The sequence below is a fragment of the Scleropages formosus genome, chromosome 10, assembly GCF_900964775.1.
Source record: "Scleropages formosus chromosome 10, fSclFor1.1, whole genome shotgun sequence".
Taxonomy (NCBI): domain Eukaryota; kingdom Metazoa; phylum Chordata; class Actinopteri; order Osteoglossiformes; family Osteoglossidae; genus Scleropages; species Scleropages formosus.
The window spans coordinates 28,410,725-28,699,082 of NC_041815.1; the positions used below are offsets into that span (position 1 = coordinate 28,410,725).

General features: G+C 48.5%; 6 protein-coding genes and 1 non-coding gene across 13 annotated transcripts; 2 read left to right on the forward strand and 5 right to left on the reverse strand.

Moving 5' to 3' along the window:
- The first annotated feature begins 10,275 nt into the window (after positions 1-10,275).
- amotl1 (angiomotin like 1) lies at positions 10,276-32,650 on the forward strand. 2 transcript variants are annotated; one of them, XM_029255813.1, is made up of 15 exons: positions 10,276-10,436; positions 11,834-11,981; positions 12,284-12,331; positions 15,774-15,926; positions 16,779-17,853; positions 19,062-19,335; positions 20,664-20,808; positions 22,378-22,467; positions 26,480-26,625; positions 26,907-27,056; positions 28,460-28,653; positions 29,031-29,165; positions 29,645-29,871; positions 30,046-30,282; positions 31,182-32,650. In XM_029255813.1, the coding sequence occupies exons 2-15, from the start codon at positions 11,891-11,893 to the stop codon at positions 31,274-31,276; spliced, it is 3,060 nt and encodes a 1,019-aa protein (XP_029111646.1). In that variant the 5' UTR covers positions 10,276-10,436; positions 11,834-11,890; the 3' UTR covers positions 31,277-32,650. The 2 variants fall into 2 exon arrangements, with proteins under 2 accessions (XP_029111646.1, XP_029111647.1); XM_029255814.1 differs by lacking the exons at positions 10,276-10,436; positions 11,834-11,981; positions 12,284-12,331 and adding an exon at positions 13,178-13,705.
- A 1,674-nt stretch (positions 32,651-34,324) lies between these two features.
- trnag-ccc (transfer RNA glycine (anticodon CCC)) lies at positions 34,325-34,396 on the reverse strand. Its single transcript has one exon. It is a non-coding gene; the product is annotated as a tRNA-Gly (tRNA).
- A 9,390-nt stretch (positions 34,397-43,786) lies between these two features.
- sesn3 (sestrin 3) lies at positions 43,787-61,465 on the reverse strand. Its single transcript, XM_018748888.2, has 11 exons — positions 61,357-61,465; positions 61,152-61,240; positions 52,841-52,906; positions 52,519-52,719; positions 51,703-51,885; positions 51,379-51,615; positions 51,125-51,272; positions 48,205-48,323; positions 47,913-48,103; positions 47,477-47,621; positions 43,787-46,798 (listed from the first exon to the last, which is right to left on the reverse strand). The coding sequence occupies exons 2-11, from the start codon at positions 61,230-61,232 to the stop codon at positions 46,712-46,714; spliced, it is 1,458 nt and encodes a 485-aa protein (XP_018604404.1). The 5' UTR covers positions 61,233-61,240; positions 61,357-61,465; the 3' UTR covers positions 43,787-46,711.
- Positions 61,466-86,705: 25,240 nt separating this feature from the next.
- Positions 86,706-94,308, reverse strand: LOC108932393 (protein FAM76B-like). Of its 2 annotated transcripts, none has more exons than XM_018748755.2 (10): positions 94,203-94,308; positions 92,676-92,740; positions 91,910-91,964; positions 91,572-91,727; positions 91,285-91,481; positions 90,378-90,425; positions 89,894-89,971; positions 89,172-89,307; positions 88,980-89,081; positions 86,706-88,033 (listed from the first exon to the last, which is right to left on the reverse strand). In XM_018748755.2, exons 1-10 carry the CDS (start codon positions 94,287-94,289, stop codon positions 87,944-87,946), a joined length of 1,014 nt encoding a protein of 337 aa, XP_018604271.1. In that variant the 5' UTR covers positions 94,290-94,308; the 3' UTR covers positions 86,706-87,943. The 2 variants fall into 2 exon arrangements, with proteins under 2 accessions (XP_018604271.1, XP_018604270.1); XM_018748754.2 differs by having other exon boundaries at positions 91,572-91,778.
- A 48-nt stretch (positions 94,309-94,356) lies between these two features.
- cep57 (centrosomal protein 57) lies at positions 94,357-99,914 on the forward strand. 3 transcript variants are annotated; one of them, XM_018748753.2, is made up of 11 exons: positions 94,357-94,433; positions 95,910-96,054; positions 96,647-96,814; positions 96,898-97,019; positions 97,112-97,228; positions 97,441-97,518; positions 97,708-97,806; positions 98,318-98,398; positions 98,484-98,725; positions 98,874-99,018; positions 99,098-99,914. In XM_018748753.2, exons 2-11 carry the CDS (start codon positions 95,931-95,933, stop codon positions 99,299-99,301), a joined length of 1,380 nt encoding a protein of 459 aa, XP_018604269.2. In that variant the 5' UTR covers positions 94,357-94,433; positions 95,910-95,930; the 3' UTR covers positions 99,302-99,914. The 3 variants fall into 3 exon arrangements, with proteins under 3 accessions (XP_018604269.2, XP_018604267.2, XP_029111119.1); XM_018748751.2 differs by lacking the exon at positions 94,357-94,433 and adding an exon at positions 95,138-95,308; XM_029255286.1 differs by lacking the exon at positions 94,357-94,433 and adding an exon at positions 95,138-95,308 and having other exon boundaries at positions 98,321-98,398.
- A 42-nt stretch (positions 99,915-99,956) lies between these two features.
- Positions 99,957-110,269, reverse strand: mtmr2 (myotubularin related protein 2). Of its 2 annotated transcripts, XM_018748747.2 has the most exons (16): positions 109,975-110,269; positions 109,362-109,464; positions 108,792-108,815; positions 108,017-108,089; positions 107,790-107,884; positions 107,591-107,695; positions 105,705-105,809; positions 104,872-104,955; positions 104,646-104,795; positions 103,741-103,929; positions 103,437-103,622; positions 102,481-102,687; positions 102,205-102,297; positions 101,969-102,082; positions 101,694-101,870; positions 99,957-101,410 (listed from the first exon to the last, which is right to left on the reverse strand). In XM_018748747.2, exons 1-16 carry the CDS (start codon positions 110,052-110,054, stop codon positions 101,255-101,257), a joined length of 1,941 nt encoding a protein of 646 aa, XP_018604263.1. In that variant the 5' UTR covers positions 110,055-110,269; the 3' UTR covers positions 99,957-101,254. The 2 variants fall into 2 exon arrangements, with proteins under 2 accessions (XP_018604263.1, XP_018604264.1); XM_018748748.2 differs by lacking the exon at positions 108,792-108,815.
- Positions 110,270-111,996: 1,727 nt separating this feature from the next.
- pde2a (phosphodiesterase 2A) lies at positions 111,997-237,447 on the reverse strand. 2 transcript variants are annotated; one of them, XM_018748599.2, is made up of 31 exons: positions 237,328-237,447; positions 232,888-232,948; positions 164,146-164,235; positions 161,164-161,255; positions 146,800-146,909; positions 146,373-146,428; positions 141,276-141,335; positions 139,379-139,532; positions 138,467-138,519; positions 131,371-131,445; positions 130,798-130,839; positions 130,245-130,313; positions 129,269-129,399; positions 125,565-125,676; positions 123,899-123,938; positions 123,743-123,806; positions 123,229-123,310; positions 122,701-122,875; positions 121,115-121,227; positions 120,294-120,371; positions 120,071-120,193; positions 119,916-119,986; positions 119,635-119,757; positions 118,694-118,781; positions 116,873-116,920; positions 116,397-116,471; positions 116,072-116,171; positions 115,805-115,917; positions 115,083-115,121; positions 114,747-114,853; positions 111,997-113,965 (listed from the first exon to the last, which is right to left on the reverse strand). In XM_018748599.2, exons 1-31 carry the CDS (start codon positions 237,333-237,335, stop codon positions 113,713-113,715), a joined length of 2,805 nt encoding a protein of 934 aa, XP_018604115.2. In that variant the 5' UTR covers positions 237,336-237,447; the 3' UTR covers positions 111,997-113,712. The 2 variants fall into 2 exon arrangements, with proteins under 2 accessions (XP_018604115.2, XP_018604114.2); XM_018748598.2 differs by lacking the exon at positions 237,328-237,447 and adding an exon at positions 233,265-233,611.
- Positions 237,448-288,358: the final 50,911 nt, after the last annotated feature.

The following is a 288,358-nucleotide window of genomic DNA, read 5'->3' on the forward strand; positions in this document are numbered from 1 at the left end:
GGGGAAAATCATCTGGTAAATGAACACACGCACACGTTGACTGAAACCACTCACCCCAAGCGGGATCGCGGTGAGCCGAAGCCTAATCCGGCAACACAGGGCGCAAGGCTGGAGGGGGAGGGGACACACCCAGGACAGGACGCCAGTCCGTCACAATCACCCGAAGCGGAAGTCAAACCCCAACCCCACCAGAGATCAGGACCCGGTCAAACCCAGTGCGCCACCACACCCCCATTTAAATGAATACACACACACACACACACACACACACACATTTTCAGAACCGCTTGTCCCATACGGGGTCACAGGGAACCGGAGCCAACCCGGTAACACAGGGCGTAAGGCTGGAGGGGGAGGGGACACACCCGGGACGGGACGCCAGTTCGTCGCAAGGCACCCCAAGCGGGACCCGAACCCCAGACCCACAGGAGAGCAGGACCCGGTCCAACCCACTGCACCACTGCTAAATGAATACATATAAATGTAAATGAGTGAAACTACAAAATATGACATATCAGCAACCGATTGTCCAGTGCAGGGTCACAGCAGTCCAGAGTCTGTCCTGGAAGCATAGGACGTGAGGGAGGATACACCATGGTGAGGATAACGGGGCAATCATATGATTTAGAATCACCAGTCCACGTGAAATGCATGTTGTTGAACTGTGGGAGGAAACCAGAGCACCAGGAGAACATGCAAATTCTGAACAGACTGAGCTGGATTCAAACCCATACAGCTCCAGCGCTACTTGCCGTGCTGCCGTGTCTAAGAAATGACATCGTCGGGCTGGATGCTTTGGCCAGTGGTACCAGGTGTAGCTACCGCAACCCGTGGGGTCAAACCAGGTCAAGGGCAATACAGGCCGGAATTACGAAGTGGGTCAGAAATTGAGTTTGCTTTCTGTCAAACCTTCAGAGTTAAAATAAAACTGCGGGTGGATGTGAGGAATGTTGAGCAGAACCACAGAAGGCTTTGCGCGGTTAAAGTCACGTTTGGACACAAACAAACAGCAACATTCCTTTCCACTCTGCTGCACACAGGCTGTGATTAGAACATATTTCCTGCTTCTGCCCTCAGTGAGAAAAAGACTGAGCTGTCAGCAGGTGGCATAGTGGTTCGAGGCGCTAACTCTGTACCTAATGGGCCGAGGTTCAAATCCTGCCGTTGTGCCCTCGATTGCAGTACTTACCCTGAACTGATACGGTAAAGCTTACCCTGCTGTTTGGGTGAATCACCATAAGTAGCTTTTGAGATCGGTGTCACAAAAATATAAATAGATACAGTGAGTCCCCTACTTATAGACTTTTGAGTGACAAACTCTTCACCATCAAAATGTTGCTGAGAAGTATTTAGTATTTAATAATTTCATATTTATTTTTTCATAAATAGAGGTAGAATGCACCCAATTGGTCGACAGATACGATCACAACCAGTAAATGGTGCTTTAAATTTTCCAACACCTTGCTCCGACGGTGGCTTCTTTATTGCGGTTTCGTACGTACAGGTGTGTGCACGAGGCATCCCGGCTCATTGAGTGGAGGAGCCGTCAGTGTGAGAGAGAGAGAGAGAGAGTCTGCCGATGTGTTCCCATCTAAAATTCAGAGATGTCATAGTGCCGACACCTGCGGTACGTTCATTCACATGGCACACGCTTTTCCCCGAAGCGTTGTACATTTCACAGTAAACAAAAGTGCATCAACAGAGGGAGACATGCGGACGGAGACGCGCGATTCTCCGAGTGCAGTCATTAGTCCAAGACCACTGTTACCTGCGCGCGGTTTTGGAGTAGAACACAGATACAGAACTGATGGTCGGCTCTGTGTCACATTCCACTAATGAACTTTTCGAGCGATGAACCAAACCTCGACCCCCGTTCAGCCTGTAAGCAGGGGCACCGATGTGATTTATTGACCTTATCGCACATCTCGCTCTAAGGTGGAACTGCAGGGCTCCTTCTGGGAGTTGAAACTTCTTCCCAAGTTCAGGATGAGAAGTTATCAGCTACTTTTCCACGTTTCAGAAATGAACGGAACAGCTTTCCAGAGGCTTCCACAAAGAGCCGATGGCCCCACTGGTCCTTGCAGGGGGGTCTAGAGTCCCAGATACGGACCGCCTGCTTTGGTGATGTCCAGCTGCTCCTGCTGGGGACGGTGCGGGGAATTAATGAGCCGCAAAGAGGCAGGTGTGCGCGGGACCAACAGGGGGCGCTCCGGGCGAGCGGCCTCAGCTCCTTCGGCTCGGCCTTTCGGAGGCCGGTGACTCAACCGCCGCCGTCGTCGGATGAGCGTGACAGACGGCAGCGAGCCGTGTTCCAGGAAACGCACCGAAGCCCTAAGCTTCGCCTCTTCGTCAGCCAAGTGTGACCTGAGTGTAAATGTGGTTAAATGCGGTTAAATCTACAAAAGCGAAGTGTGTTCTGAGGAGTGTGTCGGAGGCGCGAGACAGTCTTGATGAGAGCGTCTTCCAGGGGGTCAGTCGCACGGCAATAACTGTGTTATTACTGGGAGGCAGCAGGGGGCGCGGTGGTTAGAGCCACCCTCTTTGGACCTGAAGGATAGAGGTTCATCTCCCAACTCCTGCCATTGTACCCTTGAGTGAGGTATTTACCCTGAACTGATAGTCAAAATTACTCAGCTGTACGAATGGGTAAATTGTTCAAGTTAATTTTTTTTCTCATCCTGGGTGTTCATGGGCATTGTGGCTGTCATGGCTATTCTAGCACAAACTAGGGAAAACACTGCGTGTGTGTGTGTGTGTGTGTGTGTGTGCGTGTGCGTGTGTGTGTGTGTGAGGCTGGATCCCTACCCAGGCTGTGTACCCAGTGCCCTCTGCATTGGACAGGACCCTGACGCTCTCCTGCACCCCGCCCTGCGATGCCCTTACAGTGGGAGATGGAGGTGGGGGTGGGGGGGTACAGGACAGGCTCTCCACTGTTTACCTCCCTGCCCCCCCACAGGATGTTTGCTCCGTGGGGAAACAGTGAGCTCCTCTCATCCCGGCTCCGCCCACCTCTCCCCTGGAGCCCAGGTGGGGAATGTGGCTCTGCTGCGAAAAGAGCCTTTTTTGTTATTCTGACACCACAGTACCTCCCCTCCCAAACATAGTCGCCCCACCTCCCTTCCTGCCTCCCGCCTCCCCCAGGTTCGAATCCCCCTGCGATGGCTGTCGGTGATATGCTTGGAACTGCGCCCCACACCCAGGGGCTGTTTACCAAAGGATGTGAATCTGCCCCCATAGATCCTTCGGGGGACTCCTCTCCCACCTCCTGCAGCCACTATTGCTCATCCACACACTTCTTTCCCAAATAATACACCGCAAGCTCTGCTCAAAAATATAAATAAGAGCACGTTCATTTTACAGGTAAACATATCGATGTGCACAGGTCACAGCCCGATTACTTTTAACACAGAATGCTGCGACATAAACCGTACATTGCTTATTTATATCTGTATCGTATCTCACCGCATCCTGCACAACCTTGCTTGCCCTCTCTTGTCCATGAACATGTTTATTTATTTATGTATTAAATATTCATATATACCTCCCTCTGTATGCTCACTGAATGCATGTATGGCTGTACCCTGTGTCTTGTATGCTGCTGCACCCAAGTGGAATCTCCCTCTGGGATTAATATAATCTCACTCACACACACACACACACACACACATTTTCAGAACCGCTTGTCCCTTACGGGGTCACGGGGAACCGGAGCCTACCCGGTAACACAGGACGTAAGGCCAGAGGGGGAGGGGACACACCCAGGACGGGACGCCAGTCCGCCGCAAGGCACCCCAAGCGGGACTCGAACCCCAGACCCACCGGACAGCAGGACTGCGGTCCAACCCACTGCGCCACCGCACCCCCTAATCTCACTCACTCACTCATAAATACTTAGAAGGAAAAACGTGAATGAGATTCGGGGTGGAAAAGAGTGACATGCATTTACAGCAATGGCCACTAGGAGGCAGTAACCACTTGTACATTGGTTCAATCAACACTGGTGCCTTTCATGTATCCCTATTGTTTACTGACCCCCCCCCAGTGATGTGATTTATTGGTCACGTGGAATTTTACATCTCTGCACCATGTCGCTTGGGCTCTCCTGGTGACCTTGAGCTGTGGTCGAACTGTGGAGCAGCGCTGTTGTTCCCTCCCCCACATCTGTGACGGTGGTGTTGGGATGGACCTGAGAGCCTTTATTCAGAATGATGAATTACTGTACATGTATTTTTATAGCATGGGCCTATTGCTTGGTACTGGGGCGTGGACACCCATCTGTCACCCATTTTTCTGACTTGGGTTGAGTCTTTGTCATCCTTTGACCACAGTACCTATGATCATCAGCACACTAAAAAAAAATCTGGGCTTTTGCACTTAAAAAACGGTGTGAAACAGTGTTCAGAAATGCACAAAAGTGATGCAGCGGTGACACATTTTCATCATGTTTATCCAGGCGTGAGAAATGGCCCTGGCCCTCTCTCTCTCTCACCATCTTTCTGCCAGCTGTTGTGACTTAAAACATGTAATTAGGGTTAGGGCTGTGACCCTTGCTGGAGGGGCTCTAAATACTCTGGGAGGAACTGGGACCAGGAGGAATTTTTAAGATGTTGCTTATGTGGGAGCTGCTCCCCTCTCTGTTGTGGTAATACACAGTGAGAGCTGCTCTTTCACTCCACGGTTGCACACTTGGCTGGTTGCTCCATTCTGCATCGAACCCAACGCCGCACAGGATGAAACAAAGAAGTACTGGGAAATCCTGCCTTTAGAAACCAAATCTCGACCGTGAGCAAGGAACGGGACATCTCTGCTCAACGGCCTTCGCTTTGAATCAGCGTCTTTCAAATATTCTAATGAGGGGCCCCCTGCTGCATCTGATTGGTTATTTATGATACAGTCTAATGTCATGTTCAATTATGTTTTACACAAATTTAGGAAAACAGAGCATTCTGAGATCGCTGGTTTAAAAGACTTCTGGAATCGTAATGTTGCTCCGAAGTTTAATCCAACCCTCGGGAGCTTGTTTGTGTTACATATTTGCATAAATGGTGGGTTATGCATTGGTGGGGGAAAAAAAAAAAACACTGGATATTTTGCTTGATTTGTAATGATGTTCTGGCTTCGTTGGCACTCAATGCATTTGCGACGCGTGTGTTAGTCACAGAATAATGAGTTACGTTTTCCCTCAGGCGGATTTAGGTGATCAGGTTTGCAGTTTCCACCAACACATCATTAAGGAGTTGACCGCAAAACGGTCACGTTTCACTGCAAAGGTGCGGCTCACGGTGCCTGGAAGTAACTTTCCCCACAGGTTCTTACTTACAGCTTATATTTCGCTGGCAATGCAGTGACTGTTGACCACCCCACTATGGTTGTGACCTGAAGGTTGTTTGTTCAAGTCCCACTCACTGCTGCTGCTTTGATTTTGCAAAACTGGTTATTAACAAAGTCTGCTGTTCTAACTTCTTTCTCATGCCAAAATAATTTGTGTATTGAAACAATTAGTGAACACAGTCCAGATGTTTTGAAAATGACAATATTCTTTTTACGTATCAGGTTCTGCTGGAATTTTGCTGAGGAATATTTTGCAGCTTGCGGGGCAGCCGAGACAACGCGTCACTCTTCACGGCGGCAAAGCGGTTAAGGTCATGGACTTCTAAGCTGAGGGTTGCTGCTTTGAGCCCCTTTCAGCTGCTGCTGTTGTACCCCAACAAAGCACTTACCCTGAATTAATACACCACATTTACTCAGCTGTGACAATGAGTCCAATTCTGTGAAACTCCTTTGATGTCAGTTAAACAACGAGTCGGTAATGAGTGTGTTAAATGTGTGTTTAAGGTAATTCGCGCTGCTGAAGGAACGAGGGCCTTCATTGTGTGCGCCCTTTCAAAGGGTTTACAGAGAACCGCTGAATCCCGTCATTTGTGCAGCTTTGTACAAATATTCTGGAAGGCAACTGTAAAAAAACAGACACACACACTCACACACATTTTCCGCTGCAGGAATTTACAAGGACGTCTTTAGTTTAGAGCGTTTTCTCGATGTGTCGGGAGGGGAGGGGAGGGGAGGGGAGCTGTGCTAACACTCCTTTCTGATCGCAGCTCTACAAGGAGCCCTTCAACCCATCCGTGGTCCAGAGCCTATTCTGGAAACCTAGGACTCTGGGAGGAAACCAGAGCACCTGGAGGAAACACACACAATCTCCCGACACACTCAGCTGGATCAGAGCCCGCAGCCCAGGAGCTTTGAGGCACAAGCGCTACCTGCTGTGCCACTTCTACGTCACTATGTCACTTTCAAGCCAAACCCTTTACCATGTTTACATGCTTGTTTTCGGGTTGTTCGACAGTAGTTATGTAAACACCTGCGGGGAAAATATTTGATACACAGCTGTCATGATTACAGGAACATGGGGAAGAATTATTTAGATTTCTCCATTATGTTATTATTTTCCCCAAACTTTAAACATTAAAGTATTTAAAACATCAAATACAACAGACAGAAAAATTCAACATTAAACTCCTATTTGCTCATTAAAAGGACAAATAAATGAAATGAAAAACTAAAACTTTCAATGTCATTTGATCAAGTACAAAACCACAGGGCATCAAATATTTAAAAAAAAAAAATCACAGTATATAAAGCCATTATATATACATATCTATGTATAGGTATATATGTCTGTGTTTAAAATGTGATTATATATTTTACGCAGTGTAAAATTCCAATAATTTTCATTATTTATTTCAGTCTGAAAAATCCCTCGTTCACCACACGTACCGGGGTAAAGGGAGCACCACAGCTCTGCTGGGATTCACGCCACTTGCCAGCTCACTCTCAGCAGAGCAGACGGGAGGCTCTCCAAACACGGTTCACTAGGACCGCGACCCAGGACCGTCTGCACATGGTGACCCTCTCTTTAAAAGGAAGCAAGTGGCTCCAAACCCTCAAGGAAACTCAGAGCTCCAGTGAAGCCCCACTGCTGAAGCCCCGCCCCCATCACTCATATCCACAATGTGAAAGATTATTGTGAAGAGCTCTGTGTGTGGAGGAGGGGGGGGATTCAGAGCTGCTGTCTTTTGGGTTTGATGATGGCAATTTTTGCCGTGTCTCTCGTCGTTTTCATGAAGGACTTTTTATTATCGCGGTTTGGTACCGTGGTACATTGTTGTCAGTTGGTGTTTGATTTTGTTTTGGTGAAAATTAACTTTTACTTATTAATGCTTTACTGTTCTTTAATGCAATAGATGTAATATTTACATTGTATAAATGGGTGGTGCTTGGGTACTTTTCTTGTGGCTGTAACACACATGTGTCTTAAACCTTGTATTTAAACCACTTTTACTGGTCAAGGGTTTTAAAGTACTTTTTTTGTCATAGTAGATATCTATATTTGTTGATAAACTCTGATGTTTATTACTCTTTGTATCAGTACAATAAAATGTTTGGAGAAGTGAACAGGCTCTGTCATGTTTTTTGCTGAGAAATGTTTTTATGATTAAATGTTTGGATGTTATTTTGTGTTTGGTGATGTGAAATATTGGAAGGTTTTATTTTTGTTGTTATGGTATCGAATAAAATATGGAATGAAAAAAGTTTAGATTGTATACATTTGTTTTAATATTTTATACAAGAACCATGACCATCCCTATAGGGTACGCAGCACTCTATGTTACCACACATGACGCCGCTTTACTCGGCAAACCCAGAGTCCTCACTCACTGCACTCTGACAGTTTTCACTACAATGTTCTCTATGAAGGAATTCTGTGGCACCGGTGTGTTTGTGACAGATTCGTATTTTTGTATGTGCATTTCACCGAATACAGACAAACCTGGCAGTTTATAGCAATGCATCAGTAGAACTGCTCCCAGATATCTGCAGGACTTGATCAACCGCTACACCCCAACCAGACTGCTACGTTCTTCCACATCTGCCCGCTTGGTGGTCCCACCCACGACAGGTAAAGCACAGAGGTTCTCGGTTCTGACTCCGTTGTGGTGGAATGATCTTCCCCTCTCACTCAGAACTGCTGAATCCCTGTCCACATTTAGAATCTTAAAACTCATCTCTTCCAGACTCACTTCACCCATCATCTCTTTAATTCATGTAAGGTGTAAATGTTCATGCACCATAAATTTAAGATCATCCCTGGATCAATCCTTTACACAGCTACTCCTGTAACGTAACACAAATGTTAATATGTATCTCAAAAAAAAGCTACTAGGAAGGCGATCAGGAATCGTCGATATTTTGAGTTTCATGCAGCTACTCGTGTGATGAACGTTGGTTCATACGGTGGAAAGAAACAAACTAACTGCACTTATGAATCACGCGTCTGCATCTAAGTGTCTCTTTCTGCTCATGTAATGAACACACTGTATTTTCTATAAGATGTTTGTCGCTTTGGAGAAAAGCGTCTGATAAACGAACACATGTACATGTAATGTGAACCTAAACTGATTACAAAAGTGGCCAAATCCATCCTAAGAGCTCCAGTGCTGTCGAGTCCCAGAGGGTGGGGTCTGCTGTCTGTACCCATTAAAAGTTACACAAAACAAACATTCTTCCTACAGATTAGTGAAAGTCAGCACTAAGATCACCAAAAAGGTCTTTTGTAAGCAATAAGTTATAGAAGACTATTGATGGCAGCAGCAAACTGTTACACATGAGATATAACATTTGTTCCGCAAAACTCATTTCGTCAAAGGGGACACTTTCAGGGGTGAGACCGGCGAACAAGTAAACAATTGTCTCCATGTCTCTCGTCAGCACCTTTGTCTTATCGCACGGCTTCACTGAGCTCGCCGCTTTCTGTGCGACGGAGAAGCACGGTTCCAGAGGACAAGGGTTCGACTCTGTCTCCGCGGGCCGGACACAAAGGTGGAGGAATGCGCCGGCGTCATCGGATACTCATCAGCCATTAGAGGGGCTGTTTGCATTTCAAGATGAGGGTCTTTGTCTTTCCTTCGGGGAGGGGGGGTGTAAAGGAACCGTCCCACGCTTGGTGGCTGTGCTCATTCACCCCCGTCGATGACTGTCCAAATTGCCTCTGATAGCCACCGGCAATGAAGCTGCTGAGTGCGGCGCCGACACGACTCGCCCCGTGATCCTGGCGTCTGGTTCGAACCGTTTCAGCTGTGTCACGGGACCCCCTGCGTGGCCTCGCTGACCTGCGGCTCAGGTGGAAAAGAGAAGCCGCACTTAGAGCGCAGCAGAGCAGTTCTGCAAAGGGCCAGCAGGAGACGCAACGGTTACGGTCGTTGCCTCGCAATGGAAGGACTTGGGTTTGAACCCAGCTCCTGTGCTGGTACTGAGTTGACATAGTAAGAATACCTTACCGTTTAAAGGTGTAAATTGATCTGTAATTGTAGGTTCACAGCCATTATTGGTGTGTGCGTCTTTCTTTAAAGATTTCCTGTAATTCCGTCTGTATCTCTGCGTCCATTGCTGAAATACACTTTGTTTACTCTGAGTTGCACATCGCTGAAAAAAAGACTCCGCCGAACAGCTAAATGCACGTCTAGACTGTAAATTGTACATTTTATCGTAAACGTACCCTGTAAAGTTTATTGTGCGGCTGCACGTTGTCTTGGAAGCTCACAGATCGGTGGACAAACACGTTGTATTGCAAGGAAAAGGGCCCGAAATGATGGGTTTTCCCAGCATGCACCTTGCCAGGGCCTGCTGCCGCTTTGTCGGACCGCGCCGCTATCTCAACCTCTGTTTACTGCAGATGGTCCTCCAGCGGACCCGTCTTTGATGTTCTTATCTCGAGACGCTCGCTGCGCTAGCCGGAGGAGCGGGACAAGCTGTTTGTCTCCGGCCCTGTTTTTCCACCGCGGTCGACCGCGCCGTACCATCACACTTTCAGGCGCAGGAGAACAAAAATAACGATCTGTGGGTGTCTTGAGGAGCTTACTGGGTTGCTGCCCGTGGGGCGCTTGAGCGCACCAACCATCAGCATGTGATAAAACACTGGGTGTCCCGAGAGGCCTTTTTCAACAAAGGCCGATGGCGTGTGGATGGCTGCGTGCGCTAGTAATGTGTCTCCCCGTGATGCCGTGCTCTTGTCCTCGCCGACTGCACCGCTGCGCCGGGGTTGATAACTGGGGAAGGACAGTGTGTGTTTTCTCAGTGCTGACAAGGTGTCGGAATGCCGGGGGGGGAGGAGACCTCTTCTTCTCACTATCCTCCGCACCCTTTGCCTCGCTTTCATCCCAAGGCCTCCGAGAGCGCCAGTCGGAGCCCGGCAAGTCCAGACAGGGGCCACATACCTGCGAGAGCCCGGCGTCATCCTACAGGCACAGCAGCACCAAGGCAAAGGGGTTTGCGCTCAGGAACGAAGAAAACGGAAGGTTGCGCCACTCTTATCGCACTCATCGCTCCTCGGGGGACGCAGGTAGGACACGTGCAGTCCGTTCACGCGCAGGAAGAGGGTGAGACCCGGGGGAAGGGAGTAAGAAGAGCTGGGGTGAGGGGTGTTCCTGCTGGTTCGTGGAGAAGGACAGTTAAGGAACCGTGTTGTTTGTCTACGGTTGGACCTTAAATCACATGGAATCAGGGACAGGCTGTGCATAAAATGTCTTTATATGGGGTAATGAAAATGTGTTTGCTTATTAAATACATGTGTGCAATTGAGGGACAGATCTGTGTTTCTGGATGTCTTACCCTCAGGCTACATATTTGCATCTTGTTCCTTCAGCGTGTTGGGAAAAAAACTGTGAAGGACAAAGACAAATATATGAGCTTTTGGCCTTAGAGAGTATAAAATATGCTAAAACACTTTTTTACCATTTAGGATATGTGCTGTTTTGTGTAACGCCGCAGTCTGTTTCATATTTAACTGATACTTACAACATTAAGGTACCTACAGTTATTTACCCATTTACACATCTGGGTAATTTTTTGGAGTAATTTAAGGGAAGTACCTTGCTCAAGGGTACTAGAGCTAGGATTTGAACCTGTATCCTGGGGGTTCAACAGTAGAAGCTCTAATCACTACACTACCAGGCGCCTCGTTTCATTTACACTTGCTGTATAACAACCGATTCCTTGCTTAATCACTTTTGACTGTATACAGCACAGTGTTTTACTCTATTAATTAAGGGTAAGTACCTTGGCTGAGAATATTACAGCAACAGCTGGGATGGGAGCTTGAACCACACCTTTTAACTTGTAACCCATCTAAGTCCTTAGCTGCTACACCACCTACTGGCCCCACTAGGGCAGTTGCAAAGTGTTTTATTCAAACTAAAGACCCAAATTTCAAGAGAACCTGATGTATTAATTTTATCATATTCAAAATACATAATTAATCTCTGTCATTATTCCAATACCCTACACATTATTATCGGAGATGAGCGTAGACAGAAATGGTAAAAGCCGCTGAGCTCTACGAATTTTCATTAATAATGTGTCAAGTTTCATCAACAACCATACTTTGCCAGAGTTCTTATGCAACTTAAAAACAATTTAAAATAAATTAAATTAATTGGTCCATTAAAAATGATTATGTAGGTGGGTAACAGAGAGGACTGAGTAGTAAACACTGGTACTGGAGCACAACTAGGCGGCCTTGTCCCTGTGATGTGACCGTCCCACACTCTGTCTCCATCACTAAAGGGGCGGAACTGCTGCCTTAAGACCTGGTGGTTGTAGGCTCAAATCTCATCTACTACTATACTACCCTTGATCAGGGTACTTATCCTAAATTCCTTCAGTAAAATTACCCCTCTGTATGAATGGGTAAATACTTCTAGGCATTTTAACATTATGAGTCCCTTTGGATAAAAGTGTAAATTAACAAATGCAGAATACTGTGTTATCATACAAGGTGTTGCTGCTGCACTCGACTCCCAGTCAGGACCTGTGGTAGCAGGACAGGAGGCTCATGGATTCTGGAGATAACTGGATCCCAGAAGACGTGGCCCAATGGCTGGACCACATCGGTGTTCACCGTCAGGCCGCTGGCGCTCTCAGAGGTGAAGGGTCAGCAGCTTCCCGGACAACATCCAACTCGCTGCATTTTACCCACACATTCCACAGCTTTATAATGTCTCATTGTAATATTTAGTTTGTGCTTCAGCCATGACATGATGACCTTCTCAGTGGCAACGTCTTGGATTAACAAAATAACTGCATCTCTGACCTTTCTTTTTATACGAAGTTAATATAGATGCAATGCCAGATTTCGTATAACTTAATGATCATGATTTGGTGTGTACTTAAAAAAAAAAAATCACAACTAAAACAATTTATAACTGATTGATTCCCTCTGTTTTAGAAAATGATGCAGAGCACGCAGCTGTCCAGTGCGCCGTGGAGCCGATGGGTAGGCTACATTTATATTCAAAATTGTATATTTATATAACTGGTTATATGAAAGTGCGAGGGGCCCATGGTTATTTACGATCATTTAAATGATGGCAAATCTGCTGTGCGATGTAAGGAAAAGGATTTGATCGTGATCTGTGGTGTTACGACGATACTCGCACCTTGAGCCGCCCTGTGGAACTCCAGAGTCGGGCCTCTTTCAAACCCCTGCAGGTTTCATCAGGTCTGAGCGGCACTTCAGTATAGAGCTCTTTTGTACATCCATAATATTCCCACATTTACTTCAAAAGAAATAGCGCTGAAGGGGGGGGGGGGGCATAAAGTTTATGCCCAGACAGGCCAGGGGAACGTGACCAGGAATTCGGAAGTGTTTAATGTCTGAACTACGAAGCACGCCATTATTCTGTGCTGCATTTTGCAAATGCAACAAACAGAAAAATACAAAAATACCTGGAAAATACATCAGGATGGAGGAGGTCGGACCTCTGACCCCCGCGGAGGGTCCGAGAAGCCACGTTCACCTTGTTCTGCACATGGAATGTGCCTGAATGAGCAACCAGTATGTCACATTCCAAGTAGGGTCTCCATAACAGGTTTCCAAGAAGGCCTCATGAAATAGTGTAAAATCAGTGTAAACAGTGCAATACGATCATTCCAGTGAAGGATGAGCCTAAATGGTATGGGCACAGCAGGTTCAAAAATAAAAGTGACATAAGTGAAAGAAACAAACAAAACACAAAGAAATAAACGAGCAGGCAATAATAAAAAAATAAGCATGGTAATTTTTTACTGCGCTAGTGCAGGGTAAATACCTTGATCAAGGCTACTACAGCAGGAGGTGGGTCGAACCTGTGCCATTAGGGAGTAGGGCAACAACCCCTGCAGGCCAGCACTGGGGGACACAGGCCGGGCGGTCCTGGGTGCGAGTTGCGCAGCGAGCGGCGCTCGCAGGGAAGGGGCCGGCGCTAGGACCCGGTGAGAGCGCCCCGCTCCCCCCCGCGCCCCTCGAGCCCAGCATTCCGCTCATTCCATCCTGAATGGAAGTGATTGTTGTCACACTGTCCGCGCGCATCCACGTCCGCATGCACGCGCGCACACACGCGGACCCCCGGCGGCGGTCCTAACCAGCGAAGCGCGTGTGGTGACTCTATACGGGATCCCGGCCGCGGGTCCGAGTCCGAGTCCAGGCCGGTTCTGTCGGACCTTCCCTCCGTGGAACTTCGGAGGGTGGCGACTCTGCGCGCCTCCCGCACGTGAGCGGTGACATTTGAAGCGCGGGCCGCTTCGGAGCCACTTTCCCGGTTTCCGCCGGGTCGTGGCGTCCACTGCCACTTGGCGCTGGAAAACCGCCGGGACGGAACGCACAGAAGAGGTAACAAAAAAGTGCCGTAACGCCGGTTTGAGGACCTGTTAAACTAACCGCGCGAGCGAACACCGTTCATGGACTCGCACCGTCGCGCGTTTGAAGAAAAAAAAAAAAAAGAAAAAAAGTCTAAGGTGTCGCGACACGCTCGTTTTATTTTGGGCTCGAACTCGCTTCCCGCTTTCCGTTTGGACGGCGGCGACGCGCGCGACCGTGAACTTAACGGTTTTGCCTCGCGCGCGCAAGCGTCTCGAGCCTCGTGAGGCGAGCGTTTTGGTCCCGGTGTTTGCTGCGGTGCTGGTTTGCTGTGTGTGTGTTTGTGTTTGTGTTTGTTTTTGGTGTTAATTAGGTGTTGGTGTATGTTTGGTGCCTTGAGGGGCGCCAGATGTATTTGCGGTCTGTTACTGAGACACTTTTCACATCCCGCTGTGTTGTGCGTACAGGCTGAGGAGGAGGGGACACTGACTGACTGACGGACGGACTGACGGACTGACTAACACTTCTTCCTTGACTGGCTATTATTACTAAACACCTCACTCGTTGTTATGACCGTAACCAAGGCTTGTCAAGGGTTTTAAACTACATTTTAATGCGTGTTGTTGGTCATATTGAAACCAATGTGTCGTGTCTTTGCTGCATTCCGATGTATAAAAGGTGAAGTATGCACACTTAAGTTTAGGTGAAAAAACTTTTTCTCCTTTTATGAGTGTGAAACTGGACTCAATGGGGGGGGTTTTTGCTCGAACCCGAAACTTTGGCCCACGGCTACTTCTGGCTGTGCTTGTTTTAAGGAAATCGAACAGGGTTGTTGAGGGTTGCTACGCCTACTACGGTAGCGAGTTTGAGCGAGTTTGCGCAGGTGACCACACCTGATTCGGACTGACCCTCTGTGATGAACCTTGACCTTTGGGTCAAAAGCATTATTGACCACCCACCACCATTTGATATGACCACACTGTGTAAGAGCCACATGGCGCATGTTCTTATTTTCATCTCTAGACTGAAGCCCCGAGGACACAGTCCATGAAAAACCTAGAGGTAGATATGGTGATGATGATGATGATGATGATGATATGCAGTGGGACTGTTATGAATGACAAGTAGCCTATATGTACAATAGGAAAATAATAAAAATAACTTAGAACAAGAGTTCCATTAGTTCTCCCTACTACCACTACTATTATTGTTATCAGCACTTGCATAATAAACAGAAATTAGTCAACTTTTTCAACATCTTGTGTAATGAGAACCTAGAGTAATAAATCAACGAATTATGTGCGGAAATAGTTTTTATGAAACATTTAAACATGTTTAAAATGAGGTGCTACCTGCATTTTGGAGGGAATGTGAGTGTATTGAAATAACTAAGCTAAATGGTTTTTGTGGAGACACACTGCCTTCAACTTTGTACTTGGGCCAGAGGGAAGTTGTTTACGCAAGGCATTGCCAGGGCAACTGAAATACCTCTGTGCAGATATGGTCAGGGGCATCCGGTCATGAGGACCGCAGCGCTAGCTCCATCGCACGTTGGCGAGTTTGTGCAGAAAAACACATCCCAGGGCATGAGCGGGGTGGGGTGGGGTGGGGGGGGGGGAGTCTGCTCGTGCTCTTCCTTGCACTTAAAATTCATCCAGGAATGGAAGGTCGGACACTTCAGCCTCCCAGTGAGATGCAGTTCATCTCCGAACAGATGGAGCGCCTCCCCGCACGCGCACTTTCAGTCATCTGAAGCAGGACTGCGATCCGCCGCCATACCGGCCGAGTTACGCCTAATGGTGTCATTTATCCTCATGTGCACCTCTTGATGTTCTTCAGCTGTTGAGTGAAGTCTGGGTGAAGAAAACATCTCCAGCTGTGAGCACATGCTGCTCCACATATAGTTACAAAACACATTTCCTAAACGAGGTGTTCAGTATTACAACAACCCTTTATAGTATGTATATATAAATTATGATAATTGTTTAAATAAATCAGAATGTTCTGAGATGTGTGAATGACCATCTGTATGGAGACCGTTACTAAAATTAATAAGATATTATTATGAGCTATTAAGGCCATCTGCAACGTCTCCTTCCAGCATCCCCCGGGTACCGCGGACTGCACGGTCCAATTGGGACGCTGGATGACTTTGCCTACCGCTACCCTGAGGCGGTGGCCTTCAGCGGGGGGCATGAGCTTCCTCATCTGATGGTTCCGCAGGTTGCCGGAACAGAGAGGGAACTGCAGTCAGGTACACTGCACACATCCTCACGTGTAATTTCATATCTGCAATAATTAACCAGAAGGGAGTGAATCATAATGATCATCATATTCACTGCTGCTTGAAAGTATGTGAACCCAGTCAGGTCGGTCATGATTCTTGTATAAAATATTAAACTCATAAAATGTTAGATCTTAAACATTATGAAACTAATAAATGACCATGATATACACACCTGATTCTACTTACCTACTTGGTTTAACCGGTTCAACTTGGGCTTCATTTATTTTTACACCTGCCCTACTTGTGTGTTTCTACTACACACATGATTTCCTCTAAAGCAACATATAGAATTGGTCATTACACACCTGTTGTCACATGAGAAACACTGATTCTCATTAAATAAGTTTGTAGTAAAACTAAGGGACAGAAGGGGTTACCATACTTTGTCAGCACTGTACAATTTCATACCTTCAACAGGTAACCAGGGCAGAGGGAATCTGAATTGAAAAAGCAGAAAATAAAAACCTCAGTTAATTTCTCTTACACATTTTGCTCATTTTATTCATCAGTTATTTATTAATTTATTCTCGGCTTCTCTTTGAAGCAACTTACACTGCTAAGATACACTGATTTACCTGTTTATGCAGCAGGTTAAGTACCTAGATTCAGGCTACTACAGCAGAAGAGGATTTGAACCTGGGTGCATTGAGTCAAAGGAGAGCTGCAACCACCACACCACCTGCTGTCCCTACATTATTATTAACCATGATTATTATTATTTATTGCAGTCCTGTTTCAAGTCTTTATTTACTGGGTTTGGCCTCTTCTGTAGTTCCTTTCATTGATTGTAGCTAAACCTTGTTTTCTGAACCCCCCCAGGTGAGGAGCCAGGGTTCAGCGTGTGCATAGCCCCATCCCCCACGCACCCTGCCGACAGGGAAATGCGAGGGTCTGAGGACACGGCTTCAGGAACAGTTCTGCAGCGGCTGATGCAGGAGCACCTGCGGTGCGGGGGTCAGCCCGGCGACGGCAGCAGCCTGATGTCTGCGCAGCAGCAGCCTCTGTCCCTGCCCCTAGGGGGCCATGTGTCGGCCCCCCTTCAGTCACACCCGTCCGCAGCTGGTGCCGCCACCTCTGAGGAGCCCCTTCAGGACGAGCTGCAGATGAGCCACCAGTCGGCGCGGCAGGAGCCGCAGGGCCAGGAGCACCAGGTGGACAGCGCCTCCATGGAGAAGCAGGGTGTCCGGGTTGCAGCGCCGCCGCAGCTGTTGGGTCAGCAGAATGACGAGGAGCTGCCCTCCTATGAGGAAGCCAAAGCGCAGTCGCAGTTTTACCGCAGTCAGCCGCCACCACCGCAGCCGTTCTCTATCAGCACGGGCTACTACCTGAGCGGAGGGGTGTCGGCTGCCCCAGCGCCCCCAGTCTCCCCTGTCGGTGCTGCTCCGCCTTGCTCGGTCGCCTCCCAAAAGGCCCGAACGGAAGGCCGGGCATCGGTGAGCCGCTCTGGGGCTGCCCCCCCCCACCGGGATGAGGCGCTCAAGGAGCTGAAGCAGGGTCACGTGCGCTCCCTGAGTGAGCGCATCATGCAGATGTCCCTGGAGCGCAACGGGGCCAAGCAGCAGCCCCCGACCTCCGGCTGCAGCAGTCTGCCCCCCCAGCCTTCCTCCTCCTGCAGGGCCCCGAAAAGCAGCCCACCCCCCTTTCTGTCCTCAGTGGCCCAGGCTAAAGGAGGGCCAGACCCCCGAGGGCCCCCGCCGGAGTACCCCTTCAGACTCAGACAGACCCCGTCCCCTGCAGCCAAGGTGGTGCCGGCTCCCTCTCCTGTGGACCAGGGGCTGGTGTTCGGTGACCCGCACTCCATCGTGGAGCTGCCTAAGTGCTTCCCAAACCCGCAGCCCACAAAGACGGAAATCACCTACGTGAGATACCCTTCGCCACCAGAGTACTTCACCAGGTAACCCTCAACAGCATTGTTTCTGGAAATATTACAGCTCATTCATTTGACTGCGCATTGTAATGACCGTAGAGTCTACTCAATCCTAATATAATTTTTTGCTGCAAAATCCGCAAAGAGGAACGCAATAATTGTTTTATTTCAGCATTTAATTACTGGCCCTACGTAATTTATTTACTTAAATTACTGCTGTGTTAGTAAACACTGGGTCCTCAACTTTCAAACACAGCTGAGACTCAAAATGTGTTTGTAAGTTGATTTGTTTGCAACTCAAAAGTCATTTCTATGAGGTCACAATCCATAATTCATATGCTCTTCCACCAAATGAGTTACATTCTGGGAAAAACTCAGGCAGAATTAGAATAAATACTCTATACACTTCTATAAATCCATAATCTAAACACACTTGTCCAGTGCATGGTTATGGTGTCTACAACCTCTCCTGGAAACAGGGTGTGAGACGGGGTGCACACCTTGGCATGATACCACTACGTTGCAGTGTAAAACTTTAATTTTTAATGTTACCTTCACAAGTATGTTAAAAATAAATCTTAAAAAAATTCATCATCTCTGTAGCCCCCACATTCACTGATTTCATTTAACATTTGTCTGATTCTTTTCTCTAAAGTGACTTACAATGATAATCTCTTTACAGTTCTTTACCCATTTATACAACTGGGTAATTTTACTGGACCAGTTTTATGGTTAGCACCTTGCTCAAGGCTACTACAGCCAGAGCTGAGATTAAAACTTTCAACCTTTGGGCTGAAAGGTAGTGGCACTAACCACTATGCTACCAGCTGATTCATCACGTACATATGCGGTGTTCCTCATTTTGATTTTAATCACCGAAATCATGACTATCAGACACGAAGTGTAAACCCGGTAACCTTTATAGAAATGTGGAAAGTGGTCCTTCACCCCTGTTGTGTTCTTACACCTTCCAAACATGTTTTGCTGTCAACTCCTGGTGGAGAGAGGAAATGCAGGTAATTTGAATTACAAACCATAAAATGTTCATAACTTGGAACATTCATATCTCGAGTGTTTGTAACACGAGGTACTATTGTACCTGTAAAACCCGACAGGAAGATTTAACAAACTAGACCTAAGCCTGTGGGTTGCTGACTGCTGAGAGGTTCTTACCCACATGGGTTGGACCTAACCGACCCTAAGGTGATGGTTGCTCTTTGTACCTCTATTCTCAGGCAGTTCCCAGTGTCCCTGTCCCTCCAGCAGCACAGTCCCATGTCCTCGCAGGCATCGTCTTTGTCTGGAGCCGGAGCGCCGCCCCGCGCGCCCCTGCTGTCTCCGCCGCCACCTCCACCGCTGCTGCCACCACCCCTTGCCCATCAGCCCCCAGGAGACGCTTTTGCCATTGTGGCTCGCGCCCAGCAGATGGTGGAGATCCTGTCAGAGGAGAACCGGGCACTGCGCCAGGAGCTGCAGGCCTACTGCGAGAAAGCCTTCAAGCTGCAGCGGGTAGGCGCTTGCCACCGGGTGATGGGGTCGGGATTATTTCCAGTGGCTGAACCTGGTGAGCCACTTACCCAGCAAAGAAATGCAAGGGGTGTGTGGTGCCAGTTTGCTTTGGAAGCTCCATACCAGAGGTTCTTGTCCTCAGCCGGCGCATGGCAGTCCCTGTTGGGGAGCAGGGGCAGTCCAGCCTCGCAAGTGGTCGACCTCCTGCGGCGAGAAGGGGGGCCTCTTTTGTAACACGGGGGGCTTGTCGGTGCCTGAACAGAAACCCGACTCTGAATTATCGCTAACCCCCCACCACCACCACCACCACCACCACCACCCACCCCATTTAAATGCGTAAACAAAGAGCCCTTTGATTCCACTCCTACTTGCTCTTACAGCAGAAGTGTGGCTCTCAACTGGGCCACTGGACCTCGTGGAGTAAACCGGGTCTTGAAAGTGCATGTTTGCACCTTTACTGGAAGTTGTGGGTGCAAATTGTTGAAGATCTTTGACTGCTCATCAGGTGCAGTTCATCTCATTGACATCTCATTAACATTTAGTTGCCCCGGCGATTTGTTTATTTATAACAAATGGACTTGCAGTTACTCTACCCTCTGTAAAGATGGATATTTGACAGATGGATTAACCTTTTTTTATGCTGGATGTAAAAGGGGCAGCAGGTGGCGTAGAGGTTAGAGCTCCTGTCTAACAGTTGAATGACCAAGGTTCAAATACCCTAACTGTAATTTTCTACTGGAGTACCCTTGATTAAGGTACATCCTGGACTGATAGCAAAAATTACCCAGCTGTATAAATGGCTAAATCCATGTAATTAGCTTAGTGTACAAACTTGACATTGTAAGTCACCGTGGAGAAAATATAAGATTAAGAGAAATGAATAAATAATCGCAGCAATAATACTGGTTACAGAACCACCCTGCTCTTAAAACGGACAGCAGATGCAATTGGAAGGTCCTCGGTCTGAATCCATGTTCTTGCTGCAGTTCCCGTGATGGTAAAAATTTCCCGACTGTGTAAATGTAAGTAGCTTAACATTTGAAGTTGCTCTGGGGAAAAAAAAGTGTCTGCTAACTTAAGGAATGGAAATGGAAATTAGAGCTATTTAGGCATCGTGCTCAGTAACAGTTCTTCCTCTGTGTTGAACCTTCAACCCAAGTCCAGTTTGAGATGTTCCGTTCCTATTCCTACCCCATAATAGGATATTCCTCCTATTCCCAACCTGTCAACGCCCTAAATATTCAACTTCTGACAAAGTTGGATTTGGAATAGGAGCCCCATCCTGGGGAGTCTGCAAAACCAAACCAGATGTTTGCGTTTTCATCCAGTTCGAGGCGGAGATCCAGAAGATTTCTGAGGACTATGAGGAGCTGGTGAAGAGCTCGGCCAAGAGGGAGTCCCTGGACAAGGCCATGAAGAACAAGCTGGAGGGGGAGATACGGCGCCTGCATGACTTCAACAGGGACCTGCGAGGTCAGAGTCGAACCCTGGGCCCTGGTGCCCGCCTTTGCATGCGCAAAGCTGTGGTGTCATTCCTTTGGCTCTGTGCGTTTAGGCTGTGACTGAATCTGCCCTTGAAGGCAGCATGACTCCTCTCCCCCTCCCTTCGCAGTGGTTTCTAAACCTACTGTCACAACCCAAGGGTATTCCTGAGGGTCGTGGGACAGTCTCAAAAAAAGAAATGCGGTCATCACCCGGTTAACATTGGGTTGGGGACCAAAAACGCTGCTGGTAACCGCAATGTCCAGTAAACTTATTCACATTTTAGCTAGGAAATGGCAATATATAGTTACTTTAGTATACTTTGAGGAAATACAGTACCAGATTAAATACTTATTCACAGAGTTATTTGGTGTTTTATATTTGTCAATAATGTGTTTTTACTTTGACATTAAATAGTATTTTCCTTTTGACTGGTGTCAGAAAAGCCTATTAAATCCATTGTGGTTCAGTGCTATAAAACAATAACCCATGAAATGTCAGGGAGGTCCTACAAGATATTACATATTTAAAATAAGCACCAGGTTTGTAAAACGAATTTAAACAGTAAAATATTGTGTAGTTACATCTTAATTTCTGGCATGATGCCATATGATGTAGAAAGTACACTAAAGAATGGGCTTTATTTGCCAATAATCAGTGAATATTAATTTTTTATTTTTTAAATTATATGCTTGTAAGAAATGTCTATCCACGAACCACATACCACTGTTATCAGTATGTTATGCTGGTTAGGTTGTAAATGTAAGCATTAATGAAAAGGTAGTTATGAGCGCAGTCACTAAAGTGAGCATTAGTGAACATGATCCAAAAAAGCATGGTCATTAATGGTTTTCGGCTTCATATGACATTAACCAAACAATGGCTGTATTACACTGTTATGAGGGGATTACTTCACCTCAAAAGTATGAATAAATATGGATTATTGAGACACTAATTAAAGTCCCAGAGTTGTGGGCATACAGCAGCCATACTATACATGTGATAAATGGTCATATCTTATACATACTCGTGTGCCCACCTAACCACTGGCAGTCACTCTAATCTGAATATCATACTATCAATGGCACTGTAATTTTAACATTTCACACACACACACACACATTTTCAGAACCGCTTGTCCCTTACGGGGTCACGGGGAACCGGAGCCTAACCCGGCAACACAGGGCGTAAGGCTGGAGGGGGAGGGGACACACCCAGGACGGGACGCCAGTCCGCCGCAAGGCACCCCAAGCGGGATTCGAACCCCAGACCCACTGGAGAGTAGGACTGCGCCACCGCATCCCCCTGAAAATAAATGTTTATTGAATACAGTTTTTATTCTTCACATATTTAGATTTAATGCACTTAAAATTTTTGATTTTTATGCATTTATAATACAAAGTATCAGTATGATTGGTCATTGACACTGTGTACCAGTACTCAGGGTGGCCGGAACGGGATTGTATTCAGGGTTGTTACCGAAGAGTTTTGGGAGCTGCTGTCCCATCGCGTGATTCCCTTTAGAGCCCCACGTGCTTCATGGTGCCGTGTCGCCCACAGATCGCCTGGAGACGGCCAACAGGCAGTTGGCGAGTCGTGACCTGGAGGCGCATGAGGGCTCTTGGCCACTGGGACTCCACCTCTCCCAGAGTGAGTACGCCACCCGCCAAGTCCGGGCCCCAGGGAGTTCCACACCCAACATTTAGGCCTTCCTGTAGGCCCCCCCCGCTGGCCGGCCCCCCGCCTGCACCGCTTCCTGTGGATAAAAGTGGTATGGAGCAAATTATCCTCCTTCCAGCCTCACGGAGAAAAAAAAGCTGCGGGACACTGTTTTTCTCTGCTCAAATACAGGGAGCGGGATAAATGGCTTAGCAGAGGATACCGCAGGGAGGCGAGTCTCTCCCTACAGTCCTTTTTTCCAAGAGCGCAACGGTCCTTGATTCCACAGGCCTCTTGACAAATCCTACGTATAAGACCAGACAAGTGTTTAATGGCAAAGTACATCTGAACATAAGTAATTTGTCCTGGAGGATCCTCGTTCAGACACATTCAGCATATAGAACATAAAAAAAAGTATGACTATATGACGATGAGGAAATATCAGGAAAAAATTGATAGTGGTGGGGTGCTGTACCTTTAATTGTCAACAGGTTTCATGAATAAGTACACACACACACACACACACACACACACACACATTTTCAGAACCGCTTGTCCCATACGGGGTCACGGGGAACCGGAGTCTACCCAGTAACACAGGGCGTAAGGCCGGAGGGGGAGGGGACACACCCAGGACGGGACGCCAGTCCATCGCAAGGCACCCCAAGCGGGACTTGAACCCCAGACCCACCGGAAAGCAGGACCGTGGTCCAACCCACTGCACCACTGCACCCCCTAATCATGAATAAGTAGTTTACATAAATGTATTATTGTGTCTTAATGAATTTATTCAAAGCAACTTATAAAGACGTAAACATTTATACAGCAGGGTAACTTTTACTCTGCCAGTCCAGGGTTAGTGCCTTGATCAAGGGTGCCACAACAGGAGGCAGGATTCAAACCTACAGCCTTCATATCCGAACTCTTAACACTGCACTACCTGCTGTCCAAGTAATATTGAAACAATAATGTGCAGTAATACACGGAGTACATTTACCTGCGGGGATGTGTATGAATGTGATAAAGTAACAGGGGCACAGAGGTAGAAATGGCAGCAAGAATAAACAGCTGTAGTTGCATTTAAAAAAGTTTAAGTAAATAATGACTCTCAAAGTCCAGTCAGGAAGTATAGGAAGGAGGTGGTGTCAGTCTGCGCTTGAGTCGCCATGTTACCATAGCAACGCTGACACCACAGGTGGAGTCATTTGAGGGAGGATATGACGTTTGCATTTTCTCATTTACCTGACACTTCCCTCCATAGTGGCTTGGTGTGAGGCTTTTACTCTGATTCACCCTTTTTAGAGCATGGTGAAAGGTCATAAGAAAATGGAAGCATCAGAAGTTGCCATTGTGGTTTAATACAAATACAATAATGACTAATAATAATGTAGGGACAGCAGATGGCGTAGTGGCTATAGCTGCTGCCTTCTACTCAGAGGACCAAAAGGACCAAACGTTCAAATCCTGACTCCTGTTGTAGTACCCTTGAGCAATGTACTTACTCTGAGTTGATAGGGTAAAAATTACCCTTCTGTAATAATAGGTAAATCAGTGTGAGTACATGAACTCTAAGTTGCTTTGTGGTAAAGTGTCAGATAAATAAGTGATGAGTGATGCTTTCTTATGAAAGACAAGCTCTTGTTAGAACCTGAGTCAGGATGAAGGCATGCTCGTCCCATGATGCGCGCCGCCCCTTACGTCATACCGTTGAGCGACTCCTTTTTGTTCGACTAAATAAAAACCTTCCCATGAACCTTCCAGATATTTCTGCAGGACAGGAGAGAACAGGACTGCAGTGCTCTGGAGCCCTCGCTGGGGCTTGTTCAGTGTCCAACAGCGCTGGCTGGATGTGTCTTCTTGGGAAAAATCCAGTGCGAGGCGTTGAGGAGCCTCTTGTGTTTGTCCTTATGATGGGGAACGATGAGTGAATCATCGCTGAGGAATTCAGGGCTCCCTGATGCGCTGAACCACTAATTACCGCAAGCCGCTACTGTGCAGGATCTTGCTGAGGAGAGTTGGGAAAGAACAAGATTTAAAACTGTCGGGGGCGGAGTGGTATGAGAAGGTTGGGAGCAGGAGGAGTAGTGAAAATAAGAACACAAGTGCATGTGGGGCCAGCGAACTGGACTTTGATCATATTTATATTCATTATTTATCCGTTTAGACAGGAGACCAATGGTAACACCACTGGTATTACAGCAGGGGTTGGGATTCGAATCTTGGTTCTTTGAGTTCAAGGCAGCAGTTATAAGGGCAGCAGCTGGTGTAGTACTTAAGTTATTTGACCTCTGACCTTGGCTGGAGCCCTAAGGAGGAGAGTGCAAATGACAGATTTTGGGTCAAAGAGGAACCAAAAACACACAGAGACATACTCATACATCTCTGGCAAAGAGCCTTGCTTCAGATTAAAGGGTTTTACCATGGTATTTTTCCCACACCATTATAATCCTCCACAACTATAAAATGCAGACTGGCTGAGAAAGTGCTCCTCAGGGCAGATGTTTGTGGCCCCATGCTCCCTGACTAGCCCCCAAACCCTCAGGTCATAACAGAAATAAATAATTTGGCTGCCCTTGTGTATGTCACCAGTGCAGTCAACAACAGATTAAGGATGTGAGGCAGCAGGTAGAGTTTTGAGCTGAGGCCCAGGCTGGTTTCCCATTCGGAACAGACAGTGCAGTATAGTTTAGACCCCATGGGATGCTTGGAACATTTGGACAGCCCCTCACACCCTCGTGTCTGACTCGGGGTGGGGGGGCAGCGCGGAGTTGATCCTGGTGTGTCAGCAGAGATGCTGCAGCAACCGGAGACGGGAGCATGGGGCGGAAGGGGGTGGGGTGCAGGCCCAGGATGTTCTCCTGGATGCCGGGTGATTTAGTTACCCCCACCAGCGTGTCCAAGCCAGACAGACGTCTAAATCAGGCAGCAGGTGCACGTGGTCGACTAAGGACCATGGTGTCTCCCGGTTGCTTGGCTGTTTGCTGAGCCTGTCATAATGGGGCAGAACAGACTACAGGGCTCTGAACCCCCACGTCAGCAGTGTGTACATTCGTTTTACACCGTTTACCCATTTATCGGACATTTATTTCCCCCAAAGTCGCTTAGTGTCAAGCCGCTTACGCTGATTCACCGTTTTATACAGCTGGGTAAAGTACTTTGATGAAGAGTACTACAGTATAAGCTGGAATTCAAACCTGGACCCTTCAAGTCCAAAGGTGGCACTTGTAACTACTATGCACCTGGTCCCCACACACACAGTCCAACTGGGGTGTTTCAAAGGGTCAGGGTGCAAAGCCTGGGAGAAACTTACCTGCCACCCTCCACCCCCAACTGAATTAATTTTCTGCATTAACTGAGGGTTTAGGGAATTGAAAACGCAAACTGAGAATCATCCAGGTTATTGAGATCTTAAGATAGTAAAGGGGACTCTTACCTACGTTGTGGAATGGCACTGTGACACCAGACAGCTCCTGCATTGTAGGTTTGGATATGGGCTCGAATCCAGCTCAGTCTGCGTGGTGTTTACATGGAGTCGGCATGGGTTTCTTCCAGGTGCTCTGGTTTCCCCCACAGTCTGGAGACATGAGTTTCAGTTGAACTTGTGACTCTAAACTGACCTTAGTATCTGTGTGTTTGTGTTACTGTGCTGTATAGATGTATGAATGACTGTGGGTACTTTACTACAGTGCATCTAACACTGTAATTCACCTTGGACAAAGGTGTCAGATAAATACTAGTTAATGCTGTTTTGAAGAAAAGCTTCTACTAAATGAATAAATATAAATGCATCGTGTAACTCTTTGTGCTCCTCATATCATGAACATCAAGATGCCCACGTTGCTCCACCTGCCCACGAGCTTCTTAAAAGGACTATGATGAAAACCCTCAAACATGGGTCAGAAAGAGAGGTTTTGAGACTTTTATTAAATATTAAAAGGGATTCAGCAGCTCTGGTGGACACAGGGAGCTTACTCTCTCACTCTCTCACTCTCACTGTCTTTAGGCAGGGAAAGTGTGAAGGAGCGAGAGAAGCTGGAGGTGGAGATCACCGCCCTGCGCTCAGCCAACGAGGACCAGCGGAGACACATTGAGGTTCTGGAGCAGGCCCTCAACAATGCCCAGGGCAAGGTGGTCAGGCTGGAGGAGGAGGTACGGTCTGCGACCCCTTCCCATGCCAGCTGATTACCCTGCTTTACCCATTTATGCAGCAGGAAGAGGGATTCAAACCCTTGTCCTTCAAGTGCAAAGGTGGCACTTTAACCACTACGCCACCTGCTGTCCCCACACAAACACTTAAGAGAATGACACCAATATTCTTGATAATACAATTAATGGAAGTTTACAGCCAAAGGAATGTGGTTAGATTATGGATTAAATGGTAGGGTGCCTAGTTGAGCCCAGGTACGAGTCTCTCCCCCCTCTCTGTCCAGCTACGGAAGAAGCGGGTGTATGTGGACAAAGTGGAGAAGCTGCAGCACGCCCTGTCCCAGCTGCAGGCCACCTGTGAGAAGCGGGAGCAGATGGAGAGGCGCCTGCGCACACGGTTGGAGCGCGAGTTGGAATCACTGCGAGCACAACAGGTGAGTGACTCCGCACCTTTCATTGCTCCCCCCTTTAATTGTTTGTTTACATTTATTTTTATTCAGTTATCTGACATGTTTCTCCAAAGCAACTTACAGCTCAAGGTGAGCAGAAGTGCATCAAGGAGCTTTAGACACATACTACATTATTAACACACAGCTTGTGCGTCTGACACCACCTTGTTGCCGATTCACATCCCTCCTTTAGAAGTGTCATTCAAATAGCAAAGATGTAGATAATCATAGAGGGTGTTGGATTAATTTATGGAGATGTCAGGAGATCGGGAGAGAAGTGGCTCTCGAAGAGATGGGTTCGAGACCCTGCTTCAGTGTGGAGAGGAAGCTCATTCCACCCCATCAAGACCAACATATGGAGACCAACAAACTGCGCCCCCCCCCTTTTTTAAAAAAAAAAAAAAAAAAACGTTTGTGAGTGGGCCTGTAGAGTAGCTCTCTGTTAAGGTCATTTGATGGAATCAATAGGGTTTGAAGGTCAGCACCACTCCAGACTGCGACTTCCCGCTCCTCCTGTTGGAAAGGGGCCAGCATTTTCGGCTGTTCTGCTCCGATTGCAGAACCGTGCGCCAGTCTCCCCACTGAGTCCTCCTTGCAATTACCCGTCTGCCTCAGCTCTAATTGCAGGGTTCGAGCGAGAGGACGATAAAGAGGCGCCGCTGTTCTGTATGTTTAAATGTGCTACTATGGTTTGCAGAAGGGGCGGAGCTACTGCCCGCAGCGGTCTGCTGTTTGTTGGGTTTCCGGTGTTTCCGGAACCCTGACCCTTTCCAGTCCAGTCATGTAAATAGAGTGGGTGGGGGATCTGTGTGTGGGCGGAGCTTGCGGGCAACTGCAGTGGGGGCTGGAATGGATGGAGGACTGAAGTGGGCTCAGAGTGAGTGAAAGACAAGGGTTTGGGAGAAGGGGGAGCTCTAGGGGTCGAGGGTGGAGCGCTTCTGGCACTGAGGTCAGGAGGGTGGAGCCAAGGTTGCTTACAGTGGCCGGAGTCTCTCTTGAACCCCTGGGCTTGCGGTGTGGCTCGGATCAGCAGGAACCTGCAACACATCAGCACCATTAATGTATCTCATGTGACTTTGGCCCGACGCTCTGCTGCCTTTCACACCGCAGAAGCACTTCTTAAGGAGCAGTGTTTTTGGGTGTCAAAGCTCTATATGGGTTTCGTTTCGGGTGGAATCTTGGCTGATGTGAAGTTTTGCTGCAGCCTAACAGCGTTGGCAGTTTTCATTTGTATTTCACAAGTCAGAGAAGATCAGAGAAAGTATGAAAATAAACCGCTGGACAAACCTTGACGTTTGGCCCCTAGGTGGTCTGATCCCCTCTGACCCCAAGGCTTTATGGTCTCTCTCTCGCTCCCCTCGCCCTCTCCCGGCCTCACACCCGAGCAGCGGCATGGTGGGCTCGCCCCCAACGCTCCGTCCTCAGACTACAACCCGCCGGCGCTCATGGAGCTGCTGCGAGAGAAGGAGGAGCGCATCCTGGCACTGGAGGCCGACATGACCAAGTGGGAGCAGAAGTACCTGGAGGAGAGCGCCATGCGCCACTTCACCATGGACGCGGCCGCCACTGCCGCCGCCCAGAGGTACCAGCACTGGAGGAGGGTGGAGCGGTATAGGGGGCTGCGCAGTCTGGGGTTTGAGTCATGCAGATGTATTTTGCGCCTTCATTTGTACACAGATGTGCTGGGAAGCTGTTGAAACTCAGTTCCTTGGCTGCCACACGACTTAGAAAGCAACGTACACTGATTTACCCATTTATACAGCAGGGTTGTTTTTACTCCATCGGCTCGGTAAATACCAGATAGATTCTAATCTGAGTCCTACAATTGCAAGGTGGAAGCGCTAACTGCTGTCCCATGTGTAGAGTTTATTTTTGGAAATTGTATCTCACTGAGCTCCTGCGTTAGTTGTCACACACTTCGTCTTGGGGGTGCCCCCCCTCCCCTGTCCCCCCCTACAGGGATGCCACCATCATAAACCATTCCCGTCACGGTAGCTACAGCGACAGCTCCCTGGATGCTCGCATCTGGCAGGAGGAGGAGGAGGAGGAGGAGATCCTGCAGGCAAACCGGCGCTGCCAGGACATGGAGCAGAGGTATTAGTTTTCAAATAATTAATAATGAATTAATATTGCTATTACATCACACACACACCATTTGAAACCACTTGTCCCATACGGGGTTGCGGGGAGCTGGAGCCTAACCCGGCAACACAGGGCAAAAGGCCGGAGGGGGAGGGGACACACCCAGGGCGGGACGCCAGTCTGTCGCAAGGCACCCCAAGCGGGACTCGAACCCCAGACCCACCGGAGAGCAGGACCCGGTCCAACCCACTGCGCCACCACGCCCCCATATATTACTATTAATATGAAAAGTTTCTGAAATAAGGCATGTTAATAGCTTCACACTATGAAAATAATTCCATGGTCTCACAGTAGAACCTTTTACTTCAGATTCTAACATCAGAGTATCTTAATGAAGCCTGTTTATGAAACCTGTATAGATGGTGTGTTGGAAGGGCATTATGTGATGTGTGAGGGTTCGGCATTCAGGTGGTGACCGTGTGTGTGCGCAGGATAAAGAACCTGCATGCGCAGATCATCGAGAAGGATGCCATGATCAAGGTGCTGCAGCAGCGATCCCGGAAGGAACAGGGCAAAGCGGAGCCCACCCCCCTGCGGCCCGCCCGCTCCGTGCCTTCCATCTCCGTGGCGACCAGCCTCCACCTGCGCCAGACGTCCCAGACGGGGGGTAGCATCCCGGAGGAGAGGAGGGACGAGCGGGGCTGGAAGGGCAGTGCGAGTGAGTGTCATCGGACAGCATGTGCCCTGTTATAGAAATATAACCAATAATTTTTTTCCTTCATAACCAATATATATTGATGATGAAACAAGTATTGCTTTAGATTGTCTGTGGGGTCTACTATGGTTAGTGACCAGGGACTTGGGGGGCGGGTGTCGCGTTCTGTTCCTCCAGGTGTTCTGCTGGGAAAGGATCCCCCAGAGACCGTACCCCCCACAGCCACGTCCTCGCTACCAGCCACGCCCCTGCTCTCCGCCCACTGCAAGACGGGCAGCCGGGACAGCTGCACGCAGACGGACAGGAGCCCCGAGCCCCCGAGGGCCATTGCTGGGCGCCCACGCCTCAGCAACACCCCCAGCAGCAGCCCCGTGCTGCGCCACACCCTGGCAAGGGGCGGAGCTGAGAGGACAGGTGAGGTGGGCATGGCTCACGGGCCTCTTCAACAGGCTACCGCTCAATTATCACCACTTTGTTCTCATACAGGACATCACTGAGCATTTTGTCTTATATTAAACATTTATTTATTCATTTATTGAATTTTTTTCTTTGTTCCCTTATCATCTTACTTGTCCGTTACTTTATTATCATATTTCTTACAAATATGTCTTGTGTGTGACGGTTTGTCACTTTTTATCGGTCATCTCCTGAGTGCGCCGAGTGTCTCTTGGACATAGTGCCATATAATGTAGAATATACTGTATATTTAATATGATACCTGCCAAGTCAGACTGCACTCATTCAGGATATGAGAGAAAAAATGTACTGCACTAATTGCGTGTTTTTCGCCAAGTAACTTGATTTGTAAGTTGATGAACCAACCTTGACGTGAATCAGCCTTGAATCTGCATACTGAACTGAGCAACTCTTACTCATATGCTGTTGCTAAAAGTGTGCTTTGGCAACAGCCTGGTGAAAAACATGTTATGCTAATTTGAAAATAGCTTTTTCAATAATAATTATTGCGCTGCGGCAGTAATTTTCAGCAGCGATGGGGCAACGGTGATGTTCGGCTGCAGAGGAGATTAATTTTCTGGGGTGGCAGACATCAGTATTTAAATGCCTGAGTCTCCGATGGGGAAAACGCTGTAGAAACAGTGTATGGGTGTTGGGGCAGTAGGAGACATAGTGGTCAGAGCTGCTGACTTTGGGCTCAGAGGTTACAGGTTTAAATCCCTCCTTTTGCAGTAGCTGTGATAGAGATGATGATCTTGAGGTGTTACAGTAAAAATTACCCTGCTCTACAAAAACAGGGAAAACAGTAAATAGTATCACATTGTAAGCCCCCCCCCCAATTTTGCTCTCATCCACAGAGAGCCCCACAGCTGCCATGAGGTCCACGGACGTCCGACACGGCAGCCACAGGCGTGACCTCCCTGACGCCGACGTTGTGGAGATCCTCATCTGAAAGGGGTTTACGGCAGCTTGTTTAGCATGTGAGGACAAAGAGACCAATGGGGGAAGAGGAGCGTATGAAGGGATTCAGCGGGATGGGAAGAGGGAGGGGAGGAAGGTTCGATGAGAGAGGAGGTGGTGTCGCCGCTTCCTCAGGGAGGCTGGAGTCTTCAAGTGTTGGAGTGTAGAAGATGGTGAGATGTGAACCGATGTGGGAGAAAGGCATCAAGGGCAAAATGGAGGCGGGTGTTGGTTCTTCTGACAATCAGAGCAATAATGATAATAATAATAACAGTAATATAGTCCTTTTTTACTGTCAAAATAGTCTTAAACTTTGGCTGTACTCCCCGCTGACTACGATGGAGCATGTTGGGGAGTCAGGCACTGCTGATGAAGAAGGACAATGGCAATGCAGAGGAGCAGAGTGTCCACCACGACAACAGCGCCACCTGACTGGACACATGGCGCTGCAGTGTTGTTTCTTTGGATTTTTGTTGAAAGAAGCATCTGGTCATTGCAGGCAAAATTTCTCTGGGTGTTTCACCCATTCAGTCCAGTGTTTGCGCTCCAGGCACTACCAAAGGTGGTGGGGGTTGGGGGGTGTTGTCTGCAAAATTTCAGTGCACATGAACTAATTAATATTACATTGTAATTTGTTGGAGAGTGCCATGCAGTCCAGGTTGACTAACCGGGTCTGGAGGTGGTTTACCTTGCATTCTTCTGTGGGATGTCTTTGGACTGTGGGAGGAAACAAGAGCATGAAAAACATGAAACGAGGTCACCGCCTCCCCCAACCCATCTTCTTCCGTACTTGCAAATTTAAGTGTTAATTGGGGAAAATGATCCAAGACTGAAGAATAGCTGTCAATCCATACCAAGTCAATATTATATCTTTCATGTTCTCATCACGTGTGTGGAGGGGGGGCTGTGCCTGTTTACACTCCTGTATAGTGCCTTTCTCTGAACAAAACGCAATACTGACTTCTGTGAGACAAACTTCCACAAATATTGACGATTCAAGCAAGACTAAAGCTCAATCTTCAGTGTTGCTCTAAGAGTCGACAGCAGAAGCAAAAAGTGGCTCGAAACCACTGCTGTGTCTCAGCGCCACCTTAGTGTTCTTACCTTTTATTATGTTTTAATATTTTTAATAGCTACAAGCAAACTGGGCGAATAGCCTAATGCAGGATGTGCGGACTGTTATGAGTTTTGCGGCTTCATGACGTGCAGGTGGTCTTCGACTTACGACCGAGTTCTGTTGTGTACGACCTCGATGTAAGTCGCAAACCCCCTTTACTGTATTGTACAGAACATAAGTGTATAGAAACAATTACATGCATAAATCCTGCATTGTATAAGAGACGGTGTTATATTTCCCCATATAATTCCGCACATTCATGTTAATATACAGTAATAAAGTACAGTATTATAATTTATCTCTGTTGCTGCACTGTTATTTTCACTTGCAAGTCTAAAGCTTTTCCTTTTCTGCACCACCAGAACACTCATTTATTCACCTGCTAAATAAAAAGTGACTTGAATGGAACCACAAAAGAAACATTCTCTAAATTTAAATAGCATTTTTGTAAATAAACGCAGTTGCTGATCAGCACACTGAGTCCAAAAGAAAAGTGGTTCCAGCACGACCGGTCGATGTTACAGGTTACGACCAAGCTTGGGGCTCAGAAATAACATAAGGGTAACAGGAGAGCTACTGTATTTATTCATTTTGTTGACACTTTCCTTCAAAGCAACTTACAAAGTTATTTACATGTTTATGCTGCTGGGTAATTTCACTGGAGTAGTGAGAGTAAGTACCTTGCTCTTGGGTACTACATCAGGAGGTAAGACTTGAACCTGCAACCTTCAGGGTAAAGGCAACAGTTTCATCCACTACACTACCAGCACTTGCACTTGTTGATTATCCTGTTTGTATATGAGTGGCCACAGCTTTACTCTAACGTGACCTAGAATGATAATTTAAGTACCTTGCTCAACGGTGTTACAGCTGAAGATGGGATTCAAACCTATAACCTTTGGGTCTAAAGACAGCAACGGTGGTACACTACCAGCTGGTGAAGTACAGTGAAAAGGCTCCTGTGAATGAGCTTCCATGACCCCTCTGCTGTGGTGAGTGAGTGAGTGAGTTTTGGGACCCTTCTTGAATACAGAGAGATTCAGCACTTCTGAGTGAGAGGGGGAGGTCATTCCACCACAACTGAGCCAGAACCAAAGACCTTTCGGTTTTGATTTTGGACCTCTTGTGCATCAGACCACCAAGCGGGCAGAGGTGGAGGAGAGTAGCAGTCTGGGGGGTGTAGAGAGTGATCAGGTCTTGTAGATATTGAGGAGCACATCTCTCGATGGTTTGGTGGACCATAACCAGAGCATTCAGTTCGATCCCAGCAGTTACAGGAAGCCAGTGCAGAGAGACGAGTAAGGGGGTACATGGGAACGCTTCAAACACGACTCGTACCGCGGTATTCTGTATCAACTGGAGAGGTTTGAAAACCGAGGCCAGAAGAGCAGATAGTAGAGCACTGCAGTAGTACAGGTGGTGTATGAGCATGGTCTGGACCAGGACTGATACCCATCCAGGAGATCATTCTGGGTGAGGAATGCAGACAACTGGTCACAGGTTGGCCGTTCCAGAAAAGGGTGGAGGGAGACCTGACTGGGTCCAGATAGGGTTTCTTTAAACACTGAGATGAGGGCACCTTGGAAGGCGGATGAGAGATGATCAGGAGAGAGCGAGGAGTCGATGATCTTGGAGATGAGGGAAGAGGCAAAGGGATCAGATCAAGGGAGAAGGTAGTGTTTCTGTGTGACAGCAGGAGGTCTTTCCCCATCTGACAAGGGTTGTAATGCAACCATGGTTTAGAAGGGGGACCCAACATGAGGTAGGTGCCGAGAACTTGTCCGTGACGGAGTAGACTTTGAAGAACAAGGTGAAAATATTAAGAGGAGGGGTGAGAAGGCAGTGAAGAACCTGGTGGCTGCAGGATGTAGTTTGTTGTGGAACAAGATGGTTTTAGCCAAGGAAACATCAAAACAAGGTATTTGACCCTGATGTGATTTGAACACACAACCTTCTGATTGGGAGTCAGACACACTACTGTTGTGCTACAAGGCCTAATGAATAATGTCTTCTCTACAAACACTGTTCGCCTCCGAACACTTCCTCTCCAAACAAACCATCTGTAAATCTCGGCTCCTCTGGGCTCCTGAACAGAACCGCTCAGTCATGATTTTCCCCTCTGAAGTTCATCCAGTTCTCTGCTTGTTGACCGTAATCGCTGATCCTCCTTGTACACGTCCTTATCGAGGGCCATTCTTCTGCCTGCTCAAGCTCAGCCATTTCACAAGACCGCACCTTGACCGCACCTTGACCGCAGCTTGACTGCACCTTAGTTCCAGCCTGACAGCAAAACCTATAGGTTCCAGTATCAGCAAGACTCTGAGTGACACAGGTTCCTTATTCTGGGTTCATGATTCTCTGCCATCACTGATATGAGAATCCACACTTTCCAGAATAGTAATAATTATTATACATTATTAAAAACTAGTGTCTATGTCTGTCAGGGGATTTGCTTGTGGTTCAAGACAGAAAACTGTCTCAGACTAACTTACTATCGACCGTGATGTATCTCAGCCCTTAGTCCACGGCTGCTTAGAGCATCAGATAGTCAACTTTGCACTGATTTACCCACTTTTACAGCAGGGTAAATTTTACTGCATCAGTTTAAGATAAGTACCTTGATTGAAGAGCACTACAGCAGGAGGTGGGGCTCGAAAACAGGACCTTCGATTCCACTCTCACCGCTGCGCCACCTGCTGACCCCACAGAAGCCCTTGATACTAAGAAGGGGACTCCTGCATTCTTGACGATAAAACGAATGGAGGTTTGCGGCGGAAACAACGCGGGTGGTCTGTACGCGAAAGGTGCGGGACACCCGGACGAGCCCGGGTTCGAGTGCTTGTCCTTCATGACAACATGTTGGTGGCTTTTTCACTCTGCCCTTACAGAGATGAGATGCGATCCTACAGACATGAGAACCCCCCCGGGGCACCTATTAATACGGACGGGTGATCCTGTCAGGGAATTCCTGACTCACTTCCCGTCCGGCGCTCACTGTCGAAGTGTTCGGCTTATGTCCGGCATGAGCACCCCGCTGAACTGCGGTGACCCCGACACACTGAACCCCCCCCCCTCCTCGCACCTGTTTGCAGAAGCACAGGAATGGCCATGTGTCTGAGGTGGGGGGCGGGAAGGGGAGGGGAGGGGAGGGGAGGGGAGTGGAGGGGGCATTGTGGGGCCCATGAACCTGGTTGGTGAAGTGATGGTCAGGGAAGGAGAAGCAGTCCCGAGCGCGCGCGCACACACAAACACACACACACACACACACACACACACACACACACATCATGGATGCACAAACTGGACAAACTAGACGTCAACGCAACACCGGCGTCTGGAATTTCGGAGGTGTTTCCGGGCAAAGCGCCACCTAGAGGTTCAAAATGGATTATTATACTGTGTTTGGACAACATGAGACAAGCGGTGTTACCCATTTACACAGCAGGGTAATTTTTACTGTATCAGTTCAGAGTAAGTACCTTGATCAAGGGTATTACAGGCAGAGATGGGATTCAAACCCAGGTCCTTCAGTTGCAAGTGCACCTCTAGCCACTGAGCCCTCTGCTGCCCTCAGAAAGAGCAGACAGGTGGTGTCGGACGGTGGGACAAGCGGACTGGGTCAAAACCAGAACCAGAGAGCAGCCCCTCCCCCAGCCTCCGGTGGAACCCTCAGCCGCCCCCCCCCCAATACGAGGCGCTCTGTGTTCCACATGAATAAAATACCTGGCCTCATAGTTTCCGTGTTGCGTCGCGGCAGCGTCTGCGGGGGGATGGGGTTGGGGGCGTGGTTTGGCGGGACACGGACACGGACCGGGCGACGAACACACATCCAGGCGTTCGCAGACTGCGGCGGGACCGCAGGGGTTCAAGTGCCGCAGGGCGAGAGCTTATTTTAGCGCATTGCGCCATGGTAACTGGTGAGAACATGATCGCTTTTTTACCATGTTGAGTGTGCTCTCAGCAGAGCTCCTACCTCCGCACTGGGCTCCAGCCTGCCTGCACCAGCTCTCAGTCATTAATAACAATGATAATAAGAGTCATCATCATCATCATCATCATCATCATCAGTATCATTATAAACATCGTCGTTATTGTTAAGACATCATGTCCTCCTCATGCCTCTCTCCTCATACTGGGACAGTATATTATAGGGTCCCTCCTTCCAGGTGGGCATAGATCTCACACCCTTCTGCTCAGATCACCACTACAGGTGCATTTTTGACACCGGCGATGGTGTTGGTGGGGGTTGGGTTAGGGCCTCCACCCCCCCTTGGTGTCCCATTACCACGGTGACGGCTCGGCGCCTCGGGGAATTCGCAGCTGGGCGGTCAGTCACCGGGCAGACGGGGCTGCGACCGCAGCGATGACTCGTACCGTTTGTGACGTTGGGTTCGCTCGCGCCGACCTGGTGACCCCCCGCCCACGCAGATAATTTACTTAATAGTTACATAGATTATGCACGGCTTTCGAAGGGCTGAATATGCAAATGTATTCCATTGTTGTACAGATGTTTAAAAAAAGAGACGTGTTAAATTATGCGGATGTATTAAAATGCAGACATATTAATTATTATACACCTGTTAAATTATTATGCAGATGTATCGAAAGACCGGTGTATTAAAATACATTTGTATAAAATATTATACTACTGTATTAAAATACAGGTGTATTAAATTATTATACAGGTGTATTATAAGATGGGTGTATTAAATTATTATACCGACTGAAACTGAAGGCCGTTCTGCAGAACCTCGTCTCCACTGCGCTGCTCATCTCTTCTGTTCTTCCGCTTATGAACTTATGAACACATTAATCACATTGTAAGTCTGTATAATATTTTTTCGGTCGCATGAGCAGAAAATGGGACAGAGTGTCATCGCCGCACCGGGAAGGGGTTTAAAAAGTGTCCTTTCAGTGGAGTCTAAAAACTACAGGAGTGTGCGTGTGGAAACATCTGGAAGAAAGTGCTTGTGTTCATCTGGTCACGTCTCCAGAGTGTGATATTGTGTTAAGCTGCTTACACTGATTTACCCATTTATACAGCTGGGTACTTTTTACGGTATCAATCCAAGGTGAGTGCCTTGATCAATGGTACTGCAGCAGGAAGGGGGATTCGAACCTGCAACCTTCAAAGGCAGCGGCTCTAACCGCTGCGCCCTCTGCTGTCCGTATCCTACGGGTGTCCGGCGAAAAATGTCCTCCTCACTTACGAGTGATCAGAAGGGCGATAAAAACATTAAAACATTTTTTATTAACTCAAAGAGGGTTTGAAAGTTTTCTTCTCTCTGTTGTATTTTCACCAATGTGTGTTTTTCAGCAGCTGCTCAATTGTTCGCAACTGTCACCTTGTAACTGAAGGATCTGGGTTCGAATCCCACTTCCTGCTGTGCAAGTTCCCTTGATCAAAGTACTTACTCTGAATAGATACAGTAAAAATTACCTTGCTGTATAAATGGGTGAATCGGTGTAAAGTTGACTGACATCATCAGTCTCTTTGAATAAAAGTGTCAGATAAATATATATGAATGTAAACAATGTGGCTCCACCTCTGGAAATGAAAAGTGAGAATCACACACTGTGGGAACCAGGGATCACGCATCAGCTGTGTGTGTGTGTGTGTGTGTGTGTGTGTGTGTTTGTGTGTGCAGCTGTCCACACCACCTCACTGTACCCAGTCAGTTCACCTACAGTTTAACACCCTTCTACACTGTTATATTTACATTTATTTATTCATCGGATGTTCTTCTCCAAAGCAACTTCCAATGAACTCTATGTGGTGTTATCAGCCCACACACCTTATTCACCGCGGTGACTTACACTGTGGGGGGTGCGGTGGCGCAGTGGGTTGGACCACAGTCCTGCTGTCAGGTGGGTCTGGGGTTCAAGTCCCGCTTGGGGTGCCTTGTGATGGACTGGCGTCCCGTCCTGGGTGTGTCCCCTCCCCCTCCGGCCTTACGCCCCTGTGTTCCCGGGTAGGCTCCGGTTCCCCGTGACCCCGTATGGGACAAGCGGTTCTGAAAATGTGTGTATGTGTGTGACTTACACTGCTAGATATACTACTTAGACTGGGTCACTCATCCATACACGAGTGGAACACACTCCCTCTGGGTGAACCTCAACAGGATGTCTTTGGATTGTGGGAGGAAACCAGAGCACCCGGAGGAAACCCACACAGACAAGGGGAGAACATGCAAACTCCACACAGAGACTGAGCGGGGTTGGAACCCACGTCCTCTCGCACCACCCAGGCGCTGTGAGACAGCAGCGCTACTCGCTGTGTTACTGGCCAGCAGGGGGCGCTGTGTACAAATGGGCTCTCGTCGCTGTTCCCAAAGGGCCGTTACCCTCCGCCAACCTGGTGCCGCACCTGCAGGCCTGCGTTCTGGGGTCTGCATGCTGATGTGGGTCTGTGCTCCACATCCATCCACAGAACACACAGCGGTACGATGGGGTACCTTCCGGCTTCACACACACACACACACACACACACACACACACACACACACCTCTTTACAGGCTCTTATTTCCCATGCTAATTATCACACCTCCGTCTCAGTGCTGTTTGTGTTTATATCGGTCTCGTTTATTAGACGCCCAAAGGTGCTGTGAAAATAAACGGAACGAAGAACACAAAGCAGATGCTGGCGGCTATTTACACTGATTCACCCATTTATACAGCAGGGTCATTTTTACTGTTTCAATTCGGGGTAAAGTACCTCGATCCAGGGCACAACCGCAGGATGTGGGACTCAAACTCACGTCCCTCAAGTAGAAGGTAGCAACTCCAACCACTTTGCCACGGCAGTAGCCATCACTGTGTTTTCACATGGCCACAGCTGTACTGGGTCAGATGCACCATATTTATACCATGTTTCTTTCATCTGTACCAGAGTTTCCCATGGTGAGTAAGAAGTAAATAAACTTGGGCCCCAGATGGTGTTCTGCCCCGTGGCAAGAGAACAACAAATGTGTTCTTTGTTTATAATAAGACGTCACACAAAAGTAACAAGTTACATACTTGTGGTTATAAAAAAAAGTTACACATACATGTCTGTAGCTGCACTGGAAAAAAAGAATATCTTCTGTTATGAAAAAGTCAGAAGTCGCAGTGCATGGGGGGTGGAAAGGTCAAAGGTCAACAAGTGTCCACAAATAAAGTGGAGCAAGCAAGCTGGATCCGAATGTATGTATGAAATATGAAATGCGCTCCGTGCTGCAGTTCAGTGAAAATGTTCCTTGTCAGCTGTTGATGCTCTAGGTAGTCCTGAAGGGGGCGCAGTCACCAATCGCTGCCAAAGGTCTTCCAGTGATGTTGTGCGTGTGAATGTGCGTGTGTGTTTACGTGCGTACGGACAAACACACACACAGAGAGCGCTGTTCCAAAAAACACACACGCACACACACCCCTAACCATGTCATCGCACAAGGGGCCTGGCACTCACACACACATGGCGACACGCTCCCGAACGCACGCAGACGCTGTCGAAGTCGGCAGAAAACCAAACCGCTGCTCGAGTCGAAAGGTTATTATTCCTGAAAATAACAGCATCTCATTACTACACCCGAGGGTCCCGGGTTCAAATCCCACCTCACGGCACCTTTGACATCAGCGTGGACCCTGTTGCCCCACGGAGGGCTCCGACCCCAGTGCGTTAGGGGAGCTTCGCTGTCTGTTGCTGTATGGAAACTCTTGAGGGGGGGGGGGGTCAGAGGAAGTGGGCGGGACTTTCCCAGCCATCCGTCTTTATGGAATGTCGGCTTTTGCGGGATGCCGGTGCACGTGTGTGTGTGTGCGTGTGAGAGAGAGAGACTCAAATCCATGAGGGCTGAGACAAAACCCCCTGCGAGTGTCCCAAAGTGGGGCACGCAGTGAGTTTACACACTAAAACACACCCAGTGGTTTCCTCTGTGCTCATCACTGTCTGTCCAGCAGGTGGCGCAGTGGTGCCGCCCCTTAAAAGAAGGTCTTCATCTCCCCCGCGGTCAAGTTCAAGTTCAAGTTGTTTTTCTTGCCATTCCTCTGTTTAGCTTTTACGCGGTGGAACGAAATGTTGCTGGTGCAACACAGAACAGAGTAAAAGACAGTAAATAAGTACACAGGACACACGTGTGACGCGGGCTCTGGACTGTAGGCAGTTTGTAGCGTATGGAGTCATGCTGCTGCTGGGTTCGCAGTTTGACTGCCAGGTGAGCTTTAATTTACTTGTACAGTACTGTGCTGCATAAACACACTCCTGTGTTTGAAAAAAAAAAACATTTTATTGTGTAATGATTTTTTCTTTTGATTTTTAATGCGTTTTATGTCTACTGAAAATAGCGCTCATAGCGCTGATATAATCAATCAATCAATCAATCAATCAAGCTTTATTGTCACATCATCGTCAACATAATAATATGTAGAGAAGAGTGAAAATCTTTAGTGCAACTCCAGAAAATGCAGTATTAAGAGTATGTCATAAGTTACGTTAAAACCCAGTATATATACAAATTGTATTTGCAGATTATACAACAGAAGAATAAATGAATAAATAAATAAAGAAATTAATTAATAAAGTAAAATAAAATAAAATAAACAAATAAATAAATAAATAAACATAAACTATCTATATGTATATACAGAGAATACAGAGAAATAAAACAGCGGATTTGAATTTTGGTCTCAGTCATTGGTCTCGTTGGTCTAATTTTATTTAATGCTTCTGTCGCCCTCTGGCGGTTACACTTTGAAGTGAAGCAAAGCTGAAGGAGCGGCTCCGCAGGGGGTCCACTGGCCTTCTTACAGTACATGTGAAAGGGGAGCAGGTGGGAAGTCAACCTTCACCTGCACTCACTCTTCTCCTCTCTTTTCGGGCCGTTAAAAATTCATAAAGACTTCTGCTGAAGGTTGAGCATTTTATCAGTGGTCTGGGGAAGGAAACAAAAACAAAAAACAAACAAAACAAGACTGTGTTACACACCTTGCAGCAAACCTTCTCTGGAAAAAATGTGTTGCGCAAGTGAAGGACCGTGTTATTTATTTATTTATTTCTCTTCCAATATTGCCGTAGCTACACACCTGCTTCCGAGTCTCTTGTCATGTAACTTCGTTGTATTAAATTTCTGGTCTGAAAGACCAGATCTTCTCTTGGTTTAACATTAAAAATTTTTGTCCACTCTGACACCAGTCCCATGGACACTACAAGAGGTCCACTTGAGGTTCTCAAATAATTTGCATACCCTGTTTACTCTGTGGGGAGTTGTGGTAGTTTGCATTTAGAAGGTTTGCCACAAGGTGGCACTAGAAACACGAAAATTAAGACGTTACAGCACTTGAATGGTTATGGGTGTAATACACACACACACACACACATTTTCAGAACCGCTTGTCCCATATGGGGTCACGGGGGAACCGGAGCCTACCCGGTAACACAGGGCGTAAGGCCGGAGGGGGAGGGGACACACCCAGGACAGGACACCAGTCCGTCGCAAGGCACCCCAAGTGGGACTTGAACCCCAGACCCACCGGACAGCAGGACCGTGGTCCAAATGGGTGTAATAATAAAATAAAAATAAGGTCAATGTCTAAGGACAATGTCCTCCCACTTAAACAATACACTGGAATTACTAATTTGGCAGACAGACTGTAATATTTATTAAAATAAATATTGTATAACAGCTAAGGTCAAGGAAGTGTTTTTGTATTGGAACATGTATGATGACATTTTTCTCCAGTTGTGTTTTTCCTGTATATTTTCTGTGCTGTTGTTTTTATTTAAAAAAACACACATAGGAAAATAAACAGGAGAGTAGGAATAAGTAGGAATGACAAAAGCTGCGCTTGAATGGCATTATGGGCACTGGCACTGAGAGGAAACCAGCCCGATTTGGCCTTTTTCTTATGCTGTATAAAAGCCTTTCCGACAATGCTGTAACCAGACCTTCATAGCTGTCATTGAAATCTGGCAAATAATTGTTTGCTTTGAACTAAAGAATTTATTAAAAACTGGGTTTATTCCATTTTCCGTGGTAATACCACTCAGTGGAGTCTGTCAGGGGTGTGTGGGTGTGTGGACCTCTTCACACACAGCAAGGAAAAGGTTCAGCCTGTGTTTTTGGGCACAGTGTCAGAGCTGCACATCCCTTTGCATTAATAACCATCAAGTCCTGTCCAAACAGGAGCCTTATGCTCCACTGCTGGCTTTTCACAAGACGGCTAAGAGAAGGGATCGAGACTTAGGTTCGAGTGTCGGATCTCGGGTCCGATCTCTCGGCCACCACATCTGTCTCGTCACTTATGGTTAATATGGGTCCCACTCCCCTCTGGCTGGGGGGCAGTTTCCCACCACAGAGATCATATTGGTCTGAACAGGTTTGAACTCAAATTGTGTTCGACCTGCTGAACTGTTCCCACGTCCCTCCCGTCTTCATCTCTATCTCTGAGCTTCCCGTTTCTGCCGGTATCAACGTTCGGTCATGTGACGGTCAAGGAATCTGTATCCCAATAAAAACATGACCTGACCACTCCTTACACCCCAGCAAGGACTCTCTACTCCCACCACCTCTGGTCACTTGCAGGTCCCATGCAGAAGGGTCCAAAACCAAATCTTTACATTCTTGACTCGGACTCAGTAGCGGTCAGCGCAAGCAGCGTTAAATTATATTTTAATTTCATCTGATGCCAGAAATATTTTTTTTGTTTTTGGGTTTAATCGTAGTGTTTTATACTGTTGACGCACTATTTTAAATAGTAGGGTTAGTAGGATGGTCATTTATCTCAAAGGTCACTTTTGGTGTTCCTCAAGGCTCGGTGTTGGGTCCGTTAGTGTTCTTGCTCTACGTGCTACTACTGGAGGATATTATTTGGAAAATACACAAATAGTATTCATTCTTAATGATAACAGTACTAAGCTCTGTTTCCATGAAGCCTAATGAGCCCTTGCCTCCATGGTCTTCAGCTAATTGCTTCAGCAAATTAGCACAGTGAATGAGCAATAACTTTTCATCTGTGAATGCTGGTAAAGCTGAAGTACTTGGGGTGGGTGGAGACAATGTAAACCCCAAACAAATTATTTGCATTCCAAATTTTCAAGGATTACATTTTAACCTATCCAGCTACATTAGAACTCAGAAATTTTTATTCAGTATCGACCCATCGGTTGTCGCTCATGTTGCTGCATTATCTAGACTTGCTTCTTCCGTTTGAGATACAAAAGGAAACAAATACATTTGAAGCTGAAGTACGTGATGAAGGACTGAGGTGGACAGTGGTCGACAAAGTAAACCACGCTCTCGCATGCCCTCGGCGTACCTCCGTTATGGCGCAGGCTGGACAATCGGAGCCGGGCATCAGGGCACGGGAAGGGCCCGCGGTGAAAAAGGAAAACAGCGCCATCAGGAGATGTTTGAACAGCTTTATTGAAACAACGAGATCCATATTTCTTCATTGAGGAACTTTATGATACAGTCTGAGTTGTAGGAATACGATACAGCTGTAGTTGCAGAAGCTAACCCCGTTGTTCTGTACCTAGTCATAGAAAAAAGGGGGACCTCAGAGGGAGAAAAATAAAAAAAAAAAAAAAAAGTGCAGATCTACTCACTTAAGAGTTACTGTGGTAACAAACGAGTGTAGTCAAGTTTTTTTTTTTTTTTTTTAAATTGTATTTTAAGTCACAGCTTAATTTCAATGTTGACTGAATGAACACAGACTAAATGATGGCACACTGAAGGACGCGTGGCCTCGTGAACCCAACTAACAGGTCACTGCCGGTCCATTCGGCTCGGACAGAATGTGACGGGTACAGCAGACCTTGTCAAAATGGCACGGTGCAATAAAACTGCGAAGGAACAAAACAAAACAACATTCATCTTTCAAAATACAAATTAGAAGAACAGTTCTCACAATGTACTTGGTGACCAATGTCTTCAGCCGCTGGTGAGCATCAGGAGCTCACAAGCCCGGGCACAGTGTGGGTCGGATTTCGGCAAACACTCATTTGAAGACTTTGGCAAAGGCAAATCACAACCAAAAATGTTTTTGAACTCTAAATTAAAGAAACAATCCCTTCACATATTTGTTTTCTGAGGGAATTCATTTTTAGAAAGGGGACACTTGTTGGACACTCAGTACTTCTGTCTAGAAGAGATTGTCTGGACCCCTAGGGACCTTGAGGCTGCTGGACGGGATGTGAACCTGGGGCTCCGAGGTCCTGTTGGACACCAGCGGATCCGACAGGCTCGCTATGCTCATATAGGAGGTTAGTGCAGAGCGTCTCGAACCTGGATCCCGGAGACACGCCTTTCCCGATATGAAACCAGAACATGTAGCTTATTCAAGTTGCACAGATCAGTCTTCCAGCGCAAAAACTGCGAGACGCTCACCGTCATCTCGGGCTCTGTGGTAAATACACAGCCTACACAGTACAGTAACCGAGAGCACGGGCGAGCCCGGTAACAGCACGACCGGAACACAGTTGCCTAAAAAGAGCAAGTATAACGCAGAGCAGTGTGGTAATACTGAGAAATAAAAAGGTCTACAAAAAAAAAAAAATCCCCCAAATAAAAGTACAGTAATTTGTGACGCTCTCGATATATGGCACGCTACACACTGCATTCCTAGTAAACATCTAAAGAATAAAGAATAAAAAGTATTGGATTCATCCTCAAAAAATGTTTTTTTTTTTTATATACTTATCAGTAGAAATATATACATTCTTTACATAAAAATTAAGCAAAGCTAAGGTGACAAGAACTTTCAAATCCAAACTGCATCTAAAAGTGGAAAATATTTTTCTTTTAAAAGCTGGTATGTGGGTTTTGATGGGGAAGAAAAAAAAAAAAAAAAAAAAAACAAACTTAAATGTCGCTTTTTGACAGCCACTGTGAACTTCTCGGGAAATTAGCGTTAATCGCAGCAGATGCACATTCAATAAATGATACTGGCTGAAATTCATTACTGTTGGACAAGTTTTTCAAGGTCAAAGAAAATAGGTGCATTAATTTTGATCGTCACACATATGCAGAGGTCAACCTTCAGGAAAGGGAGGAAACCGCTGATCTATTTCATACATGTACAATCATACTATTTGGGAGTCACCAATATTGAGTAAACGAAAAAGTTTTTTCCACGTCCTGAAATTTGAGAAGATTTGCAAAAGTCTTGGAATACGTGAATACTATACAAATACTTGTGCAGCTCATTAGGACTGTCGGTGTGGTTCATGTGCGAATGCAGTTTTCCTGGCTGTAAAGCTCAACACAAAACAGAGGAGATGAAATATTGCACTTGGAAGGATTGTCCGGCGATATCCCCAGGCGAGACATCCCGCGGACGGAGCTGCTCGGCCGAGTCGGAGGCGTCCGGGATGCGGAACGAGGCCGCCCTGGTCCAAGCAAAGGCCTTTCTGGGATATGCCATGTTTTTACACTGAGAGGTGCTTTAGCACAAGAGGCATCACAAGTGGGCACAGAACCCACAGAGGTACAGACTAACACCCCCGGGGGGGGGTAAAGCCTGGGGTAACAAAGGCATTGTGGTGTGGTTTGGACAATAAGCAGGTCATTCAGGGTAGAGGATCTACCAATGGGTCCATCCACATTTTGAAGGAGCCCCATTAGATGCTTTCTAAATGAACGGTTCCAGTCTGCTCCCATCCTCCTTTTTTCCACTGATCTCTCGGACCCGGTGCTCGCAAGTGAAAAGGTGGAGGTGTGCGGACAGCAGCCCCCCCCCCCCCATCCCTACGGAGACCCAGGGTGTTCAGTCTTGGTGCTGGCAAGCAATAAATCTCGCCCGATACACTTTCTGTAAAGGAGCAAACGTGTCGTACACAACGCAGCTTTTGTCCCCCCCATCCAGGAAAAGCGTTCACATTGTCAAGAGTGCATTTGTAATAATTAGCATATAAAGTCACCGCCCATTCACATTAAGCAGCCCCACCAGAACATGAGAATGGCCTCGTGAAGGCTATCGAAGGAAATTTCCATCCTCTCCGGTCCAAAATCTTGCTTTTTGATGGTACGTTATTTTTAAAATAAAAAAAATAAAAAATAAAAAAAAATTGGAGGAGGGGTCATCGAAACAGGGGATGCCCCCCTCCCCAGTTTAGTGAACATGGGAAAAAAGGGGTATTTTTGGGGACTTTGAGCAGCAGGAGGGGCTGGTGAAACTGCACAAATCTCAAGGCACAACACTGACACTAAGGCAGGGAGAGGATGGCCGATGTGGTTGGGATAATACGCGGACATCTTTTCCATCTCTCCAAGGACAACCCCCCCACCCCCCCCACAGGAGCGCCCCCTGGTGGTTGGGCGGAGAGGAAGGGAACGGGCGACTCAGGTCATGTAGCGGGTGATGGCTCGCAGTGCATAAAGCAGCTCCGCCTGCATCCGGGCCTCCATCAGGATGAGATTCACGTGAACCTGTGGGGGTGGGGGTGGGGTGGGTTGGACAGGGCCAGACACACGGTTACCATTGTAGAAAGAATGGAAACACTGAGTGGAGAGATCATATGTTTTCATCTGATACAAGAGGCCTTTGATGTAAGTTATGTTTGGACAGCTATAATATATTTTATTATAAACAGGTAAATCATGGTAAGTTGCTTTGGACAAAGGTGTTACTGAGCTTTGTCCAAAGCAGCTTACCCTGATTTACCTGTTTATACTGCATGGTCGGGGGTGTGGTGGCGCAGTGGGTTGGACCGGGTCCTGCTCTCCAGTGGGTCTGGGGTTCGAGTCCCGCTTGGGGTGCCTTGCGACGGACTGGCGTCCCGTCCTGGGTGTGTCCCCTCCCCCTCCGGCCTTACGCCCTGTGTTGCCGGGTAGGCTCCGGTTCCCCGTGACCCCGTATGGGACGAGCGGTTCTGAAAATGTGTGTGTGTACTGCATGGTCATTTTTACTGGAGCAATTGAAGTAAGTACCTTCCTTAAGGCTATTGCAAGGAGGTGGGATTCAAACCTGCGACAGACCTCCGAGTCCAGAAGCAGAGGCTGTAACTACTACGCTACCTGCTGGCTGACGACAGGTGAACCGCATTGTCCGGAAGTGGTAACCCCGCCTATCGCACCCCGGACCCCCACCCCGGAATGATCACCCACCTTCTCGGAGTGGCGAAACTGACGCCAGAAGCTGTCGTACATGCGCCGTGTTGTACGCTCCGGGTAGCAGGTCACCGTCTTGATGTAAACCTTCAGGCTGCGCTCCAGGAGCTGGTTCACCTCCCCATAATCATAGTCATCATACCTGTGGGCAGAGGTTGTGTCTGTTTACATTTATGAGAAAAGGGTCATGTAAATTAATAAGTGACTTGCACTGATTTACCCGTTCATACAGCTGGGTAATTTTTAGTGCATCACTTCAGGGTGAGCACCTTGATCAAGGGTACTACAGCAAGACGTGGGATTCGAACCGAGTCCTTGACCGCAGGGTGGCAGCTCTAACCACTACGCCACTGCAGCGAATGAGAACCCGGTGCATGCACTTGAGTTGTCGGCTGAATAAGTGCCGGAGGGTCCAGGGTTCGATGGCGCTCACCTGATGCCGTACATGCAGTGGACGTAGTTGAAGAGAGCCCGGCGCAGCATGCTCGTGTCCACGTCCTCGTGGCTCGCCATGTTGTAATAGGTGAGGTTGTACACCGTGCGGAACTTCTTATCCAGGAGCAGGCCGATGTCCGAGTAGAGCCGATGGACCAGAGAGAAGCCGTGCACCTCCCAGGAGAAATCCTGCCCAACAGAGATCATCGCCGGTCAGGGGGCTGGACTTATGAGCGGCAGGATGTGGGGCCTCCAGCATTTGGATGATGGCGTGGTCACTCCTGGCTCACCTGAGTGCAGAACGTTGGGGGGTTGTCCTCCCCGTGTCGGGCGAAGTCTTTGTACCCGAAGGTGGCGTCCTCCACGAAGCGAGATACCTGAGACGTGGGCACCATTTCGTCTTCAAAACCTGTCGACCAATCGGAACCACACAGACAATACTTAAACTTGCTCCTCATTGTACGAGCATAAATTAGGACATGTATATTATGCATCCAACCAAAACTTGGTCTCTATTAAAAAAAAAAAAAAAAGACTTATGTCATTAAGCAAGTTTGAGTCACATTAAAACTCAATGTAAAAAGAAAACTGTAAAAAGGCTGAGAATAAATATTCCTTCCCAGTTCATCCCATAAACATGTAGTGTATCCCTCAGAGCTGCTGAATCCCTCCTACATTCAAAAAGGGTTTCAAACCCATCTCTACCAGTCACTTCTCTCCTGACAGCTCCATAAATGAGTTCAACGCCATCTGCTATGATTATCTATGCATTTGGTATTTGAGCATCACTTCTATAGGACGTACCGGAGGGATGTGAACCAGCAACATGGCGATGTCAGGTGTGTGTTGATAATCCAGTGTCTGTCTAAAGCATCAACTGTTTATACACTTCTATTCACCCTGAGTTGTAGATCAATTTGGAAAAAAAGCATCCGATAAATGATAAACGTAGGTAACGGCGACGGCCCCAACGACCGCAGCTCCAGTTACGGTTCGCGATTTGTGAAACCGGAAGGGCGACGCGGTCCGCTGCCTCCGAACCCTTTAGCGAAATGATCTCGCACATCGTGGCGTTTCGCTTCATAGCAGATGTCTGCTGTTTGACTTGTAGATGGCGCCATATGGGGGGCAGGACACCAGCTAATGAAGACAGCTGGGAGCTCGGCCAGGAATCGATAAGAGGAGCTACGACTCGGCGGTGCGCTCATACACGCGCGCACAAGGTAATCGGCGTTACGCAACGTCCCCGGCCCGCCTGCACTCTCTCCCGTGGGCGGGGACGCAGAGCTCGGTGCGCCGGGGCGACCTGGGAGCTGCTGCCGCTCATGCAGGGATGCCTGGTAACGGCGCCGAGGCCCCGATCTCTGTTTGTTCTGCCTAGTTCAGCCGAAGACAAACCGCACAGATGAAATTTGGAAAAAAAAAAAAATTCAAAAGGGTGAAAAAGATCGATGACCGTTACCGCTCGTGTGTAGCTACGTAGCCAAGCGGACACACCTGGACTTCAGGTCAAAGGGGGGCTGTTATGTAAAATTTCTAGGCTGCGTCAACACGCTTCACCACGTGTCCTGAGGTGACTTCTCACTCGTCGGCAGCTTCCGACTGCCCTTCAGTCACCTTTACATTTAGCTGACGCTTTTCTCCAAAGCGACTTATAATGTTCACCTACTTACCCATTTATACAGATGGGAAATTTTTACCGGAGCAACTTAGGCAAGTACCTTGCTCAAGGTTACTGCTACAGGTGGGATTTGAATCAGTAACCTTCGGGTCCAAAGGCACCAACTCTAACCACTATGCTACCAGCTGCCGTTACAAGTTTGATCAAAGGTCCATTATGGAAACTATTCTCCGCTACTTGATGTAACGAATATTTGAGTAACAAATTCTGAAAGGTATGATTGTTGCCCACATCATTAAATTATTTTTAATTCCATTTTATTCAAGCTGTCAGTCTGGTTTGGATAAGCAACAAAAAAGAAAAAAAAAAAAAAAAAAAAAACCATATGCTGCACCATACAGTGAGGTCTGCAGAAAAGGTCATTGGTTCCAGACCACCCTGCCTCCAGGAGACGGGCAGGAATAAATCGTGACAGATCCCTCTCACCCGAGCCACAGCGTTTTTGAACTTCTCCCATCCGGCAGGCGCTAAAAATCACTGTGCATCAAAACGACCAGATACAAAAACAGTTTCTTCCCCACGTTATGTCCATGAACAGCTGATTGCGCAATATTTTCTCCCTCTTGCTTATTCCCTCCCTCATTATTTATTCGATCCCCCGCTATTTATTCCACCCCCCCCCAAAATGAATCCCTGTATGTATAATTATGTTGTGTTTTTTCTCGTCTACACTATGAGCCACTGGTAACCGAGGCCAAATTCCTTGTATGTGTGCGCGTTCTTGGCCAAATAAATCAGATTCTGATTCTGTCTTATTACCGAGAAATTTTGACCTGCATTTCTGCTTCCCGCCATTAGTAGGCAGCAAAACGCACCCAGACAAAGACGCGGTAGGAATACAGCACCGTCCTCATTCCTCACACTCCTACCATGTTCATCATGCTTACAGTTCTTGTTTTGGGTGTTCCTGAGTGTCTGATCAACATGATGAGCAATGTTGTACTATTACGGAATGAATTGGTCGACAATTTCCATTGAATACACATTTATGAGGAAAATGTATTTTTTTTCCCCCAGTCATTTTAAAATTAGTTTAGTTGTTTTATTAAGGGGGTGCGGTGGCACAGTGGGTTGGACCAGGGTCCTGCTCTCCAGTGGGTCTGGGGTTCAAGTCCCGCTTGGGGTGCCTTGCGATGGACTGGCGTCCCGTCCTGGGTGTGTCCCCTCCCCCTCCGGCCTTATGCCCTGTGTTGCCGGGTAGGCTCCGGTTCCCCGCGATCCCGTATGGGACGAGTGGTTCAGAAAATGTGCGTGTGTGTTTTATTAAGTGAACATCAAATACGTCTATATGATGTGACACTTCGGACAAGATGTTTTTGATAAGTTTTAATTTATTATAGCTTTGTCTGAGGGTTTTACAGAACCTAACCTGTTAAGATGTGGGTGAACGCATTTCTTATGCAATAAAGTAGTGACTTTTGAGTTACGAACAAGCTGAGTTACAAACACTTCCAGGCCTATTTGTGCTTGTAAGTTGAGGGCCCTGTGTACGCGCGCGCGCGTGCGTGTGTGCGTGAATCTGTCAGTACCTCCGGAGCCAACTAGAAGGCTCTCCTTCTTCTCCTTCTCGAACCGAGTGGCCATCTCCTCCTGTGAAGCCTCCTCCTCCTCACGCTCCTCCTGCAGCCTCTTCAGCCGCTCCATCAGGGCCTCCAGCTCACTCACGGAGTCCACCATCTGAAACATTTGATCCGCTCATACACATGAGCACAACTGTCATTCAAGGCACCACACCTTCCTGACCACGACCCGGTTTTTAAACCTCCAAGGTGTCGGGTCTCACCCCAGTGCTGCTGTCGCCGAGTGCCCCCTCCTGCAGGCTGTTGTCGTTGGCCAGGTCGCAGGCACACTGGTTGTTCACACCCATGTCCTCAAAGGCGTCAGCTCTCTCACCGTCTGACTCCGGGTTGACGCCGCTGCCAAGAACAAAGCTGGACAAGGCGTGGAAGTGGGCCAGCAGGACCACCGCATGGACCAGCTCTGCCAGAGACCAGCTGTTCTCTCCTGTCTTCACCAGTTTCTGGGACAAACAAAGGGACGAATAACCATCATATGTAAAACAGATGATGTTTAATAATTAGATTCTCTGACTTTAAGACAGAGTTACTTGTATATGCTCCTTGGTGATGAGCCAGGGTCTGTGTGCAAGAATCTTGTTGATCTCGTTGAGATTCTTCAACCTCTGGGGGGCGTATTGCACTCCCTTCAGCCACTCCAAACACACGCCCATCTGGTAGAACTCCTGAGCATGCATCTTCACCAGGAAGGAGCACTGGTGTCGAGCAGCAGCCTGAAGGGGAAGGGGGGGTAAGGGTTGGGTGAGGACCAGGACAGTTTATAGTGTCATCTCTTTAAAAACCCAAGATCATCCTCACACCCCACCAGCAACTCCACAAAACCAAATTCATCTCTACAAAACCAACCATCTCCATAAATATCACAAGGACCTTGAACTAGTTCACCTCCAGCTCTAACACCAGCCTCATAAAAGCCACCAAGGTCTTCAACATCACTGCCCTCATCATCTCACCTTCAGAGGACCAGGTCCCTGTACCACTCAGAAGAGCTGTTATATACATTTCATTCAAAATACTGTTTTGTGTTCACGTAGGTCCAGCTGGTAGCATAGTGGTTACAGCTGCGACCTGTTGACCCAAAAGTCACAGGTTTGAATCCCACTTCCAGGCATACCCTTGATTGAGATACTTACCCTTAGTTGCTCTAGTAAAACTACCCAGCTGTATAAATGGGCAAACTGTGAGTAGCTTAACATCATAAGCCAATTTGGAGAAAAGTGTTAGATAAATGTAAATATTAAATATAACTAGGATTCTTCAGACAGAGCTCTGCTCCATTGATCATGGCTTCAGGTGACTAAATATCAGCTTCAACAGGTCTTGACCTCAAAGGGCCTGTCGCTCACCAAAATGGCAATGTAGTGGCGGTAGTGCAAGGGTAGGGGGCCGTCCATCCGCAGCAGGTAGAACTGGCTCTCCAGGAAGGACTCCAGGTAGTGCGGGTGCAGTCCCATCACCTGGGTCAGGTGGTCCACGCGCCCACTGGTTGAGTACTCCTCAGCCAGGACCATGATAGTGTGGCTGTCGTCTGCTGTGACCTCCATGATCTGCAGGATGGGACGCCGAGGAGATTTCATCAAGACTCCAAGTCCAGGGAGATGTGACAACCGGAGAAGAACCTCCAACTCCATGGGTAATGAGACCTAAGCTCATGAATCACAGACTCACCTCGTTTTCTGGAATGAAGGCACTGGGGCCGCTGGTGCGAGGCCGTCTGACTTTCATCCCCTTCTCCTTTTCAGAGTTCAGATGGAGAGAAAGACAGAATGTCAGGCTCACTGTCCAACTTTGGGACATTAACTGGAACAGAAACCCAAGATTAGAGTTGAGCATTTCGTGTTCACCACCACTATGGTGACTTCACATCAAACTGAAAGACCCAACAAGAAGACAGTCATACTTCTGCCTTTCTTGGTAAAGGAATACCTGGCAGCTGGGCCTCCTGGGTCCGTCTTTCTAAAGCCCTTTTCAACCATCTTCTGAACCCCAACTGCACCACTGCATTATCTTTAGAAGGGCGATCTGACATCAAAATGTTCTATCGTCCCAACAAGTGTTCAAGGACAGATGTTCTCCTAAACCCTGAGCATCCTCTACCACCAACCTCCTGGTGTATCTCCAACAAAGTGGACAGCCTTTATATACACACACACATTATTGGCCAGACTGACTAGAGGAGGAAGTGTTCAGGTTAAACAGAAGCCCTTCAGAGTTGCATGGCCATTCAGCTTTTGTTTGAAAAGTGCAGTCACTAGACCAAACCCCGCGACACCAGAGTGGCGCCACTACCTTTGAACGACGAGACTGGTTGTGAGGGGGCAGGGGCTGCAGCCGCCGTGGTGGTCATGAACCTTGACTTGTGACCAGAAGTCTGCTGGTTCTTGTCCCACACAGGATTCTACTCACATACTCTTAGTTGCATAAACAAGTTCTCAACTTTACATCAGAAGTGGGGCAAGCAAGTTGGAGTGGGCAGAAGAGTGAAAGACCAGTGAAACAAAATGAAAAAATAATAAAACACAGTGGCTCTGAACAGCTTGGAGCCAACGTCAATGTCTTCTGGACAACGTCCACCAGGTCCAGAACGATGCCCATTTCAGCACTTGGGATCTAGAAAAACAAACCTTTCTCCTGCTAACCCATTCTCTGGTGGCTGTCCAAACAACGGCAACCTCAGAGAGCGCGCGCGCGCGCACACACACACACACACACACACACACACGCGACCTTGCACCCTTGAGGGAAAGTTCAGTCTGTCACACCCTGAGCTCCGAGAAAAACGCACATGGGTCATGCAAAACAGGCAGCAATAAAACTAAGAACTCTATAGGAACAACAAGAAAGAATGTGCTTACAAAAATAAAGGCTACACAACATGGAAATATGAAACATCCACTTGCCCAAAAACTGTGCAAACACATGTAACAATTAAAACAATACAACTATTTGGACTTTGAAGGAGAATCACTGAACTATTAAAAGGAGCCAAACCATGTGATGTGTTCATCACGTAATTAAAAGGTGATCAGTGTGGAGCAAAGGTGTAAGAACCTTAGAAACATCAAGGTCTCACAATAATAAGGTGCTTCTTAGAGGCGGTCACATGACTGGACCATCTGCCACCTGCAGAGCACTACAACAAACATGTAGTGTTGAAACTGTGAAAGGGTTAATCGGAGAGCTCGAACATCGGGGATGCGGAAGCCGTCCTGCTCGTGAGAAAGGTCCAAAAAGTAAGGTCCAGGCCTTCTTGGTTTTCAACCTGATGCAGTGGAACACACTCCCTCTGTACCTCAGAGCTGCTGAATCCCTCCCAGCACTCAGGAAGGGTCTCAGACTCATCTCTCTCATCCACTTCTCTCCTGACAGCAGCATGAGTTCGCATCAGACCATCTGTCGCGATCACTTTCCTCTTTCCGATCGGTTCTATAAGCAGCTACTTGTGCAACAAAATGCACTTTGTTTACTCTCGAGCTGCGCGTCACTTTGGACGAAAGCTTCTGCTAAATTAACAAACGTACGTATGAGGACATTCCAACTCGGCTCCACGACAAGGTGGGGTTAACTCTTTGGAGAAATGGATACGGGCGCCTTCACAGCAAGTTCACTGGCTCCCAACCAGACCGTCCACCAAAGAGACATCGTCTACGGTCAATGGGCGCCGGAGAGAAACGTCCAATAGGGTCGAGGCGTTCAGCCGCTCCCAGAATCCCTTCTCCTCCAAAAAAAAAAAAAAAACTGAAATTTGTTCTTCCAAAGACATGTATACAAGTGCTTTCGCGGGAATGTGCAGAAGTATGCCACATAACTGCATCCCCCCCCCAATTCAAACAACTGCACTCGTTCTACATCCTGCGGATATTTGCGAGTTCAAGAAACGCCTGTATTGTTTTTCCTGGCCGGGGGCTCCGAGTTGAACGCGATTCCTAGCAAATTTTATGGCGCGAGACTCAGTTGCTAGAGATTCGGAGGTTTCATATTGCAGGCCTCAATTTCTATGACAGCCGCGCCCCCAACCCCCCCAGCCCTGCCCCTCTCGCTCGGCCCCCGATCCCACCTTTTTCCATATCTTGTGTACATGTGTCTCCATGTATCTGTGGAGGGGACTACATCTTCTCTCCATTTTTCATTTCTATCTACTGCAACATCAAAGGACTGAAAGAAAAAGTAATAACTCCCTAAACTCAAAAGCACTGAACTCTTGCATGAACTGATAAAGGCAACCGTTAATGAAAATTTTAAATAAATAAATAAATAAATACAAACAAACATCAATTACGGTCTGATGCTAATGGCTGGACGCTATCCGCCAGGAAATTGGTCTCGAACTCCACATTATAACAGACGAAATTCATCAGCTGCAACCCAATTAGCGTGGGCGGCTCGAGCTCCCGACTCCGGCTGAAAAACAAGGTCCGGGGGACAATGGCACGCTTTGTGGCGTCCTCCGACGGCGGCGCAGCTCTGGCGGCTGCAGTGGCGCGAACAGCGTTTCGCACAAAGAGCAAAGATCACGAAGCGGCGCGGCAAGCCGAGCAAAAGGGACGGTACGAAAACATCGAGAGCGAAAACAAGCCGCCGGGATTCTCGAGCTCCACGGAACGCTGCCGTTTACAAAACAAACCGCAGCGTTCTGGCTCCGGGCCGACGCGTCTGTGCTGCCGCTGGCTCGCTGACCAGGTTTTCCCAGAGTGCTTCACTCCAGGGGAATCAAACCATTAATCAGAGGTTATTAAGAAACGCGCCGCTGCAGGCACGGCTAAGACAGAGGCAGGGCTCTCAAAGACGACGGTCACCGTTCGCCATGCTGCGGCGGTAAGTTAATCAACGAAGCAGAATCGAGTCCTACAGCTTGTCAGAAAACGCCACTATGAAACAAGGAAATTTATTAAATAATGCAGCAATACGAAAAATAAGGGCTGCAAGGTGTGCACAGATAATTTGAAATGATCGCAATCTTGACTGCCTTCCACCCGTGTCATTTACAGCAGCCAGAAGGTCGCTTTTTTCCAGCCTGGTAGGGGGTAGATCTTGGCAGGAGGCCCCCAATGACATGGCATATAGCAGAGGACATGGCGGACAGCCCTGCTCGCACCCCCGAGAAGCTGCGACCCAAACTTTTGCCCCAGAGGACTCGCTTGACGCCTTGCCATGTGGCATACTTTGCAGGCACCACATCCAGATCCAATGCAGCCATTGAGATCTTGGCCTTAGAAAATTTAATTAGTCATTTTTTTTTAATGGAGAAACTACCAATACAAAACTATTTCAGCAGCCATTTGTTAATTCTGAAAATAATTTCTGATTTGGATGCATATTTTGACGCAGATGACAAAGGTGACTATTCCCAAAGGAGCAAACATTTTCTCTCGACGGCAATATTTGGAATGGCTATGTTGGAAGGACTTCTGGCACTGCCACTCATCAGGAGGGCATGGTGGGCTTGGGAAAAACAGGTCTCAAACCATTGCCCTTCAAAACATCCCCAGGTGAGGAAAAAGAGAGAAAGGTTTGGATAAGGTCGGGTGGTCTAGTCAGCACACCAGCGCTAAACTAAGACAATTCATCTAGCAAAATATGCTGGATGGAAGAGCAGCTTCCTTGCATTTAAGATAAAGGGGAGGAAGGAGACTAATTAGACAAGAAAACAGCATGCACTGCTCCTCGGTGTACCATACTGGGGGGGGAATCGATTGATCATGAAGCCAGTCTGGGAAAGGAAGAGAAGCTCTCACCTTGAAAGGTTGTTCTGGTTTATTCCACTTAATCAGTAGTTCAGTTAACCGTTGACTGGCTCATCAACCCAACTGATTGAACTAGTCACCCTTAACCCATGACACAGCAGAAGTCAATAGCAGGCCATAATCCAGCTACCCTTATCTGTACTTGCGAGCCAAGCTGATAATGGGTCAACACAACACCCTTCCGTGTGATGTCCCTTCACTCAAGAGCCCCTCACTGCATAATCATCACTGAGCACATCTCCCTCTTTTTATAGTCGCTTTATCTCACCATTCAACAATGAGCAGCATAAACACCACAGTAAAAATGGCACCCAGAAGCTGTTAAGTTGCACCATGCTGCTGGGGTTGGATACTGATTAACCCATAAACACCACAGCCAGTCAGCTAAACATCACCATAGGAAGCCAACCTTGGTCAGAGGAGTCATGCTTAAAACTGAACTGGAAACAAGGATACTTGACTCCGTTCATAAACGGCCACCGTGTACCCCTATGCTAGGCAACCACAGCAGATTTCTGTGGAGAACACAGCCCAGGTTTCAGTGCAGCCTTATAAAAGATGGGGGACAGGAAAGTGCTCCAATCCCGATCATGCCAACAGGAAAGGAGGGGGAATCAGCAGCAGGGGAAGCAGACAACCCGAAGGGGATGCAGCCAAACTTAGAGGATCCTCACGTTCAACAAACATCACATAAGCTCAGTACTGGGAGAACTCTCAGCAGACCTGCCTAAACTGCCACAATCATTAGCACAACTGTGGAAATGTCAAGGAGCATATAGTCTACCACACATGTTACTTAAGACTTTTCATCTATCGTCTCAACAAACCGATGGGACGGGACGAATTTCCTGCAAATCAAGCCGTTTGACCTGAAAACCAGAAGCGTCCTTATGGCAATCGGGGCAACAAACGAGCCACGGAAAAGCAGAGCTGACCACAGCGGCACTCTAGGGAATTTTTTTAATGGTTGCTGCTCATTTTATGAACTGAATGACAGCTGCAGCAATAAGGCAGCATTATTAGTTCTGCACACAAAAACGACAATGGCAATACCGCAATGCCCTTATCGAAGGCCGACAGAACACGGTGAAGATTTAGAGGTCACACGGCATCAGAACACCTTTGAGACAGCGTCCAGTCACGGGGAGGATGAGGTCCACACCTATGTACATTTGATCGACATATCCCACCAGTGTCCTCTCGCTAGGGGGGTGCAGGGGCACAGCGGGTTTGGCCTATGTCTGCTCTCCGGTGGTCTGGGGTTTGAGTCCCGCTTGGGGTACCTTGCGACGGACTGGCGTCCCGCCCTGGGTGCGTCACCTCCCCTCCAGCCTTGCACCCTGTGTTGCCGGGTTAGGCTCCGGCTCACCGCAGTCATTGTGTGTGTGTATCATTTCGCTATTAATCCATTCCTTAAGAAGGGGGTCGGATTTTTTTATTTTTTTTTTGCACGTCTTCCCCACGCACTTGTGACACAAGAGCTTATCCACAGAACTGGTCATCACTGCTTCTCAATAAGCAGTCAGCAAGTGCAGAGCAGTCGTGACAAAAGGGTGGATGGTTTTCTTGGCTGAACATCCCCAGTGGGAAGGAAACTGAAACAAGTATGACCAAGTTGCCTTTGTGGCGCACGCTGCAAAAGCTGCCACTTTTCATCAGCCGGTTCCCAGAGAGAGTCGAGGATAAAACGCCACATTTGCAATTCCTGACATTTTCAACAGCGGCATGAATGCTGTCTGTTGCATCTTCCAGCTCAGTTACACCTGCCTCTTTGTAGGTGTTTTTGGCAAAACTTCCTCATAAGCAAATTCTGAGCTAAACTGGCAATCCGTTTTGAATATGTTGTTTGTAAGATAACAAGCGATGATGAACGCACGTGCACGGCCCACGCGGCACGGAGATCCTGCCTGGGTAAACATCTCCACACACCAGCATGTAAACTCAGTTGCCGCAGCGCAAAAGATTGAGAGACAAGTCTGAATCTGCTCAGGAGTTTAAAATATCTCCCCTTTGAATGGGAAGCATTTAGCTGGGTGCTGAACTGATGTTCCATCGGGCCTTTCCGGTCATGGCAGCGAGCTGTGCAGGCGCACGGTCCCCCTCAAAGAGGAAGTCAGACGGCCGGTGTTGAATCAGCAGCTTGAGTCCCGTCCCTCCTTTTCTAGCTTGGCAGGGAGTCAACACACAGATTACGTGCAAACAATGGTAGCTTTACAAAAGATGGGGTGGGGGAAACTTTCTACAATGTCCAGGCCAAATAGGAAGAGAGGAGAGGGAGAGAAAAGAGAAGAAAAAAAAAAAAACAAAAAAAAAAAAACAAAAAAGCTTCCAGCGTTCAAACCACAATCTTATTGCTTGCAGGGAGGACTAAGTTTTCTCTTCGCCTTCAACTTTCGCACAGGAAATATAACGTACATTTATAAGACTTCAAAGAGATCCTTATTCCACACGTCTTCTTGCCCTTGCAATAACCGATTCTCACTGGACCCAACACAGAAGGCTGTGAGTTCAGACCCACTGCATTTAGACATTTCCAGAATCCTAATGGATAGCGCCCTAAAGATGTTGCGACATGGAGTCACTGATAACGTTCTAGAGGAATGCATTGATCTGTCCGTTATGGTTTATCCGAGGCATACTCGGAATTTGCGCGCTTTTGACCGTTCCCCCAACTCGGACTATGACCACTGGAGATTTTTCTCTACCTCCTTACAGGTTAAGAGCCTCGTCTTATGTAAACGGCACACCCCGCAGCAGACAACACCCCATCTGTTGCACCAGTAGAATCCCTGACTGCTGCAACGTCCAGACTACAGAGTGACCAAGGGTTAATTATAGCCAACGAAGAGCATCCAGACAGCCTGAAATTATGTTCTACAAAGTGACACCCCATTTCTGTCTAGGAATAATTTGAGAAACTGATCCTATTTTGAGGTTGCAGAAGATCAGACTGTCTGGATTAAGCCACAATAATGTATGACAAGGCTACACCTACCGGTTCCAAAAGCCCAACTGAACATCTGAGCTGTATGGAGGTCACAGGGGCCTCTTCTATCCAGACTGTGGAATCCAGCAGGCCCCAGTGTTCACGTCAGACTGCCAACCTCCTCCAAGTGGTATTTCACACTTCTGAATAGGGACGCGTTCCTCGAACCCACATTCCAAAGTGGCACAAGGGGCAAAGGGGTACCATGAAGGGTCCCACTACCTTACAGGCCAAGTAATGACCCTCTACTTTGATCTTCGGCAGAAAAGGGATGTGATTCCAGCCCGCAGTGTCTCTCCCCTTGGCGTGCAGAGCCAGGCACCCTCACAAAACTAAACGGGTCATGTGCGATCCAGATGAGCGGTGACTGCTAAAAATAGCAGGGAGGCGGAAGGACATGTTTGACTCCTCTCCCCCCCCCCCCCCCACACACACACACACACACACACACACACACACACACACACTTCCATCAGCATTACTCACACCATTAACCTCTCCTCGTTCACACCTGAGGACTAAGTGGTTTTAAGTCCAAGACTAAGCGATCTGGAGAAAGTACACCATGACACAGGTAGGCCTGATGGAACCAGTGAGTGGAGAGCTTCCAAAAAAGCTCTTGGAACGAGAAGACTCGCTCAACAGCTGATTTCTGGATTCATTTCTGCATATCCAGAGAGAGAAAGAGGTGGCACCACGTGTACAAGTGTCAAACCCTCTCAAGGCGGCTGCACCACACTAGGGGTCAGTTCAAATCCCACGAGTCCACGCTGAGGACGGGCTGGGGACAAGAACCTGCCGCCGGTGGTGCGCGCGCAAAGACAGAGCGCACACAGACCGGCGGGTGCGCGCGCGCTCGAACTTCGCGACAGAGCGACACAAAGTGTCCGAGGTACGGACAACCTCAAGGGTGGCTTTTCTGCGCGAGGCTTAACTTAAGTTAAGTCATACGTCCTTAAGTTAACACCGGGCTGCGTGGTCTATGACAAGTAACATTGCACAGGCATAATTCACCAGCATTAACACCATTGTCATAATAAAAAATTAAAATGAGATATTTTAATTAATAAAAAGATAAAAATTAAGACGCACTAAGTTTTACGTGTCAATACGTCACTGATACACCCAGCCGCCGGTGCAGGACAATTGATCAGACACAGTGACGTTGTTAGTTTAAAACCCACATAGCGGCCCAAAAAGATCACATGATGATAGATTCCAGCTCTGCTAGAAGAGGAAGGTGCTGTACCTGCTTTGCGATGACTTTCTGACAGTTGCTGCAGATGAGAAAGGGGCTGGTGTCGCAGGGGGAGTCCGCGTTGGGGTTCATGGTGGAATCTGGAGAAGAAGAACTTAGTTGGGAGATGTCTGAACCTGGATGTGGGGGATCCCGGTCTTCTGGAGCGTGTTTTCTTTTTAGTCGGATGAGCAGGTTAAAATATGCATCTCCTTACGGAACTCCTCAATCCATTTGACACGCGTGCTGCGGTTACTTTGTGGTGGCGGTGGCGGTCTTGCGGCTGTGACGATCCAGGTGGTTCGGACCTCCTTCCCCTTCGTCCCTGCGCCCCACACACGCGCGCCCGCCGACCTGCCAGTTTTGTACTTCAGCGTGAGCGCTGCGAAGACACGCCCACCGACCAATCCTGTTTCAGGGGGTGTGTCCCAGTCGTTAACTACCCCATCCACCTCGCTTTGAGCGCGGCTTAATCACGCGGCACCAACCAATCGCGCATGGGAGGGTGTGTCTCACCGTCATTGTCCCCGCCCACTTTTGGACAAGCCCCCTCTTTTTTTGCTGAGTGGGGCGCTCCTGCTGTAACGGCATTTAAAAAACAGTTCTAAAATCGGGTGTTGATTTAATGAGACACCCAGTCAAACTTGTTAATTTACTTTTCGCTAAGTAGTAACAAATTTGATAATTTCATTTATAATTATTACATATAACTTACGGAAACTTTTTTCAAATCAGTTGCTACAAGTTTGCTAGTTTGTTACTTGCCTGAGACGTGACAGAAGTACACCGATTAGAAAATAAAAAGTATGAAAACGCCATTTTCATCATTTCTTCTAGCAGGTTATCTTCCCTTTGCATCAGGGAGCAGAGTATGTAATGCTACTGTACGTACAGCATTTCATATTTATTTCTGATGATGTATATTTGTCTCAATGTATCTTTTAAGGAGTAAACCCGAGGTAGCACACGCACGCACACAGAGATCAAACCACTGAAACATATTTATAACTCCAGTCTGCAGTGGCATGACAAGAACAGTGAGCTGTGCTGTGTTTACGAGGCCCAGCTCTCAAGTTTCAAAAACGGCTAAGGCAGATAAGAAAAATAGAAAATCCTGCCCTTAAGGATTTGCTCTCTCTCTTTGCCTTGGTATGCATTGTCATATTTTCTTAGCATGAATCGCGAGAGGGGGGATCCCTCGGGAAAAGACATACCTGTCAGAGAGCTCGGGGTGGATACACATGTGTGAACACTTTATCTTGCTACATGTTTATGGTCCATATGGTAAGTATTACATGTATGGACTCATGATGGAGCTCATGGACGACAAGACATCTGCAAACACATAAAACGTGCTTTGAAACACACTTTCCAGGAAAAGGTATAGGAGTAAACTTTTTAAATCTCCCGGAAAGTAAAAAAAATAGCAAATATTTCTGATAAGTTGGACAAGAATTTATTTTTTGTTGTTGCACAAAACTGATAAATAAATTCATTACAACGGAAAAAGTTAGGCAATAATAATAAGTAATACAGAAATATCACAAAGGAATAAATAACGTTTTTGACTTGAAGTTGAAATAATGGCTTCAAGATACATTAAGATTTGAGTTATCTTTAAAAAGACTAAACTGTTTGTTTAAAAACAAGCAACAAAAATGCCAGTTCAATATTCAGCAACACGTTAAGCAACGCCGCATAGTTAACCAACAAACTGAAAAACAACATTTCTGTGCCTCCGGAGTTTTTTTTTCGCCCAGCAACAAGGTGATGTCAGCAAAGCGCGCGTGCGACCAATCAGAGGGCGCGGTGCGCGGGCGCGAGGTCACGGTGCCGTCTCCTAGCAATGCGTGAGCGGCTGTCGGGCAAGACAGAGGCGCGCACTTCCTCCACGCGGCTGCGCGCCGCGCGACAATGCGCTTCTTTGTGGCGCTCGCAACCCGTCCTCGCGACCGTTTTTTTGTGTGTTTTTCAGAACTTTAACGTGAAAAAATGAAAAAACCCTCTCTCTACAGGACAAAATGATCCTTACTGTAGACAAAAGCTCACTGCTCGAGTACGTGTGCAGTGAAAACTACCTCAGGTTGGGCCACCTGAACTGCTGTTTGCCTTTCAAAAGGCATTTTCATGCTTAAAGAATCTGCTGAAACAAACCTTTGAGTTTTTTGTTTGCCAGCGGTTTTCCTTTCGAACAATAAGGTCCGAATGAAGAGTCCCGCGACAGCCCAGCGCTCATCCCAAGTGAACACTTTTCTCTCACTGGATCGCTGACAGATCTCCTGACTCAGCACATATGTGAAAGAGCCCTCGGTGTAAGAGGAATTTCATAACATCATTAAATTAATGAGCTTCCCAGAGTTTCGAGAAAACACTTCTTCACATCACAGTTCTGTTCCCAAAATGTTTTCCTTCTCTCCTCACCCCTTGCAGTGGCGGCCTGTATCTCTTCCTCTTTTTGTTCGTCCTCAGAGTCACCTGAAGTTCGAGCGTCCATTTCCCCGGCCTGCCGAACGCTGCGTCCCGAGGCACCGGGACACGGCGTTTCTCAAATCAATTCACTTTATTGGTTATTAGTCATTATCCACCCCAACAGTGGACATAATGGACAAAACGGAGTCAGACATCAGATAGCCATAATGCTGAGAAGGCTGTGTTTTTGTGCACAGCGTGTGTGTGTGTGTGTGTGTGTGTGTGTGTGTGTGTGTGTGTGTGTGTGTGTGTGTGTGTGCGCGCATAGTGCTGGTCAGGGTGCCCGTACATCCCATCTCTGTTGGTTTGACTGGCAGCAAGCCAAGGTTCTGTGGACATTTCTGGAAGAATGAACACGCAGTCATTTCGCAGAATGTGCAGTAGATAGTTCCTGCAGGCTGAATCGTTTTTAGAATTTTAAACATCTCGCACGCCCCTTCGCATTTTGTTGCTCTGTGTTTTATAAAGAATTATTATTATGAAAAGAAATCACTGAGGTGGAATATCTCAGATCATGCAATCCTAAAGAAAAACTCAGCAATTAAACAGCAGAATCCATTCAGGACTCTTATGGCTTTGTTTGAATGCATGGATGGATGGATGGATGGAAATTTTAAAGGTATTAACTCTACTTAGGCAAAAGGTCCTGAATGAAAAATGTAGTAAAAATGATGGATTAAACCGGTAGTTCCAAAGCCGGTATTGCTCAGCTTCGTGGTGAATGTTGGGAAAAGCTGAGGAAGCTACAGGAGCAAAAAAGCAATGTCCTGTTAGAGGAATGAAGTCCACTTGAGAGTCCTTTCCTGCATGTTCCGGCCGAGCACGGCCTGCGCTCCAAATTTGTTTAAAAGCGCTATAAACAGGGTTTCACGTTACAGGAGGAATGGGATTTGAGTAAACTATAACAGGGTCTTGCGAGATTAGCATCAGGCTCTTCTAGATGGAGCGTCAGCGATGGAGACGTCCCCATGAGAGACTCGGGAGCCGTTGAGATCTGATTCAGGCCTGGACGCACCGCGCTCGTCCTCCCCCGGCATCACGTGAGCTCAGCAACAGCCTCCACCAGATGAGATCTTTCACCGGCAGCTCAACTCCTTCACCTCTGGGTCAGTTCCGCCTTAAATTTATGAGCCTTTCGAGATGCAAGAGAATGTCATTAATTCTCTGGTATGATTAAAATATTCCTTGTCCTGTTTATATTAGTAATAAATTTTATTTTACAATTGATCAAGTTCTGTTAAATTCTTGGAAAATTCTTTGACGGAATAAAAAAATAAAGATCCGTGTTTACATTGAGTGCGAAATCGCGAATGCAAAGAGTAGCTTTCTCATGGGTCCCTCCTGCTGTGGATCTGAGCTGGACCTCAGCGATAACACAGCCGTTGTTTGGGTTCACGAAAAACAATATCTGCCTTAAGAACCTTTTTGTTTTATCTCATAGATAAATGAAAATGATTTTTTACTCTTTTTAGAATTCAAGGTCTGATTGCTGTTGTCACATTTGGAGTTTCTTCAGCTCCGCGGCCATGTGACTGAACGCTCCGGAGAACAATGGTGATGTCAGATAGTTAGAGTTTGAGGAATTTCGCTTTGGAAAAAAGCATCTGCTGTATGAATAGTCTAAATGTTAATATAAATGTAAAGTTATCATCTCTACAAGGCTTACGCTGGATGCCCGTTCCATCCCAGAATCCTTCGCTCCGTAATCCTTTCATCACAGCTTTTTCTATACATTCCTCTCCTCGGTCCTGGGTCCGAGTGGTCAGGGTTCCCAATCCAGGTGAAACCAGGTCACGGAAGGAGTGCAAACTCTGCCAAATGGTCAAAGTGCATTCTTCAGGGAGTCAAAGCCCATTGTTGGCCATGATCTGATGGAGCATCTTATCTTGAAGGCTTCGTGTGTGTGTACACACAATGAAATGTACCGTCCACTACACACCTCTTAACTGATTGCATTATGGGTGGTTGATCTGCTCTCAGCCATTCGTCAAAGCCATACTTTAGAGATTTCCCGGCATTAGATATATTTATCTTTGTGTTTTCATGTCATCAACATTCTCTCATACACTCACACACAGGCAAACAAGCTACACTTAACAGCAAGATGTTTCCCTTTCAGCTGTTTTGCACAGAAATATTAAAGCAAATGTTATGACTTCTTCTCCTTGTTTAAATTTACAGTTTATATATGATCCACTTAGCAGATGCAGACGCTTTTATTCGGGGCCAGTGTGTGGCTGTCACACCACTGATGTATTACTCATAGTACTCATTGTGCCTTATGGTTGGATGGAGAAGAAAAGGGACAGAATGATGGCGCTGCGTTTGCAGTTCTTCACTTCCATCAAGTGCATCTGTGCAGGATGTTTCGTGTTAATGAGGTTTAGCTCCCGTCACACAGGTCACGGTCTGGACGTCCCGTCTCCCGGAGTGTCTCTCGCCCGCCGCCCACGGACACCAACTCGCTCTGGGTTGTATGGCTCGCTCAGCGAGAGCCCTTCCTCTCGGCCCACCCCCCACCCCAGGACCGGTGCTAGTGTTGGCACCGGGGCCTGGTTGGCAAATTCGGCTGCTGGAGAAAGAGAAAGAGAGAGCTGCTTGCCCAGCTCTCTTCCATGGGCCATCATCTTCCTGGTGACATCGCCCCCATCACATTGCCAGTTTATTAAGAACTATGGACATTAATCTGGGGGGGGGGAGGGGCTGCGGTGGTGCAGCGGGTTTGGCCTGTGCCTGCTCTCTGGTGGGTCTAGGGTTCGAATCCTGCTTGGGGTACCTTGTGACGGGCTGGCATCCCGTCCTGGATGTGACCCCTCCAGCCCCACACCCTGTGCTGCTGGGCTAGGCTCCAGCTCACCGCGACCCTGTTCAGGACAAGCAGTTTCAGTCAGTGTGTGTGGACATCAATCCCTCAAACTACACATAACTTCCACTTTCAGTCATGCGGCTTTTAAAGGGTGGAGCAACACGGCATGAGACATGTTCAGTGTCACGCCATACATGTGCCCGGCATGGAGGCCTGTTTCTTCTCCGCAGGCCTGGAGCTGTTTTGCACTGTTAGAAGCTCCTTGTTCAGTGAGAGGCTCAGATTTCTTCCCCGACTATGCAGGGTGGGGGTACGAGGGGTGGAGTCAGGACCCACTTTGTTATGTTATTCTGGGACTGACTTTGTTGACTTAGTGTGGTGAAAGGACTTGGGGGGCACAGCCAAGCACACTGAGCTTGGAGCCTAGGGTTGGAGCTCTGGGCTTTCTCCCCCACCTCACTTTATTCCCAGCAGGCCGCCTTGAGCTGTGGGTTCCGATCCCAAGTCCTGCCGCTGTGTGTCCGGCGTGTAGAAATACGCTTAATGCTCTCTCTGTCTGCACTGTGCTTTGGGATCTCCGTGAGCAACTTGCAGAGGGGGTAATTTATAATGTAAAGCTTTTTACCCATTAATGCAGTGGGGTCATTTTTACTGCATCAATTTAGGTTAAGTGTTTTGATCAAGGAAACTACAGCAGGATTTAGGATTGGAACCTGGTTCCTTCAAGTGTAATGGCATCGGCTCTAACTACTACACCACCTGCATGCCAAAAGGGGCCACATGAGACTTTTTTGACCCCATCAGGCCTTGAAGTTCTTTTTGAACTGGACACTTCATTGAATTACCTACCAGCCAAGGGTCCCATGAAGAAAGTCTCTCCTCCGAGGCCCAAGACCTCCTGATGAGGGGCGGGGCTGAGTGAAGGTGCCCACAAGCTGTCCCAGCTTCCCGTGAGGCAGGGTCAGGCAGCTCAGCGACACCGTGTCCCCCTCGAACCCCTCTCAATCCATTACGAAAGCACCGTCGAACCCCTTTTGAACTCATCTCCGACGGCTGTTGAGGCCTGTGTTACGGACCCAGGTCGGCGGTGTGTGAACTGGGAGGTGGGCAGGTGCAGGCAGGTCCTCTGCTCTGACTAGATCCTCCGCATGTGACAACAGACAGCGTCGCCGGCGGGCCTAGCAGTACGTGGGTGACTTGTTTTCCTTCACATGCAGTAGGTGTGGGTCAGTGCCCGGGGCTGCAGTCAGCATCTCACGCACACGGAGAAACAGCCACACAGCTCCTTAGATCGAATGAGAAGGTTGGCTGGAGCTCATAGGAACAAGCTGCTTTTTGCTTTTGTGGGCAGGAGGTGGCATCATGGTTAGTGATGCTGCCTTTAGCTTGGAAGGACTCAGGTTCAAATCCCACCTTTTGCTGTAGTACCCTTGAGCAGGGTACTTACCCTGAATCGATACAGTGAAAATTACCCAGCTGTAAATATGGGTAAATCAGTGTAAGTAGCCCCTTAAGTCACTTTGGGAAGAAGTGTCAGACAAAAAAAGTAAAACGTGGCGCAGTGGTGGTTAATGGTTCATGGGGTTTTTCCCAGAAAGGAAGGCAAGAGAACAGCATTCAAAAGAAGCCTTAGAATATTCCAGAAATCGTACTTCAGTTCAGTTGCTTGAAGGAATCTGCCGTTTCCATCTGGAATTCTCCATCCGTGTTTATTAAAGTGAACTAATTACAGCCCAGATTCTAACGACGGGATTAGAAGGAAGTTCTTCCGTCAGTAATCCTCGTGTCCCTCCGAAACGGAACCAGGCGGTCAGTCCGGTCGAAAAAGATTAGCGCAAATGTGTTTCTCACGATGCAGTTCACAGAACCGCAGTCCCCCCGCGGGGACCCCACACCACGGCAATATGATTAGAGCAGGATTAATATCTCGGTACGTATTGCGTGGAATATGAGATTAGGGCGATTAGTCTCCGAATTCCAGACCGTCTTGTCTGGCAGCCGGGGGGCAAAGCTGAAGCACGGCGGCCCCTTGGCGAGCCTGGCAGGGGGCGACTCCCCATGTGATGCCAGCGGCAGGGTGGGGGCTCTCGCTGGGGGTCCACAGCGAACACACTCAAAAAGTCCTGATCCGGAAGAACCCCGACTAATGAGACTGATCAACGACACCGATCAGTCACACCACTGGTCAGTGTCAGGCAGGTAACCATGTGACACACAGTACCGGTGTGAAGTGTGACTCCACCTGCTGGAAACATCTTTGTTCATGTTTGCATTTTTTTGTACTTTTTCAGAGTAAAAACTTTTTCTTGTTAAAATTTCACAGGTGCCCACAAAGCTTTTATGAATGCCGTGTGCAGTTGCGGTAGCAACCATAGGCCTACGTTTAAAAAACCTTGTGATCTCTGTGACTTTTCTAAGTCTACTTTGGGAAGAGAAGTCAGAAAAGTGGAATTTATTTTTTATTATATGTAATGTTTAACTTTTTTCTTCAGTTCTATAAATAAACACAGACAATAGTTAAAGATGTGTTATTTTCGGTGTTGCTTTTAGGTGGCACTGGGATAGCTCTGCCACCTGACAGCTTCTATGCCGTGTGAGCGTAGGTTCGAATCCAGCTCCATCTGTGTGTGGTTTGTATATTTTCCTTGTGTCTGTGTGGGTTTCCTCCGGGTGCTCTGGTTTCCTCCCACAGTCCAAAGACATGCTGTTTAGGTTCACCCATAGTGTGTGAGTGACAGAGAGAGAGAGAGAGAGAGTGTGTGTTCCACTGATGTATGGATGAGTGACCCAGTGTAAGTAGTATATCTAACAGTGTAAGTCACCGTGGTGAATAAGCTGTGTGGGCTGGTAACACTACATAGAGTTCATTGGAAGTCGCTTGGGAGAAAAGTGTCTGATAAATAAATAAATGTGAAAACACACATTGTGAATCACAGCATTTCTTGTTTTTTCTTGCTGCTGAAGTGAAGAAAGGCAGGCCTTGTGTGTGTGTGTGTGCGTGCGTGTCTGCGAGACAATCATGAAAGGGCATATTATGAGAGCAACCGCTTTTTCTCCGAGTCCCGATTCTGCAAAGCCAGCGCAGTGATGGACAAGGCGTTTCTCCAGGGGCATCTCAGCAGTTACGCTCCGGACCGTGTGTGTCGTCCGATCGTTTACAAAAGCGTCACCGTCGTGTCTGCGGCCTTTGGGCTACCGGCCCTGGAAGACGAAGCGCCTTTCCGCTAGGCCGAGAGGGTGCCGTCACAGCCGGGACACGGAGCGAGGAAAATGCCCTCCGATCACACAAAACGCTTTTTGTCTGGATTCACACGAGAAGGCGTATCGAGCCGTTTCGCTCTGATGTGGCTGTTTGTTTGTGATCGGACACACTGTTTGCGGTGACACACGCTCCAGAAGCTGGGACCCTCCTCTGGAGGTATGAAAGCGAGGGAAGGGTAGCCCTACGTATTTGATGGTTCATGCAGATCATGGCTCATGGGTTGAACAGCAACCAGTCTGGGGGAGTCAGATACAGGGAGCAGGATGTGGGTTCGAGAATGCTTTGAAAATTCCGCAGAACCAGGCCTTGTGCCCGGGCTGTGGTAATAACTGACCGCTGCAGTGTGTAGGTGACCAAGATGAGCATCGTTATCGATGTTGGGTCGCGGTGGTCAAGAGCCTATCCTGGAAACAGGGGTAAGATGCCAAAAGCTCACCTGTGACCTCACCTGTCTTCAGTTTTTGCTCAGTCTTGATCTGCTGGCTAAGCTCTGCATTGGGGCGATGCATGTTTTTCCAGACCTCTGCAGAATGACGTAAAACTCAAGCTTTTGCCCTTGAAAGTAGTGAAAACACGACGGCCTCCGGCTAACGGTGCGAGTGCATGGTCCCACAGACCCGCACTGGCAGGTTCACTAAAGCACCATGTGGCAGCTGGAAAAAAAGGCTGTCGTTCAAAAGTGCGGTGTGTGTGTTAAGAAGGGGTGCGTGATGAGGGCATCTGGAGCGGGTCCGAGATATGCCACCCCTTTCCTGTCATTCTGCTGCTTGACGGGACGGAAGTGCCGTGGTTCCGCAGTTCTGTTCCTTTCCCAGAAGCCCTTTCCTTCGCGAAGATGGAGGGCATCGCCTGGCACTGGCACCGGAGCCACTTGTTATCGAGGCTGCGAAACACCACGGGAGTAGTCACAGAGCAAAACAAAGACACACGGAGAGCTTTAACACGATTAATTCAGATACACTTCCTCTCTACTGTATCCAAGCCTTAAAATTAGAATTCATATAAATGCTGAGCGTGCAGTTTTATAGTGAGACTTCCTTCCCTGCCATTTCCACAACCCTCATTTGCTGGTCCGCGTGTATGTGAGCTCCAGTCCATCGTTCTAGGACCTCACAGGGAGACCTGGAAAAACCTGCAACATGAACATCCATATTCAGAGCTTCATTTTAAATAAAGAATCAAGATTTGGTTTCCACTGTATTCAAAATTCCTGTACACACAAAAGATAATAAAAGCCAAAAAATATACCCATTATTGCAGTGGCGCAGTGGGTTGGGCCACGGTCCTGCTCTCTGGTGGGTCTGGGGTTCGAATCCCGCTTGGGGTGCCTTGCGATGGACTGGCATCCTGTCCTGGGTGTGTACCCTCCCCCTCCGGCCTTACGCCCTGTGTTACCGGGTAGGTTCCGGTTCCCCGCGACCCCGTATGGGACAAGCGGTTCTGAAAATGTGTGTGTGTGTGTGTGTGTGTACACCCGTTGTGAAGGGATTCAATAAACATTTTTTTCTCATGGAAAAAATCCACACCTGAATTAAAAATGTCACAGAGAATTCTTTAAAGCAGCAGAATAAAAGACACTGTGAGCCGGTGGGCGGATCAATCCAGGGCAGGAGGTGAACAGCTCACGACCAACTGCTGGCCATTAAGGTCCAGTTGTGGAGACTATAAAGGCAGCTGGTCTGAAGACTTGGGAGTGGTGTCTGGGAGAAGAAGAGGCTGGGAGAGGGGCCTGGTGTCACGCGAAACATAGGGGCCTGGGCCTGGACCCAAGTGCAGTGTCGTTCGTCCGGAGACGAGGGATGAGGCAAGTTCTCGGTGTCGGGGAAAGGCGAAGGGTCGGTCGATCGGCGGTCAGGGTCAGAGCGAAGATCCATGGGCGAGGTCAGGGGACTTAGCGAAGGGTCGGTCGATGGCGAGCAGGAGAAGAACGAGGATCCGTGGACGTGGTTGGGAAACGAAGCGAAGAGTCAGAAACCGGAGGACGTGAACAAGCGTTGCTTGCGAACGAAGAGTCACGAGGAAGGGCGGTTGTCCCTGACGAGATTCCGCAACGGTCTGGGAGTTGGACCGGCTTTTAAAGGGTAGGTGCTGAACTGGAGTCACTTGCTGTCTATTGAGTTGTGGGCGTGGACGTGACACATGGAGGAGAAGGAGGAGTTTTTTTACTTGGTCTTAGTTAAAGTCCTGCGGTCTCTGGCCTTAGTCCCGCTCCGTGGCTGCCTCTTCCATGCAACCAGTCACAATATTCTTTCGCATACGGTAAATCACACTCCGGCATATGCTATAATATTTATAACAATGTTTTATTTCTGGCTTGTCCTTTCAATATTATATTGTTATGCATTCATTCAATATCCAAAACTGCTCGTACACTCTCTTGTCATTGTGGTCCACAGCAAAGTATATAGCTGTTACATAAGACCTGAGTGTACATTTACAAAATATGTAAATATTTAAAGATAAAACATAAATGGGTGAATTAGTAAATAATTAAACAGAGTCAATGACTGGTAATAAAATGTGGAACATAAATGGACTCACAGTCAGTTTATGAGCTCATATAGTGGTTAAGGTGAGATATTCTTGCGGGAATAAATGATCTTTTAAAGGGGGATTTCTAGGCTTCGACAGGAACGGAGTGGACGGGAAGGTCCGAGGAGGACAGGAAGGTCTTGTCCCGGTGCTGCTCAGCAGGTGTCTCCTGCGCTGAAAGGGCTGTGGTCCTTCCTCCCCGACACACTCTGCTGCTGTTCGTCATCCCTAGAGGATCCAGGGAAACCGTCCAGTAAAACACCGGCGTTCCAGGAGACTCGGGCACAAAAAAGTCCCCAGATGATGCCAATGGGCCTCGTGTTCACGGTGCATGTCCCTGAGAAAAGACCCTTGAAATAAATGCAGTACCACTTACATACTGTACGTATTATTGGTGAATCAGATTAAACCGGAAATGATTATTCAGGGCACAGCAGTAGAACCCTTTCCTAGAAGTGAAACCTGCCCGTTTATGACCACATATTCGGTTCAGTCGACCACCAGTCGCTCAGTGCTGCTCCCAGTCTTTAGAGAGCTGTTATAAAGGCTTCCTGAAGGTTCAAACTCACGTTCTGTTCTTTGAGATAATGTGTGTTACACCAGTGACTCAAGTCCAGGATTCCAGGATTCCAGGATTCCACGATTCCCGTCTGCGACGCCTCTCAGATTGCAGGATTTCTGTCTCTGCGGCCTTTCGGATTCCGGCCTGTCCAGGATCCCAGATTCCAGGATTCCCAAGTGCGCAACCTCTCCGATTCCAGGCTTCTCTCAGGGTCCGGTTACAGCTCACGCTGCCAGTAGGGTCCCCAGCACACAACTCAGAGAAAACACTCCACATGCTGTATCCGCAATCTCCGCTGCTCCAGCAGCACAGCTGCACTTCTCTCCAGGATTAACAGTCTGAGCTAAATAAACAGCCTGGACCAGCAAAGTGCTAATGGAATATTCGCTTTCCGTAAAACAAGGAGGCTACTTTCTGTGTATTTCTCAACGCCTCTTAATAGTTACGCTTGCGTTTGTGTAGAATTGCGGAAAGTTTTACGCTGCTGAAAGGATGTATCCCTGGTTTGTTCTTTCTACCTTTATGTTTTTGGATGTGTAGTTTATGAACAAGGTTCGAAGTCTGACTTTATAGCGTGAAAAATTGCTGTAAACGCGTCTTCCGCCTTGATCCGACCTCGGTGCCGTCCATCATTTTTTCTGGTCTTCATTTTCTGTAGTTTGCATTTCCTCTCTCGGCCTCTGGCTTCGTCTGCGGTTTTGCTTCGTCACCGGATTCGTTTGCAGTTTCGCCTGCGGGGCTCCTTGCATTCGGTTCATCTGCAGTTTCTTCTCTGGACTCCGTCCTCTCTGTTTGTGCACGGTTTCTCCTGCGGATTATTTGCGCCGGGTTCTCTGGGATCCTTGCACTGGGTTTGTCTTCCGCTTTGCCTTTGGGTTCGTTTTTCCAGCTGGCGCCTGCCTTTCGGGGCTCCTCCAGCCGGACGAAACTGCAACGGCAAAGTGTTTCTTGCGCAAACGGCAACCCAGTTATAGGAAAACAAATCACTCCACCTTTCGCCCGTCACCGCAAGCACCAAACCCTGAGAAACGTATGACTCTGCAGCCCTGCGGTCCTGCAAGAGACACCCGTGTCGGTGGTCATTTCACCGTCCGGCTGCGTGGTCAGTAAATGAGACCGGCCGCTTTGGCTCTCAGCCCCAGGCCCTGTGCCGCACTCATCTCCTCCACATTCCCTCCGCAGACAAAAATGTCTCGGTATCTTCACTTCCTTGGCTGGAGATAACCTTTTGTTTGTTGACTGCTGGAAAACGGCAGCACCTTCTCACAGAATGCGTGCACGCAATAAAACAATGCGTTCGAGCAAAGGATTCCAGCCAATCGGGCCGCAAACACAAGGAGCCAACGAGCTGAGCGGCTGTTGCTGCCCCAGGTTTGGGACAGTTCCTCACCCGGAAGCCTGGCTGACCAGACCCTTCCTGCCGGTGACACTGGGAACTGATGGCCGCATCAGACAGCTTCCTGCTACGGAACGTCACAACATTTATTTATTTGTCTGTAGCTCTTCCCCCAAAACCACAGTGTCTTGGAGCATTAACCTACTTACCATGATTTACCTACACTGATCAGCCACAACATTAAAACCGCTGAGAGGTGAAGTGAATAACACTGATTATGTCGTTACAATGGCACCTGTCAAGGGGTGGAATATATTAGGCGGCAAGCGACCGGTCAGTTCTTCAGTTTGATGTGTTGGAAGCAGGAGAAATGTTCAAGTGTAAGGATCTGAGCAACTTTGACAAGGACCAAATCGTGGTGGCTAGATGACTGGGTCAGAGCTTCTCCAAAACTACAGGTCTTGTGGGGAGTTCCCGGTATGCAGTGGTTAGTACCTACCAGAAGTGGTCCAAGGAAGGACAACCGGTGAACCGGTGATGGGGTCATGCGCCCACGCTGACCCCTGTCCACCGTCGAAAGCGCCTACAATGGGCACGCGAGCATCAGAACTGGACCATCGAATAGTCCAATGGAAGAAGGTGGCCTGGTCTGATGAATCGCATTTTCTTTTAGATCATGTGGATGGCCGGGTGCGTGTGCGTCATTCACCTGGGGAAGAGATGGCAGCAGGATGCACTATGGGAAGAAGGCAAGTTGACGGAGGCAGTGTGATACTCTGGCCAATGTTCTGCTGGGAAACCTTGGGTCCTGGCATTCATGTGGATGTTACTTTGACACGTACCACCTACCCAAAGATTGTTGGAGACCACGTACACCCCTTCAGGGCGACGGTATTCCCTGATGGCAGTGGTCTCTTTCAGCAGGTTAATGCCCCCTGTCACGCTGCAAAGTTTGTTAAATTCAAGGTGTTGACTTGGCTTCCAAATTCCCCTGATCTCAATCCGATGGAGCATCTGTGGGATGTGCTGGAAAAACAAGTCCGATCCATGGAAACCTCACCTTGCTACTTAGCGCACTTAAACGATCTGCTGCTAACATCTTGGTGCCAGATACCACAGGACACCTTCAGATGTCTTGTGGAGGCCATGCCTCTACTGGTCAAAGCTGTTTTGGGGTCACGAGGGAGACCTACGCAATATTAGGCATGTGGTTTTAATGTTGTGGCTGATCGGTGTGTTTATGCAGCTCGGTAACAACTTTACCGCGGTGACCATTTCATTGGGTGTAACAGGGTGACACAGTTCGCCGATTCACCTGCGGATGGAGGTCGTGCCCTGGAAACGTTATGTAGGAAAGCGTGTCTTCAGCTTGCTGAAGATCCGACGTCTTCCACAGGCTCTGCCCACCGAGGGGCAGAGCGCTCCGCGCCGTTCACGGCTTCAAAACGAGGAAAGGGACAAGCGTGCGTGAGGAGGAGAGAGGGGCTCAGCCTTACCGTGCGCAACAAGCGGGGCTCTTGCTCTGTGTACGAGAGAGAGGAGGGACCGAGGCTAAGTGGACACAGTCCAGCTCACACACGCGTTTCCCACCATTGTGTCCCGGGCAGCGAGCATCAGGATCCGGGGAGGGGGGCCCCTGCGGTCCGGGTTGAGGTGTGGTGCTTCCTTGCACCGCTGTCCCGCAGGGCCACTGGGGAAGGACAAACGCGACCGCGGCATGACAATAGTGCTGTCCCCGCTCGCAGAAGCACTGGCGACCAACACTCCCTTCTTGAGACACAACAGAGGAAAAAATGATAATTAATAAAGAAGAACATAAAGTCAACAGTGAGGCCCGCGCTCCTACAGTCCATCCACAGAACAACGGACGCTTGGACGATTGATTTCACGAACAACGGGCAGTGGCCAAAAATCTGATGTTAAAAAAAAAAAAAAAAAAAATGTAAAAAGTTGAAAAAAAAATGAAAAAGAGTTGAAAACTGAAAACAATAACACATGAAATATTGTGCATACATGCTACACACATACCTGTGCACCTTCAGTTGAGCCCTACATGCAGACCTGTCATAGCTCATGTTTGTATATATAGAGTATTTATGCATGTATGTATGTATACGTACACATACACAAATATACTTTATACACTATATACTATACACACACACACACACACACACTCTCTATACGCTATATACAGTACATACATATACATATATACTGTATATAGTGACTGATCTACTTAACAATAGTTTACACATTTATACAAACAGGGTCATTTTTACTGTATCAATTCAGGGTGGGTACCTTGATCAAGGGTACTGCAGCAGGAGGTGAGACTGAAACCCAAGTCCTTCGAGTGCAAGACAACAGTTCTAGCCACTCAGCAAAGATGTGAGATGCAGCTTATGCAACTTTACAACTCCTTATCGGCTCACACTCACATTATGACTGATGACTGATTATTATGACATAACGTGTGCCGACTGATACGGACGCCCGACTCGCTGCGGCTCTGAGGCTACGAGCCCCCAGAGCTCAATGCTATTTAGTAGCATGACATGCATAAACGGGCCTTTCATAACCGCTCAAGGTTGAACGATTCCACTGAGCGCGAGTGCGGAACAATGACGGATAACAGACAAGTTTTCGCTCCCCGAAGGCCGACATAGAGGGAATGAAGAGGAGCTCCTTCCCGCAGGCCATTCGAGCTCTTAACCAGGATAACACCGTGGAGTAGAGACTGGACTGCATACACAGGGAGCACTAATTGAGCTGAATATTGCTCAGACCCCCCCACATTGTGCCCACATTGCACTTTTATTTAACCTTTAATATCGGACTACACGTTTGTATCCCACTTTATTTTATTATTTATTCTTTCCTATTTTCATCATTATATATAACTCATATTCCTGTAGTACGGTCCTAATTTCTACTTATTTGTATCGCCTTATTTATCTGTACCGCGGACGGTCGGAAAAGCATTTCATTGCACGTCGTACTAAATATGGTTGTGTACGTGAGAAATAAAAACTCGAAACCTGAAGTCTGCTGAAGGACCCAACCACGATGTGGTTTGCTAATCTGTGGGGAACACCAGTGACCCCCCTCGTGACCACCCTCCCGTGGGACAACAGGTGGCGCAGTGGCTAGAAGCACTGCCTTGCAATCAATGGACCCAAGTTTGTACTCCACCTCCTGCTGTAGTACATTTCATCAAGCTACTTACCTTGAGCTGATACAGTAAAAATTACCCTGTTGTACGGATGAGTAAATTACAGTAAAGTAGACTGGTGTACAAATATTCCATTGTAAGTTGCTTTGGAGAAAACATCAACTAAATAAATAAATTGAAATTCTTGAAGAGAAGGAACCTGCGCTTGTTGCTGAGGTTTGCCCAGTAATACAGTAAAAATTACCCTGGTGTGTGAATAGTTAAATCACTGTAAGTAGCTTAATGCTCTCACTTAGGGGTAAAGTGTCATATAAACACACGCACACGTCATCTGAAACCGCCTGTCCCATGCAGGGTCGCGGGCAGCCGGAGCCTAACCCGGCAACACAGGGCATAAGGCTGGAGGAGGGGGGGGCATACCCAGGACAGGACACCAGTCCATCGCAAGGCACCCCAAGCGGGACTCGAGCCCCAGACCCACCGGAGAGCAGGACCCGGTCCAACCCACTGCACCACCGTGCCCTCCATCATATAAACCAATAAATAGAAATATGGTGCCTATACAGTGGCAGTGCAGAGAAATTCACACACAGTGTCATGTTGAGCTGCTGTTTATGAATATCCTTGCAGGAAAGTATTACACTCGCCTTTATTCAAGTGTTAGCTTAGCCATTAGCTTAGCCGTTAGCTTAGCCATTAGCTTAGCCATTATCTCATCCGAGACTGGACCGGCTGCAGTGAGCTGGTGGTGGAGTTTCACTGACTTGTACTTCGGCCGCCACAGACCTCCATCTTCCCTAACAGATCGACCCCCCCATATTCTAACAACAAACGGGCCTAATGTCTGTTTTGTCAGACATATACAGGATTTACATGAGATGTTTTAACAGAGGTTGACACATGAGCAGCACAAGAAGCGGGAACTGAATGTGTTGCGCCACAGCTATCGAAGTCTCCATACTGTCATAATTTCCTTCCAAATAAAATACTCTACGAGCATTTATTGTATACTGGAAACCAGAAGATCGACGTAGAAGACAGAGTGAATTCGACTGTTTAGCCTCTGTAGCTGGAGAGCGTAAAAAACATGAACTAACACACACACACACAAAAACACACACGCATCTCAGCCCAGGCAGTTTTTCCTGTTGGGTAGGAAGCCCAGCCTTGGCCTATGAATGGCAAACAAACAAGGCGGCTCGGGGGAGGAAATGGACTTTCCAGGGAATTAAATGAAAGAGCAATGAATGGACTGAAGGCTCGGACACATTAATCGCTGAATCTGCTTCAACACCCCCTTTGAATCATGGAAGAGTAAGAAAACATGTTTTCTAATGACAACACGAATGATATGTAAGGTTTCCTGAAAAATGCTTAAAAGCAAACAAGTCTAAAAAAACAAAACCACAAACGTTTTGAGGGAAAAATCATATCTTTTATGCGCTTGTTTCCATGATACAAACGACTTTGATCCTTTAGTCTTCGTCCTTATTTTTAATATTTCCTTATCAAGACTAACTATTTTTTACTTACATTTATTATCTGGTTCTTTTCTCCAACATAAAGCTACTTACAACTATTTACTTATTTATAAAACTGGACAGTTTGTACTGGAGCAATTTTTAGGGTAAGTAATTTCCTCAAGGGCACTGCAGCTAGAGATGGGATTCAAACCAACAACTCCTGGGTCCAAACTCTAACCACTACGCCACCAGCTGCTCCTATTTACCTATTAAACATAACAAGTAACTCAACAGTATCTCATGTTTGAAAAACTTTTCTCTTAAATGAGCTGATATTGCATGTTTTTAGATTCATTCATGCAGCACGTTCTCCTCCAAAATGACAAACAGTGGTTATGAACTAGTAACTTTATCCAACGTGACTTACAGTGTTCAATACACTGCAGTAAAGTACTTTCCAGCCATTCACACATCTGTACAGCAAAGCAGTGTAACACACACACACACACACACACACACACACACACACACATCCGAATGGGTATTTTAGAGTCAGTGATCCACATCATTGGACTGTGGGAAGAAACCAGAGCACCTAGGGGAAACACATGCACACTTCACACACACAGAGTGGGGATTGAGCCCATGTCCAATTACACTGTCGAGGTGCTGTGAGACACCAGTGTTACGTGCTGTGCCACCGTATTCTCCAAATGTTTCAGTCAAAAAATTACATTTTATAATTAGTTCAAGAGAGAGATGTGAACCGTCTGGCCTGTACCCCAGTGGGACGCAAACCAACTCAGTACCGCAGAACACACTTGCAGTGCCAGCGTTTGTTTGCAGCCTGACGGGTGGGGGATAAGATACGGCACACACAGGCCCTGGGCAACATGCTCAGTCGGATTATCCTTTAACCCATCCGTGTCTGATGTGTGGCCTGTTATTTCCTGCAACGTGGCCAGCAGAAACACATGCAAATTAAAAATACACTGTCTACGTTTACTTACCTGACACTCCTGTCTAAAGAGACTTACAGTGTTACAAGTTACTTCCACAGCAAAGTAAGTTTTACTGTGCCAGTTCAGGTTAAATACCTTAACCAACAGTACTACAGGAAGAGATGGGATTCGAACCAATGACTTTCCGCTTCTGAGGCTACACCATCACACCCACCATAAAGACTATAAATTCTATGAAATCTCATGATGATATGGTTCCACACACACACACACACACACACACACACACACACACACACACACACACACACACACCACACACCACACCTACATAAGACTCCACAAAATAAAAATGAATTTTTCAGTTTAGAGATTTGAAATGGTGATGTGGTCACTTACTTTGATTTTTACCGGGGACCATGTCACAATGACTGTAAATTATTGTGGCCCTCTGCCAAAAGAGGTTGGACCCACTGCTTTAACCGAACGGCAGGCTGGCGGGAAACGCGCAACCTTTGGTCCAACTCCTCACACAGACGCAGACGGGCACCGGCAGGTCAACAGTCGACACATGATCCCGGGTACAGGACTGATTAGAGTATCATGTATATATGCCTTCATAAAGTGTCCAAGGAGACAGCCTGTTATCAGCTACTGTTTAATGCCATTGGTGCAGATCTGGAAAACAGAGATAAGGTTCAGGTTTAGGGTGGCACTGGTTCTCCTTGACCCAAAAACCTGGTGGCTGGAGGAAAGTGCCACTGACCCATATGGATGTCACCCACTTGCCCAGGCAGGGCATGGAATGGCACTAACCTATGATAACCTACTCTAACCCTAATCCCAACCCTAACCTACTTTATCCCATGCTAACTTACTCTAACTCATGATAATCTCCTGTAACCTATGGTAAGCTACTCTAACGCATGGTAATCTATTATAACCCATGGTAATTTACTTTACCCCATACTAACCTACTCTAACCTGTAGCTAACCCATGGTAACTTACTCTAAACCATGGTAACCTACTCTAACCCACGGTAACCTACTCTAATCCATGATAATCTACTCTAACCCATGGTAACCTATTATAACCCATGGTAACTTACTTTACCCCATACTAACCTACTCTAACCTGTAGCTAACCCATGGTAACTTACTCTAAACCATGGTAACCTACTCTAACCCACGGTAACCTACTCTAATCCATGGTAACCTACTCTAACGCATGGTAACCTATTATAACCCATGGTAATTTACTTTACCCCATACTAACCTACTCTAACCTGTAGCTAACCCATGGTAACTTACTCTAAACCATGGTAACCTACTCTAACCCATGGTAACCTATTATAACCCATGGTAACTTACTTTACCCCATACTAACCTACTCTAACCTGTAGCTAACCCATGGTAACTTACTCTAAACCATGGTAACCTACTCTAACCCACGGTAACCTACTCTAATCCATGGTAACCTACTCTAACGCATGGTAACCTATTATAACCCATGGTAATTTACTTTACCCCATACTAACCTACTCTAACCTGTAGCTAACCCATGGTAACTTACTCTAAACCATGGTAACCTACTCTAACCCACGGTAACCTACTCTAATCCATGGTAACCTACTCTAACGCATGGTAACCTATTATAACCCATGGTAATTTACTTTACCCCATACTAACCTACTCTAACCTGTAGCTAACCCATGGTAACTTACTCTAAACCATGGTAACCTACTCTAACCCACGGTAACCTACTCTAATCCATGGTAACCTACTCTAACGCATGGTAACCTATTATAACCCATGGTAATTTACTTTACCCCATACTAACCTACTCTAACCTGTAGCTAACCCATGGTAACTTACTCTAAACCATGGTAACCTACTCTAACCCATGGTAACCTATTATAACCCATGGTAACTTACTTTACCCCATACTAACCTACTCTAACCTGTAGCTAACCCATGGTAACTTACTCTAAACCATGGTAACCTACTCTAACCCACGGTAACCTACTCTAATCCATGGTAACCTACTCTAACGCATGGTAACCTATTATAACCCATGGTAATTTACTTTACCCCATACTAACCTACTCTAACCTGTAGCTAACCCATGGTAACTTACTCTAAACCATGGTAACCTACTCTAACCCACGGTAACCTACTCTAATCCATGGTAACCTACTCTAACGCATGGTAACCTATTATAACCCATGGTAATTTACTTTACCCCATACTAACCTACTCTAACCTGTAGCTAACCCATGGTAACTTACTCTAAACCATGGTAACCTACTCTAACCCACGGTAACCTACTCTAATCCATGGTAATCTGCTCTAACCCATGGTAACCTACTATAACCCATGATAATCTACTCTAACCCATGGCAATCTACTCTAACCCATGGTAACTTACTTTACCCCATACTAACCTACTCTAACCTGTAGCTAACCCATGGTAACTTACTCTAACTCATGGTAACCTACTCTAATCCATGGTAACCAACTTTAACCCATGATAACCTACTCTAACCCCTGGTAATCTACTCTAACCCTTGGTTACCTACTCTAACCCATGATAATCTAATCTAACCCATGGCAATCTACTCTAACCCTTGGTAACCTGCACTAACTAACTAACCTGCTCTGGCAGCTAGTTTGTACTTTGCAACAGCTGGATGACGCCACGGTTAAAGGTGGGGAAATGAACCTCTGTTCCAGAGCTCAGTGTTCTCATCAGGGCCAAAGGGTACAAACAAGGAAGTCTAAACACTTCACCATCTGTTAGAACTCATCACCATATGAAGGACAGTGTTCTCTGGCCTGCCTCTCACCTGAGGGGTCTCCTTTCATCCCTGTTAGGTTTAACAGTCATGTTAGATAATAACAATCAAGAGAAATTAAAGGGGGGGGGGGGGGGGGTTTAGTGGGTGGGGCTGAGGTGCCAAGAGCCAGTTTGGCCAAAAATGAAAGGCGGTTTTGGCCTGAAGTTCCCCGAAAAAAGCACTAAGATGTTGGAGTTAATCTTATCAATAGAGATTAGAGAGTCACATGAAGGAGCTCGTGGTCAGTGGAGTCCTTGGGTTTCTGCCTGGCTGAGGGGCGAGGGAGAGGACCACGAGGTCGGGAAGCACTGCGGTCAGGCACTTGCGGTCAAGCACTTGCGATCAAGCACTTATAATAACTCACAGTTCTACCCCTCGGCCCTTCGGGAAGCTGCATGTTCCGAAAATGCAAAGTTATTGAGGGTATAATGGGAAGGACTGTAGCTGGAGCTGGTAACCTTCTGGTCTGAGGTCCGAAGCCTTAACCACTGTGCCTCCTGCTGTCCTCATAAAGCACTGGAGACGCAACATCCTGCTGGGTTCATGGATTCACACCAGCGATTCCAGCAACTTTGGTGAGGACATCACAGCGATTCCTTTCCCTGGGACCCCTGTGAGGGGACACGTCAGGTCGAACCCGGGGCCGATCCAGGCCAAGGACACAAACACAGAATCAGATCCCTGCTGTAACTGTTGGCCTGCACAGCCATGTCTATCAGCAAGATTCTCCAGCGCTGGAGGAACTGTTACGCAGCAAGTAGCGCTGGTGCCCTGCATCTCCTGAGCTGTCTATTTGGACAGAGGTTCAAATTTCAAATCCAGCTCAGTCTGTGTGAAGTGTGCATGATACCCCCTGCATTCATGTGGGTTTCCTCTGGGCGCTCTGGTTTCTGCCCACAGTCCAAAGATGTGTTTCAGGTGCACTGGTGACTCTGTGTGTGTGAGAAAGAGAAATCGCTCTGCTGCATAGATGACCGTAGGGAATTTTACTGTATCTACCACTGTAAGTTATATTACACAAAGGTATCTCATAAATACTTGTTAACAATAATAATGTTAATTAATTTCCTACCAAATATTATGTACAATATTTCAGCAACAGGGGGTGCGGTGGCGCAGTGGGTTGGACCGCAGTCCTGCTCTCCGGTGGGTCTGGGGTTCGAGCCCTGCTTGGGGTGCCTTGCGGCGGACTGGCGTCCCGTCCTGGGTGTGTCCCCTCCCCCTCCAGCCTTACGCCCTGTGTTACCGGGTTGGCTCTGGTTCCCCGTGACCCTGTATGGGACAAGCGGTTCTGAAAACGTGTGTGTGTGTGTATTTCAGCAACACAGCGTGAGAAAAATATATTTCCTTCTTCCTACAAGAACATGTGAGAACACTGAAAGGGCCAACAGGACGGGACTAAAACACACGTGAGGTGCAAGTTATTTGCTGGTGTCTGTGTGTGTTTGCATCTCTAACGGGAACAGAATCAGATTTTTTTCTCAGAAAGTGTGTCTAATGTGGAAAGTGAGGAACGGTAAATGATTCCACATCTAGGCTCGCACTTCTGTTTTTTTTGTGCCGCACCACCAGCCAGCAGTTCACACACACATCCACACACACACACACAGAGCGACTGCAGGCCGCTCCGGCCCGCAGCGCATGCGAAAATTGTGCTGATGCAGCAGTTTGCCCATGGGCTTCGATCCCACTTGGGGCCGGGGCTGACGGAGGAGGAGGGTTTGGCCAGAGTGGCTCCTTCACGCAGACAAAGGGAAGCAGAAAAGATTTGAGAAAAAAACAAAACACGAAGAGTGAATTCTCAGGCCTGCAGGAGGACCCTCCCAAACTGTGAAAACAAAGTAAAAGAACAGTTATTCCCTCCCTGAAACACTGCAACATACTTTTACACTAATTCATGTGGGAGGAAACCAGAGCACCTGTGGGAAAACCCACGTAAACTCTTTAATAATAGTCTCTCGAAACCGCAGCCAGGCTCAGAACCTAGAGATAAAACAACGTCCCCGAAAGCAACTTTCTCTCCCACAGCCGCAGCACCCACGTTCACGCACGCGCCCATTGCGCTATCGGAGGGGGGCGGGGGAGACGCTCGCTCTCGCCGTAATCTTTCCGTGCTTGCGTGTTTTTCGGCACAATCTGCGACACCTCCGGGCTTCGTTCTGCACAGAAATTTATGCGGACCCCCCCGCTCGCCAAGCGGCAGACTTGACCGCCGGTTGCCCACAGTAAATGAGAGACGAGCGCCCCCGTGCGGCAGCCGTCGGACGGAGCAGAAAGCGCGCTACAGAAGGACCGCGTGACACTGCGAGCTGCGTTTATTTTTCAAAAAATAATTAATCGGCTTTAATACTGAACTCCTCGAGAGACTCTGTGGGAGAAACTGAAAGCGCAAACTCATGTGGTCACATCCGTTGTTGACTTGTGTATCCTCAATGTTTGTATCGATTAAATTTTTGAGTCACGAGTTGTTTATTTTCTCAACTGAGCAATGTGCGCGCGCGTGTGTGTGTGGGGGGGAATTACGTCTTTTTACTGCAATAAAGGGGAGAAGCGCACGCGGGGAAAGTGGGGGAAAGTTCACAGCTGCCGCGTTTCTCCGGGTTCCTCCGCTGACGGCCAGCAGGTGGCGCCACAAACACTGGCGCGTCCGAACTGGACCGTGGACCGTGAACCCTGAACCCCTCTCATGTGTCACATAGGGCCAAAACAAAAAAAAAAAATCTGTTAAATCAGCATGAATGTTTACGGGTGAGGCGTGTCTCTAATTTTAAGTCAACCTGAAATAAGTAATAACATCACACACACACACACACACATATTTTCAGAACCGCTTGTCCCTTACGGGGTCACGGGGAACCGGAGCCTACCCGGCAACACAGGGCATAAGGCCAGAGGGGGAAGGGGACACACCCAGGACGGGACGCCAGTCCGCCGCAAGGCACCCCAAGCGGGACTTGAACCCCAGACCCACCGGAGAGCAGGACTGCGGTCCAACCCACTGCGCCACCGCACCCCTTCCCACAGTGTAATAACATCACACTGTATTTATTGTCTAGTGTAACAGTAACCTGTAAATGCCGATTTTGTTATTTTGTTGAGTATAACTGTGCTCCCTATTGTCACCTCAAGGGTGGCGTTGAGGTTTTGCGTGTGTGCATTTCCCTGCAAGGATTAAGGACGTGCCATCCTATTCTATCCAGTCCTTTAGTCCATTTCTCAAGCTCCAGTAACAGCTCGAGTTGACTCCTCTCCCCCATGAGGCTATAAAACAAACAAAATACTCTATGATAACACATAAAAATCTGGTTCTTTCCGCAGAATGGAAGAGGCACTTCTGCTGGTTCTGAGGAAAAGAACAATGAGGATCTGCTCACTGCCAGTAGGTGGGGCAGCGGTTAAGATAGAGACATGGATGGATGGATGAATAATTAGGAAACTGCACAAGGTTTAAGGTGCCTGAGCTATAAAGTTCTGCAGAAGTGGACTTACTGAGGTACAGTGGAGTGACAGCAGACACCTCACTACCCACCAAAACAGACAGGGAAGCAGCCAACATATTTGTGTAGAAACACACAAGGGGGGGGAATCGACATCACGGACTGAATACGGAAAAACTCAACAGGCACTTCTAAAATAAGCACATTTCCACGTCTGAAATGATTGTGCAATAAACAGAAAAATACTTCAGTATCAGAGGGGGGAGGGAAAGGACTAAGCGCGTTTGGCTGCGGTGACACCTTGTGGCCAAATGTGGGAAAACATCGAAGCGCCTCCTGCAGGCGGGCACGCGCTCAAACCTCCGCGTGCTCCTCTAATTAAATCTGCGTTCTTCGTTAAATCTCTGCCTGTGTTTACAGCACATTTTCCGCAGCCTTCAGGGAGAACAGACAACTGTACAGCTTACGAAGAAGCGACTGGGACTCATTAGGGTAGCGGCGACACACGCAAAAAAGACACTTTTCTTGTTAGCAGACTCAAAATTTCCTTTGTAGCGATGTGCAGCACGAGGGGATTCGAACGGTGGTGGACGCTGCTCATCGGTGATGATGCTGTAAACAACCAAGACACACACGCGGGGAATTGGTGTAATTATAGTAAATCGTGACCCTCGTTCTTCCCACGCTCGCACTCAGACGCCTGACACAAAGAGGTAAAAAGCAGGTAATTGACCACGTTTAATATTCCACACACGTCCAATGTGAGCACCAGAACGAGCACGACAAACACACGACGTGTGTGTTTCTCCCTGCACCTCCTCCGCACTTTCTTTGTGTGCTGCTTGTGCTCGAGTAAGAAATTACAAATTTGTTTTAAATACACAAAAGCCATCACTGTATATAAAAAAAGGATCTCTTTACATCACATTTAGAAAAGGTTACGCCTATAAAATACAGTACGCGAGAGCAGCCCGGCGCGGTGTCCCGGTGCGGAGCGGAGACACGACGTGGGAAGAAGAACCGGGGCGGCTGGAGGCTCCGCGGGCCGGACGGTGCGGTGAGATGCGCTGCTAAGGACCCCGACGCCTCCCCTCCGCCCCCCCCCGCGCCGCGGTCTGAGCAGCTTCGGCCCGCTCCTCTGCGCCCGACCGGGACGTCACTTGCCGGGCCACTTTAAGGCACAAGCCGGGCGGAGGGAACCACCACCCGCTCAGCTCAGGCAGTCGGAGAAAAGCTCCGGCTCCACGGCCGCGGTCAATGCATAAATACAGCCGCTCGGACCCGTGACACGAAGTACTCAGGCCGGCGTCTACAAGTGGGTAAAAAGAAGGGTGACTAAGGTACAGAACAAGAACACGCGATTTTTCGAACGGCATCAACATGTAAAGTCAATAAGTTCGCGTTCCTCATATTGCGCAACTTTCCTGTTCGATGTGCGGGTGGGGCGGGGCGTGGTCTGGGGCTGGAGGGGCGTGGTCGGGGGCGTGGCCAGGGAAGGGCGCTCGGTGCCCGGACAAGGTCCCGCTTATTTCACAGCTGGAAGCAGAACCAGCGAGGAGCCCCTTGGCGGCAGTTTTATCACAAATACAAATTTAACTTCTCAGCACATTTACAAAAGGCAGACAACAGGAAGTTAATAAAAAAAAAAAAAAAAAAAACACTTTAAAATGCTGTCCTTCATGAAGGCAGCAACTCCGCAGTGCTCCGTCCCTTTTGGCTCTCCTACGGAAACTCGGCCTAGTAACTCAAAGACACTATTATATTGCCACGGTTTGTTTACAAGAAGCGCGCTCTGTGTGTGTGTGTGAGAGAGAGATAATGTGCATTCGCTCAAGTGTCTTTGTCAAGAGAAGAACGAGCCGTTTAACCCGAGTTCCTGAATTAAGGTATTTTAAATTACAAAGTACGCGCGACAGAAGCGCGTGTCCACGTGCCGGGGCTGGGGTGGGAGGTCTGCGCGCCATCAGGCCGACAGGAACGCGCCTCCCGTCTTCTCGGCCTTCCTCCCTTTGGAAAGAGCCGCCACCTGCTTGAGGAGCTCCCGGTTCTTGGCCTGCGGGAAAATGCAGAAGAGAAACTTCTTTTGTGCACAAACCACTGTCATAAATATCCACGATACCATGGTAACCGGTCCCACAGACGACGGACATCTTTGCTTCCTCAAAGACGCTTCAGGGGTGGCGCTTATCGTGAGCCTAGAGTAGTGAGCGGCTCGAGCTGCTGCCTTTGTAGACCTGAGGGTTGCAGGATCGAATCCCACCTCCAGCTGTAGTACCCCTGAGCAAAGTATTTACTCTAAATTGCACCAGTGAAATTACCCAGCTGTATGAATGGGTCAATAATTGCAAAAGAGCAACACTGTAAATCACTTCAGAGAAAAGTGTCAATATTCCATTCATTTTAAACAGATGGCAAAATTAAGGTTAAAACACACACACACTACAAGGAATTGAGGCACAACGGGAGTAAAGCAGAGCACCTGGAGAAAACCCATGCAAACCTCACACACACCGAGTTTGGATGTGGGTTCGAATGCGGGTCACAGCCCAGGAGCTGCCACAGTGCTGCAGGAACTACTCACATGTATTTAAGTGTTTGTTATAAGTTACTATTTACATACATCTGAAAATACCAACCTGACATTTCGTCAAACACAGGTTGTATGGAATTTGTGTTTGCGATTTGATGACGTTTGGAATTTTGCTGTTTATTTCGTTCACAACTGATTTATTTTTATGTTAAGGATTGATTGCAATCACGTGAAAGTTATTTTTTGTGGAAGTTTATTATTTCTGGCACTTTCTAAGTACTTTATGGGGCTCAGTGAAGGTGGAAAAGATTTCAGTTTGACACTCGTGAAAGTGGGAAAGAATTCGGGGAGTGAACCCTAAACCGGGAAGCTGGAGAAAAGACCCGAGTTTCCAACTGAAGAAGAAACCCGATGATGTGATCGCTAGCAGGGGTGGCAACACCTGAACGGCGAATGACGCCTCACTGACCTGCTGCAGCTCCATGGCCTCCTTGTGGGCCTTCTCCATGTTGTTCATCTTCAGCCTCATGTTGGTCTCCTGGTACTGGAAGTCTGCCTTCAGCTCTGTAAGCTGGGAGAGACACGGAGGGACCCCATCAGGTCCCGCGTGACCCAACGCTACCGGCTGGTTCTTGGGGCGCTCCCCGACGCAATGCCGTACCTTCCTCTCCTTCTCCAGTATGGCCTGGTCTCGCTGCTGCAGCAGCCTCTTCAGCGACATCACTTCCTCCTTCAGCTGGCTGATGAGGACAAAGTTGTCCGTTCCTCCCGAGTCTACCGACTGACCGATGGAACTACTGCAATGGCACATGTAGGGAGGCAAGGTAACGTGAATCTAACGCGAGCAGAAGACCGTGGGTTCTAATCCCACCCCCTAAACCCACTGTTATATTTTCATACTGCATGATTATCTTTGCTTTCATTTCTAAATCTGATTTCTTCTGCCTTTTCTTTTCTGCACCACCGCAGCACTCACTTTTTCACCTGCTTCTCGTTGTAAACAAAAAGCAACTTGAATGGAAGTGCAAACAAAACGTTCTATAAATAAAACAACATTTTTATAAATAAAGGGCAGTTGCTGATAGAGACACTGGCGGAGTCCATAAGAAACATGGTGAAACATGGTTCCTTGTGGCAGCGTGACCAGTCCGTGGTATGGCACGGCGGATGGAGCGGTCGGGGATCAAATATAATATAATATAATATAATAATACTGTCAATGAGATGACTATCGGGAGTCTGAAAGTCTGAAATTCGCATATATTGTAAGTTGCGGACCACCTGCATGTCTCACTGAACAAACGCATCTGCGAAGCAAAGGGTATAAAAGCACGTTGTAAACAGTTACTCTGCCACCTGCGCTCTAAAAGCAACGCACCGCACCTGTCCCCGTTGCATGGCTTCGGCTCCTGTTTCGCCCTTTTCTTCGGGGTTTCGTTCTGCACCGAGGACGACGTGTAACTGCAGGGGGAGAAATCCAAGGTGAAGCTCCAGCTCACAGTTATGGGCCCTCGTCTGAAAACTTCTCACATGAAATGAATGGACTCGTGTCTCCCACGATCTAAGTTCATGTAATGTGTAAATGTTCACGCTCCGTAACTTTGAGATCATAACTGCTGAACAACGGATAAACCTTCCTGCAGCTACTTGTGTGATGGACGTTGGTTCATATGGTGGAAAGAAACAAACTAAATTACATAAGAATCACACGTCTGCATCTAAGTGTCTCCTTCTGCTATTGTGATGAACACGTTGTATTTTCTATGAGATGTAGGTCGCTTTGGAGAAAAAAATGAATACATGTAAATGGAGCAAAAGCAGAAATGACTGTGTGCTCAGCGCATGGTGCTGTGATGCCGCTCCTCACCCCTGCTTCCACAGTCCCTGTTCCTGATCTGGACTAAGGTTGTTCAGCCTGCAACACAAATGTTACACTAACATTACATCAATGCTCGCAAAGCTTTACATTGCAAAAACAAAACCGCAAACACCATACAAAACAAGTGTTCTGCACAGCGGCGCAGCAGGGAGCACCGGTCCCTTTCAGATTTGATCTGGAAAAATACAGGTGGTCCCCGACTTACAATGGGGTTACGTTCCCCGCAACCCATCGGAAGTCGAAAATGCATTTAATACACTTAAAATATACACCTCTGCATGACACACTGGGAGTTGGAGATTGCTGCCGTTGCCCAGAATCGCAAGAGGGTATGACTCCACGTATCGCTTGCCCGGGGGGGGACCGAGGGGGGGAAAAAAAAAAAAAATTCTAAGCATGGTTCCTATTCCATGTCTATCGCCAGCTCACCATCGTAAAGTCTGAAAAATCGTAAGTCGAGGAGCATCTGTACGGTGACGGTTTGCTGGTCTTTGCGCAGAGTGGAATGTCCACATTTACTGAACACTATATCGTACTCACTTGTGGAACAAGCTGTACTTCAGGAATTACTTACATGAGCAACTTAAATACCACCCAACAAACCAATGTCTACAGCCCCTTGTCCTGAGTGGGGTCGCAGCAAGCTGGAGCATAACCCGGCAACACAGGCCGCAAGGCTGAAGAGGGAGGGGGACACACCCTGGACGGGATGCCAGTCCACTGCAAGGCACCCCAAGCAGGACTCGAACCCCAGACCCGCCACACAGTGGGCAGGTGCCAAACCCACTGTGCCGCTGCGTCCCCCGTAACTTAAATACACGCTGTAAAAACATCACCAGGGTCATTCTGGTTTGGTGGAACCTGTACGGAAAGCGAGAGTCGGAGAGCTGCGCACTTGTGCTGTGAGCTCCCGTGCTGCTGCTGCTGCTGCTGATGGTGATGATGGTGGTGGCGTTTTCCGCGACGCTCCTTCTCGCTCATGGACGAGGAGCTCGAGTGGGAGGAGCCGAGGCTTTTGCGCTGCTCCTTTGCCTTCTGCAGGACGCGCCGGTACGAGAGGGTGCACAGCCAACACAGCAGTTTCCCATCCACCTGTGCCGGGGGGGGTGTGTGGGGACACGGCATGAGCCTCACGCATACACACGCGCTACCCGCTTCCAGGCTGAGCCCCGATCCCCGTACCTTCCGCCTTCCCTCCTCCTTGCGGTCGAAAGCACACGGTTGCCTGCACTGCTCGCACATCTGCGGTGGCCCGTACTTCTTCTCCGAGTTGGCGCAGCGCTGGCACTTGCTGCCGATGAAGGCGGCGATGACGCTGCAGTACTGGCACGGCTTGGGCTGCGCAGACGGGCCAAACGAAGGACACAAAACACGGGTCAGGGCCTCGCTCTGTACGACAGGAGAGAACGCGGTCGCCCTGCACTTCTCTTCACTCTGAGCAGCACGTCGTCACTTTGGAGAAAATTAATACATTTCAATGCAAATGTAGTTCGGGGAAAATCAAGTAAGGTAAAACTTACCGTACCAAACTGCTTGACGTTGTGAGCGCACTTCTTACAGATTGTGTGCGTTTTGCTGGGTGGAGAAAAAGCAGCAGCATCTTAAGAGAAGCTTAGATTACGGTGGCATGGAAATTATTGACACGGGGGAGCGTCGAATGCGATAAATTATTTTCCGCTGCGCAACATGGAAGCAAAAGAACTGGAAATTCTGGTGTGACATATAGGAGGAGAACAAAAACCAAATGGAGAAAAAGTGTCAAACAATGAGTGATCAGAGCAAAAGAGTAAGAGTTACTCTTGTACTACAACCACCACAAGTGGGTTGTCATCACTCCGTTTTACTTATTGTTCATTTCCTTAATATTAAATTTTCTACAGTGCACAGGGCAACGGCCAGCAATTATCCACAAGTCAGCCTATCCATTAACTGCGCACAGATGGGAGGAGAATACAAATTTAAAAAGCTGCGGTTAATATTAATACACATAAGGAATGAGTATAAAGTACACTTAATGAATTCACACAAGTGTGACAACGTAATATTAAATTACAATCAAAAGTGGCATTTTTAGTAGTGTCCCACTACCGGATATTTTAAAAGGACATTATTATGAACTAATAGTGAAGTACAGAATTAAACCTGGGACATCTAAGACAACCATGGGTTTTAGTACTTACTGCATCCTGTAGTCATTTATGAACATTAACCATGTGTGTTTATGGTATATTGACAGCGTTTAGAGACATACTGTGGTTTGTACTCTGTTTTTGCTCAGAAACTCACCTTTCCTGTTGGAACTCCGACCTGCAATACGTGCACTTTACTATGGGATGCGCTATCCGACATTCCTGTCAAAATGAAATGATATCCACGGTTATTAAATAATAATAATAGTGAGGAAGCCATGGCCAAGGTCACAATAAATTACACGGAAGAAAACTCCCAAACACACACTGCCGTGTTCACAGTGTGATGTTTATGGTACAATGATAATTTCAGAGAGTGAAGACAGAAGATTATCATATCGGTCATCATATCGGTTCATGTTCTCACATCATAAACTGCTCTTCCTGGAGGTGCTCAAGTGCTTAAAGTAAAGGAGATGGTCCATAGCCACCCCATAACACTGCCATCCTCAGGGCTCTTCCAGCCCGGAGCGCCAACCACAGCGCTATTCCAAGCCACTGTCTCCAGTCCAATCTTCTTCCTCAAGCCCATCTCTGGTCTCATCCTCAGTGACATTTTCATTCCTATCCCCTACCTCCCATCTCCAGCCCATCCTCATCCTGATGATCCTCAGTCCCATCTTCATCTTGAACCCATCTCCATCTCTGGTCTCAACCTCAGTCCCATTTTCATTCCTATCCCCTACCCCCATCTCCAATCCTTCTTCAGTCCCTTTCCCTTTCCCCATCTCCTACTCATCCTCAATCCCATCTTCATCTTGAACCCATCCCCATCTCTGGTCTCAACCTCAGTCCCATTTTCATTCCTATCCCCTACCTCCCATCTCCAGCCCACCCTCATCGTGATGATCCTCAGTCCCATCTTCATCTCGAACCCATCCCCATCCCTCTGGTCTCAACCTCAGTCCCATTTTCATTCCTATCCCCTACCCCCATCTCCAATCCCTTCTTCAGTCCCTTTCCCCATCTCCTACTCATCCTCAATCCCATCTTCATCTCGAACCCATCCCCATCTCTGGTCTCAACCTCAGTCCCATTTTCATTCCTATCCCCTACCTCCCATCTCCAGCCCACCCTCATCGTGATGATCCTCAGTCCCATCTTCATCTCGAACCCATCCCCATCTCTGGTCTCAACCTCAGTCCCATTTTCATTCCTATCCCCTACCTCCCATCTCCAGCCCACCCTCATCGTGATGATCCTCAGTCCCATCTTCATCTCGAACCCATCCCCATCCCTCTGGTCTCAACCTCAGTCCCATTTTCATTCCTATCCCCTACCCCCATCTCCAATCCCTTCTTCAGTCCCTTTCCCCATCTCCTACTCATCCTCAATCCCATCTTCATCTCAAACCCATCTCATCTCTGGTCTCAACCTCAGTCCCATTTTCATTCCTATCCCCCACCACCTCCCATCTCCAGCAGCGCATCCTCATCCTCAATCCCATCTTCATCACCAATCTCATCCTCCGTTTCGTTTCCATCCCCACCTCTATCTACTCCTATTCTCATCTTCGATCCCGACCCCAATCTCAACCCCAACCCCCCTTGTTTCTGCACACGGTCCCCGCGCCGGCACCGCACACGTGGGTCGAGCGCACGTGGCGTGGGTGTCGGTGTCGCACCTTGCACAGCTGCTGGCCCTGCGAGAGCTCCTCGAAGGGGAACCGCTGGTTGCACTTGGTGCACGCGTACAGGGCCGTGCTCGCCATCGCCACCGCCACCGCCACGCAGACGACAACAAAAAGACGGGGAGGGACGCGGCTCCGCGGCACCGAGAGACAAAACACACGCGCTGCGCGCTCCTCCTCACACGCTGAGCGACACGCGCCGATGACGTCCGACAGCCGCCGCAGGTAAATCCATGAGACGCTCCCGAAGTTTAAAGTTGTTCGGGGATCATCCGTCTTTGCCCCGTCTTTTCTTTTCTCTCTTTTTTCTCTCTTTTTTGCGTCATCATTCAGACCGGATGCGCGCGCCCGCGGCCCGGTGGGTGGGAGCTCGCGACGCGTCGGTTGAGCGCCGCTAACGCTGTCAAATTAACGTTGCAAGTTCCCTCCTTGTAGTGGCCTTTGTATTGCTTCTGTGAAGTCAGTCTTTACTCGCAACTTTTTTTTCCCTCATGTGATCATAATTCATGATCGTGCGCTTAACGACAGAAAATTTATACTGATAACTGAGTTGTAACCATAACTACGTCACGTGTAATTCCACACAAGTTTAGTACTTTTTTGACGCAGAATATAGGTATATGGACTTGGGAGACATATTTTCACTTTCATACTTATTATGCATGGAAAGAGGCATCTATCATTTAAACCTATTGTTACTGCGGACAGTTTTTCTCGCAACTCTTGCGATATCCTCCGCCACACTTTCCGTCGATGTGACGTCACGTCGTAAATTAGCACCGCCCCCTACGTGTCCACGCATTCTCTCCCATTCTGTGAACGTGAAGCCTGAGCGCAGAGGGGTGCCTCCAAATTTACGTGATCACGTTATTGGTCACACCTACTTTACGTGACGCAATGACGCAACACGTTGCCTTTTTGCCCGCTCATATTCTGTTCGTATTTCCGTCTCGCGGGTTTCGCAGTTTGGGGGAGCTTTTAATAAACAAACGTCCGTTTATTGAAACATGAGCTTCGTCTCGGAAACACGGGCAGTAGGAACGTCGTGACATTTAAAGGAGAAAATGTCCAAAACAGCTGCAGGAGGTTCTGGTTTAAAGGTAATTAACTTGCACAACAACTGAACTGCTTAGTTAGTTTCTGAGGTAACGTGTTACCGCCCATCTCTGACTGATTCATAATTATAACGTAGCCGTAGGACTATTTCATTATTATTATTGTTTTCAGTAAAATAGTTAATAGAGTGAAAAAGTAACATCTGACTCGGTTCACATCAACACATCTTTGCTAAGTTCTGCACATATTTTAAGTTCCTGTGTTGGGATACGAGCCGGTAGGAGGACATGATGATCTTAAGTTAAACTTGTTACCACTTTAAACAAATAAAGCATATTTATTTCTGTTGTACGTCTTCCCTTATGCAGTGTTAAGTAATTATTGCCTGGTATTTTTCATCTTTACTGTAATAACCTTGGGTTGGTTGTTTGGTTTCATAGAAACACACACACACACACACACGTTCTGTTGTCTTTTCTGTGGACCTGAATCTGTCACTGAAAGAGGAATTAAGTACCATTCGGTTCTCATTCTCAAGTGTTACCCACAGTCCCACTGAGCAGGGCTCCAGTTTGTGGGTGTTGCTGTATGTTGGGGGGATTGGATGCTTCCATGTTACACACCGTCATCGTGTCCATCTCGCAGGACTTCCGGGAAGGACCGGTGATGTCCGACAACGCGTCCCTTCCCTCTTACTCCGACTATCCGTTGGACCGGCCGTTCCTCAATTCCTTGCAGCGTCGGTCCTCCAGCAAACCTGCCAAGGCGTACCCAGAGAGCAGCAGTGCAGGTACTGTGTCATCACGCTACAGCTTACCTGCATCGTTCACATTGGCTTAATAAAGAAACCAGTCTTGATCATTATAATGCATTTCGGTTCACGCTGACCTTTTTCTTTCTTTTAAAAAATAAATATCATGATAAGCAGGAAGGAATGCATGATGCATAAGAATTCTCACACACAAGCCTGTCTGTTAACCTGCCAAAGTATCAGAGCTGCTGGCTCCTTGTGCAGGGGTTACTCTTGGCCTTTGGTTGCTCTCCATGGTAACGGCTGCTGACATGCGACACCACAGTGAACTGACTCTCAGAGGCAGGTGCTCTGTGTGCCAAACATGCTGAGCCTGTTGATATGAAATGTGCTGTCGAGCCACACGTTGTGGTATCAGCTGAACCTACCAGGATTCAGTACTGCATTTTAGCTAGAAGCTTCTTGCCCTCTTTGTTGGTCTATGCTGTGCCCTACCTTCCCAGACAGAGTGACATTTTCCTCATGAGGAGTTGTCTGTCATCAACTTAATCTGTAACTAGGCAAGGCATTCCATTAGTCATCTGCTTTAGTGACCTGTCATTGCTCCTGGCAACCATATGGCCCTGCACAGCCATCCTGTCAGCGCTGAGGAACCTGCAGGAGAAGATAAGACGGCTGGAGCAGGAGCGAGCTGAGGCAGAGGAGAACCTGAGGCGTCTCTCCAAGGAAACCGCACGTTATAGTAGAACGCTGGAGGCCGAGAGGGACGCTGCCAACGGGGGGAGCGTGCGCAACCGAGGTGGGTCATCACCCTCTGTCTCTGTTAGAGCTGCCTCAGTCTGGCCTCCCCGGCTCACTGGTCCTCTTCTCCCGCTGTCCTAGAGCTGACCGAGCAGCTGGCTGCAACAGAGTCCCGCTGCCACCTGTTGGAGAAACAGCTGGAGTACATGAGGAAGATGGTGCGCAACGCAGAGTCTGAGAGAACTGCTGTTCTAAAAGAGCAGGTGATTGTGAAGCTACAGCATCAGGGCACCGAATCGCTTTAAAAAGTATCCAAAAGAATTGGTTACTCTCGACGTTCACTTTTTTCTCCAAGGTGTCACTGGAAAAAGAAAAATCAGCCGATCATGCAGAAGTTCAGGTCAAGTTAGAAAAGCTGGACCTGTTGGAGCGGGAGTACTTGAAGCTGACCAAAACTCAAAATTTGGCAGAGGTAGGATGACATGTTTCAGTGCTCATTTAGCTCTGGGAAGCCAGTGCTCTTATACTTGTCAAGATTTTCTCAATAGTTGGGTATTTGTGGTATTTAAAGAAATTGTCCAGTGGAAGTTCTAAGGTCAGGACTCTGGTTAAAGCTTTTGATGGGTCACGGTTCCTACTGAATCGAAAAGGCACAGCCTTTCAGTCGCTTTCTTGTTGGATCAGAGCAAGATCCAGCAGTTGGAGTTGAAGCTGCGTGAGGAGGAGCACCAGAGGAAGCTGATCCAGGAGAAAGCTGCCCAGGTAACGTTCCTTCCCACCTCTCCATGGCCAGATGGCCCAGTGCAGTTGGAAGAGAGATCCTCGATGGTTTCATTACCTCACGCTGTCTACTGAATTTCCCAGGTCCATTGTCAGGGCAAATCTTACATTTTTGGGGAAAAAGGCCGCCCAACTAGGTAATTGAAGGAATTAAATTTGTTGCTTCCTCAGTTACAGACAGGCCTCGAAGCCAACCGCATCCTACTGCAGTCAGTGTCGCCCTTTCCACACAAGAGCTCAAAAGGCAAGAAAGCACGTCCATCTGCGAAGGTAGGGCACAGCACACTGAAACCATTCTTCAATTTTTTAGTTAACTGTGTGGCTTAGACTTCATTTTATACAAGTGTTACTTTACGGTACTGTGCAGTCTTGCTTTTATGTGTAAAAAGTGATGGCATGGTCAGTGGTCACCTTGTATGCAAATATAACAGTCACTTTTGGGGGGGGAGTATAACATCTGTTTTGAGGGTGGCACAGTGGCACAACGAGTAGCACTGCTGTCTCACAGCACCTGGGTGGTGCGAGAGGACATGGGCTCGATGACTGCTCAGTCTGTGTGGGTTTCCTCCCACAGTCCAAAGACATGCTGTTTAGGTTCCCCCATAGCATATGAATGACTGTGTGTCTGTGTGTGTGTGTTCGTTCCACTGATGTATGGATGAGTGACCCAGTGTAAGTAGCGTATCTAGCCGTGTAAGTCACCGCGGTGAATAAGGTGTGTGGGCTGATAACACTACATAGAATTCATTGGAATTAAACATTTTGTTTTGGTTTTACCCAGAAGCCTTCACGGCAGCATCAGTCTCACACGCAACCCCACTACAGGCTGCGTCTGGGTGACGTGCCTTTTGTGGCAGGAACGGTGAGTGAGGTTCCGATGTGTTCCTCATTTTACTGAACACTTACTTTTGAGACACTAAAGTGAACCAGCTTCGTCCTTTGTTTAGTCTACAGGTACGAGCCACTCCGTGCGTGCGAACGTCCAGCATGTGCTGCACCTCATGAAGCAGCACAACCGGCAGCTGTGCAACGAGCGCGTGCTCAGCGAAACACCACTGGCCACGCGCTCCTGCAAGGCCACGTCCCACCGCTCCAGCAGCAACTCGGGCTCGTCGTCATCTTCATGCTGTAGCGAAGAGCTTTCCGAGCTACTGCTAGCTCTTCAAGACGAGTTCGGCCAGATGAGCTTGTGAGTCCTGTCGGTTTTTACTACGGTATGATGGAAGGTACAGCGAAATCCTTTGCATTACAAATTTCTCAGGGAGTTTAGGCAATCTGACCACTTTACTGCAAAGTGCATTGTGGTGGAAGAGTCTCACACGTGAGCGCTTTGACAGCGAGCACCAGGAGCTGGTCAAGCAGATTCAGGAGTCCCGCTCAGATCGGATCCGGCAGGATCTGGAGCGGGAGCTTGAGGCTCTGGTGAAGAGGATGGAGAGCAAAGGGGACCAAATCGCTAAGGTTCGGCGGCACCAGATGCAGGTCTGTGCCTTCGTTGCGGGGAGGTCAGCCAACAACACTACGAGGCATTGTCCTTTTACCGTCTTTCACCTTCCCTCAGGTGGCGAAGCTGAAGAAGGAGTCGAGGCAAGGCCGGCGAGCAAGCGAGGTCAAAGTGACCACCACTGTGAGAACGCGGGGTCGGGCTGCTGGGCCGGTCAAGGTGAAACCAGGGGACCGTAGTAGGGACAGCCTACAGCTGCTGAGGGACATGCAGAGCCTCCAAACTTCGCTGCGGAATGACCAGATCAGCTGGGACCACTGAGGGGGGCCTCCGAGAGCTTATGGTCACTTCATCCTTCACCTGCTGCCTTTCAGTGGCCTCATGGACCTCTAACCACATTATGTGCACAGAAATTAAAGACAAGCCTTAATTTTTCCTCAGGGGTGACTGGTTTCCAATAAGGGAGTAGCCACATCCAGGGTTTTTTGGTTACCATCTAATTGTGTAGTCAGTTCACCTCGAAGAGACAAACGGCTTCAGAACTGCTGAGGCGTCTGTTGGGGAGCTTCTGGACTGCCGTCATGCATTGCTTTCCCTGCTGTGGATCTTTTCCAAGCTGTAATGCCATGTCCAAGGTGTGATTTGAACTGCTTGCAGGAGCACAGTGCTGTACCTCTCCAGGACAGGGTTTGGGGAAGCCTGGGCTAGCTGGGAAGTATGTCCTGATTTAGAAGGTGGAAGCTGAACCCTTGCTAGTTCCTATTGGCAGAGATTTGTGGAAAGAGGGGGGTTGATGTGTTTTTGTAAATACAAATCCTCACCTGTGTGCACGCCGAGGAAATGCGTTCTCGTGTGGCAGATGTCACAGACACTTGTGTGCTTTAACATGGCTATGTTCCTAGCTTGATTTTAAATTACCTGTCTACTTTGAATAATGCAGACAAAAGTTTAATAAAATATTTATTTTTCACTCCTTGTGTCAGTGCAGAGCCATTTTAAGTTCTGACTTACTATTAATTCTGTAGAAGTCTTAGTATTTGACACAACCCGAAGCCTTAGGAAGTTTTTCAGACTCTAGTTTTATGTTTATATCATACTACCGAAAAATCCACTTGTGGTTTCACAAAGGCAATATGAGTGAGTTTATTTGTCAAGAAATGTTAGTTAAAAAAAGTTACTGCAGATTAACAAACATACTAGGCACCTATGCAAAGCTCATATTCAGTTGCATAAAATGAATGAGCTGCTCTTGAATAATCAAAACAATCTGAGCACCTCAGTAAAATCTCTGCTCTACTGTTTATAACACAGATGTAAACCAGAGTATTTGAGCTACGTTCTGCAGTAAAAATGTGTAGTTCCCAACTAATAGCAACATACAGCTTCCTAAAGTAGCCTTGTAAGTGCTTTACAGTAAAAACTCAGTAACCGTTGCTATGTTCCCACACACTGCCAGCCAACAGTAATCGGATGGCGCTAGAGAGCAAGTACGTGGTTACACTATGCAAAGGTACCTGTGTATTGAAGCATGCCGCGTCTCAGCCAATGTTGTACTAAAGCCCTAATTCAGGTCCAAGCTAGACTGGTTTCAGCTCCATCCCAATTTCGATTTTCCTGTATTGTACACCTGCTGCAGATGGCCCAATCCCTATGGAGGAGGGAGAATGCTCATATAGCTGTTTGGTCATACAACCGCAACGTGCAGTAAACCGAAAGAGCCACGCTGCTTGTAAACGACTAAGCTCGGTTCCCTGGACACCAGAAACAAGATCTAACTTCTGCAACTTGAACCTCTCAAAATGTGAATGCTTAAATAACATCTTAAATAGCAACAAGTCATATGGCTTTCCGTAAATGTATGAATATATGAATACATAATTGAGTATGTGACCTCTACAGGTGTAGGTAGAGATATATTTTTTAAAATCAAGTATGATTACAATGAAGAAGAGAGGGACTGAGGCACAATCCCCCATGGAGGTATCTGGAGCACAAGTTGATTGAGGCAATCTGGCAGGAGGAAGAATGCTGTGGTGGAGCCCTGCATCACCTTCGGCTCACGGAAGTCAAGGATTCTAGACAGCCAACACTTCCCATCCCACTCCCCGCCAGAGTCTGCATTTCAATACCCTCAATCCAGCCCGATGGAAGTGATCGCCAGTGATACTACTGAGGGGCAAAAATGTTGCCAGCTGGACATCTCCTGGCCCATTCATGGAAAAAAAGAGGCATCCATTGGACTCCGCCCTCTGTTTGTGGCCCCGCCCCAGCCTGTCACACACAGGTCTGCACAGGTGACCCTGCCGGAGATCCTGCCCTCTCGGGGGCAGCAGCAGCTCGACTGGTCACCTCGCGCTGGAGCTCCTCCACCTTCCTCTGGAGCTCTGCCCGCTTGGCCAACAGCTCTTTGTAGCGCTGGTGCAGGGGCTCCTGTCAAGAAGAGTAGCATAATAAACAGCCAATGCATTATGAATACATACAGGACCGCTCTATAAAGCATGATCCTCTCTGTAGGGACATACTTGTGTCTGGACTTTAATACAGCATTTGAAACCAAACAAAAACAACAAGAACATTATACAAATTAAATCAGTATAAATTACATGATGTATTAAATCTGCCATCTACAAAATGTCAAATGACACAAAAACAAAGCACAACAATAAATATTAAAACATTTATCATTCAACGTTAAATAATAACTTTTCCAAACCTGAGGCCGCATACGTGGGTTCCACCGAATGTAGTAACCCACCCACAGCTCTAGATGGCGCATGCTGACCACAGGGTAGAGCACGTGGTTGGAGTAGTCGACATACAGAGGGTTGGTGAACTCCTCCGGCTGGCTGTTGATATACGACCACAGGGAGACCGTCTTCTTCGGCAGCTCCTAACAAAACAAAGGATCAAATGCCAACGCGGAAAAAACACTTTCATCGCGGTCCATTTCGAAAGTGCGGACGAGAAGATCTAAAGGGCGTGTCCTACCTCCTTCACCCTCTGCAGCTCGCTGTTGCAGAGGAAGGTCCCAAACAGGCAGCTGTAGAGATGGTCCAGGATGGTGATCAGGAAGTACTCGTTGAACTCAAATGCCGCAGGGAACTGGGGGGGTAAGTGGAACGTGAGTGCTTCAGAGAGACGACTTCCCGCGCATGTTGCGTGTCAGCTGGGCTTGTGTTTGCACACAACACAAAGCATTACAGCATCATGGCTGCTCTTCCCACCTGACGTGTCATCTGCCACACGCAGTCGATGAACTGCAGGAACACAGGCGACCGGTCTGCGTCCGTGTGGTTCCTGTCTCCGTGACCGCTCCGCTGCAGAGAGGAGGCCACCAAGGGGTTAATCCTGACCCCGTAGGGAACCATGCATGGAGATCTGCAGCGGGTTGACCGCACTAGGCCTTTTAAAAGCTTTCAACAGGGACTGAATGTGTCAATCAACTGGGTGGGCGGGTCTAAAGGCGGGACCCTGCTCTGCAGGGAGGCGGGAGCTCATACCGCCTGGAAGCGATGCCCGAAGCTCAGCCACTCCTTCTCCACCAGGACCTGGAAGCCGCGCAGCGTGCGGTAGTAGCCGTCCAGCATCAGCATGGCCAGCGAGGTGAGCTGCGCGGTGCGGTCCCAGCCGTCGCTGCAGTGCACCACCACCGACGTCTTCCCGGACTCCACCTTGTCGGCGATACGCAGAGCCCCCGCCAGGATCAGCTTGGAAGTGCGAGGAGGCAGGGGCAGAGGTCACAGGTCACACACTAACCAACTAAACAGATAAATATTGTACATGGTGGAGCTGCTGCTTTTGGACCTAAAGGTCGCAAGTTCGACTCTCACCTCTGGCTGTAGTACACTTCAGCAAGGCACTAACCCTAAATTGCCCCAGTAAAACTACCCAACTGTGCAAATGGATAAGTAATGTATGTAGATTAACTCTAAATCACTTTGGAGAAAAGAGTCAGCTAAATGAATAAATGTAAGTGTTGTTATTTGTACACATCGGTGTTGCACAGTTTGGTTTTTAACCAATCGATTTGTTTGAGGGGGTCATGAAGTGAAGCACTGTACATGTACTAGATCACCAGGAGGGATCTGAGGAGTACTCAGCAAAAGAGTACTGAGTAGTCTTACTGTGCTTGCTTGGTGTTTGCAATTGAAACTGCAGTTATAATAAAGACGGTGAAAAATGACAGCAATTGCTGCTGTTGCATAAAAATTGTCCTAATTCTGAGACAGTGACAAAGTGGCACTGGTCACATGACCAACGACAATGTCTCAAATGCATTGTCATCTTATAAACAGTACTGCTAGCAAATCAAGAAAAAAACAAAAATAAAAATCAATTCACAAGCATGAATCAAACTGAGTCGAACTGAAACTTTTCCGCCGAATCGCACTCTGCTGGTACACAATGGATTCCGTTTCCCCACCCTCTCCCATTGGCCCTCGGGCCTGTCGCTCACCTTGATGTGCTCCAACCAGTGGGTGGACTCGAGGTTGGAGAGCCAATGGGACTCCTCGATGTTGGGGTAGACCACCTCCTTCAGCTTGCGAAGGGACTCGCGCATCACATGGATGTTGTGGATGTCGAGGAAGACCAGCTCTGCGTTCTGATAGGCGTCCTCGCTCTCGAACCCGCCCCCTTTCATCTGTCACATGCAAATGCACATGGGCGGGTCAACTTGGTGTATGCTCACAATTTCAAAAAACATAGAGACAAGAACTGGGACTCAAACACGGGAGATGGGCGGGGACACGGCGCCCTGCCTTGTTGGCTACGGCGTTGACACTGGGCCGCGCATCGAAGATGAAGAGCTTGTGGGACTGTGCGTTGGCGTCCATGATGGCTTGCAGGTACTTCTCATCCTCCTTGCAACGCTTTCCGTTGACGCCTACCATCGGCTGGCTGCAGCGCGTCACCGTTGCCTGGCTCTCGGGGTGAATCCAGGACAGAACCTGGCGGCCCAAGGAGGGAATGGTCAGTGTATCTCAGCAGGGGGTGCCCCCCGACCCCAAAAAATTCATTGACACCAATATTTCCAACACAACACACTATTCATGAAACCATATTCAACAACGGGAAAAACCCATCCTCTCATTAAAAATTAGATACTGAAATGTAAAGATATAAAATCTTCCTTTTATTTGACAGAAAATAAACATTAAACCAATAACCACAATATAGTATCAAACATCCAACATCTGTCGAACTCTCAGCATCCTTAAGTGTCGTAAAGTCCTGCCATCAAGTTTAAAAACACCAACGAACCATTTACACAAAATGTTTAAAAAATAAAAAATCTATCTGAACACAAGACAACCTAAAGAGAAAGAAAATAAAATATCAAACTCAGGCAAACAACTTGTCCTCAATCCTACGGCATCAGTACACACACGTGTCTGTTTCCCCTCCCCCTCCCGTTGGCCTGTCACTCACCTTGACGGGCTCCAGCCATTTCATTCAAATAGCTGGGCAATTTTTACTGCATGAGTTCAAATTAAGTTCCTTGCTCAGGGGCACTGCAGCAGGATGGGAATGTGAACTACGCCACCTACTGCCCCAGGTAAAATGGGGAAAAACCGCAGCGTGTCTGCCGACGCAGAGCACACGTACGGCTATGACCACGAACGTCTATTTGCCCGACGCTCCGGTAGGACGAGCGCTGACTCACAGGTATCCTGCCCTTGGCCCGGAAGGTCGCGACCTTCTTCAGCTCCTCGTCGGGGACGGTGACGGGCACCACCAGGATGGCAGGGTAGGTGTCGCACAGCTCGTAGTGCTCGTTGAGCTTCGTTATCCTCCAGCTCTCGTTGGGCACACCCTGCCGATGGAAAGAGAGGTGAGACTGGAGCGAGTGCCAAGGGTGACCGCGCCAGGGAGGGGACGGTCAGATCTACCTGTCTCTTGTACTCCGACAGGGAGTCGTACACCTTCCACCCGTTCTCTGGGAAAATCTGCCCGTAGTCGAAGGCAAACATTTGCTAGGGACACATCGAAAAATGGCATTAAACACAAGAGCACAAGTGCCACTTCCTCATAATAAATAATACATGAGTCCTCACTCATTTTTTCAAAATATAAAAAAGGATAAACACATACATTTACAAGGAATTCTACATTTATTCATTTCATTGACAATTTTTTCCAAAGCACCTTACAGTGTTTCATACAGCTGGGTAATTCTACTGTCATCTTACATTTAAACAGGTTAGTAATTTTACTAGAGCAATTTAAGGTAAACACCTTGTTCAAGAATACCACACCTCAAGGTGGGATTTGAACCTATGACCTTCTGATCCAAAGGCAGCAGCTCTAACCCCTACACCACGAGCTATACCCTTCAATTTATATGTGGTGTACACATTCTGATACACTGAACATACAGAACAAGTTACAAAACGGATTAAAAAATCTAAAATAAGAAAATGAATACCGAACACTATAAACAGCACAATTGTTCACAGGGATGTATATGAATACATCCGAGTAATGTAAGTATATACTGACTATATAAGTGCAGCTGATGATACTTCAATGAATATATCAGATTATGATTTATACCGTGTTACCAGTGCAAAGTCTTAACTGTACCCTGTTAATTTAGCAGCTGGATGCTGAACAATAGTACCTTAATATCCATGCAAAAGTGATATGAATTATGATGTGCGCTGTATCCGTTGTTGGCGGTACAAGATCTAACCGAATATTCCGTACTGCAGGGGTCGCTTACCATACTGTTTGAGACGGGGAAGGCAAATTTCATTAAAACCTCAAAGATGGATTTCTTCAGAGAGCCCTCCTGCTGCTTGTGGGCAAAGCGGAGATTGCGAACGTCCTGCGTGGAAAGGGTTAAACGGGTCATGGAACGTTCCAGAAAGCCGAGCCGTAGAAATCTGGGGAATTTTCCAGATGCAGATTAAGCCGAGGAGGATTTCCCAAAGGAGAATCCACACTGACAGTGTAACTTAGTTCACGAATACGACTAACGCGTATCTGGAATACAAGCCCTTTGTGTGATTACGCAATACTCAATAAGAACTGCACGTCTGTTCATACCTTGTTTTGACTGCAGCTCCGGTCACTTTTACCACTCGGTAACAATCAGTAAAGCCTCAATAGCACAGTCATCCCTCAGTTTAGTAAATTCAAGATTCACCTTCTATTCACCTGTCCTCCTTCAAGATTAGGTGACGTTTCACCATTCATTCACCAATCCACAAAACATGTTAGGTCAAGATTCACCTGCTTTTAAAGTTGTCCTCCTCTCAGTGGCCATTCTTTTCTAAAAATTTGTTATTGTTCCAAGTGGATGTAACACACCATCCGTTTCTCTATTCAGAAACACCTTCACACCTTATAATATCAACTTTTTTGTGATATTCTTGAATGCTTATGCTTTTGTGAAGCATTTGTTAAATTTTGTATCAAAGTTCAACCTTAATTAAAAAGATCGAGAAATATAACATTTACTTAATTTAAAATGAAATTATAATTAATGTTCTATTTTTAGTAATTGAAAATAACTTCAATAAAAATGTATTAATATCTTTAACAGAAAATGAAAAGCATAAAAAATAAAAAAATAACATTTATAAATAAATCAATTTAGTGTTACTGTTATTTTATTTTAGTTTTTCGATGTCTTGCGTCTAGCGGCAAATCAAGCTCTGTTGAGCCTTCCAAAAATAAGCAAATAAACTGAATTTGAATAAGAAACCAGCCAGTCACACAGCACGTTGCACCCAGGCCTATCCGCCGCTTGCTTAGTCACGTGTTCCGACTATTTGCGACTCGCACAATGTCGAATCCACATAGATGATGTACGGATATGACAAGTTTTTAATTGTAAAAAATGGCTTGCTTCGGCCAAATGTGCCTTGCTTTTACAGTGAGTATAAAGAGTTGTTTTAACTTACTGTAGTTCACGATTCAACGGTAATTCATTTCCTTGTAAACCTGGTTCGTCAAACTCATCTTTTGAAAAGTTTGAAAAGGTCAAGATTCATTTTGTCTGTAAAATTCCTCAGGGAAGATTCGGGGTGCAATCGACGTCGAATCCGTGTCGGTACCTGAGGGGGATTGGTTCAAGGTTCGGATTGGCGGGTGCATTAATGCCAATTACTGACTGCTTTATTCTAATAACGTTTCCCCCTCTTGTTACTGATGACCAGAATTGATGGAACACAAGATACAAATTGTAAACACTGTAAAAGTGAGTTGAATTAAGCAGGTCTACACCACTATTCTGTTGGGGTGCTCTTTACCGCCATCTATCAGCTTGGAGGGTAAATGCAGGTTGCGTTTACTCCACACGGAAATAGAGAAAATAGACACGTGAAGAAAATGCAATTAAAAAGAAACAAGTTAACAGATATATTTGCATCTTTGACACTGGTAACAGTGTACAGTATTTTGAGAGTTTCATAGCTAGAATGAGTCCAGCTGATCCCAGTAAAGATGCTAATGTATACCTGAGAGAGAACCAAGCTAAAGAGCTTCAGTACCTATGTAACAGAAAACATTTTTAAGGATAGGTTGAATGAGGATATTTTTAAGAAATTATAAAATCAATAAGCAATCAGGATCAAGAAGAGAGAAGTATCGGAAGGCTCTCACCTTACAAACCAACCCGTAAGACACCTCCCCGTGCATGGAGACGCCCCCGATCTTCTCCACCCGGCTGATCACCCCCAGGGGAAGGTCCAGCACAAACGCCGAATCCTGGACAGTGGGGACGTCCACAGTCAAACTACGCATGGACACGTTACATGAATTACATCATGTTTCCCTGCCCGAGACAGGTGGGGTCTCTTACCTTGTCCATGGATTTGAAGAACAGCCTGTAATTGGTCACAGTCAGAGCTCCTCTGATGGCTCCGAGAAAGGGACAGATGTACGTGACATCTGGGGCTGGAGCACCAAACGAGAGCATAAAACATGCAGTTTTAATGGCAGGATATGAAAAGACAAACTGTACTTGCGGGTCAGCTGATAACCGCAACATCACGACTTCGGTCGCTTCCGTGGAAGGCGCTGAACTACCTGTGTCCTGTAGCGACTCGTTCGGCAGCAGCTGCAGTTCTTCTTGGGCCATTTTGCTGGAATCCCTGAGCACCTAGTGGAAAAAGCACAGTGCGGGACAACCGGAACCCGGACACATCACACGCAGCAGTGAAACGTTCTAATGAGGAAAAAAAAAAAAAAACACGAGAAACCTCTGACCGCGTGAGACAAGAACATTCTGGAAAGAATTAGTCGAGCGTTTAACCCCTTTTGAATTTTGGCCAGACGGAGGATTTCAAACTTCTTTCCCACCAACAAACAAGCTCAAGATGTGGGATTGTGCAACAAATGATCCAAAAAAAACTATGATTATTAAAATGAAAGCAGTTACAAGTAGTGCTGCATGAGTAACAATAACAATAAAGCCAAAAAAAGGAACATTAAAACATTTAGGGTACTAAAAATTAGTTTTTAAAACAGGTTGTTTAATATCACACTCTATTTGATACATTTTGAACCTCAGTCTTCAGATCCACATTTTTCCCACAAGTGAATTCATTTTCCCTCCAGGCTTCGCTTACTAAAAACAAATAACATTCATTTAGCTGACAACTTTTTCCAAGGTGCCTCACAATGTTAGACGATCAGCTTTACACTAATTTCCACATTTTTACTGTACCCTGATGAAGGGCTCTAAAGCAAAAACGTTCAGTTTGCAAAGTGACGCCCTAAACACTACGCCACCTGCTGCGCCCAGTAAGAGCAACATACAACATGTGTGCCTCAAAAGTATAGAAACATGTAGAAACCTTACCTTTACATCTGAGTTAGATTTATCCTATGGAATGCAACAAATGAAGAGATCAACATATTACACGGGGCATTCGCACCCTCAACCACACACACACACACACACACACACACACACACACACACAGTGTGAAAACACTTGTCTCAAGTGGAGTCGCGATGAACCGGAGCCTAACTTGGCAAAACAGGGCGCACGGCAGGAGGGCAAGGGGACACACCCAGTACGGGACGCCAGTCCGTTGCAAGGCACCCGAAGCAAAACTCGAACCCCAGACCCACCCGAGAGCAGGACCCAGCCAAGCCTGCTACGCCACCGTGCCCCCCACCCTCAACCAAAAGCACAAAATTCATATCTGTCTATTGATATTGACGGCGAATGTATTTTAAACAGGATCCCACACGAGAACCTTCAACCCGAGGCCTCAGGGCTGAAATGTCACCGTCCTCCAATACTGAGAGAGTCAAGCCTCTCTGGACACCTGCTCCTGAATTCCTTCAGTTCCCGCAAACCCAGCAAAACAGAAAGAGAAATAAACAAGCAAATGAAATGCGGACGTGGTTACTGGGGACTCACCGGGAGCTCGGCGGACAGGTCGGTGCGGGTGGACGCGGAGTCGGAGGACAGCGCCGTGGGGGACCTCATGTGCGCAGAGCGATCGGAGCGGCAGGTGTTCGTGCTGCAGAGAAACGGGGTCTCCCGCGTGGGAGGCACTGGGGATGAGTCTCGGGTTCGAGAACGGCCAGCCTCATTAATACAAAATCACGTGCACAGGCAACCGGTGGCAAAACAGTTGAGGACGCCTACAGGTTGTTGGTTCAAATCCCACACAAACAAAGTGTCCTTGGTGAAGATACTTACTCTAATTATTCCAGTAAAAATACCCTGCAGCTGTGTAAAAGGGTGAAATACAGTCTGGGTAAAGGTTCCACTGCACAACTAATTGCATTAATAATGATGAGCATTTTAATATACAGAGTTGGGTGAAGATCTCCCACAGTGCTTTGCGGTACTCAACTTTCAAGCTAAGTGACCTAAAAATGTGTGACTTGGTCATGTTTGGACATTGTTGTCAATAGAGGAAACCGTTTCGTGGACCTAAACGTGGACAACAGAGCAGTAAATAAGGTGGGCGGGTTAACAGAAGTGACCAGAGCGGCCCGGAGCCCCACCTCACTGACTGACTCACCTGGCCAGAGAGTCGGCGCTCGGGTGTCTGGAGGAGGACCGCTTGGAGCCCAGGCTGTCGGTGCTGCCGCTCTTCTCCATGCCGGGCCGGGCGGGACAGAGCAGGACAAGGCGAATGGCGGCGCCTCCGTGGAAGTGCGTGGAGCTCTGTTCCTTTGTGCCCGTGTGCGTCGCTGGGATCAGCGGAGCAGCGGCGGACAGGAAGCGCAGGAGGAGAAGGAAGCCGCCATGTTTTCCCAGAGCCGCAGGGGCGTGGCCAGATCCCGTCACATGACCCGTTCCATGAAAAGAGGGCGGGAAGCAAAGGCGAAGGGCGTCCTTTGCTTCCAATGTATTTTCCGCGACGTGAAAAGAGGGCGGGATTGGGGAGCGGGGCGTGGCTTGTGTGCATCACATGACCTCCACTGTGCAATCAAAGCTGCGCATGAAAATTCAGAGGCGTGCTTTTTCTTCCCTGCGGGATGCGCTCCGCGGAAAGAGGGCGGGGCTAATCAAACCAGGGGTGTGGTCTGGTTTCATTCATGTGGATCGACCGTCGGAGACGAGCGACTCCGCAGCGCGTCGGGAAAGAAGCGGGGACGCACCGTGGACTTCCCAGTGATAAAAGTGAAGATATTGAAAACACATGAACCGTTTGTATTTTTTCCATTCTTTCTGTTGGATGTGTTTCGTCAGTGAGATTCAGTTGGAATGCAGCCGCTTTTTATTTCATCATTCCCCTCCCTGTAACAACGGGAAGTCATTCATTGCTCCATCCATCCATCCATCCATCATCCATCCAGAACAGGAGGAGAAAAAAGCAGCAAGACACGTTAAGTAAAGCAGGTTTTAATTAGAAAAACAGAAGATACTTTTTTTTCCAGATGAACAGTACGTTATGTCTTCTAGTTCATTGACTGCCGAGAAGTGTTTCTTATAAAGATCTAAATAAGTGTGTAATATTTGCCATCATCACAAAATGTTTTCAAAGCAAAATTCTCATTTTCACGGTCCTAATAAAAAGACGCGCATAACTTTATGTATGCTATTTATTTGGATAAAAAATGCATTTGTGTTTCGATCTGGCTTATTTCCTCCTGCACACACCTTGTTCCATCACTATCCAAGAGGCCTAGAGCGCAACACACACCCTTTACAGTATCTACAAGTTCTATGTACAATGGCAGCACAATGACAGGAACAATAACCGCAACTACACGCTGTCACTCTTAAAGTTTCCTGTAGATACACAGTGAGTAAAAGAAAAAAAAAAAAATCAGTTTTTACACACATTTCATCAGACCCGCTCAGCCATCTTTACGAATGACCGCATTTATTTACTACACAATTCCAAAAGATACAATACCAACAAAAGCCCATTTGTCCTTGTCTTGTTAAAACATGACCTTTGGAAAAAAAGACATGATTTTTCTGAATAAAAAAACCCCAAACACTGATATAAGAAGTGACAGAATTTAAAATATCACCACTGCAAACGTGTACAATTAAATAATCAAAATAGGCTCCCTGTCTGATAGTTTCACCATAATCATGTATAATTGAGAAACATTTTTATTAGTATTTACATATATTTATATTTGCCACTTAGAACAGTTACATACTGAGTACAGGTTCAAATTGTCCAATTTACAAACAGGGTCAGAGATTGGCACAACAATATCCTATTTTAAGAGTGGAAAAAAATTTGCATCTAATGGGTATAGATATAAACTTACAAATACCAGAATGTATAGTTTGAGGAAGGAAATACATTAAAAAAAAATGGAATAATTTAAAAACAAACCATATGTACATCTGAGTGCACGATACATCCACAAAAGCCAAACATCATATTGCACGAGTAAAAAGGCAGGATTACAGGTAAAAGACTAAAGAAACACAAGAAATCCAGGTTAGGAGTGGAAAAAAATCAATGTTCAAGTCACTGCATGAAAGCACAGAGTAACATCATGAGGAGAACTACCTGAACTGGAGTAATTCAGAGTCCTATTAACCCGTCTCATGGAAGGAAACGGTGTCTCTGCTAACAATCCCACAATGCACCCGTGTGGGCATTCGCAAGGCCGACACTACAGTAGCTCGTTGTTTTCAGTACGTTTGGCTGTGGCTCTGATGCGATGTGATGCCTTTCAGTGTTTACCAGTGTACCAGAGCGTGTGTGTCTCTCTCTCTCTCTCTCTCACTCACACACACACACACACACACACACACACACACACACACACACACCAGTTGAAATGACCACCAACAGGTGGCATCAGATGGCATCAATAGAAAAATATCAGTAGTCTTTTCTGTCTGAAAAATGCTGAATGAGACTTTGGAAAGTTAACGTAAGATGCTTTCTTCTGTGAATTACACCATTTTCTTAATGAACCGGGGTTTCCTCTTCGGAGCTGCACGCTGGCTGAGCAAACACAAGATGTGTATGTTGGTACATCGCGAATACGCGCTTTATATACAGTAAGACTTCTTACTAAAGGCAACTCAGACATGATAAGGCAAATCAATATACAGTAATACACTTTTTGTCAGGCTTCCGTTGAGGCCCGCGGTGCCTGGGAGCAACATAGCCCTTTTCCTCGGAGTCTATTTACACGCACGGGCGGCTCCAGAAGCAGGACTTTTACCACATTCCGGTTCGGAGGTGCCGCGTGACGACGGGGAGTGCGATGTGCGAGGCGCGAGACACACGAGCGGCGCGTGCTGGTGCAACCATTAAAGGTTCTTTTAAAGGGCTTTCGTCATACTGAGCAGTACTTCTTTTTTTTTGCTAACTCAAAGCAAGTAAATCTGACAGATATTTAACGAAAAAAAAAAAACATAAATCCAGTGCACTGAGCTGCTTTAACCTTTTGAGGAAGCTTATAAAAGTGTCAAAGCGTTAATGTTAAACTCCCCCACCCCCCATTGTCTACCTCACAGCTGGTAAACATGGTGAAGAATATAGGCCTATGCAGCAGATATATGCACAGCAAAACCAAATTCAATCAAATATGGCCATGAAGGGGAAGGATAACGGTGTTGGGGCTGAGCTGTCGCTTTCTACACCGCTTTTTACAATTTTGAAAAAAATACCTTCTCCAGCAAAGTCAAAGGTAAAAGGAATTAAAGTAATAGGAAAAGTAAGAGGACCAGCAGGTCGTACAAACCACTAATGCTGATTTCAAAGGGGAGCTTTGAAATGGACCGGTATGTTCTAAATTCTACGACTGCGCACCCTTTCTATTTATTTATTTATTTATTTATTTATTTATTGTACTTATAAAAAAACGGTCATTTTGACACACAGAAAGAGGGACCCAAATCCCTCGACGGACATCCGCCCGTAACGGCCTGCGCTCCGCATGCTGTACAGGGACGGGACACAGAACCTCAAGAGACCACGTTTCGGCGTTTGAAAGCGCGACAAAGTAACACTTCAAGATTTACAGCACTGGAATTACCATTCTCGGACAACAAAGTCATCATCATGACGTGTCAACAGCACACACTGTAATGCTAGAGAGGCCTACCACGGATGCACAATATTAACACGTGTGTAAAAGCGCCCTTCCCGCGCGTGCTCCACGTGACATGTGATCGGGCTGCAAACGCGTGTCTTCCGTAGGGTCCCTGTCGCGTGGCAGCGTCCCCGTTAGCATCGGTGTATGGTGTTACGCGTATTTCCCATCTCTTCCATATACAAGGTGTTGGGTTCGAACGCGTGCTTCTCTCCAGGGCGAGAGGGGACGGGGTGTCACTGGTTGCCCTCGCCGTCCGTGTCCTCCAGGGAGGCCCGCGGTTCCAGGCAGCCGTTCATCTTGCGGACGTCCTCGCCCTGAGCCGCCTGCGCCTGCAGCAGCTCGTACTCCTCGTCCAGGAAGTCCAGCGAGTTGTTGCTCGGCAACCCGCGGATGGTGAACTTGTGCGAGACCCTGGTCCACTGCTCGCGGTTGGCGGCCACCCTTTCGTACAGCTCCGTTGACTTGGGGAAGACCTCCTGGAGCAACCTGTAGTTCATTGAACAAGGGGTTTTGGGGCGGTGGGGGGGAGTAAACACACGTCAACATTTCACACATACTGGTTCCAAACGTGTCTTAAAGATCTCATCCATTTTTTATGTTTTTCCAGCAGCCAGTGAAAGAACAGGCCTATCCAGTGCTATACACTGCGGTACATACATGTATACACAGTATATCCCTCATTTAATGGACTAACGGGGGGAGGGGGGGGGGTGTCTGATATGTTGAAACTGAAATGCTGCAAATTGGCATCTATATGAAACCAGAAGTTCATTTAATGATACATTTAAAGCAAAACGCCATCTGCATTTATGAGGAAACATCACATTTTGCGACATATTACGTGTCATGCATTAGATTTATTATCATTTATTACTTTCGCAGTACTGAAGAAATACATACATATCTACCGATGTCGAGAGATATCAGCTGGAAAATAAAGGTGAAATACCGATAGATGGACCGTAGAATTGTGTCAGTTAAATCGAAAATTCCTCAAATCTGGATTTGTCAACCCGAGGATTTGCTGTATTTAAAATAACCGATAACAGTGGGAACAGCTGGTAGAGTAGTGGTTGTAGCCAAAGGTCGCAGGTTCGAATCCCACCCCCAGCTGTAGTACCCTTGAGCAAAGTGCTTACTCTAAATTGCTCCAGTAAAGTTACCCAGCTGTTTAAATTAGTAGATAATTGCAGGTAGATTAACACTGTAAGTCGCTTTGGAGAAAAGCGCCAGATAAATGAATCAATGTAGATATAGAAGAATATACTTGTAGACGGGCATGGCAATGTGCTCCATGAAGCTGATCTGGAGCTCTGGAATGTAGGCCTTCTCTCTGTCCATCATTTCACTGGGGCGGTTCCCCATGGCCTTCTCCTGCAGTCACACACAAGTCAGAGGAGGGAAAACACACGCAGATACTGAAATTCTCACACAGTTCACGCTGGTGCACCCAAACACAACAAACGAGTCTCTGGGCCTAGGGCTCATACTTGATTTGCACAAATGAGTTTTGTAATGACTCTAATAAACATGAAGAAATAACCCTAATATACTGCTTGTCCCACTTAATTCAAAATGAAGACAGAAAGAAAGTGTGACGAACCAAGTCTCCCTGGGAGAAAAACTCCTTGTAGATGAGCTCCTGTAGGTAAAGAAGAAGAGCGGCGACATTAGGTCACATTAATGTCTGTTCGGGAGGCAGATGCTTTTAGACGGAAAAAGAGATTTTCACCAGTCGATAATGAGGCGGCGAAGACCTGTCGCCGTGAGCGGACACTAAAAGCCAGGATGCACATTGGGTCCTCGAGTCGTGAATGTTCGAGTTACAAATTTTTTAAGATACAAACATTTTCCCATCTATTTCTTTATTTTTATTTTCTTCATTTGCCTATTTTCAAAATTTTATTTCCTTGCTTCCACAGTGTTTAGAGTTTGTCAGTATTGATGATCAATAACAAGATGAGGAACATTGCGTTTATGGGATGAATAAAGTCAACGTTAGACGGGAATTTGTATTTTCACCTTTTTAAATACGTTTGAATGTAGCTTAATGAAAATGTTATGCTGTAATAAAGTCTTGCAGCATATTTTTAAATTTATTTTAGCTTTACCTGAGACTTTTTTAGAAGATATCTAATAAATCAAGGTATGTCTGTATTGGTACCCTTTTTTGATCAATATATTTCAAAGCATAATGTTGATTTAAGTTAATGAAAAAAATAATAAAAGTCCCACAACAGACAATGAAGGACCAGGAAACCAGGAAGTAGCTTGAGAAAAATACACCCTCTATAGTACACTCAGCGGTCACAGAGGGTCCCTCACCGCAATCTTTCTGGTGGTCTTCCAGCCTTTGGTCTGGTCTGACAGATCGCAGGAGGTCATGAGGAGGCACAGCAGCAGGCTGTGGTGGTTGCGGTTCCTGGGGTCGTATCCGGCTGGAAGAGAAAGGATGGGGCCGGTGAAGAGGCCGCAGCAATATGGAGATGGAGAGAGGAGGCGCCCTGCCTCTCGGACAGACGGCCGTCTCCACCTTTCACACTAAAACCTGACTCGTGATTCACCTGAATCTGATATGTGACTCAGTCTTACCATCTGCCATCTTCTGCAGGTCTTTGAAGATGCGCAGGTGATGGGCCAAGTCGGTTGCCAGGATGATGTCTCTCATCAGGTCCAGCATTCTCTGGTAGTCCTGGCAACCAAATATAAAAATGCAGCATGATACAGCAACTGCATGATGAGTGTCTGCCCAATGCAAAAAAAAAAAATCACAGTCTGAAAATTCATATTCTATTACATACTGGAGCACCCTTTCCATATTGAACTGTGACTGACCCACAGAGCAATGTTCTCCAGGATTTTTTCTGATGCCCGAGGGTTTCATCACTCTGCACAAAGCGCGATGCTTCGCACTGACCTTTCTGGAGAACTTGTCAAAGATGTTGCAGCCATGGGTGTTGAGAATAGCTATCGCCTGCGCAAAGTGGTGCCTCTGAGAAGACAAACAAGGGTGAGGGTGGAACGGTTGTGAGCGCGGACTCAGACCAGCAGGTGGGGGCAGAGAACCGTGCGGAGAAACACCTTTGCCTTGAGCCAATCCAGACAGACGAAAGAACTATAACGAAGACAATGCAGTGCTTTGCCTCTATCTCCCACGGGCATCTTTACAGCGCCATTCCCAAAAAACAGGCATCGAGGTCTGTGAAATGCCACCCGGTATCTGTTCTTTCACCTGAACCGGAGGTCACGGTTTGCCTGCAGTGACTAGATTACAGAACCGGATCAGTCTGGAAAGTCAAGTGGTTGTTTTGTCTCATGCATTCCAGAAGTAAGGTGAGCTCGCGTGCTGTGCCTCATGTGTATGCGAACGTGACCTTGGATGAGCGTGCTCACCTCCATGACAGAGCCCTCGGAGCTGTACAGGGCGGCCAGCACTGATTTCTGGACAAGGGACAAAGAAAAGGAAAAACATGACATGCCTGTGAGATGCGCCAGCGGAGGGTTTGAGAGCATCTCCTGTGGTCCCTGGCTTGGAATTTGACTGCGTCATCTCTGGGTTTCGGAACACTTCCACCCCGAACTCTGAATCAGCAGCGCTCCACGGAGGGGGAACAGCATGGGGTTAAGTGAGAGTGTTAAATATGCTAATTAACTTGAGGATGGCTGAGGACACTCTCTGCTGACGCGGTGGGGCGCTGAGAAGATCCCCCACCAGGGGGCTGTATTTTCAATAAGACAGACGTGACCCCCTTCCGTTCCCCTCCGCCATGAATGCGGAACAGGCTCGCGTTTGTGGGGTAAATCTGAACAACCAAGATGCCACGCCCTCGGACGCGTCACCCGGTGACCATATGCTGTTGAGCCGGAACCTTCCTGAAATGTTAGGCGGCTACGAAGATGTGTAAAACGGCCTAATAGCCTGCTGGTATAATCCCTGTCAATAACAGTAGAACCTCTTGGACTGCTGGTCAGCCAATTCCAAACACATTTGTCAAATCATGGACATTCATGAATCCCAAGACATGGCATGTCTTTGGCCCCACGCTGCATCAGCAACAGCCTGGCTGGCATGCTGCTGGAGGAAGAGAGATACATCTCAACAGCAGCATGAGTGTTTTTTGCTGTGGCAGTCTATATTGGTTTCCAGCGGAGACCAGGATGAAGGAAACCCTTGGTGGAGAAGGACGGGAGAAAAGTGCTGTTTGGCTGACCTCCGCTAAGGTCATTAACAGAGGCCACCTCGCCTGGCGTATAACACAGCATCTGGTGTCAATGCTCAAAATAAACCATTTATTAAAAAAATAAAAATCGAGAACACTATTGAATCTGACAGGCATCCACATCAGAGCCTTGTGCTCCAGGCCAGTCCAGGGAAGCAGATGTAGATTCAGTATGAACTACTGCTCCTGTCTGGGCTAAGATCCCTTAGTGGGGAATCAGACAAACAGGAATCAAAACTGAAACGAAAATGGTTCAAAGACAAAAAAGGTACGGGGCAAGAAATGCTGTTTTGTTCACGAACGTGGCACTTAACCCAAACAGTTTCAGTGAGTACCAGTACCCGTACCAGTCGAAAGTTTAAGGACACCTTCTTGACATCATACTTGTCCGAGTCAAAAAACACCAAAACTAGAGGACTAGAAGTCAGTGTGGACCACTGAGTCAAAATATGAACGCTTGGGGTCCAATTGATGAGTTTTTTTGGGATGCAAAGAGTGAACACATCAGTTGTGTGTGTGTGGTTCCCACTATACCCATCATGGTGGTGGTAGCATCATGGTGTGGGGCTGCTTTGCTGCTGACACAGCTGGTGATCGTTACCAAGTCCATGGTAATGTCAACCAGCATAGCTATCACAGCATATTTCAGAGGCATGTAACTCCAATGGAGTTATGACTAGTTGGGCAGCCCTTCATTCTTCAGCGAGCTACTGACCCGAAACACACCTCAAAGCTGAGAAAGAACTATCTGGGCAGCAAGGAAAGTAAAGGACAACTGAAAGCAATGACCTGGACATAAAATGTTCTCAATGCCAAAAGATAATTTCCAGCAGTGTACTCAAACTTTTGGCCAGTCTTTTGGTGAGTTTAACAAAATATTGTACATTACAGCACCTAGGGATGAAAGTAAGAAAAACTGGTAATGTTGCAAGGATGACAGAAAACAACCTCCAGAACACTTGCAGAAACCTCACCCTTTAACCCCAGGACCTACCGATGCCACCTGGAAGGAGTTGTTAGTCCCTCTATGGTCCAGGTCATGGCACATGCAGGACACAAAGAGAGCGAAGATCTCAATGTCCCTGTAGGGACAAACAACCACAGAGAGAGAGAAACTGTTTTAGCCTTTTTCTAAATGAACTCCGTCTTTCACTGACTCCTAAGTTTGTTAGGTTTTCTAGAGAAGCTGTGTAACTTCTTGGTCTGGGTTCGACACACGTTCCCCTTGCCAAAAGCCCCCCACGTTTCATTGTGAGATTCCGTGCTGCTGATCGGACTTGTGACGGCATGGAAGGGAGATATGGCAAGGCCCTATCTCGGAGGAAAAGAGAAGAAGGGCTCCTCGCCGTGGTGCTGTCGATTCCTCCGCTCCTTACGCCCAGAAGCCTAACTCTGTGATCTGCCTCCAACATTCAGGCTTGAGCGGTGCCTGTCCGCCCACATGCAGCGCCACAATCCATACATCAGATCCAACGCAGGTTACCTCGGAAGGCACCCAGGGCACCAGTGAGCGAGGCAGGAGTGCAGAGGCAGCTCATTACCACACGATCTCCGCTCATTTAAAAATAGTTCTGCGTGGCTTTTGCTCTCGGTGTTTCTCGGCTGGTTCGTGCGGCGGCTCATTTTCCCGCGTATGTGAAATAAGAAATAAACATGGCAATAAAATGGAATCGCTGTGGAGACAGGGGCCAGTGCCTCGGGCAGAGCAGTGTCACCACCTCCTGTAACCCTCTGGCTGATTGGGACAGGATGTGGCGACGCACGTCCGCTTTGAACAAAGAGAGGGCAGAAGGACACACACATCTGCACACATCCTCAGGAACATCCCAGAAGCCTTCTGTTGGTACGATGCTAAATGCCGAGTCAGCAGAAGGTGTAGGCTGGCGTCGAATAGTTGCTCGAGGTGTTTGGAGGCTTGTGGTGTGAGGTTCTTACTCGAGGTAGTTGGAGAGCTCCAGGTTCTTGTAGAGGAGATAGCAGAAGTGGGACACGGAGAAGGCGTGCATCCAGTTGTGGTATGGAGGGTCCCGGTAGCCCTTCTTCACCATCAGACAGAACCTGCACATCGATGAGAACGACTTCAGAAGGTCAGTGGTGTGCCCTTGTGAAGACATCATCACTGACATCATGACTGAAATCATGACCGATTACAACTCATACACTGATTTTGCCAAAGGGGTGTGGATGAGGTAAGGGGACGGAAGGCAGCGCCTCACCTGGCCAGAGTTTGCAGGTTGATCTTGTAGGTGTTGGTGAAGCCCATGTCCTCAAACATGCTGAGAATTCCCTGTAGAAGAGAGAGACAACAGTGATGAGGCACACAGAACAGCGATGGAGAGGACCGAAACAAAGATGCTGAAGTAGCACCCACCATCGGCGTGCTCTCATCCGGCAAAGACCGCGGGGTGTACGTGAACTCCGCGAAGCTCGGGTGAATCTTGCGCACGGGTTCGATCCCGCTCGCCAGCAACTTGCTGACTTCCTCATCAGATACCTGCAAGGATCGACGAAGAGGCCAGACATTGATTCCTGTCATCACGCACCATTTTCCACACACCAGTCTGGACGAACAGAGAAAGAGGACACCATCCAACCTTCATGTGGTACATCATCATCTCGTTGGCCAGGTGACTCCTGAACTGGGCTTCATGGACCTTCTTGTACAGCAGAGACTGCAGGACAGAAGTTACTTCCATGAGGAATTTTAAACTCTGCGGCTCCGGGAAGTCTCAGCGAGGAAAAGTGCAGCAGAAGAAGCAACACGCAAGACAAAGAGCTCCAGACACAAAGGCGATCTCACAGAATCGATAATAATTCATAACCGCATTAATACTCCCCTGGTGATCCTGCACCATATAATGTGGCCCCGCACAAGGGTGACTCTGGAAAAAGTTTGAGTCCTGAAGTAATTGATGCATTGTGAACAAAGTGAAGTTGAAGGGAGGGTAGTTGACTCGTTAAAGGAAACTGCCCTTGGGGGCGCTATCAGAGCGGTGGGCTCGTCCTCTTGCAGACCAGAAGGTTTTAATGAGGGCGGCAAGGTGGTGCAGCAGGTAGGTACCTCACATCTCCTGCGCTGTGTGTTCATACATGGGTTCGAATCCAGCTCGGTCTATGGAGTTTGTGCATTCTTCCCATCTTGCCGTGGGTTTCCTCTGGTTTCCGCCCACCGTCCAAAGATGCGTTTAAGGTGAACTGGTGACTCTAAATGACCCTTACTGGGTGTGAGTGAATGAATGAGTGTGTGCGACCGCCCTGCGATGGACAGGTGCTCTGTCCAAGGTGTACCCTGCCTCACATCCCATGCTGCTGCGATAGACTCTGGACCACTATGACCCTGCATTGGACAAGCTATTGCTGATAATCGATGGACAGTTTTGATGATAATATGCTTTTAAGATCTTCATGCACTTACATGAGCGATGCTGATGCCACAGTATATGGAGAAAGCGGTGGCCAAGTCCTCATCGAACCTGTTGAACCACGGCCCATTGGTTTTATTGACCAGTTCGGCCACTCCGATTACCTCTGGGATGGGGGTGGGGGGACATGGAAGCACAGAGAGAGAGTGAAATGGAGGTGAGGTGGTTTAGATTAATCTCAAAGCCCACATTTCCAGGGTTCGGAGGAATTTCACACGGGCGCAGCACTTCCGGGGAGCGTGCAAAAGTGTCAGCATCCTTCCCACTCGAGCTCTCCGCGTCGCCCTTAAAATATTCTCTCTCGTTGCGTTTCAAACGAGTGGCGCAGGCAGATAAATAAAGCAGCGATCAGGATCTTGACGCCGAAGCTCCGCCTCTGAGAAGCGAAGAAACGCATGAATCGTGCAGGAGATCATTTCCCCGCGGTCGCCAAACCCCGGCCTTATACTCACATCGGGATAAAACGACACATTCATTATGGGACGATGCTGTAACAACTCCAGCATATCAGTGCCAGTAATATTTGTCGGAAAGATATATTTTGGTAAATTTTGCTACCGAGTGTGGACTGCGTGGAAATATGTTTAATTCAACCAAAGAGGAGTTTCAATCATCTATTTAAACATTTCATTATCTAATTATATCTGTGCAGTAACCGAAAAAACAACATAGGTAAAAAATATGTTTCGCTTGTTTGTTTGTGTGTATTGGCAGAAGGACTGAAGGGGAGTTACGCCATTACCGCAGCATCTCCAGGCCACAGGCATCTGCGCCGACCCTGATGGATGGCGGACGGCGACTGTAGATGATGCCCTAATGAGGGATCGGTGGTTGTTTCAGCAGCATCTTGCATCCCTGCTGCTGGAATTGTTTTGTTTGCTTTAGGGCCAAGAATCTACAGTTATTTATCTGATGCTTTTCTCCAAAGCTACTTAAGATTCTAACCTACTTACACTGATTTACCCTTTTATACTGCATCAATTCAGGGTGAGCACTTCGATCAAGGGCATGAGAGCAGGAGGTGGGATTCGAACCTGGGTCCTTCGAGTGCAAGGTGTCAGCTCTAACCACAGTTGCCCTGTTTTACCTTAGGGAGAGATGGAAGCTGAGAGGGGATTTGACCCTCCACCCCAAGGGCCTCTCCATAGGGAGACGTGCTCATCCGGAGGCTCCTTGGTTCAAACCCCAAGTGAGAGACACGGACACGCTTGAGCGAGCGAAAGTGTGACTGAATTGCGTACAAGGCTAGGCTGCTCCTGTCCCTTTTCCATTATTGATTCTTATAATTTTCCATAATTAATACTGGAATTAATTAGCCACTCGACTGAATGGGCACATCTGCTCGGCTCCTGAAGTCATTCATATGATTTATTGCCTAGTTGCTCAGCACACAGTCTTGCTGGCAGCACCTCACGTGTGCCAAAATTGCTCATTTCACCCACTTACGCTGCCAGATATTTACTGGAGCGGTTAAGGTGAAGTAGCTTCCCGAAGGGGGCGAATTGAGAGCCTCGAATCCGCAGAGCTGCTCACCCCACTGGTCTTGCCCTCCGCAATCCCGCAAGGAGCCCCCCCTCACCGTTATTTTCGTCCTTGATGGGGAAGCAGAGGATGTTGCGCGTGCGGAAGCCCGTGCTGTCGTCCACGCCCCTATAGAAGAGCGGGTGCGAGTAGGCGTCCTTGATGTTGAGGATCTTGCCCGTGGTGGCCACGTGGCCCGCGATGCCCTGATCTGCCGGGATGCGGAACTCCTTCTGCGGGAAGAGCGGCGGCACATGGATGAGCACGGGGAGCGCCGCTGAAACGACGCCCTCCGGGTTTGTAAACAGGCCCTCTTAGCGATGGGAGGGAGAAGAGCTCTTGTGAAACGGCGCCCTCCGCAGCGCGGCGGCGCCAGCGTGAGCCTGGCTTACAAAGGGTACGAGGCACTTAGCGGGAAAGACATTAGCACAACAAAGGCAGACGCTGCCTCCCGCGCCGTTACGACTCAACTACACCACAGTCGCTGACTTTGTTCATTTTTCGAGGGTAAAGCAGTTTGTTTGGGGTGGCGGGTGGGGGGGGGGTGGGGGCGGGGCCGGGGGAGGGCGGGCAGGCAGGCAGGTACCTCATCGTCGTTCACCACTCCGCCGTCGAACACCTTGGCCACCAACTCGTGGCTCACCGTGTCCAGCAGGAACACCGAACATCTGCCGGACGGAGGGAGAGGAGTGACGTTAACCCTTCATATCCTTTAAAAATCACTCGTCATGTTTACAGTGTTTTAGCCATATGTACACTCAGACTGGTCACGTGATCGGGTCATATTAGTTATTTATTCTTTTTGTGAACGCTTTCAGCTGGGGAAGTACCTTGATCAAAGGCACCACAGCAGGAGCTGGGATTAGAACCTAGAGCCTTCAAGTGCAAGGCGCTGGCTCTGACCACTACGCCACCTGCTGCCCATATGTGATGTAAATGTCCTGAATGTGGCCTGGAAAGGACCGTGTACGGTCACGTGTATACGGCGCTCTATGGAACCTGAGAGGAGAGCTGCCTTTCAGGGTATAGTAAAGATGCCACTGCAGTAACACTGAGCTGTTTTGTGTTTATCACCTAGAACCCCCCCCCACCCCACTCACATCTCCGCGTTGCTCAGGTTTCTGGCTTCAATGATGATTTCCTGCAGCAGCACCGAAACATCGTCTGGAGGGAGAGAGGAGCATACATTCAACATAACGGCGTCGTTTCTTTATTTTGTGCTGCGCTCGCTCTAAAATAAACACGGACAAACATACCCAAATGTGTGAAGAGGTTTTTGGCCACCTGGAGCAAGGCCTGAAAAAGGAAACACAGGTGAGCCAGGCTCCCAAATTGGACCGGAGAAGCGTGGTCACGTCTCATTACCGGATCAGCTGGTGAAGTGTGATCTTATGTGGTCACCAGGTGGACAGGTGGTGAAATGAGGTCCTGGCACGGTACAGCACGGACCTCAACACCCGCCCCAGCCTTCCACCGTCCCCTCCTCCCCGACACAGGATGCACATGCACAGCATGGACACCTTCTGGGTTACCACGGCAACAAGCCTAGGGTTGACTGAAGCGACCCTGGCAACAGGACCGAGGACAGGGACTTCAAAATACGCGAGTCGGAGAAAACCAGAGCTGAAACACTTAGCGTGCGGATTAGGGTTACAGCCCTGAGCAGAGGAATGTGTGCTGGATGACACAGGACTCTTTGGCTTTGGGGAGAAGGAAGGAGATGAGTGCTGAGCACATCCCGGGGGACGGTCATGGCAGGACGCGCGGCATCTCTTGGGGGCCAAAACGCTCGGCATCGACTCCTTGGCGCGGAACCTAGACATTTTCCTGGAGTGTTGACCTCAGCGCTCCCAACACGTTGACGGCTATCGTGTTTGTTTTGCCGAAAACGTGCCGTGTCCTCGATAACGTGCGAACGGTTAGGGATAGAAGCACTCAAACAGGTCGGCCCAGCGCTAAAGCGCCCCAGTCTGGTAAACGACTTGCGGCAAAATCCCTCCGCTGAACAAGGACGGACGATGGGTCGGAACCCAGCTGTCATCCCACACGATGTTTGCCAAACTGCCGACGCTGCAGGACTCTTCTGCGATCGAGTGCCGGGACCCATGGTGCTGACGGGAGGCTTCTCGCTGCAGGTCACTTGTTACTAGGTACCGCTAACCACTCCGGTGTGTCAGTTCAGGTCCAAATACACTAACCCTAACCACTTTTCCCCTATTATTCAGTCTCTCGAGATCTAGTTTTTCACTTATCTGGTCTGCCAATGCAATGCAGTTTCATTAATGGGTCCAGATTTTCATTTATCCGGTCTGGCACATCTCGCCTGGGGTGATAAACTGAGGGTGCTTTCGAAAATTACGCCACGCGACCGTGTGAGAGAGACTATGAGACGCAGTGCATTGTGGGAACTGTGTACCCGCGCTCTCAGCTGGAGTCTGGCACTCTGTGGTCTTTCTTCTGTAGTCGTGTTTGTGTTTGCATCCTGTGTTTCACACCATTTTGCTTTAATTTCCAAATTATTCATTCATTTATATGGAACATACAGCCTTTGTCCTCCTCAAAGCCAGGCTATACAAACTATGAGTGTAACTTTATATAATCATAAATATAAATTTATATATATGCATATGATGCTGCTAATGATTGATATTCATTCCGTTTTAATGCATCATACAACTTTTCCTAATGATATTAGGCCCCATTTAGAGTGACTTTGGAGTGAACGTGGGATGGGCTTGGAACTAACTGGAACTTTTCTTAAGAGATAATGGAATAAGCAATTTTTTTGTCCATAGTTTTCCCATATTTGGTCTGTTTTCACAAACATATTAAGACCGGATTATGGGGAATAAGCGCACGGAACCCCCATCCCTAGTGTCTGCACACATTTCACACCCGCAGGCCGCTGCAGTGTTTCGTCACCTGGCACTCAAACTTGAGCTTCTGCTCCTTCTGGAAGGCTAGAGTGCTGGTCAGCACGGTCGACGTGTAGCAGAAGCAGTGCTGTATCTTGTGTTCGTCGGCCTCCGTGTACCTGCGCAGGGGAGAGATGAGGGAGACGCCGCATGAGAAACGGAGCACGTTCGAGTCGCTCCGTCCACACCAGTGCAATACTGACCGCATGTTTCAACTCCTCTATTCGAGCAACTTCCAGCTTCAGCTTTGGTTTTTGTTGGCATTTTCCAAGGGGTATAGTGATGTTACCATGGAGTGTAGGGCCTTAGTGAAAGGTCCCTGGTTTAATTCCCACCTCCTGCTACACTAGATCAAAGAATTTACCGTGCACTGATACAGTAAAAATTTCCCAGGTGTAATAAAGGGGAAAAGACTATGTAGGCATTACTCACACTGAGCAACTCCGGAAAAGCTTCAGCTAAATGAATAAACAATATTAGCAGTATTGAATCCGTTATTTCTGCGATATTATGTTTACCTTAATAGCGAGTTGCGACTGTCTTGAGACTTTCAGTGTTGCAGAAAGCAGGAAATATATACAGTAGCGGGTTTTATAGAGTAAAATACATAGTAGATCATAAATAAAATACCATTTGTTGAAACTGAGCTGCATGAGGGCTGTGTGCACTTACATTTACATATTTATCAGACACTTTTGTCCAAAGCGACTTCCAATGAACTCTATGTAGTGTTATGAGCCCACACACCTTATTCACCGCGGTGACTTACACTGCTAGATACACTACTTACACTGGGTCACTCATCCATACATCAGTGGAACACACACACACACACACACACACACACTCTTTGTCAATCACATGCTATGGGGGAACCTGAACAACATGTCTTTGGAGTGTGGGAGGAAACCAGAGCACCTGGAGGAAACCCACACAGACACGGGGGGAACATGCAGACTTCACACAGACTGAGCGGGGATCGAATCCATGTCCTCTCGCACCACCCAGACACTGTAAGAGAGCAGCGCTACTTGCTGTGCCACCCATGCACTTACACCGATTTTACAGAGTAAAAACTTCCCACCTGTATAAATAGTAAGTCATTAAAGTTGATTATCTAACGCTAAGTCACCCTGGACAAAGGCTGCTAAATAATGCTAAATAACAAGTATCTACCGGAACAGTCCATGATATAACTGTAGGGAATTCTAGTCCCTTAACCACTTTGCCACCCACTGCCTGAGATACACAAAACATAAGAGAGTGGGAGGCACTGCCCCACCTTGGGATGGGATGGGGGTTAGGGAATTTCACTGTTTACTCTACATCATTCCCAGGGAGGAGACGTAATTTATTACAACGGCCGTCTTCATTTATTGATTCGGACTTCAGTCGATTCTCTAATGCAAGACGAAAAAGCAATCAGGTCAAGAGGGTTCCAGGATGCCAAGGTTGAAAAACAGAGGTGTAGCCACCCCCCCCACAGCCTTGAGTGCTAGAGTTTTCAGAAGAGACACGTGGCCTCGGGTGCGTTCCACCTCAACGGTTTGATGCTGTCAGACCTGCCGAGGGATGAGACCAGGACCGCTAGGGTGCGGTCATACATCAGCGACCCGTCTCTGACCGGAGCGACACGGGTCATGGGTATGGCACACGTGTGCTGCAGTGCAATTCTCTCACGTATCCTTATTACCCAAGAGTCAAACGGTGCCTCTGGAACAGCAACCTGATACATCAATTATGTGAGGCTTTAGTTAAGATGGAACATAAGCTGCAACATGTGGTTTTGAGCTTTGTGGGATGAGAAGCCCCTGGAATCAAGGGCTCAACAGCAGCAGGCATCCTGGAAGAAGGTCCGGCCGAGCCCGGGTTCGCGCAAATCGCGATTTTCCACTGCCGGTTCAGAAAAATCCGGAGCGATATGCAGAGGCGGCGGGCCTCGGACAAGCGGTCAACTCCAGAGTTGCACGGCGCCCCCCGGTGAGAAACAACAACAGCCGCAGTTACATCAGCGTAGATCTCGAAGAACTTCGCGGCTCGGCGGCGAGCCTCTGATAGCCAATTTGCAGCGTTCGCACAAAGGCGACACCCTGAGAAGATGGAGCGGCGCCGAGTGTCCCCTCGCATGGAACGCGTTCTAATGAAGCGCGGCATTCCTCAGAAATAAACAATCCTCGCGGATAGGAAGTGGGATGACGGAGCGGCGGGGGGGGGGATGGTGTTTATTGACCCGAAAGTGAACAACCGCTACACCCGCATGGTGCCAACTCAATTCCCAGAGTGCACAGGTGCAGCAGGGCTGATAGCGTTTGTCAGCCGCAGATTAATAGGAGGACGATGAAGGTGCAGAACAAAGGGGTTGAGCTTTCGATAAGGCATGGAGAAAAAGAACCCAAAGGGTCCCCTCCAGGCCGCTCCGCCCCACCCTACCCCGTCCCACCCCGCCAGCCCAGTGCCCTCCTGCTGGCATCTCTTTGCCCAGGACCTGGTTATTTACACCAAAAGCTGGTCCTGTCAATCACTGGCTCTTCAGCTCCCCATTTCCCCAGACGCAAAGTGACGGGCGAGGGCCCAAAGCGGAGGATTCCGGGAAATCTCAGACTACCGCCATCAGTCGATTATGGTGTTAAGCTACTTACTGTGATTTAGTCATTTACACAACAGGGTCATTTTTACTGTATCAGTTCAGAGCACGTACCTCCATCAAAAGTACTACAGCAGGAGGCGGGATTTGAACCAGAGCCCTTACAGCGCAAGGCAGCGGCTTTGACCGCCGTGGAACCAGTTGCGAACATGCTTTCCCTTATGTTGTGACATCATAAAGGGAAGAAAAGGAAAAGGGACAATACAATAATTCATAAGAATTGATATGCCCACAAGAAATTAACACTAAATCTGAAACCCTGGAAAACAAATTAGGAGAGAATCCGCAGACATGAGCAGCTGGATCAGTTCATGGATTATACAGGTAGCACCTGGCCTGGAGTACGCGGTCCAAGCCTCGAGGGGCCGCCGTACAACCGTGATTTTTTATTAAGCCCTTAAGCACATGATTGGACTAATTATTTCTATAACTGAACTAATTTAGCTTCCCTCTCATTAGCGGGGCTGTTAACTGTTTCAAGAGGGATGGGAGTCGCGCGCGCAGCATGGTCCCCCGTGACCGGGGACCTCCGTCTTCAGTTAAATCCTCTGTAATTAAGACTGACGTGATCTCCTTTCGAAGGAAGTTGGAGGGGGCGTTGTTTCTCGGATGTAATATCCCTAAGTGAGACGTTCGCTTCGTGCGCAACGGGGATGTGTTCCAAAGCACAACCGGTTTCCCAGTCCTGGGGGGCTCTGTATGTGGGTGTAGGGGCCTGCTAATTAAATATAATTTACACACCACTCATCCACACATCACAGGTGTGTGCGGTGCTAATCGAGAAGCTCGATCTCGCGGCGATGATGTGCGGAGATCACGTTGCTGTGACATACGAAGACCGATGCGCAGCATGAATATGAATATGAATAAAGCTGTCTCCCGGGATACAGCGCAGCCTCTATTACACATGCTGTTTGAATGCCAGGGGAATCATGGGTAGCGCTGCACCGCTCCCCTTTCAGCAGGGACTTTGTTCAGACTCCATTGGCATTGACTTCCAAGGCCCCAGACGTGCGCGGAGTGCCGGAGGCAAGGCGGGCCACGGCCTGCGGGGGGCGCTCACTCACTTCTGACCGCCCATCTTGTTAAAGGCGCACGCCAGAGCGACCACCTGGGAGGTGGCACGGCTGACGACGGGGACGCAGAGCATGGACTGCGCCTCGAACCCCAGCAGGCTGTTCAGCTGCCGATGCTCCTCCTGCCGGATAGAGGGGGGGAGGTTTTAATGCCTTGGCAATATTTAATCTTCATATTCCCTGCCAGTGAAGCTCTCGAAATTGAAACTGGATGGGAGTGACAGATGGAACGAGAGCGAGATGGAGGAAAACGAAGCAGAAGAACGGTTTCGCGAAAGAGCGTTTACTCGGAATATTCTGAGCTCACGTGCGGGTCGGTCCGCGGACGGAGAGCGAGGGCGACGGGACCCGTCCCCCGGTCCTCCCTCCTAGGAGGTTGGCAATTCCAATAGGAGTCTGACTTTCCATCGATCATCCTTCTGTCCAGTTTCTTTGTAGTTTTATTTTCTTCTCATGAATTGGACAGTTGGAGTATTGCTGATTAATTATATATTTTTCAGAGGTTTTGAGAGAAGAGGACGCCTGAATAAACCTGAGGGTTGTTGCTCGTATACAGCATTTATTAACAGACGCGTTGATTTTGCCGGTACAAGCAAATCGAGTTGCGAATGGTTCGGCAGCCCGCGCGTGTCAGTGAACGTTACGCACCTTCGGTAAAACAATAAAAGCCCCCGAGCAGCAGGTTTCACAACTCGGCCGAGCAGCTGCTGACAAGCCCACTTGTTCAGCTGCGTCGCCCGGGTTCGGGAAACGGCCGCATCCATGTTGATGGTGCGGTGCGCCCGCGGCACGACGACACAGACGCCTCCGAGCAGCTCGGCCCTGCTGGCTCTTAATCGGGCGGCAGATGGGGTCTCCGTGCGAGAAATTCTCACCCCTCCTACCAGACATTTGTGCTTTGACTCAAGGACAGTATTTCCTACCCTGATGGAGGGACAGACAGAGAGGGAGGGAGAGAGAAACCCACCGGGCTCACATTCTGCAGAGTGATGGACTTCTTCTTCTCTACTACTTCCCCAAAGCGGCCGAAGGTCAGCTGAGTTGCCAACGGTGAGGCCATGGATTGGGGGAGAGAGACAGACCGTTACCCAGGTGTCATCAAACCTACATCCTTATTACCCTGCTGCCAGAGGTTGTCTCTCCTTCAGCACGGTTTTGTCAGAGGGGCAGCGACATGACCCCAGGCGAGGGTACGAGTGCCGGGTCGGAGTCGGGGTGGTGGGGACACCGATTGTGTTGATTGACAGCTGAACTTTTGTCTAACAGCAAAAACTGACCTGGAGACCATGAGATGCCCAGGAAAGGTGCAGTGACAGCCTGACCTCGCAACCATGGCGACTAATAGAGTGGAATCTGAAGTTCACACCACCCTCCCCATTACTATTCCTGTAATTCTATGCTGCTTCCAAACTTGCTTTTTTCCCCCCATTTATTGCCACAAAGGACTTCTGTTTCATACATAATAACAAGTGACATCTGTTTTACTGCAGACTCCACGGGGGGCACTAAGCGCAACTCACAGAAAAGCTGATTTCTTCTTCCAGAACCTTGTCACCGACCACCTGAGGCAAAGGAAAAAACAACGTCAGTGTGTGAGGCGCACGGGCGCCGTGGCTGCGGTCCTGAACTGTGCTCATGGAACAGCAAGAGCGGTGACTGCTGCTTGTGTGTGACACGGGACTGAAGATGTCCTCTCTCCTGGGACGGGTAGAGACAGGAGCGTGGGTGTGTGTCGTAATAGGTACACAGGTGGCTGTTTTATACACACACACACACACACACACACTGTCTGAAACCGCTTGTCCCACGCAGGGTCGCGGCAAACCGGAGCCTAACCCGGCAACACATGGCTCAAGGCTGGAGGGGGACACACCGTGGATGGGACGCCAGTCCATCACAAGGCACCCCAACAAGCAGGACTCAAACCCCAGACCTGCCAGAGAGCAGGACCCGGCCAAACCCGCTGCGCCACCGCACCCCCCGTGGCTGTTTTAACGCAGAGGGAAAAGGAAACGTGCACACGATGTAAATAAGGCTCTTGAGCACGTGTGTATTTGCATGCTTGTGTGTGACCGAACGTTGCAGTAACACACCTGGCAGAAGAGCTGGTGGTTGTCCTCAGACACCAGCAGCAGACAGCAGCAGAGCGACTGGGTCTCCTGTTGTAGCTGTAGAAGGACATCAATCAATCAATCAATCAATCAATCAATCAGTGACTCTGAAGGCCAGTCAGTTGACCATCAGATGGCCGGTTGCCCAATCATTCTGTTGCTCCTTCAGGCCTCCACCGTGGCTCTGACAGCTCTTCAGGCCCATGGCAACAGCGCTAAGTCCCGTCGCTAATGCTAGAGGCGAGGTTTCTGGCACTTTCTCTTGACTCATTAGCCGTCCGGTGCTAATATGTTCTGCAGAAAACGCCGGACAATGGAGAGCTACGCCTCACACAATGGATCCAGACAAACAAGCGGAAGTGTTTAAATGGGGTTTGTGCGCAAAGACGACCGTGTGCCAAAGCGACTCGAACGCCGTTAAGCCTCAGCGAGCAACTGAAGCACGTTTACCGCTGAGCTTCTTTTTTGCATTTGCTGCAGAATTTCGGCTTTGCCTCCGGAGCTCGGCGCTGGAAGGATGAGGAGGATTACCGAGTCGGTGTCAGTGCACTTCCTCTATTTCCTACTGTACTCTACGATCAAAAGCAGAAACTTTACACACACACACACACACACACACACACACACACACACACTCACTCTCTCAGGTGTCCACCAATACACAACTTGATACATAAATAACTAAAATGTCATAAGAAAGCTTTGAAAACATCCCAGCTGACCCTTTCAGAGGACAAAAGATTAAACTGTCCACCGTTTTCCTTCTGTTGCCTTATTAGCGGGAAGCAAATGCTGCTATAGCAGGGAACATTCAACTAAGTTACCATGGCAACTGTAATGCATATACAGTGACGGAGGCCATACGTTTCAGACGGACAGGTATGCCGGTGACCCAGGGCCATAACGCCATCGCATAATAACTCATGGAAGAGAGTGCAGTCACCTTGCTGGACTGTGCCATGTGGAACCGGTGATGATGCAGTGTTTCAGGAGAGGGGGGTGAAGGGTTCGAATGACCACTGGGGAGCACAAGCATTAAGCGGTCCTGAGATAACGAGGCTGTCTAAACACCGATAAGGTCGCTATGCTAATGCGTGGCTCTTGGGGAGCATCCTGCCGAATACAAATGAGGCCTCCTTGTCGCGGTGCGGTCCAAAACCCGATGCGTGCGTGTCCTGCGGGGAAGCGGCACTTTGGGAAATCAGAGCAGCTGCCGATCGGCCCCGTTATTGTTCCGATGACGGGGACACGCAATCGGCCAGCTTGGGACACACACGCGCTTCCTTGTTAGCGGCCCAGATAAGTGAAATTGCTCATCTCCTGGCGATGCTAAGTGTCGCGGAAAGGGTACGAAAGCAAGTGGTGGGATTCAAACCTGCACTCTCTGCGTTCAAAGGCAGCACCTTTAACCACTTTGCCACCTGCAGTGAATGTAACAGTTCCCTCCCAAACAGGGGTTGTGTGCTCATATTGGACCGAGAACAGCAAGAGGGCACGATGCTTGGGGTGGGGTCTCTGGGATATCATGCCTGCTGCTGATTTTCGAAAGGATTACCGGTCACGTTACCGGGTGTCTCCTGATTCAAGAAGCTCTTGGAGTCGATTTCAAAGCTGCTAACGCTCCGTACCCCCCGCGTAGCTCCGTGACGACATCGACACGTGTTGGACGGGGGCCTCGAGAGCTCTGGGACTGCAGGATTCCACCGCTGCTCTCATCCTCGCCGCACGAGCTCCCTGAAGACCAGAGGAGCCGCCGGTCCATAAACAGACACGATCGTCCTCCCGGTTCCTCTTGTCGCTGACCTCTCATGACCTCCACGCACCATTAATCCATCGATGGCGCTTAATGCACTTTGCAGGTAGCGCAGCCAGGAGAGACCCAGATCTAGGTCTCTGGGGCCAGAGGTTCAAGTGCAAGGAAGATCTCTACTGCGCCTCAAACCCCTTGAGGAAAGCACTTGGGTTAATTGCATTGGTTCAAACCTCTGAATCCTTTATTTATTTATCCAACTGATGCTTTTCCTCAAAGAGACTTAGTATTAGCAATTATTTTACCCTTCTATTGTATCATACGGCACATGATTTTCACCACATCAAGTCAGGGTAAGTATCTAAATCAAGGGTACTACAACAGGATGCAGAATTTAAGCCTGGCTCCTTCTAGCCCAAGGTGGCAGCTCTAACCACTACGCCACCTGCTGCACCAGAAGGTTTGACCTTCAGTGATAAACATACTGCAATAGAGTGATCTCAGTAAAATTTAACATAAGCCAAAAGCACTGGGGAACCACCAGTTATAACCTTGGTAACATAGTGCTTCTATTATTGATTTTAATAACACGTAACATCATTCATCTGACGCTTATCAGCAAAGCAACTTACAATTATTTACCTGTTTATACAGCTGGGTAATTTTACTAGTGTAATTTAGGGTAAGTACCTTGCTCAAAAGTACTACAGCTGGAGGTGGGATTCAAACCTGCAAATGTTGGGGTCCAAAAGCAGCAGTTCTAATCACCACGCTACCAGCTGCCCACAAAATTGAATAATTTAATTATGTTTTAATGGAAAAATACACATTTATTACGTTTTAATCGGTATATTATTTATTCCGGGTTCTTTCAGTTCTTCTTTTCACTGTCTCTTTGTTCCACAGTAACAGCACATCGAACACGTAACGCTGCATGACACTTTTGGGGTTCTTCAATTCTTTCACGCTGTTTGTGAAATAGCCCCAGTGGGACAGATCTGAGCGTCAAACACTTTTATAAGTACATGTACTCATTCTACAGATGCTTTTCTCCAAAGTGTACAGCTCATAATAAACAAAAGTGCGTCACCAGCAGACCAGCAGACAGGGACACAGGTGCAGACACGCAATTCTCAAAGCACAGTCCGTTCCGTCGATACCACCATTAAACTGTATACATTACACGAGTAACCGCAGATAGAATTGGTTGGACGTATTTTTATGAATTTATGCAGAATTTTGTGAATAGGAGATCAGGACAGAAGTGGGTCTGGAAGACATGAGACCCTTTGAGACGTTTCTTGAATGTTGGGAGGGATTCAGCAGCTCCGAGGGACAGTGGGAGTTTGTTCCACAACAGTGGAACTAGAACCATGAAACTTTATGTTTTGGAACCCTTGTACAGGGAACCACTAAGGACCAGACACGTCGGGTGAGGATGGGTCTCATCATCCAGCATCTCCTTGTGGACATGTGGCCCACAGCAGGTGCGTGGGCTGGTGGTGAACACCTGGGCACCTGACCCACAACCACACCATCCCCGAATCTGGCCGCAGAGAGGCCCGGATGTAATTATCACCTGCGGATTTAAAAAAGGATCTCAATTTTCAAGTGACAAACATCCTCTTGGACGTTTTATGGAAATCGGAATGGTGGAGATTGAGTCTCGGCCGCAGTGGGAGAGGTCCGATGAGGTCAGCTGTGGTCGACCGCAATGCTACGAGCCGTGGCCACAGCAGGACGTCCCCGGGATGTGTCCGAGCCTTGCAGGGCCGGGAAACTGATCACGCCACACGCCTCGGTGAAACCCGGGTTCGTGGTGCCCCAACAGCGATGCCCCCTCCGCGACCCCTGGCACGGCCACTGGTGGGAAACACGCCTCGGCCCTATTTGCATATTTGAATAATGCAGTTTGGCAGCCCAGCGAAGACAACCTAATTGCATTGGATGCCATAAAAACATTTTGCGCTCAATAATTTTGCCACACATGACAGCACTGCTCATATATCAGGTTCTGCAGCATTGTTATTAATTATGGATGAGTATTGTGTCATGAATGGCAAAATATCCAAATCAATATAATTTTAATTTTAGCAGCATTTTGTAATGTTCATATAAAATGATGTTGTTTAATATCCAGTCATTAGTGGATGGGGTCTTTCAGCAAATGCAGCTGCTCGTAATAGTGGATTTATTTTTCTTTTTAAGTGCCCTTCGTAGCGTTGAGCAGAATCAGCCGAAAGTGCCGCGACCCGGCGGAAAGTGGTCAGGACCCGCGTTCAGAACCCACGGCTCTCCGTTTTCGCAACCCTTACTGACACGTCTTGCGGAACAGGCCGTAGTTTAATGCCAGGCCAGGGTCTCTCCCACTCCTCCTCCCCCCTACACACATGGTCCACCATCGTGCTTACTTTGCGACATCTCTCAGCTCACACCCTACCCATGGCAGTCAGGCTCTGAATCCCGGAACCCCAACTCGAGGACAAACCTTGTTTCGGTCCCACTATCGGGACCAGCTGGCATCTTTTCACACCCAGGAGGGAGGGGCAGCCACTGGTACCTGGAGCCCCGAAGGTTTATTTCCCTCCCTATGGCTGCGATTGGGACTTTTTGTTTTCCTCTCCGCTGTTGCCAGCCGGCTCACTCCACTGCTAATTATATGTGCTATATTTTAGTATTATTTTCAGCAACCTTGTTTAACATTAAATCCTTGTTTAGCGCTCTGTGAAAACATTTGTTACACTTTCTCACGTCTCAGATGACTTTTCTGCTCTGGTTGTGGTGCAACCGCGATTACATTACATTTAGATTTATTCATTTATCTTCACTTACAGTGTTAAGTTACTTACTTACTTACCGCTCAGTCTGTGAAGAGTTTGCATGTTCTCCCTGTGTCTGTGTGGGTTTCCTCCGGGTGCTCTGGTTGCCTCCCACAGTCTAAAGACAGGCTGTTCAGGTTCCCCCATAGTGTGTGAGTGACAGAGAGAGTGTTTGTGTTCCACTGATGTATGGATGAGTGACCCAGTGTAAGTAGTGTATCTAACAGTGTAAGTCACTGCGTTGAGTAAGGTGTGTGGGCTCATAACACTACACAGAGCTCATTGGAAGTTGCTTTGGAGAAAAGCGTCTGCTGAGTGAATAAATGTAAATGTAAACCATTATGCACCAGGGTAAGTACCTCGCTCAAGGGTACAACAGCAAAAGGTGGGGTTTGAATCTGGTCCCTTTGTGTCCAAAAGCAGCAGCTTAGACCACTGCACCATCTGCTGTCCCTTGAGATAAACCTGGACGTGTGTGTGGTCCGCGGAGGCGGGTTCGATGCTTGTAAACACGGCCGACCTCAGTGCCGCCCTTTGAATGGAAGCAGCTGCTCTCTCTTTTTTGCCGAAAGAACACAAAACCCAACACCGTATCTTTCCAGGGATCTCGCTCTCTTTGACATGCAGGCTTATGAACCGGAGTGGGGTTGGTTCTCCAGACAAAAGTTTTTATGGTCGGGAGCCTTGGGACTCGTTTGGTCCAAAATAGACGTTTTGGGAAAACATCCGGAGCGGTGAATGAACTGGCCGTCAGGGCTCGGCCGCGTCAGTGGAAAAAGTGGACCTGGATATTGTTACATGGGGGCTATTTCTGCTTCTAGAATAAATACGTTTTTTGGAAACCGATACCAGGAAAAGTCAAGGCCTTTAAACATCGAATACATGTTGGTGATGAATGAACCTTTATGATAAGAACATTTATAAGCGTGAGGCTTGTAAATTACAAAGTAATCTCGACGATAATAAAATAATAATAAGAAAAATTAAAGTTTACAGAACACGTCTCTTCTATAGCTACGTTTTTTCCAGATTAGTGACACTTACTGCCACCGACTTGACGGCAACGTGCGTTTAGACGGCACGTCCGCTCACCGCATCAGACCGTTTATTTAAAACGAAATTGGCCTCCGTTGCCGTGGGACGGGATTCTCTTGAATAATAACAAGAAGATAAACAGCTCAGTTGTTCCCTACGGCTCTTAAGGGCGCCGGGTTCGGGGCAGTTTCGGAACGAAACGCTCCGGCCTTGATTCTCGTTTCGCCCGACGAGACGCTATCGACTTCATATAAACAGGTTACAAAGACCTTTAAAATGCAGTCGCGCATCTGCAGAGGGAGCCGGGAGGGGCGACCCCACGCTTTATAAACTTTGTCCTCCTTCCAGCCTCCCCAGTCTTTTTCAGACAAAATAAAAAGAGCGATATCTCACAGCAGAGAACATAAGGCCAGGGCAGAATATATGAGAAAATAAAAAAGGGGGGGGAGGCAATCGAGACACAGCCGTATATAATAAGGGACATTATGCAGGATGAACAGTGTGTCCAAAGGGAGGCGCTTTAAATGGGAACTTTATTACCCACAAAATAAGAAATTAATCCTCTGATACGTCGCACAGCCGCAGGACCGCAAGCTCTGTTGTGTCCACACCACGGCCCACGCAAAACTGGCCGGGGAAAACATCCAACATCCAACATCCAACATACAATATCCAGTATGTTCTCTGTCAATATTAAATTGCTCTCGAGCTCATCCTGGGCTCAGTAATAGCCTGAGATAATGATATTAATATTAACTGATGATAGTAAATGCTGAGACAAGCTCAAGTCAGGAGGCTGTGTCTGCAAAACGGTGCAGGATGATGCCTTGGAGGGCAGGTTTTATAATGAGGTGAATGTAGGCAATGGCCCCGGGGGCAGGTGGGTTGGAGAAATTTGCGACTGAGATGGAAAAATTAATTTGAAAAAAACTTGGAAAATTTCTTTTTTTTTTTCTTGGAGAAAAACATTGCTGAATAAAAAAGAAAGTTTGAATGGATCGTTGAAGGCAATTTGTCTACATTCGTCGCGCGGAGCATCGCCGCCTTTCAACGTGTCTTTCAAACGTTGCGCCTGTGTAGGTAACGAACAGCCAGCCTGTAAATAATGTGCATTTAAATATTTTTCTTTGTTCAAGTGTGAATTTATGTTCTGTCCATATACAATGTTCACATACCTGCTGTCATAAATAATTAGGCAATTTTTTTTTTTATTTATGACTATATATCTGTACCTAAAATAACCCTTCAGTCCTATACGGCTCCTTCAGCGGCAGCCAAGGGCAGCGCCGTGTGTTTATTTCACATCCACCGCAGAGCGCTCCTCTGGGCTCCGATCGCGGCACGGCGAGATGTACAGAACAAGGCCGACGCTCCGATTTCAGCGGCGGCGAACCGGCAGCGCCCAGCCGTGACCCCGTGTGCCCCCGAACCCTTTCCGTGGGAGGACGCCGAGGTGCACTGCGTGTGTACTTACATAATTGATGACTTTGAGCTGGAGGGAGGCGGCGTCCAGGTCGTAGAGTTCACCTGAGGACGCAGAGAACAGAGCCGATGAGCAGGTAGGGGGTCGGGGCGGCTCAGGTACGAGAGAGCGCGGACGAGCTGGAAGAACTCAGCTAAACCTGGACTGGGCTATAAGTTTTTGCTCACGTACACTTATTATTATTACTATTATTCTTATAATTCTGATACAGTCATTCTTACTGTACGGGCAGCAGGTGGTGTAGCGGTTATCATGGCCACCTCTGGACTCCAGGGACCACTGTAGTACCCTGGATCAAGTTACTTAACCCAGACTGATGCAGTAAAAATGACCATGCTGTATGAATGGGAAATCACTGCAAGTCACTTTGTAAATGTAAATTTAGGGTAAGTACCACGTATCTGGACCCTTTGACTGGAAGGTGACAGCTCAAACCACTGCACCACCTGCAGTCCTGTAACTAACATAATGAGTGTACACTGTTTTTGTCATTCACTTAAAACTATATGTAATGCCACTTATTTAGCAGACGCTTTTCTCCAAAGCGACTTCCAATGAACTCTATGTAGTGTTATCAGCTCACACACCTTATTCACCGTGGTGACTTACACTGCTAGATACACTACTTACACTGGGTCATTCATCCATACATCAGTGGAACACACACTCTCTCTCTCTCTCTGTCACTCACACACTAGGGGTGAATCTGAACAGCATGTCTTTGGACTGTGGGAGGAAACCAGAGCACCCAGAGAGAACCCACACAGACATGGGGAGAACATGCAAACTCCGCACAGACTGAGTGGGGATCAAAGCCATGTCATCTTCGCTCTGTGCCACCGTGCCACCCTTGGTTTGCCCACATGTGTACCGGACAGCGCGGTAAAGGTCCAGCGCACGTACCGCACAGCTGCAGGATCTTGCGGTCCAGTTCGCTGTATGTCTCGCCCGTCCGTGCGCTCTCTGGTTTTGCCAGGGAATTGTGGGAAGGGTTGGGCGACAGGCTCCCCTGGGGCCGCTGTGCAGACGCCTGCACTCGTTTACAAGCCACGGCGACCTGCGGGGGGCACAGAGGACGCCGACTCAGGGAGGTGGTTAAAAGAAGGCTGTCGAACGACTGGTCCCCTAATCCGCCTTGACAGGCTCTCTGTGCTCGAAGATCATGGAAACCGCACGGTCCTGGAAACAAAAAACAGGCGAACGCGAACGGTCCACTTCAGGGCCAAAGCAGTGGTGGGGTGACCAGGGCCAAAATAATACTGCTACTCTCAAATTTATTTTCCAGAAATAATTTTTTGGTTAAATATTTTCCCTCCCGGAACAAAGAACCCAGCGGTGACGCTGAGCTCTGGGGTTTCATACCGTTTCCCGGGAACTCGGTCGCCCTGCAGAGACTCCCCGTTCCATCCCCACGGAGAGACAGCTGGCACGTTCTCCCACATGGTGGCGTCCTCCTAACCCTAACTCCAGGACCGCATGGGCAGCAGGTCATGCATCACAGGGGCGGTAACAGGATTGCGACCCATGATGCGAGACATTGCTCAGCCCCCGCCAGCTCGCCCGCTTGAAACATGACCACCAGCCTCAGATAAATCAGCCTCCTGTCACCTCCCTGTTCTCCTGAGCCCTGAGATGGGAGTCTGGCTAAATCACTGGCACCTGTCCCGTGAATCATTTCCCTCCTTCCGCCGTGGGTTCGGAGCCCACCTGCCGCCCCTGTCTCACGCTCACCCTCATTCATTCAGCCTCTACCCCCCCGGTAACGCTTTCCAGCTCGAGCCAATCAGCCGGGGCCCCTAACACACATCACCCCCATAAATCACACAGATGGCATTGTTCTGCCTCTCTGATTTTCATAAGTACAACAGAACACGACATAATGCAATACAATTTATTGTCACGCAGCGCCGTGCTCCGACTGTCGTTCGTTCTCACAGATTACAGACGACACAAACGACGGATGACCGACCAACTCATATAACACAAATGTGTCGTATTAAAAAGAATAAATCAATCAATAAACATACGGCGGCGTCGCTGAAGTGGCAACAGAGGAGAGGAAAACAAAATACCAGACTGACACGTAACTGGGAGGCCACAAGCTGTTCGTGGGCCTGACCCCGTTCAGCCGGACACCCTCGGTCTCTCTCGGTCAACAGTCGAGTTAAAGACCATTGAAGCACAATTTAGCTATGTAAATTTTAACCCTTTAAAGTATGACACTGACCATCATGTATGTGAGGCCCTTGACCTGAGCTGGCCACCTTGATGGGACAGGAAGCTGGTCCACCTGGGGTGCATTCCCTAAAAAAAGAGGTGTTTTTGGAACTCTGGAACCTTCTGCCTTCAGTGAAATGGGCGCCACCCACGTCGCCATGTCCGTCTCTAAGGCGGAGCCCGGAATCGCCGACCACATCCTCACGTTCACACACCCTGGGGTAAAGTGAGCTTCTCGTTCGCGGCCCGCGATGGTCGTGTGGCAACACGCCGCCTCCGTTCACCACCGACGTTAATAACTGGTCGTCACTTCATGTTTGCTTATATTTCTTCCAAATATGATTTAAAGCGCACTTTTATTACTTCTCAGTTCTCATGAGCCAGTCGTACGGCTAATGCGATTACGTTAAATGCGCTTTGCCAGTGAAATCAGGGGCGCGGGGGCGGAAATTGGCGTTTGAAGAGGGTTGTTGTTAATAAAGTCTCCTCTCAGGGTGGGGTTTTGAGGAGACCCTTTGCGCGCTCGCAGTTCACATGTGGTGTGGGGAGGACGACCACGGGCGGCTCTCGGCGCTCTCCTCACATGCTTCTCCAGGATGCCGAGGTGCTGCTCCTCCACTTCGCTCAGCTGCTTACAGGAGACCTGCGGAGCAGAGGAGGACAAGGGGTGAGAGACGCAACATGACCGGCATCATCCGCTTATTCTCGGTTACTGATTGTCCGCTGCAGGGTCGCGGTGGTCCAGGGTCTATCCTGGGAACAGAACAGGGTGTAAAACAGGGTTCACCCTGGATGGCATCCCTATCCCTCACCCAGACACACACACTAAGGGCAATTCAGAGTCACCAGTTCAGCTGAATCGCAAGTCAGACATTTACATTTACCCGACTCTTTCGTCCAGCGACTCACTACGCTAAGTGATTTACACTGATTTACCCATTTAAACAGCTGGAGTAACATTTACTGGAGCAACATACGGTTTGTACTTTGCTCAAGAGTACCGCAGCAGGAGGTGAGAATCAGGGCTAAAACCTCTGAGAACAGAGACAGTGGCTGTAACCACTACACTACACGTTGCCCTAACCCTAACCCTGACCCCTAACACCAGCCCTAACCCTAACCTGCAGCCCAGGAGGTGTGAGGCACCAGTGCTACCTGCTGTGCCACCATGCCACCTGAGGTTGACAATATCTGCTGGGGGAAAATCGTTTGGACTGCTGTGAGGGGACCGGAACCTGCATCACGGCGTCCATGTACTTGGTCCAGCAGCGTTTCTTTTGTCTCGTTTTGTTAATAATCTGTTAAGTGTGACTGAGTGCTATAGGAGGAGCCGGGTTCCAGTGGCACACAGTGTCACTCAAGGGTTCTCCACCGCGACACAAGTGGACGCTTTCATTTAAACCTAACCTGCTGCTGTCTGAACTCGAACGATTCATAGACGACAGGTCGAACCCCCATCCCCACCCCCACCCCAACAGCTGGGCTCAGGCCAGACGTTCACATTTACTCATTCACATTTACTCATTTCTCTGATTTTTCTCCAGTGATTTATAACTCAGAGTGAACAAAATAGCCTCAACAACAGATGAAGAGCTTTAGACACAGACACTGGATTATGGACACACAGCTTGTGTGTTTGACACCACCATGTTGCTGGTTCACATCCCTGCAGTAGCTCCTATATAAGTGACATTCAAATAGCAAATACAAAGATAATCATAGCAGATGGGTGTTGGACTCATTTATGGAGCTGTCAGGAGCTCAGGAGAGAAGTGGCTCAGAAAGAGATGGGTCTGAGACCTTTCTGGAATCCTGGAATGGATTCAGCAGCTCTGAGGGACACAGGGAGTCCATTTCATTGCAATAGAACCAAAGCTGACAACCTTTGGACTTTGAGCTTTACACCCCTTCTCAGTGGGACCACTAAGCAGTCGGAAGTGGAGGAGCTCAGCGCTCTTGCTGGGTTGTCAGCTGTGACCAGGCCCTGTAGGTATCGGATTTAGAGTGTACAGTGTTATAATACAGGCAGCAACAGGAAGCCAACGGAGCGTTAACTACCCTGCATACATGGGACCTGATGATGTCTATCCTGATGGTCTTCCCTGTGTTTCTAGCTGCTGCAGAGCGCCTCCGTCGTGAACCCATCACGGACTGGCGCTTATTCGGCCCACGTCTTGTTTACTCCCTCGCAGACACTTTTATTCTTGGCTGCCGACGCAGTTTACAAGCTTACGCTGCTCATTCCGTCACGCAGCAGGAATTTCTGTTTGCTCAGCCTGCTCGGGAGAAGTTCCCTGCTGAAGCACCGCACCCCCAGCTGCCCGAGCGAGTGCTTGTGTCACAACACACCCCGGGTAGGGAAGGTCTCACACCGGGGACAGACGAAGCAAAGTGAGTGGGTTGCCGACACGAACAATCTGGTGCAAAGGGACAGGATGGGTGGGTCCCGGGGTCAGTGTGTGTGTGTGTGTGTGTGTGTGTGTGTGTGTGTGTGTGTGTGTGTGTGGGTGGGTGGTGTGCATTGGTGCTCAGGATGCTCACAGGATGAGAGGACCTCCTTCCTTTTACCACTTTGACCACAGGCAGGAAATAACAGACATTGTGATTCGGAAAACCCTTGCCCTGTGAAAGCTGTGGAGAAGAGCACCTCTGCTGGTGCTGGTGCGATTCTGTGTGTGTGTGTCTGTAAGCGTACTTACGCATCTCAGTGTCCACATAGACAAGCTGTACTTGTTTGTCGAGGGCTTCGCTAGAACACTGTATCCTGGACTTGCACACACAACTGCGACTGCAATTCTGTTCATAATTTGTTTTGTTCGTACCTCCGGTAAACATTTTACCACTAAATCATAGCCGATAAAAGGCCAAAAATAGCAGCCTTTGATTTATTTGGTTTTCAGGATCTGTAATAATCAAGTAAAAAGCTATAATAAATAAAATAAATGAAAAATCCTTTGAAAGGCCCTTTATTTGAATATTAGTTAAAACTGACACACACACACACACACACACACTGTCTGATGCCGCTTATCCCAAGCGGGGTCACAGTGAACCGGAGCATAATCCAGCAACACAGCACACAAGGCTGGAGGGGGGGGGACACACACCCAGGACGGGATGCCAGTCCATCGCAAGGCACCCCAAGCAGGACTCGAACCCCAAACCCACCGGAGAGCGGGACCCGGCCAAACCCGCTGCGCCACCGCGCCACCGCGCCCCCCGAGTTAAAACTGAAACGAAACTAAAATGACTGAAAATGAAAATATTTTCTCTCCGGACTCCAATTCATTGCCGACTACTGACAGATTCATCCCATGACACGTTCAGCGTTCATCGTGTTGCTATTTATCGCCGACACTCCGGAGCAAGAGACACAAGCTGTGGACAGAACAGCGTGGAAGCGAGTTGAATGAAGGTGGCTCGGCCCCCCCGCCCCCCGTTTCACTGGAGTGCTCTTTACCGCCATCTACTGGCCGGGTGCGTAAACACAGGTCTTGTTCGCTCCGCCACATACGGAGCTTTCAGACGTCGCGCACGCCGCAGCGAGATGAACTTCCTTTGCGATTTCCTGCGTTCTAGTAAAGACAAATAAAAATGAAAAATGTTCCTGGGCGAAGTGGCGGTGGGGGGTGAGGGGGAGGCTGTGGCTTTTTTAAAGCGTTCGGAGCAGATTCAGGATGAATTCCCTTGTCAGGGACCAGATGGCAGATAGCACTGGAACAGACTGAACAGAGGGGGGTCGCTGGCAGTGGTGGCAGGGGTGTGCGTGGGGGTGGGGGGGGCTTATTCAAGCTGTGACTTCACTATAACTTTTCAAAGTTTTTTTTTGCTGATTCGCTACCTGCTCCGAGCTGTGGGATGTTGGGACACCAGGTATGAAGTCCCTTCGGTCCCTGGAGCGAAGCGTCGGTGTGACACGCAGGAAGGCTCAAGGATGGCCGAAATGGGGTTTTTTTTACCCTAAAGGTGCTCGCTGGTTGCTCTCGAACCCGTGCCTTTCTCCAGCTGGAGTCCACCTCTGGCGTTACCTGCCTCACTGATCCCAAATGAAGGAGTAAATACAGGTTTCAGGTGACATGTTACTTAGAGCTCCTACTCTGGTCCCAGGTTTGAATCCCACCTCCTGCTGTGGCTTCCTTCATCAAGGTTCTTAGCCTGAATTGATACAGTGAAAGTTACATGGGTAAATCAATGTAAGTGGCTTAATACTGTGCATTTTTGGAGAAAGGGCGGGGGTGCAGCGGGCTTGGCCGGTCCCGGGGTTCGAGTCCGACTTGGGGTGCTTTGTGATGGCCTGGTGTCCCGCCCTGGGTGTGTCCCCTCCCCCTCCAGCCTTGCGCGCTGCGTTGCCGCGTTAGGCTCCGGTTCGCCGTGACCCTGCTCGGGACGAGAGGCTTCAACCAGTGTGTGTGTGTGTGTTTTGGAGAACGGCATCAGATAAATAAATTAATAAATGTAAATATGGCTTTATTTATAAGCACCTGTTCTTCCTGTACTCTGCGAAAGAGGGTAAAAAGATGCACTGCATGTATTTATATGGAATGTGTGTATCGCTGGGCATCGGAGCCTCCATCTGCACCCGTCCTTCACTCCATCAACACCGTGTCTCTCTCCTTCTCTTCCCTGGAGAAAAGGTGCAATTACCCATGATGCACCAGCAGATGCGGTCGCCTCACTTCTTCCCGCCAACTGCAGAGCGGCTCCTGAGGAATTATGATATGATGGAGCCCAGAGAGGACGAGTCCACGGATGGGCTGCAGGCTCTTTGTTCCCCGAAAATCTCGCCACCGTCGTGCTCCCGTAATGTACTTTTGCGGGGTGGAGAGGACAGGCCGCGTGGGGCCGCCCCCCGGAGTCTGCGGTAATTTGCGTCGGCGAAGGCGCAGGCGAGGAGTGGTGCGGGAAGAGTGCCGGGACGACGGGAGCGCTCTCGCCTTCGGCTGCGGATGGCGGGTCGCACCCGGAGTCGAGAATGAAGGAGCGGATCCTCCGCGGATAGCGAGACGCAGCTTCCGCCTCCGCTAGATCTCACGTGCCGTACGCGGCTAGGGCGGTTCTATCCGGTTCCGACAGGCATCATGTATGTCACGTGACCATCATCCGCCCGTCCGCATGGACCCACGGGCCAGCAGGTGGCGCAGTGCTTAGAGCTTTTCCCTCGTCATCTAAATGTCCTGGGTTCGAACCCTTGATCAAAGCACTTGTCCTGAGCTGATACAGGTAATTACCCTGCTATACAAACAGGTAAAACAGTGTAAGTAGCTTAGTGTACAAACCTGACACTGAAAAGTGCTTTGGAGAAAAGTGTCGCAAAAATGAAAAAACAATTAATAATCAGATATTTATTAAAATTAATGTAATTAATAATTGGAAGCATCTCAGAAAGAACCCCGTGAAGAGGTCGTAGTGGACGTCACACACCACGGTAGCCTCACAAAGCACAGAGTGACCTCAACCTCGGGACCCATCGCACACTTTTTACCGTCCTCTTTTTACCGTGCTCAGGACAGGTGTGAGGTGCCTCCCAGAAAATTTAGTGCACTGGCAAATTTACGCTCCTGGACAAAACTGTAAACTTTAGAATTCTTCATAATTAAAACAACATTAACCGCTTAATTAATTACGGAAAATCCCTGCGCCACAGGGTCATGGTGGTCCGGAGCCTATCCTAGACACTTACCAAGATGAGCGCAATCACAAGTGCCTGGTCCCGGTCCACGAGAGGGATGATCAGCACTGGAGAGGAGAGACACATGCGTGCACGCACACGCACACGCACACGCACGCACACACACGCACACGCACACACACACAGACACAAAGGCCATATTTAATGAATGATCAAGGTTACATCAGAGAAGCTGCTACACGACCTGCCCTGCAGGTGCCGCACCATAACACATCCCCACGTTCCCAAATCTCGCCTCGCTTGTCGAAAATGTTCCACATCATAAATGCGAATGACAGCGCATCTTCGGGGACGAGGCACCGCAGTGTGTGGGGTATGTGCAGTGTGTGAGGGAATCAGAGACATGAGGGGTTTGGGATAATAAGGAGACCTCTGAGGGACCTCTCCTGAGCTTCGGCATCTGTCCCCCCCCACTCACCCCTCCTCTCCGGCGGCAGGGGGGCGGCCAGGCTGTTCCTCTGGCTCTCGTGCAGTTCCGAGAGGGCCAGTCCACCGCACTGAACCCTCTTCTTCTGGGTCAGCACCTCCCTGCGGAGCCACAGAGCACACGGTGAGACGCGGCACGTGGACCGAGAAGCACCGTGCGCCGCATCTCCCACGGGTGCAGGATGAGTGGAAGAGAGGGGGGTTGGAGCTGATGGAAGCAGAGGGAGACTGGGGGGTGGGGGCTGAGCAGAGAGGGAGGAGCTAGTAGGACAGGGGTTGGAGCGTCACCATGCGCTTAAATTATATTTATCTGACACTCTTCTCCAAAGTGACTCACAGCGTTAATCTACTTGTACTTATTTACCCCATTTATACAGCTGGGTCATTTTACTGGAGCATTTAGAGTAAGTACCATGTCCTAAGGTATTACAGCTGGAGGCAGGGATTTGAACCTACAACCACAGGGCCCAAAGGTAGCAGTTCACTACCAGATGTCCTCACATTAAGTCATTCCTATATATGAAAAAATGTATGGTATATTTCTCTCTTTTTACTGTATAGTAGTCGGGGGTGCGGTGGCGCAGTGGCGCAGTGGGTTGGACCACAGTCCTGCTCTCCAGTGGGTTTGGGGTTTGAGTCCCGCTTGGGGTGCCTTGCGACGGACTGGCGTCCCGTCCTGGGTGTGTCCCCTCCCCCTCCGGCCTTACGCCCTGTGTTGCCGGGTAGGCTCCGCAACCCTGTATGGGACAAGCGGTTCGGAAAGTGTGTGTGTGTGTGTACTGTATAGTACTGTGAAAATCAGCTTTTAGAAGTACGATAAAAAATAAAGATTATTATTATTATTATTATTATTATTATTAAGGGTGGGCAACAGGCAGCGTAGTGGTTAGAGCTAACTCACTACGCTCAAAGGACCCGGGTTCGAATCCCTCCTCCTGCTGTATTATCCTTGGTTATGGTACTTACCCTGAATTGGTTCAGTACAAATGGCCCTGCTGTATAAATGGGTAAATCAGTGTAAGGAATAAGTGTACATGTAAATATAAATATACCAGAGTCGGCGAGTGACATATATGAACATGCATAAATACAGTGAGTCTGTGTTTCCCAGTGATAAACATGAGGACAGGTGTGACCCAATTTGCTCAGGTGCAAAACTGTGCTGCAAGAGACATTTCTCAGGTTTGGGGTTCTGCACACATCCCCCCTGTGGTGCTGCAGGAGTGGCAAGAGTACATGGGCGAGAGAAGGGAGGCGGGAAGGGTGGGATCACCACTGAGGGCCCGACGGACTCATCACACATGGTGATGTGTCCATGCAGCATAATGTGAACAATCCCCCTGTGTCCCTCAGAGCTGCTGAATCCCTTCCTAATTCCAGAAAGGTCTCGAACCCATCTCTTTGAGAGCCACTTTTCTCTGATCTCCTAACAGCTCCATAAAAGGGTCCAACATAATCACAGGGAATATTGTTTCTGCTATATGAACGTCACGTGTATAGGAGCTACTGGAGGGATGTGAACCAACCACATGGTGGAATCAGACAAGTAATCCAGTGTCTGTGTCTAGAGCTCTTTGTCGGTTCTTGACGCACTTTTGTTTTGATCTGCGCCGTAGATCATTTGGCAAAAGGTGTCACTGAATTAATAAACGTAGATGTAAATGTTCAGGGTGTGTGGCTCACACAGAGGGACACTTGTCCACTAATTGTGCATTTTAGCTGTCGGCGGGGACAGCGGAGTGCTGGGATGCAGCTAGTAGTGTTGTCCTACGAACCATTTCACACACACACACACACACACACACACACACACACACACACACACACACACACACACACACGGTATGCTGTACAGCCCAAAGCAGTGCGGGTTCAGTTTGCTTGAGCAGCAGTACAACAGAGTTTCTAAGGAGCTTCTGGTTCCACAGATGATACCAAGAACCAGGGCTAAGCTGGGGGTGGGTTAGCGAGGGGGCGATCAGAACCGCATAAGTAGCACTTTGAACGCTTGAGTCAGCCAAACCGCTTCCCATCATGCAACACTCCTGGGTGTTCTGCCGGCTGCCGTCAGCAGGAGAGAGTAACGATGCTCGACGGCGGCTATTTTGATTTTCCAGCGAAGAAGGCCTTTCCGCGGTCTCGCTGGAAACGCGCTGGCTGGAACGCAAGGCGAACGCACCAGCTGCCTTTGCCAAAAATAACATTTCTTCTGTGGTTTTTCTACTGTTTCAAACAAAGAAGGGTCGTTTGTAAAGTGCTGTATTTTTAGGACAAAACGTTTTCTCTCGCGGAGGCAACCTGGTCTGGCATGAACTGATTGATGGTCGTGAACCTGCATGACCACCAGGGATCAAAACATGTGCGAGGTCGAGGGGGTTTGAACCCGACCGGGATGCGGGGTTGGGATGTCGGAGTAAACCGCAATGCGTCGTGATAAATCGACCGTTACGCGACCGGCCTCGGTCTCGCAGGACCGCACGCGCGCAGCGATGCGCCGGAGCCCCATCTGCGAGGGGTGACCGCTAACACCTTAGCGACACGTTCAGGCACACGTACAGCTGCCAGTCCTCGTGTCCCACGGAGCTGGGTGAGGTGTCCTGGCTGGAGTCCTGATCAAATCACATCACTCCCCCAGCATCTGACCGCTGTTTATTGACCGGACCATGAGGACGGGCTGCGGGGCCCCGATCAGCGATCCGTTGTAAAGCAGGCTAAACACACTCTGGATGTTGTAGAGCCTGGCTGTAAAACTCACCCCTTCTTTCTTCAGCCAGTGTCATCTGCCAATTTAAATAGGTACAGTGAGGTGTGTGTAAATGAGGTACAACTTCACACCCTTAGATACACACACACACACACACACACACACACACACATACATACAATGAGGGAAATCTGCAGTTACCAATCCACCTGAAACTTTGGAGTGTGGGAGGAAACCAGAGCACCCAGAGGAACACGTGAACACGGCTAGAACATGCAGCGCGCACACAGACTGGAATCGCACTGGATCCCACGTCCGATCCTGCAGCCCAGGAGAGATGCGGCACCAGCACTACCTGCTGTGCCGCCCAGGAGTCGAACTGCTCAAACTAAACCCTCTCCGACCTCCACCTAGTCACAGGAGCTGAGATCGATGTCCTCTAGTGGCTTTCCAGAAACCAGCCGCACCTTCATTTGCCAGCAGTGCAAACAGTTCGGCACATAACAATTTTTATAAATAAAGTTTAATTACTTGTCTCTGACGGGCCATTTATCTCACTGTCCTTCTCGTGGCTCACCGCCCACCCCCCCCGGGGGAAACTCATCCCTCCAAATTACCCCATTATCTCCTCCGCTAACAATACACTCGAAACAAATCGAGCTTAGAGGACGGCAGCAAACACGCTGGGCGTCGGGGTGGGGTGGGGGGGATAAAGCGGGTCGCGCAGCGGTTCTGCTCCGTCCGGAAACCGAAACAATGACCCCAAATGCACTGTCTGGCCGCAAATTATGACCTGCTGTTAGAGCCCGGCGCCAGCCGGTGTGACTCCACACTTCATACTCGAGCGACAGGCCTTCGCATCTCCGTCGACTGAAAGGATTGGCGACCGGTGAACGAGGGAAGGGACGCGACCCAATTTACTCCCTGCAGCTCGTGCCCAGAATCGGGCCAGAAAATAATACAGAAAAACCATTTTCCTCCGGGTTCCTTAACTGCCTTGAGGTTTGAGGCCCCCGACTGCGATCGGCTCCCCGCTGCTCCTAGTAGACAGTAATGGTCACCGGGTTCGATGACGATGACTCATTTCGTACATTTATTTAATTGTTTGAGGACGAGGAATAAAATCAGCACAATCGTTAATTAATCAAACAGTTATTTAAAAGAGCAAGATGATGTTATCGCACGAATAGCAATTTAAAGAGTCGCAGCGAATCGGGAAGGGAAGGGAAGGCAAGGGAATACCAGTGAAGAACAGTCTCCACTTTTGTGTCTTTATCTGCACAAACACACCTTCAGAATTATCGGGGAAAAAAGAATTCATCGAGTTAAGGTTCAACCGGTCGTGACTATACATCAATGGAAATGATGAATTGCTAGATTATTATTATTATTTTTGCTGACGCATTTTTCCAAGGTGACTTACACAATACTGGCTTTGTACACTAAGTTACTTACAGTGATGTACCCATTTGTACAGCTCATTTTTACTGTGTCAGTTCCAGGTAACTACCGTGGTCAAAGGTACTGCAGCAGAAGGTGGGATGTGATCCCAGAACCTTCCAGTTATGTCCAGTCCAATTTATTTCCTGTTGCAGGAGACCGCAAAACAGAGCCATCTCCTTCAACTTATTTTTATTCATTTACATAAATAAGAACTTTTATATATTAATTTAAATTCCTTCAGTTTTACATATTCATTTGTTTATGCGACACTTTCCTCCAAGGTGACTTGCAGTGATTTACCATTTAATGGGAAATTTTTACTACGCCAGTTCAGTAAGTAGGTCTCTTTGCGGAGGGTCCTACAGCGGGAGGTGCGATTCGAACCCGGGCCTTTGGGTTTTAAGCTGTTGGCTCAAACCATTCCGCCACTTAAAGTGGGTTCTATTAAAAGCAGTACTGATGATAACTGAAACAAACACAGCTGTGATGTGAATCAGAACCGCACTCTGCTGCCTAGAACCCGCGAGTGAGAAACCCACTGGGTTCGTGATGGAACGGACCGAGGGGCCGAAACTCATTACCGCCGGGCTCAGCGCTCGGGGGGAGAGTGCCGACAGCCAGGTACACTCCATCAGAGAGCCGGGGAGGGGGGCGAGAGCCAAGGCTGCTCTCCATCGTGAGGGGTCCGTTCCGGTCCGAACCAGCATGGACGGCTCGCCGAGACAGCGTCCCCATGACAACGAGATTTCCACGGTAACTCGTTCATGATGTTGCTGACCGGAGCGCTGCTCACGGCTTTGCTCAGGTCACAGGGCGGTTGTTCAAGAATACCGCCGGTTCCCCGCACTTCCTCCCCTGTACCACTTGAGATATGATTGGTGGACGATCGGAGCCACGGCGACGGCTCAGCCACCTGTCCCTCTTCGCATTTTTTCACAAACGGCGGCAATCGAATGACTGACGTTTCGACAGCTGCGCTATTGTCTGCGGCCCTGCGTCAGGACTGAGCGCGGCTCTTCTCCCTCGATAACAGCATGTACAGACTATAATAAAAACATGCAAAACAAGCAGCCCCCATCACTTTAATCTCTGTGTGTATGTGTGTGTGTGTGCATGCTCGTCGGGGGGGCGGGGGCTGAATGGAAAGCACCCACAGCACAAAACATTGTCCATTAAGTCCTTCTCCTACCTGCGTAATTCACATAAAAGCCAAGTTCCATCCAGGCTAATTAGCCTCTAATGGAGCTGGGCTCACTCTCTCTCTCTCTCTCTCTCTCGCTCTCTCTCGCTCTCTCTCTCTCGAGAGAGAGAGAGAGAGCTGTGCATGCTGGTCCATGGTGCTACTCCCTCTGCATGTTGGCTGGAAAAACCCCTTACCCAGCATACACCCCAGAGGCCTTATCACTCCATACAGCCATGGAATGCTGAGTATCTGCAGGTCGGAGACGTGCGGTAATGACCGTCCGTCCCTCTTCGAGGAACGGGGTTGGGTGATACACAGTACCGGTGAAAAGTGTGAGTCCATCTGGGCAGCCGAGACAACACTTGTATAGGACAGACTGGAAAGAAGAGTGAAAGCAAAGCAAAGCACAAATGTCCCACATCTCCAGCAGGTGAGCTCATATTTTACAGCGGTACTATAGATGTTGTCAAAAGGCACCGAGGCTCCATCGGACCTCTCCTCAACACAATAGTGTCTTTCGCTCTCTAATACTGCCTCCGTGCAGCTGTTTGAACGCTTTTCTCCAGGTCTTCGCCTTCAGTCCATGCCATTGGAACAGGGCTTCTTAGCATGGGGTCCGTGGATGGGCTTCAAGGTTCTGAGAAGCACGAGCTTCCTTTGAAAACTTCACTGCCTAACTGAATGAAAGGTAAAAATAAAATGTAAAAAATGCTCTACTATTACTATTACACACAGGTACCCTGTCACACAGTGCAATGCCTAGGAGGTGTGGGCAGCCACTAGTACTTGCACCCCCAGAGGTTTATTTCACTCTCCTTCTTTGCATTTGAGACTATTTTGTTTTCCTCTCCTCAGCTGTCACTTGGCTTATCCCAATAGTTACAATTACTGCCTCTCTGTCTTATAATTAATGTACCACTCCCTGGAACTGTGTTCACCGCTCTGTGCCACCTTGGCAAGAGGAGCACACTATAAAAATAAATGCAATTGAACTATTTATAGCATAATTTTATGTGAAGACAGTGAAATATACTGAGCGCAATGTCATTGTCAACAACCGTTCGGCCCAAGCGGGGTCACGGCGAGCCGGAGCCTAACCTGGCAACACAGGGCGCGAGGCCGAGGGGGGGAGGGGACACAGCCAGGACAGGATGCCAGTCTGTCGCAAGGCACCTCAAGCAGGGCTCGAACCCCACACCTCCCACATAGCGGGCACTTGCCAAACCCTCCGCACCCCAAACCCCCCTGCTGAGTGCAATATTTTCCCAAATTTATTTATGGATATTTTTGTAGGAAGGGCACTAGAAAGCTCTCAGTAGATTCATAAACGGGTTCTTAGCCCAGAAAAGGATGTGAACCTCTGCTTTAGATTATGCCCTTTGGTCAAGCGGACGGCGGCGTGGTCCTTGGCACCAGCGGAGCCGCATGCGTTTGAATCGAGTCGCCTAAAGTGATGATGTAACCGGGTGAAAACCACGTCGGCCCTCTCCGCGCTCACACATGTCGACGAGAGCAACAGACAGAAACGGGACTAGGCAGCCAGGATGAGAAGCGCCGGCCTGGCGCTGGCTGCGTTTCCGCCGTCCCGGCTGTCGGCTCGGAGCGGCGCGGCTTCCGCGATTGACCTCCACGTTTCTGCCGCGAAAAATAAAATCGTTCCGTCGGGCGCAAATGAAACCGTTCGGCCGATTACGTTCCAGCACATTTCCCCGAGCGTCGACTCACTAAATTGCATGTGAACGCAGAGCAGTGGATTGAGATGGATTTTCACAACAAAACCCTAACCCCGACGAAGCCAAACAGTTGGTTTGTTACAGACACTACGGACTTTCAATTTCACTGTGTTCTTCTTTCAACTGATATAAGAAATTAGCTTAATATTCCATATTTCCAATATTCCATATTCCATATGGGGCCAATCCAGATTCAACTCCCACCTCTTGCTGCAGTACACTTGATCAGGGTACTTAAAATGAACTGGTACGGTAAAAATAACCCTGCTGTGCAAACTGGTCAATCACTGAATGGAGCCTAACACTGAAAAGTGTTTTAGAGAAAAGTATCAGCTAAATAAGGGCAAAGTTGAAAGTTATTTACTTTCCTGTACAATCCTTACATTTATCTGACACTTTTCTCCAAAGCCACTTACGATGTTAAGATTATAATTACTACATGCTTACAGTTATTTACCCATTTATAGAGCTGGGTAATTTTACTGGAGCAATTTAGGACAAGTACCTTGCTCAAGGGTACTACAGCTGGAGGTGGGGATCAAACTTGCAACTTTTGCATCCAAAACCTAAGCACTACACTACCAGCTGTCCTCTCTAGCCTATATGGATGTATAGGGTATATATCCATATATAGGGATGTACAGTACTGTGTAAAAGTTTTAGACGCTTGGGGAAAAAAGCTGTAAAGAGGGAATGCTTCCAGAAATAACGCTCCTAATTAATAAACTTCCTACAAAGCTTAGTAACCATCCATACTCAACAACTGCTTGTCCCGAGTGGAGTCGCGGTGGGTTTGGCTGGGTCCCGCTCTCTGGTGGGTTTGGGGTTCGAGTCCCACTTGGGGTGCCTTGTGACAGACTGGTGTCCCGTCCCGGGTGTGTCCCCTCCCCCTGCAGCCTTGCGCTCTGTGTTGCCAGGTTAGGCTCTGGTTTGCTGCGAACCCCACTCAGGACAAGCGGTCTCAGGCAGTGTGTGTGTGTGTGTACTTTCTTTAACGATATACAAAACCCTTATTGTAATACTGTAACTTTTTGCAAAAGGAATCCTTGTAAATCTAAAATATACTCTTTCCCATTGACACTAATGCAGAAGAAATTAAATAACCGTCTGAAACAAATATTTTTGTGACACATCTAAGTGCCTAAGACTTTCGCAGAGTAATGTGTGTATATATATATATGCATACATATACACACACACATACATACTCACGCATCATCTGAAACGGCTTGTCCCATGGAACCGGAGCCCACACGGTAACACAGGGCGTAAGGCCAGAGGGAGAGGGGACACACCCAGGACAGGACGCCAGTCCGTCACAAGGCACCCCAAGCGGGACTCGAACCCCAGACCCACTAGAGAGCAGGACTCTAGTCCAACCCACTGCGCCACCGCACCCCCATCGCCTGTATTCAACGACAACCATTCTGGATTGCCCATTAAACGACGTTTGCAGTACGAAGACCCACGCCTGTCCCCGACCACGGTTTCTGTCTTACCCCGCTAACTCCTGTGTGCTCCGCAATTGAGTCCGCCTCCTGCTTCCGGACGAGAACATGGCAGTGACGGTACAATTACAATTATACAACAACAACTATAGGTACCTTAACATCATTATGTTGCTTTGGAGAAAAGTGTTGAGTAAATGTAAACCAAATGGACAGTTTGTCTCATTTTCTTTCAGAAAACAATGGTCAAAATAATTACGATTCAACTGCCACAAAGCTTTGCATTTATCTTTTATTTACCGCGCCTGTGTTTAATTGATGTGTCCGTTCTCCTTCTTTAGCGTGCGACTACAATGCAATAACAGATGCGATCGCCACGTCTCCTGTCGTGCATATTAATTCCGCCGGCAGCGCTCCTCTGATGTTCATGTGTTATTTACATGCAAATGGCGCACGCGCCTCCATGGCTCCTGATGGGCCGTGCCCCTCTTCGCACATCTGTGCGTCAAAGTCCCAGTAAAGGTATTCAGACTGCACTCTTTCCCATTCAGGAGGCGGCCCTTCTGTTACGCAAAACGGTGCGACAGCTGTGCGGTCGCCGGGGACAATGGAAAGGAGGGCGGATTGTGGCAATCAGACAATTTAGGACATTGTTGCGGCTACAAAGGATGAGAACGTGGGGGGTGGGGGGGTACTGCAAAATCCCAGTCAATCAAATCTTCTTTTTACTGTCTAGTGAAGGACAAGGGATGGAACCTGAGAGATCCTATGGCTCCTGAGGGGGTCCAGAGATGGGTTCAGAGCCCAGCTCTCATCTGAACTTCTTGAAGGCGCTAACCTTGGGCTCACCAGGGGGCAGCGTGGTGGCACAGCAGCATGGTGGCATGGTGGCACAGCGACTAGTGTTGCTGTCTCACAGCACCTGGGTTGTGTGAGAAGACGTAGGTTCGATCCCTGCTCAGTTTGTGTGGAGTTCGCATGTTCTCCCCCTGTCTGTGTGGGTTTCCTCTGGGTGCTCTGGTTTCCTCCCACACTCCAAAGACATGCTGTTTAGCTTCCCCATAGTGTGTGAGTGACAGAGAGAGTGTGTCCCACTGATGTATGTCTGAGTTACCCATTTTAAAGAGTGTATCTAGCAGTGTAAGTCACCACGGTGAATAAAGTGTGTGAGCTGATAACACTACAGAATTCACTGGAAGCCGCTTTGAAGAAAAGCATCTGCTCAGTTAATAAATGTAAATGTCATGGCATGTTAGCGCCCAAGGGTCATCAAGAGGTGCGAATGGCACCAGAAAAGACCTCCATAGCATGTAGAGTGCTATGATGCAAGTGCCCCCTATAGAGGGACTACACACAAGCAGGAAGTTGGCTTTGAAGCAGGACTTGGCTCTTCGGAGAAATTCCACAGCGACGGCGCAATGTAGCGTAGCGCCGAGAGCTCATTGCCTCTTCGAGGAGTTTACACAAAACATCGTGTCACCTGGGTTTTCATCTCAACGCAAGCAGGGCTGGAAGCAGGCGCCGGGACCCAACACGAAAATTGAACATCAAAGGAGAGAGGGAGAAAGTGCCGTGGATCCTCTAAGGGCTGGTGATGCTTCCTGGGATGGGTTCACGCACATGCACACACTCTGAAAGCGCACTTCCTGTGAAGTGCTCCTCGTCCAGAGCTGCACACCTCTTGAAGAAGTCACATATGGGAGATGCATTGGGTGCCTCTCAGCGGTTGCTTTTTTCGGACCACTTCATAGGAACGAAAGCTTTTCACAGCGTTCAATGTAAACAGCTGTAGCTTAAAAGGCGGTCGTGACCCAACACCAGGCCGGCGGGGCTTCGTGCGGTGGAATACATTGTTGCCGTTTCAGCTACATTTCAAAAACCCCAGTGACGTGAGTGTTGTCCAAATCAGCCACAAAATACAACACAGTATATGCTTGAAATAAGGGAGAAATGGGGTGAGGGGGTGTCCGATATCCCCAAACGTCTGTCAATATGAAGCCAAAAGTCTGTTAAACCACAAATTGTACATGTCAAAACAAAGCCAATTTTTACCAAATTTCACAACATGTTACATATTATGCACTGGCAGTAGTAGTAGTAATAATAATAATAATAATAATAATAATAATAATAATAGGGGCAGTTGGTAGTGTAGTGGTTAGAGGTGCTGCCTTTGCGCCCAAAAGTCATAGGTCTGAGTCCCACCTCCAGCTGTAGTAGCCTTGAGCAAGGTATTTACCCTAAATTGCTCTAGTAAAATTACCCAGCTGTGTAAATAAGTGTAAGAAGCTTAACATTGTAAGTCACTTTGGAGAAAAGCATCAGTTACATGAATAAATGTAATAATAAAAAATTACCCACTTTCTTTTAGCAAGAAGAAAAACTGAACAAAAAAAAAACTGTAGAGACGGTGCTACATTTTTTCTTCTTTTTTTGTTTTTGTCCATAGTGCCTGAGTTAACAGAGTAATCTGTAAAACAGCTCAACACAAATTTAATTTGCGACTGAACGATGTACTAGAGAGTTGCTCTCCAGTGATGAAGGACATACGTAGGGACATAACAACCAGCCTGTTACGAGGAAGTACCGACATGTCGACTGGAAAATAACAGCAAAAGTATCGACATATGAACAGTAGAATCTGGCCAGTTTAACCCAAAACCCGCTAAATGGGGTCCAGCAAACTGAGGCTTAATGGCAGAGCTCTCCACATCGCCCTGTAACTTGTCCAAAGCACTCAAGGCCGCATAGACTACTCCAGAGCGACTGGTACTCAGGCGAGGAAGAACGTCCCGGACGGCCATGCGATCCTGCGCAGCCCAAACTGTCAATTCCGGTGAATTTCTCGGATGGCGTTTTGCAACAGCGAGAAGCGGGATTAGAGCGGAACAGCATCCCCTCGGCTCCCCGGCGACTGCGAAGGAACGATAAACGGCGGCGGAGGATCAAATTAGTCGGAGCCATTTAGCGCTCGCCACCCCGCCGCCTTTCCAGAAGAGCGGTCTTCCACGAGAAACAGGCCACGTCGTCTCACGCCAGAAACATCGATGTCACCGTCGGAACAACAAAGCTCGCCCGACTCGCAAAATTATATTTCTGGAGAGCGCCCAAATGCATGCGTCCGCCGAGGGAAATTCCATAATTTATGAAGATGTGAGTGAGTGTCTCTGTGAGGATTTTCATTCCCTCAGGATTACTGCTCACTCCATTTTCCCCCCACCCCCCCGACCGTACCTCTCCGCTCGACTCTCTATAAGACCACAATCTGTCAGAAAGCCTTTTCTCATAATTTCACGTTAAAGTCGGAAGGTTCGGCTCAGGACGCGGAGAAGGCGCGGGCGTCCCGGGCGCAACGTATCAGTCGTTTCGGGGCTTGTGTCGTAGATACGGACACAATCTCCCGGGACATCTTTTTCAGATCCTGTCCAAGTATCCACACGGGAGTAAAAATACTGCGTGATCTTGTGCCTTTTCCGCAACAAAGAGGCTCGGTGCTGCTGTCGATGCCCCCGATGGCCCGACAGACTGGGTTCCACCCACTGTGTGCCCGCCGTGCCCTCGCCATGCCCCCAACTGTTAATATGAAAAGAAGTGGCGCCGGACCTCTCCAATCCAGCCCTAGCGGAGAACTGAAGGATATCGAACGGGGTGACGACCCCTCCTCAGAGGGACACTGAACATCACCCCCTCGCTTTTGGGACAAAGGATATAAAATAAAGTTTTTGTAAAACACCTGCCGTGTTTTTCGGTGTCTGCCGAGACAATTTCTTTGGGCTCATGTAGTAAAAATGGAATTAAATATTAAAAAAGAAATGATCAACATCAAAAGAAAGGCCATTCGCCATTCCCGCATTTTTTCTCCTCCCTCCTCCGAGTCTAAATTTTTAAAAACATCCAGCCACCAAGGAAATGCGTACTAATAGGTCAGAACTGCAGCGCTCGTTCAGATGAGCGCCAGATCCATTACATGGTATCTGATTTCCTTTCTCGCTGCTCCTGCTCCAGTAAAAGACTGTGCCGAGGCTGCGCGCAGCTCCGTGTCCCTCTGGGAGACGTTTTCTTTTCAGCGGAGAGAAGATGGGGAGGCGGTCTCAGAGCTGGGCCACGGAGCTCTCTGGGGTGCCTGAATATCCTCACCATTTACTGCAAAACCTGCGACCAATCCCACGGTCGTTCCGTGGCTGCTCTCCTCGAATTCACTAGTCACTTAACGGCTACCGAGTATAATTCACACGGGCCAGTCCGCCAGAAAAGGCTCCTTCAAACTTTGCTTTTCCGAAACCTGTATACAGCCACCGAGAGAGTGCAGCAGCCTGCCATTTACAACAAGTCAATCTGGGGCAAAAGGCAGACGTAAAAGCTTTGAATCATCTCATCTGCCTCCATCAAGAGGGAGACATCAGATGGGAGTTGGTCAAACCGTTCCCGTGGCTGCACGGTACTGGCTTGAAGTGTGGGAGGATTCATCGATCGGCCTCGAGCAAAAGAACGGCCAAAGTGAGAGAAATTCAAACCGTGTTAACAGGCAGGAAGGCAGAAGAACGAGCGGAGATTGGACCTGTCAAATGCGAACGCATTTACGGCAGGCAAGTTCATCTGTTGTTGGTACGCTGAGAGGATGGGGAGTCTTTCACCACCCACGTTCCCGGCCCTGACCGTCGTACTCATCAGAGCCACGATTGCACCGTTTATCCCGAACAGGGGTTCCACAGGGTTCTATAGCAGGACCTCTCTTTTTTCTCGTTATGCCACTACTCTTAGTCGCATTACTTCCTCGCAAGTTTCAAGCTTTGTCCCGCAAAGGACCATTCGTTGAGACTTAAAACTTGACTTCAACTTGAAACTCCACACTGAACCAAGGCATCTCGCACCACTGCTATCCATATGATATTCAACTCTATATCTACCTCCCACAGAAACGCAGATGTCCTCCCGAATCTCCGCTTACAGATTTTAGTCATGGCTGACCGAACATCATCTCTTATCCTTTCCAAGATGGAGCTACTCTGCTTACCAGCCAAGTCTTCATTGCACTGCAACCTCTCTGTAACACCTACAGTGACCAGCTCTAAAACTGTCCAGAACTGATGTGGATGACAGAGTTTCTCTCACCGAAAACATCACAGTTTTCTATTGCTGGCACGAGAAAAATCAGTATGGTATCAGTATCATTCTTTAGTCATAGATTCTGTAGCCTTTGTGTACTTACCATGCCTCTTTATTAAGCACCTAGATAGACAAAGACATGTGGGGAATACAAAAATAAATGTGTGCAGCACGTGTCTTTATGAAACGGTGCAGAAATACGGTCTTGCTGAAAGTCTCAAGAAATAGTCTTTTGCAGGACTAAAACTAGAACCCTTCTGATCACAAGTGCACTCCCTCAACCTATCCCAGCTCTTCCATCAGCCTTGCCTCCCTCCACTGGCCACCAGCGCAAACCTTCTGAAATGGCTTTGCTCTAGTCCCAGTGTAATCTTCTGTGCCACAAACAACCCCGGTCTCTCTGGGGGCATCAAGCCACGATCCGCCGTCAAGCGGCCACACACGTCAGGGCTTTCGAAGTGGGCCTGCGCTCCTGAGATTGACGCACACGTGGAGCGGACGCAAGGCTTGTTCAGCTTCTGCACAGCTGGTGATGGAAAATTAATACAGCGGCAGGACGGATGGTGATGACAATGCTGTCACAGCGGCTCTGGGTGATGAGGTCAAATCAGGGTGAAGATGACCGATTGTCTTATAAGGTGTTTCGGCAATGATGTGGAACCTGCGGTTGTGTTGCTAGCATAACACTGATTCATCCGCGTAGCACGGGGACGACAGAAACGGCTCTCCACTCGTTCACCTGAGCTTCCCCTCGGCTGGCAACTCGTGAGGCGGGTCGTCGCACAGCAGGTGGCCGCTCTGAGGCTCCAGCAGGTACACGAACACATTCTCCTGCGAGGAAGATGGAGCAGGGAGTGAGCAAGAACCTGAGAACAAGTGGCAGGGATGGCGAGAAGCAGAGATGTGCATTAAAGACACACACACGCACACACGCCAAAAACAGCACACGGAGGAACACACTCACCATTTGCTGAGCAGCTGCAGAATCAGGGAGTTGTCGTAAAAACAAAAACGCTTAGATACTCACACACATCGTCTGAACCGCTTTGCCCATACGGGGTCGCGGGGAGCCGGAGCCTAACCTGGCGACACAGGGCGTAAGGCCAGAGGGGGAGGGGACACACCCAGGACGGGACGCCAGTCCGTCGCAAGGCACCCCAAGCAGGGCTCGAACCCCAGACCCACCGGAGAGCAAGTCTCGGTCCAACCCGCTGCACCGCCGCGCCCCCGCGCCCCCGCACCCCCGTTGCCTAGATACTGAGATTCCCAAATGATGGTAAACATGGTAAGTTACTCACTTAGAATTCACTGTCATGTAACAGTGGCGTAGCGGTTAGAGGCACTGCCTTGCACTCAAATGGCCTGAGATCAAGGTCTTTACCTTAGGTTACTCTAGTAAAAAGTACCCAGATGTGTAAAGACCTAAATCACTGCACGTAGGTTACCGTAGTAAGTTGCTTTTGAGAAAGGCGTCAGCTAAATGAGAAATATAAAATGCTGCAGAAATTTTGAGGATACTGCAGTGAATCTATTTTTTTTCTAGAAGTGATCTGGGTCATTCATTTCACTTGCAGGAGGCGTGTGCACACATACAACCATGGGTTTCCTTTCAGAGCTCGGCGACCTTAGCAGCTGCCTTCCATCGCAATCTGGGGAACGACACCGCGGCGCTCCTTTCCCTGCACACCGTTCTTTGACTTTGTGTCCATTTGTCCGCCCTCCCGACACCCTTGTAGATTTGCAGAAATGAGGGAAAACATCTGTTGAGCTGGAACATGTATTCTCCGGCCTCGGTGTAAAGAGAGTCTTGCGGGACGCGACGGAGAGGGGTTTTTGGCAGATCGCGGTATCTCTCAGCAGTCCGCGTTTGCGAAACCGCCTCGGATCGTCTTACGCCATCATTATTGCTCTGCGGTGTCGGCCGCGGAAAGAGCTGGATGTGGAAGTAGATCACGTTCCAGACTCATACCTGAACAGCAGGCCCCTCACTGAGTCTCACTATATTCCCCCACGAGGCTCCGCATATCCCGAAAACATGCTGGCTCAAGACTGGCACGGCCCTGCCGAATTCGTGAGCCACGAGTGTGGTTTTGACTGGGAATCAAAACTTCACGGGACAAATACTCCAACTTGTCCTCGGCGTTCCCCCGTCCTCGATCTTCCGTCGACTTCCCACCGCAGAGAGAAGAGAAAACAACCCACGGTGATCGCTGCTGCCGCCGCTTGACCTTTTTTCCAACTAGTTTCTGCCCTTTCCATCCCCGAGCAGCCGTGCGGTTCCAGAACTCGCCTGACATGTCCGAGCTCTGTCATGCAAAGCCTCTGCGCTAACAGACAGGTTTCGCCCTGGGAAATTTCCCTGCGGTCAGCACCGGTGGTCCGTGAACGAAATCTCTCCGCGCTCTGCCCACGCCGAAGGACGAATGTGGAACGCAATGGACCCGGCGCTCCAAAAGGGCATCTGTCACAGTAAAGGGAGAGCGGAGACTATCTTTCACCGGGAGCAATGGCGTATTTTATCAAGTGTCTATTTTTGATGAATCCGGGACTGGAGGCAGGATCTACACATTGCTGCATCGCAAATGTGGGCAAAACGACGTAAATAAGGGAAACGCCAATAACTGGTCTGTGTAAAGCCACGATTATGGCGGTGGTGAGCCTTGTCAGGAGGTGCGGTGGACACCGTCTTCCGTCCTCTCGTCCCTGGCACCAATCGGAGGCGGGGCCAGGAAAACGCGCACGGCATCCCGGTCAACGCACAGGGACTGGCAGAGGCGACAGGGGGACCGGAATGTCATTAGTCTTCTCTGGCAAGGCAGGCGAGCCGTCCGCTCAGAGAGGGGAAGTGCAGGGAACGAGCAAATTGGATTGCTTCTTTTAATTTGTCAGAAACGTCAAGGAGGGCTCCGCTCCCCCTTCCCGTCCCCCCGCCCCCCCCCCGGGGTAGGTCGGCTCGGAGCGCCGAAGGCTGTCGGCGGCTTCCTGACGACGGCGCGGACCGGCAGGCGCTTCGCCGGTCGCGGAGAGGAAATTTGGCCGCGGCTCGCAGTGGCCCCGTTTAGCGACTCCGGCAGCAGAAATCAGCGCGGTGACAAATCCGTTTACCGTATGTGACAACATCGCACGCTACGTCTCCTTCCGGAACCGTCCGACAAACAGGTTGGGCAAACGGCAGTCAAACGCTGCGTGGGATTTTTCGCTTGATCACATCTTTATATTTCTGCCAGAACCTATATCATGTGGGGAAACGTTCCAGTTCAGACACACTTTTGACGAAAATGGAAGGAACTGTCACGAATAACAGAATAACAGAGCCAGGACTGGGCCTGTTTCTGACAGATATGGAAAACATATTTCAAATGATGACCGGTGTGGAACAACATGGAAGTTACGTTCCAACTAGCACACCTGACAAATAAATATTATGCAAGCAGAGTGTAATAAGGTGTAATGAGCTCCCTAACCATTATTCTGCCAAACTGTCCCCCACATCATTTAAAATTAGAACCGAATCAAATGGAAAAACCGGTGGCACGATGACAGCCTTCCTTTAACGTCTGCAAACCAGGCTGTAGGCGTACATTTACGCATTTACCACATTTACCTTTATTAAAACACTCATTTTAGTCACTGTGCATCGAGAATGTTGGCAGTTCATAGAAGGCAACGGTGAGAGGCAGGAAGAGTCCACCAAAGAGCGAGACTCCTACAGGATACCTACGACTTTGGGAAGAACTGTCTCCAGCACCTCCTTAACGACATTCCGTAAACTCCTGGTTTCAGTAACGGAGGCGAGGCGCAGCAAAGCATCCTGGGAAAAAAGAACAATAAACAAAGACACTTAAATCACAGAAGTTTCTTTTGGATTGACCCAGTACCTGGAGCAGGGACACTTCGCAGGGCTGTTGAGAGACAATCCATCCTACGACGGAGCTGTTTTCTCGTTTCCGTTTCAGAGAACGTGAACCTGATATATTGGAAATGTGTTAAGTGGAGTAACAGATTCGGCCCGTCACCCTGTCCGGGCCAAACAGTTCACTGCTCGCTGGTCTTCCTCCAGAAGAGACCATGAGATCTGCTGAGCTTGGGTCACAACCAATCCCTCGCCATTGTTACCGACACTCAGGGGTCCATAACAAGCCGTCCCATGTTTAATAAATTCGAGACAGCAAACCAGTTCAACTCATCCGTTCGTGAAGAGAGGATAGGATTCATGGCGGCTGTGGAGGGTGACTGGGTGTAATGTGACCCTGATTCTTCCTTCCAACAAGGTTCAAGTCTGGACCACAGGCCTGTACGCAGCTCTCTCCGGAACGCCGAAAAGAGAGACAAGACGTCCTGAAACACACGCTCCTGAATAAACATCTCGGCCCTCACAACCTGCACACCTTGCCGTAGCCAAAAATGCAAGGAAAAATTGACTTCCTATTGGTGGTCTGTCCTGGGGACACACTAGACTTCTTACTCGAAAGAGGATAAATGGAAATTGAATTTGCAGCTATCCAGTGTCTCCTTCCTTCAATAGCTCTACAAGTTTATTATTCGCATTTGGCTGCAGAAGAGCAAAGAAATAAATGACAGGAGACAATCTGCAATTGAACCTTGCCTCGGCTACTAAAAATGAATTAAAGGGCTTTTAAAATAACGTTTATAATGAGTGGGCTACTTCAATGATGTGTCCATCAAGCGACCAGGGACTGCCGCGGGCAAAGGCAAACGTTGTTCGGAAAAGGCCCGGCATATTTTCCGAAGCTCACCGAGCCTTATAATTATCCCCAATTCCGAGATCCAGCGCAGCTATCAGATCGCTGTGGTGTGTCATGCAGGAAAGGGGATGGAATTGGATCTGCCCTGCAGCTTCCCCACAATAAACAGATCGTTTTTGGTTTGCGGCCCGCCACTTGATCCGGTTACAAGGATAACACACAGGCACATACATGCGCACGCACACAGATTCACACACACACACACACGTGCACGCACGCAAGTGAAATAGTTGTTTATACTTTTCTTAAAATATCCCAAACAATTATAGCCCACAAAGTTCACATGGAGAATAGGCTTCTTTGGAAATGCAAATGTAAGATGAAGGGGTTCAGTCATAAGAAAGGGTCTCAAACTGGGTAGAGGGAGGCTACCGAAGTTCTGGGATGCGACTGCACTTCCAGTGCTTTCATCTGAGCTGCAGACCTAATTATGCTTTAAATGGGCCTCCCTGCCGGTTCAGCAGTTTCTGTTCCCCGGGTTCCATGGTGAGAAACTTCAGACGGATGCAGGGTGTTAAAAATACCACTGGGTATTAAACAGCATTTGAAGCCGGTCGCTGTTAATGTCTTTTTTCCTTAAACCATGTTGCGCAAAAAAAAAAAAAAAAAAAAAAAAAAAATTTAAAGTCTGCATTGCACAATGAATGTTCTGGGATGCAGCTGGAATAAGAATACAAAAAGCCCCATTATATTTTCAAACGCACTGGTTTAAATAATTAGGGATTTTACTTACCCATCACTGAAAGCTGCTGTCAAATATGCACAGACAAAAGCTGCAATCATCACTTAACATCCAGCGTGCCGCATGCAGGGAGAGGACCAGCTGACATTCAACAGTAATTTGCCTCCAGAGAAGAGGGACGGGGACGGGGACGGGGATGGGGACGGGGATGGGGACGGGTGGGTTGCGGTGGGGCGTCTGTCAGGTCAGGAGCTGTGAGGAGCTCATTCATAAACTGCTCTTTTGCGCTTGTGCCTTTGGGAATTTGGAAAACGAGGCAAATGCGCTTTAGCGCAACTTTTCCGTGCCGCTAAGGTAAAAAAAAGTGGACGAAAAGCCGCGGCGCGCTCCGAGGGCGGCGCCGTGAGGCTGGACGCCCAGGTACGCTGGCTTCTGGAAGCTTCTCTGTCGCCCACGCTCTCGCGTGGCAGAGCTGCAATGCAGTCGTACCGATTCCCCGGGGAGTAGGACGCTGTTTACACCGCCGAGCGTTGGTGTCCTGTTCTGTCCTCGCCGAAAAGCACTTGGGAACAGAAGTGCACCAAGGGAGCGGTACATTTCACCTGCTGCGGGGGTCACCTCACCAACTCCCACAAATCTATGTACAAAACTCTTCTGGTGGCGCGGGCGCCATGCCCAGATACCCAGAAAGGAACCGGCACAACGAGTCAGCGCTCCCAGCACACAAAGTCAGCATTTCTGGCACGTAGAGTCCGTGTTTTCTTCACAGGAAGTCAGTGCTCTGCCACAGGAAGTTAGCGTTTAATGTTAAAGCGAGTAATTTTAGCAGAGGGGGCGCGGAGACTATCGCCCTTCTGAGTGTCACGTATCACACTAAATTGTTCTGATGGCACTGGCACAATCAATCGGTGTCTCTGGCACAGGCAGTCAGCGCTTCTGGCACAGGAAGTCAGCATTTCGTGGCACAGGAAGTCAGTTTTTCTGCCACAGGAAGTCAGCGTTTAATCTTAAAGCACGTAATGCGAGCAGAGGGGTGCGGACACTATCGCCCTTCTGAGTGTCACGTATCGCACCAAAAAGTTCTGATGGCACTGGCACAATGAGGCGACGTCTCTGGCAGAGGAAGTCAGCGCTTCTGGCACAGGAAGTCAGCGTTTAATGTTAAAGAAAAAGGTTAACCTGCTGCCATTCATCCCGTTCCATTTACAAACCCACCCACATAAAAAGTCACTTAGGCATCACTGCTCTCACAAAGTGCACAGCTAGAAACACTTAGGATCACAGTTGGCCGGTGCAGGTCAGCGCTGGGATAAGCAGGATGAGGCCCAGGTTTCCCCAGGGACAGCTACCGATCCATTAGGCCCCAGTAGGAGGTCGTGACCCTGCCTCCCACCGCACCATAAGCACAAAATCTAGTCAGTAACTCCCTGAAGAAAAGCATCCCTACTGTCAAGTCCTGTTACAGCAGAGGAAACAGGAAACAGAACGCAGAAGATTGGATGACTACATGACAGCTGGTAGCGTAGCGATTAGGGCTGATGCCTTTGGAGCCAAAGGTTGCAGGTCTGAATCCCACCGCTAGCTGTCGTACCCTTGAATAAGGTACTTAGCCTAAACTGCTCCGGCAAAATCACCCACTTGTGTAAACGGGTGCGAGTGACAGAGAGAGTGCGTGTGTGTTCCACTGGTGTATGGATGAGTGACCCAGTGTAAATAGTGTATCTAGCAGTGTAAGTCACCGAGGTGAATAAGGTGTGTGGGCTGGTAACACTACAGAGAGTTCATTGTGAGTCACTTTGAAGAAAAGTGTCTGCTAAGTAAATAAATGCAAATGTAAATAGTTGGAGCTACCTTGACACTGTAAGTCACTTTGGAGAAAAGCGTCAGATAAATGCAAATATGAAAATGTGCCAATCTACACAGGAGCACGACTGTCAGAAAACCAACCTGAATGTCAAAGCTGTGACTGTCGCACTTGAAAATGTGCGACACAAGAGACCCGAGCCTCCTGACCCGTGTGAAATGGAAACAGGCACGCCGCGACGGGCGAGATAAACTGCTCTACCGCCATCTCCGAGCGCATTGGGTAAGGAGCGGCATCAGTTACTACAACATGGTAAAAAACATTAATGCAATTAATTGCTTTGATGTGGTGTAATGAGCTCCCTCTGCCCCTCAGAGCTGCTGAATCCCCCTCAGCATCCCATCCACAGAATTTAAGCCTGTCTCGGTCAATTACTGCAATCCTGTAAACACTTCTGGAGGGTGAGGAAAAAACAACAAAAAAAATGCCCAAAGCTTTTTGAGCAGTTAATTTATTCATTATCCATAACTGTAGAAATGAGTAAAGCACCGAGAAGAACCCAATTACATCCGTATGTTGTGGATTTAAATCGCGCCTCCCTTCTTAGTGAACTTATCTCTGCTACCCAGGCTTAGCGCTCGACTGCAGCCCTGATGGTGAGAGCCGCTAAGGCAGCGTCGCGCCCGCGTCGCCACGCTAATCCTCCGCTGCGACTCAACTCGCCACTGAACTTACTTACGCGACTGCTCCTGGACAGAAATGTTATTAACTTCACCTCACGGTTCATTTCCGCCTTTTTTTTTTAACCCCCTTCAGCTGCAAACGGCGTGGATTTGAGGGGAGCCGACTGAATGAGAATGCTCGAGGCTAAGACCTTTGGGCAGGACAAAATATTTCAGAATGCGAGAAAGGCAGAGACAAAAAGGATCTTAATTTTTTGAGAGCGAAAGAGAGAAATTACTGGGATTATCAGGCAGACATTGGTGAACAAAAGGTCAAACTGTGAAGAGTGTGGGAAGACGCTGATTGTGTTTTGGTTAAGTACTGCTGTTTCTCATGTGGTCCATCAAGAAGCAAAACACAGTTTGACATATGAATCGTTACTGGAGTTTAATATTACAAGTTGCTGTTGCCTTCACTGTTTAATATTTCTCTTCTTCTACAAGGCAAAGAGAGAAAGAGGTGAATCCATCTGTTTGCTGCTCGTATCAGGTTCAACTCTGGTTACAGCCATGAAGATGGTCAAAGGGTCTGGATCCTAAACACTATAGGACCTGATCACTCACTACAGCCCAGCGAGAGTGCTGTGCTCCCCCACCTTTGGCCACAAAATCAAACATCCTTCAGTTTGTGGTTTTGTCCCTGATGTGGTGTAATGACTCCCCCTGTCCCTCAGAGCTGCTGAATCCCTCCTAGATTTCAAGAAAGGTCTCAAACCCATCTCTTTAAGAGCCACTTCTCTCTTGATCTCCTGACAGCTCCATAAACGAGTCCAACAGCGTGTGCTATGATTTTCTATGAATTTGCTATTTGAATGTCACTTCTATAGGAGCTACTGGAGGGATGCGAACCAGCAGCATGTTGGTATCAGACAAACAATCTCTGTGTCTATAATCCTGTGTCTGTGCCTAAAGCATTTCGACTGCTGCTGATGCACTTTTGTTCATTTTGAATTATACGTTGCTTTGGAGAAAAGAGACTGCTAAATGAATAAACGTTCTACAGACGACTTCTTGCCCAGAAACCACCGTGCTCCATTATTGTGTGTATCATCCCTGAGAGAATAACAGCCAAGAGGGAAAAAAATTCAAAAAACCTCTTTCACTTCTTTGTCTCAGTTACGAGTTTGCAGAATAGTCATTTGATCCATTCTCTCAGGCCACTCTGCTACATTGTTATTAAAATATTCGCAAAAATGATTTACTAATCATATGTGATATTTAATTTATAAGGCTCAGCATGCCTTCGGGGTACAAATTCATTTTCCTCCGTTGTAATCTAAACAGCGTAATTAAGTAGATCAAACAGGCAGCGCAGCAAAGACTCCAAATCAAGCCGGGATAAATTGAAGTAGGTTGATATTTCCCTTCCTGCTTTATTGATGCCAGCATGCGGATGAATTACAGTAAATATATCAGAGACGAATATGTAGTTGTTCATGTATTTCACCGGGAGAAACACTAACTGGTGCACTCAGTATCTTTCACGTGCTACGTGGAAGACGGTGGTCTTCAAGGTTCATGACATGAGCTTCAAGGTCCTGTGGAAATGTACCCTGAAGTAATTCATTGTTTGCATTTGCATTGACTTTATTTGATGGGAGCGCACAGCACGCTGGGGAGCGCTCTTCACTCCACTTGTGCACTTTATTGCTTTTCTGGAACACAGAGATGACAAATATTGATGCGGAAATAAATAAAGCTCATTCGACCTTATTGGCCCCTTGGGTTCATTAACCTTTTCCTCTAATTAATATAGTGAGAGGCACCGAAATGTCAGTGGGGCCCATCAAAGATGGGTGAGGAGCCCCACCCCCCCGCCTGGTTGAGGGTAATGAAGAAATCCATGACAACAGGTGCATCTGACAAATGCAACATAAGACCTTCACGCACCCAATGTTGAGCAGGACCGTCCAATAGAGATGGGCAGCAACTCAGAAATAGCACTGGCAGTTTGTTTTAGCGTTTCACCAGGCACACTGTCAATACCCAGAATGCCTTGGAAACATCAGAGCGGATATGATGGGTGACGCCCCACGACTTTGACATGCCCAGCTCACATCCAACCTGTGTTTCTCAGCCTTGCCTACATCCATTGGCTTCGGGTGTCCAATTGTCACCTGTTCCCCAGCTGTCAGAAACAGGGAAAGGGGCTTCGGCTGTTAAAACAAAGCTGGAACTGAGATTAAATCAGATGGTCTTGGGCAGACATGGAAAAGGTGAATTGAGGTTGGCTGACAAATGGTACAGGGACGTTAAGAGAAAAGTCTTCCAGTCTGTTTATCTCCAGATACAGCAGCCTGAGGCTGAGGAGACCTGCAGTCTATAGGAGGTGAAGGAGGAGATGTCCATTATTTTTGTTTCCTCCCCATTCCCTCCTCTGTGTTTCAGACTAGATTTAATGGAGCTCAACTTGTGGCTTTTTTACTTTCCACGAGTCTTTCTGCAATGACAGAACTAGCATGACTAAACAGCAAATGACAACACAGCACACACACACACACACACACACACAGGTGAAAAAAAGGCTGGTGTCCATACATTTCAGATCTTCCAGGATGGTGTGCGCCAAGGATGTTATTCCAACAGGGCTGTGTCTCCAGTAGCTTATGAACACTGGAGACACATGCACTGTAGAATACAGCCAGGGCGTGGACAAGTGGGGTGCAGCCAGAACATCGGTGTGCAGAGTAGAGCCAGAGCGTGGACAAGTGGAGCACAGGCAGAAAGTTGGTATAGAGCTAAAATGTTGAGTAGATCTAGAGAGTTAATGTGTAGGATAGAGCCAGATTGTTAGTGTGTTGGATAGAGCCAGAGTATTGGTGAGTTGGGTAGATCTTGTAAATGTAAATGTAGCTCTAGAAAATAGGTGTGTACGGTAGAGCCAGAGTGTTGGTGTGTTTGGTAGATCTAGAATGCAGAAAGTTGGTATAGAGCTAGAATGTTGAGTAGATCTAGAATGTTGGTGTGTTGGGTAGAGGCATAGGTTAGTGTGTTGGGTAGATCTAAAACACGGGTGTGTAGGGCAGAGCCCGAGTATTGGTGTGTTTGGTAGATCTAGAATGCAAAAAGTTGGTATAGAGCTAGAACGATGAGCAGATCTCGAATGTTGATGTGTTAGGTAGAGACAGAGCGTAGGTGTGTGAGGTAGAGCCAGAACGGTGGAGCACAACAAGGCCATCAGCACAAATGGTGGAGCCAGAGGATGGAGAAGGACAGTAAAGCCATAACTTGAATGCGGAGAGTAGAGTCAGAGTGTAATATGTAGAAAGTTTGCCAGTGTAAGGTACAGCCAGAACCAGTAAAGACCGTCATGGTGGTCCCAGGACAATCCCAGGAAGCCCAGAGCACAATACAGTGTGGATCCCAGTCCATCTCTCACACAACACACACACACATACACACACACACACACACAGGCAAAGGGCAATTAAGAGTCACCAAGGCACCTGAAACCCATATCTTTGGACTATTGGAAGAAAATCCATCCAAACATACAATCTGCACACATTTGAACCCAGAGCCCTTCCCTTTGTGAAACCCTGGTAACAGCGTGTAAAAACAAAACTGCGCTTAATTTATTCACGTAATAAAACTATGTCCCCGGATTACAAACGAGTTCGGTTCCAACGTTTGTCTTTAAGTCAAAATTGTACGCAAGTCAGATAATTGTAGATTTCACCGGGACAGAGCCTTTTACACGCTCCATTATTTTCGCTTCGTCCTTTAAAATTGTCCCGATCGTTGAGCGACTGCAGCCGAACCCTTTTCCAGTGTTCGTCGGTGTTTCACCTTTTTCCAATTGCTTCTTTATTTCCACTTTAGTTTCAATTGTTTTCCTTTTCTTTGATGCATCACCATCACTTGCATCACATTTACACTTTGGTGCCATGGTTAGGAGGGTAAAAATAAAAAGATTAAAGCCAAATACAGTGACACATGAAGATACTTGACAGCAATCTGGTCCCACTGAAAAGAAGGAAGTCTTAGCCCTACCTCAGGTTCATGAGCCGACGAACCCTTGTAGACGCGCAACGTTTTGATGTGCATCGCAAAGTAGCGCCGTTTGTTATTATGAATCATTCTATGTAACTCAAATTTTTTATGTAATAGGCTTTACTGGGGGGTGGTTCGTAACTACGGGTTGTACGTAAGACAGACGTTTGTAACTCGGGGACTGTCTGTACTGTGTTTCACTGGTAGGCAAGGTAACGGGGAATGTTAATTAGGACTCAGAACTCAGCAACAGATCACGCTTTTTTAACACAAGACATTTAGCAAAATCACATTTTTTAACTCGTATTACTTGACGCAAACTATATCGTGTTGGGCGGTTTATTAGGCACGGTGAAGAATTTACTTACACCCTGCAAAATTATATTTTATATGGCATTACCAGAATGAGAAGGGCATTAGAATGCATTTTTCAAAGAAACTGCAACCTTATCTGTTAAGTGTTTGACAGAAAGATGGGAAATAGAGAGCAATCATCATTACTCGCGGCAGAATGGGAAGGAGTTGGTTTCATTCAGTTCATTCTCGCTCTTTCACTCTCCTGCAGTCAATTCAGAGCCGTTTCTGAGGGCCCTTCAATTGGGTCTTTTCACTCGCAGCTCCTTTCAGCCGAACTAAACATCCATTTGTTTGCACAAAACCACGGTCGCATTTAGATGGAGTTTGTTTATGAAACTGCGAGCGTTTTGTTTAAGAACGCTCACGCCGGCTCGACAAGACAGGGACTCTTATTAAAACACGAGAACGAGAAACCGAGGCGTGGAAAGCCACGGAAGGCTTTTCAATATGCTTTTATGCTCCTCCCGATGGACGTCAGCGAGGGTCTCTTATATAAGGCGTCGGTGTAAATAGTACATATAATGAGTGTTGTAAGGTTGCCATGGCAATCAAGGGCATGACGTTCATTTCCAGCACCTTTGACTCCTCCAAAGTCGAGCGAGACACCCAGAACTGGATAATTAACAAGAAGCCGAAAACACCTTCCCAACGCAAGTCTTCACAACTGTGACTTTTCGAGACGCTCTTGAACACACTTCCTTACAATTTATTATACAATCCATCTTTCGAAATTTTTCGCCCAACTGGTTGGCATAACTACTAATATGGTATGAGAGGTACTGAGACAGTACCGTATCGCACTGATCCTTGATATTCCACTGCGGTCACTGTAATTTAGGTGATAGACATCTGGTTTATGGGATGTGTGAGTTTTTGAGCAGAAAGCAATGTTAAAAAGCGAAGAGAGTCAAACTCCTGCTGGTAATAATTTTCCATCAATGATGCAAATGGAAACAGACTTTGTCCTTTCTCCTGCAAGGAACTCCCTGCCAGCGATGCCACATTTGAAATATATAGTTATGTGACAGCAAAAAGGACAGTGGGTGGTGTAGCAGTTACAGGTAATGTGATGCCCTCAAAGGACGTGGGTTCAAATCCCCCTGCCTGCTCTAGGACCCTTTATCAAGGCACCTATCCTGAAAAGTACCCTGTTGTTTAAATGGGAAAATTATCATGAAGAACTTAGAATTCTAAGCTGCTTCGGAGAAAAGCCTCATGAAAATGAATAAATAACAGCGATCATCACATAGAGAGTGGGTTTTATAGTTTGTGCTGTCATGCCGGCCACGAGGAACAGAGGCATCGGACCCCAGTGCTGGAGTTTTATTTTGTGAATGCCGGTCAGGGACAGGCAGCGTCGCGGTCCATAACAAGCAGGGGGTTGCCGGAGACGAGGAGAAGGGGACCGCCGCGTCGGAGCGGTCGCTTTATACCCTGTCTCTTTGATTTGCTGCAGGTGCGGTGGTTTGGCGCGAGGGTGTGTGCGACATGTGCTTCACATTATTTCAGTTTGTATCGGCTAAATAAATAAATGGGATAATTTTTTTTTTTTAGTTTTATTCTACTGATTGATGATTTCATCTGTGTAAAAAAAATGAAAAAGAAAAGGAAAACAAAAAAAATGATATTTGATAAAAATGACATGGGTGGCACAGCAAGCATCACTGCTGTCTCACAGCGCCTGGCTGGTGTGAGAGGACATGGGTTCGATCCCCGCTCAGTCTATGCAAAGTTTGCATGTTCTCCCTATGTCTGCGTGGGTTTCCTCCGGGTGCTCTGGTTTCCTCCCACACTCCAAAGACATGCTGTTCAGGTTCACCCATAGTGTGTGAGTGACAAAGTGAGTGTGAGTGTATCCACAGTGTAAGTAGTGCATCTAGCAGTGTAAGTCACCGCGGTGAATAAGTTGTGGGCTGATAACACTACATAGAGTTCATTGGAAGTCGCTTTGGACAAAAGTGTCTGCTAAATAAAGAAATGCAAATGTTCCCTGTTGCAATTCAAAGGGACAGAGTGGCCTAGATGAAGCCCAGAGCTCAGGTGTGAAGCTGAAGGTGCTCATTTGCTCTACTTTTCCCAAATGGACATAGTGCGTACGACGATGGAACGCTTCGGAAAGGCGAAACCCAACAGCCTGAGAGACAGCTGTCGGCCGAAGAAGAGATGTGTCATTTGACGTTGCGATTGGGAACCTGCTAATAACGCACGGCGACAGGAGGGGCTCCACAGACCCCTGCTGGCAGCAGCACTTTAGCAAAAGCCATAACAGCGAGCCCCACGCAGTCAGCTACGATAACAGCTAAAGGTAACACTTAAATTAAAAGGTCAAACCATTTCCGCTTTATTTTCAGCACGGACCCGGCGTTGATTTTCATTTTTTTTGCAGCACAATTTGTTGAGTCTCTCTGCCGAGATTCCCAACGCTTTCAGAGAACGGCACTTACTTCGCAGCATCAAAAGTCCATACCTTCACCTCCGTTTACAAATAAATGAGAGGCAAATGAAAAGTGCATTGGCAAGTTTGTGGGAAGAGACACACTTAGGGTGAAAGTTATGTTAAAATAGAGTTATTCAGTGCGGGAGCAATATTAGCAGCACTAATGTCACCTGTAATGAAAATCTTACCGGAGGTGAAATGTAGGAGGAAAGAAGACAAGGTGGGACTGTAATATGGAATATGGAACAAAATGCAGGTGGGTGATCACACCTGCGAAACAGCGGAACCTTTTCCCTCGTTTTATGTTTGTGGACCTAACAGTAAGTTCTTTGTGTGCTGTTTCTGTCTCATCGTTGCTATGACCCTGTGTTCATGAATAAACTAAAAAAAAAAATCAGCACTGTGTACTGTTGTTTGTCATTCTGAAATTAAAAGTAGAATTTCTGAGAAATGAACAGACAACAATAAAACGCATGGAGAATACGCGGGACACCCGTCCGCAGAGACGTCGCACGGTGAGAGGAATGTGTGGGACATATGGGGGAGTGGCGGGAACAGATTTCAGTGGGGACTCTCGTTCCAGGAATAGGAGAGTGAACTTGTTTAGTCACGACTTGCTTTGCGATAGGCGAGAAGCATATGTGCGTGCGTGTGTGTGTGCGTGCGTGTGTGTGTGTGTGTGTGTGTGTGTGTGTGTAGGTGGAGAGGGCAGCATCACACCCTCACAGGCCATCAGCACTGTAAGCCATTGGAAGGAAACGCAAAGCCCCAAACTGCAGCACTAGGCAACAGGAGGAAACAGCCAAGCGATGCCCTAGTGCCCCCCGCCCCCCACTGCCTACAATCCCCACCTCCCCCCCGGAGTGCGTACTGCACCTACGTCCCAAAACGGAGCAGCACTCTGTATTCTTGCTGAGCGCAGACTTTTAGGAGAAGAGCAAAGGAACGTCCAAATTTACACGTTTTGGGCGATTCGGAGCAGGAGACGAGCCTTGGGATAATCAGGGGGGTGTGAGACTGGAGAGTGGAGTATTTTTACATCCACTCTTCATCTGGTTCACATCGGCCGGTACATTCAGACTACACTGCAGGAGAACATACATCACAAAAAAGTACAGTCATGCGCCGCTTAACGACTGACCCCATATATGAGGGTGGTTCCATAGGATTATAATGGAGCTGAGAAATTCTTTTCGACTAGAGACATCGTAGCCGTCGTAAAGTCGTAGCTCAACGTGTTACTCACGTGTTCGGGGTGGTGCTGCTGTAAACAACACTACTGCGCTGCCAGTCGTATAAAAGTATAGCACATACAGTTATGTACAGTGCATAACACTTGATAATGATAATAAACAGCTCTGTTACTGCTTTATGTATTTACTACACTGTGCTTTTTATTGTTATTTTACAGTGTACTCTTTGTAATTATAAAAAAGTTTACTGTAAAACAATACGTTGCGTTACGCCGACAGCAGGGTCATAAATCTCGTGTTTACTGCATCTCTTGACTGCACTGAGGCTATACCATCTAGGTCTGTATAAGTACACTCTGTGATCGAGGCTATACCATCTAGCTGTGTATAAGTACACTCTATGATCGAGGCTATACCATTTAGGCGTGTATAAGTACACTGTATGATCGAGGCTATACCATCTAGGCTTGTGTAAGTACACTCTACGATCGAGGCTATACCATCTAGGTGTGTATAAGTACACTCTATGATCGAGGCTATACCATTTAGGCGTGTATAAGTACACTGTATGATCGAGGCTATACCATCTAGGCTTGTGTAAGTACACTCCACGATCGAGGCTATACCATCTAGGTGTGTGTAAGTACACTCTACGATCGAGGCTATACCATCTAGGCTTGTGTAAGTACACTCTACGATCGAGGCTATACCATCTAGCTGTGTATAAGTACATTCTATGACAGAGGCTATACCATCTAGGTTTGTATAAGTACGCTCTATGATGTTCACACAACAACAAAATCGCCTACCGATGCATTTCTCAGAATATATCTCTGTTGTTAAGCGACGCATGTCTGTATTTTTATTTGCAATGTTTGGCCTCTAAACTAAGTCCCATTTCAATACAACATTTTACGTAGTAACTATAAATCAATCACAATTCTGCCTTTTCTTTTACAGTTTCTACACATAGTACTTCTAAAATACAGACGTATTGTGATGCACTCAATGTTGAAAAACAAGCATAATTTTTCACCTTTTTAAGAGCACAGAAACCGATTTGCCCAGTTATTAAAGATATATCGTTATCCGACGGTGCATGCAGTTTTTAAGTACTAATAATTTTAGACAAATATATTATGTGAATAAAATAAAATTTCCTATTTTTACAGGCTAGTTATCCAGTGGTGTTGGATTATTGATGGTTTTATTCTAATCTACATGAGTAATCTCTAACCTGACATCCATGTCACACTGCCAGGGTCAACTGTGGAATGTGGAGTTCCTCAGGGTTCACATTTGCGGCCAATATTGTTCTGTCTTTTTAAGTCATTTGTGGAGGTGTACACATGTGGAGACAAAGTTAATTTTCATTCCTATGCTGGTGACACAGAAATCTATTTATTGATAGGACAAAATTAGCGTTGGAAGCAGCAACACAAAGCCCTTGTCCAAGATAAAAACTGGATGAGTGAAAAATCTGTTATAAAAAGCTGTCAGTAAAATCTCATATATATATATGATGCAGATGAAAAAGGCCACGTAAAAGTATTATTATGATCATTTTAACTTGAAATATTTAAACTGCTGCAGAATCAGCGAAAAATGTATGTGTCACGCCCCCCTCAGCGCAACGAGGAGCACCTGCGGCGGCTCAGGGAGCGATCGCATAAAAGACGCCCCGGAGCACACGCAGGCGTGGAACCTTGTTCAGCCTCTTCGATCACTTGTTCTCCTCGCTCCTCGCCTCTGACCCTTTGGTTTGCCTCGATCGCTCACCTGTCTCTTGGACTACGACTCTCGGATTTTGCCCCTTTAGTTTCTCTTTGCATATCGGCGACCCTTTGCCTGTTTTCTGACAATGTCCACTGAACCGCCCCATGACCAAGCTTCCTGTGCTCCGCACTTGGGTCCGACGCAACCGCGCCGGGGTAACACCATGACAGCATGCATTTCTTTCAGGATCTATTGCTTATTACTCACTGGATATCACCATTCAATATACATATTTACAGCACTTCCAGAACTTAAAATTAAGGCCACTTGTTAATGTTGATAACTATTTGTCTCATGTAAGGTCGCAGTGGGCTGGAGCCTATCCCGAAGTACAGCACACTGGGTAAAACACGGTAAACCCTGGGCAGTAGACCAGCCATTCACAGGAAAGCTCCCTTGCTCTCTCTCTCTCTCTCTCTCTCACACACACACACACACACACAGAGCAATTTAGAGACACTAATCCACCGTGTCTTTGGACTGTGGGAGGAAACCACATGAACATGAGGAGAACACAGAAACTGCGCAGGCACCAAACAGATATCGAACCTACACCCAGCTGCACTTTCCAGGCACTGGGAAGCACTCACACTACCTGTCTATAAGGTAAGGAAAATTATTACATTGCTAGAGTACACCACAGTACAGTACACTATTGTAATACAATATTGCACTTAGAGGGAATATAAACATCAGTCTCCTTCAGATTTCTGCAGCTTGGATAATTATAATTAGCAGAACCAGAAAGTATGACCATTCTGGAACCATCTTCAGGGTCCTGCACTGACTCCCAGACAGAGATACACTAGATTTATATTTATTGTACATTTTTCTCCAAAGTGAGTACCCATGTTAAGCTACTGGCAATAATTTACCTTTCCAATTCATCCAGCTGGGTGATTTTTACTGCATCAGCTGAGTACATAAGTTGACCAAGGGACTACAGCAGCAGGTGGGATTTTTACAGAGAACATCTGAATCCACAGATGACACCCTTAAGCACAATGCAATCCCCGACATTGTACTGTTGGATAAGGAACTGACATTACATAGATATGCACAGACACATGAACATACATTTATTTATTTATCAGACACTTTTCTCCAAAGCGACTTCCAATGAACTCTGTGTAGTGTTATCAGCCCACACACCTTATTCACTGCGGTGACTTACACTGCTGGATGCACTGCTTACACTGGGTCACTCATCCACACATCAGTGGAACACACACACTCTCTCTGGCGGTCACTCACACACTATGGGTGAACCTGAACAGCATGTCTTTAGACTGTGGGAGGAAACCAGAGCACCCAGAAGAAACCCACGCAGACACGGGGAGAACATGCAAACTCCACGCAGACTAAGCAGGGCTCAAACCCACGTTCTCTTGCACCACCCAGGAGCTGTGAAACAGCAGAAGTGCTCGCTGTACCACCATGCCACCTGCAACCACTGTGCCACCGTGCTGTCAACATATACACGCGCATAACATTTGCACGAAGATGCCCGGCAGCGAACGCAACTGCTGCTTGTGTCACTCCTCCGCTGGCATCCATTCAAACAGTTCCCCAGCGAGGCAGCATTGTTCTCCCACAAAGACAGAGTCTCCACAGACGTCCCCCACCAAATGAGGACCTCATCAACGAATTGCCTGCTCGCTGAGGCCTGAAATGAAGAATTGGCAGTATAGCCGACGAAACAGTCAGAGTGGGAGCTTAATGCAGCTACATGTTCACTCAGACTCCCTGGCCCAGCCTCCATTAGTTCCTCTCTATTATTAATGCCCATGAGGAGCTCATTGGTCCCCAACCGACACACCAAGTGAGGGATCGGGATTGGGCGTTACCCTAATTCCCATCCATTGCCGAGGTGAGCTCCTTGCCAGACTTGTTGTTGATCACATTTCCATGGAAACGAGATGGGACAGCATCTGCTGAGAGAGCTGCTGCTGCTGCTGCTGCTGCCTTGGACTTGAAGGACCTTGGTTCCAATCCCAACTCCTGCTGTAGTGGCCTTGATTAAAATACTTACCTAGAATTGATATAGTAAAATTTACCCTGTATAAATGGGTAAATCGCTGTAAATAGTTTAGCATTGCAAGTGAGTAGCTTTGGAGAGAATTGTCAGCTAAATACACACACACACACACACACACACACACACACACTTTTTGAACCGCTTGTCCCATACGGGGTCGCGGGGAACTGGAGCCTACCCGGCAACACAGGGCGTAAGGGGAGGGGACACACCCAGGACGAGACGCCAGTCCGTCGCAAGGCACTCCAAGCGGGACTCGAACCCCAGACCCGCCGGAGAGGAGGACCCGGTCCAACCCACTGTGCCACCGTGCCCCCTTCAGCTAAATAGATGTAAATCAAAAATTGGATTTGGAAGAGTGCAGGTGAGAGTGTCCTTATGAGGTCAGAGCCCGTGTCAAGGCTGCGATCCAACCATGATGTGCGTCAGAGAGCTCCGTTCCCAAAAACCGGACCTTCCTACACGGAACCTGCTTTAATAAGGGAACCTGTCGAAACGGGGGAGACGGCAGGAGCAGAAAAACACACATCATTTGCAGGAGATGGAGGGGAGCAACACGCCTTTCTCTTTGACTGACGACAAATCGATAAGATCCTTTCTGTTTTACTCCATTCCTCGACCAGTCTGAAAGGGCTCCTCTCGTTTCTGCCCTTGTGCCGTGCCCTCCTCTAAGCTGCACTTGAAAGACTGACCGCAATCGCATCGCTGCGTGCTGTCGGCCCACCGCCGCCCTGATGAGGTTTGTGTCGTCGTTCGTCTTTTCCCTTATCTTAGCGTAACAGCGGCCGCATCCTGGACCGGCTTCCCCGTTGAGCCATTGGGCTCGGCTCTCACCTCTGAGCAGTTCTCTCGCCGAAACGCCTCCGGGATCTGACTGCTGACTTGGAACCGAAGCAGCCCTCTCCACGCCCTCCCCTCTTTTTAAAATCCTGTTCAGTTTGGCGCGTTTCCCATCGGACACCGATTGCGCCCCGGCTCTGGCTAATCCCATCGACGTTGACCCCTTCCCTTCCAAAAGCATCATTTCACACATTATTACCACATCAAAGTGACCAACTTTGGTCATTTCTAATTAAAATCCTGGTTTTGACCACTTTCATTTTTACTGTGAACACTGTGTTTCAATGACTTACTCCTCGACGAGACGACGGGTTGAGTGCCGGCTCTGCAGGCGGGAAACGCGTTCCGCTTCTTCGGATTTCTGCCGCCGGCTTTCACACACAACCTGGCATTCTGGCAGACTACAGGGCGCCATCGTCACAGTTGGGGCATCCTGGGTTTAACTGGGTTTGTCGCGGAAGAGCCGGGTGGCCGGGAGCATCGGGGAGAGGCAGGTGGGCTAATGCAGCTGGAGTCTCGCCGGGAAAGTCCATCACAAGGTGTCCTCGGGATAACAACCTATCCGTGGCATCAGCAGAGGCACGGCCTCCCATCTTACTGCCCAGCTGCCCTGGCACACCTCTAGTCGAGTGCCAGGAGGGTCCGAAACAGGTGGAGAAAGGCTTCCTATTATTTCAGACCGTTCTTTCCTGACGTCTGGGCTCGCTTGGGCTCCAGAAGTGGCAGAAAGCGGCGCTCGAGAATAAAAAGGGAACGAGCAGGCGCCACCGGGGCCGATCTGGAAAATTGTTGGGCTGATAGAGGCCAGTGCCATGCGCGTCGCACGGTAGGCAAACACTTCACCCCAATCGGCCCTGTCAGTTCCCAGCCTGATAAGTCAATTAGGCAGCATCCCTGCAGGCTGCGACGGCTCGTCTCCCGGAGCCGCGGCGAAGCAGGACGCCTGCGACCGCGTGATTTTGGCGGCGACTCGCGAGGTACGCGTTTGTCATCCGACCGCACCGGCGACACGAGATCCTTACGTAAGGTTTTACCGTCGCGTTTCTCGCTGGCAGCGTTTTCTGTCCGCCGTTCCTGACAAAAAGCATCTGCTGCGAGCTGGCAAGCTTTGGCAGGCCTTGTTTACATAGTTGGCGCTTTGCTGTCCAAAACAATTGCTCACCGCCAGGCACAGGTAACATTTAGTTGTCCTCAAGGACAAGGAAGGACAGCAGGAAGGCAGAGTTGGCGTCAGGAAAGGTCAGAGCCGGTGGCCTCTGTCTCTCCGCTCCGGCATTTACCTAATTAGGGTGACAGGTCTGTGCATCCATTTGCATCCCATCCTGCCAGCTGTGCTGGAAAGGGGTGAATAATGTACGGGGGTGGGGGTGGGGGCGGGGGGGGGGCTTGTTCCCACTGTAAGTTGGCTTCTCAAAAGTCCCAAAGGCCCTTATATTATACTATAAACTAGAAGAATACAAACATTAATTTTACGTTGTACGACAGGGCGTTGCTGTATTTTTTCACTAATGTCTCACATTATTCATATTAATAAATAATAAATAGTGATATGCAGCAGTACTACTATACAGCACAGTATTATATCCTCGTGCTGCACTATTATTTATCGTTTCCCTTTCAGCACCACCTGGTTTGCGCTCCGCACTCGTATGGAAACTCTGCCGCTGAGATCATCGCGCTTTTAAAGTCCGTGTCCGGACGTTACAGTAAAACACGTCCGTGTTCATTACGAGACCGGACGTCACGGTGTCCGGGTGCAGACCGGACAAATTGCACAGCGGTTTCTCAACACTAAGGCCGATATCCTTTCCAGTAGGACCCAAGGAGAGCCAGCGTGCTTAATTGGAGAAACCCGCTTTGAGAATATCGTTCCGGTGCTGACAACTCAATAAAAAACAATTCTGCTTTGCCAATAAAGGACAGGGACGGAGTGCTCGTCTAGAGATCTCACATCTGATTTTTGTCCCCTTTCTGATTCTAAATAAATTGTAAAGAAGCAATTTCGCTTCCCTCTCTTAACTTGCATCAGCTTTTGATTTGCTGTTGCACTGAAAATAAACAATCAATTTCCTTGACAGTGCGATCCTGTCCTATACCTGCGCTTGCCTGGTTAATAACGTGTACAGGGAAATTGCGACGAGGATGGGGACATAAATAGAAGTTCGTTCACCCCCCCTCCATCACTGGAGAGAGGTTTTAGTGCCTGGGGTTGCGCTGCAGCCCCGTAGGGAGTAGGATAGTGGAAACAAGAACTGCTGGAGACTAGCGAGAGACAAACTGAAGAAATACTTAAGACCTGCACGACACCAGAAAGAGACCTGCAGCAGATCAACTGGAGACCAGCTGGAGACCAGAAAGAGTCCAGCAGCAAACCTTCACGACATTGTTTAGAGGCTTGCTTGAGACCTTTAAGAGATGAGCTGGAGACCTGCTTGAAACCACCTCAAGGCCTGCAGGAGATGAGTTGCAAACCTGCTGCAAACCATCAGAAGATCACCTGGAGACCATCGAGAGACCAACTGGACTCCATCCAGTACACAGCTGAAGACCAGCGGTAAGCCTGCTGGAGACCATATAGACATTTCCTAGACTACCAGAAGACCTGCTTGAGACCATCTCAAAATATCCTGGAGGCCAGCTGGAAATCTGCTGGAAACCATCCAGAGATCAGTTGGAGACCATCTAGAGATTTGATGTAGACCTTCTCATGAGGAACCAAGGACATTTCCTGTTTTGTTGCCGCTTTCCAGCTGAACCGGCGGTAGGATGCCTCAACGGGAGTTGATCTGTGGAGCACCATCCTAACTGGAGGGTACTGAATCGATATCTAGTCTCAGAGAGGCCAACGGGGCGATCGTGTTTACGGGAAGAGTGCTCAAGAAGAGGCTATGAACCCTCCAACAACACCCATAAATTCCATTAAAGAATTCCTGTCCAGGCGAGAGAGGCCTCGTGCGGTTGCTCGCCCAGTGACAAGTCATAAATTACCATGATAAACGTCCCTGAAAGGGACCAGCTTACACATGCAGATTTGATTTGGGAAGGGGATGAATCACTTGAGTTTTGACATTGGTTTGGCTCGAGGATGACAGGTTGTTCCAAACACTGGTTCCTTAGAGCAGAAACCTACATGGCTCCAGAAGTGCGAGAAGCGGATCAAAGGAGGACTCCGGGAGAAAAAGGGTCTTCTTCCTCCGATTGTATACCTGGCCGCGGTGGAAGCACGAAGTGCTCAAGAAGGTACGAGGTGGTCTGCGGAATGTAAGAGACGAGATCAGCGAGCCGAGAGCCAGAACTCGTAAACCTGTCCGAATTCAAACGTCAAAGGAAACCAATATTTAGTGTGTGGCATAAGAAAAAACTGCATTGAGTCTCCGTTGGTGAGAAAACTGATGTCAGAACCTGGGTCGGGATAACCTGCGTTGGAATCGATCTTCCCCCTGCTTCTTCGGAGGCTCGGGGACGAGGCACAATTAGGCTTTAAGATATTTCCTTTGAGTGAGGTTTCTCTCCAGATGTTACCCATCGAGCTGCTGCCCGCATCTCTTCTGCACACAAACCCACTTGAAAAGCTACACACCTCGGTTCCTGGCGCGCCCCGACACACACTCCTTTTGGTCTTTTTCCCAAAACATCCCAAGTGGCCCCCAGTCAACGCCGTCTTTCAACTCTCACAAATTCCCTGATGGAGAATTACCAGAAGTAACCAGAGCGTGCTGCTGTGACGTTTCTAGAATGTTCTGCGGTGCACAATCAGAAAGATCAGCCGTACACAGAGCAAGTAAAAAGAAGGGAAGATACAAAAGGTAAAAATGTATATTACAGAATGAGTTATGAAATATATATAATTGGATGAATAAGAGAATAAATAATAAAAATAAATAAGAAAATTATTTTAAAAGTGAATATACTCAATGTCCAGTCAAGGAAGTCCACACGGCAAGTGGTCCAGAGTACAGCAGTCTCAGAAGAAGCCAGGCAAGATGCACAGTTCCTGCAACCAGCCCTCCGTCACCACGGTAACGGTGGGGAAGCCAACAGCCTCCCCGTCAACCGTTCCTTCACCTGCAGGGCTGCGCGAGCGAAGGCCACGGCAGGCTGGTACAACACCGCTTATGGACACATCAATTTTCTGTTTCAGTCACTCGTTTTGACGAGCGTCGCCACGCGGGCCTCGGAAATCCTGCCGTCGTCATGGCAACCGAACTCCCCCCTCCCCCAAGCCGCACGCCAGGCCTCGGCGCTGGATTCAGTATTCCGCAACTTCGCCAACTGCATCTTCATTACACGAAACGACGTCCGCACAGGGACATTCAATTTGAGCTTGGCTGCGCGTTCGGGTTTAGGAAGCGGCACAAAATCCGAAGTGACACACCAAAGTTTCGGAAGTCTTCCTGTCCCTGCGGCCATTTATCTCTGACAAATACGGAACGCACTGTATATTTCAAATTTTTCTCGTTCTCCGACTCTCTCTTCCATCCGGATGCGCTCCACACTCTGTCCTCAGCCAGTCCTCCTGGGCGTCTCCTCGGGCATTTTGGGCCAATTAAAAAGCCCCATCCCCCCGCTTCCCTTCGCCCTTGCTGGAGCAGAAGGAAACTACGGGTCACGATGGGGGCGGGGATCAGGGCGTAGGACACCGGGGGGGTCCAAGGGGTCCGAGCTGCAGGCCCTTCACGCCGCAGCTGTCTCCTCCGCACTCGAGCAGCTCGACAAGTCTGTAGGGCGGACCCCTCTTGGGGGGGCAGCATCGTGTCCTCCTCGGGGACTTATCCGGATCTTCCGGGGAAGCGGGGAAAGATCTACGGCGGGCCCGAGAAAGTGTGAGACGTGCCGAAGGATCATGCGCTCGTGAATAACGGAGGCCTCCGGAGCTGGCGATGCCACCGTGTCGCCGCCCCCCATCACGCGATGACGGGAGCTGCCTCCCCCCACCCCCACCCCCACCCCCACCCAGCCCGAGCCCAGCGGCCCGCTTTTCATACGCCCTGCAATTATTTCACCCACCGCAATTTTCCTTTTCTGCTTGTTTTTACATTCATTTCCCTGACCGAAGGACGCGGACTATCAAGGTCGATTGGCGCAGCACTGCGGGGACAAACGGTAATTGAATTTGACTTCATGGTCTGAGCGACGCTGAATGGCAATTTGCTGTGGGTGGCTTTCGGTTCGCACTGTTTCTGAGCTCTCCGAGAAATGAAACGAAGGTCTGACGCAGTGCCACACACACACACACACACACACACACACACACACACACACACTAACATTTACATCTATTTATTTAGCCGCTGGTGTTATCCGAGAAAGTTACAATGTCACACTTCTTCCAGTTATTTAACCCATCTAAACAGCAGGGTAAATTTCACTGCACCAGTTCAGGGTAAGTACCTGAATAAAGGGCATGACAGCAGGAGGTGGGATTCAAACCCAGAAGACACTCCTGTCCGTGAGCCACCCTTTCATCTTTTTCTCCATCTCTTCGTCCAAGGTGACAATGTTGGGGTTGTGCACTAGGGTCGTTTTTACCGTATCAATTCATGGTAAGTACCTTGCTCCAGAGTACTATAGTAGGAACGGGGATTGCATTTTCACGCAAACCTACACACACCCGCCTTCCTTCAGCCGCTCAGTCTTAAAGGGCACCTAAACATTGTTCCCTGTAGCAGATATTATTTTAATGAAATTATAACAGATTTGTATCCATGACACGGTTCGGCTATTAGGTTGTGTAAGACTGTTTTCCACTTTCTCACCCCTTGTGTAAACTGCAATTACAAAGCAGATGAAATAAACTCATTTTGCGTAAATGAAATAATGGGGAACACGGTGAGCCGGTGACCGGGCCAGCGGGCGTGCCGCACCAGGGAGGCGCCCAAAGTGCCCTGCCCACCTCGACGGTAAACAGAGCTGTCAGCTGCGAAGGCAGAGGGGATCTTCTCCAGCCCCCCCGCCCCCGCTGCGACCCCCTCGAGCTGTGAGAAAATCAGTCCGAATTCTCAAAAAAAGAAAAAAAAAAAAAAAAACATGATGTATGTAAGTAAGCTTTCCCCCATCCAAAAGTATTTACCGCTGCAATTTCACTTCCAAATCCCCTTGTCAGGCAGAAAATAAGTCTGTGAAATCCGCACAAAAGTTTTGCTTCTTTGACAAAAAAAAAAGCCATTTGGAAGATGAAAATAAGAAGTATTAATGCTTTCTCCACATTTGGGCGACTCACTTATCGGTAATTTGCAGGAATCTATTTTTCATAGCTGTCAGATAGGAATAGCTGCTGCATTTTCAGTATTTTTTTTTTTTTTTTTTGTATGTGCTTCCGTGCAGGAAACCAGGACCTGAATCAGCAACAGCTCAGGTGATGCGGCTTCCGAGGCGAACAGAGGACCACGTCTGAATGTTCACCTGCAGACGAGGTTGAAATCACAGAGGTTGTCTCACAGCGCCTGGGTGGTGCGAGAGGATGTGGATTCGATCCCCGCTCAGTCTGTGTGGACTTTGCATGTTCTCCCCGTGTCTGTGTGGTTTCCTCCAGGTGCTCTGGTTTCCTCCCACACTCCAAAGACATGCTGTTCAGGTTCCCCATAGTGTGTGAGTGACAGGGAGAGTGTGTGTGTGTTGCACTGATGTATGGATGAGTGACCCAGTGTAAGTAGTGTATCTAGCAGTGTAAGTTACCGTGGTGAATAAGGTGTGAATAAATGCAAATGTAAATACAGTATTAATAGGAGGAATGAACTAGGTTGTCAATCCTGTGCTTCTTCATACAGCCTCCAGAGGGCGCCGCGCTGCAAAGGGGATGTCGAAACTAACCGGTGACCACGACACACCTCTTAAAACGCGTGATGGAGAAGGCAAACAGCTTGCGCAGTCGAACCCCAGCGCTTGGAAACACAACGGAGGCCGTGGCCACTGTTTGCTCAGCGAGGGCCACGTGCGCAGGGCACTCGGGGCGACTCTTCCGCCCTTTGATCACAATTTGGTTTTAAGTGTCCGCCGGGTGTTTGCCTGCAGGGTGCGGCGCTGCCGAAACAACCCTATTAATGTGTTTGAGAATGGAGGAGCACCGACCGACTCCTCTTCGCCCTCGGCCCGTCACGGTGTTTGCACTACGGGAGTTACTGTGGCGAGGGACACCTGGCCGGGCGACGAGAGTGAAGCAAAGAGAAAAAACACACCTTCCCTCGTGTGGAAGCGGAGAGGACGCCGTGCAACCGGCGAACCGAGGCGAACGGCCGCGTGGCGTCACCCACCTGTCGAAAGCGGCCTGACGGTTGGGCTTCCATCTAGTTTTTATTACTTGTCCTTTATTCATTCAATTACATTCAGATAAAGTTTGTCAAATTTTTCTAAAAGTTCAGAGTGAAAATAGACCTAGAAAAAGGCAAATAGATGGGAGACGACTGCGGTAGAGATCACGCTACTGTATATAATGTACTGGAAAAAGTGGATGAACAGATATCCTTGGGTCAACCAATTAAAATTATTTAATTATGTGACACTTTTCACCAACGCAACATATAGTGTCAATGTTACGGTTACTTACCCATTAATACAGCTGGGTAATTTTAGTGGAGCAACTTAGGTTACCAAGTACCTTGCTCAAGGGTAATACAGCCAGAGGTGGGAATCGAACCTGCAACCCACACACACACATTGACTGAAGCTGGGCACTCAGGGCGACCAGAGAGAATGACTTCGGGGGCGGGGGGGGCAAATGTAGTAAAAACTACCACGGTAAAGGGCGGGCCGTCGTCAGTTAAGATGCACACGTGTCCACGGAGGCGATCATCATTAACGATGACTTTCATACCTAACAGGAGCATCTGCCTTCCTCTCAGGGATCCATTAATAATGCCTGCCAGTGATGGGGGCCTCGACGCATCACGCTGCTCCAGCGGGTGGAACCAGTATAACACACGGCCCCCATTAACCACTCGCTCACACTCGCTTCTCCGTATGTCGGTGCGAGTGTGACAGCTCTCTCTCTCTCTCGCTCGCCCACTCACTCCAGTTTGAAACGGGACCCTCCTGCAAGGGTACGACCGGATGACAGCTTTTGGGTCCCAATATACCATGGTTCTTTACTAAACCAAGCTGGGGATGCGGTCCCCACCATGTGAATATCTCACACACACACACTGCTAGCAATTGAGAGTCTCCAATTCATCTGAAACACGCAGCTTTTGACTATGGGAGGAAACCAGAGCAATAGAGGGAGAACATGGAGCTTCCCCATAGACCAAGAGGCTCCAGCGCTTCCCGCTGCGCCGCCCTACCGCCCGGAACGTATCTGCAGCTGCGGCTCATTACGGAAGAGCGCAAGAAGACTTTCCCTCTCACGTAGTCCGAACAGAATCGTTTTCCGAAACGCAGGCGTGAGGCGGTGGAAGAACTCGGAGAGACGCCCGACTTGGGCACGGGAGAAAGTCCGGCCGAAACTCCATCTCACGGCGGAAATTATAACGACTGGAAGGCGTGTCGCTGACCGCGAGGCCTCGCAATCACTTCGAAACACGATTAACATCATCAGGCTCCATTGTGAATGCAACGTAAACAGGATGTTAAAAGCCTGAACGTCGCCATGGCAACGGGCGCCCAATCGCACCTCCCGCTCAAACGAATCAAAAGGTTTTTGTGAAGGACTGTTTTTCTCAGCCGTTCCTACAGGTCTGAAAAAAAAGGTGCGGGATGTTGCCGACCTGAGACGGAATCATCTCTGGCGAGACAAAGTACAGAGGGCGACGGGACCGTAAGGGTGTTGGTTTAATCGGATCAAAATAACCCCAATTAGCGGGCCGGTCCCGGGTTCGAGCCACTCGGGGATTTCCGGGCGTGCGAGCGAGACAAAGGCCGGTCCCGGGCCGCCGATCACCACGCTGCCTTTTCATTTCGACGCAGTGTGAGGTCGACTCTATGGCAACCGTCTCCGCGCGCCGGGACTGCCGTCCAGGTGGTGCGCAGGTGGACGGGGGTGGGGGTGGTCCGCCTGATTGCCGTTCGGCCCTCGTTAACAGCGCTGTAATTAGTCCAGGGTTTATTTCCATGCAGCGGGACGCCTGCTGATGGACCGGAAGTGTGTATAACCGTAGGGCTCATTTCATGATCAAGAGAACACAGGCAATTGCCTCGGGGCGCCGAAACTCCAACTACATTCACATTTATTTATTTAGCAGACACTTTTCTCCACAGTGACTTCCAATGAACTCTATGTAGTGTTATCAGTCCACACACTTTATTTACCGCGGTGACTTACACTGCTAGATACACTACTTACAGTGGGTGACTCATCCATACATCAGTGGAACACACACACACTCTCTCTCTGTCACTCACACACTATGGGTGAACCTGAAAAGCATGTCTTTGGAGTGTGGGAGGAAACCAGAGCACCCAGAGGAACCCCACACAGACACAGGGAGAACATGCAGACTTGACACAGGCTGAACAGGGATTGAACCCACATCCTCTCGCAGCACCCAGACGCTGTGACACAGCAGCGCTACTCGCTGCGCCACTGTGCCAAGAATTCTGTACATGGAAATCTTGGAAAAAATTATTCTAGAGTTCATTTACCTGACACTTTCCTCCAACACGACTTACAACACCATGCTTTTTACTCCCTATACAGCTGCGTAATTTTCTTGGAGCAATTTAGGGTGAGTACGTTGCTCATGGGTACTGCAGTTGGAAGTGGGATTCGAACCTGCAACCGTGGGGTCCAACCATCCCCCACAAACGACATTAAAGACTTTCCTAAACATTGAATAAACGGTTGTATTATCAGACTGAAGATCTCCCCCGATGTATGATGGGAACACGGTACGAGGCACCGGCGCCGCGTCTTTCACCTGTTGCACCTTCACAGATGACATTTCCTATGAAACGAAGAGTCGCTCTACACTGCAAACACTTTATTCGTCCCCTCGATCAAATTGAAAATAAGTCTTGATTTGTATGATTTGTTAAAGTGTAAATTTGTATTCCGTGCATATGTTACGTTCACATTGTAAGTGTGATACAAACAATGAGATAAAAAAAAATAATATTTATAAAGTTTAATTTTATTTTCCCTTCTTCGTAACCGCTATGTCCGTATATCTAAATTAAAAATAATTCAGCAGAAAAATTTATGATATGTATGTCTTGCCTGGGGTCCCTGCGTAACTGTCACCGTGGTATTTCGCTCAGTGGACATGTGGCCCCCGTGGCGCCACGACGCCCCTCAAATGGATCCGTGTTCATTTATTTAAAGCTCTCCAGATGTGTCTTAAGCGCGTTGGGGGGGGGCACCTTGGATGACCTGAGCCGCATCGTCACTGGGTGAGAACAGGACAGAACGGGACACAGGTGCCGGTGACTGAGACACATTTCTTACCTGGGTCCAAGCACAGCCGTCACAGGGGGGCACAGCAGCGGCAGAGGCAGCGTGGAAAAAAGGAGACAAAAAGAAGAAGGGCTTTCAGTTAGTTGGAGGCAAAGATGCGATGCAGATCGACAAGTTGCATTAACCTCTTTAGGTTGCCACAATACAAGTGAAAGGTGAAAAGACAGGTAAAAGAAGGTAAACACCACAGCGAGAGCACTGAGCTCCTCGACCTCTGGCCTCCGGGTGGTCTCACCCACAAGGGGTAAACAATGAAAAGGCTGTCAGTTCTCCATTTTTTCCCCAATGTTGTGGCACGAGTTCCCTGTGTCCCTCAGAGCTGCTGAATCCCTCCGACATCCAAGAAGGGTCTCGAACCCATCACTTTGAGAGCCACTTCTCTCCTGATCTCCTGACAGCTCCATAAACGAGTCCAACACCACCTTCTCTGATTATCTGTGTATTTGCTATTTGAAAATCACTTCTATAGGAGCTACTGGAGGGATGTGAACCAGCAACATGGTGGTGTCACACACACACACTCTGTCCATAATACAGTGTCTGCATCTAAAGCTGCTGGAAAAAAGTGTCTGACCCATGAATACATATAAATGCAATGTTGATCTGGGTACTCACCCTGAACTGACAGAGTAAAAATTACTGAGCTGTTTAAAGGGGTAAATCAAACTCATGGCATCAGTGGGTTGTGACCTCAACTACTTGTTCAACTCGGTCTGTTCCGGGTCTCACGGTTACCGAGGTTCAGCGCCGGCTTCTCCCACGGCACCCCGCGCATCGTGTGCCGACACATCCTGCTCGAACCCTGCGCTGGGGCGCACGCCCAGGCGAGAAAGGTCAGGCCTTACCAGCGGGGAGGTGAAACTGACTCAGGGACACGTCCCCCTCATTTGCATAAGAAAGCATCGGCGGGCTCCCTCTCAGCGGAGGGCAACGGGGCTTTGACGCAGGCGGGTCGAGAATCGCTCTTGAGCACAGGGGGTCGTCCTCTTCTTACCGCCAAAAGCCACTTAGCTGCTGCCCCCGCGACCCCCCCACCACCCCATTTAATAGCGCCCCCCGTTTAACTGCGTCACTCAGCAGCGCTGGAGATGAGGACACTGGGGGCGATCATTAAACGTGTCTCGATAAATGACCCCCTGGATTGGGCCAACAGGAAGCTGCAGCCCATTCGCTGTGCAGAGGCTCGTGTGTGTGTGTGTGTGTGTGTGTGTGTGTGTGTGTGTGTGTGTGTGTACGCAAGCACGTTTTTCCCTATAGCTGCCACCCAGTTCATCCCGCCCGCCCGCACCGCAGCGTCACCCCTGTGTGTCACTGAGGTTATGGCGCTGTTATTAAAAGAGGTCTTTCATTCCCCCCCCCATGCGCAGTACACCCCCACGGGGGCAGGAGGACTCGGTCGCCAACGCACGCGTGGGAGCCGCTCTGAAAGGCTGACCGTCCCTCTCTCTCATCGCCATGGCGATCGGTTCGCCGAACGTTCTTCGCTTCCTGCGGCCGTTCTCTCCGGCGGTTGCGGTCCTGTCATTCTTCTAATGCCACATATATTGTTTCTTTATATCTACACACGTCCCTTATCTGCACGAAGCGGTCACTCGGGCAGCTCTCGCGCGCTCGCTCACCGTTTTATCAGCGCAGAGACTCGTGTTTGTACTTCCTGGCAAACAAAAGCCCGGTCCCCGCGCACTTCCTGCCGAGTGGCCCGCCGCCCCCTAATACTGTCGCCGTAAACACGGCTGTAAGTGGCCGAATCTGTGTTTAATATCTGCATTATCTCGTCAAGGGCTTTTTATATGGACCATTGTGTTCTCAGCGAAGGATGAACGTGACATGTGCCATCCTGCACGGTCCTCTAGGGTCGCAGGAGAGGTCGCCGCAGTCGCCACTGACCATCGGTATTACAGCCCATCACAGGCCCAAACCATTAGGATTCCCAGGCTCTTTAACCCACATTATCATTATTATTATTATTATTATTATTATCATTGTTGTTGTTGTTTATTATGGAATTTTTTTTGTTATTTTTAATTTTGTTGTTGCTATTGTTATTATTACTATTACTATTTCATTTATCTAATCTTTTTCCCTATAGTGACTTACACTGATTTCCCATTTTTACTACTGGCTAATTTTTACTGTATCAGTTCAGGATAAATAGCTTGATCAAGGGAACTACAGGAGGAGGTAGGATCCCAACCCGGATTTCTTGAGCGCTCAGCAGCAGCACTAACCACTACGCCACCTGCTGCCTCGTGATGTGTTTTCCACCCCAACAAGTGCCTCTCACTGCTCTACTCTCCGCAGCAGGTTTTCTTGCTGTAGAAGGTCCCCGCTGTGCGCCCCATCTGGGGGGGTGAGGGGGTAACCGTCTCAGAGAGGCAGGTCTCTCCGTCTCTGTTATGGTGAAACGGTTCAGGGCTGAGCTCCTCAAGAGAGCCGCACCTTCCCACTCCACCCTGGCGTCGGCCGGGCTCCTTAACCGCGGTACAGTTCCCAGCCCAAGCGCCCTAGCGCTGCTGGGATCGGTGTGAATCCGTGAGTCGCTCAGCGCCACCGAGGCACCAGGGCGGCGGCAGGAAGCGGAGAGGGAGTCGCCGGCCCTGGTACCCGAACCGAGCAGCTCTTCCTGCGTCCACTTGGCATCCGTTCGTCCTCCTCACACGAAACCCTTCTCACAAACGATGACAGGAAAGATCGACATGTACAGCGGTTCTGCTGCACCGGTACTCACCCTGCAAACACAACCGTGACCGGAAGTTCATTTGTAACTCACTCTGTTTGTAACATCAAGATGAGGTGAAGGGTTAGCGAAATACCAACGTACCTCAATTTATTTACTGGTTAAGTTCTAAAAAATCACAGCTATATATAATATTTTGTAAAACTTTTTATTTCAATATTTTTATTGAGGGGGGCACGGTGGTGCAGGGGGTTGGACCGGGTCCTGCTCTCCGGTGGGTCTGGGGTTCGAGTCCCGCTTGGGGTGCCTTGCGATGGACTGGCGTCCCGTCCTGGGTGTGTCCCCTCCCCCTCCAGCTTTACGCCCTGTGTTGCCGGGTTGGGCTCCGGCTCCCCGCGACCCCGTATAGGACAAGCGGTTCAGACTGCGTGTGTGTGTGTATTTTTATTGATTCCCTGCAGCATTAAAAGAAGTTTCATACGACAGCATGAAAATACTCAGCGACCACAAACTCCGATCAACACAGACTGTCGACCGACTCGTGCCATAAACGTGCACAACGCTTCTCATCTGGATACTGATCATCAGCACCCAGGAACAGCGGACGTGAGCCGTAGACACTGTGGAAGCGAGTCGAACGAAGGCGGTTCCGCAACCAAATTCTGCTGGGCTGCTCTTTACTGCCATCTATGGGCTTGGTGGGTAAAAACAGCTCACGGTCGCTACGAACAAATTTTACACAACCGATAAGTGGAAAAAATAGAATTAAAAGTTAAATAAATAAAGGGGGAGGGCACTTAAAAAATTGTAACTTGCACGTTTGTAATTCGAAGAGCTGATGCAGAGGCAAACTGCCGTGCGACGGAGTGTAGGGCTGTTCCAGCATCACCGAGCGGGCGAATGAACGGAGGCGATGAAGAACGAACGCACGCACCGACGCACCGCATTCTGTACACTTGCATTTTGATTCATACTGAGTATTTTTTGGCAGCGCGAACTGTCGCGGGAGACATTGCGGATCAGACGCAATGTTTCGCTCGCACGCTTTGGTCCACCCCGTCGCTCGGCGAAGGAAGTACGAAGGGCGACGTCGACTTCGTCTGAAGGGGTTAAAGTGGAGAGAGAGCGCTGATCTGGTAATCCCCGGAGGCTGGCGCCCGTGGTGGCGTGGTGTGGAGTGGGGTGAGGTGGGGCGGGGGTCCTATTGTGTTTATAAACTCAAAGGTCGCCCGATTCCTGTTGATGTTCCCTGCTTGCATCCAGGACAAATACGGTGGCATCCTTCCAGCAGTGCTGGGATTTCCTCGATCCCGAGGCTGGGGGACGACCTCGGTGACACCGGGCCTCTTTGACTCAAACGAAGACCCCCCCCTTCTGAGATACCAGTGGCACACAGGGAGCCAGTACGCAAAGAATCAGCAGGAGCTGCGCGACATCGGTCAGGCGCTCACGGTTAAAGAATGTTCCGGAAAGACGCCCGCCTCTCTGTTTCCGAGGGCAAAGGGCTGCGTGATTGGCCGGTTCCAGATGACCCGAGCGAGTGACATCACCTCCTCTGACGATATCATTTTTGTCGCCAAGTCAGTGGGCCCACGAGCCAAACCCACAGGGGGCGCAGCGGCCGCGGCCTTAATTAGCCGTTACGGTTAATCGTCCCGATCCTTCTGCGGAACTGGGAACGGCGCACGGTTCTCTCTCACCGAAGGGAGAAGGGAAGAAAAGGCATCGCGGATCAGGACTGACTCAACCGAATTCGAGTGTGTGCGCGCGCGTGTGTATGTGTGTGGGTTGTCTGTCAAGCCAGGTGGATCCTCACCCCCTCCCCTCAACCCCCCCAAGTGATGTCATCCCCTCAGCGCACAGTCGCCCCTCAAATGAGTCGCAAAAGGGGGCAGAGCAGGCTGTCGCCGTGGGAAGCGGCAGGTTGCTTAGCGACCGCGGTGCAGGTGGGATGCGCTCGCTCTGCCACGGTTCGTCTCATCCCCGGGTTCCGTGCGGTGGCTAAAACTGGTCGATCTTCTCAGGTTCCGAAGCGCTCCGACGAGGGATCGACGGGATCAACGGCCGTTGCGGTCGAGGGCCTTATCGGCCACTGGGGGGGTTACATTTCAGGTGTAATCCATACAATCTCTGCACTAACCGAGGGCAGGAGCCTTGAACCCCAGTCCAGTCCACACCAGTGCTGAACACATCTCACATTTAACCTTAACATCAGAAATCACAAGTGCCGCCCTATGCAACCTGCAGGTGGTGCAGCAGTTAAAACCACTATCTCTACGACAAAGGAACTGGGTTCGAATCCCACCTCCTGCTACGGTACCCGTGACCAAGGTACTTACCCTGAGTCAACACGGTGAAAATTATTCTGCTGTAGGAGTGAGTAAGTCATGGTAAAGCTGCTCATCTAACATCTTAAGTTTCCTTGGACAAAAAGATGTGCCAAAATAATAATTATCATTTCAATAACACAGCACATCCTTTGTCAACAGTTTTTGCAGAGTTCACTGACGAAGAGGCGAAAACGATGAGTCGGATTTATGGATCCGTAACTGTCCCAGGCGTTCGGCTCCGAAGAGAAACAGCTCTCGACGTGGATTAAAAAAAAAAAAAAAGAAACCTCATTACTCCGTTTCCTTCTCCATAAAAGGTTTTATTTATGAAGTGCAGTGATTTTATACGAGACGACATCTTTTTAGTGTCTCCAGGAAAGCAAAACTTTCCTACTTCCTTTATCCCCGCAAGTTTCCAATTTTCTGTGTCTTATAAAATGAATTGCACCTCGCGGCAGTGGGGGGTGGGGGCTTGGCGGACGAGCGGAACGTTCCGGGTCAGCAGGAGGTCTTTGAGCGGTGGCGTGGAAGGACCGCGCAGAACCGTCGAACAGCTTCTGCGCTCCTACGACAACGGTCCTGGTCAGAAGAGCGAGATTCCAAACGTGCACCGTAACTAAACGGCAGCAGGTGACGCAACAGTTAAAGACGTCACCTTGGGTTTGAAGGACTTGGGTTCGAATCCCAACTCTTGCTGATGTGCCCTTGATCAAGGCTCTTACGCTGCACTGGCACAGTAAAATTTACCCAGCTGTATAAAGAGGTGAATCGTTGTGAGTAAAAAATGTATCTAAAAATGTGAGATAAAAGAAAAATGTAACATAATAACATGATACGATGTTTTCCAAACGGAAGCAGGAAGTGGTTTTGCTGAGAAGGACTTTGACAAATATGAGGGCCGGTACAGTTGGGGTCTAATCTCTGTGGTGGAGCAGCACGGAGGGATATCCTGTCAGCAGGACGACCACGGTGAACCCACACACACACACACACGCACACACGCACACACACACACACACACACACACACACGCAAGCACTTTGCGGCACTGCCGACCTGGACAGGAAGGGTAACGGCAGGACAGCAAAGTCCAGCCCCGTAAACCAGATCCTTTACGGGAGCCATTTTTCTTTACCCGGGAACGCAATAAAGACGTACATAAAAGAGTTAAAAGCGGTTAAGGTCAATGTTACGTGATCCTAAAAGCCATTTGCCAAATGTTGCATGCGGAATCATAAAAGCCATTAAATTACACCAGTCCGGGAAGAGGTCGCCTCGGCCCACGTGCCCTTTGCGCGCACAGTAAATCCGTAACCCTGGAAATGAGCGGAACCAGAGAGCCTCGAACATCTGTCCTTTTCCCAAAAAAAAACTGCGTGCCTTTTAATGGTATTTATTCCGAGGGACACAGACAGCGCTTTCGAGCAGTTTGACAAAAGCGCGGCGCGTGGACAGAATGTCACAAAGTAACCCAGATGACCCCAGCCATGTGTATTCGTAAATAAACAGAGGCCACCTCTGCTGCAAGTCAGGCTGGAGGCAGCAGGTGGCGCAGCGGTTCGGGGACAGGCAGATTATTAGCATTTTTATTCATTTATCTGACACTTTTCTCCAAAGCAACTTACAGCGTGAAGTTACTCATAAGTATTTACCCATTCATGCAGTCGGATAACTTTACTAGGGTAAGTACCTTGTTGAAGGGTACAACAGCTGGAGGTGGGATTTAAACCTACAACTTTTGAGTACAAAGGAAGCAGCTCTAACCACTAGGTTACCAGCTGCCCGTTCATTCAATTATTATCGATAACTTTGTCCGATGAAAGGTCATGGAGGTCACCTCGCAATCAAAGGGCCTGGGTTCAAATCCCACCTTCTGCCGCAGTGCCCCAGATCAAGCAACTTACCGTGAACTGATACAGTAAGAATTACCCTGCTGTAGAAATAGGAAAATCAGTGTAAGCTGCTTGTCAGGACAGTGTGAGATAAAAGAAAAAACGGAGACGTAGAGTGTGGCAGCAGAACCTCCACACACACAGCAACTCTTAACCACATGGACAAGTGTTCAACAACCATCGCCCATCAATTTAGTATTTCTTCTTATTAAGTTTTTAATTTCTTTTTAAGTAAGCAATTAAGGGCGGCACAGCAAGTATTTATGCAGTCTCACAGCGCCTGGGTGGTGCGAGAGGATGTGGGTTCGATCCCCACTCAGTCTGTGTGGAGTTTGCATGTTCTCCCTGTGACTGTGTGGGTTTCCTCTGGGTGCTCTGGTTTCCTCCCACACTCCAAAGACATTCTGCTCAGATTCACCCATAGTGTGTGAGTGACAGAGAGAGTGTGTTTGTTTCACTGATGTATGAATGACTGACCCAGTGTAAGTAGTGTATCTAGCAGTGTAAGTCACCTTGGTGAGTAAGGTGTGTGGGCTGATAACACTACATAGAGTTCATTGGAAGTTGCTTTGGAGAAAAGTGTCCTCTAAATAAAGAAAAAATAAATCAAAATAGTTAATTTCACAGGAAATTGAAAATGAGCAGGATGACATTTCTGTGAAGAGACTACAACTCCTGCTCTTTTCCGTTTATTGTTCCTGATGTAAAACACGGGTTCCTGCGTACGAGAGGTGTGAGGAAGGAGTTGAAAAAACGATTGACCGCAGACAGCGGTCCTCAGATCGCATGAGCGGATTCTCCCGCGGAATACAGGGGGGTGTCTGCTGATGGAAGTGCAAAGAAGGCGGCAGGAAAAAAACACAGGTCTACACAAAGGACACTGATTTTTCACACACGCACACGCACACACACACACACACACACACACACACACACACGCACGCGCGAGGCAGCTGCAACTTTCTGTCATGGAAATACGGTGTCTGGATGCAGCCGTCCGACAGCATCTGCACCGGGCATCGCTCGTCTCCACACCTCTCACCAAAAAGACAAAGAACGGCCTTTTGTCATCAAGGTGTGCGGCGCCACCTGGGAAGGGATGCATGCTGGGAAAAAAAGGTGCTTTGTCTGAGAACCCGAGCGCTTCCACAAGCGGCTGAAGCCTCCTGCCACCAGGGCACAACTGCCTGAACTACGTAATGGGCCTCCTTCCCCTGCAACTCTTGAACTAATGACCAAACGGTTAGCATTAATAACTCTCATGCAATACCGCGGTACACGCCGTCTGTCAGCGTCTCCGCCACCCGCAGGGAAGCCGCACTTCGAGGGCAGTTTCGTCGCAATGTGAGGAGAGGTTTCACCTGAAGAGATGGTGCAGTTTTGCGTTCGTGTCTTCAGTAGGCGGGCACGCAGTGAGCGAACGCACACACTGCTCGGGTGTCGACTCCGGCAGGAGGACAGGGGGCGCTAGAGAGCACGGTCAGAGACACACCCAGCAGGATGGGCTGTTTCTGACGTTTCCTTCCTATCGATCCAGACCTCTATGGACTTGAGGAGCTGGGTGTGTGTCCAGTGTGAACTCTGTTTGAATTTGGGACGCTTACCAGCACACACACACACACACACACACACACACACACACACACACACACACACACACACACAACTCTGAGTTGTGGAGTTCATGAACAGAGGAAGAACCAGCTCCTTTGGTCTGAACACATCACCTCCAAGGCGTCAGCAGGCATTTTACACCTAAAGAACCCCTCGGGACAAGCAGCCGATGGACAGGTGGGTGGAACCTCTCCGGGACCTTATGACCTGCAGAGTCTCGGGTTCGAGCACAAATCGAAAAGCCTCACGCGACGTCATAATGTGAAGCTCAGAACTGAGTTTCTAGAAGACATTTTTGATCAATATAAAGAACACAACAAGCACCAAGTCACATTCTGGATATTCTGCGATACCTGAATGCCCTTTTATTACTTCACTGTTGGGCTTGTACCCAAAGTGACTTGCACTGATTTATACAGTCGGGTAATTTTTACTCTATCACTTCAGGCTATGTACTGCATTAAGGGTACTGCAGTACGAGGGGGTTCAAACCCAGGTCTCCAACCACAGCGCCCCCTGCTGCACCGATGGATATCTTCCGGCTGCATTGAAGCTCGGCTGCAGAGACGCTCGTCACGCACAAACACACACAGTCAGAGGAACGGACCGCACTTCCGGAAATGGGACATGACCGTGGTCCAGAATAGATCAATCGCCTTCTCGCATGAATGGGCTTCAAAAGGGGCCCGACGACACGCTCTGATGGTAATAACTCATATCAAAGGTAAAACACTTGGTCCCCTTTTCATCCATTTCCATTTCGAGGGTAGAGGAGCAGCTCATGGTGCGAATGAGGACCCGATCAAGAGGACCTCACATGTGCGTAACTGTGGAAACCTTCATACAGACTTAATGTTCACAAAAGCAAACTCTCTATGCAAGCATAACAATGGTCTATACCTTTTACAGCGTTTTACACCGACATCAGTCTTCCGCCAGATGGCAAAACCCAGAAAAATCCCAGTTTATGGAGGTTATTACTGAAAGCAGAGAATTAAACCCTTTTGTAGTTGCGTGTGTGTGTGTGTGTGTGTGTGTGTGTGTGTGTGTGTGTGTGTGTGTGTGTGTGTGTGTGTAAAATCACTGATATGTACAACTGCACAGAAAACAAATGAGTAAAAAGGCATTAGTACAAATACAAACCGTGACCCTCACACACAGAACCCCCCAACCCCATCTACACCCATAATGATAATCCTTTTCAATACATATAAACAAATTTTGAATTTTTTTAATTTTTTTTGAAAAATTTTAACTACTAAAAAAAGGAAGAACTGACAATATTACTATTAGTACCAACACAGACCACTAAGTTAATACTCAAATGCACTACATATAAATATATTCCACTGTCCAGAGTTATTCAGCTTGATGGAATTACATAACACTTTATCTTTTAAAAAGTATAAAATGGCTGCGGTATGAAAGGTATCGTCATGGCAACGATGTTCTCCTATCTCCATTTAGAAGAGTATTATTTGCACATTTTAGTGATATTATTTCTCCTGGAAGAGAGACTTTAATGCTCATCCAAAACACACAGATACTTTTTCTATTATGCTGAGGATCCGATGAGGAAATAATTAGTATAATTGTGGAAATGAAATTAACACATCTTTGGTTTAAAGTTGCGTCCCTCAGCAAGGTCTTTGCTGTGTTTTGGACATTCCTGGAATATTTCCCGGCGATTCAGACGCGGTGTATTTATCTAAGCCTGGATCCAGCTTCCGGAAGGAATAAACACAATGCCACATATCTGTCTGTCTCTGTGTGTGTGTGTGTGTGTGTGTGTATGTGTGTTTGCTGGTCCTTCACTGAGGTTTAACGGGTCATTTGAAAAGCTTGACCTGAAATCCAGTCCCCCATGAACGTCCATTAAGAGAAGTTGTTTCTGTTCTATATGCATGATCATTAAAACAATATTCTTCCAAGAATCACATAACAGGCTCATGGTGGGAGGCTCATAGTTCTGCTTGTTTTTTTTCCTGAACCCAGCAGCCTGACAAATCTTCAATACACTCATAGTTACACACTCATTTAGACAATAAAACTTAACGACACATTATTGAGATCGAATTTCACAAGATTATTTGCATCGCATCAGCAACATGAGCGCTGCAGGGATAAAAATATCAAATGAGAGTATTTTTCTCTCTCAGAAATATGAAACAATGACAAAAGTAACTAAGACTGATAAATACAGCATGGTATTTTTTACTATAACATTCCTGGGTAAGTACCTTGCTCAAGGGTACTACAGCAGGTGGGATTCGAACCCGAGTCCTTCGGGTACAGGCAGCAGCTCTAACCACTACACCACCTGCTGCCCCGTCTCTCGCATTATATCTCAGTTTGTTCCTATTTATAGCTGTGGGATATCGATTCCTCGGAGTTAAATAACAGGAGCGAAAAGGCGACGCCTCACTCAACGACACACTTCCTGCTAGTGAACCAGGTGGCTGGGGGCCCACCTGGTTGTGTGCCACACCTGAGCACCCGCTGTTATCCTATTGCCCAAATTGGCATGGAAGAAGGAAAAAAATTGCGTGACCAGGTGCACTTACACGTATCGAGACCGGAAAGAGAGGGAAAAATAAAGAAAAAGAAAGAATCCGAAATTCAGGCCCAGGTTAAAAACACCGGGATTCATTATATCAGTTTTTTTCCGATGAATAAAGCCTCAACTAATTTGATATATTTTGTAGTGATTTCGCCGCAGCAGCAGCTGCTGTTCCGAACGCGCTCAATGGAGGAATATTTCTGTGCTTGGCAAGCTAGCCGAGCTCCGGCGGATTTTGTTCCACGTTTCTATGGAAACAATGAAGGTAGCGAACTGCCGAAACCGACATCCTCCGCAGATACCTTTGATATGTTACTCCGAGACTAAATACGCTCTCAAGCATTCAGCGTAATTAGCCGTTCCTGCTCTTAAAGTCCACCTTGAATAGACGAATTAGCCTCACTCCAAACGGATACCGCGTCTCATGTCAAACGGCCTTTGTCCACCGAAGAACGTAGGCCATCGCACAGCTAATACTCCGCTGCGGGAACGAGAAACTCTTCTAAGACTCAATGAATCATCAGAGATGTGAAGGCCATCGTGAAGCAGCTCAATGATTCGCTTGCCCCGTCCGTCGAGGTTATCGCATTTTGGACACGTAGCGAGAAGATTGGATTCTCCCGAAGGCACGGGAAAAATTGGAGGGAAAAGAAGAAGAGGATGAGCTGCAACCCGATGGATGGACTCAATCGCAGTGATAGCGGGCGCTGCTCTTTCAAAACTGACGATGCGAGCGTACGACGGAACTTTCCGGAAGGACTCCACCTACAGGGTCTCCGGCTCAACCGACGACTACAACCACTTGCCCAAAGCGGGGTCACGGCAAGCTGGAACCTACCCGGCAACACAGGGGACGGGGCAAGGGCCGAGGGGACACACCCCGGATGGGATGCCAGTCCGTTGCAAGGCATCCCAAGCAGGGCTCGAACCCCAGACCCACCATACAGCGGGCACCGGCCAAACCCGTCACACCGCCGCGCCCCCCCCGGCTCAACCAGTCCAACATATCTGCCATCCCTTTATCAGAAATCTAACGTCAAGTCATCGTTGTCACCTTTTGAGTCCAGAAGCTGAGAACGATGACTGGACTCGATCGCTGGTTCAATTTACTCAACAGGCCCATCGGTCAGTTCGCCGCTTCAACTACGACCATCTGCCTTCCGACCGAAAGACTTAGGGTGACTCTAGACATTTTCTCAGTTTGACGCCAACACAACTAGTCGTTCTAGAAAGAACAGCCCACCCCCCCACCCCCGTCCCCCTCACGAGCACAAACGCTGTTGCCCCGTCAAGACTGCCCTCAGCTGAGGCAGAAATAGCGCCGCATTCATCTTCCCGGCCAACACGGAAGGGAAAAAAAGACCCCATGCGGCGCACTATTCATTATCCGGAACTTTCCGGAGCGCACGCCTTTCCCATTGATCTGTTGACCTTTGCCTGCGGTGCATTGAGGGTGACCTCAGAGCCGCAGGCCCCAGGGAAGCACCCCTGCAGGGAATTGCCCCAGCGTGAGTGGCTGACCCTGAAAGACACCTTGGATCCGGGTCCGAGGGGGCGGGGCGAGGCAAGGCAAGGCAAGGACAGACCGCCGCGCAACGGAACCGAGGCTCTCGGATGATTTGCTCGCTTAATTATCTGATTCCATCTTCCAGGTCGGGGCTATTCTATTATCTGGGGCCACAGAGTGGCGTCTTTTGTGCTTCGCAGAATAGCGCAAAGATATGAAAGAACGAAAGAAAAACATTTTTTGCCGCATTATTCATCAAAGCCAAATATCGCTGGCAGCGGCCTCAGAAATTCCATTTTAACAAGTGAGGTTAATTAAGAAAAATGAAACAAAAGAAAAGGATAACAAAATGCATGTACAGAAGATTAAAAAGCGCTGGTTGACAAGCAGACGAATGCATGTATGTCGCAAACAGTCCCGGGTGCGAGGCCTGCCAAAGCCAGCACCTCGCCGATACGTTTTGGCGAAAAAGAGCCGGGACCATGTGTCACGCCGGAGCCGCCGACGCCGGGAAAGACGCAATTTCCAACGGTGTTTTCCTGAACATAATTCGAATGAGATTCAATTAAAGCCACCCAGGTTGGAGCCACTTTGGCTTCATGTTATTCCTTAATGACGTTAAATTAAACGCTCAATTTGAAAGGCAAGTAAAAGACAAGGCCTTCGAAATTTAAGCTCGAATAACCGGCAGGGAAAAAACAAGAGGCGATATTTCAGCTGCTAATTTGTTGTAAAAACTAAATCCCGAAGCCCTCGGTTTCCCAAAATTTAAAAAGGGATCCACATAATTTCTGTTTTATTTAATCTCCTCAAGGTCGCGCCGCAATGTATGAAATCCAAATAGGTGCTGGTGCCCTTTGCCAATCGGCTCATGTAAAGTGCCCTATTTAACATTGCCAAGTATATAAAACTGTGTTTTTACATGTCGTTTAATCGCTGTTATTACCGTGGAGCTTAATTGGAAAATATCTGCCTAATTATGTGAGGAGACGAACAGGGGAGGTTACAAAAAAAGCATCGATTACCACATCTGTGGAGTTCGGCTTGTTCGACTGCTAAAGCAGTAATATCTTCAAAAACATTTTGTGTTTTTTTTTCCCAGCAATACACACAAAATCTGAATTCTACACTTTATATTATTTGCATTTTATATTACATTTATTTATTCGGCGGACACTTTTCTCCAAAGTGACTCAGAATGTTAAGGTTACAATTATTGATCCGTTTATACAGCTGGGAAATTTTACAGGAGCAACTTAGGGTAAGTACCTGGCTAAAGTCCACTATATCCAGAGGTGGGGAATCAAACCTACAACCTTTGGATCCAAAAGCAGTGGCTCTAACCACTACACTACCAGCTGTCCTGTATCACCTATACTATTAAGCTGCTTACAATTATTTACCCATTCATACAGCAGGGCAATTTCAGCAGGAGCACCTTGACCAAAGGTACTTCAATAGCAGATGAGATTTGAACCACCAACCTTCAGACCCCAAGGCAGGAGCTCTGAAAACTACATTCTATTCTAGGCTTTATATCATTTACATTTTCATTTCTCAGGTATTTCATTAAAAAAATATCCCGAATGGCCCTTGTAAATGTTCTTCCAGTGGAGGTTTTGTAGGTCATGTTGTAGACGTTGCGCCATTAGAAGTAATATCGAAGTGATACGAACGATTTTTTATTCAAAACAGGCCGCCTTATCGGGGCTCACACGCCCACAAGGCCTCGGGTGCGAACGAAAGACTCATCTGTTCAGCGCCCGTAAAACAGATTAAATTACTAATGATCACCGTTGGTTCCAGTTACGTAAAGAGTAATTTAACAATTGATTTCATTCCTTTTAAGTTCTTTTGGAACGTGAGAGCCCTAACATTTAGCTCCCATTTCACATAAATCTGGCTCACCTGACCGGGTCATGTGTGCCTGTCATTAACACAGCCAATCACGGTTAGCTTCACTCAGACATGCAGCCAATAGCTGTCTGCTTTTAATCAAACACACAGCCAATCAAGTTTTTGCTCTGTCACGCAGCCAGTCACAGTTCAGTTCTGAACATGCAGTTACTTCTTGAAGGTTAGGTTAGTTTTGGTTTGTTCGTAGAGCCAAAGGCAGTATTTTGTTCATCAGTAGAGCCAGCGCAGAACAGCTGGGTGGTGTGAGAGGGTGGGGTTCGATCCCCACTCAGGCTCCGTGGAGAATGTATGTTTTCTACGTGGGTTTCCTCCGGGTGCTCTGGTTTCCTCCCACACTCCAAAGACATGCTGTTCAGGTTGAGTGACAGATGGAGCGTGTGTGTTCCACTGATGTATGGATGAGTGACCCAGTGTAAGTAGTGTATCTAGCAGTGTAAGTCACCTTGGTGAATGAGGTGTGCGGGCTCATAACACTACATACAGTTTGTTGGAAGTCTCTCTCTAGAAAAAGTGTTTGCTAAATTAATAATGTACAGCAAATGAGAATTTTTCATCATTCACGCAGCCAATCACAGCTATTTTTCGGTCGTTCATACAGCCAATCATAGTAACTGCTTGTTCACACAGACATTCAGTCACTTTTGGTCGCTGGTGGCTCTATATTTTGTGTGTGTGTGTGTGTGTGTGTGTGTGTGTGTGTGTGTGAGACTGTCCAGGGTCTAACCCTGCCTCACAGCCTATACTTCCAGGACTAAACAGCCAATCACAGTCTTTGTTCACTTACAGAGCCAATCGCTGTTACCGGTCTTCAAAAAATAGCCAATCACAGTCACTTTTCGGGCAGTCAAACATCCAGTCAGCATTTGTGTTCTGTTATACAGCCAATCACAATTAGTGTTGTACATTCATCCAGCCAGTGGCGGTTGGATCTGCGATCCCATTGAGCGTCCAGTCTCTACCGTGCCATATCGCGGTCATACCGCAGTCGGTGAGGATTCCGCTAAGCACGATAAGGGGAAATGACCGAGCGGAGCCGCCCTCCCCGGGGGGGGGACGATCTGCTCTGGAAGCTCCACGCAGCCCCCTCGCCCTCCCCGTTCTTCGGCTCCCTTTTAAAGGCCTCGACGGCCAGAACGGGGCCGCGTTCCCCAAAGCGGGCCTTCGTACCTCCCAACTCGAGCTCGCGAGGAGCTCCGGGGGGGCACTCCAAGGAAGAGGAGTGTGTCTCTGCGTGATGATTAATTACACACGTTCCCACGATATATATTTCATAATTAAGTCCGCTGCGGCGCGAGCGCACGGAAAGGGCGGTGTTACACAACCTCCGACATCTCGGCGTAACGCGCCTCTTATAAATGCATTTACTGCCTCTTAATTGGCCGACATAAATAAAGCTCGAACGGCGGAGCTGTCGACCTGATTTATGATGCATTCATCTCGGCCGTTTTATGGCGTAATTGCTGGTTTAGCGCGATAAATTTTTCAACGGAGACACTTGTAAATGCGAAGAAATGAAATAAAGCCCGACGCTGACACGCGCAAACACGGGTGCCGGGATCCGGGCCTCCGATCGAAGAACAACTTCACGTTTGCAACTTTCGTTTCGTTTCATTCATTCATCCATTCATTCATTGTCAACTATTCGTTCAGTGAAGGGTCGCAGGGCTTCAGAGTCTATCCTGAAAATATAGGGTGTGAGGCATGGTACACCCTGGACAGGGCGCTAATCCCTCACGATCTCACACAATCGCACACACACACTGTTTAGAGTCACCAGTCCACCTGAAACATGTCCTTGGATTGTGGGAGGAAACCAGAGCACCTGGAGGAAACCCACACAAGCACAGGTACAGCATGCAAACTCCGCACAGACTGAGACGGATTCAAACCCGCATCCGTACCGATAGCCTGGGAGTCGTGCGGCACCAGTGCTACCCGCTGTGCCACCCTTCCCAATACGAGATACGCCGTGAGTGACGGTCCCTCGTGGCTCGTCTGCGGAGATGCCTGGAGTTGAGCTGCACGTGCAGACGGATCGCTCGCGCTGTGACCCCCTGTGGCGGCTCCCAGGCCCGACTGTAAACAGGGAGTCGACCACGGAGCGCCGTAACATTCGACCGCGGCGCTTTCTCGCTCGCACCCCTGTTCTCACCGCTGCTGCTTTTCTTATCATTGTTTCTTTTTATTTTAATCTATCCTCTGGCGTCGTGCCAGAGCACGTAGCAGCGCCGGTCTCACCGTCGGCGAAAACGCGAGAACGGCAGTCGGGCCGTCGCTGGGGGGCGGGGGTGGGGATGGGGGGAGCGATGGGAACGGAAAGCAGGAGGAGCGGAGAGGAGCGGAGCCGAAGCCCATCCGGATCCACGCAGCACCACTCCAGCACTCCCTCGCGGCTGCCATCAATATTCAAGTGCTCAGCCATCTGCCGCACTTGGCTTTCTGCAGTGGAGGAAGCGAGACCCCCCCCCACCCCGCCCCTCCCACAGCCCCCCCGAGACGTCCAGCGCTCAGGCACCATTTCTATACACATATTCATTACAATACATTAGGGCCAGCCGGTGGCATAGTGGTTAAACAAGAAGGACCCAGGTTCAAATCCCACCTCCAGCTCCACACCCTTGATCATGGTACTGACCATGAATCGATTTAGTAACTCTACCCAGCTGGATAAACAGGTAAATAAGTTAAAGTTGATTAATATTGTACGCTGTTTGGAAGAAAAGCATCAGCTAAATGAAAACATCTAAACGTACAGCAGCGGAGGCTCAGTGCATCATACGTGTCATCATACAATATCGTATGTACAGTAGCTCGAGTGGTCGGATCCCACACGTCCAGGCTGAGCTCCACGCAGGGGTCACCGAAAGGTCGGGTAATTAATATATGGCTTGTGGAGAGGGTCACTCTGGGACGGTTTACCGTGTGACATGCATGTCTGCCGGGTCCCGAAGCTCCCGGTGAGTCATCATGTGACTGCCGTCTCGTCCGCCGAGCGCCCACGCCGTGCGCTTGTCAAAACCACGTCATTTATTCCACACTTTTCTCCAAAACAAATTACAGCATTAAGCTACTTACACTGATTCACGCATCTACACAGCGGGGTAATTTTTACCGTATCCGTTCAAGGCGAGTACCTCGATCAACGGTACTACAGCAGGAGGTGGGGTTCGAGACTCTGTCCTTCAAGTGCAAGGAGGCAGCTGTAACCACTGCGTTACCTTCCGCCCCATCTCATCGCCATGGAAACGTGGACATCATCAAGCTTAGAATTCGCCTTGCATCCGACGAGACTTACACAGTTAAGCTACTTGCAGTAAGTATTTTTAGCCATTTGTACAGCAGGGTAAATTTTACCAATTCAGGGTAAGCACCTTGATCAAGGGTACTACAGCAGGATGTAGGGTTCAGACTTGGGCTCTAAGCACTACACCACCTGGTGACCCATTCTTGAGCAAGAGGTTGAACCCAAAGCCCAACAAAGGATATCAATTGTGTCTGGGATCAAAGTGCACGCACACACGCACGCACACACACACACACACACACACACACACACACACACACACACACACAGTTTGTGGGACAGTCAATCCAACCTCGTTAACATAGCAAAGCGTCCAGACCCAGTGTGGTCAGTGTCAGTACTTCTCCCATGATCCTTTGCATCCATGATCCCATAACAGGAGGCAAGACGGTGGGGGGGACAAGTGGAAGGACTTGGTTTTTACTCTTTCTACTTCCACCTCACAGCATCTAACTGTCACGTACACGCAGTCACCGCTGCACACACGCACACACACACGCACGAATACCTCCGCGCATCTGCTTATTTATTCTGACCGCGCTCTCCTTGCCTCTCCTCCCGCTTCTCCTCACTTCCCTCCCTCTGTGCACAGTTTCGACACTCCTTTGTGTGTCATTTATCGCAAATCAGTTTAATTCAAATTGTTGCCATGGTTACGGCGGTGACAACTTCCACCTCCACACTAATAATAATAAACACCTCTGCGTGCTCTGCTGCCGCCAGCGTCATACGGGCCCCGGCTGGTGGGTAAGTGCGTGCGGAGGGAACGCAGCGCCGCCGCAGAGCCGTGTGCGAGCGAGTGCGAGTGTGTGTGTGTGTGTGTGTGTGTGTGTGTGTCTCTGGAGATGATACCGGTGCACTGTCTGCTCCCTCCTGCCTTTTCATGTCCTCTAATTCATTTTCTGATATGATCGTGAACACACACACACACACACACACACACACACACACACACACACACACACACACACACACACCACCGCCGCCAGGCCATCGATCAAATGGACAGGCCATTCCCCTTGCAGCGACACACACATTTAACCAACATGAGGGTCCTCCAACTGACCTGTGTGCCAAAGGCCCGGAAAACCAATATCTGCTCGAAACAAAAAAAAAAATAAATAAAATCCATGTGCAGCGAAATGTGTTCCACCCCCCCAGCAAGGGTATCGCTGACCATCACGAACCGACCCTCCACTTTCACAAAGGTCACCCATCCCACGGAAGGTAACCAAGCCCTTCATTTCGATGTCAAATAGGCTCCGCCCACCGCCACACACCTCCGCACTGTGAGATGCGGTCTCCCGCGGGCCGGGGTGCGACCGCAAATCCCGCCACTGATGTGTTTCATTTGTGTGGCCCATTACTGCAGAGTCCTGCGTTTTGAAACGCCAACCTTCCCCACCCCTCCTGCATTTCTCATCTGAAATTGTGGGAGGGGCTAAGAGTCGGCGCGTCCTCTGTATTTCGGTTCAGTGTTATCGTCACCACCCTGACCGCCTCGCTGGGGCTACGTGTACGAAAGCATCAGCTGGGCACATTGGCAGGCCACAGATGCTTCCCCCAACTGGGAGTCCAGGACCCCTCCTTGGACGGTTCACCTGCACGCCAATTCCCACAAATTGGCTTTTAGCCCCGCCCACTCTCCACGAGATGCTACGGGGGACGGTGCTCGGCTCTGTGTCACCTGCGAGTCCCTTAGGTCCTGATTTTCTTTTACAAATCTGTGAGGCATAAAGGTGAGCTGGGGAGTGTGGGGAAGAGAGGGAGTAAATTACCGCTCTGGAGCCGTCTCTGCGGCGGAAGAACACCGGAAACAAAACGAAACCCTTCATCGCCCTTCTTCGCCCTTCGCCCAAGAGCTTTGTTGAGCTCAGCCAATGGGAAGGAGGCCAGCAGGTGGCGCAGTAGTCAGAATCGCACCTTCCAGTTCACAGACCCAGGTTTGAATCCCACCTCTCGCTCTGATACCCTTGATCAAGGTACTTACCTTGAACTGGCACAGAAAAAAAAACGTACTGTTTAAACGAGGGGGGTGCGGTGGCGCAGTGGGTTGGACCACAGTCCTGCTCTCCAGTGGGTCTGGGGTTCGAGTCCCGCTTGGGGTGCCTTGCGACGGACTGGCGTCCCATCCTGGGTGCATCCCCTCCCCCTCCGGCCTTACGCCTTGTGTTACCGGGTTAGGCTCCGGTTCCCTGCGACCCCGTATGGGACAAGCGGTTCTGAAAGTGTGTGTGTGTGTGTTTAAACGAGTAAATCAGTGTAAGTAGCTCAGTGAACGAAACTCACTTGGAGAAAATTATACAGATTATTAGACAAATAATAAAGAGAAATACACACACACATTTTCTGAACCGCCTGTCCCATACGGGGTCGCGGGGAACCAGAGCCTACCCGGCAACACAGGGGGCAAGGCCGGAGGGGGAGGGGACACACCCAGGATAGGACGCCAGTCCGTCGCAAGGCACCCCAAGTGGGAATCGAACCCCAGACCCACCGGAGAGCAGGACCCAGTCCAATCTACTGCGCCACTGCGCCACCGCGGCCCCCCCGGAAAGAAAAATAATATTCAGGAATAAGAAGGAAACACAGTTTGCGAGGGCAGAAAAATCACGTGACACCAGTTTGGCGTATTCTGCAGGTGTCGATTTCCGTCGGACTGGCCTGACTGAGAGGAACCCCTTAGCCAGAGCTGTGTGTGTGTGTGTGTGTGTTATGAATCGAGCTGCTGCTATGAATCACGACTCGAAGAGCGACAGCCCATCCGAGCGGCTTTTCTGCTACCTCTGACTCAGAGCTCCAGAACACGGCAGGTCCGGTAGAGCTCATCACTGTCACGCCGTTGACTCATGACTGCAGCCGGTCGCTGTCTCCCGTTACGCATCTCCCCGCTCTCCCGAGTGCTCGGGTTCGACCGGCAGCGCCGGCATTATTCATAATCCCCACTATGATTCTTTCACAGTTGCGTTTCTGCGCTGAGCCACTGTGTCACGCCAAGTCCATGGCGGAACTGCGCAACACCGACTCCAGGTACCGAGGAACCTCTGTTACAAACAAGGTCTTCCGGAACATTCCACACTCTGCTATTACTTACATTCTTTCATCGATCGGACACTTTCAAAGCAACTGATAATGGCTACCTGCTTACGGTAATTTACTTGTTTACACAGCAGGGTACTTTTGGCCGGAGCATTCATTCATTGTCATTAACCGGTGGCCCTGGTCAGGGTCACGGTTGTCCGGAGCCTATCCCGCAATCACTGGACGGAGAACGCACCCTGGACAGGACACCAGTCTGTTGCAGTTTACTGGAAGTATTTAGAGTCATTACTTTGTTAAGACACCTCTTGTTACAATAAGAGGTGGGATTCGAACCTACGACAGAAGCTTTAACTGTCACGCTACACACTGCCCTGGCTACCTGGTTAAGTTAGACTCTAAATTTTGCTTCTCTGCATTTTATTTCCCTTCTTATTTAGCTGACAGCTTCGTCCAAGGAGACATCTGTCAGAGACAATACTAAAGTGGCTCCAATGCTTTACACTGATTTACCCATTTATACAGCACGGTAATTTTTACTGTATAAATTCAAGGTAAGTAGCTTACCTTGATTAAGGGCACTACAGCAGGAGGTGAGATTCTAATCCACGGCTTTCAATTTCATTTCAAGGCAAAGCTCTTAGCCACTGCGCCACCTGCTGGCCCATAGCGGTATATCATACGATAGGAGCACGGGAAAGTAGTGGCTGCGAAAGGGAGATCACAACCTGTTTGTAAATAAATCTGTACGTGCACAGGTCCCGTTTTAGCGGGAGAAAAAAACAACGACGACACGCAGAAACGGGAAGGCGGCCGTTCCCAGGAAAACACTTCCGCGAAAAACAGCGTCAAGAAGTGATTTCATGAAACCCAAACGAATGCAGAGAAACACCAAAGTGACGCAAACTGTGTTTCTGCTGCTGGGGGAGGTGGAAGTTAAATGACTGAGTGTCAAAATGCAAGGCACCCCCCCCCCCAGCCCACCCCACTCGTTTGGAATGAGTTCCTGGCACAAACACTTGCCAGTAAAGCCGCTCGCGGGCAGCCACCATTCAGATAACACAGTTTGCACAACCCGACAACCTCCCGGTGCTCGGCAGCCACACCCGCTGAAAGGAAACAGTTTCTCGCTGGCGGGGCAACAAAGGCACCCAAACACACACCCATTTATAGAGCAGGGTAATTTTTACTGTATCCAAGTACCTTGATGGTGGGATTCGAACCCAGATCCTCGAAGTGGAGGCTTTAACCACTCCACCACACAGTGCTCCTCACACTAAGTAGAGCTTTAATTTTACAGAGAAAAACACTGAAGCGAAGCGAGAGACGTGACAACAGGTCGATTATGAGGACGGAGGCAATTTAACACGTGACAGAACTGTGTATGTAAATGAACACCCACACGGTCACTTTGAATAAGCTGCGTTACAGCAGAACAGCGGTCCTCTCGGCGTAACAACATCAGCATGCGGTCCGGGACCAACTTAACCGCTTATCGAACTGAGCAGAACCACTGGAATCGGAACACGTTAACCTGTGTTATACTTAAGGTTAGGGACAGGGTTACGGGAAGATGGTTAGGGGTTGGGGTCAGAGTTAGGATTAGAGAGATGGTTAGGGGTTAGAGGTTATGGGTTAGGGTTAGGGAGATAGTTAGGGTTAGGGGTTAGGAAGATGGTTAGTCCGTGCACAGCGGGATGTATCCCAGATATTAAACAGGGCTCTGCTGATCCAGGGAACGTGGCGCAACTCGCAAAATGCCGAGTGCCAGATTTCCACCGGAGACTCATTTTAGGGGCCACCTCTCCTGACGCGGCGCTGCTCTCACGGTGCTGAGGGCTTTAAGTAGAACTTCCCAGGAACCTCCGCGGAGCCTCAGCCGTAACCTCGGTGTCGGTCAACTCTCCTCCAGACCCTCGCTCACGGCCATGGTCCATCAGGTCGCAGCAGCCGTTAATCTCTGCAATGCACTTAAGTGCCCCCGGAACAGTACGCTCGAACCCGTGCTGCTTTTCGGTGTGGAGCAAACGCAGCTGCTAATTACAAGCCATCGTGCAAAACAATGATCATTATCCTGTCAGAATCTACTAAAATATTAATCATGCGATCAACAGGTGGCGCTAACAACGGGCCGGGCCTTCCTCGCTCCCGTCTGCCTTATTCATCGTCACATTGATATGCAAATGAGCGAGAGTGCCTGGAAATGGGTCTAATAAAACCAGCAGGTACACACAAGTGCCGCTTGAAACTTGAACATAGTTCCACCCGCACATGCCTTTTTCATTCCCTACAAGTGTGTGCGATGGGCAGCTTTTCAAAGAGCCAGCAGGTGGCGCAGTGGTTAGAGACACTGTCCTGCACTCAACGGCCACAGGTTTGAATCCCACCTCCTGCTGTAGTACGTGTGATCAAGGCACTTACCTGGAATTGACAGTAAAAAATTTCCCACGTCTTAGAGATGTGAACAGCTCTCTGCAGAGGCCCAGCTGTTTGTCCACAGCAGTCTGGGAATGGAACTGGTGGCAGAGGGGACCACCCAGGTGTCTCCTGCATCCCCCTGGAGGAAAGAGCTGGAGAGGAGCTGCCAGCTGGTTCTTAAAGGACTTACAGAGTTACGGTGCTTATGCTGATTTAGTCAGGTGGGATAATTTTAATGGAGCAATTCAGGATAAGTACCTTGCTCAAGGGTATTAAACCTGGAGGTGGGATTCGAACCTGGGACCTGTGGGAGGAGAATGATCAGCTGGACACTTCCCGTGTGAACTGACAGGTGTCAAGCAGGATAATGGGTATGTTGGGGTTCTTGGGGGAAAGAGATCCGGCATCACCAGGACGTTGGGTGGGGGGGGGGTGTTGGAGGACCGCAACGGCATCAAAGAACAGGCAGAGCCTGGCGAAGGGTCTAATCAAAGGCGCCGTGCGGGAGGATGTGCGCCGTCACGCTAATTTCCTGTGATGGCACAGGTGGCCTGAGAGGGGAGACAGAACAGGAGTCGCAGACGCGGTCACACACACCCCCCCCCCCCATTTACACGGTTGACACACACAGCCGGGGCCCAACCTTCCCAGCGCGTGGCGTGAGTCACTCCTGTGTTTTTTTACGCCGTGATGCGTACCGGTTATTTCTGTTTTGGATCAGCGACACAACAGCCAAGTTATTTATGGCAATATTATGACAGCAAAAACTATATGAAAATATTTTTTCTTTTCGCACCGCGTTCCATCAACAGCGGAAAAAAACAACACGCCGGGGCAGCATATTGGTTTTTCCACGGGCCGAGACGTGAGAGGAAATAAAAGAGCGGAGAAGAGGCCTGCAGGCGCGGAGAACCCCCCGCCCCCCGCCGAGGGGGCAAAGAGACAGAAACAGGTGACCCCTTTAAAGCGAGAGTTGGTGTTTATTATTCATAATTAACATGCATATATTTATCTGACACTCATCTCCAGAGGGACTTTGACTTTGGTGCTACTTACACTGATTTACCCCTTTATTCAGCTTTGTCGATTTTACTGTTTCCGTTCAGAGTAAGTACCTTGTTCAAGAGTACTTCAGCAGGAGGTGGGATTCAAACCCACGCCCTTTTGTTCGCAAGGTGGCTGCCCTAATTACTGCTGCCCCATTAACTGCTACAGAAATAATTATTATAATTATAATTATAATAATAATCACAACAAGACAACCAGCAGCATCGGTGGCGCCTAAAAGAGCAGCAGCAATAATAATAATAATCCGTTTTAATAAGGTGCTGCCATTAGGAGAGCGCGCGAGCGGGAAGAGGCCATTAGCCGCGCGACCACACGCGCGCACAGAGCCCGATCGCTGTGGCCAGGCTCGCGCTCATCTTATGGATGCGCCTCGTGCCGCGTCTCAGTCGACACGTGCGATTTTACAGTGTTGTCCCCCCCACCCACCAATCTCGAGGCCGATGGGCCCCCAATGAGCGATTCCGGCCAGGGCGAGAGAAGGAGCGCGAGACTAACAGGGTGGCCGCAAACAGCGCGCGCGGCCCAGCGACCACAAGCAGCTGAGTTTTTATTACACTGTACTGATATTTACAGCGGATATTGGCTGCGGGCAATTAATTCTCCGACGGGCACGTGCGAGCGCTAATAAGCGACAGGGCGACGGAAGGGCGCGCGCCCGCGACGCCTCCTCCGAATGTCGCGCGCGTCGCAATGTGTCGGCCCAGATGCCTCGCTGAGAAACCACCCAGGGTTTCCTGGAAACGGGATATTTAATGGCAAAGGATGACGGATCCAAAAGAAAAAAAAAAAAAAAAAAAACAGTCTGGAGAATTTTTTTTGAAGCTCTAGATAACAATATGACAGCGCGAGCAACATATTTCGTTTGTCATAAGCGCGGGAACGCAGCGCAACATCTGCGCGTGAAAAAAAGCGCGAAAAGTTCGCGTTGACTTTGAATCTGTGCGCTGCGATCCGCAGAGCTCATGTTTCGCCAAAATACACTCACCGGTCACTTTATTAGGTACACCTGTTCAACTTCTCCTTAACGCAAGTATCTAATCAGCTAATCACATGGCAGCATTTCAACGCATTTAGGCATGTAGACATGGTCAAAACGAGCTTCTTGAGTTGAAACTGAGCATCAGAATGGGGAAGAAAGGTGATTTAAGTGACTTTGATGGTTGTTGGTGCCAGACGGGTTGGTCTGAGTATTTCAGAAACTGCTGATCTGCTTGGATTTTCATGCACAACCATCTCTAGGGTTTACAGAGAATGGTCAGAAAAGAGAAAATATCCAGTGAGCGGCAGTTCCGTGGGCGAAAATGCCTTGTTGATGCCAGAGGTCAGAGGAGAATGGCCAGGCTGGTTTGAGCTGATAGAAAGGCAACAATAACTCAAATAACCACTTGTTACAACCGAGGTATGCAGAAGAGCATCTCTGAACGCACAACACTTCGAACCTTGAAGCAGATGGGCTACAGCAGCAGAAGACCACACCGGGTGCCACTCCTGTCAGCTAAAAACAGGAAACTGAGGCTACAGTTTGCACGGGCTCACCAAACTTGGACAATAGAAGATCGGAAAAACGTCGCCTGGTCTGATGAGTCTCAATTTCTATTGCAACATTCAGATGGTAGGGTCAGAATTTGGCGTAAACATCATGAAAGCATGGATCCATCCTGCCTTGTGTCAACAGTTCAGGCTGGTGGTGGTGGTGTCATGGTGTGGGGTATATTTTCTTGGCTCGCTTTGGGCCCCTTAGTACCAATTAAGCATCGTTTAAATGCCACAGCCTACCTGAGTATTGTTGCTGACCATGTCCATCCCTTTATGACCACAATGTACCCATCTTCCGATGGCTACTTCCAGCAGGATAACGCGCCATGTCACAAAGCTCAGATCATCTCAAACTGGTTTCTTGAACATGACAATGAGTTCACTATACTCAAATGGCCTCCAGCCACCAGATCTCAACCAATAGAGCACCTTTGGGATGTGGTGGAACAGGAGATTCCTGTCATGGATGTGCAGCCGACAAATCTGCAGCAACTGCGTGGTGCTATCATGTCAATATGGACCAAAATCTCTGAGGAATGTTTCCAGCACCTTGTTGAATCTATGCCATGAAGAATTAAGGCAGTTCTGAAGGCAAAAGGGGGTCCAACCCTGTAGTAGCGAGGTGTACCTAATAAAGTGGCCACAAGTGCATAACATAATTATCGCTTTACTATTCGGGTCTGAGGGTGGCGCAGCGGGTTTGGCCAGGGCCTGCTCTCCGGTGGGTCCGGGGTTCGAGTCCTGCTTGGGGTGCCTTGCGACAGACTGGTGTCCCATTGGGAGTGTGTTCCCTCTCCCTCCAGCCTTGTGCCCTGTGTTGCTACTTGTACCTGTTCTTACTACTACACTTACTATCCAGTCCTGGAACTGCAGAGGTCAAAGTGCATGATCCTCTCTGGTTACCAGGTAAAACACTGTAGTCTGGCCTCAACATGCATGGTGGAACCCTCAAACCACCCCGTTGTGGAAGAGATGAAGATGGAACCCAGGCACCAACTTTACCATACAATTACCTCATCTGTCCACATTTAACTCGCCTTGATATTAGCAGGTCTCCTCAGTGAAACCCAACACCCTACCGGTTATAGTTCCCTTTACATACAGGTACGCTGCAGGTGTGAAACATATGATGGAGCTCTCAGCCTTAAGCTGCACGAAGGGGTTTCATTTGAGACTCTGAGGGAAAGCAGTCTTGTTACCGGAATGTTCTGGGGTCCTCTCCAAAGTCGTCAACACCCTTCCCTCTCCAAGGTGGTTCAAGTCAGAGTGACTCATCCTGGCTCCTGCTCAGCAGAAGGACATTCCGGGGGCAGGAAAGAGTTGTAGCTGAGAGCTGCATCTCAGCACTCAAGAGTCAGGTGACAAAATAACGTGGTTATTCTTTTTATTATTTTTTTTGGATCTTTTATTTTGTTCTGGTAGGGGGCGCGGTGGCGCAGTGGGTTGGACCGGATCCTGTTCTCTGGTGGGTCTGGGATTCGAGTCCTGCTTGGGGTGCCTTGCGACGGACTGGCGTCCCTCCCTGGGTGTGTCCCCTCCCCCTCCAGCCTTTCGCCCTGTGTTGCCAGGTTGAGCTCCGGCTCCCCGTCACCCCGTATGGGACAAGCGGTTCAGAAAGTGTGTGTGTGTGTGTGTGTGTGTGTGTATTTTGTTCTGAGGTTGGGATGTGCATTTTTGGGCACCAGGGTCTCCACCGTGATCCATCACGGTAAACTGGGCTGAGTGTTAACTGGGGCAGGTGGGCAGCGAGGAGAATCGGTGCTGAGATAGGGCTTGAAAAAGTATTCGCGCCGTAAACATTATCGGTCACTTCCCTCACGGTCACTTCCCATACGGTCAAGTATCCTCCAGTCAGTTACCAACAGCAGTCTGCAAATGCATGCAAGGAATCATCATTCCCACAGACCAATAGAGTGTGTGTGTGTGTGTGTGTGTGTGTGTGTGTGTTACACTGCTGTGCTGTAGCCTATAGCACGACTCACTGTAGGTACTTTACTGCGGTACTGCAATTCACCTTGGACAAAGGTGTCGGATAAACACTAGTTAACCACAGTAAGTGGAAAGCAAACAGTGTGCAGTATCTCACTATCTCCTCCCCCTTCTCTTCGTGCGACATGGAGTACGGTTTCCGCCTGACCCAAGGTCGTTCCTGAGCAAACGGCTTCAACCCTCATGGCTCACACGGCCCAAAAATGGTTCCTGGAGGCACCCCAGCGAAGCCATCATACTGAGGCAACCTGCCCGGTCACCTGTTTGCAGTCTCATGGACCATCTGTGGGTCGAGGGATGGAACGAGTCACCTGGAACAGGAATCTCTCCATCCAACCCTCATCAATAACGATTGATCCCTTATCAATAACTGCTTGTCCGGTGCAGGGTCCTGGTGGTTCAGAGCTTATCCCAGTGGCGTGGGGAGTGAGGCAAGGATGACCCTGAAAATCTGCAACATTTACTGGACATAATGGTGTCCACATTGACCAACATCTCCCTGATGGTCCTTCAAAACCTTCCTGATAAATTTGGGTGGAGGAACTGAAAATGAGGAGCAACTCAACACTACCTGTTCATAGACTCAACTACCTCAAAGGCCAGAAAAATAAATGGGACTGAAGCGATTTGGTGCTCTTCTCATCGCTCCTCGTCCCTTGTTTGCCGCGTCATCTGCAGCCCAGCTCCGTGTCGCCGGAGTCGGCCAAGCGCGAACGAGCATCAGTGATGAGACAGACAAAGAGTTGACAACTGGTGTAATTGGAGTCAGTCGTAGCGCTGAAGCAGAGCTGTGTGAACATGAGAAATAAGGCCACGGCTACCAATTAAGATGAAGCTAATTTATCCAAAAAAAAAAAGAACGAAGAAACACCCGCTCTCTCCGTGACGGTCTTAATTCGACGAGACAGCGTTTCAGGAGTTTCCCGTCACCCAAGTGTCTTGATTACGGGTTTGTCTGCGGCTGGTCCGCCGCTCTGACTAAATATCGGTGGCTAAGTGACGCCCCGGGACCCTCAGGGTGTGTTACTCCACCAGTCCTCCAGCTAAGTTCCGCAGTGGGGTCCATAAGCATGTGCGAGATTGGCTGTTGGGATGAACTTGCGGACAAGTTGGCCGGAGGGAAGAATCACGGGCTCCTAGTGGCGGCTCGTATCGAGATCAAATTCAACACTCTGGTTACGGTCTACATGTCCGTCAACAGATCTGATGCCCGATACCTACCGGACCTACTGCACTGCTACGCTCCTCCACCTCTGCCCGCTTGAAAAGCCTGGCCGTTCCCAGTTCTGCCTCCGCTGAGGTGCAATGACTCCCTCTGCCCCTCAGAGCTGCTGAGTCCCTCTCAATATTCCAGAAGAATCCCAAAACAACTTCTTCAAACTCACTCATCTTGGGATCTCCTATGTGCTGCATGAATTTAGATTACGTAATCTGTCATAATTCCCGTTCTACATCCTTCCAGTTGTACATCCAACAGCTCATGTAATGTTACTGTTAGTGTTTTCTGTTTTTAAAATGTTTTACTCTATCTATTGAGAAGTACTTGTATATTTTGTATATATTAACATTTTATACTTCATATTTTAACTCTATTTATATATTTGCTTTTACAATTTTATACTGTATATACTGAGATGTACATTGGTTCGGAGAAAAGCACGTGCTAAATGAATAAATGTAAATGTGTACCAAGCCTATATCCAGCTTCCCGCGTAACGTTTGCTGGGTTAAACGGCGATGTCGGACAAGCTGGCTGTACTTCGAGCATCCACCGTTTGCATCTAGGTCTCCCAGCGTGTCGTCGATGCGCTTCCGTCTTTCGTCAACTCGACAGAACGTCCCGCTGTAAACTCTAATGTCTTTAGTCAAGGTTCCTCCTTAAGCCGCAGATACTTCACGGTGCCGTCGAAACGCTTGGCAGACGCACTTTCCTCAAGCAGCTTTAAGAGAATCCGGCACATGGCGGGGCACTGCTCTTCTACAAAGCGCGCCCCACTTGCCTTGAAAACCCGACTCCGTGCGGAGACACATTTAATTCATGTGTTTTTCTTTATTCTTCGTGCAGAATGTCTTGTTACAAGAAAACCCCGAGGCGGCGCGCTGTATTAAAACAATGTATAAGACCAAAATTGGGAAAAGGCAATTACACGGAGAGCGAGCAAAATCGGCCCGTTGATCGCTTTTGGGGATTGCTGCCGTTTTGGCTTTGGGGGGGGGCGCTGTCCCACGGGTGGGGGGTTGAGATTTTCAAACTGCTCAGCGAGGCTCTGCAGGAACTTGGAAAGCATATCCTGTCGTACCCGTGTCTACTGCTACGCGCACTCTCGAGGGTTAGAGCAACGTCTGGACGGCGACCGTGTGACACCTAGAGCTCTTCCTCCTCCTCCTCATGTTTACCTGTGAAATGCAGCGCTGCGCCGACAGCCTGGCTCACACCTCGCGAGTCAATGTGTAATTTAGACACCTTCCTAAAAGTGTTTCGTCTGCCATACGGCTCATCCTCGCATGGCTGGAAGAATAAGGGGGGGAAGGGGGTCCAGTCATGTGACTGACCGGTCATCTAAATACATCACATTCCAATGAATCATATTCCAACGTATTACATTCCAATGTATCATATTCCAATATCCCATTCCAGTGTATCGTATTCCAACATTTCACATTTCAATTTATCATATCCCAATGTATCACATTCCAATGTATCATATTCCAATGCATCATATTCCAACGTATAACATTCCAGTGCATCGTATTCCAATGTATCATATTCCAATGTATCACATTTCAATTTATCATATTCCAATGTATTATATTCCCACATATCACATTCCAGTGTATCATATTCCAGTGCATCGTATTCCAATGTAACATATTCTAGGGTATCACACTGTAATGTAACATATTCCAATATCATATTCCAGTGTATCATATTCTAATGTATCCCATTCCAGTGCATCATATCCCTTTGTATCGTATTCCTGTTTATCGTATTCCATCATAGTATTTCAATATATCACTGCATCATATGATTTTGAAATGATGGCAATATTTGCTGTATATATAATGTTTTATGTAACATGCGTTAAACGTAGTCAAGCTTGGAAATCACTTCAAATTTTTAACTTTTTTGCAGTTTCCATTTCATTTCACTGATTAACAAACCACTCAGAAGAAAAATTATTAAAGATGCTATGTTGGGAGAATGTGCAGAATTTATGGTACTTCATTAGAAAATCTACATTTTGGTAATTTATTTTTTGGATTCTTCTCTGTCGTTACTAAAAGCTGTATGCAAGTAAATCACCTGAAATAAAGTTACTTTTCAAACAATTTGTGTTCTACTTTGCCATTTTTTTAATTAGAAAATAATATTGTAACACTCGACAATGGTACTTGGTCACTTCCGAGAAACATTGTCATTTGTTGTTCTTGTTTTATATTCGTAGATGTTCCCAATATTTGTTTGTGTTGCTGTTGTTGCAATTCAAAAATTACAAATAGCAATAGCAAGAGTAATAACAATAAAAATAATTAATAGTAATAATACTGTGACGCACAGGGCCGTCACTGCGAAATCAAAGACCCGAAGACCCTGCCAAAAAATTTCCCCATGAGGCTTCCTGACAGGACACAGAGACACTAACAGGACGGAACGCGAGACGTCAGCGAACGAACGACACCACGGCAACCTCTGAGCGGCTGTCAACAGCGATAATCTGCCCTTTTAACACTTAATCACTTTCCTGATAAAAATCTATTAAAAGTGCAAGCATGAATTCGCCAGAGGGGGCAAAGCTTCATCTCTGCACCAACATGCACACACACACACATTACACTTATCTGACACCTTTCTGCAAAGCAGCAGTAACATACACTGATTTACCTATTTATACAGCAGGGCAGGGCAATGTTTACCATACTAGTTCAGTGTTAGTACCTTGATCAAGGGTACTGCAGCGGAAGGTGGAATTTTGAACCTGGGTCCTTCAAGTGGAAGCGTTAACCAGTGCACCACCTGCTGCACCACATATGCGCGCGCACACACACACACGCGCACACACACTCACAGCCCAAAGGCAGTCTGTTGTTATGCCGCTAGACTGTTCCTGAGCTCTTTCCTCCAAGGAATCAGCCATTTACCTTCACATCGGTCTCATCCGTTCGGCTGTTTGTCCTAAAGGGCCGCAGGATCTAAACGGCTCCTCCTTTCATCCACGTCGCGTCATGGATACCGAAAGAGTCACTGGGAAACACGCATCTCACTGCTTTCGCGCAACATATAAATTTACATTCATTTATCTGACACTTTTCTCCAAAGCAACTTCCAGCGTTGATACTTACACTGATTTACATATTCATACAGCCATATAATATTAACTGTATCAATTCAGAGTGTGTACTATGATCAAGAGTAGTACGACAAGATGGGATTCGAACCCTGGGCCTTTCAGACCTTCTGCATTGTGCGAAGGACCAACTCTGATTGGCTGCTTCCTGTCCCACCTCCTGACATCAGCAACGGTAACTCGGGTGCGAAGGTCCGAGAGCTTGCCGAAAGCCTCTCCCGCTGTGTCCGTCAGGACAAGATCACAGAGACGCCCCCCTCCCCCGGGGCTTCCTCCAGATCACAGAATCGAGATTATCGCATCATGTCAGAGTCAGCGCTGGCACGGGTTCGAATGTCCTGCTAAGGCACCAGGGAGGAGACGTGCACCAGCTCCGGGTCACATTGTGCTGGTAGATAAGAGGGTCCAGCGTCACTTTCGATGGCCCACAGGGTGCAGCTTTCAAATTTCTATACAGGCTTCAGCCTCAGCATCCAGCTAATTTGCATCCTCCACCCCCCTCCCTCTCAGCAGCCAATGAGGCGTTACGTAAACCCTTCCTCATTTTGGCAGAGGGGGGTTTTGCATTTCAAAAGCGCAAAAGACTGATAGACTGCAAATATGCAAAGAGCTCAACACAGTTGTATATGAATATGTTCATACCTTTTTTTTTTGAAAAAGTTTTAGGTTTTATGACAACTAAATGAACTGTGTACATTGCAAACATAGCAAAAATTAAAAAAAATAAAAAAAAAGACACACACAGAAAAAAGCATGAAACACATGGTGGCAACAGATAGGTGTTCTTAATATTCTGCTTTCATTCGGTATTTCTGTGCACCGGAGGGAGGAGCGAACAGAAAGTCACAAAAAGCCTTCGGATCCAAGCGCTCGCAAACCCAAAGTGACAGAATTTGAAATTAGGGATGAATAATGCAGCGCTGCAATTTGTCCGACGTGCCGTTCCGCCGCGGTGTGGAACATGAAATGGGGGCCAGGGCCCGGCGATGCTTCGGGAGGAAAGGTGGGCGGGGCCACAAGAGGGGGTAGGGGGTGTTCCGATCCTGTGCCTGTGGTCCTCACACGTCCGCACGCCAGCAGGGCTCCTCCGCTTAGCAGATTTGGGCTCTGCTCCCGGACGGGTTTAACATCAGCGCGTCGCTCCCTCGACACGACGCGCACGGATTTCTCTCATATGTACATGACAACATGATCCTGCCCAGATTAAATGCGCCGCATTTTGATTCGCATCCATCCCCTTGAACACAGTTCTATTCAGGGCAAGAACGGAAAACTTCACCTTCACGCCTGCCCATCGGATCAGGGCATCCACATCTGCACACATCTGCATGTGGCGTGTGACGCTGCTGTGCTACCAGCAAGCTGTTGTTCTCGTTTCATTTCAAATTTATTCATTTATTTTTATTAAAAATAGTCCTCCAAGAAAAAAATTCATACGGAAAATGATTAAAATCCTCCAAGATTCATAAAAATTACGAAGCAGGTCGGTAAGAGGGAAGTAAGTTTAGCCACTGGAATCACTCCAGTATTTGTGGAGGGAGCATCTGGAGTGGAGCAATCAGACAAATGTGTAAATATATTCAATATACATTCCATTTATCTATTCATCACACATTCTCCTCTAAAGCACTTTGCACTGATTTCCCTATTTGCACAACAGGGTAATTTTTACTGCATCAGCTTGATCAAGGGATTGGAACCTGTGTCCTTCAGATGTAAAGTGGCACTGCCAAACACCACCCTCCCTGCTGCCTCAGAAAGGGCTGTCAATCTCCAGGGCGTGTTCACATGCACACGCGCACGCACACACACACACACCTTCGCAGGGCTTTTCAGGCTGTTGAACCCCGCCCGCTCCTAGGGCGTTCTTAAGTCTTTAGTAAAAAGGCTAGATTCGAACCCGTGCCAATGAAATGTGACAGCTTTACACGGCTCGATGATGGACGCCCATCCTGGACCGGGTCAGAACCATAGCTCCCAGTTGCTCGCACCACCACCGTGCAACATGTGCGTATGACTGTGTGTGTGTCACCCCCAATGGCCAGCACAATAAATCCTCCGAAGGGCCCTTTAGGACCAGTTCCAAGGACCAGTTAAGGATGAAGTTGGGTACCGAGTTGCACTGATGTTTCACTGCTCTACCGATCAGCAGAGGGGGTGCCGAGCGCAGGCCCGGCTGCGGGGCGGCGGAACTCTTGGAATCGATACCGCGATGGATTTGCAAACCAACTTAAACATGTTTCCAGCAGAGAGGAATTGATCGCAGGACAGCGGTTCATCTGCAGCTGCCTTGGCGATGTAATAAGTCACTGAAACTGACAGGTTGAAACTGCTGCTTTTATTTGCATATATACACCCTCCCCGACACACCACACACACACACACACACACACACACACACACACACACACACACACACACACACACACACACACACACACCTCGACCGCAGGCTTTTAAACAACTGCAGTTCCGACAAAAAAGACTGCCAATTCCTGCATGCGATACTGAAAGACCTTTCCGTGAATTCAAAGTACAGCTGGGGGGAGAGGTACCAAGGTCACCGAAACGTTTGTCGGGGGGACGGGGGTGGAGGCAAGCGCTGCTCCCCAGCAACCATATCTGTCTGTTTTCAGGTGTTTTGCTGCAGGAATCCCACCCCCACCCCCTCGACCCCTACGTGGCACATTAAAAAAAATGACTCCCATCGCGGGGCACCTTGAGCGCTGAAGGTTCTGGGCTACGAGCATCTAGAGGAAAAAAAAAATAAACTCACCATGCTGTCAATCCCCCCTCCCATCTGCCGCCGGCCCCCAAAAACACACACCCCGCTTCAAATTAAATCGTTTCGGCACTTCATAAGCGTAGTGCAGCGGAGGAGCCTTTCAAAGCCATATCCCATTTTCCTCCATATATTCATTTGTCTTCTTCAGCCCCCTTCCCCCCACCTCACCTCACCTCCACCCCCGTTCGTTTTTTGCGAGGAGTGTGTATGTATAGTGAGAGGCGGCAAAGTGTTGCCTGGGGCGGCGAGCCACTCTGGGGAGTCATTACACAGGTATTAAAACAGGTCCTGAACTCGGGCGCAGTGCGGCACCCGGGGGGGGGGGGGGGGGGCGGGGACGCGAGCGCCCATTACGGGGAAACGCAGCCAATCCGGTCGCCACGTTCCTGGGGCGGGAGACGGGGCCCTCGAGGGCCTTCGCGCACGTCACGCCATTCCACGGGTCCGGAGCGGGATTTGAGGCCGTTAGCGCCGTCGCGTCGGGCTCCACCTCACCGCCCGCGTCCTCCGGCGTGCAACGGCCCGCCCCCGAATACATGGAAATACCCAACTTCGCCGTAAACGTCGGTTTAAGCGGGAACGGCTTCTCCGTACGTACAAATGATGAGGGCAAGAGAAACTTCTGTCTGTTCCCGGGGTGCGATGCTAATGCTAACGCGAGGGCGCTGCTGTTAGCTCGCGCGTCGCTCAACACCGCGAGCAGGTGGGAAAACTAAGAGCTGACGGGCTGCTCCCGTCCCAGCAGGCCCCGACTTGGACGTCATAAATCACTCGCATCTTTACGCACGCCACTTTAAGCCTCGACTCGTCACGTAACCCGCCGAAATGCAGAGGCGCCGCGGAGTTTCCAGAGCTGCGCTCGCGAAGCTCGTTGCTATAGGCCACATCGGCGCGGTACCGCTCATGAACGTAGCAGCCGCGCAGACAAGCGGCTTCTTTACTTTTGACACCTATTACCGTATTTCCACAGCGAATGACAACAACGGGAGCAAAGGATCGCAGCCAAGAACTTGCCACTAAAAATTGCATAGTTTTATTTACGTAGCGATGGACTCTATGTAGCGTTACCAGCCCACACACCTTATTTACCGCGGTGACTTACACTGCTAGATACACTACTTACACTGGGTCACTCATCCATACATCAGTGGAACACACACACACTCTCTCTCTCTCTCTCACACACTATGGGTGAACCTGAAGAGCATTTCCTTGCACACTGGGAGGAAACCAGAGCACCCAAACCTACACAGACACCAGGAGAACATGTAAACTCCACACAGACTGAGTGGGGATCGAACCCACATCCTCTCGCACCACCCAGGCGCTGTGAGACAGCAGCGCTACTCGCTGTGCCACCCATTTACACCTGGACTCACTTTGCCTTCGTTGAACCTTTCAAGGTTTTACATGTAACAAACTACAACGCAGACTATCCAAGATCCCAAGATAATTGCAGGTTTGTTTATTTTTTTTTTTGCAGCATTAAACATCCTAGGAGATAATTAATATTTTAATCGCACGTTCAATATCTTAATTAACGAAACATCGAGATTGACTATTGAAATAAAACGTAATAGCCCTACAAGTTACCGAGTTTATTGCTGCTAATGATCGGCAAAAGAATATGGTTTGGGCTTTTTTTAATTAGAGAAACAAAGGCACTTAATTCCGACAAGGTCTCGGGCAAATCAGAGCAAGTGGACCCACATCCGTGCTTTTCAAACGTATTTTATCGCCCTGAGCCCGAGCCATTCATTTTTGGACACATATTTTTAAATCTCCCAAAGTGCACACGCTACATTGCTGTGTCCTACACCACCTTATAGAGGACATCTTACGCGTTTGAAAAATGACCGAGATGTACAAACGGGTGAAAAATTTCAGGTAGCTCAACAATGTAAATGCCTTTGGAGAAAAACATCAGCTAAAATGAATAAATGTAAATATTAAAGTAATTTTAATGATAAGACATGTCTGGGAGTAGGGCTTGGACAAGTTCCTAGAAATCCTGGAAATATATCCAAAAATCTCTTCTGCAGAGTATCAGGAGGTTAAAAAGATGTTTACTGCTATGTATTCATACACTGATACACACCCATTTGGGATACAATACTTCGAATTCAGAAACAGTGTAACGCCACTTCCTTGTCTTACGATTCCTTTCTACGTACAGACTTTGGATCTGTACCGTTACAGTTTGTGTGCCGTTACATTCTCACCCTCTATACATTTATTCGTTTAGCTGATGCTTTTCTCCAAAGCAACTTACAACGTTAAGGTTACAGTTATGACAAGCTTACAATTATTTACCTATTTATACAGGTGGGTAATTTTACTAGAGCAAGTTAGGGTTAGGACATTGCTCAAGGGTTTCGTCGTTATTGTTGTTTTCACGCTCGCTGTTCCTTTCACGCGCTCCTTCATACGTGCAGCATCCTCCACTATCGAATTCACGGTCGATACGGCTAAACCTGGTTCCCGTGTTATAGACGATCATCTTTGTCCACCTTCATACTTCCTTATTATGTTCAATTTCATCTCCAAATCGATTTCTGTACGTTTTTAAGACGGTTCTCGTTTTCCTTCAAGTGCATGTTTACCACCAGGTACTGTGAATAATGAAATGGGTACAAAATATGGGAAAAAAGCACTACGCTAAGGAGAGGGCATGTGTTCACGACTCAAAACACATAAGAACTGGGAAGATGCCGCTTCCTGCCTTGTGTGGCTACGCCGACTTGCGCTTAACGTATTTCAGATGTTTTGCGTAAGCAATATCCGTAAATAACGTGTATGCCGGGATTTTTTTTTACGTAAACCCAGGCTTACATAAGTCAAATTTACATAAGTAGAGGGATGTCTGTACTTGAACCATAAACTGGTGTATTTCGAGACTCGGGAACACATCAAATTTGTACCGGTAATTACACCTTCAAGTTACGGAATTGTCACCAATGTCACCGAGCAACATGAGGGGGCGCCCCCCCACCCGAGTGTCCAATGGACAGACGGCACAGCTGAGGCAGACACGAATGTTCGTTCTGTCGAGAGCTGCGTCAGGAGTGGTCACGGAGGCGACGGCGGGGCGAGGGGGTCCGGAGCCGAATGGGTGGGAGTAGCGGACAGACACAAAGCAGCAGGCCGCTCCGGCTCGCGCACCTCAAGGAAAACAAAACAAACGCTCAAAACCATAAGATTATTCAGCGTGACGCGACGCAGATCCTGGGAACGGCCTTCAGCTCGGATCCATCACCCCCTTCCCGGGAAGTCATACCGAGAAATTCCCTTTTAGGGACTCCGGGGGAGAGGGGAAAACCTCTGGTGGAGCTCTTGGGAAAACAGGCTGCCATTAGGACTCGAACCCATCGCTCGCGTGACATTAGCGCACTTTGTCGCTTCATTATTCGGCACGTCACTGCTTTTACCTGCTATGCTTAGGGTTAAAAAAAAAACCCAGCAAAGCAGAAAGATCCTTTGAAATACAGCCAGGTAATTAGAGAGAGAGTCGTACAGAACATCGGAGCCATTGTGTGGCCTCCGAACGCTGCTTTTATGAACAATTCAGCTTCTGAGCTGTCAGATACATTTCATTTGCCGAGGCCCCAGTCGAGGCATTGATTTTGCGTGCGCTTAATGAGATTAGACGAAAACGTGTTCCGGCCCGCTTTCAACGGCGAGCGGCTGCAAAAGCGCTGCTTCATTTCCCTGCCAGCGAACATTAAAACCTCGTTACACAAACAGAGTCCGCGGCGCCGAACCAACGCTGCCATTAACGCCAGGATTTGAGCTGCGGGACGAGGGGACGAGAGGGACCCCCAGCAGGGTCTGTCTCATGGGTGCTGCTGCACTGCGTCCGTCCGTCCGCCCGTCCTTCCTTCCGTCAGTCACAGCGCCGAGCCCCTCACCTCTTAAGATGCCCAAATATAGAAGAGTTGCATCAGGCTGCTTTCGCTCGATCCATCTTGACTCCTCACAAGTGAAATGATGTGACACGACCACGCAGCTCAGAAAGCTGGGCGACATGTGCACGTTGTGTAACATATCATGTGCAATTTCCTAGTAAACTCCTGTCCCCGTGTCTATCTATGCATCTATCAAGCCATCAATCACTCCATCTGTCAATCAATTGATCAATCACTCTATATATCATCTATCTGTCTATCTATCGATCAGTCACTCTATCCGTCAATCAAACGATAAATCACTGTCTATCTATCCGTCTGTCACTTGAGCAGTCATTCTGTTTATCTTTCTGTCATTCAATTGATCAATCACTATCTAGCTATCTACCAAACGATCAACCATTCTATCGATCAGTGGATCAGTCATTCCATCTATCTGTATTCATCTGTCTCTCTGTCTGTCTCTCTAGCTATCAAACAATCAATCACTCTATCATCTGTCAATCAATAAATCACTGTCTATCTATCCATTTGTCAATTGATCAGTCACTCTTTATCTAGCTATCTGACATTCAATTGATCAATCACTATCTATTAAATAATCAATCACTCTGTCAATTAATCCATCAGTCATTCCATCTTGCTATTTATATCTATCTCTTTCTGTCTGTCTCTATAGCTATCAAACAATCAATCACTGTACATCTGTCTGTCAATCAATTGCTCCATCTATTGGTCATTCAATTGACCAACCACCCTATCATCTATAAATCAAACAATAAATCACTGTCTATCTATTCGTTTGTCAATTGATCAATCACTCTGTTTCTCTATCTGACATTCAACTGATCAATCACTATCTACCAAACGATCGATCAATCTATCAATCTATCTGTCTGTCTCTCTAGCTATCAAACAATCAATCAATCACTGTATATCTGTCTGTCAATCAATCAATCACTCCATCTGTCTGTCAGTCAATTGATCAGTCACTCTATCACTTTTTCTATCAATCGAAGGAGGTCTTGGATGTGAAACGACATAAACAAACATCAAAACTCACTGTCGATAAAAAAAATGCCCCGTATTCATATTTCCCACAGAATTTTTATAGATTGGAACGTACTGGAACGAACGCAAAGGAACAAGCAAATAAAATTCCTGCTGCTGCCTTCATGATAAATCTGCTTGATCTCCTTCCAGAACATGTGCTCGCATCTCCAAGGAAGAGCACTTCCGGCACGGGAGAAATAACACGGACGTGTGATGCATTGGCTGTTAAAGGGATGAAAAGCGACCGTCTCGCTCGCTGCCGTCCCTCGGAGCCAAAGTAAAAGCGCCGTCACTCAGAGGGAGCGCGGCGGACCTCCCGGCGGCCTTAGCTGCGCCACCAAAGGATGGATTTGGCCACATCTCTACACGCACTGGCCAGAGAAGACAACCAAACACGGATTATAGTTCTTCATCAGCAGCGACTGCCGATGTTACATTATCAAATTTACATTAATTTACCCATTTACACATCAGGGTAACTTGATGTTTCAGTTCAGGGTTAGTATCTTGATGGAGGCCACTACCGCAGGAGGGGGGATGACGGTGACTCTAACAACTGCGCCACCTGCTGGCCTTTCAGTGAGGAAGGAAAGCGGAACCCGAAAGCCTGGATTTTTTTGCTTTTTTTATGAACAACCAAATCCTGAGTGACACATAAGGGCACAGAATCCTCCTGGGAGAAACACCAGGGTGAAATCAGGAGGAGAAAAGCTGGCACTGGCTGCTAGGAGACCCCCCCCCCCCAAGATCCGACAAAGGAAACGATCCACAGACACTCCTCCCCCCCCCCCCCCAAGCTCTGACTGCTCCACACAGGAACCAAAAAACACACCCGTCACCTGCTTGAAGAATCCTCTTTCCGACACCCGGCGGGTTAGGATCACAACCGCAGCGGAGCCGTCATCTAATCAAACACTTGAGTGCCCCCCACCCCAGATCCCTAAAGTACGGAAGACCTTCCATTTACTCCATCTGACACTCTTCCCCACAGCAACTTACACTGATTCACCCGTTTGTACAGATGGGTAAGTTTTACCGCGAAGTACCTCAATCAAGGGACATGCAACAGGAAATGGGATATGAGCCTATAATCTCCAACCCCAGAAGCAGCAGCTCGAAGTAAGAAAAAGGGAGAGAAGTTTGAGGTTCAGGAAAGTCCGGTCTGGCCGGTCGGGGGGGGGGGGGCTTCTCTGGTTGCGGGTTCGGGAGCCACGCGACGCACCGCCTGTCACTTCTGCTTTGAAGCTCCTGCCTTTTTTTTTGTTTCTTTGTTTTTACCGCACTCCTCCTCCTCCCCCCCAGGACTCGGGCAGCTCACACACGCGTGACGCGGCGAGTCCGGGACGGCCCGGTTACTCAACAGCCAGTGTGCGGTGCGGGACGCGGGGGGGGGGGAGCGGAGAAGGAGGGGGGCTCACCTGGAACCTGCAAGCGAGCGAGTGGGACGGGGCTTTTGCGGGCGGAAAACAATGGCACGTGGCGGAACCACGGACATGCAGACCGGGGGGGAGAAAGACAGGTGGCGCCCTACCTGAAAGGCGTCCGAGTGCGACAGCGGATCTTCGGCTCTCAGGAACACCTGCTGTCCCGTTCTGGAAAAAGGAAACGAGACGCAGTGAGGACGTGCTGCACCACCCGGTACCATGTTTTTACCCGTCCCGCTCAGGCTGAGCGTCTCCCCAGTCCTGACTCCTGCTTACTGGTTTAGCAGTGAAACGCAGGTCGAGCGCGAACACACACAGTGACACACAGTGACACACAGTGAGTGAGTGGCACGCGCGCGATCTGGGTGAGAGTGACAGTCCCGCATGCTTCCAATACAGGTACCCGACTCCCATCGGCCATCGGCCCACCCCACCCACCGACCCCACCCCCCAAGAGCGCTGCCCCGTGTCATGTCATGTGCACCTGGTGCCCATCGCGATGCGGACGCCGGACTTCCCCGTGTCAGCGCGCGACGAGCGAGGAGCACAAGGGAGCCTGGAGGCTGCAGCGCGAGACACCTTCCCTTCTCTCTCTCTCTCTCTCTCTCTCTCTCTCTCTCACACTGTTTCTCTCTCTCTCTCCCCCCACTCACTGCCCCCCCCACTCTCCAGCGAGTAGAGAGACCAAAGCCCGCACGAGCGCCTCTTCTGCTGGGTCCCAAAGCCTGCGATCGCTGTCGTCCACATGGGCGGAACGTGACTTTGCTCCCGGCAGGGCGCTCCGCTCCCTCTCTCTCACTTTCCCATTGTCCCTCGCGCTCTCTCACTTTCTCTCCCTCCCTCTTTCCCTCACTCAGTCTCGCTCTTTCTCTGTCTCCCTCTCTCGCTCACCCTTGCTTACGCTCTCTCTCTCTCCCTCTTTCTCTCTCTCCCTCTCTTTCTCTCACTCACTCTCTCTCCCCCTCTCTCTCTCTCACTTTCCCTCTTTCTCTCACTCTCTCTCCCTCCCTCTCTCGCTCACCCTTGCTTATGCTCTCTCTCTCACTTTCTCTCCCTCCCTCTTTCTCTCACTCTCTCTCCCTCCCTCTCTCGCTCACCCTTGCTTACACTCTCTCTCTCCCTCTCTCTCGCTCACTCTCTTTCTCTCTCCCTCACTGTCCCACAGCCCCTCACTCTCTTTCGCTCCCTGTTTCTCTCTCCTTCTTTGCCCCCTCCCCCCCCATTGCTCCCTCTCCCCGCTCTCTCTCTCACCCAGATCACAAACACATTCCAGCTCATCACTCAGGGCCGATGAGCGCCACTCGTGCCGACTGTTTGACATTCGTTTCCAATGTACACGTCTGTGTCCCCGCTTTTCCCAAAACGGCTCCGTTCCACTCTTGAAAGCAGCTCCTCCACATTCCCACTGCAGACAAAGACGCCGCGGTAACAACATGGTAACGCGCGCTCCTCGATATCCTCCGAGGCAGAAAACACACCGAAAAGAATTATCAATGGATAGTTCATCCCTTTAGGTATTTGCGCTGTTATTTATTTATTTATTTCATCTGGATACATTCTTCTCCTGATATCGACTCTTTTGTCATTTCTACTGGACTTCTGTTGGCTGATTGTTCTCCAGGACACCTGAAGAGTCTGTTCCCCCTCAGATCGTCATTCTGTGGTGCTCCTCATCGGGGTCTCGAACCTGCGACTGCTCCGGAGAGCAAAGGAAAGGCTTGACAGTCCGCGGTCAAGTCACGGTCACCAGTCAACGGTCAGAATTGGGGGCATCAAAGCCAGGTTAGTACCACAAGCACAGGCCTTGCTGACACAGTAACCTGAGGACTGGGCTCAGCAGCCCAAATCCCCCTACATCCTCAAATCAATCAGCACCGGTCACGGTCCAGCCGGCCCAATATATGACCGTTTGAGCAAACAGCCTGCAACTTGGGACCAAAGTAAAAGAACCACAAAATACTGCACATCCATAGCGCCAGGAGCCATCCTGTCATTAACAGTAGGAAAAGAAATAGATCAGTGTGGAGTTTCTGTTTTGTTGTTTTCCTCTCCTCGGTTGCCAACTGGCCACTTCACCGTGGTAAAGCACACCATTAATCATCGAAATTAACTTCATTTCACTATTTATTCACTTTCCTTTCTGTGATCCCTATAATTTCAGTGATACTTATTCCTTTAATGCACAATGTTGTGTGCAAATATGTGTTGAATGTGATGGTTGGTCATTTGCCATGCAATGATAAATATTTATAATAGAAATTAATATTAGAAATGTGTAAAGCCAGAGCTTTACATCGCTGTGACAGGGAATACCGAAGTGGACACGACCGCCAACGGCCCAAGGAGTTCCCAGCATGCCCTGGCCCCACCCCCGGCTCTCCACGCTCTGCGTTCTGTACATTTCCATTGACAGGGTGGTACCGCGGTATTGATCGGCAGGAGCCGATGAAGAAGGCCCAGCTGTCACTAATCCGGGTAAATTTCATTAAGAGCTGGAGCCCCGACCGCAGATTCATTGCTAATCAAAGGCTGTAAAGCTGGGCCCCGCCTGCCTTAATTAATCATAACTGTCTTTTCTCCCTTCATGAATCATAACTGCTTCTTCTTTCCAACCTTTGAAGAAATAATTTTATATAGTTCAATAAATTTGTTATGCCCTTTTAAAGATAAAATACCAGTTTTATAAGAAATTCATCCATCCATTAATTACCAATAACTGCCTGTTAAATGCGGGGTTGTGGACGTCCAGCATCTGTCAGGACACCAGTGTGTCACAGGGCGATGTCACACATGCAGACGCTCACACACACACAGGGCAATTTTTGGTCACCAGTCTCCCTGAGACACGTGTCTTTGGACTGTGGGAGGAAACCAGAGCACCTGGAGGACACCCACACAAACACGGGGAAAACACGGAAACGCCACGCTGATTTGTACACACAAGGCATCTCGGTGAATGGCTGGGGTAGGGCATGAAGGGGGGCAACTTTGAAGTGTGTGTGTGTCTCCACCCAACCCCCCCCACTCTTGGTCAGTTGCTCCACACACAGGGGCAGCTGATGGAAACTGACCTCATGTGCATGGGGATGATGTCAGATTGGTTCCGGAAAGGCCCGGTAGCACGGTGATAGGTCTCACCTAGAAGTACCTGGGATGACTGGAGTGATGGAGAAAGAGGAGAACAGGAGGAAGGAGGGAGCAGCGGCTGGAAAGGGTGCGAATGGCCACGCGTTGACTTAGCGCCAGTTGGACAGCAACACGGTGCCAAATCAATGTCAATCAAAGAGTGAGTGAGCGAGCGAGCAAGGGAGCGAGGGAGGGGGATGGCCTGCCGATACACAGCCGTGTGTCATGATGAATCGCGGAAGCTCCTCGGCGAAGGGCCGCGATGGGCTTTGAGTCAACGCCGAAGCTCTGACTTCTCATAGCAACATCTCCATTCTTAATGGTGTCCCTCTCGTTGTATAAGTGATTAAAGCAGGATGGTGATCGTTTCGGTTGTAGCACCGGCACCGTGATCCAGCCAGGAGTGTGAGCATCGTGACAATCTTAAACTGAGAGAAGGGGGAAGAAGAAACGAAAGAAGGCAACCCTTGAGAAGCAGCTGAAAGAGAGAATCTCCTCTGTCCTGGACCACACCTGTTGCCAAGGCAACATGACACCATCTCCAGCAGTATCATTAACTAATTCATTTAAGACCTCTACAAAGTTTGCACACTGAGCTACTTACACTGATTTACCTATTTGCACAGCGGAGTCATTTTTATTGTACCGATTCAGGGTAAGTATCTCAATCAAGGATACTACAGCCGGAGGTGGGATTCGAACCCAGGTCCTTTGAGTACAAAGTGGAAACTGTAAGCACTATGCCACCTGCTGCCACCCATAGACACAATAACACAGCACAGAGGAAAGTGTTTATCCTGTGCTCCAGCTTTTCATTACCGATGGAGGAGGAAAGACCATCATCTGACAAGCGCGGCCACTCGTACCGCGGTACATCGCAGCACTATTTGTGGCGCACAGTGAGCCCTTTAAAAGTCGCAATAGCAGCTGTCCCCTGTGACACGCTTAGGCCCCACCTTGTCCAAATGTTTACTACACTACCATTACCGCAGCCTAAGGTTACCGACCGGTGTTCTGAGGATCTCTGCCGCACTGTGTCCAACGGCGCCCCCCGGAGACGAGTTGGGCTCCCTGCGCGGCCGAGGAAATCGAACCGGCAACCTGTACTGGAACGGGGCTCGGTCTGCTTGGGTTAAAAGAACCTGGCAGTGGCTGCCTGCGCTGGGTGTAAAAGACACACGCGCACACACGCACAGAGCGAAACGTTCACAACGACGCGGAAAAGAAGTCTCTCGTCATCCTCAAGCTGTTTGCCTTTCCCAACTACACCAACATCTGTCCCTCCGTCCACAGCTGGGCGAGCGGCGAGTGTGTCGGTGCAGGGAAAGCAGGAGGCACGCAGAACTGGAGAAGGACAGGACACACACACACACACAGACACGCTCTCACACACACGTATGGGGTGTGTGAGAAGCACTTACTGTGACATGCTGGAGAGGGTAGGAGTCGTCGCACCGAGCTTCCCCTCCGGACTGGGACCGAGTGGAAAGCGTGCCGTCCCGGAGACCCGAGCGCTGTGTGTGCGCGTGTGTGTGTGTGTGTGTGTGTGTATGAGTGTGTTTATGTGTGAGAGCGTGTGTGAGTGTATGAAAAATGGGAAGGAAGCACAGCGGGAAAGGGGAAGTCCCTTCCTACACACAAGCGCACGCACGCACACACACACACACACACACACGACTCGTGCGACATTTGATACACACTCTTCCTGCAGCCAAGCCCTGGGGAGTGCACGCTTGACCAGAGACCTGGTGGGACCCTGTTGCCCTGCAGGGGGCGCAGCAGTTTGGGGAACCAAAGAGGAGAACCTGCCCAGCCTGTGCTCCACATACACAGCAAAGCGAACCCCCCCCACCCCACCACAGTCCATCGCACTCACGCACGCACACACACACACACTCTCACACATGTGGAGGAAAGAACACTTAATTTTTAACTATATTGTAAGGTATACAATGAGGTCCCGTGTGGGGAGCAGAACACACCCCGACCGCTTGCCCCGATCCACGGCTCGCTCACACACCTGGATGTTAACCTCGGGATGTCTGGGGTCAGAGGTCATGGGTGACACCCTCACAGCCCCACACCCCGGATCAGCAGACGTTTATCACCAACTTACCTGCCAGTCAGTTAGCAAGTACTTTGAACTGGAGGCCTTTGTGTGTGTGTGCGTGCGTGCGTGCGGAGGAAATGGAGACCCCCTCCAACCCCACATCTGCCCCAGGGATCCCCCACCCGCCCACCGCAGGACGTGGCCCACCTCCCCGTCCAGCCCCACAGCGTCCAGTCATGCGAGAGGGTGGACAGGTGGTGCCGTGGTGGACAGGAACCACAGGGGTGGATGGGTAATGGGAGCTCTGCCACTAGGGCCACTGGGAACTCTCGCTGGGACACTGATTTCACTGTGGGCGACAAAGTGTAGCTAATGCACCGCGGGCCGCTGGGCGTCCAGACGTGGTTAAAGCACAGCTGGTCACTGGATGTCCAAACATGGTTAATGCATGGTCGGTTATTGCGTGACCACATCTGATTGGTTACTCGGCGTCTAAACGTGGTCATTGCCATTTGCTGGATGACCAGGCACCGTCAGCTGAAAGATGCTCAAATGTGGTAAACGTGGTGCTGCAAAGCTGAAGCCCGTTTCCAAGCGAGGTCCACATCCGTGTCTCCGTCTGAAAAATGTAAGAGGACCGGTGAGACGCAGCAGTTCGTGGTTCTGCATGGAAAAGGGACGAGAAAACAGGCCGCGCTTCGCCCCTCGGGGGGCGTTTCTCTCAATCGCCTCGATTTGTCAATGAGCTGAGAGCAGCAGATGGGGGGAAAAGTCCCAAACTGCGTACCGTGGTAACAAATAATGCCACATTGTGTCGAGCTCCCGGCGACACAGGTAACGTGCGTCTGTATAATTAGCAAAAATGCACTGAATGAACACAGTGAATGTAAATGAGAACACGCAAAGGTCAGCGCATGTTCACTCTCGCTGGCCGGAGAGCGTTTTCTGTTTCTCGGTGCGGTCCCCCCCTCCCCCATCGTCCCCCATGTGACGGTTCGATGCGTATACAGTGATGAAACTGGACCGAGGTACGAATTTATGACGATTGCTCTGCAGAGACGATCTCAGGAGGGAATCTCAGAGCCCTGCTGCGTCCCCGGGTTCGCTCCCTCATCGGAACGGCACCGGTCAGGCGTCCCGGGTCGACCCGAAGGCCTGCGGACAGTCGGCGCGGACGAAAGAACGTTTGGAAAAGGTCACGAGCGCGAAGTCAAACACAGGGGACCTGGATCCTAGAGGTGGAACTCGGCTGTCGGTCCTCAAGACAGGAGAACGAGTCTCCCTTAGGCTAGTTCATCAAGCGCGGCGTGGCGGGACGGCGGGCGGCACTGGTGCCGCACACCTCCGGGGCTGGGAGTTCAGATCTGGGTCCAAGTCCAGCTCGGTTTGTGTGGAGCTTGCATGTTCTCCCCTTGTTTGGGCAACCGTGCAAAGGCCCATGCAAACCCCCCCACCCCCGCCCCCACAGTCCTAAGTGTGGAAGAAGACCACAGTAAACCAGTTCGGTAGCGTGAAAACAGTTTTCAGCGTTGCCGTGGCAACACGGTGGACATACCATTAGAGCGATCCTCCGCGAGTTGTTCAAGTGGACGTGTGACCGTTCAGAGTAATCCACATGTGTTCACGCGCCTTTAGGAACGGTAAACCGGAATAGACGTGCAGACCAGGGTTTTAAAACCTAATTACCACATTAATCCAATTATGGGGGGGGGGACTGGTCTCCTGTACGTACCGAAGCAATTTGTTCCTCTCGACCTTTTAAAAATAGAAATGATCAGGCAATAATGAAAAGAAAGCATTTCTGAGTCGCGGTTGCCATGGTGCTCGCAATGCGCAGCCACTGAAATTCCATCCCATTTTCCCATCATGCCTTGGCAGCCGTTCAGCCCCAGCGTCCATTAGCATTTCTTCGCACCTTGGGAGACGCGCGCCTGTCATCGCGCGTTACCCTCCCCGAGGAGCGAAAAGGGAAATTGCAGCCTGTCAAAATTAACGAGGAGGTGGATTCTCGGGGTCGGGAGGGAGGGAGGGAGGGAGGGCCGCTCCACGGGATGGGTGCGAGGGGGCCGGGGTCACCTACAAGTTCATTTGGACTCCAGTGACCAGGACAGCGTCATACAGCGTCTCGGACACATGGATTGAAAGCTATTAGAAATATTTATTAATTTATCTGAGGCCTGTGTCTTACAGTGTGAGGTTTGTACCCATTTGTACAGCTGGGCAATTTTTACCGTATCGGTTCAGGATAAGTACTTTGATCGAGGGTACTACAGCGGGACGGGGGATTTGAACCTGGGTCCATCAACTGTAGGCTGCCAGGTCTAAACACCACACCACCTGCTTCGTCAATGTGTTCAGTATAGCACTTATGATACTATATTTAGCTGATTTGCAATGTGAGGTTCGTGCACCATGTTACTTACATTGATTTACCCATTTACAGCAGGGTCATTTTTACTCTACCGGTACAGGGTAGGTACCTTGATAAAGGGCACAACAGCAGGAAGTGGGATTTAAACCGAGACTCTTTGACTGGAAGATGATGACGAACCGCTGCGCCACCTGCTGTCCTGCATGGAATGTGCAAACACTGCCGAGCCTTTTCCCTATTTTCGGGGGGGTCGTGGGGGTAAATCGGAAGAAAGTGCACCCTGTTCCGTTTAGTTTGTTGTTATTTTACGTAATTGCACACCAGCGCTCACATCACTTATCGTCGGGGCCCGGAGCCCCCCGTGACCCACCGACCCACTTCTGTGTCAGCTGGATAGTTGTTCACATCTACTATGGACCGGCCGCTTTCGAACCCGCGTTATAATGGGCGTTTGGGCGGGTCTCTCAGAAAGCTGCAGTTGGCGGCGCCATGAGGGCACAGAGCGGGGGGCACTTGGTGAAGGACAGAGGGGCTTCCTCTCCGACCAACTGCTCCCCACGTCGTGGACGCAATTCCGGCTCTTTCCGTACCTCCGAGGGCTGCGGGCGACGGGTACGAGACGGCGGAACCTGCTCTTAGCAGCTTACGCAACTTAGCGAAGCGTCCGCTAACAGGAAGCTACCCGTCCCGGACGTTTTACTACGGTAATCCGGCAACATGAGTTTATTAAGCGCGTTTAGGGAGAGCCGCGTCCGAGCGCCCGGGTTCGAAAGGCCCCCGCAGCCCGAGGCCTCCCGCTCTGCGGTTCCCGGCACAAACAGGGCCGCTTATTTTTAGGCCGCGGGGCCATCAATCGCTCGCACCCGACCCCTGGGCCGCTCCCAGATTACAGCCTCCAGGTGGGAAAACGGGGCTTTTTTTAGCAAGGGGGGGGGGGGGGGGGGGGGGGGGGGGGGGGGGGTGGTCAGTGTATTAACAGTGTAAAACAGTGAATAACCCCCCCCCCACACACACACACACACACACACACACACACGCTTGTAACACCCCTCTCCATTCACGTTTTATCGCCAGGTGTTTATTATGTGTGTATAATACTTTTTTTCTGTTTCATGTTCACACACTTGATTTACATTCTGAATATATTAATTTCTTTGGCAGGAAAAGGACTTTGTGTCGATGCCAGTAGAAGAGTTTTCCTTTTGAATTTGAGCGCAGCAGAAGCAGAGGGAGAGAAAGAGGGAAACGGAGTGACTGCGCCCACACACACACACACACACACACACAAAGCAAAATGTTACTTGTTGAGTTATTTGCTTCTTGGACTTTTTTCCAAATATATTTATGCATTCATTTATTTAAACTGTTATTTCGTTTTATGGACTCTTATTTTTTTAAATTTTTTATTGCAAAGTAACCATATTTTGCATATTTACATTTATTCGTTTAGCTGATACTTTTCTCCAAAGCAACTTACAATGTTAAGGTGACACTTATTAGTTAGCTCACAATTTTTTGTCCATTTACACAGCAGGGTAACTTTACTGAAGTACTTAAGGGTAAGTACCTTGCTCAATGGAACTACAGCTAGAGGCGGGGCTTGAACCAGCAACCTATGGATCCAAAAGCAGCAACCCTAACCCTACACTACCCGCTGCCCATTTCAAGTACGTAATAGTTCACTACAAGTTTATCAGGCCAGTAGCGCACACTAACATTGAAGGCTGACTAGTGAGAAGCAGCAGGTAAATGTAAACCTCACTCAAGGTAATGGGGATTATGGGATGTGCGAGGTGAGCGGCAAGGGGTATGATGTCATACTGCCACCCTTGTTCTTCGGCACTCGGGAGGTAATGGAGGTAAGCGCACAAGTGCTGAGCAAACACACCTGTGCGGCGCAGCAGCTCATGACACATAAACATACGTTCACGTTCACATGTATTTATTTAGCGGACGCTTTTCTCCAAAGCGACTTCCATTGAACTCTATGTAGTGTTATGAGCCCACACACCTTATTTACCGCGGTGACTTACCCTGCCAGATACACTACTTACAATGGGTCACTCATCCATACATCAGTGGAACACACACACACACACACACACACACACACACACACACACACACACACACACACACACACTACATACAAACAAACATGTTGCCGAGCTGCAATGATGCAAGGCAAAGCTCGCTTCTGATTGGACAGCCGGTCTCTCACAGCGGGCCTTTGGCGGTGCATTGTGGGTACAGCCCCATTCTTGTTTGCTGTCCTTCATGGAGGCTTGGCGTGAACGCCGGTGTGCCGCATCACGGTCAGATCGCTTTCCGCGAAGCGTGACGCGCCAAGTCTGCGAAGCTTGAAAAATGAGGAGCGCAGTCCTGCGTGACCCCGCATGACCGGGGCACTGGAGACACCACTGGGACAGGAGCCCAGGCACATCAGGGCAGACACACTTACCTTTTACTCCTGCACTGCCACACCAGCATGGTATACTACTGCTTTCTGAGGGCTTATTCTCACTCGTGATGCCATCTAGTGACTGCACACAGCACACGCAGCAGGTTCCATGACAAAAAGCTGTACCTCTACTATCTCACACACGCACACACACACACACACACACACTATGTCTACAATCACTTGTCCCAAGCAGGGTCGCAGTGAACCAGAACCTAACCCGGCAGTGCAGGGCACAGGGGTACACACCCCGGATGGGATGCCAGTTCGGCACAGGGCACCCCAAACAGGACTCAAACCCCAGACCCACCACAGGGCAGGCCCCGGCTAAACCCTCTGCGCCACCGCACCCCCCGCCTCTATTACTCACCATTATATATTTATCCTAGATGACTGACAACATCAGATACTCATCATCACACTGATTTACCCACTTGTACAGCACACATTCTTACTGTCACAATTCAGGGTCAGTACTTTGATCAAAGGCACTATAGTGGGAGCTGGGATTCAAACCAACAACCTCCCGGTTGCATGCCAACACCACTAAAATCTGTGCTGCCTGCTGCCCCATCAAGAGGAGGAGTGGGATTCAAACCCAGTACAGAGCTACAGCTCTAACCGCTACATTTACTCTACAATACGAGGTCCTCCAGTAAATAGCGAGACAGAAGATGGTATGAAAAGGCTATATTGTTATTTTAAGGCCATTTATGCCTCTTTACATCCCGCAGCGGTTAATTACGTTTAATAAGTAACTACATGCTTTTCATTCACAGCTCAGAGACATCGAGTACAAACCCTCATTCAGCAAGTCAAACAAAATGTCGCTACACAGCGACACGAGCTGTGATTCTCAGAAGTAAATATAGTAAATACAGCGATCTGCTGCTGTTTACCGTGTCCGTCTGCACCCATGGTTACCGTTACTAAGGGGAAATGGCAGCGGGTTTGGATTTGTCGGCTATTTATTCGTCCGACACTTTTCTCCAACACGCTGACAATGTCAAGCTTTTTACGCTAATTTACCCATTTTAGAGCAGAGTAATTTCTTGTGTATCGGGGTACTATAGCAGGAGTGGGATTTCAGCCCGGGTCCCTTAACTGCAAGGCAGCAACTGTAACTACTACGCCACCTGCTGGCCCTGGTGCTTCATAGCTCAATCCTGAAAGGTTCTGGTTCATCTGAACCGGCGCTGTCCTCTGTCTCTCTAGGCCTCGCACATCACACGTCCACCGCCGGACCAGCGTCGCTGAGGGACGCGTCGAAGACTGACCCACTGAACTACGGACGCTCCTTTCGACCACCAGCAGCACTTTGAAATGTTGACCGACCTTTCCTAACAAATTAAGGCATCCTGCCTCCGTTGCATCATGGGAGATCAGCGAGCATGTGCTGGCATGTCCGTGAGACATTCATGTGGTGAAAGTGGTGTATCAATAGATTTGTTCCTTGGAAATACTCATCCATGTCATCTGGCATTACAGGAGGGCTTCTATGGGATTTGAACTAGCAACCTTTAGGAGGAAAAGCCATCACAGCGTCGGCAGAAGCAGCATTTTCTCACCATGGGCAGTAAACTCTGGCCACGGTCCACGGGACAGCAATCGACTTTTAGAAAGTCAGCGCCCGCTCACCAGGGCAGTTCAGAACACACGTAATAACAATTTGCTTTGAGACATGACATGTTCACTCCAAAATATCGTATCGCTGCGATGGACTGGGGTCCCGACCAGATTGCATCACGTCTCACGCCCCATGCTGCCAGGACAGGCTCTGGACCACCAATCTCTCGCACCAGGATCCAAGTTACTGAATGGCATTCTGATTTTGCAGTTACATAATTCACAAATTAATTCATAAATAAGACGACAAAAACAACATTATGTAACTTCCGTAAAGAACGCCGCTGCGTCGTTTCATAAATTATTCCCGGGAAATTAAGTTTTGTTGACAGCTTGTCTACAGCCAGGAGCAGATCCTCCTCTTCCCTCCTGCGGGGCATTTCAGCGAGTGAAGGACAAGCGTTTGAGACAGCAGCGGGAGATTTTATGCGTACTAAACTTGTATTTTTACCAACCTCATAAACAACCTGGAACGAAAGTCTGTCATTTGTTTTGTTCGTAACTCCAGATGTCACGTTTATCACGATCAACAGAAGTTCATCCAGACGTCACTTCATTCGTTTGCAGGTCAGATTCTGTAAAAATATCAGGCATTTCTAGAAGAAATAAAAACATTTTGTAAAACTTTTAATAGTTTCATTAACTTCTAGTTCAATTAAAAATTTCCCTCCGCAAACGCCGATTCATTACCGATTGTTGACCGACTCGTCCCACAAACGTAGAGCGTTCCTCATCTTTTCACTGATCACCGGCACTCACACACACCAGACAGGAGCCGTAAACACTTTGGAAGTGAGTTGAATGAAGGCGGTCGCTGCTCCCGTTCTGTGTTCTGTTGCTCTTTACTGCCATCTATTGGCTCGGAGGGTAAATGCAGGTCATGCGTTACTGCAGAAGCAGCAGTGGCGTCATGCGGGAGGTGGGGGTGGGGGTGCGGACCCCACCGGGTGACACCAAAATGACTGTCTATAAAATATTGTGCAGTGTTTCATCAGAAATGCATTATTTTGTATAAAAACATCCTTGTCTGTAGTTATAAGAACAAAAACATTGTTCGTAATAAAGCCCACTTTATATGTATCAATATTCCAACAAGGATAAAACTCTGTGTTCACTGACTTGTCGAACCTTCCAATGCGCTCCGCTCACAGCTCTCATTATTACCCAATTACAATTACAGGGACGCTTCGGATCACGTGGTTTCGTCTCCACGCGCTAGGAGCGTGGGCTCTTGTTTTCGTCACCGCAGCTGTTTTTATAGTCGTTGATTTTGCCACTTTTTCTGGTGTTTTAACTACAATATTGTGGCAATTAGTATTTGTGAACTGATATCGATAACGTTAAAAGAAACAATTTTGATGTCGTTTTCAAACATCTTTACTTTGAATTCTATTGTTTTCTTACCGAATTCTCACTTTGACCACATGAAGCTAAATGTAAATATATTTAGGCTGTGCCTGTGATAAATAAAATAAAATAATTGTTCTCTTTCCAGCATATCCATCTCTGCTAGTTGTAATTTAAAGGTGTAATTTTAATTTTGCTAGTTGTTTATGTCACTACTATTGCCATTACAAGCAGAAAAAACATAACTCTGTGCGGTCTGGTACGGGAGGAGGCCCATGGGGGGGGCGGGGGTGACACTATGAGTTATCGCACTGGGTGACATTGACCCCAGTGACATCACTGTATGTAAGTGAAGAAAATGCAATCAAAATCAATCAAAGTAATAGTCTGGACATAGCTTGCCCCCCAGGGGTGCGGTGGCATAGCAGGCTTGGCCAAGTCTTGCTCTCTGGGGGGTCTGGAGTTCGAGTCCTTCTTCGGGTGCCTTGTGATGTACCGGTGCCCTGTCCTGGGTGTGTCCCCTCCCCCTCCAGCCTTCCGCCCTGTCTTGCCGGGTTAGGCTCCAGCTCGCCACAACCCCACTTGGGACAAGCGGTTTCGAAGTGCGTGAGTGTGGCTGGCACCTTCGTACAGTTGATAACGCCGATGTTTCCGACAGGAGCAGCCCATGTACCGAACAAGGGAAGATGCGGTTCACACTGATCCAGGCAGATAAAGTTCTCACCATGTGACCTTACTATAAAATCTGCCTGTTCATTTCCTCCAAAGAGAAAAAGGAGAAGTGGCAGCGCGAGCCACTTGGATGATACTTTTACACATGGTGACATTTACTTGCCTCCAACACCACCTGTTCTCAGCAGAACGGCGGCGCTCGCGTTCCGGACCGGGTCTGCTTCACCGCAGGTGGTGGAGCTGATGAAACGAGTGTGTTTGGGACAGGAGTCCCCTCAGTCCAAAGCTCCAGCTGACCAATGGACACCCACCCACCCATGGATTGTTCTCTTTCCAGCATATCCATCTCTGCCCCACATGGGGTCACAGATGGTTAGTTGATGATGATTTCTTCATCTCACACATAAAGGCTACTGCAAGTTCTAGAAACTGCCCATTGCAAGGCTGCATGGTGGTGCAGGAAGTAGTGCTGCTGTCTCACAGCACCTTGGTGATGTAAGAGGATGTGAGTTCAATCCCTGCTCAGTCTGAGTTTGCCTACTCTCCCTGTGTCTATGTGTGTTTTCTCTGGATGCTCTGGTTTCCTCCCACAATCCAAAGACATGCTGTTCAGGTTCACCCATAGTGTGTGAGTGACAGAGAGAGAGAGTGTGTGTGTGTGTGTGTGTGTTCGTTCCATTGATGTACAGATGAGTGACCCAGTGTAAGTAGTGTATCTAGCAGTGTAAGTCACCACGGTGAATAAGGTGTGTGGGCTGATAACACTACATAGAGATCATTGGAAGTCACTTTGGAGAAAAGCATCTGCTAAATAAATAAATGTAACATAAGATGCTAATTTACCTACAGTTATTTACCATTCATACGTCTGGGTAATTTTGCTGGAACAATTTAGGGTAAGAACTTTGCTGAGGGTATTACAGCTGAAGTTGGGATTCAAATCTGCAACCTTTGGGTCCCAAAGCAGCAGCTCCAACCATTATGCCACCAACTGCCCTTGAGAGGGCTGGGAAATGTCTGAATTTTTCATTCAGGGTTGATATTTCCCAACTGTGATCTGGGCCAGTTTTCATAATTAGGAACCCGAAATACTTGCCTTGGGACACCAAATTTTGAGGCTGAAATTGAAACATGAAATTTAATCTTGGAAAATAATTAAAACCTTGCTTAATAATAAAGTTTTCTTAGAAAAATGAAGATCCGCCCCGATATATGATGTAAACATGGTATGACACATCTCTACTCCATGTCTTTGAACTGTCGTTCCTTTACAGCTGACATTTTTATGAAACAAACTCCACACAGTAAATACTTTTTCATCCATGTGTCCCCTTAACCAACTTCAGTTTTGAAAAAAAGTTTAGCTTTCAGTCCATTTTCAGGCACAAAAGTATAAATTTGTTTTCTACGTATATATAATACTCATGCTTTGTCATAATTAAAAAAAAAAACTACATTTCATTCATAAATTCAAATTTTTTCCCCTTCTAATGCTTATCTATGTCTGAAATATATACTGTATATGTTGTATATAAGTTATTAAAACATACATTACGCCAACATCATCTTATTAGCATCTAGCAACAATGTTATAAATGACTGTAAATTGATAAAGTCTTCTTTTTTTAAGATCTAGAATATTCAGCAGGTTCAGGGGGAGGGGGGCACTTCAGCCCCCAGAGGGTTTTTTTTTTTCTTTGCCTTTCAGTTTATAGTTTTGTTGTTCCTTTCCTCCATGACCAGCTGACTTACAGCTTTAATAACTAATTATTGTTACAATTAATACAATTAGTTATTGTAGTAATTGTATAATTCATATGTATATATGTATGTATATAGATTTGTATGCAATGCAAGGACATTTTGTGTGCCAAAATATATTATAAAACAATTATAAATATTATTTTATATAACATATATACATAACATATATACAATACACACACACACACACACACACACACACAGCCATCCATTTATTTGTTTTATGTCTCCCAATCCTTTGTTCAGCGCTCTGTGTCACTGTGCGAGAAGAGCTCCATACAAATACACACACACACACATTTTCAGAACCGCTTGTCCCTTACGGGGTCACGGGGAACCGGAGCCTACCCGGTAACACAGGGCGTAAGGCCGGAGGGGGAAGGGGACACACCCAGGACGGGACGCCAGTCCGCCGCAAGGCACCCCAAGCGGGACTTGAACCCCAGACCCACCGGAGAGCAGGACTGCGGTCCAACCCACTGCGCCACCGCACCCCCATCCATACAAATACACACACACACATTTTCAGAACCGCTTGTCCTATACGGGGTCACGGGGAACCGGAGCCTACCCGGCAACACAGGGCGTAAGGCTGGAGAGAGGGAGGGGACACACCCAGGACGGGACGCCAGTCCGTCGCAAGGCACCCCAAGCGGGACTTGAACCCCAGACCCACCGGAGAGCAGGACTGCGGTCCAACCCACTGCGCCACCGCGCCCCTCTTCCATACAAATAATTATGCAAAATAATTTAAAAAATAATTGATTTGAGCTGAAATGAATTAACTTAGTGGTAGAAACGTGCTCGTCAAAGGGGACCAAAAGCCCGGCACCAGCCCTGGGTGTGATTGCGGACACCTTCGGACATGAACGTACCAGGTTCAATCCAACAGCACTACGATGCCAGCGGAACTGCGGAGGCTCACGCAAAGGCATGGCGGCGCTGTTCTATGTATGGTGTTCGCACACAGCGCGGCGCCGATCGCCCTCCGCGGCGTTTCCGGCGAATCCAGCGTAACGAGGCCTCACCCGTCCCTACGGAGGCTCATTTCACGTCGCGCCTGAAGGCTCGACACGTCCCGAGACGGCGCCCGCCTTCCGAACCTGCGCTCTTTAGCGTCTCCAAATGTGCCAGAGAGATTAAATAAATCTCATCAATATACCACATGCATTTATTCTTAATATGAAATATGACAGCGCAGAACTTGTCAGCCTCCAAGCTACTTAAGCTATCAACAGGCCAGGATTGAATCCCACCTCCTGCTGTAGTACCCTTGATCAAGGGATGTACCCTGAGCCGATACAGTAAAAATTACTCCATAAATGGGTAAATTGCTCTAAGTAGCTTGTTGTGCAAACCAAACATTTTCAGTCACTTTTGATGCAAGTGCGAGATAAATTAATAGATGAACTGCAACTGATCTATGCAGATGTGTGAGGTCACAGCCTCGGCGGCCCTTTTTTTAAGGGCCCCGTTTTATTCATTCTGCAAGCATCACTCCAATTACTGCACTTTCGCGCTGGGTGATTCGCAGACCTGGATGGAATCTTCTGGAACATTTTTTTTTTTTTTTTATCCCTCAGCAACTTCCATTTTTCCCACCCCCCTCCTTCTTACCACACCGCAGTCCCACAGTTAAACTTCCAAGGGCTGCCGATTGCCGTTGCCATGGTTACGGCTCCGAAGCATCCAGCTTTGAAAGCCGGGGCCCTTCAATCAGAGCGGTTTGTCATCCTAATTACCCAGAGTGATTTCGCGGCAGGAGCGGCGGTATCGATCCCCATTAGCGACAGACGCCGAATCAAACCTGGGAACAGCGGCACTGTACAGCAGCTGGGGGGGACAGAATGAATCTCCTCCGCTGCCCTCTACTGCCCCCTAGAGCACAGCGATGGGAAGAGCCAACACCTGGCCGACTTGACAAAGACGAATTGAAACGGAGCCCAGAATATTAAATTAGGCCCCTTCCAGGACTGTGAACATGACAGTGAGCTTCTGGCCCCCAGACAAACACCGTCTCCACTCAGCCCTTGACTGGCTGCCACCCAGAACCTGGGAGAAGGTTAAAGCGGCGGATTTATTCTGGGTCCTTCTCCTCCAGCCCCAGGTGCCCGGAGCCACGGCCACAGCCATCACAAGCGATTATTTCTTGAACCGCTACGACAAGTCAGATATTCTGTCTCGAGGGCTAAAGGCCTGTTTCGCGAGTCCCGCGCAATCCTCCCTTTTCGATACTCCAACGAGAAACGGGGACAAAGATAATGCGTCTCGGCATCGTCGCGCGGTTCACTTGCGACGTACCTGGACAGGAACGTCCCAGACACTGTGAGTTTGCATCACACAACAGTGGGTCAGAACCCGGCCTGGTCCTGTAGCCCAGAGCAAGGTGTCTAGTCTAATTCCGGTGAAAACTGTCCAGGTGTACCATGTATTCTGTCCAGGTGTACCATGTATTCTGTCCAGGTGTACCATGTATTCTGTCCAGGTGTGCAGGGCTCAGGTGGAAGCTTCTGTATCTAAACAAATAATTTAAAAACAAACAAACAAGCAGTGAAGTGGGTGAAGAAAAAGACTCAAGATGCACGTGGTAAATGCTTCCAGTCATAAGAGTGTTGCTCTCTTTGGTTAACCTAACCTTTCCCATGGTAAAGATCACCCTGGGTCAGTTCTCTCCTTTCTTTCTGCCTTTTATTTCTACTGCATTAATATTTCACACAGCTCGTTTGCAGTGGTGGCACAACCTGACCTTTCACCGCTCCACTGTTTTTCATGGCAAGTTATGCTAAAATCATCGCAGCGCACAGTCGGCCGGATCGCCTCCGAGGTACCGCTGATAAAAGGCATCTTTCATGTTTACTGCTTCAGAAATCACCTACCAGTTCACCGATGCAGTCATCATCATCGACATCATCCTCCTATTTACTCATGTTAATCTGTTACGAAGAATCTTGATGCCGCTGTACAGCACTCTGGATTGGGGAATCACACGGACCCAGTTATATGGTCTCCCCGTGTCCAGTTTGTTACTGGTCTGCTCCGCAATTATTAATTCCACTTAACATTAACCCGTCTGGACTTCCATTTATCCAGTCTGCCACATCTGGTCCCAAGCAATAAACTGGGATCGCATTTCAAAATTGCACCGAATGGATGTGAGAGAGAGGCTGTGAGACGCACTGCATTGTGGGAAATGTGTACCAACGCCCTCAGTCACGCTCTGAGGTCTTGCAGGCCTCCTTACATTTTTGGGTTTGCATCCTCTTTTTTGCACCGTTGTGCTTTAATTTTCCAAATTATTCATTTATTTAAATGTGACATATTGCCCCAGTCTTCCTCAAGCCAGTCCACACACGTGATCATGGTAAAGTTGATGTATTAAATCATTTTTATTTATATATGTAAATTACGCTATTCGTCATTCTGTTTTAATGTGTCACAACTTTTTCCTTATGATATTAAGCATCACTTAGGGTGATTTCATGGTGAACTTGTTTCCCCATGAGAAATAATGGAACTATTTAATTAATTATCCAGCTTTTTGATATTCAGTCCATTTCCAGGCACAAGTTCGAACCGGATTACGGGGGATAAGTGCGCTGTCCTATGCAGGTTCCTATATTTATTTTGTCCTCCAGGAGTTCCCGGTATTCCACACTCATGCGCACCCTCACCCCACCCCCCGTGAGCAGATGACAGCAAACGCAGCTAGATTTTTCAAAGGAAGCACGGGCGACAGTGCGATCGATGGCTAATGCACTGGAGGAGTGTGGAATGCGAAGCGGGAGCTGACGCGTTGCCATGCCGACCATGGAGTGTACAGGTAATCCATACGGAGGCACCGCTGAAGTACTGATTATTGGCCTGGCCCTGTCTCTGCAGGAGGGACCCGTGCACCCAAGCCACGCTTCTCGACGGACCTTCTGCAGAGCCAGCAGCGTGACACACACAACGCCACGGCAGCCCCCGGCACTACACACTATCACGGTTAGTGCCAACACACCGGTTAGAGCGCCTACGGCAGGCGAGGCAGCGACTGTCTCCGCGGTGCCCTTTATGACAGCCTCCCCATTATTCACACCGACTGCCGGCAGTAAACAGAGCGGCTCCGGGTGCAACACGTTATTTAACACCCCATAGACTCCACAGTCACCAGGAAGAGAAAGTGAAGACAAACTGGAGAAATAAAACAATGAAACATGTTATCGCCTTGGCAACAGCGCAGTAGCATCTCTTCTGCAATCGTCCGTCTCTCGCTCGCTCACTCTGCCTCTTTCTTTCTCTAACACACACACACACACACACACACAGCTTTCCACTGGGAGGAAAACGCAAGGAATGTCCACAGGATTGCGAGTTTGTTTCCAGTAAGTACTGCGTAATTCATAAAAACTTGCTCAAGAGTTATTTGCAGGTACGCTCCCTTCTCAGGTTACAAACCCCAGTTATGAATTTTTGAACGTCCCACCAAGCCAACAGATGGCAGTAAAGAGCATCCTGGGTGCTGGTGATCAGTAATGATAAGAGGAACATCATACTTCTTTCTGGGATGAATCAGTCACCAGTCTGCACTGAACACATATTTTTCTTTTCAGTCATTTTAAAATAGTTTTAATTTAGGTCAAATCTTTAAATGTAAATTTTTTTTTTTTTTTTTAACTTTTACTATTTTTATTTATTATATCTAGATTTTTCCGGAACATAACCGAAATAAACTGAGGGACTATTTTGTATTATTAATCTTTTATTTATTGTGATTTGGGGAGTATAAGTGACTATGGAGTTAAAAACAAATTGTATTATGAACAGTCTGGGGAGCTGACAGCACACTGGTTAGACCTACTGTCTTTGAACCCAAAAGTTGCAGGTTCAAATCCCACCTCAAGCTGTAGTACCCTTGGGCAAAATATTTACCCCTGAATTACTGAACTTTAAAAAAATAAAGAAAAGTTACCCAACCGTATAAATGGGGCTGCTGCTGTAAGTAGTTTAACATTGTAAGATGCTTTAGAAAAACCTGTCGGCTGAAGGAATAAATATAAGACTGCTGGTAGCGTAGTGCTTAGAGCTCCTGCCTTTGGATCCAAAAGGTCACAAGTTCAATTCCCCACCTTTAGCTGTAGTAGGCTTGAGCAAGGTACTTATCCTAAATTGCTCCAGTAAAATTACCCAGCTGTATAAATGGGTAAATAAATGTAAGCAGCTTAACACTGTGAGTTGCTTTGGAATTCTGTTTCTCTGCTAAGTGAATAAATACAAGTCTTGATATCAACTGTGGATCTAAGTTGAGAAGCTGGTGTTTAGACCCCCTCTGGATCCAGGGACACTCGGAGTCGGGGAAGAGGCGAAGCATGGCAACACCCTGTGGAGTTTCTCTCCGTACATCCTGAAGCTCCCTTAGAGGGAAACGGTGAACACCTGAAAGCCGTTTCCCTGGGAATTAGCAGAAATACCCTGGATGACACACTCCTCCCTGTTGCAACCGAATACAAACAAGCAATTTGGACAAACTGCTATAATTATGATCGCTGTTTCAGCTGCATGTACCACATAGGCAGAAAATAGCACTTTTATTCCTTTTCCTTTCTACTCTTCAGGGACACACACTTCCCTGCGACCAGCTGAGATGAAATACAGAGCTGCTTCAAAGTATGGTAACCCCTTGTGTCCCTTAGTTTTATGACAAAATGGTTATTTAATGAGAATCAGTGTTTATTGTGTGACACAATAGGTGTGTAATGAGCAATTCCATATGCTGCTTTAGAGGAAACTGTGTGTGTAGTAGAAAGGGTGTAAAAATAAGTGAAGCCCAAATTGAACTGGTTAAGCCAAGTAGGTAAGTAGAATTGGTGGTGTAAATCATGGTCATTGTTTATTTTGATATTTAATACAATAATAAAGGCCATGGACTAAATCAAGTAGAATCAGATGTGTAAATTAATGATTTATTCATGCTATAAGTGTGTTAATTTTATACAAGAGTAATGACCATCCCTATAGGCTTCAGACATTTAAGCAGTTCTGTATGTACTGAACCTTACTGATAGAGTGTGTGTTTTGTGTTTGAGTCTCCATTTGATCTTTGCCTTTCCCTCAGCAAATTTATCTCCCCACCTTCACTACACCTTCCACCTGGCCCGGCCCCATCTCGCCCTTGGCTGCACCGCTATTCTAATCCGCTCCTCTGTGAGAGCAGAGACAAGACTGGTCGCTCCGTGATGGTCAGGCAACTCCTCCAAACGTGTTCGAATGTCTCCTGAAGACTGTCCTTGGCATCTTGGAAAGGAATGCAGCGGTCCGGAGCCTGTGTGCTATGGTACACCTTTGATCGGCTGCTTTTCCTGCTGGTTTCTCTCCAAATGGGATCGTTATCGCTGTCCTTGAGCTTTACAAAAGGCATGCGTGCATGTGCATGTGCATGTGCATGTGCATGTGCATACACACACACACACACACACGAAAATCTCGTACCCAACATATCATGTGCAAAGTCCATGATCCAAAGATCAACTTCTGGGCTGAATTAAAGACCCACAAATGGTTGCTTTTGATGCCAGGTGTGTTATTACAAATCAGCAGTTTATTCAGAGAGTTAATTCTACCCTATAATTAGCCAGGGATGGGCACTCACCAGTTACACATTAAGTGTATTTTGCACCATTAGATGCCTGCTAATAAAAAAGGGGATGTAAAAATGTTTGGAGCAACTGGCAAAGCCGCACCTCTGAAAAGTGTTCTCTCTGTAATGAAGGCTCGGCGTGTCCCACCACAGGTGCTTTTTGGGGGGAAGGGAAAAGGCGACGAAGGCTTGATTATGTATAATAACACATGAAATGTTATGCTGTACGACTCACACATTCACTTTGTGCAGGAATTTCAGCTGAATTCGTGATAAGAGGATTTTCGATGAGTCATGGGGCTATTTTGAGAATTTACATTGCAAAGACACCAATTGTGGTTAAATACCAGCATCATCAGGGCTTCCTTGGAAAGAGAGCTTTTTATTCTGAGAACATGGTGTAAATGTTATGCCTTAAAGCACCATTAGAATAGAGACAACATGTTGGTTCCTGGATGAGAAATATGTCATCTGAAATGGTGTTTACGGATGAACATAAGGCTGACATATTTTAAAATATTTGTAATAAAATTATACATCACTTATTATAGTTTTAAAAACTGGTGACATGAAATGTGCAGGACACCAATTTGTGTTAGAGCATTTGCAGCAGTCTAAAGGTATTCTTGTTGTAAAAGCTGTCTGAAGTACTGTATTTAAATGATTGAGTTTGTATCTGCATTTGTACTGTTTTTAAATTGATATGAAATCTATTTTAGTTATGAGTTAGGTTTTCCGTAATCGATGTCGTGATTGGTTGAGATTTTCAATGTGACAGGAAGTAGGAAGTAGGAAACAGGAAGTGTTGTACACAGTGTCCAGTTTTGTTACAGAAGAAGCATAGTGTCCCCATGCTTAGTAAAACACATAGCAAGTAGTGAATAAAATACCTGTTGTGGGATAAAGTTACCATGTTACCGGGAAACAAATACCATTGTACCGGATAATAAACTCATATGAAAATTGATTATATATTTCCATAAGCAGCAGTTTTTTTTCACGAGACCTGTTACATAAGGAAAAACTGCATTTCCCAATATAGGAATCACGTTCCCTCTTTTTGAGGAGGGAGCCCCATCGCATTAGAAATAAGGAGACAAAGACAGACAAGTGCAGCAAGAATGCATCAAACATCTTCCCCAGAAGCAGAGTAACACTTAAACCCTGATTATGATGCACGAGACAAGAGTCAACAGCAACGGGCCATATTCACGAATTGACATTTGCGCTGGAGCTGAATTTATTCTAACCCCTAATCAAGCACCAATTACGGAGGTGCGCTGCGCACGGCGCGATTCCAACTAAGATCCTCACCGACGGGAACGAACACACCCGTTAGGTGCACCCTGTCACGTATGTCTCGGTTCCAGTATCGGGATGAAACGGGCCACTTTTGTTACGAATCGTCACTAACGCCCACGGGGCAGGACTTGTTTACGGTGCGCAAGGTGGATTCGGGAGAGGAGCACGGCGACGCGACGTTGCACTTTGCTCGACGACAGAGGCGGTTCTCGGATTACGGACGACGAGAACGCGACGGCTCCGGGAGAGCGGGAGAGCGAAAGAGCGAGGAGGGGGGGAACGCGGAGGGTCCAAGGAGATCGTGAGGGTGACGTGGCTCGTGGGCCAGCAAGCGGCATTTGCTACAATTGTCCCCCGTCCTCCCCGTTCGGCAAACAATCTCAGGCGACGGGGCGATAAGACAGGCCGGCTTTATTTTTCCGCCCCACCGTTTGTACCGTCTGTTGATTCGGTTTGCCCAGCCGACCTGAGATAAGGAATGTCCTGCAATAGCGGAGTCGTCGAACGCAAACGCCCCGAGTCGTCCGAGAGCCGCTCGGGCCGATTCCCGACACCGGAAGAGACTTGAGGACAGAGCAGGGCAAACATTTACGCAAACGGCCGTTGCCCTCTTGCCGGGAATCGCTCCACAGCAGCGTCGGCCCGAGCGATGACTTCCTGTTTCGTATCACGACGCGTGAATAGCACAGCCTTTTTACGATAAGCCTAACCTTCTGAGCATATCCCCGTCTCAAACCATCGATTGCTTCCAGATAAGTCATGTAACCGACCTGGTATCAAGGTAAATACACAAGGGTTGGTTGAAAGGTTTCAGACTGGCCAGCGCCAGGAGTACAAGGACTGGTTGCTGTTTAGTCCTTGAGTCTCTCACACACACAGTCTGAAACTGCTTGTCCCGAGTGGAATCACGGCGAACCGGAGCCTAACCCGGCAACACGGGGCGTAAGGCTGGAGGGGGAGGGGACACACCCAGGACGGGACGCCAGTCCATTGCAGGGCACGCCAAGCAGGACTCGAACCCAAGACCCACCAGAGAGCAGGACCTGACCAAGCCTGCCACACCACCCACAGTCCTTGAGTCATCAAACTCAGTAGTTAGACCTCTATTTTTGCGATGGAGGCCGTGAGTGATGTTCCTTCAGCCATGCGAGAAAAGTTGCGTGAGTTTAGTGTGAGGTTTGGGAAAAGCGGTCAAGACACACAAGAACGCCTCAAGAGTTGCGGTGCGGGAGACCAAGCACTGCTCTTAATGGTGTGATGAAGAGGAGACAGTCATCTCCAGACATACGCCTGTTAAAGTTACAACAATGTGGATTTCTGAGAGCCGTGCACCAAGAAACATTAATATTTATTTACCAGACGCTTTTGTCCAAAGCAAATCCCAATGAACTCTATGTAGTGTCATCGGCCAACACACCTTATTCACCACGGTGACTTACGCTGCTAGATACACTACTTACACTGGGTCACTCATCCACGCACCAGTGGAACATACACACGCTCTGTGGGCAAACCTGAACAACATGTCTTTGGAGTGTGGGAGGAAACCAGAGCACCCAGCAGAACCATCCACTGACACAGGGAAAGTATGCAAACTCCACACAGACTGAATGGGGATCGAACCCACATCCTCTCACACCTGCTAGGCACTGAGAGACAGCAGTGCTACTTGCTGTGCTGCTCTGCCTTTCCCCAGTATTTTTCAGACACCTTTATCCAAAGAGACGTATAGCATCAGATGCACCACAGTAAAGTACCTGCAATCATTCACACATAACAGTGTAGCACACTCAAAACAGGACATTTAAAGTCACCAATTTCCAGGAGGAAACCAAAGCACCCAGAGGAAACCAACAGGAACAAGCAGGAAACATGCAAACTCCACAAAGTGAGCAGATCCTACGCTGAGTCACACAGCCTAGGAACTGTGGGAAATCATGGCAGCTTTTTTTGCTGAGTGTGAAATATCCTGTTCTACTTGTTTTGATTTTTCACTGTTTTGTTTTTTTATGCATTTAAAGGTTGAATTAATCAACACTGAGGATCATATGTATATTTTTTCCTGTTTTTTTGAGTGTTTGTTTAGTATGTAACAGTTACGAAAGAGCAGTAAACCATTACAGAGTAATGAAGGAAAACTGTGGCCTTGTGTTTTCATAATTAATGTTCACTCTTGAAGTTATTGTGTCCATTTTCATTGAATCTGCAGCAGAATGAGTTGAATTAAATTTGATATTCCAGAATGATTGGGGATCAATTTTGGGGGCCCAGGAACACAGAAACATGTTTACCATACCTTCGTGTTATGAGAATTAATCATAGGAACACATTATCCTCATAAGGTGGGGGAAAAGGAAAAGGTCTCAGAACCTGGGAGGTCTTCTTCCGATGTGGAATGACAGGTAGTATCAACTCTTTTCGGTGAACCCTTGTACGTTCCCGTGGAAATTTGTCGAACTCGAGCCTCCCGGCTCCATCCTCGGCCCCACAATTTTTTCCTTGTATTCAAAAATCTTGTAAATAAAAAAAGATCAATGTTCTTCTGTGCCGTTGTGGAAAAACATGGCCATCAGGCAACTCGAAAAGTCCCACATGAGTCCAGCTCAGACTTCTGACTACCATGTAAACACTACATCACTGTTTCGATCCCTCCGGTGCCTTAATCATGCACTGCTGGCTCAGGCTGCATCACATGTTTCCAGCTGTTCTTCACCACTTGCTCAGCACCTGGTTCAGCTCCAGGGCTTTTCCTGTTTGAGCTCCTGCAATGCAACCCTGGACCCCGCTCCTCGCACCAGCCAGCACGAACAGGAGCCAGCAGAGCTCGGAGCGGTCAGGGGCACCGGCCAGTCACCGGCATTGCAGGGGACTGACAGAGCTGACAGCAGCGCTGAAAAGGTCAGCGAGGTCTTCGAGGGACTTGCGATGGGGTCCGCAGACTAGAGAAGCAGAGTTTCTCCAACAGAACATATGCAGAAGAGCGCCAGCGCGTCCACAGCGACCCCGACCAGCAATGGGGTTTGCTGTTTAAACATTCGCAAGCAACTCTACATTTTTCTTAAAATTGCGGAGAAAACAGGTGATGGACACATGTGTGGCAAAAAAGTCGACCACTGCCTTTCACGCTCTTGAGGAGAGTGCAGCGGAAAGTGGTATTTGAACCCATAACCTTTGGGTTTGAAGGCAACAGCTCTAAACACTACACTACCATATGCCCCATAGGAGCTGAAACGTGGGCTGTGAAGAAAATGCAAAGCAAACATTCAGCTGTTCAAATGTTGTTTATGCAGTACGGGACGCAAGTTGTCCTCGATACACACGTCTGGGTGTGTGTGGTGCCTGTTCTCCAGTGGAAAAACAACAACGGGCTCATTCATTTCAAAGAAAGGCCTCTGTCTCCTGCTTGTGCATTCTGGAGAAGGCGCTCGACTTGTGATAATGTCAGGAGAGCGAGCGACCCGAATTATTCACAACACAAGGCTCACCCGGCAAACACTTTGAATTTTTGTATAATCTCATAACTTTGAATAATTTTGCACATTTTTGAGTTAATGACATGAATCATTTGAATTTTAACTCTGCAGCAGGAGTTTTTTGGGGGGGTAAAAACACCCAGGGAGTGCTGTCACGCCTCGCAGAACAGGGTACAAAAAGTTGCTGTATATGAATATGGAGAGCCCCCATGGGTGGCACGGGGGCAAGGTGGCACAGCAGGTGGTGCGAGAGGACACGGAGGTTCAATCCCCACTCAGTCTGTGTGGAGTTTGTATGTTCTCCCTGTGTCTGTGTGGGTTTCCTCTGGGTGCTCTGGTTTCCTCCCACACTCCAAAGACATGTTGTTCAGGTTCCCCCATAGTGTGTGAGAGAGTGTGTGTGTGTTCCACTGATGTATGGATGAGTGAAAATAGTGTATCTAGCAGTGTAAGTCACCGTGGTGAATAAGGTGTGTGGGCTGATAACACTACATAGAGTTCATTGGAAGTCGCTTTGGACAAAAGCATCTGCTAAATAAATGTAAACCCCTGGGTTCGTGTAAGGTGTGAATGTTCATGCACTATGGGGGGTGCGGTGGCGCAGTGGGTTGGACCACGGTCCTGCTGTCCGGTGGGTCTGGGGTTCGAGTCCCGCTTGGGGTGCCTTGCGACGGACTGGCGTCCCGTCCTGGGTGTGTCTCCTCCCCCTCCGGCCTTACGCCCTGTGTTACCGGGTAGGCTCCGGTTCCCCCGTGACCCCGTATGGGACAAGCGGTTCTGAAAATGTGTGTGTGTGTGTGTGTGTGTTCATGCACTTTAACTTTAAGATCATCCCCCGATCAATCCTTTACACAGCTACTCCTGTAATGTAGCGTAAATGTTTATATGTATCTCAAAAAAAAAATTAATTGCTATCAAGATGATCAGAAACCGTTGATATTCGGATAAAGTTTAATGCAGCTACTCTTGTGGTGAATGTTGGTTCATACGGTGGAAAGAAACAAACTAACTGCACTTCAGAATCACACGTTTGCATCTAAGTGTCTCTTCCTGCTCATGTGATGAACACACTGTATTTTCTATGAGATGTTCATCGCTTTGGGGAAAAGTGTCTGATAACTGAACACATGTACATGTCAATGTAACTGTTCACATAACGGGCCATTGTGTCCATATCATGGGGCTTCTATCTGCTCTACGAGCCACCGTCGCCAACACGACGACGAGTCGGACACATCAACCAGCAACTTGACCACCCTGCGTGAACTCGACTCGGACCTCAGTGTGCCGAACATCAGCCGCGCCATATGAAAATCGAGAAAAGCGGTAAATACGAAAAAATATGATGGGGTCATGATTTACTTGTTTGCAAAGTCTTCATTTTCAGTGTTTTGGTGACTTCTTGGTCCTGCTTCATTGATCCATGGTTGGATATTTTTTTCCATAAAGAAATACTGGAAATATGATGATCCCCCCCCCCGACATAACAGGCAAATTTTGGCAGAACGAATTAGTCCCATAAGCACACACATCCACACATCCATTCCCGAAATATTAACATCAGGGTAACGAGCGGGAATAAAACGTCATACTTCAAAGATAATATATGTTTGTATTTGTAGCATGAAAAGGAGCATTTTGTTTATTTAGTCATCTGGACACGACGGCAGCTGTCGAGACGGTTAAAAACAAAGGCAGATGCCGCAGCAGGATCTCCAGCAGCTCGTCTGTTTGTTTTACATTAGTAACACGTCGGGTTTTATGGTGGCAGCAGGAATTACTTAAAGTAATTACGTCGTCAAATTCCAGCTAATCTCATTGGTCGCCGGGTAATGTGGCCTCATTCGATTTAGCAGCACGGTCCGGAGAGCACGGCGCAGACGGGCGCTCGCGGGGTGACACGCTGAGCCGACACGCTCGACCACGGGGGGCTCCCGATGACGCGTCGCTAACGGAGGGTGACAGGGCACGGGGTTCGGTCAGCGCGACGACAACACGGGTTTACACATCCATCGGCATCTTCTCGTCGGCAAACTGGAAAAGCCGCGAGGTCTCTGGCGTTCGGCATCACCAAGAGTGCGACTGCCTTCGACCCACTCGGCACACGGGCCTTGTTGCAATAAGGGGCAGCGAGCGGTTAGAGCTGCGGCCTCGTGCTCAAAGGATATGGGTTCTAATCCAACCTCCTGCTGTAGTACCCTCGATCAATGTACTTACAATGAAGATGACCCTGCTGTCCAAATGGGTAAATCAGTGTAAGTAGCCCAGTGCTCACGGCTCACGTTACATTTATTTATCTAGCAGCCGCTATTCTCCTAAGTGACTTCCAATGAACTTTATGTAGTGTTATGAGCCCACACACCTTATTCACCGCGGTGACTTACACTGCTAGATACACTATTTACACTGGGTCACTCATCCATACGTCAGCGGAACACACGCACTCTGTCACTCACACACTATGGGTGACCCTGAACAGCATGTTTTTCACTGTGGGAGGAAACCAGAGCACCTGGAGGAAACCCACACAGACACAGGGAGAACATGCAAACTCCACATAGACTGAGCGGGGATCAAACCCATGTCCTCTCATCCCAGCCAGGTGCTGTGAGACGGCAGCGCTACTCGCTGTGGCACCGTGCCCCCTTCTCTAAGTTTCTTTGGAGAAAAGCATCAGATGGACAAGTTAGTAAGAATAAATTGTGCTGGAGGAGAGGAGGAAACGCTCAGCCGCCCAACACACAGAGCCGCTTTTCCCAGACACATTCGTCTCTAAAGCAGCAGATTACTAGGGTTCCCCAGAAAGACCTTTAAATTTCTCCCGGAGGACTAATGTGCTCTTGTGGAAGATGATGAATCGGCGCTCTTGTGGGGCCTCGTGGAAATGTACCCATTAATACACCTCTCGTGCGGAGCCTCTGTGCTCCGCATCCGGAACTTTCCCCGCCAAGGTCACCCTGCATCCCTGCCCTGTCGCCCTGGAAGCAAGAGCGCAGCTCCATTCCCCGAAATGAGCGCCCGAGGAATGTTCCGGTACGTTAACGGCTGCTGACGCCCCTACGCAAGGTGACTCGGGACACGAACGTTGGGCTGAGCAGTTGCAGGTTTGAGTCCTACCCACCTATGAGGAAAAGACGTCTGCAGCCGGCAGAGGATCTTAACCGCCTCTCAGCCACGGACCCCTTTAAGAATCTGACAGACGCTGAGGACTTCAACTGTGCATAAATGAATTCTGAGAAAATACTGGATTTATTTATTTAACTTTTTATGGCACTAAATTGATTTGCTTTAATCTTATTTATTGAGCTTTACTTATGTACCTATTTATTTATGTACGTACTTCTATTTATGTCAACGGACCTCATCGTTGACACTTGTGCTCTGCAGAAGCCCTGAAGCCCATCCACGGACCCCCATGGAGGCCAGGTTAAGAACCCCTGGAGGATCCAGAGGCCTTTTTTTGTCATTTTTACTATGGTAACGTGCATTGAAATCAGCCGCTCGCCCTCCGCAGATCTTCACCCGTGCAGTTTATGAAACCGGACATGAAGGACCACCTCACAGATGTCACATCGGCGGAGTCCGAGGCCGAGCTGACGGAAGGAGTATGGTCGGAGCTCTCCGGGGTCAGGCACCAGCACGCGCACCTTTGCTGGCGCACGGGATGTCGGTAACCACGGTGACCGCTGTGCGCTCGCTGACCTGCCGGGCACGAAGCGGTGCGAGAGCGGGGCAGCACCTCGGAGGAGCAGGCTGACAAAGCCAGTGTTGACAGACCTTCGCAAAACCAAGAGTCAAAGGTCACGGCACTGCCCTTTAGATATTACTGTACTGAGAGACAAACACGCACACACAGACACACACTCTCTTCCTCCCTGTTTCAGCTTATGTGATCTCATTAATATTTCAATTCTGAGAAGAAAAGCCATAATGTGTGATAGGAGTATAAACATGTTTGTCTCCATGCTGAGAGATGTTCGCATTATATGTGAATATTCTTCCGTGATTGAAGAAAAAACAATAATTAAGCATTTCTGGGAAAATGCGAATCCACGGCTCGCGCCTCGGTGACCTGGGACTAAGCACGTAAACACGGGTTCGAGACGGATTGGTGGGTGGGTGGGGGGAGAGGGTGCGATGCTGATGCCCGCAGGCCGTTCTCACCCACCCAGGTGCCCTCCCGTCCTCCGTAGGAGGTAACTTTATACGCCCACGTGAGTCCGCGAGCACATCGATTTTTTTCCCTCCCGGTTCAGAAATAACCTCAGGGCTCTGATGTAATTGAGGCTACGCTCATGGAGCATCGCTCTGCGGAGCCCAGGTTCGAGGGATGATTAAATAACCCAAAATTTTTATTTAATATTCTGCCTGCAAACAAGCTCGAACCTGGGCAGGCGGGCAGCACTTAGCCAAGAGTCCAGGACTCGTGACAGTGAATCCCGGTGTCTATAAGAGCAGGGGGTCACATGACAGAGGTCACTTTTGACCTTAGATGTACCGTGCTGCTTGGAAGTATGTGAACCCCATGCGTCCCTTAGTTTTACCATGAAATGAGAATTTAATGAGGATCAGTGCTTCTCGTGTGACACAATAGGTGTGAAATGAGCAATTCCATATGTTGTTTTAGAGGAAATCAAGTGTGTAGTAGAGACACACAACTAGTGTAAAGGTGTAAAAATACGTGAAGCCCAAGTTGAACTGGTTAAGCCAAGTCGGTAAGTAGAGTCAAGGGTGTAAATCATGGTCATTTATTCATTTTATACGTTTATTTTAATATTTTATACAAGAATAATGACCATCCCTACAGGGTTCACATACTTTCAAGCAGGTCTGTGTATACTGAAACTTACTGATGGTGTGTGTGTGTGTGTGTGTGTGTGTGTGTGTGTGTGTGTGTGTGTGTGTGTGTACGCGTGTGAGTGTGTGGAGAAGCCGCGTTTTGGATGGATGCCACAGTCTCCCCACATCTCTCTGCCCTGGAGCCCCCCAGATGCACAGCCACAGCGTACTCAGATGCAATAACGCGAGTCCGGGGGGGGTTGGAAATGTGCAAAATCTCTGCGTGTCACTCGGTCTTGACCCCATTATGAGAAGCAAACAACAGGAACGCAGAAGTACAGCAGCTCAAAGCTCCATCCCAGGGCCCCGGGTCCCACTCCACCGGGCTCGGTTCACCTGGATGAGCACCATCAGGGAAACGGCCTGTTTTGCAGCACTTCAAGCTGTTGCTGCGCCCTCGAAGGCCCCGGGTTCGAATGCCCTGCTTTTGGGGAATACGGACGAGGAGCCTCCGCAAACCGCCGTCCCTCCTCCTCACACGCCGATCACAGGAAGCGGGGCTCGAGCCGTTTGCGGCCACGCCGTGGGGCAGCCAGCCTGGTGGTGCGGCTCCCAGTGTTGCACGGAGACTACATTTCGCCAAACAGACCCGAGCGTCCGTTTCGCGGCCGTGACCCCGAGGGGGAGGGAAAGGTGAGCCGGCATTCCCCCGGCGGCCCCGTCACGCCTCCAGCCCCGCGCTAATGGAAATCCATTTCCAAGCCGGCTGAACGTTAACGACAGCTGGCCCGGCAGAAATAAAGGATATTAGATAATAGAGTTTTATTGAGCAAGAAGCACTTAACGCCGCGAGAAGCGCGGTAAAACTTTCCGAGAAACGGGCAGTGGAAACGCATCCCGGGATAGATCCTTGAAAAATACCTGGATTTCAATAAGCTAAAAAGGAGGCGGCGAGTGCGCTCCCGCGGGGGAAGGAGGGGCAGCTGGGGCTGCTTTTGACTGCGGCGGCACCGACGTTGGTGGCAGGAGTGTGATATCGCGGCGAAATCCGCACAATTTCGCTTTACAATTCGCAGCCCTTTTTGTGTGGCTGTCGAGGTGCGAAAACGAGGAGGGACAACGAACCTCCCGCCACCCGATTCATCCCGAAGGCGTCCGCGAGGAAAGTGCTGTATCTCAGCGCGGACGCGAGTGCGGCCTTTGTCCTCCTCCCATCCGGCCTGTGAATGAAGTCGTCGGCGGCGGCGTCCCGGGGATTCTGGGAGGGTGCGCTCCCGCCTTGCCTTGCTCTATTTTGGGAGGAGACACCTGATAGGCCTGCCGGCGCGGGAGCATCCGAGGCGGTCAGCTTCCCCGCAGAGGCACCAAGTGCAGCGTCCACTAGAGCCCCTCCCCCACCCCCAGCGCTCACACCCTCCCCCACCCTCACCGTGGCTCCAGATCTCCATCCTAACCCAGGAGCGAGACGCGAGCGTCGGGAGAAATGCATAATGCATGCCGGGCAGCGCCGAGCCGGCGGAGCATATGGAAGCACCGTGTTCCGTGGTATTTAGCGATTTCACGGTCCGGGGATGATGTCGCCCCACAGGAAGCACCTCCAAGGAATGGGGCGTGGCAGGCGGACAAGATTTGGGCGCGACGCAACGCTGCTGAGCGTACGGCTGTGGAGTCACGGGGGGCTGAGAGAAGCTTTCTGGGATTTTCAGTGAACGGGGGGTTTTTGGGGGGGGGGGGGGAGTGACACTACTACGACATTGAATCAACAACCTTTCACCTTCAGGTCACACTTTTCTCGAAAGTGACGTTCAGCTCGGAGTGAATAAAAGCGCAACAACAAACACCTTCATACACAGACCCAGGAGTAACACACAGCTTGTCTGTGTGTGACACCACCACGTTGCTGGTTCACATCCCCCCAGTAGCTCCTATAGAAGTGACATTCAAATAACAATTATATATAATCACTCCTCCGTGAACCGCCACCTTATCGTGGTGGAGGGGTTTGAGTGCCTGAATGAGTCCAGGAGCTATGTTGTCTGGGGCTACATGCCCCTGGTAGGGTCTCCCATGGCAGACAGGTCCTGGATGACAGACGAGACAAAGCGCGGTTCAAAAACCCCTTATGAAGGAAAAAGCAAGGCGTCCGTTTACCCCGCCCGGTATGGGGTCACCGGGGCCCCACCCTGGAGCCAGGCCTGGGGGGGGGGCTCGCATGCGAGCGCCTGGTGGCCAGGTCTATGCCCACGGGGCCTGGCCGGGCTCAGCCCGAAGCCATAACGTGGAGCCGCTCTTCGGTGGGCTCACCACCTGCCGGAGAAACCGTAAGGGGCCGGTGCATTGTGAGTTGGGCGGTGGTCGGGGCCGAGTGCCCGGCCGACCCAAACCTCGGGCGCCAACTCTGGTTTTTGGGACTTGGAATGTCACCTCACTGGCGGGGAAGGAGCCTGAGCTGGTGCGGGAAGTTGAGAGATACCGTCTAGATATAGTCGGGCTCACTTCCACTCACAGCTTGGGTTCTGGAACCACTCTACTCGATCGAGGGTGGACTCTCCACTATTCTGGCGTTGCCCAAGGTGAGAGGCGGCGGGCTGGTGTGGGCTTATTAATAGCCCCCCAGTTCAGCCGCCATGTGTTGGAGTCTACCCCGGTGAATGAGAGGGTCATCTCCCTACGCCTTCGGGTCAGGGAACGGTCTCACTGTCGTTTGTGCTTATGCGCCTAGCGGCAGTGCAGAGCACCCGACCTTTTTAGAGTCCCTGGGGGGCGTGCTGGAAAGCGCTCCCACTGGGGACTCTGTCGTTCTACTGGGGGACTTTAACGCCCACGTGGGCAGCGACAGTGATACCTGGAGGGGCGTGATTGGGAGGAACGGCCTCCCTGATCTGAACCCGAGCGGTGAGTTGTTATTGGATTTCTGTGCTAGCCACAGTTTATCCATAACGAACACCATGTTCATGCATAAGGGTGTCCATCAGTGCACTTGGCAACAGGACACCCTAGGTCGGAGGTCGATGATCGACTTTGTAGTCGTTTCTTCTGACCTTCGGCCATATGTCTTGGACACTCGGGTGAAGAGAGGGGCTGAGCTGTCAACTGATCACCACCTGGTGGTGAGTTGGATTCGATGGCGGGGGAAAAAGCTGGACAGACCTGGCAGGCCCAAACGCATAGTGAGGGTCTGTTGGGAACGTTTGGCGGAGGCCCCTGTCAGAGAGGTCTTCAACTCCCACCTCCGACAGAGCTTCAACCAGGTCCCGAGGGAGGTGGGGGACATTGAGTCCGAATGGACTATGTTCCGCTCCTCCATTGTCGGTGCGGCAGTTCGGAGCTGCGGCCATAAGGTCTCCGGTGCCTGTCGCGGCGGCAATCCCCGAACACGGTGGTGGACACCGGAAGTAAGGGATGCCGTCAAGCTGAAGAAGGAGTTCTATCGGGCCTGGTTGGCTCATGGGACTCCTGAAACAGCTGACAGGTACCGACGGGCCAAATGGAGCGCGGCTCTGGCAGTCGCCGCGGCAAAAACTCGGGCTTGGGAGGAGTTCGGTGAGGCCATGGAGGAAGACTTTCGGTCGGCCTCAAAGAGATTCTGGCAAACCGTCCGGCGACTCAGAGGGGGGAAGCGGTGTTCCACAAACACTGTTTACAGTGGAAGTGGTGCGCTGCTGACCTCAGCTGAGGATGTTCTCGGGCGGTGGAAGGAGTACTTTGAGGATCTCCTCAATCCCTCCGACACGCCTTCCGTAGAGGAAGCTGAGGCTGGGGACTCGGAGGGTGACTCGTCCATTACCCTGGCTGAAGTTGCTGAGGTAGTCAAAAAACTCCTCGGTGGCAAGGCTCCGGGGGTGGATGAGATCCGCCCCGAGTTTCTCAAGTCTCTGGATGTTGTGGGGCTGTCTTGGCTGACACGCCTCTGCAGCATCGCGTGGAGTTCGGGAACGGTGCCTCTGGACTGGCAGACCGGGGTGGTGGTCCCTCTTTTTAAGAAGGGGGACCGGAGATTGTGTTCCAACTACAGGGGGATCACACTCCTTAGCCTCCCTGGGAAAGTCTATGCCAGGGTACTGGAAAGGAGAATCCGACCGATAGTCGAACCTCGGATCCAGGAGGAGCAATGCGGTTTTCGCCCTGGCCGTGGAACACTGGACCAGCTCTATACCCTCACTAGGGTGCTGGAGGGTTCGTGGGAGTTTGCCCAACCAGTCCATATGTGTTTTGTGGACCTGGAGAAGGCATTCGACCGTGTCCCTCGTGGCATCCTGTGGGGGGTACTTCGGGATTATGGGGTTCGGGGCTCGTTGCTACGGGCTGTTCGTTCCCTGTATGACCGGAGCAGGAGCTTGGTTCGCATTGCCGGCAGTAAGTCAGACCTTTTCCCGGTGCATGTTGGACTCCGCCAGGGCTGCCCTTTGTCACCGATTCTGTTCATTATCTTTATGGACAGAATTTCTAGGTGCAGTCAGGGAACGGAGGGTGTCTGCTTTGGTGGCCGCGAGATCTCGTCTCTGCTTTTTGCGGACGATGTGGTCCTGTTGGCTTCATCGAATCAAGACTTGCAGCGTGCACTGGGGAGGTTTGCAGCCGAGTGCGAAGCGGCGGGGATGAGAATCAGCACCTCCAAATCCGAGGCCATGGTTCTCAGTCGGAAAAAGGTGGATTGCTCCCTCCGGGTTAGGGGGGAGTTGCTCCCTCAAGTGGAGGAGTTTAAGTATCTTGGGGTCTTGTTCACGAGTGAGGGAAAAATGGAGCGGCAGGTTGACAGGCGGATCGGTGCGGCGTCCGCAGTAATGCGGTCATTGTACCGGTCTGTTGTGGTGAAGAGGGAGCTGAGTCGTAAGGCGAAGCTCTCAATTTACCGGTCGATCTACGTTCCTACCCTTACCTATGGTCATGAACTCTGGATCATGACCGAAAGAATGAGATCGCGGATACAAGCGGCAGAAATGAGTTTCCTCCGCAGAGTGGCTGGGCGCACCCTTAGGGATAGGGTGAGAAGCTCGGTCACCCGGGAGGAGCTTGGAGTAGAGCCGCTGCTCCTCCGCATAGAGAGGAGCCAGTTGAGGTGGCTCGGGCATCTGTTCCGGATGCCTCCTGGACGCCTCCCTGGGGAGGTGTTCCGGGCTTGTCCCACTGGGAGGAGGCCTCGGGGCAGACCCAGGACACGTTGGAGAGACTATGTCTCCCGGCTGGCCTGGGAACGCCTTGGGGTTCCCCCAGAGGAACTGGAGGAGGTGTGCGGGGAGAGGGAAGTTTGGAGTACTCTGCTCGGACTGCTGCCCCCGCGACCCGGCCCCGGATAAAGCGGAGGAAGATGGATGGATGGATGGATATAATCATAGACGATGTTGGACTCATTCATGGAGCTGTGAGGAGAGAAGCGGTTCTCAAAGAGATGGGTCTGAGACCCTTCTGGGATGTGGGAGGGATTCAGCTGCGCTGAGGGACAGAGGGAGCTCAACCTACCAAATTAGGGACAAAACTGGGACTTTCAGTTTTGCACCCTTTGTTCGTGGGGCCAGCAGAGGTGGAGGAGCACAACACCCTGATGTGAGGCACCAGCTCTGTGGGTTTGAGTCCTGCTCGGTCCGTGTGGAGTTTACACCGGTAAACCACTTTTACATCCTCCTCCAGACAGAAAATCGCAGGTCGCCAAGAGTCGACCGACTCGACAGCAGAAACCCTTAGGTACACTTGAGGTCGACGGACGGAAGAAGGAATAAAAGTGTACATTGTCCCTGCCCTGAAACAGGTCACACCAATGATGTTAAAAACTGGACGAGACAAAGGGAGGGGAAGCGGCTGCAGAGAGCAACAGCGCAAGTCCCACATGGATTCTGAGAGATTGACATGGAAATAGTGACCGCCACCCCGCGTCCCCTTGCCCTGCAGAGGCTCCAGACCCGGCAGGCGCGTGTGGGCGCGTCATTATGGGTTCTGACCAGAGCAGTTTGGGTGGTGTCGCTTTCCGCAAAGCAGGACATCGGCTTGTTTAACGGACAGGAAACAAGCAGAGCATCAGGAAGGATGTCCCGACATTACACATTCGTCCTCTCGTTACTGTAAAACAAATAATGCAAATAATTGGATTGCGTCCCACATCGTGCAGCCGGGGCACGAAACACAGATTTCACACGATCATCTCCGGGGCGCAAGGCCTGAGGAGGAAGAGTTGCCTTTTCGGGGACGCGTCTCTTTCGATCCGCCGAGACACAGCGATTGTCGCGCTGCCGTGAAGCGGCCGAGGAGCCGGAGGGACTAAAACCTCTTTTCCCCTCTTTCACAGCAAGTCCTGCTGGGAATTGGCCGATCTAGGAGGGCCTTTCTGGGGGAGAAACGAAACCACAAATGATGCTGACAAACTGTTCTGAGTGAGCTGAGGTGGGGGGAGGGTGGCAGGGTGAGGTACTAGGAGAGAGAAAACGGCATAAAATGGCATACGAAGGGGACATAAGATCTGTACCTGGAAAATTATTATTATCATTATTGCAGCTCAGTTCACACCTTTAGTATCTAACATATTTACAGAGCAGGGTATTCTTGCCATACGTTCGGGGTAAGTACTTGGCTCAAGGGAATTAGCATTAGAAAGGAGTGGGGCTCGAACCAACAACGTTCAGGTTTCAAGTCTATGGCCACTCTACTATTGACACAAAGAGATTGACGGCTAAATTCCCAGCAGTGGCTGTTGCTCAGGTTCATCTTGGTGGTCACAGTATTAGAAAACATCAGTCATATCTAGTTCTTTTTCATTCTCACTGAATCTCCTACACACACACACACACACACTCTTCACGTATTTGTATAGACAGGTGTTCTTCTGATCAGTCCGGGTCTGTGGTTACTGTGTAATTTAGTAAAAACAGACCCTGTAAAGGCTTGGATGAAAAGCTGCAGACACCTGGGTGATGTGTCCAGCGAAAGACGGAACATAAACCCACCTGGTGCTGGGAATGTAAATAAATTCAACACAAGCAAAGGCCTTCGACTGCTGAGCTGGAAACAATGACCAGGAATCCAATGAGCATCATTCCATGACAACATGAGACATTGTCACACCAATATGTCATCCATCCATCTATTGTCAATGTCCACTTGTCCAACGCGAGGACACGGTTGTCCAGAGTCCATCCTGAAAATACAGGGTGTGAGATGGGATGCCACTCCACACACACACACTCAGGGCAGTGTAGAGGCACCAGTCCATCTGAAATGCATGTCAGGGGAGCTGGCATTGTTCTGGTTACAGCTGCTAGCTTTGGGCTCAAAGGTTGCAGGTTTGAATCCCACCTCCAGCTGTAGTATCCTTAATAAATGGTGGTACAGTGGCTCAGCAAGTAGTGCTGCTGTCTCACAGCATGTGGGTGGTGTGAGAGAACTTGGGTTCAATCCTTCCTCAGTCTGTGTGGAGTTTGCATGTTCTGTGTGGGTTTCCTCTGGGTGCTCTGGTTTCTTCCCACAGTCCAAAGACATGCTGTTCAGGTTCCCCATAGTGTGTGAATGTCAGAGAGAGAGAGAGAGTGTGTGTGTGTTCCACTGATGTGTGGATGAGTGACCCATTTTAAGTAGTGTATCTAGCAGTGTAAGTCACCGCGGTGAATAAGGTGTGGGGGCTGCTAACACTACATAGTGTTCATTGTAAGTCGCTTTAGTGAAAAGTGTCTGCTAAGTGAATAAATGTAAATGTAATCAAGGGACTTGCCCTAAATTGCTCCAGTAAAATTACCCAGATGTATAAAGGGGTAAATAATTGTAAGTTGCTTGGTGGGGGGGAGGGGAAAGCATCAGCTGAACAAGTAAATGTGAACATCTTTGGAGTGTGGGAGGAAACCAGAGTGCCTGGAGAATTCCCACAAAAACATGGGGAGGGCAGGTGAACTCCACATGTTGCCAGATTCTCAGACCCACAGCCCAGGATCTGTGTGGCACCAGTGCTACCTGCTGCTCTGCCATGTTCTCCTGCACAGATACACACCTGACCCAAGGGTTGAGAAAATGACACTTGTTCACAGTCCATCTCTCCAGGCCTGGCCTGTGACACCATGGGAGTCACGTGCAGAAACCTCGGCACATTTTCCGGGATATTCTGCGGCATCCTCCGGGGTTTACTCTGCCTACAGGACGGCGGACTTTGACCCCTCGTACCCCGAGGCCTGGGGCCTATTATCCCTCATTCAATATTCAGGAGTGCTCGGCAACTGCGGGGGGGGGCAGCTGAAACGTGAACGCTGCTTAACGCCGCGTGCTTTTATTCCAAACACCGTTTAATTATTCATAGGCCCAGGACACAGAAGCAAAATGCAGCCAAGGCCAGAAACGTTCCCTTCCGTTACCTGCACTCTTTGGAGCCGTTCGAGCGCTGCGGTCAGCATGATCAGGACCGCTTTCGGGCCGCACGGTGCAAAGCCATCGGTACGAACCCGAACGGCGTGTGTCCAGACGGCGCCCATTTTACCGGTGCTCCACGAGGGGTCTTGTCAAAACCCCCATGGGAAGCCCCCCTCCCGTTGCGTGGGGTTCGAGAAGGAGGCGGTCGGCGGGTGTCATCCCTGCGTTCAAGGGACACAGAATTAAATGAGCATAACGTGTTCAAAGCGTTATTTCCCTGACGAAGGAGCCGTTTCTGAGTATTAAAATGGACAAACATACAGAGGCGTTGATTGATTAATAAACAACTAAATGCCACGTTGCTCGGGGACAAAGGGAACTGCGGTTTTTTCTTTCAATTTTCAGTAGCCGACATCCAGGAAGCCACCGCAGTGGAATTTTTACCGAAGGCGAACAGAGAGCAGCGCAGCTTCACCGGTACGCGTCTCACGGGCCATGCTTCGTCTCCGCGGCGGCTCTTCGTGGACAAGGAGCTCTCGGCGCAGCGAATCGGAGGCCCTCCCACACGCTGGCGATGGTCTGAAAGCGCTTGAGCGCTGCGGAGTGTGTGTGCGGGAGCAATCGAGTTAGAATAATGCTGTCGGTAACGGGCAGCCGGGCTCTGCCACATACAGGTGACAGGTGATCCTGAAAGTGCAGGTGACCGGCGCCCCTGGGGTGTGTGTGTGTGTGTGACAGCAGTTCACGTGCTGACGGTTCATCAGCGTGATCGGATATCTTTGGACAAGGTGCTGGACCCCGGTCACACACACCTACGCGCATATGGTGCAGAGCCACTGCTTGGTCTGGTTTGATCGGGTCGGAGCAGAATCATCTCGTTCCGACCCAGAGTCAGAGCATATTATAGGCAAAATGTTGAATATGACCAAACCATATTCATACCGTATATTATTAAATTTTTTAGAATATTTTATATTATTAATTATATTTTCACCTTCATTCAAAGGTGAGTGACAATGTTACATTTATCTCACGCTTTTCTCTTAACTAACTCTTCTCTTAAGTAACTTGCAGTGTTAATCTACCTACACTAATTTACCCCATTTATACAACTGGGCGATTTTACTGGAGCAATTTAGGATAAGTACCTTGCTCAAGTGTACTAGAGCCAAAGGTGGAAACCAAACCTACAACTTTCAGATCCAAGGGTAGCAACTAAATTTACATTTATTCACTTAGCAGACATTTTTGTCCAAAGCAACTTCCAATGAACTCTATGTAGTATTATCAGCCCACACACCTTATTCACCACGGTGATTTACACTGCTAGATACACTACTTAAAATGGGTCACTCATCCATACTTCAGTGGAACACACACTCACTCTCTGTCACTCACACACTAGGGGTGAATCTGAATAGCATGTCTTTGGACTGTGGGAGGAAACCAGAGCACCCAGAGGAAACACACACAGAACATGCAAACTCCACACACACTGAGCAGGGATCCAACTCCCGTTCTCTCACACCACCCAGGCACTGTGAGACAGCAGCGCTACTCGCTGTGCCACCGTGCCACCCTAACTGCAGTACCAGCTATCCCATGCACATGAGATAGTCAGCTTTACATTGATTTACTCTGTTTATACAGCAGGGTTATTTTTATTGTATGAGTTGAGCATACTTTGTTCAGGGGAGCTACAGCAGGAGGTGGGATTCAAACCCAGGACCTAAAGAGCACAAGGCAACAGCTCTGAGCTACTTCCACCCACCTACCGCTGTTCATACTGAGCGCCTCTCTGCATAAACCGTAATAAATTAAAAATAAAATTGTTTTTTTTCCCCCAGGAGTCTGCAGTATTTTCAGTGTAATTTATACTTTTATACATGATAATGTAACGTACAATGCAGTGTGTAATATAACACACTGTACCATTTCAGCCCCAACATAAAAATTATAAATAACAGTGTCTGTACTGTACAGCAGATTACTTTGTATTGTAATAAAAAACATTATATTTCACACTGTATGTTTACTTGCAGTTTACTGTTTATTTATTCAAGAGGAGCAGCAACTCTTTGAATTCTGATCAAAATCCTACCACATGTGGCGGGGGGGGGGGGGGGGGTATTATATAGAAATAAAGCATGGACAAATTAGACATGAAAACTGAGGAGGGCCTAACCCCCCACCCCCACACACATTTTTCTCACATTTACATTTATTTAATTCTTTATCTGTTACTCTTCTCCAAAGTCATTTACAGTGTTAAGCCACTTTCACTTATTTATCCTTATATACAGCTGGGTAATTTTTACTGTCTCAGTTTAGGCTAAGTACCTTGATCAAGGATACCGTAGCAGAAGGTGGGATTCGAACCTGGATCCTTTAATTGCAAGGGGTAGCTCTAACCACTACGCCCCCTGTACCAAATCAGTCTAAATCATCTCGATGATATTTTTTCCACATGATTCTCATAAAGGAAATATATTTTAGTGAAAAGTCATTTACACTGATTTACCCTTGGAAGTGTATTTCTGGAATGTTCACGGAATTTAAAGGGATGAAAGGACTCTGTGTCCAAATCTCTTCACCGTAGTTAAACCACAAGCAGATCAGAGGCCTTTGAGGACGGAGAAGACGACGGGACGGCGGCGGCATCATAGAGCCGCTTGTTGCGTAACCCCAGTTATTACCATTTTGGCGAAACACCGCGGTTTTACCCCGCCCTCGCGAGCAGCCTCTAGAAATGGGACTTCACTTCACGGGCAGGATAGAGAAGGAGGAGTGTTCGCATCTCCCACTACAGATGTGTGTTAAAAGCCATGAGTGCGCTGTTATACAACGTCCTCCACGGCCGCCTCCGGGACTCCTAACTGCATATGGGGGCTGCGACAGTAGTGCGCGGTAATTTACCGGGTCGGGGCAAGTCAAAACGGGAAGTCGGGGAGGGTTTGTCGAGTGCAGCGTGAGTGGAATGGAAGCTGAGCGGAGAATCTGAAAGAGTTGGGATTGAGACCTTTTCTGAACGTTGAGGGGGATTCAGTAGCTCTGAGGGTCAGAGGGAGTTCATTCCACCGCACCGGAGCCAGAACCAACATTTTTGAGCATATTGTAAAATAGATTTTTTCTTTATTATAACAGATAATATTGTGAATGTTTATGGCGCAGACAGGAGATCAGGAGAGAAATGGTTTCGATCAAAGTACTAACTGTAAAAATTCTTCCAGTAAAAAAACGACCCTGCCGTATGAAGGGGTCAATAATTGTAAACAGTATAATATTGCAATTTACTTTGGAGAAACACATCAACTAAATGAATGTAAGAGACAGGTTTGAGACCCTTCTTAAATATTGAGGGGGATTCAGCAGTTCTGAGTAAGTGAGGGAACTCATTCTATCACCTTGGATCCAGAACCATAAACTCTGAGGTTAGAAAGAGCTTCACTGGCCTGGGAGGCACATGGTGGTCCTTTCCAGAGGGTCTCCAGGCCCTTCAGCTGCCAGACCAGACCAGCAGCTCATGAAGCTCAGGATTCCATTTGTTCATTTAGCTGATGCTTTTCTCCAAAGTAACTTACACTGATCTACCATACAGCATTAGTAAGCTGTACTACATTCATTCAGCTGACATTTTTCTCCAAACAACTTACACTGTTAAGGTTACAGTCACTCACCCCTTTATACAGCTGGGTAACTTTACTGGAGCAATTAAGGGTAAGTACTGCACTCAAGGGTACTACAGCCTAAGGTGAGGCTCAAACCTACAACCCTGGGGTCTAAAGGCAGGTGTTCATACCACTACACTACACTACAGGCTGTCCTCTGTACCCATTTAAGGTAAGCACCTTAATGGAGGGTTCTTCAGCAGGAAGTGGGATGTGAACCTGTAACCTCAGAGTCCAGAGAACACAACTCCAACCACTGCACCACCTGCTGCCCCGAACCACTGCCCCTGAGTTATAGTGTAAAGTGAAAGCATTACTATGCTATTACTAGCAATTGTGTAATTCTTTATGAAGGTGATCAATGCAAACTGAGTGTGATAACATTTCTGAATTCGTTTCTGGACATGTTCCTCTGAGAGGGGTCTTCAGCTTTCGTCTGCTTCTTAAAGGGGCCCTAGAAATGGTTAAGAACCTCAGCGTTAGACGTCCAGCTCAATCCATTTTTCACTTTCAATTTTTCCTCACTAGCGGAAGCTCCAGTACGGACAAAGTACATGGAAACTGTGGGAAAAACACAGTACAGTTGGTGTATTATTAGCCGGGCCTCTTCGACACTGATTACAGAACATATTTCTCATCACCTTCGATCAATACGCTCAAAACAAGAAGACGATAAGAAGTCGGGGAGTTATTTTTGAGCCTGTGTAGGAGAGCAGCTTGCAGGACACACACACATGCACGCACACACACACAGATGGGGTTCCAGAGATGATCAGTCTCCCTACGCCGTCTCTCGCTCTTTCGTCCTGCTCTTGTTCCCCCCTGTCAGGTTCACAAGAAACAAGGCAAAACAGCACGGAAACGGTTGGAGCAAAAGAAAAAACAAACAAACAAAACGAAACAATATTTATTTGGGCCGAGCGCTACAGGAAGATGAGCTGAACGGGCAGCCGGGTCAGGCGATCGTCCCCCTGGTGCCTCGAAAGCCTTTACTCCAAGGAGGGGGGCATCTGAGAGCATGTGCTCCAGGGGTGCGGAGAGGCCAGCGCGGGTTCAAACCCCAGAGTGACCCCACATTCCAACACCAACTGTTACCTGCTTTCCGTGTCGACTCAGCTCCCACTGAGCACTCAGGCAAAGAGCTGCGTTTAAACACCCTCCATGTCCAGTATGTTAACCGCCTACATGGGCCCCTCCCTATCCTGTCCTGCTGGATCAATGACAGGTGAGCGCAGAGGGTTGGAGCCAATGCAGGTTACATACATGGCAAAGTGTGACCATGACAATGTGAATGTCCAAACTGGAAGAGAAGAGCATCCTCACAGCGGGAACGTGGACCATAGTTACCGCCAACCCACAGTGGGTGTCCTCAACCCTGGGGGGGGAATTACTATTTATGGCAGAGGTGACCGGAGACATCCGTTAGGGTCATGTATTGTTGCTTTCTTCCATCCATCCACCCGATTTCAATAAGCACTTGTCCTGTGCAGGGTCACGGTGAACCGGAGCCTATCCTGGAAACATTGGGTATAAGACTGGTGGGGGGGGGGGGGGGCGGGGGGATTCACCCTGGATGAGATGTTATTGGTTCTGTTTTTAGGTAAGTATTTATTTATTTAACTGATGCTTTTGTCTGAAGAGTCTCACTCTGTTAAGCTACTTACACTGATTTACCCATTTATACAGCAGGGTAGTTTTTACTGTCAGTTCAGGGTATACTTTAATGAAGTGTATTCGAACCCGTGTCCTTTGAGCGCAACACAGCAGCTCTAACTACTCTTTAGACAAATGAGAGCGCAGTGGAAGTATGGAGACATGTGCCGCGGTTGAGATTACCGGTGCACTTGTTGCAGTCCTGCGCTGCAGTGTGTGGGAAGGTGCGGCCGACCCGGGTTCGGGCTCGCAGCCAGTCGAGAAATTCGCAGCCGTGCGAGACTTTAACAGGAAGAGCCGAGACTCTGAAACCGCAGCATCTTTCACACAGGGCTGCCAAAGGGGAAATGGGCCGGGCGGGGGCGGGGGGAAGGGGTCGGGACCGGGACACGTGGATGGTAGGTGTCGGTCCACGTCATACTGGTGCCTGCGAGTGGGACGGATGGACAGATGTGTGGAATGGCACTGTCTCCCCGCACTGGCAAGCATCGTGACTCGAACCTGCAGCACTGAAGAGGTCTGGGGGTCTTTGTGCAGCACAAAGCGAGTCGCTCGTCACACTGCAGCCCGCAGGTCACCACAAAGAGGAATCGCTGTTTGAGCAACACAACGGTGTGAGGGGCGAGAGTAGCAAAGGTCAACGGGGTCACTGGGGTCACAGGGGTCACCAGAGCACTGCCATCAAGGTGGAAGTAGTGGGAAGGGGTGGGGGTCACACAACAGTTAATTTCTGATTAACTCAGATCGACGCACACTTCCAAATGTAACTGAGACTGGACACAACACACCTCATCAACTCTAAGAGTACTGAGTACTAAGAACAGCACCAAGAAAAGTAGTGAATACTAAAAAATAGTGGTATGAAAAGCAGTGAGTACTAAGAACAGTACTGAGTACCAAGAAGAGAAGTAAAAAGAGTACTGAGAAGAGTGGTACGTGTACTGAGCACTAATAAGAATACTGAAAAAAGAGTACTACTGAAGAGAGTACTGAGTACTAGGAGGGCTGGGAAGACCAGTACTGAGTACTATGTGCAGATGACTGAGTACTTTGAAAATAACTATTTAGAGTACTTTGCACAGTACAGAGTATTCAGAAGCGTTTCGAATACAAAGAAGTGTGGAGTACTGTCTGTGTCCATCAGTGAGTACTGAGTAGAGCGATTACTGTCACTTCGCTGGAGCGCGAGGTCCCGGGTCCGAACTGAACTACTTACACACAGCAATAAAGACTCGGAAATCAGGATTAGAGTCCAAACAGAGTCGGGAGTCAGGGCGGCGTGGTTGTTTTAGTCCTCATTCATTCATTCATTCATTCATTCATTCATTCGTTCATTTCTTCATTTCTTCATTCGTTCGTTCGTTCGTTCGTTCGTTCGTTCACGTTGTTCTCACAACTGGAGCTCCGTGATTGATTTACTGTTTATTTACCTTCAGTGCTCTCGCTACACGAGGTGAATGACCGCGTCCTTATTCCCTGCTCTCTCTGTCCTCTCTGTCAACACGTTGTTAATAATAATAATAATAATAACAATAATAATAATAATAATAATAATAATAATGGTGAGCGCTCACATGTCGGCGGTGGCCGGCTGGTACTGGTGGCTCCGGCACAGCAGAGAGTGTCCGCACGCCTGGCCCATCTCTCATGTTGGCCGTGGGGAGCGCGCTTCGGGAGCGGTTCGGACCCGCAGCGCAGCCCGGCAGGCGCGGCTCGGGAGCGAGGAGCGGGAGCGCGGAGCGGAGCGGGAGCGCCGGTGCGACGTGCTTCTCCTCGGTCGCTGGAGGACTGGATGGGCGTGTGCGCGCGGCGGGGACTGGGACTAGGACTGGGACTGGGAGTGGGACTGGCAGTGGGAGTGGGAGTGGGAGTGGGAGTGGGAGTGGGCTGTCCGCGGCGCTGTAATACACACTAATGCCGCATCGCGGACCGGCATGTGAGAGCGCGCGGGACGCCGGCCGGATTCAGCGCTCGGCGGCGCTCAGGCTGACGACGCTCATGTTGCTGATGCTGAGGCTGAGGCTGAGGCTGATCGATGGTGATGCTGAAACCGATGCTGGTGCTGATGCTGGTGCTGATGCTGCCGACACCGGCCCTGAAAGTGATGCTGCAGCTGACTCCGGCGACGGTGAGCGATGCGCCGAGCGCAGCGCGCGAGACGCCGACAAAAGGACACTCCAGTGGCACGCGCGAGGTGATGCGCTGACGGACTGCGATGAAGGAGAAAAGCAAAGATGACGAACCCCCGACTTTGCGAAGCGCTCATCCTCCCATCGACACCCCGCGAGCGCCTCTCGAGCGCAGATCGTGCGGCCCCCCTCGCGCGCTCAGCGCTCAGCGGCACAGCGTGGAGATAACAGCGTTTTAATCTTTACCTCACTGAACAGGGTAAAGGGAAATTAGGGAGTTAACAAATATTATTCCCTCACTGAGTGGTGCAGTCGGTTTTCTACCTGGGATTACGATAGAAACTCGATCGATTCCTGTTATGCAAATAAGGTTACATGACGACGGTAAAAATAGGATCCGCGCCGCGGTAAATCTTCAGTAAAATGCGCCCATGTATTATAAATACAGCAGAGAGAGCTTGTGTAAGATTTGAACATTTTCGGTGTAAATAAAGTGTGGACGGGAGTTGAACCCTGGGCAGACCTCGCTGCCCTCACCTGCTCTCAGACTCCTCTAAACACACCTGGTACACGCTTGTTACCTCCTTTACCATACTGAACATCTCTTCCATCACCAGTAGAGGGAAAAGATTTATGTCACAACAAATAAATATTAATAACTGACATTTGAACTAAACATAACCGTTTGTTGTTAAAATAAGTGCATTTATGCTTATATATTTCCATATGTGATACAATTTCGATGATCTGGGGATGCAAGTGGAGTTTGATGAGGTGATCGATGATTTTTTTATTAAATTGTCCACTAAAACGCTAAAAGATTACACTAAAATACAGGCAGTCCCCGGATTACGAACGAGTTCCGTTCCTGAGTCTGTCTTTAAATCGGATTTGTACGTAAGTCGGAACAGTTCGGTATGGTGGGTATCTAACATCAGTTAAATGTTTGTCTTGCTATATAGTGTATGTGTACCTTTCTTTGCATAAAAAACATTAAAGAAACACTTCCGGATACACTAAAACATTTCTAATATAACAATACAGTTATAATGTAAATGTAAAAATAATGTAAGAAATATCTACTAAATGTAGTAATAATATAACAATAATAATAATACAACGTAATGATGTAATGATAACAAGAATAATAAATGCAACTACAGTATTTGTAATAGAGACAGAGTGTGTGTGTGTGTGTGTGTGTGTGTGTGTGTTTGGGTACAAAAAAACATTAAAGAAACTTTAATGTTTGCTTTTCCAATGTTCGTTGGCAGTTCACCTTTTTCTGATCGCTTCTTTATTTCAATTTTAGTTTAAATCGTGATCATTTTCCTTTTCTTTCATGCATCACCAACACTTGTATCACATTTACACTTTGGTGCCATGGTTAGGGGGGTAAAAACAAAAAAATTAAAGCCAAATACAGTAACAGGAAAAGAAGGAAGTCTTTGTCCTTCCAACGGGCTCACGCATCTACGAGCCGCTGTAGACGTGCAATGTTTTGATGTGCGTCGCAAAGTAGCGTCGTTTGTTATTACGAACCATTGTATGTAACTCGAATTTTTAATATAGTAAGTTTTACGGGGGATGGTTTGTAACTACGGGTTGTACTTAAGTCAAACGTTCAGAAGCCAGGGACTGCCTGTATTATTTCTTTTATGATGACCTTCAAACTATATTTCTCAGAACACCCATTATGAGCTGCTCTTTCCAGGTCTCATCTGCTACTCACCATCGCCAATGTCTGCAATATGATTTCATTCCTCGCGTTTTTAATTTATTCCGTTTGAAAGTGATAAAACACATGTAACTGTTGGAACAACAGGCATGTTGATTATGGAAAAGGCCATTCATAAGTGAGCAGCATCCCATGGGGCACTGCGTACGAAACTCTGTGCATCCTCATGTGATGATTCCAAATAATAAATCAGAAACTTTTGCCCAGAAAGGATGTTTTTTTTGGGGGGGGGGGTATTTATCTTCACCCATCGACTTGTGATTTTTCCACCCAGGTGTTTCCGCAACCGCTGATGACTATCACAGCAGGTCGAGTGTGTCAGAGCTGAGCTGCTGTTCCATTTTCCAGGCCGCTGCGGAAAGCGGGTTCGCAGCCAGCGAGGGTTCGAGATGCACTCGGGTCCCTCCAGGTCCGCCGGCTGGGTGCAGTCAATCAAAACACATGCGCACAGCCTCGCCACATGCAAAGTGAATTAGCCCATTTCCTGCACGCGTGTGAGCGCATTCACACATCTGGCTTTCGGCAGGAAGAGATCCCCCAAACCCCCCCCCCCCCGCTGCTCTCGGACGGTGCGAGACAGGAAAGGTTTTCACTGGGGCTCCTGCGCCTCTCGCACCCTTATTCGGCCATTCCTAACGGCTCCGCCGCGCTTTATGGTCCGGAGAAGCGACGTCCCCCTGGAAATCATGCCCGAGTGGCACTTTGTTTCCCAAGGACCTTCATCGTCCCCTCTTTCCCAAGCATAACCATTTCTGGCAGCTGTCGCTTACTTAACACAGCTGCAAAAAAACTCATTCACCCAACCGACATGCTGTCAACAAATTATAAAGAACAGTTATGTTATGTTTCGCAAAACTACACTGTACTTTGGTGGGAAGTTAATTCCCAGCTATTGAAACCACGTAATTCCAAACGACTCAGTAGTCAGCGTCGAGCGAGAAATAATGATATCATAATCGAAAAAACTGATTATTAAAATCGGAATTGTATCACTTAAAGAAGTGTAAATGTGTATTCCGAAATCCAGTATTTGCGAGGATCGATGTTAAAATAATTCTGAAGCGTTTCACAGCGATGAGGTCAACAAAAAACAATCCCAAAACATCTAAAGACAGTTTACATTTTTAGACAGTTATATAATACATTCCAAAGTGTGTTTGAAATCGCAGGAGACCAGATGTCCGTTGTGTCAAGTTATCTGCCAAAAAAGGTTACCATTTGGCTTTTTTAAAAATAAATATGTGTAATTTACATCATATACTTTACTTATGTTTGTTCTGGTATGAAAGGCCAGTGAAAGATTTTTGAAGAGATGCTTGGCGGATTTTATAGGATTTAATTTCTGTTCATGCACTGAGAGGAAATATTAGGGGTTGTCTGACAGCTGATGGCAGAGCCGCATTACAGCAATAAATTTACCATGATCTTTCTTAATTGACACACTGTAAATGTGGGTGGAGTTCAGCAACCTCATAAACAATGCGGACGGCCAGCGACGTGTTTCCTAGAAGAGATGGACCAGTTACCCAACTGGAAGAGCCCCCCCCTTAAAGAAAATATCACTTAGATTGGTTGGGTTTAGGGTTAGGGGTTAGGAATGTACAAACTGTCCAATTAGTAGAGTTTCCCCCCCTTATAGAAAACATCGCTCACATGGTCCTTCTCATGTAACCCCACTGTCTGAATTCTACTCTGTCCCCTTTTGGTTTAGTAAATACTTGGTCCAAGGGGTGTGCCAGGAGGAACAGCCAAAACAACCAAAACCCATCAGTGCTAAATTTAAAAATTCCCATATTTTCCTGGGTATTACTATAGTGGCACGGTGGCACAGCAAGTAGCACTGCTGTCTCACAGTGCCTTGGTGGTGCGAGAGGATGGGGGTTTGATCCCTACTCAGTCTGTGTGGAGTTTGTGTGTTCTCCCTGTGTCTGTGTTGGTTTCCTCTGGGTGCTCTGGTTTCCTCCCACACTCCAAAGACATGCTGTTCAGGTTTCCCCCATAGGGTGTGTGTTCCACTGATGTGTGGAGCAGTGACCCATTGTAAGTAGTGTATCTAGCAGTGTAAGTCACTGTGGTGAATAAGGTGTGTGGCCTGATAACACTACATAGAGTTCATTGGAAGCTGCTTTGGTGAAAAGCGCGCGCGCGCGCGCGCACACACACACACACACACACACACACACACACTTTCTGAAACCGGAGCCTACCCGGCAACACAGGGCATAAGGTCGGAGGGGGAGGAGACACACCCAGGATGGGACGCCAGTCTGTTGCAAGGCACCCCAAGTGGGACTCGAACCCCAGACCCACTGGAGAGCAGGACCCAGTCCAACCCACTGTGCCACCACACCCCCCTGGTGAAAAGCCTCTGCTAAAAAAATAAATGTAAATAACACTTAGCTCCCACTATAGTTTGACCTTTATATTAATACTCAATCAGGTCTGGTTGCAGGTCTTGCCAGCAATCATATGACATAGTCCATTAAGTTACTTGAACCCTTGAGCAAATCAGCTTGGGTTTTACAACCTCTGAAAGCAGTGAAGTTCTGGAACCTTCCCAGGACCATTCTTCTCTTTGTTCAGGGCCGCCTTCGTCTCATATTGTGAAGGAGCTTTCGGGCCAAGAACATACATCATTCGTGATGAGGAACCTCAATAAACCTTCTTCTGAAAAGCACAAGAAGCTTTTCTGCGTTTATTCTAAGTTCTGCAACGACGTCCAGACCCAACCGGATGTTTGGTCTTTAACCGTTCAAGTTCACTGAGAGGTTCATGGAGCTGTTAAGAGATCAGGAGAGAAGCTGGTCCAAAAGAGGTGGGTTTCGAGACCCTTCTGGAATGCCGAAAGGGATTCTGCAGTAATTTGGCGATAATCTCTCGCCTTCCTGGGATTTAAACCTTAAACCTTCAGCATTTCAGCGGATGGTTAATTCTCCACACACTCGGCCAGCGGCTGTGTGTGCGTCACAGGCAGCTGAGCTCTGGTATCTTGCTCCAAGTCTTTAGCCCACGTCCAGTTCGGCATCCACCACCTTTCTCTGCTGTAAGCAATGACCTTGTTCCCATGGCAACCGAACCACTACACCCATTGCCGTTTCTTCAGCCCACCAAAGCCCCGCAGATACCACGTGACAAGTTCATCAGGGGTGATCATTCTTCATTTTTCATGCGGCCGTGTCAAAGTGAGTGTGTTCTCAACCTGCACCTGGACTCCGGCTCCCCACATGACAGCCAGACTGCAGAACCTCCAGCAGAGAGACACACTGACTGACATCTCCGACTCCAGTTGGATGATGCCATGTGGCACCACCAGGAATCCCGATTCCAACCTGAGATGTCCTTCTTATCTCATTATTTTCAGGTTGATGGAGAATAACTATCAGATGAGGGCTGCGGTCAGCCCAGCTTCATTTAAATTCCCAATTGTCACACTGCATTTGTTACTTTTCCTTTATTAGTGGTTGCAAAGAAATGAATATGAATTATGCTAATGAGCGGAGTCAGGTCTCCCTCTGTCCTGAATTGCCTCGTACACAGATAAGAGGAAATAACACAAAGAGGGTAATATTCTGCTTTTGCTCATTCCTAAACGCATGCAGATTACTGGTCTCCTGCACTGAAAGTGTAATGAGAAGCATTGGCCAGTAGGTGGCTTAGTGGTTAGAGCTCTTGCTTTCCGGTACAAGGACGTGAGTTTGAATCCACCCTCCTACTGCAGAACCCCTGACCAAGATGCGCACCTTCAATCGATACAACAAAAAAATACTCTGCATAAACGGGTAAACTAAGTAGGTAAGTGTGCAGACCTTCCATTCTAAGCTGCTTTGGAGAAGAGTGTCACGTGACTGAATACAAAGTAAAAGTTAACCTACTATGCTTTAAAAATGCAAGTCATCCAAAAAAGTACAACAAAAACTGGTCTTCATGGAAACCAGGTGTATTCCATGGCGCGAATTTGTCATCCGTATACATATATATTTACACATACAGTATATATATATATATACAGCGCTGCTTGAAGGTGTGAACCCTGTAGGGGTGGTCATTATTCTTGTATAAAATTTTGAAATAAATGTATAAAATGAATAAATGACTATGATTTACACCCCCGATTCCACTTACCTACTTGGATTAACTTGGGCGACTTGGGCTTCGCTTATTTTTACACCTGCACTACACACACGATTTCCTCTAAAGCAACATATGGAATTGCTCATCACACACCTGTTATGTCACATGAGGAACACTGATCCTCATTAAATACGCATTTTGTGGTAAACCTAAAGGACACAAGCAGTTACCATACTTTCAAGCAGCACTGCGTGCGTGTGTGTATACACATACGTACAGTATATACACAAAATGTCGATGATGATGCGTCAGTGCCATATAGATCATTTCACTTGAAAGGCCAAAATTGCACGATATGACTTGTTTTTGGGGGTTATTGTAGCACCTTCTGTTGATTCTGTCCGGAGAAATAAGACACGTAAAACAGTCAATGTGGCTGGAGGCGCAACAAAGTGCCGTGAAAGAGCTCCTGTGACCGTAAACCTCACACGTTGGGCTCTTGACAACTTCGAAACCAAGGACTCGATCCCACGCCCAGATACTTTCATTCACATGCCTTACACTCACAGTTTATATTCGGTTCTGAGTCACAGGAACGAAGATCCTGCAAAAGGCAGATCGGTGTCACATGGATTGTGAGAAACAAATAGTTTCTGTCAAAGAATGTTTTTTTTCTTTTTTTCTTTCCCCCCACGGCTACAGTAATAACAGTTTAGTGGGTCTTTATACACCTCACACCTCCCACACAAAACATGCTGGGGAATTTAAGGTTGAATATTTTAAAAATCTGCAGAAATGCTACTGAACCGTTGACAAGGAACTGTGTTTTTTTTTTCTAGGACAGAGGAGTGCAGGAATTTACTGTAACTAGAGTACACGACTGCATTAATTCACTGTACTAAGAAGCGCTGCTCCGAGGACTTCGACGCTATCGATGAAGAAGTTTAAGTGACTGTAAATGTTTCATCTGAACTTTTTACCTCTTCTTACACAACATATTTCAGCAGGTCTGGCGAACTGGGTGGGATTTGAAAAATCAAATCGTCGTAACTAGTTTGACAAAACAATAGATCGTGCGAATGGAGCGAGTCGGGTTCGAATTCCAGCTCCTGCCGTAATACCCTTGACCAAGGTTTTTCACCCTGAATTGATACAGTAAAGATTACCCAGCTGTATAAATGGGTAAATCACTGCAAATTTGATTATCCATTATAAGGCACCTTGGACAAAGGAGACAGATAAATTAATAATAACCAGACATTGAAAATTTGGTTACTTTAAATTAAAACGGAAATTAAAGCCCACAAGGAGTCCAGACGGGAGGGGAGGAGGGGAAACAAACCACCAGTGACTCATTTGACCGGATGCTACGGAATCCTTCTTGTGATGTTACACACTCCAGTGTCACTGCATGTCCATCTCCTCCAGTGTTCAGATAGATAGATAGATAGATAGATGTCAGTCTGCATTGTCTACATTCACTGGTAGCAGGACAGTGTAAACAAGGTAAATCCCTGGCCTTGTATACAGATGCAAATGCATTGCCAGCTCACTCCTGCACCGTGATGAGACAAGAAGTAATGGCGCAATAAATAAGAGGCAAAAAAACCACATACGCACGTACCGAATAGCCGCCTCGAACCCCTGCGAGACTGAGACAATCAAGGTTTAATTAGAAACCGCGTTCTGTTTGCGGTGAGTAATTGCAGCAGTAATGTGAGCTGATGGCTTTCCCACTGCGGCAATCAGGGCCGCTTCCAAACAAGGGACCGAGGGTCATTTTGGGGGGGGGGGGACACTCCCCATAACCCCCTCAACCCCCCGGGCCTCCAGGTGTGTCGTTTAGCTTCCTTATTTTTGCAGGTATGTTGAAATCTGACACCCTTTAGGACACCCCGCTCACCTCCCGACCCTCAGAAAGAGCACCATTCGGACACTTGGGGCGAAGAAGATTTGCGTTTCGGTCGAAGGGGATTCGGATGGACCGTCGGCGCTCGTCGCTGCCGGAGTCGCTCTCCTTGCGCCGAAAACATCTTACATAACCCGGACTGTAATTCGCTGCTTTAAACAACAGGAGGCAGGGGCCCTCGGCCGTGTTTTTCTCTCTGCCGTCCGCCGCCCCGCTTCACGTTCACACCGTTCCTGCACCGCAGAGCCGTGCTTTTCCTTTGTCTCCATCCATTAAGCGTTCGTGCAAAAATGAATTTCTAGTAGTGTGTTCGCTGCATGCCTGTAACACGCTAATGAGCTTAATTAACCTGTACGTGTGTGTGTGTGTGTGTCTGTGTGCTATAACCAAGGTTTTTTCTTGCAAATTATTAATAATTCTGTCAAGGGGGGCCTCACACACAGGAAGGAAGGAAAGGACGGTGGAGAGCGATTCTCCCATCGTGGTGCGGAGACGGAGGTA

Bases quoted from the DNA above. Each gene is read 5' to 3' on its own strand.
- sesn3 (XM_018748888.2), bottom strand. From the start codon at position 61,232: ATGAACCCCAACGCGGACTCCCCCTGCGACACCAGCCCCTTTCTCATC. The intron at 52,720-52,840 runs GTGAGTCTGTGA...CCCATCCTGCAG, and splicing joins CCTTCATTCCAGAAAACGAG to ATCATGGAGGTCACAGCAGA. The intron at 46,799-47,476 runs GTGGGTGATCAT...CCACCCCCACAG, and splicing joins AGTTTCGCCACTCCGAGAAG to GTTCACGTGAATCTCATCCT.
- cep57 (XM_018748751.2), top strand. From the start codon at position 95,273: ATGTCCAAAACAGCTGCAGGAGGTTCTGGTTTAAAG. The intron at 96,815-96,897 runs GTGGGTCATCAC...CCGCTGTCCTAG, and splicing joins GGGGAGCGTGCGCAACCGAG to AGCTGACCGAGCAGCTGGCT. The intron at 99,019-99,097 runs GTCTGTGCCTTC...ACCTTCCCTCAG, and splicing joins TTCGGCGGCACCAGATGCAG to GTGGCGAAGCTGAAGAAGGA.
- mtmr2 (XM_018748747.2), bottom strand. From the start codon at position 110,054: ATGGAGAAGAGCGGCAGCACCGACAGCCTGGGCTCCAAGCGGTCCTCC. The intron at 109,465-109,974 runs GTGAGTCAGTCA...GTTTCTCTGCAG, and splicing joins AGCGCCGACTCTCTGGCCAG to CACGAACACCTGCCGCTCCG. The intron at 101,871-101,968 runs GTAGGACACGCC...TTGTTTTGTTAG, and splicing joins AGCTGCAGAGGGTGAAGGAG to GAGCTGCCGAAGAAGACGGT.
- amotl1 (XM_029255813.1), top strand. From the start codon at position 11,891: ATGGATTCTGGAGATAACTGGATCCCAGAAGACGTGGCCCAATGGCTG. The intron at 12,332-15,773 runs GTAGGCTACATT...GTCTCCTTCCAG, and splicing joins GTGCGCCGTGGAGCCGATGG to CATCCCCCGGGTACCGCGGA. The intron at 30,283-31,181 runs GTGAGGTGGGCA...TCTCATCCACAG, and splicing joins GGGCGGAGCTGAGAGGACAG to AGAGCCCCACAGCTGCCATG.
- pde2a (XM_018748598.2), bottom strand. The intron at 122,876-123,228 runs GTACCTGCCTGC...CTCTTCCCGCAG, and splicing joins GAGTGGTGAACGACGATGAG to AAGGAGTTCCGCATCCCGGC. The intron at 116,172-116,396 runs GTCAGTGCGAAG...TTTGGTTGCCAG, and splicing joins TTGACAAGTTCTCCAGAAAG to GACTACCAGAGAATGCTGGA.
- LOC108932393 (XM_018748754.2), bottom strand. From the start codon at position 94,289: ATGGCGAGCACGGCCCTGTACGCGTGCACCAAGTGCAACCAGCGGTTC. The intron at 90,426-91,284 runs GTGCGCAGCTCT...TTTGTGTTGCAG, and splicing joins CACGGGAGCTCACAGCACAA to GCTGAACAACCTTAGTCCAG. The intron at 89,308-89,893 runs GTGCGGTGCGTT...GTGCCATTGCAG, and splicing joins AAGCCATGCAACGGGGACAG to TAGTTCCATCGGTCAGTCGG.